This window comes from Achroia grisella, unplaced genomic scaffold (assembly GCF_030625045.1).
Source record: "Achroia grisella isolate CSIRO2021 unplaced genomic scaffold, CSIRO_AGI_Agris_v1 utg903, whole genome shotgun sequence".
Taxonomy (NCBI): Eukaryota; Metazoa; Arthropoda; class Insecta; order Lepidoptera; family Pyralidae; genus Achroia; species Achroia grisella.
Genome location: NW_026713061.1, coordinates 163,789 through 431,343, shown reverse-complemented (window position 1 = coordinate 431,343; position 267,555 = coordinate 163,789). Strand labels below are relative to the sequence as shown.

The 267,555-nt window shown below is 30.8% G+C and overlaps 7 protein-coding genes across 13 annotated transcripts; 4 read left to right on the top strand and 3 right to left on the bottom strand.

Annotated features, from left to right (window-relative positions):
* Nucleotides 1–71,712: 71,712 nt before the first annotated feature.
* On the bottom strand, nt 71,713–168,651 carry LOC131853580 (trissin receptor-like). Its single transcript, XM_059204510.1, has 7 exons — nt 168,398–168,651; nt 113,166–113,459; nt 104,516–104,660; nt 98,151–98,310; nt 92,812–93,009; nt 81,405–81,566; nt 71,713–72,633 (listed from the first exon to the last, which is right to left on the bottom strand). The coding sequence occupies exons 2-7, from the start codon at nt 113,404–113,406 to the stop codon at nt 72,145–72,147; spliced, it is 1,395 nt and encodes a 464-aa protein (XP_059060493.1). The 5' UTR covers nt 113,407–113,459; nt 168,398–168,651; the 3' UTR covers nt 71,713–72,144.
* Nucleotides 168,652–191,543: 22,892 nt separating this feature from the next.
* Nucleotides 191,544–192,242, top strand: LOC131853554 (uncharacterized). The gene is made up of 3 exons (XM_059204474.1): nt 191,544–191,693; nt 191,864–191,967; nt 192,048–192,242. Exons 1-3 carry the CDS (start codon nt 191,612–191,614, stop codon nt 192,240–192,242), a joined length of 381 nt encoding a protein of 126 aa, XP_059060457.1. The 5' UTR covers nt 191,544–191,611.
* Nucleotides 192,243–192,289: 47 nt separating this feature from the next.
* Nucleotides 192,290–192,601, top strand: LOC131853555 (uncharacterized). Its single transcript, XM_059204475.1, has one exon. The coding sequence runs from the start codon at nt 192,290–192,292 to the stop codon at nt 192,599–192,601; it is 312 nt and encodes a 103-aa protein (XP_059060458.1).
* A 53-nt stretch (nt 192,602–192,654) lies between these two features.
* On the top strand, nt 192,655–194,630 carry LOC131853552 (ankyrin repeat domain-containing protein 39). Its single transcript, XM_059204473.1, has 3 exons — nt 192,655–192,763; nt 192,996–193,217; nt 193,639–194,630. Exons 1-3 carry the CDS (start codon nt 192,655–192,657, stop codon nt 193,818–193,820), a joined length of 513 nt encoding a protein of 170 aa, XP_059060456.1. The 3' UTR covers nt 193,821–194,630.
* Nucleotides 194,631–195,377: 747 nt separating this feature from the next.
* Nucleotides 195,378–201,474, bottom strand: LOC131853551 (ankyrin-3). Its single transcript, XM_059204472.1, has 9 exons — nt 201,136–201,474; nt 200,348–200,834; nt 199,770–199,927; nt 199,183–199,358; nt 198,792–198,942; nt 198,156–198,280; nt 197,777–197,906; nt 197,304–197,487; nt 195,378–196,360 (listed from the first exon to the last, which is right to left on the bottom strand). Exons 1-9 carry the CDS (start codon nt 201,215–201,217, stop codon nt 196,003–196,005), a joined length of 1,851 nt encoding a protein of 616 aa, XP_059060455.1. The 5' UTR covers nt 201,218–201,474; the 3' UTR covers nt 195,378–196,002.
* A 99-nt stretch (nt 201,475–201,573) lies between these two features.
* Nucleotides 201,574–226,312, top strand: LOC131853620 (rho guanine nucleotide exchange factor 6). 6 transcript variants are annotated; one of them, XM_059204583.1, is made up of 11 exons: nt 201,579–201,736; nt 202,063–202,281; nt 202,609–202,771; nt 203,513–203,731; nt 204,076–204,274; nt 204,649–204,870; nt 205,352–205,564; nt 208,696–208,963; nt 209,711–209,911; nt 211,297–211,320; nt 223,701–226,312. In XM_059204583.1, the coding sequence occupies exons 2-11, from the start codon at nt 202,098–202,100 to the stop codon at nt 223,952–223,954; spliced, it is 1,947 nt and encodes a 648-aa protein (XP_059060566.1). In that variant the 5' UTR covers nt 201,579–201,736; nt 202,063–202,097; the 3' UTR covers nt 223,955–226,312. The 6 variants fall into 6 exon arrangements, with proteins under 6 accessions (XP_059060564.1, XP_059060563.1, XP_059060568.1 ...); XM_059204582.1 differs by having other exon boundaries at nt 209,702–209,911; XM_059204581.1 differs by lacking the exon at nt 223,701–226,312 and having other exon boundaries at nt 201,574–201,732; nt 211,297–212,145.
* A 136-nt stretch (nt 226,313–226,448) lies between these two features.
* LOC131853622 (uncharacterized) lies at nt 226,449–248,853 on the bottom strand. 2 transcript variants are annotated; one of them, XM_059204588.1, is made up of 8 exons: nt 248,717–248,853; nt 244,731–244,813; nt 239,730–239,926; nt 236,120–236,290; nt 233,078–233,178; nt 230,414–230,575; nt 227,902–228,116; nt 226,449–227,009 (listed from the first exon to the last, which is right to left on the bottom strand). In XM_059204588.1, exons 3-8 carry the CDS (start codon nt 239,911–239,913, stop codon nt 226,811–226,813), a joined length of 1,032 nt encoding a protein of 343 aa, XP_059060571.1. In that variant the 5' UTR covers nt 239,914–239,926; nt 244,731–244,813; nt 248,717–248,853; the 3' UTR covers nt 226,449–226,810. The 2 variants fall into 2 exon arrangements, with proteins under 2 accessions (XP_059060571.1, XP_059060570.1); XM_059204587.1 differs by lacking the exon at nt 244,731–244,813.
* Nucleotides 248,854–267,555: the final 18,702 nt, after the last annotated feature.

The following is a 267,555-nucleotide window of genomic DNA, read 5'->3' as shown; positions in this document are numbered from 1 at the left end:
GACCGAGAAATCTATACAGTGTATATAAAAATGTAACTGATCGCTATCTGTACAAAAAGAAAATGAAGACGAGGTTAATGCGTATAATGCAACTTCTCCACAACAATTATTATTTTATTCCTTTGCGTCTCTCTTACGTATTACGAAGTATGAGTTTTAGAAGTAGGTAATAGAGTAGTGCATTATGTTATCATTATATTAGAAAAATGTATGTAATAACCATATATATATGTATATTGTATAATATATTATTCAAATACCCGGTACAAATTCGTCATAGGAATCGGAAACAATTTATTATTTTATTTGCGAAGTTTCTTAGGGAACATCAAATGTACAAATACTTATATACCTACTTATCTTCTTATATTTAATAAAATCAGGATTGTTTAAATAGTACTTTATTGAACGCTATAAATAAAGTACATATTTTATTCAACACTAGCTACTAACACGCGGGTTTATCCGCGTAAAATAAAATAAATAGAGATATACTATATTACAGATAAGGTAGATGTTAACATGGTGATCTCATTTCATTAAAATCCGTTCAGCATCAGCCGTGATTCGGCGTTAAGGAACTATTAGTAAGATTATAATAACTGTTAAATTAAATACTTAATGCAATCAGTAATCCATTAAAGGAGACATAAAAAACATTGTTACTTTATAATTTGTACAGTTTCAAATAAAATTTATCAACGTCCTCTCAAGTAGAATGATTTGACAGTAATTTTATTTCGTTATGATATAAATTTACATCAAGGTAGCTACCCCATTAGCTATTATATTAATTTGTTGCATCTCCTAGCTTTACATAAGGTACTTATCTAAATTAAAATAATAATATACTGAAAAAAGTAAATTAGTTATAGAAATTCTTGTTCGTCGTCATCATTGTGATTTCTAACAGCCCAGTAGATGACGCCGTAAAAGTGTGAAATGATTTTGCTACTGTTATCACTAGCAAAATTAGTAACGCATAGCCGTATGGATTGTTGTAAACAACGGTTTGAGCCTAATAAATATATATATGTACATATTAAAATTTTAATATTATGCTGTATATAAAATTATGTTTTTGTCTGTACAGATTATATTTCAACAGCAATGTATGTAGGTAATCCCATTTGTGTAGGCAGACTTCGCCAATAAATTTTTCCAGCAGCGGCTTGTTCACATAATGGGCACTTACAGCAGGCATGTTATCAAAGATACGGTCCGACGATATCACACGATAACGCAATAATAATGTAAAAGTTAATAAGCTGTGAAATGGAAAGGATTTAATAATGAATTGTTTCCGAAATACTACACATAGACGTTGTTATATTTCTTCTGTGAAATTAGTTTAGGATATGATAGAGTTGATATAATACCTTTTGAAATGAAATTTAAAAAAAGTTTAATTCAGTCTAGTATAAGCATATATCTAGCGTAATGAACTAGTATACTTTCAACTTTGCAGTGAAGACTACCTACCAAACTAATAAAAATGTAAAATGATTATTTCTTTAAAAAACAATTCGCTTACAATAACACAGTATTGGAATAGGATAGAATAGAATAGAAAATCATTTATATAAATAAACTTACATTGAAGCACTTTTGAATAGTCATTACATTTTTTTAATCTACCGCTCATTCGGAAAGCTGTCTCATCACAAGAAGAACGAGCAAGAAACTTGCGTGTTGCTCTTTTAAATAATTTTAAATTATATAAGCATAGCAATGCCTGTGTCAGGTACATTCCACTATTTCGTATGCATTATCATATATGTTTTTTTAGATTAATTAAGACATTAGATACCTAATATAATAAACTAAACAAATATTACTTATTAGAAGTAAAGTATAAAAAAAGTACCTTATTAGTTTTCGCATTTGTACTAATATGTACCTACTAAATAACATGCCTTTTAATCAATGCAAATGTAGCCAGATTAAAAATATCTCCTTTATTATGTTGATTAAAAAATATAGCTATACAATAGTATGAAACGAACCGCTTGCTCTCCGATTCTTGGAAGAAATAAAAAATATATCAACGTATTGACGTTGAATACCATCAATAGATGCAGATTTTATGGATTATCTTTTCAGACTTTACATATTTTCAGCGCAAACAGTATGTTTTCGAATACTGTTGCTTCTCATCTTGTAAAGCAGTCTAGGATATTGTGATTTATGTATCTAGCTGATATTATAAATATTTACACAAGGTTGCACTGTGTCGACGGGTACAGGGTTATAAATAGGGTTTAGTGTAAAAAGATACTGTATAAAGGTGAAGTATTCTGCAGCGATACTTTTCTCTAGGGATCAACTGCGGCATAAATACAACCGGTAAAGTGCGAGCCCGTTGCGTATTCCATGGATTCAGTATAAGTAAATAATGTAAACAGGGTTTGTATACTTTTCTTTTTATATAATGTTTTATACAACGATATAGTATTTTTTTAGATATTATAGGTACTTACCCATAATAAATTAATATGGCATCGTAAATTTAAAGGAATTATATTATTTGAGTAATTGAATATTAGTATCTAAACCAATAATATAGATATCAAGGCCATCAATTTGGTTTTTGGTTTCAAAGTCATAACTTGGAATAAGTTTTTACGATATTAATATTCAATTATTAGAAAATAATACATTCAATTCCATATTATGTTATGGTATAACATAATAATAATACATAGATTCATTAATAGTATAACAGTTATACTGTATAATATTATATTCTATAATAGCTTTTTACTTACTAACAATCAATCTGACTATTGTATATTTACCTATAGAACGAATATATTATTATCTCCTTTTTAAATGATTTATATACTTTTTATTTTTACTGTATATTAATATGTATAAATAAATACCTATGTATTTTGATAACAGCGGAACCCTTTTCTTATGACACTTATAATAGCTTCGTGTTACTGTTTTAGTCGAAATTTCGAATGTAAAATATTTATATCAAAGATTTTCTTATTAGAAACACTGCAGGGTAATTTTTGACAGAAACAAATTGGGTCTAACTGTAATTGCATCGAAGAGATGGCATGCGGGGGATGGTATTTCACTTTTTATAATATTCTATAAAATTTAATCAATATCGTAGTAACTCGGTTTAAATCATACACTATTCAAGAACATAATTTAATTACTGTACAATTCACGTCAAAAGTTATTTTGCTAAATGAATGTTCATGATTCTTTTTGGAAGTGATTGTGTTTACTTCCGTATTGGTCCAATAATAACTTTTGTTACGACGCTAGAGTTTGTGGAATTCAATATAGCTACATACCTTCTTGACAATATATTATAATATTCTCTATGACCTATAGTTTGGAATGCTGTTCAATGAGTTGTTAATGGGCCAAGGGCTCTGCCCCGTTACACGAATATAACTTAGGTACTTACCTACCTATGGGCGAGTGATAAGACTGCCGCCTCACTAATGGGAATAGCGTAGGTGTGTTTCTAATAACAAAATAGAAATCTACGCAATGCTTAATCTTTATCTTTACATATAATAAAATAGTAAAATTATGACGAGGCGAAATATGACTGTTTATCTATATGTGTGTTAAGCTTTGTAGAAACGGCTGGAGAAGTAGGACATAATTTCTCATAAATTCTCAGAATATTATTCAATATGTGTTAACATGCTTATGCTAAAGAAAACTGTGGAAAATATCTCCCAATTGAACCGCTATCTTTCTTAGATTGCTAATTATTTCTGTTATAATTTTGCAATACGCCACTCCATATTAATTTATTAATCAAATTATTAATATATGTCTTATTTAAGGTTATCGTTAATTACAATCGATATATGGAGATCTACAAATGTACACAAGCATGAAGTGAAGAGTACCACTAGTACATAATAGAAATTAGGTTGGTTGACAAACATTTGTATATTTCCGGTTGTACACTATTTATACCATAGAGTGCGTACTACGTGTGAACATGTTAATTTAGGAAACAATTTATCGTATTTATTACGTAGTGCGCAATTGTAATTCTAGATGGAATATTTAGAAAAAGATTTTTTTACGATGGATTATTTAGAGAGAGGGAGAATATTGGCACGAGATATCTGCATCGTTTATTTTTCAAATTGTTTTTTGTTTGTTTATATTCTAGAAAGTATCATGTATAATACTTTCTAGAAAATAAACAAACAAAAAACAATTTCAAAAATAAACGTTGGTATGAGAACCGTATTAAGTTGTTAATAGATATTTGTAATATTAATAATTTTTGTAGTCAGTCCCTAAATTGAGGTGAGTGGCGTTATGAATTTAACTTTGCCTTTTTTGCCAAAATATTTTCAGTCACGTCAATCAATTCTGATTGCGATTAATTTAATCCTTAAACAGAAAAATTATTCTATGAAGGTGTGACAATTGACAATTCCCTAGGGCTCGATGAAAATTGAATTATGTAAAATATAGATAGGCTTAGCCTGGTAAAATAAAAGTAGACAATATCTGGAGAATGTTATAATAAAATTCTTCCAATAGAGATTTATGTGGGTTCAATAGACCTTAATCTCAATTTATTTATCATTAAGGTTTCTATTAGTTAATTAACGTCCATGTCAACGTTTCTTCTGGCTTTTAGCTATATTTAGTAGAAAACGATTGTTTCAAACATCTTTAAAGTCACATGGTCCCGGTAAACCATTTATCATGTCTGCCGTGGAACAATATACATAAGATTATAAAGACTGGCATCTACATAACAAAAGAGGAGAAGGAAACCATTTAAGATATAAATGGACGTGGCGCAAGCGCACGGTAGGTATGTAGCATCGGGCAGATGTTATCTCTATCACCTTGTTTTTGGAAGGCATTTGGCGAAGAAAAAACGGGTCAAGCGCGAATTGGAGCAACCAGCCAAGGGTTTGGCCGTTAAAATAATTATTAGTTGCTGTATTTTTTAATACAACACAATAATACAATAATATAGTCCATTTTTTATGATAGCAATCCTTTATTGTTGCACAGTTGGGTATGGATGTTTCTTGACAAAGAGACTTTTTTAGACTTCTAGAAAGGTTGTAGGCATTCTGTCCTCATCTCTTGTCATTAGTGTTGAAAAGCTCATGTAGGAGAAAATAGGACTACTAGAAAAAAGATAATTGAAATTTATAAAAAAAGCTTCTTTACAGATTTTCAAATGGTGCATAAACAGTTATATAAATGTAACTATGTGACAGATTGAGAACTCAATAGGATCAAATGAGTTCTTTTTACCTTTTAGTATACGGAACCCTACTAAATGAATGACTACCCAAACAAATGAATGTTTAACATTTCAATGAATAGAAGAATTGTATTACATATTATTACTATATTGTGTTGTTCTCATTTACTGTCATCTTTTTTGTATGTTGGTATCTACTTATTGTAAGAACTATTGTTTCTTCTTGCAGTGTGCTATATTCTGATTATTACTGATGAGCATATAATCATCTTGGATTGCACACTAACTAAATATGAGTAAATTAAATAATAACGTACTTTTTTTAACACCCAGACCGATACAAAAAATCATACTCATTGATAAAAATGTGTGGACCGTGCGAGGAATCAAAGTCGCGACCATCGGATAGTAAAGCGGTATGCTACACCACTAGACCACCGAGGCTGTCAACGAAGATGTTTTCTTCATTCATTCTTTATTTGGTAATGTCTTTAGATTCAATTTATTATTATTTACACTGAATATATGAAACTGATAATTATATCGAATCAATTTTATTTTAAAATAATGCAAAAGTATGTTTACATTTGTAGGTATATATCATATATTTTTAAAGCAATGTTAAGCTAAATGAACCTAGTGTATTAAGAGAACAATAGAAAGAATGTTAAAACTTTATACAGAATTAAGCACATAGAGTTATGTATTGAATAAAAGTTTATGATGATGATAATTTTAATTCAGACCTAAGTTATAATTTCTAAAATTTTATTTTGTTTAGTTAATTTCTGTTAATATTTCAAAACATGAAGTTCACGCGCTTCTTGGAACATCGCGGAAAATTACATCGCAGAGAAGGTAAATATTCAGTTTAATTTGTACAAGTATTATATTGGTTTTAAGCTTGATATTTAAGGCTTGAATATAATTGGGTAATTGATGTGAGTTCTAATTTCAAATGAGCTTTGGAGTATGTTTGCGCTCAAATCTAATTTATACTTAGATAAACTCGTAGGTATTGATAATAATCGCACGTAATAAACTTTTGGATGCATTTATGTATGTCCAACGTGACCATATATGTCTCGTTTTCAGAATGTCGCATTGTTTCCAGTCAGACCAAAAATCCTACTTTTATAAACAGGGTGTCTGTTTAAGTAAAAAAACAACAACGACACAACAGTAAACGATTTAAAAATACAACTTTATAAGTATAAATTATTCCAGTTTCTAAATTATAATTTAAGGGTCCTACTTTGACAAGTAAAACAAATGGTCACGCTATGTAAATGCGAAATGCAAACCTGTCTTTACACCTGACCTCATATTCATGCTCTCATCCTCTACTGGTGTACCGCCATCGTAAATCGTTAGCGCAAACGGATGCACCATTCCATTAAAAAAGAACATGGCTTTAGATATAAAAGGGTACCTGGTTTCTGTACAGACGAATAATATGCATATTATGCATTTCGTTGTCGCTGTGACTGTTGCTGTTGCTAGACCTGCGTTTCATCGCCGCATAGTATTCGTATCGGGACATGTCGTCCGGGGTCACTGATCTTGCATCCACAGAAATGTCGCAATCGTGTCGCAGGTGAAACACGTTGGCTAGTTGAACCGGACCGAATTGTATTGTTTAATACACCAAAGCTGGTGTCTAATAAATTGATGTCATTTGCTACGGTGTGTTCAATACTCGGCCACAACGATCATGATCATTAAGAAGTTAATGTATTTCATTAGGTAATAATAAAGTTGTGATTACAAGTACCTATTAAGAAATCGATAGCGCGTCATATTCTTACAATCAAGAGACAAACATACAGCTAACCTGATAATAATTTACTACTGCCGCGAGTACCTGTGACTAGAAATAAAATGCAAATCGAAATACGTCTGAGAGTGATGTAATTCTTCCTAATTTTGCCTTTTTTACCACATTGCGGGATATTAACTAACTAAATTATAACAAAATTAGATACCAACGTCAAAACCCTTATATAAGGATAACTTATTCTAAATGATAATAAATTTTTGATTGGTTAATTACAGCAAGGGGCATTGTAATCTACAATTGTCTTTAATTATTTATTATTATAGTAATTAGGTTTCGTAATATTTTTACTTTACTTAGAATTTATCTATCAAGTTTATCTCCTAAAATAGTTTGCCCAACTCAACTTCAGGAACTCAGGCTAAATGACATAGAAAGCTATTTATGATGATGACATTATCATATCAGACATATATTGTTTGTTGTTGAACATATGCTTCCACAGACAGCTATAAGGTATGGCCTTGGCCACCTGTATTTATAAGCTTCATAAAACAGATTCGCTGTCATCTGCAACACATTTTACACATATAACGTTGTGAGATAGTAGTATGACCAACTTATAATATTAGCCAAATAGGGCCGGGCATATCATAAAAGTCAGTAGAATTGATGCGACATACAGTACCATCCGAGAATAAATATCTTGTTTCTGCAGGAGTAAGCTCTCCCAAAGTACATTGTATATACTGCGTTTATGCAAAGCGACACAGATTTGTGCGGTTCTGTTATATGAATAATGAAGATTTATTCTTATAGTTCTTCATTACTGTATTAATGAGTAGCGATTACAAATATATATACAAGTATCATAATATTAAAATGTAACAGATTATAAATGCAATCTCTAAGAAATTCTTCAAGTCTTGATAGTGAACTTTATTTTAAACATTATCTGACGATCCTCAGGTATCGAAGAAAAAAAGTTTAAATGATCTCTATACGAAAAATATGAGCGGTCGGGCAATGACGCGCTGCGGTAAATCAGAAAACTAGGAATTTTAATATAAACATCAGATGTGACAGTAGGACATAACTAGTAATTTACATAGCCTCCGGTGTTTTATACTATGTTGTATAGTAGTGTATATAAATCAAGATGTCGGAATATAAGTCGCAGTTAAGATTGTTTGTAATTTATGGTTATTTCACACTACGTGAGCTAGGAATATACATAAGTCGTATTTACGATTGTTTAAAATTTAAACATATTTTGAACCGGCATAACTTGTTGTTTGCCAATAAGAAATTTAGTTTATTTAATTCAGGAGTCCCTTTTTTAGTGGATTCTTGCGTTAGAAAATAAATCTAACTAAATTTTGTTTCGAAGTTTCTAGTTTAGTTGTAGGTAGGTTTCATCCATTGTAATGAGTTAGTCAGGTTCTCTTATTATTACTATTTCCTCTCCTTGTGGTTTTAATTATATTTTTACACAAGTTCTCGCAAAGTTGACCTTGGTAAATTTTTTTTGCAATTCTGTGTAAAGTTATACCTTACCTTCACACCTATACAGTCAGTATTATATGTATAGTAAAATGGAAAATTACAGAACCATAGTTGCATGTGGTAACACAAACAAATAATTGGCATATTGTTATATGTAAATAGTCATAAGAATATGCACTTAATGCTAAATTATATACCTAGACCCTTACCTTTGTCACCCGTGTAATCACGAATCAAATAAAATGACAGCAATCATTACAGAATATACGAGTATATACGTGCTATTTCTGTGAACATAGGTTAGAATTGTAGAGTCATTCAACAGTAAAATTGAAAAGTAATTGAAGTGAAATATATTAATAATAATACGAACAAGTTCAATACACCAGTGATAATATTAGATATTGAATATAATTCAAACTTTGTAAAAGCAATACTTTGACAGACTAGAAAACCACAATAATAATGTGCTTTATATTACAAACTAAGTGGTAAAGTTTACAACCGACTTCAAAGAGGAGAAGCTTCACAATGAATCTTTTCTCTTTTGTTTGGTTTATATTATGTGAGACTATATCATTCTTAATTTCAATTATTTCTATGTTTATTTTATATTTATTATTTTGTTTCTATGTACGTGTATATGGGTTAAGATTGATGTCGTAAAATGATTTATTATTATTTATATGCTATTACGATTCACACAGATAATGACACTTCTGACCACAACTATCAATGAGTAACTAACGTTTTGTTGAAGATGATTCCTATATTTGATAATCAAAATCGAAGTGTCGATGAATTACATATAGTGTTGTACAGATAACATAATATTACATACTTTAGGTAAATAATAATTAAAATCTAAACATGAATAGGCCATGCAGTATTTGTCTATTTTGACTTTAAGTGAAGGGAACGTAAATGTTGTAAATAGTAATTAATATTCAGTAAAAAAAAAATCGTTCTCATTGATGATGTCGATGTCTAACGCCAGCGGCATATTCATTAATATTTGATTTTATAGCAAACAAAACTCAATCTTTGTAATACTAATAATACTATAAATACGATATATAATACCTACTGACAGTGTATATTTTTATCCTGCTTTAAAAAGAGAAAATGTTCTCCATCTAGCATTCGTACTTCAAAACTCACTAAACGATTACTTGAATGACGAGTGTGCATGGCAATAGTGGTTCATGCACGGGATTTTCATTTAGTGTTATACATGGGCGCCTAAATTAGTCCACAATGTATTTTTTTTAAATATCTTTAAAATAATAAATTCAATTGAGTATTGTGCCAGGTCTTATCAATTGAATCTGTATACAGATTTGGACGGTAGGCGGAAAATGCGTTCGTAACCGGTTAAAATGTCCTATATGAATAAATGATTTTTAATTTCATTTGATTTAAAAAAGAATTATTTAATTTTATTGTTTGCAATACCCTAGGTAAAAATTTATTCACAGATTATGTAATCTCAAAAATTACCCGACAGGGGAAAATAACCGTGTTTATATATTAATATTACTACACCACCCTATTTAATGGACACAATGTCCACTGTTATTATGTCAAATTATAGGTAAGTCAGCATTCAGGTCTGGTTATAGTCACGAGTTGGGATTTAGTTATTTAACTTGCTTTTGTTGGCTGAAGTTTAAATTTGATTAGGGTTAGACGTGTCAGTAAGAGTAGGCTAAAACATACATCGAAGTTAAACTTAATTTAATAAAAAGGTGACGTCAAGTTATAGATTAATTAATTACAGTTGTTGTATTCTTAACTTTCACATTTGTTCTTGCCTAAACGAATATGCTTGAAAGACAGTTGTTTAGTAATTTCAATCTCAAGAATTCTTCTTAGAGGTACATCATAATAATTAATGTGAAATCAATAGTAGATAATCCTGAATTTAAAATGCATTTGAATGAGAAATATTTTTGAGAGGTATTATATTTCTTTTCAGTTTATTATTCTAATTAACGTGCTAGGCTTCATATGTAGAGTTAAATTAAAAAAAAAATTGTTTGAATTAAACCTATGTGTATAAAAGATTTTGTAAATATTAAATATTTTTAGAATTCAATCTAACTTATATGTTGGTGTTTGTTGGTCTCGATTTAGCACCGCCATAGTACGGTAGTAGTATGGTTACGAATTCGATTGCTCGCACGACGTAAACATTTCATGAACACGATGGTTTGTGTTGGTTTGGTTCTTTTTTATGTTTTAACAAAAAGAAATGTATCATGAATATTTATATGACTTTACCTAGGCGTAACGTGAGCCTACATTACGCTGATTGAATTATTATTATTATACGCTATGAAATATAAATAGTACTCGAATTATTTGTGCAAATGGCACAACTGAATTCAATAAAATACTAGGTACCAAAAATGGCGTATTACGCACGTGTATTGGAGTTTACGTGATTTCGTAGATTTCTAAAAAAAAAATTTTATCCAATGGAATTAGAACAGCATTACAGTATTACTTCTACTTACCACTGAGACTCTTATCTTTATCTATCTACGATACTAAATTTTAAAATATAGGCATGAGCTATCCAGAGACTGGAATAGTAGGAATGGTTCTCTAGGGAATTGGTTGTGAGTTATGAGGAGACGCCACAGATCTACAGATGTACCTAAACGACTAGATGCCTTAAATACCATATTTTATTTAGCTTAATTCGTAGGTATGTCCTGTAGTATGTTTTATTATGTATGTTATAGTATGTTTTCATTTTTTTATGAGATCGTGATATTATTTGTTTCTCCTCCGATCGACCCATTCAATTGAGGGTCGAAATTATGACGGCCTGTGTCGATGTTCGAAACCCTAACGGTGTTCTTAGACTAAAGTCTTACTCGTCAGGCGGGAGTTGGCCTTCAGTCACTCTATAAGTTCTTCCTTGGCTTTGGAGTGCCATCTACACTCACCCTCTATCGTCTAGTGAAGCTGTAAAGGTAACCTTTTTGGATGGCCATTAGAGTACTCCGAAAAAAAAAACCATTTCATTTCAAAATTTTGTAGTGTCTACATTCCATTCAATGTCATTATACGTACGAGTATATATTATAGTTTGTAGTTATAGTGTGAAATATATGAACACTGTATTTAGTTGTAGTAAGTTATTAATTTAAAATGAACCCTTTGAGTTGGGGTTATTTTTAGACGGTTAATATAAATCATTAGTCGTACGAAGCCGCAATTAAGTGACGGTAATCATAAAAATTATTAATATATTTTTTAAATAAAAAAGTTATTGGATTTTTCTATTGGGATTATTAATTTCTGAAAAGTCAGGCGATGTTATTTTAATTTTTATTAGAATTGACCTAAGGCTGCCTTTCAATATTTTTCGTATAATTACTGTAAATGTGTAGGCAGGTAAAATTATAATGATGAACTGATTGTGCTCCTACTAAGATTTGTTGGTGTATCAATTAAATAAGTACCTAAAGGGCAGAGGGCCTGATTAGTATGCGAAAAGGTTATGTTTTCTGGTTGTTATTGGACAAACAACAACATAAAAAGGCTTAACGAAACCTTTTTTTAACTCTTGTTTTGTTTGTTTAGACACACGAAGACGTCGTACGATATTACCTGTCTATTACATTATGACGAAACTTCACGTTTAATTAAAGTTTTAGTCCTAATATCCTATGAGTACTAACACATCGCGAATAACTTACCCGCTTTCAGTTTCAAAATGTTTAAGTGGCTGAAAATCACGTATGCTTGAAAACAGCCGAATCTCGATTTAAACTTCGCTCGTAATATTATTATATCGCGTTTAACTGCGCCGTTAAAAATTAGGATGGTTTTGAAAGAATACTCTGTTGCTTGCAATTACCGCTGTGTACCAAGGTTTGGAATATTATTTCTAAAATTATCACCATACAACTACATAGGTTTCTTTGTTCTTCGTTTAATGTGATAATTGTTTACGCAGTGCGCAGGAGTTGGTGCTCATAAACGGAAACTGACGCATCATATCTGCGCCCCGATAGTTGCCTACGGAACCGGGCTTGTGCTATCTATCACTTGACACATATACAAAAACCATTGTACCTTTTACTTAATTACAAGGACAATGCACGAATATGCATGTACGTTTCGAATGACACGATTATGCCTTATCAACTCATTAATGTCTTACTGTTGGGCACGGGTCCCTGCTGATAAGAGGAGGGTATTAACCTATACACTGGTTTAGGATAGTTATTTGAGCTCAGTTTTTCTTGTTATGATGTTTCCTTTTGTTCTCGTAGTCGCTTCTTATGTAAACCTATAAAGGTGTGATGTCGTGTAGTCTGATACCTTCACCAACTTTCTACACGGATAATATTATTTCATATGAATCCACATAATACGATAAATTTCTTGATTATTATTATGTACCAAAGAATTTAAAAAATCGTCAAAACATTTTTTGTCTATTTATCATCTGTGCTCATTGACCTGGAGATCAAAAAGAGATACTGTCGTGAATAGGAAATAATTTTATATTGATCAATTCTAAAATACTATACTATCTTTCATAATCACTAGGAACATTATTATTAGAAAAAACTTTGTAATATTTTTCGGTACCTTTGCGAGAAAACTTTGCTAACGATGTGTATTATCCATGCCTTTTCAAGGAAGAACTAAGAGATATAAAAATAGAATTGCCAGCCACACAGTTTTTTCCTTCTTTATGAATTAATCAGTATTCATTACAAAAAAAGGATGAATATCCACTAAATGAAGTACTACTCACTTTATTTACAGTATGCAATATTTTTATCAGACATATGTCTGGTTTTAATCTGACTTAATCAGTCGTTAATGAATCGAGTTAATCGTAGATCGTAGGTACTATACTCTCCATCTACGGAGTTAATTATAGAAAAACCTCTTTAAAGATTTTATGTGGTAATGATTGAGTATTCGATTACGTAACATTAAACGTAAGAACCTACGTGTTATGGCACAGAACTGTGAGATTTTATAACATTCTTTAATTATGTGTAGGCATGTCCAATAGTAGTTTTACACATGAATTCTTCCAGGTAATTCAAATATATATTTGATCGATATAAAAGGTAACCTATGTTCTTCCATGCATATACCAAGCTGTATTCACAAACCTACACGTGCATTTTAAATTCATATAATAGAAACTGAACTTCAATATTTTATAATATTAGGTAGGATTATTGTTATAGGTCACCTATTATTATTATAATATTATATTTATTATATATATTATTATAATAGATTATAATAGTATTTTTTTTTTTGACATTTTAAGTTTCTTCGCACATTAAAAACAAACTATGCTATTGATAACTGAGAATAAGTGTTTTGTATGCGAATTCTATTATCAATCTAATAATTATAATAAATGTACTTGTAATTGTAGTTTTTGTTTGAATAGTACATATTCATGCTTGTAAATTACCATTATTAATAGACTTATTGTTAACATTAAACCATTCAATTATATAAAGGTGCCATCAATCGGTGCAATGACAGACTCTATCACTTGTAAATCTACTTATAGCTAGAAATAGAAATATACCTAATAATATTTATTCAAACAAACATAATATAAGCACTTAAGTGTAAACGTTTTATTCTAGCAGTAAACAGCAGTACTATAATTGTATAAAAAATGAGTTAGGGACTTGATATTCCACTTAATAGGTATTTAAATAATGCCTGCTAGCGACCCAACTCCGGAGAAAATATATAAAGTGTGCAAGATAGGGGCCTGTATACACACAATGTTGGACTAAAAATTTTTTCGTAAGTTGATAGGATTTCAGGACGTCGTTACAATTTAGTAGTGAGTTGGGAAAAGTAAAGTAAATATAAACACTTTGTCATTGAATATATTAAGGATTCTGAACCAAAAAGGTAAATAAAGTAACCCTTATCATTTCCGTCTAGTATTAATATCTTCCAGATATTAGAAAATTACAAACAGTGAAGACAATCTTAGTGAATGTGAACATTTTGTAATTATTTTGGAAATAACAAACTAATCACTAGAAATTTCTCGTTAATAGGTATTATTCATAAACATATAAAATTTATTTGAATTTGAAGAAACATGTTTATGCTCAAAGTTTATTAAACAAGAAAGTCTGAATTTTTAAGTAATAAATATAATTGGCAAAGAGGAGCATTGTTTATGTTTACTTAGTATTTAAAAAGGCAATGATCCTTTTTTTTCCGACTAAAATAAAATATTAAATAGTAAGTAGTAAAGCTTTACAACTATGTATATATACGTACAGTTATAGACAATGCGGTGCATATACATTTGTACAACTTAAACCAATTATGATTTCCAATTCTGACGACATATTTTATTTTCAAACTATTTGATACAATATTTTATCTATAAATACATAGATTAGCTCTTTTAAGATAAAAACTATTTGTTCATTTTGTGAGATTCAAGCCTGTGTGGCGGGTACCTGATAATCGTGTTCCCAATTTATTTTCTGTTACATTTCTGGTACATATTACAGTTGAAAACCCAATATAATAATATGCTATTAATATGACATACGGTTTTATACCATTTTTAGTAAGGGACTTATTTTTTGAACGGTTAATTTTTAGACTATTGATCGTCAGTCGTACCAACACATTTTTTGGTTTGTTTTACAGTATTACACATCTCTCTATGAAATATTTACGTGATATACATACAAGGTATTTCGTATATGCTCATGTTTTATTATATTTATATAACTATGCATGCTATCAATAGAGACACATTGCATTGCTTGCCGAAACCGTATTTCTACCGATTGTTATTTTCATTCATATACAAAGGAATTGGGAATCGTAACTATCTTCCACTTTTTACGAATGAAATATACGCAGTACAATATACTGTCTGCGTATATTGACTACTACCCCGACTTCTCACTTCAAAAAGCATAACACACAAACATACATCCTTTGATATAGATATCCTGTATAGAACTGTAGTACATTACTTTGCTCTATTGTCGATAATTTCCGCAGCGAACGCGATATAAGGATTTATTTCACATGTTGAATTATATTATCGAAAATTCATACACATATATAACGTTTTTGTTAATATTCAGTAGTATCGGAACCTATTCAATGCAAATCGCATCTTTTTTCACATTCACAATCATATCTTTTCTCTTTATAATATTAGTATAAACAGAGGTAGACAGTGGCTATAATAGAAGTAATTTATTTGGTTATTTCTTGACTTTCAAATCAGCATAGACAAATTTTATTTATTCACTTTGTTATCTGTTTATTACACCAGACACACAGTCAGAGGTACGACTATATTATACGTAATAAACAGAAACACAGGCACATAGACAAAAGTATCGGATTGAGATCTTACTCTTATTAAAAACTGTTCAAAGCATGAAGATACAGTATATGCCTATATACGAGTACTCCGTTCAAAGTATTATATATTTCCGCTGGTTTAATAAACATAAATGATTTAAAATTGCCGTATGTTCTCTATCGAACCTGAGTTACATTATTTACTCACCGACCTATCTAATACCTTGACCATAATACCCTCCGAAAAAGATTCCTTTTACATTCAGCATCATAGGGTTTGGTAAACACTTCAGGTGGATTTCATCTTATTCTCTGAAAATGGAGGTACATTTAGAGTAGTAGCTATCAACAGCCTAAGTATTTTGAAATGTAAAAATGATGGAAATATTATTTAAATAACAAAAGCTTTTAGTTGGAGATACGCCGGTGGTTGAAGAACAATTTAAACATTAGAACTAAGTATAATACGACAGATACCAGTATATATTACAAGTGATATGGTTCCTGTGAACGCAATACATTGAATAATTCTGAATGAAAAATATTGTTTGTCTTTCTCCATACCAATTACTATCCTCCCTATTTATGTGCTAAAAGACAACAACCATATATTTAATAAAAATTCGAAAAAAAAAGTAACAAGAAGATGTACTATATAACTGTGAAATAAATTATTATAATACAGTTGTAGTATCCATACGTAGTAACTAAATATTTTCTAAGAGTAATTAAAATAATATACAAAATATTTGAATTGCAAATGATTCCCAAACATTATTTTATTAGATACTTTCACTATACACAAAGAAATTAATTTTATTAAGAAATTAATTAGCCTTTAATTTGATATATTTTGTTCGTGTATATATATATGTGTCTTAATTTTACTGCACCAAATTTGATGAATCTTCTTGATGGTAAATACAGTTCACAGTGTCAGATACACATGAATTTTATTGTATTGAAGTTGGTATTTCTTATATTACAACTGTGAGTAATACATATATTTAAATTAAAAAGTTATAGAATGAAATGGATTGGAAGAATTATCATTGAAATTTTCCTGTAACTTGATCTACGAACATCAACGCTACTATAATAATATACTAAAATAAAAGTTGATAATTGATTACGAGTATATGATTAATCGAATGCACCAAGTATATATGTAGAATTACACATTCTATCATCATAAATTAAAAATAATAAAGAAACGATTCCATCACAGATTCTACGGCGTCAATTCTCGTTTACTAGATCTTTATTGATAGATATTTATTACCATCAATATTACTATGTTTGCACAAACATGCTCCTATAAATTGAAACTTTTATTATAATAAATACGATAAATTCAAAAAGTTAAACGCAAATAAGAATTTTCAAGCGATAACTGAATACTGGATTGTCAGTTCAGGAACTAACATACATTACTGTAGTTAGTTACTACAGAAAACTAATCTCTATATGTTGTAAGTTTTATGTATACAAACGTATAAACTAACCATTTGCTACCCAAGTAACAATCTGTCTGAAATAAAGTTAATCGTGTGGAAACGCACAAATTTCAGGAAACTTACGCCCAGTAACCTGAAATCGATTCATGAAATCACTATTTCAATGCCGGCTTTACTTTGTTTAGTGTTATATATATATTATTATTATATGGTATATGGTGGTTATATGATATTTTTGTGAAATTAAAAAAGTGGCGACGTGAATCGTTTACACCCTGTCAATTTAATCATTGTATAACTCTCTGGAGATGGAAAATACTGATAACAGACTAAATAATTCCGAGAGACGAATGAGAGAAAAGATGTTTGTATCGCGAAATCTGGGTAAGTCAATGTTGATTCTGTTTACGACTGTAGTCCCGGGATGTAAAGTCAGAGATCTGAATGAAACAAGCATTCAATGGTTTATATTTATTCCTGTTATTATATCACCAATATTATGAGTATAGACTTGATACTTTTTCTATCTAAAGAATCACGTACTGCTCCTATATTTAGTTACACTTGATATCAGATTTTTAATGGAATTAATGGTAATAACTAATTACAAAATTTCATATTCATACTCTTTATTTGAGACGATATGCTTAACAGTTTTTATACGTAGGGATATTTATTCAATGGTATACTTAGGCCTGCATAGACGTGTAGGTATAAAAACATAACTTATCTCTATAAAATACATAATTATGAATTATGTTTTTATGTTTATATAATATTTTGCTAGACCTCAGCATCTTATCAGTTTGCATTGTAATATTGTCAATCTAATTGGCAAGAATAAATGTACAAAGTTCAAATAATACCCGCTTCCCCATTTATTTTGACAAGTAAATGAGATGATAATTGATGCGGTATCATTTCCTAATGTTAATCAGCATTACTTCTTCATTCGACTCATATACTCTATTTTACACCGTCTATTTACACTTACTGAGATCCTTCACTATTATTTCTAAAAATAAGATTGTATTAGACAAGTATTGGTGAATTATTTGAACTAGTAAATGACAGACACAAAAATTCTTTCTTGCCTATTTGCAAAGCCGAGAAGGTATATACGCAGATAAAGAAGGATTGAATAGAGCCGATTCTTGTCGTCAGCCATCACGTCGGAGAAAGCTATTAAGACACGTTTTGGATTTAGTTAAAAAAGGATAACATTAGATTTATATCACATTATTTTTTTAATTTATGTTCCATTTTGTACTTACATTTTTATAACTTTAGGTATATAGGTATAAAACTTTCGGATGAAGCCGAAACAAATACCGCGAAAGATGAAATCATAAGGATTATGTCACATTATTGTATATTACATTGTTATACAGTTTCACTATCAAAACATATTTCCATACTCATCAACAATCCGCCACAATCGGTAAACAAATCTACTTTCGTGTAGAAATAAATTTATTACTCTCTAATTTGTAGATATCTACTAATTTCGTTTCCTCATTGAAGCGGTTGTTCATAATAATTAATAAAGTCTAAGTCATTAAACGAGCACGTGGATATAGTATAAAGAGCAACATACTCGTAGATCTATTGTTTATCCATGTAGAGATCGCCTACCTTTAAATAAGGCTCGAGTGATTCACACACACTCACTTGATGTTTTATTATATATTTTGAGGCTCTGGCCATATAATGTGAGAATAACATGAGTGTTAACATTAAATGACGTGGTTTTTATTGAAGCTTTACAGTTTTATGTAGGTATTCATACAGACAGTCATACAAGTGACTTGGTATTACATGATAATATTTATTTTAATATTATTATTATTAAATTTGATATATAGTATGTTTTTATAATAAATAAATTCTTTCATCTAAATAAGAGTAGGTATGCAGGTACGTTGTATTCCTGGTGGATAGTGCCGTGGGATACAACTAGTAAACTATAAAGATTAACATGATGGGAAATTTTGGCAGGGAAAAAATATTATCTGATCTAATGAACCCTCGTCTGACCCGCATTCGCATTTCAATGTCGAAAATATTTGAAATTCTAATTATCATGGCGGACTCCCATAAATATTTCTTTAGCATCCGTAAATAATACAGAACATATTGCCGAATTAAAATCTTTTACCAGAGATTTTGTTTTTATAGCAATATTTTTAGTAAAGATTATTAAAGGTCGCCCATGGAGAATAGTGTTAACTTTCTTTACTTATGTTAAGGATTTGAAGCAAGTTGATACAATGATATTTAATCAACTGAGTGAATTGCAAGACTTTTAGAAGTAAGTACTAAAGAAAAAATCCTAGTGAGAAACGAAGAGTATGTTCTACTTTAACTGACTTTTACACAATAATTCGAAAAAAAGGATTTGTTATATATTTATCTTTTTATAGAAGTATAACATCTGTATATTTTGGAGAAAATTGTGGATGTTTAAAGCTTCTATCAACATTAAATTTGATATCATTACTTTTTGTTTGGTTACAAATATTTACAACGCAATTTAACAAGGTACCTAAAACTTAAATCTTGTTTGTTGGTTGTTGATTCGTTTATAAATAACATACGAATACCTGATAATATTATCTCGTAAAAAAAAACAATACCTATTGTTAAATAGATAGACAGTAGTAATTAAGAATAATAATTATTTAAGATTTTACTATATAAAAAAAACATAAATTATATGGATAATTACTGAATCTGTACTGGAAGTTTGAATTCTATCGATTCCACAAAAAAACTTTATTAAAGTCATTATAAAATCGGTGATGATTTTATAAACGACGCGACGAAACGACGAATGAATTGAATTGATTATTTATTATAATGGACTGACTATTTTGTTACTTTGTGTCACACACAATGCTCAGAGCATTTAACTTATTTAATAGAAAACCAAATTCAAAGAATAAAGTCTTATAATGCATGTATTTTAGAAACCATGTAAGCATACCTGTACTTTATTGTATTGTTGAGTATGTATTCTTTAAATGTTGCTTTTCTTTTATTTATATTTTCAAAGCTGGGCGCCGTTTTATAAAGGAATATTATTACAATAGAAATATATTTCCATAAAGTAACAGTAAGTATTTATTGTTCAAGTATTGAAATACGAAACAAATTATCATCGGAGGGTCACCTGTTTTAATGGGGTATTATTTTATTCTGATGCAAATTTCTACACAAATACTGTAAAAAGGATAAATTTGTATGTTTGTTGTATTGTTTACTAAAACTGTAGTAACGTAACTCAAGGTGTAAAAAAATTAGACGTTAAATGTATACTGATGAGAAGCCTGGAAGGAGAACTAGAAAAAAAATTGTGAAAATATTGCTCCTTTCCTTCTTTTATTTAATACAAAGACAAGACCTACTTTTTAAAAAAAAAATTCTTTCTCTAAATGTGTTCAATATTACTTTAAAAAATTGTGTTTAATTAAACTCAATTCAGCTTCTCCCTAAGATCTTGCATACAAAACGAGATTCTTACATTCTTTTCGTAAAATTAAGTTACCTAATTAATTTTATTAACTGTTGAATTTTAAACGATTGAGAACTGACGTACCCTTTCTGAATTACGAATGTGGCTGTAGTATTATTAGAGAAATATTATTAATAAACAATGCTTATATTAAGTTTATTTGTAAAAGCATTATTGCTGTTCTAATTTTAGTTACTCTGTAAACATTTTAATTTAATCTGTAATATTTTAGTCTATAGGTCGGTGCAGTGTACATACCGTCTTAACTGTGTGCTCCGTTCGTTGTTTAGTTAAATATTTACTTTTAGCGTCATGCTGTTAATCCTAATTTAATCCTATTTGCAAAAATTACGTGTAAATAGCGATTATTAATTTCGGTCACCATTTGTACTCCCTAATGAAGACATCTCGAGTGTAATAATGATTTACACACGATGCGGCAGTACCTATGTAATGATACTCGAAGACCTGTATCACTAGTACACTATATCGAATCGATACTAGAAGGTAAAACAGTCTCTGTATAAAAGTGCGACTATAAATCATATCGTACCATACATGATGTGAGTAGTTATAGATGGTTCATTAAAATTGTCGATGAGCACACAAAAGACACTAGTTCTAGGTATACGTATGTTGTTACGACTAGGAAATACTTAATAACATACTACAAACTCACTTTCAGATCTATATTAGTGCTCGGAGTGTTGTTTTATTAAGTACTTACTCATTTCCAAGTGAATGGTCAATCACTACGATTTTAAATATTGTTAATGCCGAAAGATGATGTTTTTTTTTATCAACACACTTTCATACTCCGAAAGCCATGTTTAAAAGATATTATGTTAAATATCCAAGTAATTTCTAGTCAGTTTTTCTAAGTGAGGTGTGGGTACCTAACCTAGTACCCCTAGTTATAATTTTGATCATGATGTTTACTTTTACTAAAATTATGAATTAAATCATTTGTAGTATTTGGTATATATAGTGTTTATGGGGATGGTTTTTACAATTCATTCAGATATGTGTAATTTACTATGACAATATAATCAAATAAACATCCTGCGGAAGTCATCTGGGTAGAAGATATATTTTTTTAAATTAGCATCTTTTAATGGACAGTTAATTCGTTTATTTATTTAATAAAAATCACATACAATTACACCTTTATATATGTAATAATTCCTTTATATACAGCTGGCTCAAAAATAAAAGTCTTGAGCTAACCATAATGGCTAGCTTAAGACTTTTGTTTTTGAGCCGGCAAAACAAAAGTGTGTTTTGCCGGCTCAATATATACAATATACTCAATAAAATGAAACATTATTTTTATTTTAAATCTTTTTATAAAAAATAGAAATCATGGCTGATTATTGTATTTGTCAAGCATGAAGATTAAATGGCTATAATTTTATATAATGTTGCTTTGAAATAAAAAACAGATTCATTTTTGATCCATTTACATTAGAAGTAAGTACCAACTTATATAAAAATGCCACTATTATAATACTATATAATAGGTATGTACATCTCAGATTAATAACTTAGCTTAAGTTATTGCTGTGAGCAATATGACAATTTAATTCCATGAATGGAAATTACTCATGCAACTTTGTTAATAATGGATCAAATTAGCTGCTTTTCATTTGAGTGGAATCTATTGTTATAATGGTAAAATCTTTTTGTTAAAGATATTAGAAACAATTTATTATAATACCAGTGAAGGTATGAAAACATATTTTATTATTTTATTGTCCTAAAAAAGACGTCTAGCATGACAAATTTAGGTAGGAAAATACTATAATAATATACGTAATAGATAGATATCCGAATAAATAAAATATATAGAAATAAGCGTAGATTTTACGAAGTTATCACTTAACTTGATATGTTGACAATTAAAATAAAAAGAGATAGATACTTTTGTGGTAAAATTAGTTTTTAACGGGTTAATTAAATCATTATATTCGATATTCAGTCCATATCATTTAGATACAGCATTACACTACGTACATTATGTACGTAGTGTAATGCTGAATGAATGCCCATTGACTACTGCATAGTAATAAATACTTAAAAGATATTTCAAAGATATAAAGCTAGGTAACAGACCAGATTGATTCATTGTATTTTATGACTATCGTATATTCCAATTTCTGTAACGTTTTTATATTATACTAGCTGTCCCGGCAAAATAAAAAAAATAATTTAGGGGTGGTCTACCCCTAAATTCTATTTAAAATTCTAAATTACATTTAGGGGGATGAAAAATAGATGTTGGCTGATTCTCAGACCTACTCAATACGCTCACAAAATTTCATGAGAATAGGTCAAGCCGTTTCGGAGGAGTATGGGAACGAAAACTGTGACACGAGAATTTTATATATAAGATATCAGTATCACAAAGGAGATATCGTGGCCCGATGATGGAAAGAGTAATGAACGATAAAAATGAAACATGAGGGCATTTTAGTAGGTACATATAAAGGAAGGGAAAAAGTCTTTTTGTTGTTCTTACTCATTCTTGTGGGTTGTCGTATAAAAAGGCTCTTTGAGTAGATTGTGATTGTATTTTTATTTTTAATAATTTCAGTCTATAAGTTGATATAAATGCTTCGTAGTGCTTTGATTGATTTTGAAACTTTCCTAGCCGGCTTGAAAAATAGATGTTTGCTATTTTATGAATCAAATTAAGAATAATTAATGTACCTACTCACTATGAAAACACAGAACCCACCCCCTCCACACGTAGATAGTGTGGTTTCTATAAGCCAGAGACGATGTAGGAAAATGGTAAACTTGGTGACAGGTGACATATAAGTACAATATTTACCAACCTCTGGAAATGCCTTCATATACGAGAAAATGTTCAATTTGATTAAGTCCCCTGGTTCCCCGAGATTTACATAAAGTTTACAGCTCATGGTGTCACTATATATTTTTTACAAATATAACAATAAAATTAAATATTATTAATCTTGATTTTAAAAAGAAGAGTTTTGCTTTTAAATGGAGCGGCCTCTTAAGACACTATTAAAATTCATAGGCGATTGATAGGCATCTACCGTGATCATACCACATAAATTTTGCCACGATTTGCAATAGTTTTCCTTGCGAAACAAAATAATATTGTATATTTATTTTATGTTTGTACCTATTAAAAGGTGGTTCGTCTTGTTTTTATATTATACCTAATCAGATATTTCAATTAGGTAGGTACTATGTGATATAGTTTCTTATATTACCTAAGTTTTGGTCATGCCGGTAACACTGGGTATATGTCAATATCTATATTTATAACAAAAGTCCATATTTCTGAGCAATGCACTAACGAGTGCATTGCTATCTGCTATTCGTAACAGAACGCTGTTACGAATACATAATCAATATATGAAAATTTAAAATAGGCAACCTATTTGATATACCTTGAATCGAATGAAATCGCCAATTCTTGTATCTAAGTTTGCGAAATTGCTCTATACTTGATTATCCCTGTTGATTTGATGCACACAATTTGAGAAAACTTGTTCTAAATTGTTTCTTGTTGTTGTTTGTTGGTAAACACTGTATTTTTCCGTGTGCGGGGCTTTGAGAGCGCGTAGATATAATGCACAGAGTCTGATCGTGCTCAGCTCGTAGCACGAGTGTCGCGCAACGCACGCGGTTATCAACTAAAACACATTAAAAATGCCGGTCGGTCACAATTTTACTGTATCTCTTATTTTAACAGCATTGTATTGTTGATTCGTTAAGCGGGGTATTTCGTTTCTCGAGTTCTTTTACTAAAGTGATTGTGTCTACATTTTTTTTATATTCATTGCATTGTATTTATACATCCCCATTCTGTTGTAGAAATTTGATTGCAGAAATTAACAGCTTCCTCCTACTTAGAACTGCTTACTTTTTTTATTTATACATGATATTATCCACCTCTACGCAGTAGAGTAAAAACCGTATTTTATCGCCTTTGAAGTCGTAGGAAATACCTACCTACCTAACCGCAGGGTTGCCATATTTTATTTATATTTTTCAACTGACTTTCCGAAAAGATTTTCAATGTGACAATTTTGTGCTTGTAGAAACATGATATAAATTGACAAAGCAATTATGTATTAAGTTTGGTGATGATCGATTGCGTTTGAGGCGTAGGTTTTAGAAATTTTACTTAGATGAAATAATTTTGAAACGCAAAATGTTCTAATGGTCGAAATCAGCAAACTAAGTCAGTTATAAACTATATAATAGACGATTCTGGATTACTTGATTGAAAGTCGAAATATACCTAGGCAGACAAGTAAGTTATATGTGAAATTAAATATTAAAAGCAATTAGGGACGTGCGTTTTAGATTCCAACCCCAGGTAAAAAAAGAGCCAATGACCTTGAAACGCCTGTACATATCTTCATAAGTTGTTGCTAAGAACCATCTCGTGTATGTCAGCTTTCAAATAAAAATCCCTCTTTTTGTATCGGGGGTTAAAAATACACATCAACGTTAGGCCTGAATGACAAGTCCCAACTGAGTGTATGGCAACTGGGAAAATAATCATCATCAATCATTCTGCACATCCCATTGCTCCGTCTAGGCGTGTTTGTTGACCAATTGGTAGACTATGATTTTATTATAGGAATCAATAAAATTAATAGTTTAAGGAAGTAAGGGCTGTATATTATTGTACTGTATACTTGCCAATTTATTTAATTTATTAGATAATATACTTATCTACTTTCTTTTAGTGCAAGATACTGGCGAACGGTGTCGGCTTTTTTACTCCAAAATTATTTAGATGTAACCTAAAATTATGATAATATAATATATGATAATATAATAATATATTGTATATTGCATACAGCCCGCCCTTTTAAATTTTATGCATAAAATTTCTTAATAATAAACCTTCGTCAATAGGAAATAAGGCGGTTTGTTTGGCCGCTTGTCCATCTAGGCTATCAAATTCATCAATATGGTAAGTGTTTAAAATACTTTTTATAGTATTATTTAAACCATGAAGTAACAATTACTTGTTATTATTATTTTTAGTACGGGACCGTATTTAAAATATATTCCTTGGAAATGTGCCAACATCTACGAATGAATTTTTCTCAAGGTAGATTACAAAAGATTTGTCATTTTTTATTTACAAATATTTAATATACGTAATATAAAAAGAAGACTTTGTAACATAAAAAATGTACAAATAATTTTACTGTATAAATTAAGTACTACTTATCTACCTAATTCCTGCTCCACCACCATCTTGATACTTCTAGGAATCCAGTTATTTACTGTTACTTTAGTACTTGGACTAAAATTAAATCCTAGCAGGATTCGGTTTAATACCGGATAGATTTATAGCAGTGCTGCTACAACTTTACATAATATAGATAAACATCATCTTATATATACCTACCTGACTGAATTAGAAAATACTGTATATTCGTTGCGCGACTCAAATTTTTTAAAGTTTTTATATTGTTTTACTAGTAACCCGGGTGATATGCGATTCATTGTGTATTTCGGTTTTTCTATATTATAGATATGCATGTGTTATAAATAAAAACCATCCATTTCATTCACTGAAAAATGCATTAAAATCTGTTGCGTAATTTAAAAGATCTAAGCGTACAGATAGGGGTGGCGACTTTGTTTTATATTATGTAAATAATAAAACTTTCTTTATTTTTAATAGTTTTATTTTAGTTCTCTAATCAGTTTTAACTTTTATACATAACTTAAAAAAAATACTTATAAAAAATGTTATTATAATGTCAGTTATTCACTGACTATTAATTCTAATATTTATTCAAGTTTATTGCTTCCAGGTTTTTAGAGTGTGTCATAGATTACTCAGTCAAGACAAGTCTCTATAATTTTGACACATGTGGTCCTCTCGCGAGAATTTATTGAGGTGCAATTGTGTAAATATTTCCTTACTGGATGCCAATGACATAAATTTTATACACCTATATAAAATAGTGCGTATATATATATATATATATATATATATATATATATATATATATATATATATATATATATATATATATACGCACTATTTTCCAGCATCTAGTCCCAGCCGTATAGTATGAAGACCTATGTGAGTACATTTTGATTGAATGATTGTAAACTATACCATACGTTTGTTAGCATACCTACTGGCTAAGTGTTTAATGTGATTAAGTAACAAGCTGTTAAATAAATAAATATCCAATTATATAGCATTAATTTAAATATATTCTGTATTTTCCATGTGTATACATTTACACTTCAGTTAAGTGAGACGTGATTACTGCAGTAGCAGCGGAGCCTTTTTTCACCTCGCCATTTAAAGATGTTATCACATCCGCACGTACTCGCCATCCCTCTGTTTTTGCGACACGACTTTCCCACCCAAAGAATTATTGCATCATTTACAAAACCATGTTTATAAAATGCCTTTATATTTTTGGTCATGAAAAATAAAAAAGTATATTCCTGTTTTGTTGGCATCTATCTAAAAGAACACGGGAGCAATGTTCCAGTAATTTGTAGACCTGTATTTTCGCAGTTAATTAAGAAGAACAATAAAGTAGGTAACAATGATATAATGTTTCTAGCACTAATAATTTGTGTTTTTTTTTATTAACAAAGAATACTGTTTTGCTCTGAATGTAATATTATAGGACCTTATTAATTACTAGTGGTGCCATGACACCATATAAATATACCCGTGTACAATTGTAGATTGTCGTAAAATAATAGTGAACAAAGTACAATAATAAATATGCGGCATCTATTACTTGATTAATGAATTAATTTATAAAATTGTAGGTGCCTAATTGAAACTGTTCATCAAATTAATTATAACAGTATATATGAATTTTACATTCACTTTCGTATATTCACTGCAAAGAGCTTATATCGATAAAACAATGTTACTGTTAAGACGTAGCAGGTACTTAAATTAACCAGGTGTCATATATCTTCCATTTGTAAGGATCTCAGTAACTTTCCAACTAAGAAAATGGGAATAAATTATTGGATAAGGCGCCATAAACAACGCGATCGTTGCTTCCCCAGCTCTGTTAGAAGTTTAATGGTAGAGATAGTTCATGATTAGAAGCCAATATAAAACCAAATACGAGCCGTGAAATATGTTGTAAGTACTTTTATTTTGTTTCGTTTGACCACCTCGGCGATCAATCGGTTTAGCACATCACCTAACGTATCGCGGTCGCGGATTCAATTCCACACATAATGTATTTATAAGTACGATTGTTTGTATTGGTCATTCATAAAAAAAAACAGGTATTTAAGTATTTCTGTTAGTTACTATATGGTATTATGTGAATTGTCCACGGTTAGTTTATTTATTGTAAAACATAATAGTATTATAAAAAACATATCCCGGTATAAATCGCAGAGATGGAAGAAATTGGCTTCTTACAGCTCTGCGATTTAATTTATCTGTATAATTAAATCGTTAGATGTAAAACAATAGTATTCCTTTCTAGATACTTAATGAAAAGACTGTCACAAGGACATTTGAGCGTATAACTGAGCGATGCGGGTTGAAATCTTGTTACATTGAGGAATCCTTTTAATCTCTTTTTTTTTTTTTTCATACCTGTTATTTTTAATTCATTATGTAAAATACACTTATGTGTGTTTCTTTATTTTCATTCAGATATCGTCCGCCTATTTTATATAAAAGGTAGATGACGAAAAAACCTAATCTATACGTCATTTTCTATATCAAATACTACCTGTAATCCGCATTTTCTGACTATAGAGTAGAGTTTTGAATTGAAATCCATTAACATTTTTATAATACTATATATAAATTATGTATTAATTTCTAACACTGATCGATATGATTATCTCTTTCAGTCCATTATAAGAACAAAGTTTATGAAAGTATAGTCCAATTAAATACGGATTTCCATGCGACAGGATTTACCGACGACGGATTTGGATAAAAAGTTTTGAGTCGACTATTTTCAATACTAACTTGTTACCTAACTTACCTGAGTTATTTTTTTTGTTTTTTTATTGCAGTTATTTATGTAGGATGAGAAATAGTATATAATATTATTATAGTATTATAATCTAACTGACGAAGAATTGGCACCGTTAGCTAGTGATATTAAAATTGTAATGGCTACAAAAACAGGAATAACAGCACTCCCCTTAGTGCTGTTATCCCTGTTTTTTGTTGTCCTGTTACACTGTTATTATCGGACTATTATAATCTGAGTTCTGGTTCAATTGTATTAGTATTAGATTAGTATTTCAGTATACTGTACTAAAATCTATGCGAAGAAAGTCGTGAGTAATAGAAGTTTTAAAAAATTTGTTAAATTTATTTATTACCTCTCTAATATTTGTTTGTAAACTTGCATGTCATATTAGTTTGTATTATATATGCTTGTATTAGATATATATGTTTTGTTTCAGCGATCTAACAGGAGGTTGTAACCTTTTATAACTTTTATTACTTAGACCAATTCCTAGCCGAACTCTACCATTTGCTCCCGGACCTATTATAATTTATCTTAATGAAATTTGAAACTTTGTTAAAGACGGAATGTCTACCAATTGTAAAATACGGAGTACTTCATTTTCTTCTCTTAAATATCACATGTATACATAGATATGATTGTAGAACTGATATTTGAATGCAACTTGTAAATGTATATTTAATAATAATAAAATAAGTAAGATATTTAATAGTAATGATGTACAGAGATTTTGATGTCTCTCTAGGTTTGGCTAAGTGTGCTATAAGAAAATTATGTTCTCTTTGATATGATATTCATAGTCCCAGTGTATCTGAAGAAAACCTGTGAAAAAATGCTACTTTTTGTATTTTGACGTAAATTTAAAATATTTTTATATAAATGTTTTTGCTTTTAAAGCTGAATAATGACCCGTTAGTAGCGTTGTTTTTTTACATATGTAAGGGCCGCTGTGTGTTTATTGTCAGTTGTATATTTAGTGTTATAGATAAAAAAATTAGTATTATAGTGTATTTTTTTGCGGAAAGTATAACTAAAAAACACGTCCCATACAGATATATCTATCCATATATTACATCCTTATAATGTACATAAACTCACCTTTCAAACCCTTGTATAAAAATTTACGACGGTAAAAACGATAGTAAAAATAAATTTGACGGAGAAAACGGGGATAAATTGGCAGTAACTCCCTCTGTAGATACTTGCTTATCGACATTTCCATATTTTAAGTTTCTTAAAATATAATAAAGTTGTTAATATCTATCTACGAACTTTATATAATTATAAAGTTGCTCTTCAGAACTTGCGTGCCTTACTTCTAAGTTATGGTAACATAGAAATCTTGAAGAAATGTTCATTACCGGTAGGTACATTCCTTTAAGGAGGTACATTTTGCATACACGTGTAAAAAGTTTTAAATTAAGAAACACGTTTTGTTAAGAAACTTTTTTTAAACATCGTTTTATGCATATATAATAGCCAACTTCAATAACATATTGTACTATAACAGCTGCGTTACAGTTTTTATAGCCATTGTAGAGGTTATCGCAGGTATTTTATTTAATAAAATAAAAAGGTTTTATTCTGATCCTCAATAAACAAATTTACAAATAAGTTACACATTATTTTCTTTCTATATTTGTATTTGCATTCATATAATTTAAACATCTAAGTTCTCAGTAATATTGACTGTGTAGTCTTACCCTAGATCTCACCATAAATACGGTATATTAATAACTTTCTTATCCATCTCGTAGTATAGTATAATCATAACTTTTCTTCTGTCTACATTTCTTTTTAGTCTTCTTGTTTTTGTTGCAATTCATGTATTACCCTAGTCTATTTAGTTTTATACCTGACTAAGAAAGAACATTGCTTGTACCTTAAAAGTATATTTTATTATTATGCGATATCGTTGTCAATTCTGATGAATCAGGTGAGTGAATATCAGAATCGACACGATATGAGTTCCTTTATATTTATGTATTTATCATACTTTATAGTGTGGCATTTGCAATATTGAAACTAGTCACAAGAGACATTGGTGGGTTGGTAAGGTATGATACTACCTATGTTATTGCATAGTAACTGAAATTTATTGATATATTACCTTCAATAATCGACGTACTTCCTGGTGAATTCCATTGTAGTTCCCAGCAGGCGTAAATTGGTGATAAAATATATTTTTATAGGCTGTCGGTGGCTGTCGCAGATGTATCATAATATATCATGTTATTGAACAGCGATAATTCCATTAACTGTTCAACTTATACTCGTACGTTGGTATATAGCATATTAATACGTAACATTATATAATAAGGTATATATTAGGTACAGTGCTTATGTATAATTGTTTGAATACATAATTTCTTGAAATTCTTATTTTCATGCAATTTTTTATTATATTTGTGTAAATATTTTTTTGCCTTATCATTTTAAACGTAAATAATATAGTTTCTGATTAAACTAGAATACTTCGGGTAGTTTAGACACACAAAAAATATTGAGAGTAATAATTTGTATTGAGGTGAGCTTATTTCAAAATCGCGATCAGGATGTAAGTTACCGGTGTGTTAGATCGATCTAATAAAAAGGGTACTAAATTTCATTAAACAGTTTTGTTTTGCATCACAATACATTTGGAAATATATCTTGTTACAAACTGACTTAACGATATTTGAACGACCCACCACAGCCGCCGCCGCACGATGGATACAATTCCACGTTGTAATTAATTTGCCCGGGACTACATTTAGTCGTATTTTCGCTCTATTTAAATATAAGCGTCTGTTGTTATTTAATTGCTTGTCTTTATATTTTAAATTTCATAGATCTTCTCCTTTAAATTATAAATTGTCCTCCCTTTCCGTGTTTTAGAAAACTAATCAATTATTATTCCGGCGCGACGCAACGGAGGCGGACAATTATTATGTTAATTAGCCATAAATGTTATTCTCTTCTAGTATCCAATATCTTGCGGATATGGTATGAATTCTTATGTGCAAATCTAGAATATGATTTTAGATACACGTGTATAAAATTTGCTAATGCTTATGCATTAGGTAAAATATACATTTATTCATTATATTTGAATTTAGATGTAACGCCTACTTAAACATTATAGCAAATCTACTTATCCACAGTTCCAGACACCAGTACCACTGTTGTAACATAAATGGTAGGCACTTTATATCCTTATTTTTTTGTAGGACTTTAATAAATATACATACATGATGAAAAAGCCAGTCCAGTCCAAAGTTATCTCACGAATGTATACGGCACAGGCACCATGACATATTCTTCCATTAAAAAAGCCCTTGAATTAATAGATACTCAATATTTCTCGTTATTGTACGAAAATCTAAATTATTTAAAAAATGAAATAAAACAAATATAATAGTTAAGTCCTTTGTTCTTGTAAAATTTTCCTTAGCTATGACTAGGATTTAAAAATCTGTCTCTGAGGGAGTAATTAGGTTTTAGCTTATACTCGTGAAGGCCTAACTACATATACATAGTCTCATAGTTCTTTATATGAATATTTTATGGGAAAAAAAAATTAATTAAACTTAATAAGTGGATAAAATAAATGAATAAATTATTATTGTAATTAAACAGTAACTGAAACAAGTTATAGTTCGGAGATACATTGCAATCTAGAAAGTATATTTGTCATAAAGAAGCTACTTACTTACCTAAGTAGTACAGGTACATTATAAGTACCCACTTCAATCAATCAGGAGTCAATGAAATGTATTACATTTTTCATGTTGTTTAACGTACATACAAAATTATTAGAAATAGTTTTCTTTAAAATATCACCTTAAATATTAATATAATTGGGTGTAAAGAAATAAAATCTGCTAGTTAAAATGTGCATTATTCAGTCTACAACTAAAAGTCTACAAAGATATAAGCCCTGTGATTTCTAGCGAAGGATGTTGAACTCGAGTTATTAATTTACATTTAATTAGCAGTCCGCCGCGGCTTCGTCTGTTCGTTTGGATATGAATAATCGACTTTTATATTTTATATAAAATAATACAGTGTCATTTTCATATCTGAGGATGGACACAGACTCGAACCTAGGACACAATCTATCTTCATGTCAAATTTCATTACGATTCGTATATACATTTAGTTTTGAAATGGTAACAAATAAACACACATTCGTATGAAGTCATATAGCGGTCGAGTTATTAATAACATAAATAAGCAGCTTTATTTTATTAATTTGTTTTCTCTTTGTTTAAAATATTTTTATTGAACAAAAGTAAAAAAAAACTATGTTGAATGCTTAGCTATCTACTTCTACGTCTACGTGATCCAAAATGATTGCAAATTGAATGTTGTAGATATTTTGTTTACCTTACGGCCTTTGAGTAAGTAAAGTAAAATCCTTCTGTCATTTCAAGAAAATTACCTCGCTACCTGTGGACTATCTTTTAGAAAGTAAATAATATTATTTATTTAATAAATAATTCTCCATTTAAAATAAGAGATTCTAATGATTGATGATTATTAATCAAAGGTCACCCGATCCACATACATCACAGTCATAAATGATTAAATTATATTCATTTTCAACATTTAAAAAAATAATTAATTTAATTAAGATTGATGGTGCGTTGGTGGCGACAAAACTTAAATAAAAAAATAGTTCATATAAAACTCTCACAGATTCTGGTCGTTATTTTTTAGTATTTTAGATCGAGTTTAGTATGTTATACATACTACGTTGTACATTTTATATAACTATATTCTTCTTGTATTTTTATTTATTTAACTAATGGGTGGTTATGTAAGCAAGACAAAAAAAGAAAAGAAAATATTTATTTGCTTCAACAGGTCGTTTAAAATTACAGAAGTAAGTAGTGAGTTTGAGACAAATAAACGACCAATAGAATTGTTATAAAATTGACATATGTCGTGTACCATATACATAAAAAAATGTGTGAATTCCATGATAAATATAACCCCTCCACTGTAATCCTAGATGGGTTGAAAATAAATACTAATTTGAATTGCTCTTTTGGAACCACAAAGCACTCAAGCAGGGTTACGATTCAGAGAGATGCTTTCTCCGTTGTCGAGGTGTAAATTAAAATTACCATTACATAGACCAGGCACGAATTGACCAATCAACAGTTAATGCGAGAACAGAACATACGAGTAACTGTATAAAAAGTCTAGATTCATATCAATGAAAATAAATTATTCTTTTTCCTTATAAAGCGTTATGTTAGGTAAAAGGTTATGTTAGGCTTATTATATAAGTGGTAGAGCAAGCTGTACGATCACACGTGGTTGTTCAGCTCGATTGGGCCGCTCGAACCGGGAAATACCACACCTCGGCAGAAAACCGGCGTTAAGCGTTATCGCGTTTCGCATGGTGAGCTGTAGGTTCCGGATGCCCCTCCCCCTCCCCCTATCCCTTTCCTACTTCCTTCCCCTACCCACCCCTTTCTTACATACCATGGCAGCGGAATATAAGAGATTTTTACCCCAGGGTGGTACCAGTAACCGTGTTACTGGAGAATCCACCCCTGAGATATCACACTCAGGCTGCCCTGCGTATTCTGGGGTGGGCAATACTCCGCTCAATTTGGCCAACAGGAAACCGAGCAAATCTCCATCGGCATTTCCCTTGCTCAGAGTCAGTTTTTGCAACATCAGGGGAATTCATTCCAATCTCAACGCCGTCCACCACCACCTAGAGACGGCGAGGCCGGCTTTGCTCTTCCTTACGGAGACGCAAATATCCTGTCCCGACGAAATTTCGTACCTGACCTACCCTGGATATAGATTGGAACACCATGTCAGAGAGGATATTTGCTGTCGCCGTCTTGGTACACTTGAAGGTACTGACCTGTCCATTTTATGGTTGCGTGTAGATTGCGATGACCACCCCCGCATCTATGCATGCTTATACAGGTCCCATAGCGGTAACACTGAAACTGACCGACTCATTGAACACGTCCAAATGGCTACAGATTTTTTGCTCCAACAGATTCCCTGCGCTGAGGTCGTGATTCTTGGTGACTTTAACGCCCATCACGCTGAATGGCTCGGTTCACGTACCACCGACTATGCGGGGAGATCTGTTCATGGCTTTGCTTTGGCATAAGGGTTTGACGCAACTGGTATCCTCGCCTACGCGAATACCTGATGTTGTTGATCATATACCTTCACTGTTGGACCTTCTGCTGACTTCTCATCCGGACGGATATCAGATCTCTGTGGAAGCCCTACTGGGATCCTCTGATCATTGTCTGATACGGAGCGAAGTGCCTCTCACGTGTCCTTCTTTGCCGCGATCTACTGGTCGACGTCGTGTTTGGCATTTTAAGTCGGCAGATTGGGATGAGATGCGAAGTTTTTTGATCTTACCCATGGGGGCGAGTTTGCTTCGCACTGGACGATCCTGATGTAATAGCTGAATCTGTCACCGATGTAGTACTTCAGGGAATGGAGATGTTTATTCCAAATTCCGAGGTACCTGTCGGTGGTAGATCTCAGTCCTGGTATGGCGGATCCTGTAGATCGGCGTCTCGCCATAAGCAGGAATGCTTCCGTGCCTGGATTGCAGCTGTGAAGTCGTGTGACCCAGATACCAGTGCCCATAAAAGGAAGTATAACTCCGCTTCCAGGTCCTTCAAAAGATTTATTGCCACAGCAACGACGGAGCACATCAGTAGAATTGGTAAGAGACTAAACAGTCTTCCATCTGGATCCCGGGCTTTTTGGTCTCTTGCCAAAGCTGCTCAGGGAAATTTCTGTCAGCCATCTTTTCCACCACTGCGCAGAGAGGATAACTCGATGGCCCAACATACTAAAGAGAAGGCCGATCTCCTTGGGTCTCTTTTTGCATCCAACTCGACACTGGACGATAGGGAGCAATCACAGCCGGTCATCTCGCGGTGGGAGACTTTTATGCCAGAGGTAAAATTTACCCAAAAGCTGGTACGTAAGTTTCTTTTCTCCCTTGATATCCACAAGTCGAGTGGGCCTGACGGTATTCCTGCTATTGTGCTCAGGACCACCTGTGTGCACCTGAGTTGGCTCCGGTACTAACGCGTCTTTTCCGGTACTGCTACTCCACAGATGTAGTCCCGAAACTTTGGAAGACGGCTTTGGTTCATCCGATCCCTAAGAAGGGAGATCGCTCAGATTCAGCTAACTATAGACCCATAGCCATCACCTCCTTATTCTCAAAAACAATGGAGTCGATTGTCAACCGTCAACTCCTACGATACCTAGAAGTGAACCAGTTGATTTCTGATCGTCAATATGGCTTTCGCCAGGGTCGCTCAGCTGGTGATCGTCTAGTGTATTTAACACATCGATGGGCAGAGGCTATTGAGAGTAAGGGGGAGGCCCTATCTGTTAGTCTGGATATTGCAAAGGTCTTTGATCGGGTTTAGCACAAAGCTCTTCTTTTAAAGCTACCATCCTTCGGGTTGCCTGCGAAGTTATGCAAATGGGCCAGCTTTCTCGCTGATCGGAGCATCAAGGTCGTTGTCAATGGTGCTTGCTCCGACCCACACTCTGTGAATGCTGGTGTTCCACAAGGCTGTGTGCTGTCTCCGACTCTGTTCCTTCTGCATATCAATGACATGTTACAAATCAACAACATTCATTGCTATGCAGATGACAGAACCGGAGATGCCTTGTACAGCGGCCATGCTAATATGTCGCAGGCAAAAGTTATAGAGTACCGGAACAAACTTGTGTCCGAAATCGAAACTTCACTCCATCAAGTTTCCGTTTGGGGTCAGGAAAATTGTGTTCAATTCAACCCCAAGAAGACACAAGTTTGCGTGTTTACCGCTAAAAAGAATCCATTTATCGTATCTCCTCAGTTTCAAGACACTCTCCTTGATGTGTAGCCAAAATCTCGAGGTCCTTGGCCTTGATATATCCAGTGACGCTAAGTTTTGCGGTCATTTGGAGGACAAGGCTAAAATAGCCTCTAAAAAGCTTGGTGTGCTCAGTAGAGTGAGACGGTATTTCACGGCGGCCCATCGCTTGCAATTATACAAGGCGCAGATCCGGCCGCACATGGAATACTGTTCTCACCTCTGGGCGGGAGCACCACAATACCAGCTACTTCCATTTGACCGCATTCAGAACCGAGCAGCCAGAATCATTGTCTATGTGACAGACTCGACCCATTGGCTTTGCGGCGTGATATTGCATCTCTGTGCATTTTCTACCGCATATATCACAGGGAGTGTTCTGAGGAATTGTTCGGATTAATACCAGCTGCTGAGTTTCACCACCGTACCACCCGCCAGAAACTGAAATACCATCCTGATCATCTGGATGAATGGCGGTCTTCCACAGTGCGGTTTTCTAGAAACTTTTTGCCTCGCACAACCACATTATGGAATCACCTTCCAGCAATGGTATTTCCAAACCGATACGATATTGAAACCTTCAAGAAAAGAGCTTTTAAAAGGCCGTCAACGTACTTGCAATTCCCCTGGTGTTGCGGGTGCTCATGGGCGGCGGTAATCACTTACCATCAGGTGAGCCGTATGCTCGTTTGTCCCGTGTTATAAAAAAAAAAGGTAATGAAAAAGTTATGAAAACAGAAACGAAAGTCGATTTAGATAATGTTTTTAAATATCTAATAATAAGAATGAGATAGAAAGGTCTCAGAAATAACTTAACAACTTATGAGATATGTGTGTAATATTGTTAGAGCTCACTTACAGTGAGCTCTAACATAACATCTGTTTTCTTTCAATGGTACACCATTGAAAGAAAACATACCTAAAAAACCATTGAATATAAAACAATTAAATATTGCGGACTAATAAATAAATTAACAAAATATTTTTATATGGTTTATTTATTTGAAGTGGGAACGAGATATATACGAGCCAACTCTTTCTACAATCTTCTAAAGGATCTAGGCCCATCTAGAACTGATTATTTCAGTTCTAGAACGTGTATCTAAAGAAGTATTAGCAGTATCCTACTAGATTTAGCTGGGCAGGGAGAAAAATAAGAGCAAATAATAATAATAATCTTTATTTGTCTCAAACAAAAACTTTTCACATAATACAACTATTGTCCATACAATAATATAATTTAAAACTAATGAATGAGACAAAAAGGTCTCATATATAACTCAGTGAGGGCAGTGAGTCCACCCTCTCTGCTATTCTGTTATAGCCTTTATCCGTAAAATAAAGTATAAGTAAAAATTATACAATATGAGATCGACGACGATAGCATATTAAGTTAAGTTCTAAACTACAACTAACAAAAATAAGTGAGTGTTGATGTACATCGACAAAGGACTTAAACTGGGTCAGATGTCCCGGGAACTGTTCGGAGTTTCCCTCTATGCCACACGATGGACCCGGCATCCGCAAGGTGAAACAATGGAATACTAAGAAATTCGTCGCTGTAACTGAAAAATTATGGTTATCTTGTACTCTTGTAGTAGTATGGTATGTACAAACATACATTCGTTACGAGTTAAAAATATGAAAATTACCTATTTACATAACATATACACATATGTATACATAATTTAAAAAGGTAATTTTCTCTTCAGTACAATATATATAACATTGATTTAATATAAAAAAATGTGTTGATTATACGTTAGGTGCTAGAATTTAATCTGAGTAATTAAGAGAAGGTCTAACGAACCGGTCGTTCCGGTGGGCAAAGGATATTTCTCATATCTTGGGATTAATGAAACAACGGGAGGTAATGTTCGTTTAATATTTTAATGCCAGCGCACTCTCCTTCCTTCCTTAGACAAATTAATGTGCCTTAACGAGCTCTTCTAGAAATTCATAACTGCATTAGTGTATAGAGTGTCGTACAAACATCATTGAACCGACAAATAAAGTATCCCATAAGATAAGTAAAACTTAAAAATGCTAAGTTACGCATATTTTCCCTTATAAAAGATGTAAAGAGTTATATCATCATCTCAGGATGTTAAATTTTTATTAGGAATTATTAGATTGGTATCTTAATTATTGACAATTATATATCTTATATTTTCATATGGACTATACTATAAATATAAATAAATAAAGTAAAGTTTATTATAATAATAATAATAATCTCAGGACAATTCACACGGCGCCATCCAGACCCAAGTTAAGCTAACTAAAGCTTGTGTTATGGGTACTAGATAACTGATACAAATACATAGATATTTTTTTGTAAATACATACATATTATACATAGAAAACATCCAGACCGATACAAACAATCATACTCATGAATACAAATGTTTGTGCTGTGCGAGAAATCGAACCCGCGATTATCGGTCGTAAAGCGGTGTGCTAGACCGCTAGACCACCGAGGTCGTCCAAATGATATACATTATACCTGATGTATATCTATATTAGACATTATTTCTTATTATAATAAAATAAAGATTACAACGTAATCTAAGTTATTTATAATATATATGTAGGTACCTAAGTTTGCTACTTTTAAATTCACATTATTAAGGAGATTTGTTTAACTATTACATAATATTTACACCTAGTACACATTGTATTTAATAACAATAATCACATACTAAAATTTACACAATGCCATCTAGCCCCTAGCTAAGCAAAATCATGGGTACAGGACAACGGACACAAATACTTCAATAAATATATTTTTTTGTAAATACATACATCAGAACTTCCAGATCGACACAAATAATCATACTGTGCAAGGAATTGGATCTGCTATCATCGGAAGTGGAGCGGTGTGCTAAACCGCTAGATCACCGAAACCGTCGTATAATAAATACTTCGTTTTGAAAAATATGAGGTTTTGGAACCAAGCAGTGAGACATCGTGGCAACTTGAAATAGAAATAATAACTGTCTACTCTAAATTAGTTCAATTTATCCAGCAAAGAAATTCCTTAATATCAAAATTAAAATTTTCTGGCATGGAATAGACATCCCATTAAATTTTTCCAAGAATACGAATTTTTATGTCTTTTGCTTATAAATTATTATTAATTTTTCAAAAAGTTGGTAAGTTAATTCTATAATAGTTACACACCACTTATTATAGTGACCACTTGTATTAATTAATAATTCTGTTTAATATTGTTGCTAATATGTTAATGTTTATATGTACTTACATTTAGTTCATAATTTTCCTGGTATTTAAATGGATTTTAATTATTCAACGTTAAGGGGTCTGCTTTACTTAACTTCCCCAAGCGGATTATTTGTTTTCTACAAACTGCTTTTAAAATTATGGTATAGAATAATAATAATCTTATCCTATATACCCATGAAATTATTTCTTACTTTAGGAGGGGTCTACCTGATAGAACATTTTAACTCAAGATCCTGTTATTATGTTCGAACTTTTTTATGACTTTATCAATAGAGTTACACCATCAAAAAGGTCTTCACACACGTTGCAGATAAAATAAGTTGCGTTGTAAAATCTGGCCACGTGATCTATGCTCAAAATCAAAGTAACTTCATTCATATAGATCTATCAAATTATTTTGTTTTTCAGTTCAAGTATTAGTTAGAAGTATACAAATAATAGTTTACTTATTTCTACATATTGAAACAAGGCTAGTTAGTAGTCGTTAAGCATAAATTGCGTGACGTTTTCACAATGTGATTGTGTGTAAACACACTTTAATGTTCAATCGGACTCTATTGATATGAAATAATACGTAATTAATATAGTGTATCCATTTCTATTATAGTATATTAACATCGTAACAACGTAACAACGTAACTCTGTACCATTTGCTATTTGTCGTGCCTCTTATGTTTATATCCAAATTATTGAATAAGCTGTTAAGGCGCAAAATTATATCAAGCAAATTCACTTTCGCATTTATATTATTATCTAATGTAAAATAAATAAATTAACTCGTAAAATAAGTAATCTTAAAATCAACGTGGATTTATCGTAAGGAATTTATTGGTACAGTCGTAATTGAATACCGCAATTAAGGCAGAGATTACTGCTGTAATTACCTTTTTACTTAATTACCACAGTAATCTGTTTCTTTCTTACCAGCAAAATAGCGAATGAGAAAAACGTGTCAATATATTTATTATATATTCCTCAACAAATAAAGTAATTTTATTAAATACAACTAAAATAGAAAGTAGTAAATTTCTTAACAAGTTTCAATTAATTAAAACGTAAAAGTAACTGTATTTATTTTGTGATATTTGTTGAGCCGGTGAATTCATGAAATCTGTGTGCTCGTATCTTTTGATATTCATAAATTGAGTGATTAATGTCTACAAAATTATTGAACACCGGATACAAATCAATGATTAATTAATAAATTTTTACCTATATATGTAGGTAAAACAATGTAAGGATTCTTTTGAATGTTGAACTACCTACCAAATTTAGTATTCAGGTGAAATAGCCAGCTTGTCTAAACCATCGCAGAGTCGTTCTATTTCGTAAAATTATTCTCCTTTAATATTTATAGTAATGCTATGCGACCACTTTCGAAAAAAAGGTATAAAAGGATAAAGGAAGCTTTGAACTGTTACACGGGTTATGTTTATAGTACTTTATTATCCTTAACCCATAAGTTTTTATATAATAACGTAAACATAGTGGCTATAATGTTACTCTCAAGTTTCATACACTTTTATTAGAAAGTATATAACTATCTAACAATGTCAACATGTTTACTAAGGTAATTTTTGCAAAAATTCATATGCGTGGTACTTGTGTGGACTGAGGTTCAATCTCACCTATTTCAGTCACCGAACAGCTCGCTTTATAAGCTGTGTTTCGGTTGAAGGATATAAGGCAGAAATTATATCAATGGATACATGTTATCCTCGGGAATGACATAGTCATCATCTGCTTCTGCCGTATCCAATTCCTTCGACGTCAACATACATTCCATTAACATAAAAAATATTCATCCAGTTATCACAATACACCATATGATTCGTCATTTTTGTTTTGTTCTGAAAACAGATTAAAAAATATGTACAATATTTTTTTTACAACATTCTACTTCAATTGTTAAGAGATAAAACTTAAACTCATAAAAGTTTCTCATAAATAATCTTTTCAAAATAATCTTCTGAATGGGTCCAAATTGTTAAAACAATGAACAGCCACTTTTTTTTGTATTGGTTGAAAGAAGTTCAAATATATCATCGAATAATATAATTGTTTTTAGCAATATAACGGAATTTTTCATACCTAATATAGCTGATGAAATCTCAGAGAGGCAATTGATTATCTTGATTATAAAAAAATGATGCGAGACTATATGAAAAACAGCCTTTTTAAACGCTGCTTTGTTTCGGGATTTCGTAGAATTTGGAGGTAATTGCATTGTTAGGATCTTTTTAGAAGATTCTCTGGAAAACCGAACTTGCAAAAAAATTTGACATTTATCTATGACAACAATTTTTGAGGTTATTAAGTATTTTGATTTCTAAAATATTTTAATAGAAGGAAATTTTAAAAGTTTAAACTATCATAGAATACATTATTATCATAATATAATTTTATGAAACTGAATCAATAAAACGTACGAACATTTTGTTACGAAAATAAAGAATAGTATTATCTTTTCTAATATTTATTAACTATTCAATGTGGCTACAGGGAAATGCATGGGCATTTCCTGTATCTCCCATTCCGCCAAAAAATTAAGGAAATCCTACAAAAAATCTTTATGTTTATAGAATATTTCAAGTTTCTATTCATAATAGTTTAATGAATGTGTTGATATTCAGTGACTTATTCAGGTTAAATCTGTTTACGTACATAATAATAGACAGACTCACGGGATATTAGTCGAACAGATCAAACTAATATACTAATTCCTATTTCTTTAGGTACTAGGACAGTGCAAAATCGTAGGGCATTAATATAGGTACTGTGTTTATTCTTTGTATATACACTACAAAGACGTTAACATACAATTTTCTTCAGCAAAGGCAAGCGTATTTTTAAAGAACGATTGCTCATAATATTTTTGCATAATCGTTCATAAATCATTTGTTTGAGATTTTTTAATATTCTGTTTTACCTACTGGAGTCATAAACTTTTTTACTTGACTAAAAAACGTCACTTAACGAAGTTGGACGAGCAATGTACGTGCAGATTATTATTAAATCACTTCGGATTTTATGTAGTTATGAAAAATTTTGTGCTCATTTATATTGCAAAACGGAGCTATTGTAGATTTTGCAATCAGTTTATCATTTTAATGAAATAGTTTAAATTGTAAGATATTTCAATGCGACACATCGCTGCAGTGTCCCCTGTCTAAAATTGCTATACTTTTTTGGGCAAAGTATCTACCAGCTTTCGGGTCACCAGTAACCTTGGTAGGCATGTGACAATTGTCGTCAAAACACTGGTTTTTGAGCTCCATGGCCCCAAAGCAAGGAACACAATGCTCTAAAGAGGCCCAAAGTATCTGAGCAAATGCTAAAAACCAACACCTCTAGATTTGAGTACTTTTTTGTACTACTTACATTGTTACATTGAGTATATAACTATTTAGAATTATAATATTATTGTATAATTATGTTAACTAATTATTTATCAGTTTATGTTCGTAAGTGGCTTTCTTAGGTATATTCCGGTTTGAAGAGTCTGATGTAGAAATGAAAATTGTGGTTAGGTAGATGTGAAATTTTAGTTCTCCAGAATACGAGGCATGAAGTAAATGTTTATTCAGAATAATCTTTATTCAAATAAACTTGATAAAAATCGCCTGATTCGGATTGCAGATTCAGGCCAAAAGTACGGATACAAGAGGGTCAGACCGCATCACTACTTTTAACGAAACGAAATACAATATTAGACAGAAAGGATATAGCCCTCTTGAAATGTATTGGTGTTTACCGATAAAACTGAATGATATTAACAATAATGAAAGTATATTAGACATCTTATTTCAATTTAAAAGAAATTAGACAAAATTGTGGGACTATTTGTCTAATAAATGATCCGAGATAAACATTATACCGTTCAAGACGTATTAATATCTTTTCAATTGACCACTGTCTGCGACTGTGACTCTTACTATATTTAATAAGTACTTATTTTAATCTTTTTACATAAAAATCTTAAATTTTGTCAGAATTAGTTCTAAATCCTTTTCAATCTAATTACTACTCCAAAAACCCCAAGCTCTTCAATTAAACAAGTGGGCGTTGCAAAGTTTGACTTAAATTTCACAAGTTTCTGAATTAGCCTTCTAGGGCTTACACCAGTTACATTTTAATATATAGTTCCATTAAAACTTATTTGAGTAAAATGACGTACAAAACAAAAATTACTAACTTAAACCGACCTAACCTGTAAGTATATACTGTGTGTGGATCTTTTAAATCAAGCGTGTAATATGGCAAAAATATGTATTTAAAAAATTTAAACATTGTATCATTTACATTTCTATCGTCTTTTGTATAATTCAATACAAAAAAAGTGCTGAAGCTGATGGCCCACTTCATTGAAAGTGGCTACCGTCGTCTGTATCCATGAACAGCATCATGAACATAAAATACGGCACCATTGGTGATGCATGACCGATATAACTATATTTTCATACCTATCTGAGGACTAATCACTCCGTATCACTGTCAAATTTCACTCTTCAAACCAAAGTTACAACAAATTACTAGGTTACAAAACAACCTGATACAAGTAGCAGAAATAGGCGAGACTGAAGTACCCACGCTACAATTTAGTACAATGTCTAATCTCGGTAATTTATGATATTTCTTATAAACCCAAATTTGTTTACCTAATTTTTCTACCTAAATATTTATGTCCTTTCATTTCTTTACTTGAATGGGAGGCTTTCCTAAAACCTCGCCTGTGCACTGAAGGGATGTAATTTCTACTTGAAGTACTTAGGGGTTCGTTCAATGCGGTCAAGAAGTTATATGCAAACACTTCCATTGCAGTGTGCAGGTCTCACTAACTTTTTTCATTTAATTTTCAACAAACTGGAGTCACAAGTATGTGCTTGCGTCGGAGCCTAATCCTAGTTAGAATAGAACGTAGTTTTTAAATTACAGTTACGTACAAAACTTTATGTTTGAGGACAAAGATAAATAAAAAAGTATTTGGAAATGCAATATCTGTGATTGAGTCTTGATGCTAGTTTGGTTATTTTCACATAAAACTTTTTTGGATAAACTGAATTAAATTTATTTTTTTTTATTTAAACTCTTTATTGCACCAGACAAAGAAAACACACAAAATGATATAATACATAAACTGATACAAAAGGCGGTCTTATCGCTAAGCAATCTCTTCCAGACTACCAGTAGAGAAAGTAACATTAAGATAAGAAAATAGTAGGTGGTGCACGTAATGAACATAAATATACATTTGTACATAAATATATCTATTAATATATATAATAAAATATAAACATACGTAAACATACATATACTTAATAATGCACATATCTTCAGAAAATATGAAGGGAACTATGTGAAAGAGGACAATATGAACTTAAAGGGAAAGAAAGTGGGATTTGACAGAGACTTTGAAACTAGCAAGTGACTGAATGCTCCGAATGCAAGGGGGGAGTGCGTTCCATAACCTGACAGCCTGGACAGAAAAGGATTTAGAATAGAAGGAAGTGGAATGAGAAGGATATCTGAGAAGGAGGTTGTTAACATTACGCGACGGATAGCTACTGTTCTCACTGAGAAATGTGAAACTGTCTTTTAGATAATCAGGAGTGTGGGGGTTAAAGAGAACGCATAAAACGCATAAATGAAGTTTCTAAATTTTTTATTTGTTAATATTTAGTCCAACAAAGTTGCAAACTTATTATTTTTGCAACTACAACATCATATAACTTGACAAGCAAGCTTACGGTCCATGATGACTTGATACCATGTACACCTGTATACCAAGGCCAGTACCACGATCATCACGTTATCATGGTGCCTTACTGATACATTTCCATATTGGAGGACTACTAATAGAACCTCTGAAATTAAAGTGTACTTCAATTTCACTACTTTAGGTCACCCTTCAACCGACAAGCTATTTTGCGGCTGAAATAGTTGAACATATATGTATATACTTACTTACTTAAAATGTCTCGGATACAAAACTTTTTATATTAAGTGTCACGTAATTACACAAATAAGGCGCAATGCACACGATACCATCCGATAACGCGTTCTGTCCTGTGCACGGAGAGTCGTTGGGCAATATGGAATTCCTGCAGGTCTACTATTACAGGTATTCTGGAATGTAATCTCGATGTCAGATTTCAATTCAAACCACTTTTGTACTGTTCCTTCGAAACCCCATCAAAACTATATGAAACAAATCAATAGCAGTTAGCAGTGTCATTATCAATTCATCAATTCAATTCATATCTATGAATGTCATTTTTTTATTTGAAATGAAATGAAATGAAATTTATTTGTTATAAAAGTAATACATAATAGATGTTATGGTTATTTATAACAATGTAGCTCGCACTTTTAGTCTTTACAGACATGCACATACATATATATTTGAATTAATTTATTATTATTCTTTATATAATTTAATTAAAGTTACATATTATAAATTGATTATTATTAGTAAAAAAATTTTTTTTTCTATTTATAAAACCATCATATGTTCCTTACGAAAATTATATCAACTTATTATTGTCAATATTTATGTTTTCTAATAATTATAGTGCAACATCGTTTATATAATCACTTATTGTATTATTTATTTCAATGTATTTACTAAAATTTGTTTCAGAATATAATGACGGGACTATATAACAACTGTTCATCGTCGGTATACGCGTCCAACGCGAACAGTCATGAATCGTAACATGTAGAATGAGCCTTAGCTTTTAAAATTTGATCAAATGAAATTTTTTACTAAAAATGATACAAAGCGAAAGTGAGTAAATGGTGATCACATGATGGTCAAAAATGTTTCTTTAAGTTTCTCATACACATAGTATTTCGTATAGAAAGGGATATGCGTTATTTTCTATTCCGGTCAATCACTATGTCTATCACGTAGAGGATGATGTTGGTAGAAATTAGTATCTCATAAGATATTATGATATAGTATTTACAAGTATTTACTCCTTTGATACATATATCAAAGGAGTAAATACTTGTAAATACTTATTTACACACATTAGCTCGTAAATGGTTGTAATGAAAGAAAACAAATTAACGAGTCGAGTAAATCTCCTCTGTTTCAGTAACAAAGGAACTTTTGTTATATAGGCATATACGTAATATCAAAGTTTATTGTTATTGCCTGGTTTATACTGGCAAATTTTGTGTAATATGAAATCTTATACATCTGAGAGCACGATGTTGCACACGCAGACCTCAGTACAGTATTATGTTATTGCCAAAAGTTAATTTAGAATAGTGCCTAACTGAGAACTGTAACCAGGACTTTATTTATCTAATGTAACATTTATACTGTGTACCTAAATGTTACTGGGCTCGTTGACGTAGCATAAAATTGCGTAGCTAACATTATATTGGAGCTTTTACTTGGATTACACATTGTTGATATAAATGAAAATAAAAACTTACACAATCACGACTGTTCTGTGGGATGGGGTAGTCAGAAGCTTTGTTAATTGACCCATTGATTGTCATGGAGAACTCTACACTTGACATGCCCAATTTATAGGGCGTATTTGCATTAAACGTGGTAGTGGTGGTGGTGGTGGTGAGCTTACAGCCTTTCTGATTGAGATTAGGTTTGTTGTCGGTGTTTTCTTTACTAGAGTGTCAGTCAGGAATAGAAATTTATGGATAAAAGTATTTTTTTTATGTCGACGATATTTGGACTCTAACATTTAACGTGGAAATGGGTGTTGTCAACCATTAGACCACCTCGCTCTCTATTGTTAATATTTTCTAAATAATACTTTTTTAAAAGTTATACTTCTTAGATATTTTGATTTGTTTTGATTGATTATAAAGTTAGAGAATATACCTATAGGACTAAGTGTGACTCGCGACTACGTCTTCTATTTTTTATATAAACGGTAGCCTATGTACGTTCTAGTGATATATATACATGTATATAACAAATTTCATAAGGATTAGTTATTCGGCAGTTTAATGTACTTGTGAAAAGATTATAAATAGTTAGATAGAATATATTAGATATAAAATTATAACTATTTATAAATAGTGCATAATAATAGTTATAATATTATATAATCAAGAAAAGATATCCATCAGCAATATTATAACTTACATGTAGAACAGATAGACCTACCATCGAAAGAAGAACTTCCCTTTATTTCTATGGGATGAAAAATCAAGATAATTTTAAATGAAAAATATATTCTGATAAGAAGTCTTACAAGCCAAACCGCAAGAGACAATATTTTATACAAAACTTCGACGTAAATAGTTAATCAATGTTGTTCGCCTTGAAGGAAATTCAGTCAATTTCTCAGTTCTGCAATACATTTTCCAAGATTACCTATCTTTTATTGTAATCTTGGAAATTCTTCTATCTTATATTTAATTAATTGTATAGACTCATAAAGAGTTTCGTACTCACTGACGATATTTTTCAGAACGAAAAAAGTACGCACACACGTAATCACGCGTTGCTGATTTCACAAAGAAAATTAAAGATAATGGCTAAATTACGATGTTACCTCTGTTCTGTAAAGAGCAATTTTATTATTTTTGTATCACAGGGGTTGATAAAATAGGGAGGCTGGTGAGACAGATCATTAATTTTAATATGTATCTACATTAAAATAAAAATTTTGGACAATGATTCAAATGAAAAAATTATAATGATTAAAAATTCACATCATCCTACACAGTAGATTAATAAATTATTATAAATAAATCATCATTTAATTAAAATAAAATTCTATTTCATTTAATGCTTATTGTAAGTATGCAGCCTTCCATATTTGCGTACTGGTGCGGTCTTTTTTATTTGAATTTTTTGTGTTTGTTAATATAACAATTATATAGGTCAAACATATTTCCTTTTACAACGTGTACTTTATTGTTTCTTCTGTATTTTTTTATAATTAATACTAGGTTATTTTAATATTATGATATACTTCCTTGCTAGCACAATTTTTGTTGTTAACAAGTATAATTCATCCTCCACATAATTTTTTTCAGTCCGCAACATAAAGTAAATGTGCTTTACATTAAGGCGAAGTAATTTCCAATATAAACAAATAAAAGTGAGAATTATCTGAAATTTATTATAATTCGACTAAAATTAAAATAAGTAAGTAAAAGTAGGATTACGAGTTCACGAGCATTATATATATAAACAAACATTTTTGTACCTTATCTCGGGAACAATTTATAATGCCTAAAGCTCTGCTTAGTTTGGGATTAAATGGCTTCTGTGGTACGTCTACTGTTATTTATTAATGTGTAGTTGAACTTTTAAGGAGACAGTCTCCATATTTAAGTAATTGTCCCTGCTGTTTACTTCACACGAGTTTCGAAAGATATTTTATATAATTCTTTAACATATCACCGTTTTCCAGTTTCCGGAGCAACTTCTATGAAATTTATCTTCAAACGGACTGAGACGAAGAAATAACCAAAAATCTATAGACATATTCACCAATCACACATCTATATGTTTTCAGAGCACTCCGACTACACCTATATTCGAGTTGTATCATAATAAAATTTAATATATATTTATAAATTTATAAATAAGAACAAGTATGTGAATACAAGTTTTAGTTTTACCTAAAACTTGTAGGAATACCTACAAAATTTTAAAGCAATTAACACCATTAGTACCTACCGGTGTACGAATATCTGCCAATATTCAATTTTATAAAGTAATTTTACATTTACAACAGAAATCATGGAGAATAATTTCCGGGGATTTCTTAAGATGTATTAATTTTAACTGAGTTTTGAGATCTGAGAAAGATGCCGTTTGTGAAGATGTTGAAGTAAAAAATAAATTGAATGAAATTGTAAGTACCTATCCTCTGTAGCAAAATAATAAGAAAGATAAAATAAATGCTATGTGGTTAATATGAGTACATATTTAATTTTATTCAAATTGGCAAAACAGAATGTAAATGTTAAAAGTAGGTACTATGAATTGTGAGACAGTGGAAGAAACCAGGGAGGTTTGTCTGGTTATAATAAACGAGCTGTGCCCGCAACTTAGTTCGCATGGAATTGTGACCTAGACCAAATAAATAAATAATAATTTATAATCTAATTAAAAAAAAAAGTGTCATAGTTCTAGTTTCAAAAATGAGGAATATCCATACAAACTTTCATCCCCTATTTTATTTTATACTGATAAGGGTAACATTTTTTACAAACTTTGAATGTAGTATTCATTCTACATATATAGTAATTAAGTAGCAATTACATCCTAGCTCTTTTAGCCGTTTCTACTAATCTGATCACATACAGATAATTTTTTGTTCGTGATGACTGTAAGTTTTTAATATAAATAAAAATAAATAAATTAAGTTTATACAAAAGTGTCCGCATATTTGTAAGTTATGATGCGCAACGTTTCTCTTTATTTATTTTTATCTCTACTCTACTTTTAAACTGACAAGATTATTTACGATAAGACTACCTTTAGCACTGCAACTAAGCTTGACTATACATATGTATATGACTATTTAATGTAATATTGTTTGTGTATAGTGCAATAAAGTGTATATAATATTGTACGAAATACTAAAGAGATTACAAATTGATGATATATATAAAATCGTGTGTATAAATAATATATTAAACACTATTAGATTGTTTTAAATTGGCGTCTGCTTAACAGTTAATTTAGAAAGAAAACATGAAACCAAGTTATGCAAACATTGTTTATATGATGTACATACATAAAAAAGTAATTAAATTCTCGGACAAATTTGTCTCCGGACAAATAGCGTACGAATACTTGGTACTTATCTATTTATAGACTGCTAAATGTTAATAATAAAATACATATCAACATTCATATTGGGCTGCCTAGAGGACACTGGTATATTATTAGGGTTGCGATGTACTATATTTAATCTATGAAATCTTAGAAACGAATAGTAGCATACAAATTTCCATTTCACTATGAGTAGATACATTAATTTTTTGAACAACATTCTTTGGTTATATCTATTTTGATTTACTATAAAATTTTTGTAATAAAAATATCTATAAATTTGAGTTTAATAGGTTTAGGGGGCATATACCGCAATGTATTGATTTCTTTAATTGTTGCTAATAACTTTAGTTTAACTTTAACAAATCAAAAAGTAAACTATATTATTAAAAGGCTACATTTCTAATTAATTATGTGAATTCCTGATTATATTGAAAATAAGAGCTAATGTTTTTCCATGCAAAATATTTTAAATTATTACATTTAAGAAATTCAATACGGGGAAGAACTGTGGGCCCTGTTTTCTTTTCACTGAACAGTGATTAAATATTATCGAAAGTAACGAATATTTTTTTAATATACGTTTAGTTTACCATGTGTAATTATTTTAATTGGCTTAAATTAAATATGCAATACTGAAATTCTAATAATACTTGGGAAAATGTCTAGAGAAGTTGGTAAAACAGTGATTATTTGCTCAGTGACGTAGGCGTTGGTTTTATTTTGTTACCATGCCGCTGCTTCCGTCTGTCTATTCGATTGAAGTGACAGTCACAAAATTAGCAATCTAACTTCGGCATGTTTTGAAAATAACCCCGGTTTGCAAAACTTATACATATATACCTTACATATCATGTACCAATATTCCTTTAGTTAATATTTCTTTAATAAGCTATGAAATAAAAAAAAATGAGGATGGTTTAAAAGTAGGGTTTAATAAGCACTGTTAACTAATATAGTAAATACAAAAGTAATATATATACCGAATACACTACATTTATAAATATAAAAATTCATATCTTTTATATGGCCAGATATAAATTTAATAACCAAAGTTCCAATATTAAATATGCAGTGGAGCTTTAGAATCTACAAGATTATAAACAGATGCTGACAGAATAGTCTTATTGTATAGGCTTATTGTCAATCTAAATATTTGTTAGGTCTACAAAATTGCATCAACAATAACTATAATTTTTCACTTCAATCCATCGCCTTACTTCCGATGGTCGCGGGTTCGATTCCAAGCACGGCACAAACATTTATATTCATGAGTATGATTGTTTGTATCGGTCTGGGTATTTTCTATTTATATTATGTATGTATTTACGAACACAAAAATCTATGTATTTGTATGAGTTATCTAGTAACCATAACAAAAACTTTATCTAGCTTAACTTTAGTCTAGATGGCGTTGTGTGAATTGTCCTGAGATTATTATTATTGTAATATTTATTCTTACAAATGGGGGTATTAATTTAGTGAAATATTTACCCACCTGTGAGTTTTGAGTATAAATTGTTTGAATGGTAACTTTTACTTACACAAATACGAGTATATATTACGATCATTAAACGCTCCAGGGAACCTTCTGCCCACATTTGTTTTGCAAATATCAACACACAAAATATATTATTATATTGACATTATTGAGACTGAGATAATATGTAATGGAGGCGGAGAGCAATTAAGTAGCAAGATTTAATACGTTAACAAAAAAAAAGATGATATTTCGTAAACATTTCTAGTAACTCTAAAATGTTTTTGTGCCTGTCTCTATAATGTAGATATATTAGGAATTTCAAATACACCTATGTATTTCTATCGCAGAAATTGCGAGACCGTTTCGTGTAGTTAGTTACACAAACATTTTCGACCGTATGCAATGGACGATGCCGGCTCCACCAGTGTCTCGTGAACTGATTAGGTTTGTTTAGGATGTTTACTGTGACCGAAGGATTTAGTTTAAGATTAAAATTGATACAATTTGACCGTTTGCCCCAATATCAGACAGACAACGTTAAACAGTCTGTGTGTGAATGTCACTTTGTATTTTTTTTTATCGAATAAACGATCAACATGCTCACATAATAAGGATTTACGTTGCTATAGATTACCTGTGGTCTCAAAGGAACTGCAGATGTATTGTGAATTTATAAGTAGATAGGAAAGAAAGAACCGATTTTTATCCATACACACAATTCTTCATTCGATTCGATTCGTAACTCATGCAATAGCACGCTATTTATATGAACATGATAGATCAGTCGTTCGAATAATTTCATTAATCTTTCACTTAACATTCTTGCCGCAAACCATACGAACTATCGAAGTATGTATTATTGATACAGTACAATAGGACATATAGTGGATCATGGTGACTACGGTATTACACAGAGGGTCTTGGCAAATTGCACTTGGATTCTGATTCCTACGATCAACAGAACTCCTATGGGGGTTCTTTGTTTGTGTACCCGTTCAAAATAGAATCAACGTAACGTTGGTATAAAAACAATAAAACGTCCAGCGTAGATTCTCGTCCGGTTTGAAGTGATTCCGTTTTCCCGCTATAATATTTTTTCGCTAGCTGAAACTAAAAGGTATCAGAACTTTGTTTCTATGTCAACAAGATACAGATTTGAAACTTTCTATTCTATCGAAATCCAACTTTCTATGCTTCTTTGCTATTTAATTATAGGCTAGGTATAAAGCAATTTTAGTCTGTTAACCTTAGTCTGTTGGGTGTAGTTTATTATTAGAAAAGAAAATATTAACTTTCTAGAATTTTTAATGTATTTGGAGTGGCAAACAAGCTGATAATCCGCCACCTTACCTAATGGTAACTGTCACCTATATGTACAATAACATCACATTATTAAGTGAAGCGTTGCTATTCTCTTATCCTGAAATTTCACTGTTCTAAATCTAAATAAATAAAATCTATAATATATAAATCTATATAAACATAAATACCATTCCAGAGAACCATACAAAGCAAGCAGCTTGCCGGCAAAATTACATGATACTTAAGTCTATGACATTTTCAAACTTTACCTTCTTAAAAAAATTTTAAAGGACGGCGATAGTTATTCCTTCTATAACGTTTCTTTTTAATATTTTTGTTTGATATGTACTTACACCTGGGAATAAGTTGGTAATAGTCCATTAGATACTTTTTCACTTATACCTATACAAAATTGTTTCTATGATCGATATTAAAGATTTTTGTATTTACTTTTTATGTGATTTCTTCAGTTTTCAAAATAAGACCTATTTTGAATTTGAAAGATCGAATATTGGCAAATTTCTTCATTATTAATTAACCTATATAATTATAATATTTTTTTTTTACTTTATAAGTAATGTTACCTGCACATAAAAATACAATGTAGGAAGATGGTAATGGAGAATTCTTTTAAAAGTTATCTAAATATTCAAAATGTTGTTTCTAATAATACCGGTTTTAGATGGTACAAAACATAAACTGTCGAATCCAATCAATACTGAAATTACATTCAGCATAATCTAAATTTCATACTGATGCCCCTCTTATGTAAATACTTCGTCTGAGTTCCAAACTTAAGCTTAAGCTATACACTGAACTAGTGGCGAAGCCTATTGCAAACTTTCATGTTTCTAGACTCTGAAGTTTCATGTGTATGTAAATTCAAATTAAAAAATCATTTATTCATGTAGGACATTAGCCGCTTATGAACGTATATTTTTTTATATTATATTTTTTTCATTGTTTATTATTGAACTGGAGGCCAGAATACAGATTCAATTGAGAAGAACTTGCAAGAAACTGAATTGATTTTCATATATTTTTTTAAAAAGCCAATTTATTTACATTATTTACTTATGTGGGTGTCTATGTCTATATATAATATTCAATAAAATTCCCGTGCATGAACAACTAAGTATTGCCATATACTATTTATTCTAATTATTGTATACACTGTTTTAAACTTTTTTCACTGTTGTTCACAATTGTACATTTACACAGATTTTTGCCATGATAATATTATTAAGTAACTCTTGAGTAATAAAATATAATATAATCTTCTCATGGAAAATATCTCGTTTATATAATGTATACAATTATACCTATCTATTTATTGTGACTATGACTCTAATTAAGAGTTTTTTTCTCAACTTCATAAAATAGAGGTTAAACCGCGTTACATGTTTTGCTCCACAGATTCTGATACACGTACTAATACCAGTCACGTTTTTAAACTATAACTAACATAAATGATGTTATAAAATATCTAACCTTGAACAATTTACACAGTCTAAACTAGTATATTTGAAATTTTACGCGACGCGGGATATGTACACCACACATTAGAACATAAGTACATTGCACAAAATAATTTAATACGTGAATTTAAATATTTTCTCTTTATGATATTTTTATAATGTATTTGTTGGAATAGATGCGATGAATATGCGTTCTGTGAATATTGTATCTGATTCATAACTAAGCAGACATTACATGGTTATTAATAGTTTCATTGTTACTTTTTGAGTACGAAACTTTAAAGCAAAGTAATTGTTTTATTTTCTTTAGTATGTATGATTATATTTTAATTTATTTTTTACTCTTTATTGCATTTTAAAAATATACAAAAATAGAATATAGCAATCTCTTCCAGACAACATTTGGGTAGGGCAGAAAAGACAGAAGGTGGTGGACGGAATGAAAAAAATATAAATAATAATAGTAACATATCAAATATATATCAAACCATATTATACGTACATATAAAACGAATATACTGTAATATAATACAAAAATGTTCATTTCTTAATCCAACTGATTATATTTATTTGTGTAGTCATTAGTCAACTGTGTATTCTTACATATGTAATCGACAATTTCTATTAAGACGGTATAAGTAATTCCTGCCCATCATGATTATGTGTATTGTATCCGATATGAGCTACAATGATGAATGTGTCCAATCTAGCAATCAGGAATAGCCACGGAAGGAGAACCAATACAATAAATGTAAGTCTAGCCTTACAGGCGACTGTTTCCCGTAGATAGTTTTTATATGCTTATGGCGTTGACCTTATACACGTTTGAACAAGTACATCATTGTTTTTTTAGTATTTCATATTAATACACTGTATAATATTTTTTCGGAGTTACTCTGCGTGATCGAATCAGAAATGAGGAGATCCGCAGAAGAACCAGAGTGACCGACATAGCCCAAAGAATTACGACTTTGAAGTGGCAATGGGCAGGGCACATAGCTCGTAGGACAGATAGCCGTTGCGGCAGTAAAGTCCTCGAGTGGCGACCACGGACCGGAAGACGCAGCGTGGGAAGGCCTCCAGCAAGGTGGACCGACGATCTGGTCAAGATCGCTGGAAGGCATTGGATGCGAACAGCGCAGGACCGATCGTCGTGGAGATCTTTGGGGGAGACCTATGTCCAGCAGTGGACATCTTCCAGGCTGCGATGATGATGATGATGATAATATTTTTTTATATTATGACATACATGCATTTAAATAAAAAGAAAGGAAAACTTGTAATTTACTGGAAAGAATGTGCATCGGTTTTTAGTTCATAATAATAGTCTGAATGTATTATTTCAAGTCAAGCTGTCCCCTAACCCTTATATATAGAAAACATCTATGCCAATACAAACAATCCTACTCATGAATACAAATGTCTGCATCGTGCAAGGAATTGATACTGCGAACATCGGAAATCAGGCCACGTTTAACCACTAGACCGCCGAGGCCGTCAAAATATTCGCGTAACCATTGGTCTTTACGAAGAACTACACAGAGTTCTATAATGTTATTATTAAGATAATGTTATTATAAGTTTATTATTACAAATTTCAAATTAAAAAAAAATATTTTGTAATAAATTTATTTATTCTTAGTCCTAGTTAATTTTCTGGAATATAATTTAATGTATAGGCTTTTCGACCCTTGCGATTTTATTATTGTAGGTACCTCGCGATTTTATTATTGTAGGTACTCGTATGTTAGGTAAAGTAGGTACGTTACCTAATATACGAGTATGCGAATAAAATTACAGACGAACGAAGTCACGAGCAAAGTTTATTGGATTAGGTTCAGATATCAACCTGTTTAATAATATCAATCAATATTTATATAAAAAAACATTTGAACCTACAGGTTACTCAAGTAGTTTACTTAAAAAAATATTTGTGAGCACTTTTCCAACATTGAGAGAGCGAGCCCAATTACTTAACTAAATAGTCGATTGATTCTGTATTGGGCATCGTTTGCTATTGAACTGTGCGATACTTGGGCTTTATTTGGATAAATCTTCATTCAAATAGCCACGAAAACGACTTCTATGTGCAGTATTGAAAACTAGTGGGAGCGTTTGTGCAGGTTAGTAAAAGCTTTTTGATTATAGCATTGAGTCCATACACTCTTATATTTATGTTTTTATTATCTGTAAATATGCGGTACAGACATTACCCATGCATAAGATAAAGCACATTACTTAATATTAAAATGATATTCGTGTTCTTATGCCTATCGCTAATTATCTGATTTTTCCCAGAACACAAAATTTTTATATCTGCTATACTTTATATCTACTAGTAAAAATTTCTGAACCGATTTTGATGAAAACTTTTAGTACCTACCTACTACTTTTAATATAAGAATTATCAATTTAAGCAATGCGTATAATTGACCGGCTTGATATCGTATCATATACTACATTCGCTAACAATTTGCTAAGAATAGAAGAAGATAGTAAGATAGATAAGTATAACAGATATATTATACCATCATCTGCTTCTTTCTTATCCCAATTATTTGGGGTCGGCGTAATATGTTTTTCGCTTCCATTCCTCCCTGTTCGCAGTCATCGCGTTATTTACTTCATTTCTTACCATATCATCTTTCACACAGTCCATCCATCTCTTTTTCGGACTTCCTCTGCCCTTATAACATCCACATTCATATGTAACACCTTTCTTAAAATATTATCCTCATTCCTACGCATTACATGTCCATACCATGATAGACGATTACTCTTCAACCTCTCTGACACTGGTGCCACTTTCATACCAATAAAATAAAATAAATTCGAAAACAATAAAATAAATTGTTAGCTTAATTATTTGATCGCATTAAAAAATATTTATACTTATAATATCAGATTACTAATAATAATAATATATATAATAAATAAAAGTAAATTTTCAATATTTCATAATTAGCAATAAAAGACTTTCATCCATATTTAGTAAGTGCTCAGTAGGTTTAGTTATTATAGGCAGGGCAAGGCCGCGAGAACTCACGAGAAACGTGAAATGGTTAAATAAATTCTCATTTAGAACCAACTTTGGAAGAGAATTTTATTTCTCGTTTGAAATTCAGACTTGGTTTCGAAACTTGTCTACTAAATGGTCCGCGACCTAATCGTCCAGCACATTATTACACTCGACGTATTTATCTTCTATACAAATGTATATAGGTACATTGCGTTTATAGTATTTTAAAGAAGGACTTTGTAATGATTTTTGGTACAAATTGGTACATCGTAGCTTGAAATTAAAGGCTGGGGTTTCTGTAACTAGATTACGACATTTCCGTGAATTTAGGGAATTTTCGTTTTCCTCTGAACAATGTAAAATTAAATGATGTAACCATCTACGTAATATTACGTTATATAAAAATAGTGAAAATCATAGTATTGATTAAACTTTTAAATGTCATATAATATATCATATTGACGAATAACTACAATTATCTATTATATGATGTTGAAAAATAATTACCTGATTTGAGAAATTTAATCGAATTACTTGGTATTCCGAAAAATTTTAAGTTAAGTAATAAAAATAAAGTTAAATCGTATCATGATAATCACGCATTTCAGACAAGCAAACATGACAATATTCAAAGGATTTTGGTGCATAATTAGACTCCAAAATAAATATCTTATTAATAAGTTTTATATTAATTTATCTCTAAATTTATCCTATATATATACAGTTATACCATACATAAGCGAATATTACATATTTTTTGTAACAAGTATTATTCATTGACACGTACATCATTAAGGGGGTCTTCCTATGTGATGGGTTGAAAAAATCGATTTTTTTTTTCATAAATTGCTCCCTTAACATGTCTAGAATACGGTAGTAAAGCGATTTTAGAAAATTCGAAGTCGTTTTAAAGATACAGCAGGTAAAAGAAAGAGCGGTTCGGAGCGGTGAGTTGGCAGTTAGAGACCGGGCCTATTGTGTACCGTCGGCTTTATACCTGGCCTCCCTTTTATTAATATATTTGTTTATACAAGTTTAGACACGTTTCTACAGACTTAAACAGAAATTTCTATTGTTATAATATTTTACCGAAGTTATTTTAGTCTATCCAAGAAAGTTATCCAAGAAATTACAAAATTCTACGGATTAGCAATTCGACGCCATCCAGATTCGCTTGAAGATATGAGAAAGGAAGTTTGGGCAACGTACTATCACAAATGTTCTTCTGATGAAAACCCTCAGCATCAATTTTGTCCAGAAGGCGAAGACAGTTGGTGTAAATGGCGTAAGGCTGAAGCTAATAATGAACTGGACCAATTTCATCACGATAAACCACCTCTAATTCCGCAAGTCCAAGAAGCTATCAAACCGGTTTTCGAAGATTTATCGAAAGACGAATTATTAATTCGTTGTTTAGGAGCAGAGACACAAAACAATAACGAATCTTTGAATTCTTTGATTTGGACTTTCGCTCCTAAACATCTTCATTCTGGTCCCAAAGTTGTTGAAATTGCTAGCTACTTAGCAGTTATTATCTTTAATGAAGGTTTTCAAGGTATTTTAAAAGTTATGTCGATTATGGGATGCCCTGTTGGTCGTGAAGCCCAAGCGTATGTTGAGAAACGGGATGAAAAGTGAATCTTACGCTCTGAGCGGCGCGTAAGTGATGTCGTTAAACAAGCCAGGATTGACTCAAGAGCTGAACAATCTGCTTTAAAAGAGTTTCACGAGGAAGAGGAAGGAATACTCTATGGACCAGGCATCGCCGATTGAGAGTAAGTTGATATTTTAATAGTTTTTAATGGACTTGAAACTTTAAACGCGTTTTTCTCAAAACTGTGTTTTTCAAACTTTCCTCCATTGTATCTCAGAAACGGCTGGACCGAATTACTTGAAATTTACAGGGCACACTCAATATATGTAAACGCATGGAATGAACTATTATCAATCGAAAATTTTCAAAACTTCGATTTTTTTATAGCAAAAAACAAAAAAAAAAAACGCCTAATTTGCAACTTTTATTTCAAATGTCTATCAAAAATCCAATTTTTTTTATATTCATTTGATTATAGGTCATTCCGTGCTTTTAAGCCTACAAATTAAAACGCCGTTTTTTTTTTTTTTTTAAGATAAGCCGATCAGCCGGAATCGTGGAGGAAGTGGGAGCTCTTTTTTTAGAGGCGGGGGTGTTCAGAGCGCTGTAACTCTAGTTTGACTGAATATTTTTAGCTGAAATTTTATATTTATACTGTCCAAATATGTGTTAATAAATGATAAAAAACTTGAAGCTCTAAATATTTACTGGTCGTAGAAAAAAAATCCTAAAATATCCCTAAAAAACAGGCCGTCACATAGGAAGACCCCCTTAATATTAATAATATTAAAATGAAATTCCATAGAATTCTGCTTGACATCTTACGATTAGTTATGGTTCAGCATTTCAATTTTGGAGGATAGCGATCGTGACTGATTAAGACATTGATAGCACAATTAAATTCTTAATGAATTTAAAACAAAGTTTTCCTTTTTTTTACTTAACCTAGGTGGAGTTAATTTAGCCCAGTTAGGTGGTGCTACGATTTAAGTACACACGATTCTAGAATCTAGCATTACCGGTGGGGACGAAGTTAGTTGGCGGAAAAATTCAGCTCGAACTGAGTCCCATTTTCGCTACATCCAAGATGGCATTTCTGAACAATAATTGCTCATAAGAAATTGTTTATATGCGAAGCGATCTAGGGCGTTCCCCACCATTCCCAGATATTACTCTTAATTACAAGGTCGTATGTTGTCGTATGACTGTTTAAGGTATAACTATGTAGAACCAATGAACTAAAAACACGTAGTGTCTTGAGAGAGGTCTATGTCCAGTAATGAGCAATAATTGAATATGTGAATTGTAGATATACTCTGAAATGAGGACTAAAATAAACTATTGATGAATTATTATAGTGATTATAATCATCTGTACCACAACTAGTATGATATGCGGCATAATACTTCCTTAATCCAAGGAATTGGCAATATTCTATATTTACGTCGTGAGTGATACTATAAGCGCAGATGAGATAATATTATATAATATAGACACTAGGTCGCAATAAGAATTTATTTGTACCTAGAAACGTTTGTAATTGACAATAATATAATTGTGACAAAAAACTAAATTGTTTCCCTTTGGTTTTTCATTTCTGTTTTGCTTATTTCTGCCATCATATCTCCCAGCTGTGTTCCAGGTCGATAGGTGACATACTGCAATGAAATTACATAGTAAGGCAGGTGTACTGTTATGTAATCTTTAGAAATCACAGTGCAAAATGGGCAGTACTGTCGTCACATTATATTTTCTTATATTCATGGTATTGTTTAAGTCAATCGTCATTTTCTAGAAATATCTATGGATGGAATTCATTTTTGAATTCGAAGAAGGTAAACGAAGAAAGAGAAATGCGAGAATGGTGTGGAAGGAGACTGGCAAGGTAAGGTAAAGAATTGGTTATACACCAAATACGCAGTCTCATTATTCCTACGGATTCACTTTTGACTGGTATCCAACCATAGTGTATGGATCATTAATTCTAGAGTGACAAAGACGTGTGGTAACACATATATGTATATAAAAGGTACACAAATCTATAACGATGTTTATCAGCTAAATTGGACTGCTTCTGGAAGCGGAGACAGTAAGTATATATGCTGTATAATTTTGCGATTTGGCATGCAGTACTTACAGATAAGGAGAACTATTAATGGAAAATAAAAAAACCACATCAAAAAAGTTGTTTATGAGTAGCGCAAAATTGTTTTTAATTTGTGTAATAATAGCGTAAAATGTTGTTTCTCTTTTGAGATGAGTTATCTAATGTTAATAGTTATTTAGAACAATTCTATTTATTAAATTAATTATTTTCAGAGCAACACCACTTACAATAAGTATATAATTTCATATAAACTTTGCCCGCGGTCTCATTCATGTGAAATTTGTAGCCTGTGTGTTATTTCCTGTATAAGCTATATTACTGTAAGGTATCATTAAAATTCGATGAGTAGTTTTTCGCAATAGTAACAAACATCCATCCATCCAGCTACCCATCTGTACTCACAAATTTTCGCATTTAAAATATTAGTAAGATATAAGCATTTCTGAAATACATTAAGTAATTATTATAATTTTGTGTTTTTATATATTATTTTTTAGTAATTAATTTAACATAGGTACATATTAAATATATATTATAATGGTTGATTATGAAATTAAATGCGGTAAATATATTATTTAGCAATAGTAGCCTTGTTGCATATATAGAAAAATTACGTAGTCGATGATATAGTAAGTATCACATCGGGCTGCGAATAATCATACTAAACTTCGACTAGTGTAAACATCGCTTTACATTGACGTGATTTTGTGGTGTAACATACAGGTATTATTGTAGTAGGATACAGATTAACGATTATAGAGGTGAGTTATCATCAAATAGGTAGTAGTGGGCTGTTTGCACGAATAAGAATGGTATATACGTAATCAGTAACAAAGATCTACAATTTTCTTTTGTTAAAAATAAAAACGTATCCGTGTGGGCCGAAACAAATAAGAAATAATGAAAAAAGAAATCGTTACCATAGTAACTGAATATATGATTTCAAAAGATTAGGCAATTATTTTTATGTTCAGTGGGTAGATGTAATTAATTAGGTATAATTTCTAGTGTTTCGTGAACAAGTGGGTATCCTTGTTTATTAAGTTTAATTAAAATTATATTATATGTTTCTTAAAATATCGATATTGTGTTTTTTGTCGATCGTGGAATGGTGATGATATAATGGTATATGCTGACGGTGGTATCCATCAGCATACACTATTAGACCATAAAGGATGAAAGGACGACTATGAAGTCATCTTAGCTCATTTTGGTGAATTCACCAGGAAATAATCAAAATTAAGTAATACGGTGCAAATTAGGGTGCGTTGATTTTGTACAAGTAATTGGTTTTTATTAATACGCATCAGCAACTAAGTTATATAATCTCCATCAAACTTTTTCTCATAAAAAATATGCAGGTATATTAAAAAGTTTGATGTAATCATAAATTTGAAACTTTTGTTTCTACAAGAATGTTGGGTAGGTACATTATGAAACGTAACTTATATTTTCAGACCAAATACTTTTAGTACTTATAACTGAAAGAGGTTTTGATTAGAGTTACAGTGATATAAAACTTTAATATTAAAATAATAATTTGTGGTTTCATTTGTTTAAAGTTTTGTTATTTTATTATATTAATATACATGAATTAATTATTTATTCTCATTAAAGCTTTTAACTTAAACAAGTTTAAATTTATTAATATGAACAACCACATGTTTTTCAATTTAATTTGATGAAACTTAGAGATTTTTAACAAAATTAGAATGATACTATTATAAAAGTAAATAGTCTAGAAAATAAAATATGAGAATCAGTTGTTATTATCATATACCATTATATCAATCTGTATAACAGATGAACTATTTCTGAACTGGCCAAATGGACTAGCTAATGACACATTTTACTCACCAAATGAACTTTACTGTAAGGACACCAAAATGTGCATTGTCGTACTCTAATTGTGAGTAAAGGCAAATAAGCGAGCGGGTCTCGGCATTTGAACTGTCGAATGTTGGTTCATTAAAATTTTGTAGCTTATGAAAGTGTCTAATATATTTACATTTGTAGCTCGATGTAACGTCCATCCTATGACTTTAGCCACATATGATAAGCTGCATCAAGTGATTATCAGTACGTAAGTGATACGTCATAGAAAAGAGAATTTCTGTTCTGTATAGAACAGACCCATGACCAAATATACCTTATTTATTTATTTTTTTACGTGGGGAAAATCCTTCACGGAGATCGGTCCGTATGTCTGTCGTCTACATCTCAGGGGTTGGACGGATGGGTACTGTGAGACTCCTCCTCACCCCATAATTTTCCTCCTCGCTAACATCCAAATACACCTAGTATAATAAAATCAATTCCAGGTCCAGACCTGTATTATGTATGTATGTATATTAATAATTCTATATATATATATAATAAAACTTCTATTGTTTATGTAATACAGCCGGCACGTACTGCGCTCTTTTACTGAATGCTTTGGCTTACAAAACTCCCTCCCCTCACACGTGCCTGGAGATTATGAGCAACTTATTTGATGCTATTGAGTAATAAGGAAACTACCGTCTCCTTCTTCTTTTAAAATCTTAAGTTATTCGTCTTTTCTTCGATAATGATGTGAACCCTAATACTTGCTTTAGGTTCCTCTATGTTTTGCATTCAGGTCTTTACCAGTTTTAGGGTGATTGGCAATAAACTGAAAGGACTTTCCGCATGAATTTTTTATGAAGGCATATATAATTGTGAGTAATGAGATCGTGACTGAAATTTTAATTCGATTAAATCGACACCAAAAACACTGGCATTTTAAATTACTATCATAGGAGGAAGATCTTAATTGATTATCTATATCTATCTATTGTGTATAAATGGGACGTGATAAAATCTCTAAATCGCTTTTGAAACTATATCTCGTGTTACCACAAAAATATTGTCGCCGTTAAAAGTTATTTTTTTATACAAAAAAGGTAATGTAAAATAGCATAAGTATCTATTCTAAAGTATAAATATCTGAAACCTATATCTTTTTATTATTTTTATAGTATTTCTGTAGATATATAATTTAATTGATAAATAGGAGCACCGATAACTTTTTATAAATATTGTTTTTAATCTCCTTAACGAACCAGTAGCAAAATATTGTTTATTAAGTTGATGAAGCTTTACAGTTAAACCGATTATTTATTAAAAACAAAGCGGTCTACAAACATGTTACGTGTTAACTATAAAATATGTTTGTTCAAGTATTTTACAATTCCTTTGTAATGGAGTCTTAGTGTACCATCGAAGTGGTGCCAACTTCGATGGTTTTAATGATTTACGTCAGCAGATGGTTTTATTGGAGGAATTACTATTAAATTATTTATTTAAAAAAAGCTATTCCAACCTGGAAAAAGTGTTAGCGTGATTTAAGAAGAGTGTCATAAAGTTAAACGATTACTTGCGGAGACGACTGCCCGGAAAAACAGTGCCACGTACCGGATTCCATTCTCATATAAAAGAAATAAAGGTTTTTATCAATGGCAAAGAAATGGTGCTCCCACCTCAGCTAACAGTTTACGCTAGCAGGGCATCGCGGAAGGATTATAAGATGAGAATGAAGTCAGGTTATTTAGCCTGTCGTTGTAAATTCAAGAGAAATTTATCACGATAATTGCCAGGAAAAACCACGTGGAGACATGGTACATTGCTAGCAAAGAAGCCTATTAAAGAAGATTAAGGGCCTCTCGTTTTCCTAATCCATAACGAATTATAACCAGAAACAAGTTAGAAGTACATTCCTATAATTGTGGTCAAAAAGACCCAAGTTATGTAATTTCATTTACGGCATTTGCTACCTCACTGAGATATAATGAAAACTTGTCCGGATAGATAAGACTTTTCCTGGAACGGAAAATTAACTAGCAACTTACCTGACAAAAATCTTGTAGAAACATCTTTAACAATACTGGCTTTCTTCTATTAAACAAGATAAATTGAATATTATTAATGTTATTTACAATCAAACATTCATTAAAATCTGGCTTACACTAAAAAAAGTAATACTTTGTATAAATTTATATTTTTTACCAGTGAAGATATATATAACCGATAACAAAACCCAAAAAATGTATTCGAATGACTGTGGTAGGCTTCCACCAAGTTCACAAGACACAGCGGTGTAGGTTTTTGTAATAGTATGTTATCTGTAGTTCAACTAAACGTATATGTTGGTATGAGTTAAGACTGGATTGTTGGGCGTTGGATTTATATTTACGAGTACCTGGCGAAACGTCACATCTAAGTCAAATGTCAAGTGTCGTTCACCACGTCGTCAATATTTGACAATATTTCTGACTATTGCATCTGGAATAATAGGTATATTGTGTATAGTGTATATATAGTGTGTTTATTTATATTACATATTATACTTATAACATGACTGTTGATCTTTAAAAATTCTTCAAAGTTAAAAATTATTTATTTCAGTAACACAATTTTTACTACACTCTATACCTTTTTATTTTCATTTATAGTGTTATATACATATGACTTTGTAATGTAATATATGAATAGTATTTTTTTTATACCACGTAGATGGCATACAAGCATACGGTACATGTGATGGTAAACGGTTACCGTAACTTACTTGAAACACCAGGGGTGTTACGTGCATTGCCGACCATTTATAAACCTTAATACCCTTCTTGAAAAACCCCATGCTCTAGTCTCTTGAGAAAACGTCGGCAGGCAGTTCATTCTTCTATCTAAGTATACGCTGGAGGAAGCAGCTCTGAAATCGCCTTATCTCCTAGTATCTATCGTGCATTGATTAATGCGGGTCATAGTGATGATATAAATTAAAATAATATTTAAATAATTAAAAAAACGTAACATTATTCCGCGAATGTTGAAACAATATGTAAATACTAACCATTCTTAAAATTATTTCTCAACTTATTTTATTTTGTTTAACAATTGTTTAATTGTTAATTGTTTTAATTTTTTAGTGAGATTATTATCAATATCAGTATACGCTAGCAGGGCGATTGAGTATCTAAAATCAGTCAGATCAGTTATCCCTGCGTATTAAATTCATCAGAAATTAGCTACGTTTCCGGAGAAGGCCACGTAGAGGTCCACCGGACATGCCACATTGCTAGCAATGAAGTTAGTAGTCCCCATTACTAACATTTTCCTCTATTATTGGGCACTGGCACTACCACACCGCTTTACGTCCGATGGTCGCGGGTTCGATTCCTCGCACAGCATAAACTTTTGTATTCATGGGTATGATTGTTTATATTAGTCTGGGTATTTTCTATGTATAATATGTATGTATTTACGAAAATTATCTAGTCGAAAATTATCAGTTGTCTAGTACCCATAACACAAGCTTTAGCTGGCTTAACTTGGGTCAAGATGGCGCTGTGTGAATTGTCCTGTGATTATTATGATTAATGATGTCCTGTGATGATGATGATTATTATTATTATTACCTTGAGAATCTGTAGATGATACAAATTACGACATAATTTCCCCATATACGGAAAATATTATTTTATTCATATATATAACTTTGCGACAAAAAATTCACAAGTAAAATTTTATATTTGAAATTGAAAAATTATATATTTTAAAAGTATTATTAGAGTATTTAGAAAGTATTATTCATTATATATACCTACCGGGAAAGATAAACAGCAAAGATTTATTTATTGCATATTTAGATATATTTATATGTGTAATTATAAATAAATTAAATATGTTAGACCGACTTTTGAAATTCATTTATATAGCTAAATTTATTAACGAGTAACATTAGTTTTACAGTACGTTGTCAATACCGCAGGATATAACTACTCAATTATAAGTATGTACGTTGTAGTATTATGTATCATATTGGACTAATGGTACACACCTATAACTTACACATAACTTAGAGCAATCACAAACACGATATGCTTTTGAATTTCAATTGAGATTGATTATTTGCTTTTAACTAGATATATGTATAAACAGGAAGATAACTAGCAGTATTTACGGACATGAAATACGTTTGATTTTGAGTTGAGTTTAATTAGTTGTTTTTCAACTTCATGTTCACACTTTACAATATGTGCACTACACAAACTCCAGGCGATCAAGCAGTTGCTTCGAACTTGGATATCTGTCGGTGCTCTGGAAGCCGTCGCTAAATCGTGCAATTTTCATACTACAGAATAAACTAAAGTCATTCACGTACAAAGAACAAGTATAACAGTTTCGTAATTAATAATAAGACCATGGCTTGGATGACCCTCTAATTCTCATGCGGTAAGGAAAGAAATATTAATACAAACGACATTCATAAGCGGACATTAATAAATGTTTTTTATTTGTTTTCATAATTTTGATGACATGACTCCAATATTTATTAATTATGCAACAAAAACCTATCTATACGGGTAACTGGTAAAGTTAAATAATGAGATATATCCACCGATTTTGATTTGAATATGTGCATGTTACTGTAACAAGTTAGTAAGTATAGAGAAATCATAGTTGTAGAGAGAATACATGAAGCTTTAGTTTCTCTACCTGACTATTTTCCATGTACACGGGCAGTATTACAGTCGTCATCACATCAAGTAATGGCCGTGATACACCTCATACGTTGCTATTCTACAGGACTAGAGTTTAAATGAAGTTGATGAGACATGTACTAATGTAGACAACTGTTTACAAAATTTACTTCACTAAAAGGTCTACCAGGAGGATAGAAGACGCTTTTCATGACCCTTCTTAACAAAAAGATATTGTACTAATACAGAAAAGTGAATTTGAAATTCGAAGGTAAATGTTCAGTGTCCAATGTATCCAAGGTAGTGAATATTGTTAATGGATCAGAAGATTGATCTTACTAGCTTTATATTGTATAGAAAACATGGGAGTATAGAGGACTAGCGGTTACCTGCGACATAATAATTTTTTTTTACACAAAAGAGTAAGCCTATAACCTCGTAACTTAATAATCGTCACGACTTTCTAATGTTTAGTCGTGAAAAGGTGAAAGACAGATTATGCAAAAGAGTCTGTTTAAAAAAAAAAAACATTTAAAACATATGCTTTCTTATTTACAACATTAATATAAATTTTATTTCATCTTTTACGTCATAAGGTATTATGATACTATATAAAATCGTCGTTTATTTGTGATAGGTGCTATTAACAATACTTCCTCTCACAAACGTTTTATTTGAACATTCAGGAGCTAATTATAAACATTGGTCTGTACGTTTACTTAGTGTCCTATTTGAACTTATTGTCTTGTATATTAATTAACTGATTATGCTTTCATTTGAAATGTTGATAAATTGTTTGTTGGTTGAGGCTTCGTAAGGCTTCAAAACAAATATACACCAACAGAAGATTTATAAAATGTTTATATAGAATTCCCTGTCTTTGGTTGTGGGAAATCGTTATAAGTATAGTCGGCACTTGAGGTTTGTTACATTATTAGGTTGCTTATGTTTAAAATAATTTCTTAAGATTCTTTTCGTATTATACGTATATTGTGCCTTTTACTGTTGAAAAAGTGTATAAGATAAAATAATGGTTACTTGCAACTGACAAATAAATAGTGGACGAAGTAAATTGTCAAATCCATCAGAAACTTATTAAAATAGGTGTAACAACCCTGAAGATCGTAATCAGTTTTAGACCATTAATATATTTTTTTAATTTAACTTCGTAAAGGACGATTTGTTGAAGATTGTTTATTGTATCGGAATACAAAAAAGGAGATGCTGAATAAGACTCTTACTTATATTGAAAAGGACTTGTGTAGTCGCAAAAGTCCAATAATGATGTATTGCAGATTATGTCTCAAGGTCAAATTAAATAGAAGAGTTGACAAATAAACATCATCTTATCTTTTCACGGCTACCTCAGTACCAATGATGATGTAGATATAAAATGTTTCTATTAATAATGTGGTATATAGACATCTATATACACACCTTCACAATTGTTATTCCAGACAGAGTAGTTCAAAACATTGTCAACTGTCAACTTTATGGTAAACGCAACAATAGCTATCTACGTCCACATTTCGTTGAAATAAGAATATTTGAGTCCAACGCGGTAGGGTAAGAAGCTACTGTGCGGCGGATGTATGGTTTCTTATGGGTGTTTGCATGATGCGAAATGTAAACGACCTAAGATGTTTTTTGTTTGGCTATATTCGAATATACGACCTTTCGGTCAGGGTTAATAAATGTCTTGATATTTACGGTTAATAATTATAATAAGGAGGGCTCTCAACTTATATGTTAAACCAATTACATAAAAATATCAATCATTGGTATTTTTCTTGGTCTACATTAAATTATCCGGGCATTTAATGCAGAATAAAAGTTTTAAGTTATTAGAGGTTGTCATAATATATAGGTTTCTTTTCCTTCTTACACAACATTCTTCGGAGTCTTAAATTACGAAGTCGCCTAATTTACTTTTAAACTTTTCTTGTCTTAAAAAGCACAGACAAATGTCTATAATATTTTGATATTACTTATTCAATTACTGAAGTTGTTTTTCATAACTTTACTCATAAAGTCATTGTAAAAAAACTCATTGTATGACTCATCATACAATGAGTTTTTTTACAATGAAAGAACAAAATTTCTATATAATGACAATAAAAATAGCGTATTGTGATTACTATTATTCTAAAATACTATATCATATTACTAATTGAATCATATCTATCATGTAATGATAGTTTACATGTGTTTTTTATTAAATTCTGTAAATACATGTATTTACATTATACTACTAGTATTGAATTACGATAGTCTTAGCCGAGATTGGAACCTCTAGTCTTAGCTTTCAGCCGCGTCTTCGGTGTAAGATCTCTGGCGAACTTGAAGAGCTCTCTGTACTTACCCATATTTGTATGTTGAAGCTGTAAAGCTTTAGTATTAGAAAAGTTATAAAAAAGGATTAACTTTTGTATATACTTCTAAATTATATATTCTGAATTAGCCTATAAATTGTTTATTACGTAACAATCATTTGAAAGATCTAAAAATAAACATATTGAACTTCGAACATTGGCTTCTTGAATAAATCATTTCAAAGTAACAAGAGGTGTATATTTGGTTATTGTCGTACTTATTTGCCTGTACTTATTCGTATGCTCTACAGTCTACGTGTTTGATGTATAAAGGCACGTCATGACATAAGTGCGAGTATGTATTATAAGTACGTGAGGGTGAGAAAAATGCGCGACACGGGTGCGTACGGATGTGGCTTTATATTTCTTTCTCATATTTTTTTAGGTGATATAGATTTATAGGCACATTATACATATCCTATATAATACGAGGTTCTATAATTTCACCTGAGAATGAGACTGTTTCCTGCACAAAGCAACTAAAATATATTTTGACGTGTAGTGCATATGAAGCATTTTTCACAGTAGTAAGTTAGCGATCGAGCGATCGAGTGCTATATCTTCGATAAGTAAACCGATCGATGCTATCGACCGATAACTGGGAGTAGGCAATTCAATTCCTTGCTAAAGTATAATGGTATAGCTGATATTATTTTCTCAAATGTCTATGAGGATATAGGTAAAATATTTTTAATATTATTATGCTAGCTACCCGCCCCGGCTTCGCACGGATCAACATGTATTTTACATATAAACATTCCTCTTGAATTACTCTATCTATTAAAAATAAACCGCTTCAAAATCCGTTGCGTAGTTTTAAAGATTTAAGCATACATAGGGACAGACAGACAGCGACAGCGACTTTGTTTGTTTTTGTCCTTCATGTAGCCATTATCTCAATATCAATATATTTAAATATTGATCAGAATTGTTTAATTAATGTTTTAATTAATTATTTTATCTATTATTATATATTTCATACGATTTAATTATATAGGTACACTACAATATAACCACATGTATAACTCTTTTTGTTTTCATATTTATCTAGTGTAAAATAACTTTGTAATATAATAAAGGATTTAAAAGCGTTCTAAAAAGGCATGATTTAAAAAAAAAATACATGAGATGGGTGGGATCTAACTGTTTTAATATTTTATACTTAATCCGAGTCTTTCAATATACATTTAATTTATTTACACATATCTTAAACTTCCTATATTTAATTTTGTACACTTTGAAAGTTAATTAATCACTTATGATATGATATTAAAATATGCATGCATTTACAGTAATAAAATATTGTATTTTAAGCTCATGAGATCACTAATTTCTATTTAAGGAGATAATTTATTCCAATAAAGATTTTCTATTATTAATTCTAATGAAACGGTAACACTGAAAAATGTCCTTTAGATCAATTTGGTCTATATTAATCATATAGATCACGTTTTGATATAGTGGAGACGGTATAAAATCCGCTGCTGTCGGTGACCTCATCGGTGCTCTCCGTTAATCAGGAAATATCCATATTCTCCACTTTGTACAGGAAACGCCGGCGACGCAAATCTCATGAGTCCCCATTTGGTGCCATCGTGACTGTGCTGCAGTTGGCTCGAGTTGACCGAGTGGAGCTACGCCTCAGTGCTCCACCCCCAACAGGATTAAGTAAGATTAAATTCTCACTTTTCCTTTTTCCATGATATTTACAACATAATAGCTCCTTCATGCCTTTTCTGAAGTTTTTTGACAAAAATGCGTATAGTAGAGGATTAATGCCAGAGTTGAAATACGTTATAAGAAAGGTAAGCGGTGTGAGCAGAGTGCTGAAGTCACTGGTGCCTTGGTAGCCACTGGACCAGTATTGCCACATTTTTCTAGCGTGGAAGGGCAAGTTGCATATTGCGAATGTAAGAACGACCACAATGAGCATTCGGACGACACCACGCCGCGCGCGCAGCACGTTGCGCGATAAGTGACTGAGGTGATGGCAGTTCGGCGATTCGTGTTTACGACATTTCTTTGGGTTACTGATCTTGATATTCACCAATGTGGATTTCTGTGTACAAAAATATAAATTATAATAACACGGTATTAATATTGGGAGATAAATGTTTTTATAGTATGTATGTACTTAATTAGGATTGCAAATAACCTAACTACTACGGACATCATGTTACGATATGACAAACCATGCGTGCCCATTACAAAGGACTTAGATATCACGCCTTTTATCCTGTAATTTCACTGTCTATTTCCTACTTAATTATGAATTACAAAGCAAGCTGCTTAACGGTTGAAATAGATAAGGCTGATGTACCCACAAAGACAATTTTTACACTTTACCTCCGATACACAATATACAGTTCATATATTATCGTAAATATCCCGTTTATACAATAACAGTTTATACTACGTTAATGCCTATGTCTGAAAGTTTCCAAAACAAACACAACAAGTTAAAGATTACTACGTATTTACTATACACGCCGGATTGAAATATGCTCAGAGAAATATGGACCTGATAAGTGGTATTTCACCACAACGTGGACGGTTGTCATGTTGTTGTTGTCACGTTTCTGATTACACTTTGTGATTTAGTGAGGTTACTACATTTTTGATTTTGTGCACTTAGTTAGCTCCTACTCTATTTTATGAGAACTTTGTCAGAATTATAATATTAGAAATTATTATTTCAGAAAAATTGTTTTGTACACCTTTTATAATATATTATCTTGATACACGTAGTTTATCTGTATAGGTCGAAATCTCAGTCTTTTGTTACTATTATAAAAGTATGTGTATTTTAAATTTTAAATTAAATTCATAGTATATTAAAATATTTTTGTGCAAACTCCACTATACAACGTTATGATAAGATGAAAAGACTATGTTAAAAATATATCAGTAAAATAATGATAGATTTGTATGAATGAATGATGTTGGAGTGGACACACTGTAAATATGTTAAATTTTTCGTAAATTTTGCATAGCTACTAATATTACGTAGATACATACACCGTACCTTAGTCAATTTAAATTTAGTACTTATACATTATTTGTGCTATAAATACCCTAGCATCTAGACTAGTTATCCCTTGAGTATTTACAAATTCCGTGCTCAGTTTATTTGATTTTATTTTACAATATTATATTTAGTTTCTAAAATTAGATATAATTACATCTTGTGTTAGGTAATTGAATCAGTTCACATTTTAAAATGGATCTACTTACGAATTACGAATTTTTCAATATTGACTATAAAATTTTATTAAAGCGATATTAGTTAGTTAAATTTGAAAGAAGTTTATTTCAATTTATCTAATTTTATGTATATATAATGTTATCTATAAGATGTATTTATATATTTTTTCATATATTTTTTTTATATATCTATCAATAATCTTTACTAATATTAAACTAGCTTATAAATCTGAATAAAACAAAATATATGTAATTTATAAAGATACTGTAAAAATAAGCTCTTTGAAAATTTAATTCCTCGCAGACGAAGTCGCTGGCATCGCATGGCACTAGTATATTATATATGGACACGAAACTTAGCAACATCTCAAACAGAACGTATTAAAAAACAAAACGAAGTCTTTTTCTAAAGTATACAATAAAGTTATATATAGGCTTCCACGAAAGGTATGGCTTCCACATATACGAGGGTTTGCTCTTTGGTTGTGGTTGAGTATGTACCTTCATACTTCGACATCTTGTGCAAAATGTCCAATTAGCTAATATGATACCAAATTGATTTTTTTAGAGGATTGTAATGGCTAATTAAACATGTATTAATGGAAAGTGGTAACTGTAGCTTTTACACATGACCAGCGGCCATTACACAATTCATAGTATTCGTACTAATATTCTAAATGTAACGAGAGAGCATGTCTATTTATTCGTCTAATTCTTACATTTTCAAGCTGTTTACAGCTGATGGAGTTAAATAAAAACAGACGTAACGATTAATTATATCACGAGAACAGTTCTGTATACATCTATACCTACATATAAATAAAATTGGTGTGTCTGTTTGTAATATTGAAATAACCGGTTTTTATTAAATGCATATGAATATAAATCTCTGAAATGGCTGGACTGATTTTGACGGGATTTTTATTGGCAGGTAGCTGATGTAATAAGGAGTTACTCGGGCTACTTTTATTTTAGAAAAAGTCTTTTATTTTGAAAATAAAGTCAAATACCACACAGTTACAAATAGTAGGCTAATAACATCAAAATAAAGCAGTCAAAGTCACACGTTACAGCTAGTATGTATAATATTCATACCTATGACCGTGGTACCATTCATGCGTTGTCATTCTAGGTCTAGGGTCGCTATTATGTGTCCGGACTCGGTAATTTTAGTGCCACGTTGCCGTGAATATTGTCGTTACGCACGAACCACGATGCACATATGTGTCGCCCGAACGTTTGCTTAGGACTATTTGAAAATTTTAGTTTTAGATTAGGCTAGTCAGTAAGCCACGTAACGAGTATGAAAGGTTTAAAAATCTTGTCATATATATGTACATTTTCACTTTCGAATTGGCAATGATTTTTCGTGAATGTATCTAAGAATTTTCGTTATAATTCTGTAGAAACGGCACATAATATTAGTTTTTATATTTTTCTCCTAGAGCTCTAAAACATAGAATAGCATTACGTCTTCTAAACATAAATTATTTTCCGTTACATTAGAAATAATCTAATCCGTATCAAATAGCGGGGATGGTAGACTTATACACTTTCAAAAAATAAATGCTTATAAAACGTTAAAAATAACGTTAAAATAATTTTAAGGTTATTTTGTGTATTCATTGGACTCTGGCAAGGTCTGCAGCATTACGTGACAATTCTCTAAAACTGTTCGCTAGCACAATTTTATAATTGCCTATGGATGTCTGTAATATTATAGATATCAGGTGCAAATACAGCGATCTTAAAATCATCTTCCCTCTTTAATTCTTTTATACTTAATATAGTGTATTTCTCGTCGTTTTAATACTTAATAGCTGTTTAAAATTAGATATTCTAACGGCTCATTAAATTTTATTCTCGAATACAAATATCAGTATAAGTAAAGGGAGATAAGCTAAGCTAACCTATCTTACTCTTCAGCCTGAAGAGTAAGATAGGTTAGCTTATAGGCATAAGTGGAACAAGCAGACATAACGAGATAAAAACAATAATGACATAATTCTCCGTTTAGATACTTATATTCGGTACAATTTTTTAATTATTAGACAGCATTCATAATTTTTTAAACTTATTAATATTATACCTCACAGACAAGATATTAATAAGACACAAAAAGTTTATACAATTTATAGAAAGTGTATTAGCAACGTAATATTTAGAAAAGAAATTTTACTCCGTAGTAACTAATTATTAAATGTAATTAAAGATATTTTCAGGCATTCTTATAAAATTTAATTAACAGTAATAATTTATTATTTAACTAGCCTTATTATCGTGTAGGTACCGTGTATTTCAGGCAACCTAAGGCTAACGTTGTGTAATATAAAAGACTGAGCACAGAGTACCTACGTAAAAAGGGTCTGTGGGATCATAAGCATTAAATTAGATTTAGGAAAGTTTCGGTTCCTTTTTAATTTTAGGCAAATATCTCAGTACTTATTCAGTACTTATGTTCTACTGGATGATTAGAGAACCTTTAATATTATAGTATCCTAAAAATATAAATTCCTTGGTCGAATGCTAGAAATGTATAAATAATGAATGAAATTATTTTTACGGTTCCCTATTATCATAATTATACAAGAAACATCAAAGGTTTCTTTCCGTTTAATATGTATGAAAACAAAATTTTATATTTTACTTTAAAGTAATATCCATATCTACTACAAGTTTAATATACATCGCAGTCTACACCAGTTTAAAGAACTACTGCAGTCTCGAGAGATTCTCATTCTAGTGCTTCTTTCACGTAGTGCATTATAAAAAATACTTAATGAACTTCAGGTAAAGGTCACTTAATTTTACTTTAATGAAGTTGATTCTCGGATTTAAAATAAAATGTATAAATTTTTAAATAAATTTATATATACATTTTTTCGAACGTTATTCCAATACGTGATTAGATTATTCATGATAGTAATTACTCTTACATAACACAGTACATGGTACAGTATTTATGGGATATCTCATTAGAGTAACTTTTGGTAACATTTTATATTATAAAAACAAAAATAATTACATGAAGCTTATTACAATACAGAAAATATATCTAGAAAAAATATATTACATATGTCTAAGAAAAAATACAATTATGTTCATTATACGCAAAAAATAAAATATTTAAAATAATTTGGTATACATTCAATCTTATGAAACATTCCTAAAATTAAATGTAAATAATTAAAACGTCTACAAAGACTTTAAAATTCTCCTGAGATCGGGGGAAAAGGGTTTAGCGCGGATAAAGTAGAAATTACCTTATCAGTCATATTATATATAATTTCTATTGACTTAAAAATAAGGATATTATTATGGTTAAATAATTTTTATTTCTATGTGTATATTAAAGTCTATATATAAATATAAAATCATTACTTTTGAACTTGTACTGAGATGTTATATCCCATATTGATATCTTCACGATGGTTTTTTGTTGAAAGACATACCTACTTCTCATTACTTCTGTACTAACCTATATTCCTTTTATTTCTCTAGTATCCAGACGTGACATACTATATTAGGGCAATGAGTGATGGAGCTATTGTATTACAGTCTCGGGACTAAACCGGTATAAATCTTACGAGTTTAATCAGAAAGAAATATGGCGGAATTGGATGTAATAAATAAATGAATTTCTCTGGAGATATTAAAAAAACTATATCTCTCAGACAAGTTAATTTGAACATAACAAACCCGGTAACTCTTGTTGTAGAAATAAATATTTTAGCAATGTTACTTGTACAATTTTTTTTATTATATACATATAGACGTAGTTCAATTATGTACACATATCCTATTAAGGTATATTGCAGTAAGAGCTTAACAATGGACGATTTATATGATATTATTTGATGGTGGTGAATGAAAATATATACTTTTCATAGTGTTTATTAGCTGACAGTAGGCACATGAGATTTTAAAACAGATCCTAAAATAGAGATTGCTCTATTTCCGTTTATATCCACTCAATATGAGAATTTTTCTTATACATATTAGAAGAATGCCCTGCGATTCGCGCGCTCGGAACCTGTTATATCTCGTTTCCATCTAAATTTCTTAGTGGATGCCTACCTGTATTACATAAACGGAATGTTGTTTCAACATTCTGTGCTTCGTAGTTTTGGGCTACACATTGTTATGTTAAAATATAGAGTGATACGGTCAGTTTTAACTTTAATACATACATGGATCATTTAAAGGTATTTCGAAATATTGGTAGGTTTATACACGTTTCTGTGAAAGGACTTTATTAGATGTGTCCGCACAGTGGTGCAAATTCAACCGTAATTGATTTAAAATGAAGTTTATAGTTACTATGCGGGGGGGAAAGGGGATTGTTAGTAATGTGGATTGATGATCTTATTGCTAGCAATGTACCATGTCAGGTTGACCTCCACGCGGTTCCCCCTGGAAACCATCGTGATAAATTCTTGATGAATTTGTCACGATGGGCTAACTGACCTGACTTCATTCTCATCTTATCATCCTCCACTGGTGCCCCGCCAGCGTAAACCGATAGCGCAGGCGGGTGCACCATTACATTATCATTTATAAAAAAAAAAAGTTACTATGCGTCTATTGTCAAAGACTAAAAGTAAATATACATTGCTGTATATATATATTTACGATAGTCAAATGCGTGATACCTAGTATGGATAATGTTTTATTAATTTATTAATTTAATGTAGTATCCATTCAGTATTATTTCAAATAAAGTTTGAATTTTATTTAATTTTATACGCCTCATGTAAAAGGGTACATATATAGTGTTTACTTTACGTATTAGAATTCCTACATATGGTGGTCGTTGTACACAATTACGATATATTTTCGCCTAAATTTTGATTCACTCATGTACTAATATTATCTATACATCTAAACTCTATACTCTGTAATATTGAAATAACTGTTTTTTACTGCATGCATGTAAATATAAATAAGGTATATATACCAAAAAAACACTTTTAAAAATTTTTGTCTGTCGGTTTGTCGGCCTGTTTGTTCCGGCTAATCTCTGAAATGGCTGAACCGATTTTAACGGGACTTTTTTGGCTGGTAGCTGATGTAATAGGGAGTAACTTAGGCTACTTTTATTTTACAAACATTATTTTAGATTAGAAAAATAAAGTATATCATATTCATTTATAGTAATTAACTATAAATGAATATGATATTCAAAGTTTGACAAATTACCCTTAAGTGGGTAAAATAAAAAAGGTTATGATAGTTTTTATGGAAATTCGTCATTATTGAAGCTAGAACGATTACGCTTTTTTCTTTATCTTCTTTGGGTTAGTTTATTAATATCTTACTAATATTATAAATGTGAAAGTAACTCTGTCTGTCCGTTTGTATCGCTTACACACCAAAACGATTGAACCGATTTAAATGAAACTTGGTACACAGATAGTCTAGAATCTAAGAAAGGACATAGATTATTTTGTAATGTGAAAAAGGCTTTTTTTTTTTTTGTGGATGATAATGGAATAGAGCACCCGCCTGCGCTAACGGTTTACGCTGGCGTGGCACCAGTGGAGGATGATAAGACATTGATGAGGTCAGGTCAGTTAGCCCATCGTGACAAATTCACCAGGAATTTAACACGATGGTTACCAGGGGGAACCGCGTGGAGGTCGACCTGACACGGTACATTGCTAGCAATGGGGTTATCAATCCACATTACTAACAATCCCCTTCCCCCCCGTGTGAAAAAGGGTTATAAGGGGGTTGAAAGGGAAGATGAAAGTTCAAAAAGTAGTAGCAAGGTTAAAGTTAGTTAAAAGTAGAAGTTATTTTTAAGGCTAGAAGCTTAGAATGTATTTTTTAGGCTGTTGATGAAATATAACATTTAAATTTAGTAAAATTTTACCCTAAAGTATGGTAAAATAAAATAGGAGATGAAAATTCTTATGGCATGTCATAATTTTTGAAGTTAGAACGATGGAACTTTTTTCTTTAGGTTAGTTTATTAAATAGCTTCCTTCCTACGCGCTTATACGCCAAAACTACTAAACCGAATTAAATGAATTCTGGGACACAGATAGACGAGACTCTGAGAAAGGACATAGGTTACTTTTTAATGTGAAAAAGGATTGAAGGGGGTTGAAAAAGTAAGTTGTATGGATGTATCGTCATCTATACATGTAAATAGAATTGAAGTGTCTGTTTGTAATATTGAAATAACCGTTTTTTACTACATGCATATGAATATAAATACGGTACATACACCAAAATATCATTTTTTAAAATTGTTGTCTGTCTGTCTGTTTGTTCCGGCTAATCTCTGAAATGGCTGGGCCGATTTTGACGGGACTTTTTTTTGGCAGGTAGCTATTGTATTAAGTAGTAACTTAGGCTAATTTTATTTTACAAACATTATTTTATAGATTAGAAAAATAAAGTATAATTCCACGCGGACGAAGTCGCGGGTACAGCTAGTCAGTAATATAATTTCAATGTTAAATTGTATTATTATCTTTTGTGTCTTGTCTTGCAATGTTAACGTTACAGTAAAAGAACATCATTATAAGATTAGACATGTATCTACATTTTGATATAAGTTGGAATTCACTCACAGCCGCGCATGTAACACTTTATTACTTTGATTAGTCATGTGTTTTTGTTGATCAGAACAGAGTACTCACATACTATCACTAGTTTCAATTAGCTACAGTTAAAATATACTTATTTTTACTACGCTATAAGCAATTAAAAGAAAATTAGCCGCTCTTACAAAATTTATAATAGGTTATTCATTTGTCGAACAAAAATGTTAACATTTATTATTCATTATATATATTAATAGTGTTACTTCTTGATTTTATTCTTGCTTTAAAACAAAGACAACTATTTATTTAGATTCAATGCTAGTCTGTTTATATAAATCGATTTTCAATTTCGTCGCTGACGAGTCTAATCATTGTCAAAATTGTTTTACATTGTTCAAAATATTGGTACTGGCTTATGTCATAAACGATACAGAAGTGATGGATTTTCTAATATTATTTGATTTAAGAGAGTCACTTTGATGACACAAGTATATTGTATCATAAAATATCTGATTTATCATAGCTTATCTGATTTATTGTAAAAAGAATCATCAATACCCTATGGGAATCGTAACATGCTTGTTAAAAAAGCAAATGACGTAGTTTTTATAGATAAGTGTAAGTAAATATATCGTATTATTGTACAAAAACTAAAGATTATCAATCTTATTAAAATTAATATAGAATAAACATCACACGAGTTAATCCTATTAATTACAAAAAAGTAATTCAATTTAGCTCACTTTTGGAGAAAATACCATACAGTGTATATACGCCAGGTACATGTATTTTGTTACATAAAAGAAACAAAATACCAACTGTGACAAAATTTTAATTGGATTAACTCGGGCCCCGAATCCTACTGATACTAAAAAAATCTTCGAAATCCGCTTTTCCAAAGATTTCGCTCAACGATAATACGAGCGAATTAGAATGTCCTTATTTTGACAGCCTGTTGAAATGTATACAGTCAGAATACGTTTCAACAGGCTCCGAAACTCCTCACTTCATTTAATTAAACTTGGTCGATATTGGCGTATTTTAGCCAAGACTTGACTCTTCCTTTGCTCACCTTGGCTTCGGTAGTGCCGATGAACGTTCGCTGGGGCTCGAAGTTTGTTTGCGCGCTTTTCTCAAAGCGGGGGCATTGAGATGCACAACACTGCACCCGGCCAAGCTGTTGCAGACTATTGGAGCTCTGCCACAGGCCCACCGCAATTCTTGTGTATAGAACCTGTTATAAGAAAAGATTTCTTTAATTAAAATACATATATCATTGCTATCACCTTTGTCCCGTGGATAGATCTGCAGTTTAATTTAAAATAAATGTCATTTTGCCTCGATTTCCGACCGTCCACATGACGTGATGTCATGTCAAACGATGAAACTCTTAGTATAAACTGTAATGAATTTTATTGGGTACTACTTTTTGCACGATGTCTATACAGATATACAGTCAGACAAGATAAACAAACATTTTAAAAGTTATTGTATGGACATCTGTTTCACTAATAAAGAAAATTCCAGATATCATTTTCTTTTACAATATCTACAATGTACGGAATCCGCCTGGCAGTATTTTATTACAATATATGTATGTTTCACTGCTTTGTTTTCTGATATTTACGTTTTGCTTCTTTTCTGAAGGTATTAAATAGCTTATAATTCATCTCAGGTTAAGATTTTTTAAATCAGCAATTTCACAGACAACATGTAAACAATGACACTCTTCAGTTTTATACCTTAGTATAGATGCCATATAATACATTGTTAAATGAGTTTTTGATAATAATAACGAGTTATATTCTAAATGATTATTTGAAATAGTGGAATATATAGAGTAAAACTCGTATATAATTTAAAAGTCACTAGATGTCAACTAATATATTAGAAAGAGGTACTACGTATACAAATATGGTCCCATCTGTATTCTATTTATTGACATCAAACAATTAGGTATGTATGTATAGTTTCATATCTGGATCCCAAATCGATGAGCGAATTATTGAACCTAGAGCAGTCTTTTACCGCAATAAATAATACTACCAAAAAGATCTATAGATATATTAATGTTTAGATTTTACTAAATAAATAGATTTAAATGGAACTGAGTTACATAAGAATGTGTATATCTGCTTATAACTGCATTTTTTCTGAAGAATTAAATAAAATTGCTCAGTTATACTTTGAGAATTGTAGCACGGTCTAACGAACAAGTACATAGAGTCACAAACAATAATACGTAAACGCTTTTTTTAGCTAGACAACTATACTACGTTATATGGTTTTATAAAAATGTGGGAGTAAGTTGCAAATTCTCTTCCTGAGATCCATTTCGGTGATATTGTGTTATTTATTTTATTATCCTTCAGGGACCGATTGACATCCCAAAATAAAATTCGTTTTATATATAGAATACGCTCATGTAAAATAATACAATACATTTTATTATATCGTGTTCATATATTGTACGTGTAAGTACGAGTAATAACTACGTACTTTATGTGACGTTAACATTTAACTACATACATACTTTCATTACATACTTGATGTATTTTAATAAAAATCAGCAAAGTAATAAGTAATTTATAGGATACTTTTGAAGAGAAATGAAAGGGTTCTCTAACACTTAACTTATCCGCATCCATAGCAGCTGGCTCAATTAATTTGCGCAAACAAATATACTCATATACATTCCACGTTAGTCATCTCAATTGCTAATTTCTTAGCAGACAGTTTGACATGCATAGCCCGAGGACGTCTTTTAATATCAAGTTTTATCTTTATCAATATTAACTTTAGGTATGTCTAACCCGTGTACAGACTCTGTCTTTAATAATCTTTAGTCAGGTTTCTTTGTTAATGTTATATTCAATGGCAGTTATTTAATAATAGTTTTATTACGATTTTGTTTCACAACAACAGATGTTTATTAATATTGATTTGAAATTAATGATACCCTTCTCAATGTAAAAATAAAATATAAATCAGCAGAGTTGATCTCCCTGTGAAATCAAATAAAAAAGAAACGACACATTAAGGCTTCTTACCTAACATATACTACTTAGTCATTCCACAGAGTACTATATGTAGATATACATTAGAGTGATGATATAGAGATGAGGGGGAGAGAAGATCAAAATAAGAGAAATTATTCTAGGAAACGGTATTGATCAAATACAAACATAAATAAGAAGCTTTAACCATTTAATATTCAAAATTTAAAGATATTAAGCCATAGTGTATGAACAATGTCTGTTCCTATTACAAAGTAAGATAAATTATATTGTTCAACCGTAAAGTGTGTTATTTCAGCGGGTATATCAACCTGATCCTTTTAATGAGTTTATGTTGATTCTCACACGAGATAAAGGAAACATATTGATTCATCCCATCTCATAAAATAAATAAGTACAGAACACCAACAAACAGGTGAAATTGTAGCCAATACTGTTGTTATTAGCCACAAAAAGAATCATAGTTACCTAAACGTAACTATGAAATTCTTAAAAAAAAATTTTTTCTACGCCGCGGAACAATACTCCTTTTATCCGGTTATCTGTAATGTCTAAATGGAAATAAACATGTTCTTGAAATTATCAATCTAAAAAGAAGTTGATTTATTATTGTACCAATACATAACTAAAATCAATGCAGGTAGTAGAACCAAATCTGTCAAAGCTGTACTTGATACAGTATAGAATGTTCTAAGATAAATTTTAATTTAATCAAAGGAAATAATATACTTTCTTTGCTGAAACTGTATTTTAATAATAAACTCCATTTTAAATTGAGTATTGATGCTGATTTTACATGTATGTTTATCCATATTAAGTATAGGCTAACAAAGAGTGAGATAAAATGAAAATTTCTAAGTTTCTATGAAGACGCTGGCGAGAATCTTAGGCACCCGACACTAAATTAAACCGTAACTTCTATATTGACAATAATAACCTACGAAATCCCATTAGCTAAAATGAACAATAGAAGTACATGTAAGTGTGTGTATGTGAGTTTTTTCTAGCGTGAAAATAACAATAGATATCAAAGCCCCACAAAAAATCGGATAAAATAATTTCCAAAAGAATTAATGTAACATTTTAGCTTATGCGTTCATGAGGTTTCTACATTTACTTTGTATAAAGGCTTTCACATCTGTTTACATGGAATAAAAATAAATCACATTGACGGAGTAAATATTACTATGCTTGTATACTGCTATCGAGTCATCACATATTGTCTTATTTCGATAGCAGTATTGTTGAAATACAGAATTTGAAGATTATTGTATAACGATATGTCTTTAGTACGATTTTATAATAACAAATACTAACTTATGTGGAATTATTATTATTTTGTTAGTATAAACCTTTCAGAAACTGCAAAGCAATTGAATGACATCCCATTTCTATATACATATTTCTGTTTTCTACTTATATATATTTCATTTTATTGGAGATGAGGCGAATATAGTAGGTAGTCTATGTATTTAATTATTTATTTCAGGTTACTAAAGGTCCATATTATTATATTTAAATATAAATACCTTATATACTAACATATATAGCCTGTTGCATCCAGTGAAGGATTAATAGTTAAATCCGTCATGTCATTATTTTCAATAATAACAATGATGACTATACGGAGATATCACGTAAACTAATATAATTTATCAATATATAGAAAATGTATTGGGTTCATACAAATATACAAATTTACAATTCTGTACAATTATAAACTGTATTATGATAATTAGTTTTTTTAATATTGTTTTAAAATAATTTACAATTTTTTTTTAATACTCGCATACTTTTATAGTGTACTATGTGTAATGTAGGTTTAAGGTAAGGTACCTTTAATTTTATTTATTAATTTAATTTATATGTGATAAATTAAATTATAAATATAATATGAAATATGAATTAAATTATAAATATAATAAACATAAAAATGTAATAGCACTTGAATATACGAGTACATATTTTGTTAATTTATATTATATTATGGATGTTTGGAATCGTACACGATGAAGTAAAGGGCCTTTAATTTTTTAACATGACATATAAACACAGATTTACATTAGAATTTTTTTTCCATACAGGTATTTATTGGTGTATTTTCTGAGGTTGGATCGTTTATCTTCTTTTCTTGGACAACGATTTAATGAAACGCCTCACAAAATATATCATAAAGAAATGCTTGTAGAGTAAGCCTAGGAATTTATATTTAAATTCCTTTGCGTACCTACGTCTCTACGTGTTTAATAATTATCATACTTTTTGCACTTTTTTTTTCCTTTTCTTTCTTCCCGGATGCCAATTTCCAGGCTTTCTAATTTTTTAGAGACTATTCTAATATATCTGTATATATATACTAATTCCACAGTTTACATTTTCGGAGTTATTGTAATACTTTCTTACTTTACACTTGTTCTATTTTACCCGACTGTATAGTCACTATACATCGTAAAATATTCTTACTTGCTATTGGTCTTTGCTACTTTTTCTATTATTTTTCTGGTGTATTCTATAAATTTTTTCTTACTTATCCGATTTCTTACTATTTCGTCGTAATTTTTCTCTACTATTTCTCTTTTTGCACTTGAAATAGCAAAATATCTTAATTTTATTAATATATTGACTTCGTGGAATTCGATTTTTATGGATTTTCATAGTTTAATAATGTTATAAAGCCTAATTTCACATGTAACACGTAGTTAATAACGTTAGGTCGGTCATCCGAGCAAAAGGATCAAACGGTTGCGCGAAGTTAATATTATTTCAGTTAACTTGGGGTAGCTTTGTATGTAATTGACATTGTGTCAATTACATATAACGTAAAATAAAGCCACGTCCGATCGATACCCTGTCCAACTCAAACGGTGATCGAAATTAAGATGGCCTGGACCGAGGTTCGAACCCCTAGTGGTGCCCTCAGAATAAAGTCGTATCCGTCAGGCTGGAGTTGGCCTTCAGCCGCTCCATAAGTCCTTCCGCGAGTTTGAAGGGTACTCGCCTTCCCATCGTCTGGTGAACTGTAAAGGCCAACTGTACCCAACAGCATTAGAGTAGTCCGAAATAAAAATCGTTAAATAATGTGAGTGGCGCAATGATGTATGCAAAATGATGGTTGCCATTATCTATCGCAAATTATCTATAAACACATATGTAATATAAAAATATTACTTTAATTATATTTATATAGGTTCTCGTTTATGTTATAAGCTGTGCCCGCGGTTTCACCCGCGTGAAATCTAAAGCCATATGTTATTCTGATGTATTCAGTAGTTTTTGTGTGAAAGAGTAATAAACATCCATCTATACTCACAAACTTTCGCGCAAATAATATTAATAAGATTAATATAATATAAACAAGAAAAGGTGTCTCTGTTTCTTACTATTTAGAATTAAACGCTTGAATTAATCGAAATAAAAAATGTGAGTATGGTTTTTTACAAAAATAATCAGGTGATATTTTATGTGAAAGATTTGTAGACGAAGTCGCTGGCAACACCTAGTTTATTGTATCTTTTAGGTTGGATATATATTATATTACGAACCAAGACACGGTCGCACTCTACTGATGTTCAGTGGATACGATTTATCTGAAAATATCTTCAAAGGCATACAACATCTTATATTAATATTTATAGATGTACTAGAACTAATGTTTTATTATTATAATTTCGCAGTGTTTTATTATGTAACGATTAAACATTTTTTTGTTGTTAATGTCCAATAGTGAAATTATAAACTCAATTGTTTATTATTTCACTGTTGGACACTATTTCAGCATTAGCAATGATTAAAACCGTTTTACTATTAATATTGTGTGCATTCTTGATTTTGACACTGCATTGCTCTTATCAATGACTTCATGCTCAACGTAAGCGCAGGCGGATACATTATCCCAATACAAAAAAAACTCCGACATGGATCAAATAATATATACTCAGAAAACAGAAACAAAAAAAAAAATTGAATGTTATAGGTATATAGGTTTTAATAGGTGCATATGGATTTTTAATGTGAAATGTTCCTAATGTTTTACACATGCTTTTTACAAAGACATTTTGTATTTTTTTGCCTTTGCCAATCGACCTTTACCTTAATCCTCAATTTAATTATCACGAATTATAATGGATTTGTTTTTCTTAGAAATGTTTTTATATATGTTTGTAAAATTGTGAATGAAAATAAATTTATAATTTAACACAATAGTGATAAAACCTCACCAGAATTGCCTCTTGAAGTTTTCGTTATAACATTACAAGAAATCTTAAAATACGTTAAATTTAAGGCAGTTGTAGAACGTTGTAATTAATGATTTTATATTAATAATTCACATAATATTATCTAGTCAATTCAAAAGTTAGTCAGTTAATAAGAGCTTGTGTTATTGGTACGAGATAGCTCAGATAAATACTTAATAAACTTTTGTTTTTGTAAATATAAATGTATATATTAAATATAGAAAACGCCCAGATCAATATAAATAATCATGTATGTAGTGTGTGAGGTATCCAACCAACAAGTAAACCACTAGACCAAAGTAGTCATTTATTTAATATAGTTGAATGATATCTACAAAAGCTTGTACTAAACTTTACTGTACTTTTTTAACTAGCCACATTTATAGCTATGTTTAAATGCAATTTTTAGTAAATACGTATTTTTTGTAAACGTATATAATAGACGTAGATATTCATATCAATACCAGCATTTATATTATGTGTTAATAGAAACTGAATCCAACGGAAATTAATATTTTACAAAGATATAAAAGTAGTCAAGTGATAATAAAAAATACTGTGGCACAATGCTACATATTTCCGGCTCCACTTGCTCGAAATATATCGCAGTAGCAAGCGTGAAATGGCGACTTGACAACATAAATCGCACAAACAAAGGACACATTATCCACCAAGCATTTAGCAGTTTCAAGCTACATAGTGCCTTTAATTTGTTGACTAAGTTACTGTCGTTTATACAAGAAACTCTATTCCTTTTTAACGTTGTATAGGAAGATCTAGATAGTAAATGTAATTTCCTATAATATATTTGCAAACAAAGACCGTTAAATCAGATTATTTACAGAACACCATTCAGGCCTCTTTTCCATTTATTTGAAAACTTATTCATCACATCGGTACTGAGGAATAGGTAAATGGTAAGTAAAAATATTTTTCTCTTTGCACAACTCATTTGTTTGTTTTTATTTTTATCACAGTTGTGTTTTTTTTATTTACAAATTTTAGCGGGATTTTACAATTCACCCTGGTATTTTGTAACAACTCTAGAGTTTATATATTTACTATATTATTCGTTAATGACCAGCAAATATAGCTTCACTTAAAAGTTTATATATGCCGCATAAGTAAGATATCTAATTTCTGTTGCGTTCTAGACATATTTATAATTCACATAAGCCTCGTCTTTGTATTAAAATTTTGTTTAACACTGGTATAAACCTTATTATGTAAGTAGGTACTTTAATATTCGCAGTATATTCATTTGCATGAGGAGACGACTTCCGTAGGAGTTCTTTGAGCTTACTGCCTGTTCAGTACGGCGCCTTAATCGGAGCGGGATTTCTTAAGTTTTTGTTTACAGCAAAATCTTTTTGTTATTCTTTTGCAGGACCAATTAATAGAAATAATGAAGCGTATGGATTACTGTCATTTCCTAGTTACGATTTCGTTTGTAAAATATTTTTTGTGCTGATAATATAAATAGCGATGGATTTCCCTTTTGTTAAATAAGTACATCAAATAATTTCGGTTTTTATTATTAATTGTCTCTTAAATTAAAGCTTAATTTTAATAATAATATTAAAAAACGCGAAAGTTTTTAAGTATGGATGTTTGTTGCTTTTTCATGCAAAAACTACTGAACGGATTTTGTTGAAACTTTGCTGTAATATAGCTTATGCATCAGAATAACACATACACTATATTTTATATTGAAAGTTAACGCGGATGAAACCGTGGAGCACAGGTAGTACGACATAAATAAATTAACTGAGTTATTATTAAAATTTAAATTCTTTATGATTAGAATTCTATAAAGTTCTACCGCATACTATGTAGCCTGAACGGCATTGTCAAAATATACATTACTATGTGACGCTTGTGGCGTCGTTCGCGTTAACATTGAATGAGGAGTAATGTGTCATGCGTCCGTACTCTATAATGTCACTGCTTCATCTAATGCTTCAAACCGAAAAGCCCACGCAGACGAATTTGTAGAAAGTCTATCTCACATCCATAATTAAAATTAACGTTGAATACAACCGGTCTTTTGTTGCAAGAATAAACACAGAGAGCAAGCGTATATAGACTGCCTTAAATGTTGTTAGTGTTTTATATGTATAGAAACGGTTTCGTTTACAACCAAAAAGGTATAATAAAATATTTGCCTCTATGTTTAACTCTGTATTCTTTTGTACACAGTATTTTAATATATACTTATGTATAATTTGAAATATGTTAAAAATTGTCAAAATATGTGAAATCAAAAACCTGATACCGAAATACAAACCTACCCATCTGATATTTTAAAGTATCTACTTCAATATTTGTATCAAAGTACCTATTTAATAAAATAATGAAAGTAAAAACACACACAAAACTGTTCATTGTTTTTTAAATATAGAATCGGAAGAAGATTTTTCACCTAATTTTCAAAAACTTCTAAAGTGTAATAGAAAACACGTAGACCGACACAAACAATTATATTTTACACAATATGTTTGTGCCGTGAGAGGCATCGAACCTGCGACCATAGGAAGTAAAGCGGTGTGCTAAACTACTACACCACCGAGGCCGTCAAATGGAAAAATTAAAATAAATGGTTCTCAATGAAGTTAAAAAAGCTGTACCTACCTAATTAGATACAGTTATACTGTGAGCGAAACCCGACCAGTTGACTGTAATTAGTCATCGTAAGTTTGTTAATCCATAATCTCACTGTTATTCTTATCTATTGCTAATGGCAGAAAGACTGTCCGTTTTATTTATTCATTAAAGGATTACAGCATTAATCTATCTAATCTAGTTTGTACATGGATAGGTAGTATACGGGTTTTTGTTCTATAAAAGCAATAAATAAATAGATACTTTATATAACTCCACAACCGTTTAGATACCAGAGTTTATTTAATAAACGAAATGAAATTTATGTTCATTATGAGCTTAGAATACAGCATATTGTGTATACAAACACGAAATTCACTAGATGTATGTTAAACAACAATAAACAAATGAAGACATCACTATGTTTACCGAATAATACCAACTATGTTTACTCACGTAAAATGTTTACCTATGTATCTATCTATAGGTAATTATACTTCAAAAGTCTGGATATAGGTAGCTAAGTATTATTAAGTGTTAAGAATAATATTTTATGAGTTTAAATATTGATAAGCTCTTAAAAACTTGTTAAAACAATTTAATAGAATTAATTTTATGTAGTAATAATTTTAATAAATACAGGAGGATAAATTTTTGTAGAAACCTAATTTTCTTTCTTAAAAACTAGATAGGCTCTTCCGAAGACGACATGATAATTAATAATAATATTAATGTCCTTAATGAAAGGTAGATAAGGAAATTGTAATTTTTAATTAGTTTACCTAATTGCTATAGACGCAAAGAATGAGGTAAAATGTGAAATGATGTAAATTTGTCTAGGTCACGCCTTTGATTAATCTTCTGTGTTGCAGATATAAAATATAGTTGTATTTTAACAATTATATCTTCTGCAAAACGTATTAATATTAGGAAAAGTACGAGTAGGTACAGTGATTATTTTGGGTTATGTATGTGTGTGTTAGGTTTTATTATGTATGAAGCAGACAGTCCCTACAAATAAGGCAGACTAATGAGTCATTCCATCACATGCATGTTCGTGGCACAGAATCCTGGTATTTTTTACGTGTATGTATTCATCTGCATTAGGAGATGTGTACTTTCAACGAACTGGCAGAGGAAAGAAATTCTAAATTACACACACATTGCTTTTTATAGTGTTCTCCGCGAAAATTGAACGGATTTAGACGATCCCCTTTGAAGTCCCACAGTGTTGGCCCTGTTTCAATTTTATCCGGATTCGTCTTTTTGTTTAAGAATAGGTAATATCGATACATCACAAATTTGTTATTATATATATATACATATATTTTTAAATATGGCTTACTTAACACTAAATCATCTTTTTTTGTAGGAGCTGTTGTAACAGCTCCTACAAAAACCCTACCTGTCAGTATACATATGTGTACTGACAGGTATGGGTATCATATCAACTACATTTACCGGAAGTAGACTTTATAAAATATGATAATAGAATCAAGTATTACTGAAATAGTTTACATCTTATGAATATTTTGCAACTCCACAAATACCTACCCTACGCATTTCGTTGAGGCAAATTTACGTTTTTTTACTTTAGCAGACTGATATTTGTCATACTATTCACGTACTATTCAGCTACCTCGGATATTAATTCCATTAAGCAGTACCTTTGGAATTTACAGCTTCTCTTTCAAACTGATTGCCCTTTTGAATATCTCTATAGAGAGTAATAAATCATAACTTCATTTGAAATGCGCTAATTATGTAATGGATTAATAGTTGGATTTTTATTCTTAATACCTATTTATATTTTCAAAACGTTTCTCTTTATATAATTTCATCTATTTATTTTGCATATAATTATCTAGATAATTCCTGAAAAGGTAACAGATAGGCACATTTCAATTTTTAAAACATTAGAATGTGTACATAGCCTAAGTCTAAACTTAGTTATTATAATAAGATTTTTTTATGGAGAAAAAGAGACTTAATTAATAAGTCCGAGAATTGGAATATTCAACATAATTTGAAAAAATCAATATTAGAGTGTACTTGTTTAATCTGCGAATATTAGTCCAAAATAAATTAATTAAACATAACATGAATACAGAATCAGAAATTGAATTAAAATTTCAGATATTAATCAAATCGTATGTAAACAATTAGAATGCAATCAGAACATATGTAAACAAAATTAACCCAAGATGCTGGAGGCAATACTGAAGTTTGACGAAGCTTATTAATTCATAGTAATCTCTATTTCTTACCTTAACGACTGAACTGAATGAAATTTGGTGTTAAGATAGATTATGTCGCGAGAAGAGACATGGCTGAATTTTATCTTAAAAAAGTAGACGTAGTCGCGGATAACAGCTAGTATTAAAAATATGAAAGTTGGCCTGTCTGTCTTTGACCCATATTACGAATATAGACTACATTTTATCTCCAAAATGTAATGGAATTCGCTCGTAGCATTTAGTTTTGTATACGTGGCGGTTCAAATATATGTACTATATCCATATAAAACTTCAGGACATGTTTAATTATAAGTTTCATAATATTATGGCGGGAACGCCTCAGTTAAGAAGTATACACAAAGTAATTTTATTTACGACAGTAATCTTACCGTCATCACGCATAACGGCGTCACGTAGAGCAATCCGAAGTTGACCATGTCGAAAAGTTCCGAGTTGTATTTTCGACGGTGCGATATACAGATGGTCTCCATACGACCGTTGCCGAGGTTGTTTGGGATCGTCTCCACCCATATAAACTTCGGAGCACTGTATGCAGCACTCGTTATCCATACACCGAGAATCACGAGCTGCAACAAAATAATTTATTGAAGCACGAACATTTTTACAGAATTTTGTGAAAGTACGTCTGTTTGTTTGTTACCCTTTTACGACTTAATGACTGAATTAATCTTCTAGAAATTTTATATGAATAGTGTAAGGCCATACTTATGTTGATACATAGAATACATTTAATCTCCAAAAAGTAGAATAAAGTCGAAGTCGCGAGAAAATGCACATATTATAATTAAAGAAAATTTAATAAGAATAACAACCTAGGACAATTCACATAGTCCCATGCTAAGCAGACTTTGATACAGATATATATATTTTTTTGTAAATACATGCATAACTTTAATTACAAAAGTAACCTAGAGTAATACAAACAATCATACTCATAATGACAATGTTTGTATCGAACGAGGAATGAAACCTGCGACCATCGTAGTAAGGCGGTGTGCTAAACCGCTAGACCACCGAGGTCATTTACAGCTAGTATACATACATATATATCATTATTTTCTTAGACTACGTTACGTAGGTAGCTCTTAGGTATGCCGTGTGGTTTTTTCAGCGTGTACGAATCCCACACACCCCGTCACCCACACACTGCTCCGGCAGGGTAATGGTCTTTTAAAGATTTTTCCACACGATAAAAAAGATTACACAATATTGTAAATATATTTGGAAAATACTGTTGTAATATATATTTATCTATAACTTTGTCGGATTTTTTGAGATGTAGTTATATTTTATAATCCCGATGGCCTATATCCATCCTTGCGATGACATGTATCTTCTCGTTGCTTATATTCATCCATATAGTCATAAATTTTTAGCAAACATCAAACAGATGTACAGTCAAATGCATTATTGAATTTATGATATTCGTGTGCATAAATACATTTTCATTTGTATTAAAAATATTGTAAAGATAAATAATGTAGAAAAAAAATCTTTTGCGTTTCAATTTATGGTGTGTTCGTGCGGGATCTTTTTAAAAATACTGACTACATTATTTCGCTGGATGGCTATGCTAATGTGCTTGTATATGGACCTTACGGAGCGAATATTTCCACAGAATAAATGTAAAATAATTTAAGAAGAACTCGTATTTACGCAACTTGTTGCTTTCTGTATTTTCGCTATTTTTATTTACATAGAGAACGGGGCAGGGCTTTGATGCTGTCCTAACATATGTATCTTCAGATAGTATATGTTAGAACAGAAAAATCCGACTTTAATTGGGCCAAAACAACTATGTGTGGTCAAACCTAATATTAATTGCAAAACATAATTATAAAGTTGCTCTTGCTAAGAAAATTGACTTCAATGCATAATTAAGTATTATTCTAAAACTAGTACACAGATCGAAAAAAGAATTATCAAAATCAGTTTACGTAAAAAACGTTCTAAAATAACGTACAATACCTAAAAAATCTGTCGAATTGAGAAGATCCTCCTTTTTAGAAGTCAGTCGAGAATCAGTGACCAATTAGCGAAGATATAAGTAACACATATTAATAAAATGTGTGAAATCGAGAACAACCTCCATTTAGAAGCTATAGATAGATAAATGACTTTGCATGTGATTGTAGTACAAATACATTGGTAGCCGTATATGTACCTATATTAGACGGCACAGTTTCAAGTAAAAAGAAGTTCACGTAAAACACAGATCGGGTGCTGAGAAAGAAGTCAATATTAACTAGAATTCGCATTATAAAACTAAAATTGTATAAATATTTATATTATATAATTATATAATATCTATATTTATAAATAAATTATATAATATCTATATTTATAAGTATAACAGTTAGCTCTCGAATATCTGTCTTAAAAAGCTATAGTCAATAAATATCAAAATTGGATGTCATTGGCATTAATTAACATTGTAATAAAGTCATATATTTATACACTTTCGTTTTATAATACACTCGATACAGCGAAGAATAATCAATTTACATGAATTAATACAAAGGAGTAGAACCTTTGGGTGGAGTAGGTAAAGATAAGAAATAAGAAACCAGTTAACAATCGACTCTCGCTTGTATTACAACTAACTCTCCAGGGACAGAAAACGGTAAATAAATTCAAGAGAATTCAGTACCTAAACTCAGCACCTTCCTTTGATATAAATAATATAAATCTTGACCACTTTGCATTTTAAGTTTACAGCCTTTGTATGTGTGCTTCCAAACGAATTAACTGATGTAAATGCGGTTTCTTTTGTCTAAAAGCTGTTTTAATCAGGATTATTTAAGGTATACTTGACGGAAATCAACCAGTGCTAGACGAGGGGTTGGGGTTTTTAAATTATTGATATAATTTACTTTATAGTATATACAGATGTAATTACATTATTAATAATTTATTACAGTTCTTTTATTTTAAAGAATATATGTATTGCAAAATACACAGTACATACGATATTATAACAGTTAGGTATCTGATTAAATTAATAAGAGATAAATACCATGTATATATCGATAGTACTATACTTGCCAAAAATGTTTATTGTACTTATTTTAGATTATTTCACAATAACGAAATACGTACCTACATACTTGTGGTACGTATTTCGTTAATGTGTCTTAATTATGTACACTGCGAGATCGGATATACATATCTGATATATGGATATGCATGCTTAGAATTGACAATTCTTGCCATTTTTCCATCGTGATCAAGGTCGTTACTACCTAACCAATTTTCATCTAAACCTTCTTTCAAATGAAATCACACAAATCACTCAGTCTGTTAAAATACTGCGATTAATCTTAATAACTGAATTAGAAAACAAATTTCATTAACAAAAAATTGGAGGTCTAGATTTGAATATTAATCTATATTATTTGTTTACTACCTTAGTGGTTTAACAGTCTATTGCACCGCCTTACTTTCGATGGTTGCAGGTTCAATTCCTCGCGCAATACAATAATATCTTATATACTTATTTAGGAATATATTACTACAAAAAATATTTTAATGATATATTTATTGTATTTTGCTTGCCATAATAAATATTTAGTAGAGTAATTTATCTATATATTAATACGTGAAGCAAAAACTTTGTACCCCATATTATTTAATGTGAGAGAATTATCCATATTGTATTTTAGTGAAAGACGACTACTACTTACAGTGCTCATTTCAGAATATATAAGGAAAAGTATCTCAGGATTGATTTTCGAAGAAACTACGTCATTTATCGTAAATGAGAAGGACATGCATAAGGTTGACTAAAAGATATTGCTTCGCCTTTTGTTAAGAAAATTCTTACAAAATGTTCCTTTGTGCTTTTGTTTGCATTAGTATAAATTTGTATTATAAATATAAAAAAATATATATAAGAGAATTCACTAACTACCATATAGTAATTTTAAGTAGCTTGATCGTAGACGAGTAGAATGAGTAGTCGCTCACTAAAATGTCCAGACATGTGGCGGCGTGGTTGGCCGGGTCATCGGGCTCCCTAAAATATGGTCGAGCGCAGTGATGCTTGGCTCATCCGTCATACTCGTGAACGAGTGCTGCTTGTAAGGACTGGTCTGATCTTATCGTGTATTGTGTATCGTGTATCTTATTGTGTATTTATATTTGATCTTAATAAGTTAGTGCTAGTGGTTTGTATTCACACGTTTTGACTTGTAATTGTAAACTTACAAGGAAATAATCCTTGTAAGTTTACATTTACAAGTTTACAAAAACATTCACACAAGTTTCTTGCTCATTCTTCTTGTGATGAGACAGCTTTCCGAATGAGCGGTTGACTAAAAAAAAATGTTATGACTATTCAAAAGTGCTTAAATTAAGTCTATTTAAATAAAGGATTTTCTATTCACGCAAATTGGACACTTTTGAACAATTCGTATTATTTTTATTCGTATAGCGTTCTGTAAACAGACATTTATGATAAATCCATCGTCAGTTCGGCGCATACATACTCGTATATAGTTTGAAAAGAGAAAACTTAGTATACAATTTTGGTGAATACTTAGTAATATTACGTTATTAAATGACCGTTATTAGACAAAAATAATTGAATCTTCAGACCTCAAGCAGCACCTATTCACTAGTATGACGTATATGCTAGCCATCATTATACTTAACTATATTACAAAGAGCTCAATGACACAAAACAATATAGGGCCTTACAACTACTTCATGAAAGAGTTTTATCACGAACACCATTTCATTCGGTTAAGATTTTTTTTCTTTTTATATGCTTAAATTCATTTTTACTACTCTAAACAATTTTTATTATTTGAGTTTGATAAAGCAATATTATAACTGGGTCGATTATCGATTGAATATGTGTCCTTGTAATTACGAAATAGTCTCTGTTTAAGAAAATATCTAATAAATATCAAATATTGTGTGACATATAATAAAGCAAACAACTTTAAATCAGAGGCAACCAAAACGCTTAGACCCTAGAAAATTACATAAACATTCATTTGTTTCTGTCTGATGAATTTAGTCCTTATTTATCAGGTGCACGGCTTATAACTTAGATTCTAACAATAGAAGCTAATAGAATATTCTTCATTTATTAATAGTTCTATAGAAAATAATATTTGTTAACTATTAGTAATATAATATTGTTTCATATTGCTATAAATACGAAACAATATTCTAAGAAATCAAAGTAATTATGAAAACTATTGCATCATTAATCTCAATTGAGTGATGTTTACAATAAGAAGTTGTAATTGTATCTAAACATTGATTTCTTGTTATTGTAAATGTGCCCTACTCTTTTTATATTGCTATTTTTGTTTTCATATGTCACTTGCTTTTCGAATACAGTCTTTGCCGTTTGCGTCCATCCTTTTTTATATACTTATGTAAAACTATTACATACAGTCCTTAGAAACCATTAATTAATAACAAGTAAGGAGTAAGTAACATATCATAAAATTTAATAAATTTGTTTTAATAAATATTTTGGAAGTTCAAATAGATGATAATAGGCTATCGTATCTTTTCAAGTACATGATAATCTGCTGTCGTAGTGCCTTTCCTGTATATAGGCGACGGTTACGACTTACCATCAGATGGACCATCACCTCTATAAAAAAACCAGTCGAATCGAGTTATCACAATATTTAATTTTTCAATATTTACAAGAAGCTGGGAACGAAATACTTTCAAAACATCTTACCCTGAGCCTTGTGGATGTAAGGATTTGCTTGCAAGTTATGGGATGTATTATGGCGAAATATCTCTCGGTACAAATAACAACCAGTATGAAGATCGACGCCGTGTAACTCAACGAGTGAACGAACTGGTACATCTTGCAAAGAAAGTCTCCAAATACCCAACTGAAAACAAAAATATTGATTAAAACAATTATATTATAGCGCTAATACAGATGCGTATATTTAAATGCAAATATATATTATGTCTTTGGTGGTATCGCGGTTTGGAAGTATGTAAATTCGCCCGTAAATATCCTGATTTATACAAAAAAATTAGAAGTAGTAGTATTACAACGTAGATATTACACATAATTATTCTGTATGATTACAAAACAGATTAATGCTTCCAGATTCCAAACTTAGTTTACACTCATCTAGACCTCTGGCAATGTCAATAAAAATATTATTATAATAAACTACCGTAACATTTAAAAAGTATAAAAAAAGATAAAATTTTTACACATAACTTAAAAAAAGTACTTATAAACAAATGTTCTTGTAATGTCAGTTATTCACTGATATTATAATAACATGATAGATAACTTACGAATGATAAAATCTGTATATTTTATATATGTACACATAAATCAGAAAAATAATATACAAAATAATCAAAATCTGTTAAAGCCACTGTATCTCATTGTAGGTTGCTGCGCTCATCGGGGTTCATAGTGCTCTTATAATAATTTTATGTCAATCTTTAATGTAACACTGTGGAATGTAATAAATAAATAAACAGACACACTGCGGGATGAGATTTTTATTTATTTGGTCGATCTTCAAGGGAATTTACCACTATATGGATATGTAAATGATATGCTATGATAAGGATAGCATCCTTAAATACTAATATGTATTACAGATGTGGAAATTAATGGGTATGAGAATGGATGTTTGTTCCTGTTTCTCGCAAAATCTAATGAATTCGAATGATAATTATTGTACATGTATAATTACATCGTAGATTATATTGATACATTTTATCTATCTATATCACACAGGTAGCCCCGCGAAATACAGCTAGTCGTAAATTTTTATTTACAATATTACCTAACTGTAGTTGCGGTATATATGTGTATAAACTTCTCGAGTATGTTATTTGCGGTGAATTATATGTAATGTAATTATTGGAGTAATACTGTAGTTATTTAGTCAAATTGATTAATAATTGTGCCTATTAATTATGTTTCTACAGTAAGTACTTAATCCAGTTTAACCATTGATTATCTGAGGACTTAGGAATAGGTATATCATGTACATTTATCTTAAAATTATAAACAGTAATATTAGATTAAACATTTTATTCTCTAAAAACGACATGCATCGTGATATATTAGTAGTTAGTAATAAAAATGCAGTATTGTCGAAGATAACTCCTAACTTGCTTATAAAATGTGAACTATTTAGTATAAATAGTATAGAAAAACTCTATTTGGGTTTAGTTGAAAAATATATTGAAATTTTAGTAAAGTAAGTTAGTAAATAAAACACTAAAGTGTTTTTATTTCTAATATTGACGTTCTGTCATCAAATATTCCTTTCAAAGTATTTTTATGCTTTATAAAAATACGGAAAGTTACATACAAGTCTAAAATGTAAATAAATTGTTTCTACTCTTTACTATCTGTATGTGTATATGATGTTAATATTCGTTTTTACAATTTCAAAATAAAAAAAAACTCTGTTTACGTTGATATGTAGATTTCAAAGTATACGAGTACATCTGGCTGGTGTTGAACTCTTGATTGATTGCTGTCAAAACCACATGATATGGGTGCATGGAAAAAGGGACCAAATTCAGATTTACTTGGTATAAAAATAAAAAAATAGAATAGACAGCCTCGGTGGTCTAGTGGTTTAGCACACCGCTTTACTATCCCATGGTCGTGGGTTCGATTCCTCGCACGGTACAAACATTTATATTAGGTCTGGGTTCTTTCTATGCATAATATGTATTTATTTAAAAAAAAAATATATCCATGTATTTATATCAGTTGTCTAGTACCCATAACACAAGCTATGCTTAGCTTGGGACTAGATGACGCTGTGTAAATAGTCAAAAACAATATATAGCTATTTACCCTCGCGGAATGGAGAATATATCATTCGAATTTTAGGAAATACTGTTTTAGTGAAAGCCTTAATAAAAGATTAATAATATTACTTTATAAAAGAAAAAACCTAATCTTTAAATCTTTTCTCCTAGCCGTTGTGACTACAGCCGTGACAAAAGTTTACAATCTGAATAAGATTGTAAACTTTTGTCACGTATCAGACGGTGAGTTTTATTTAATACAGTTTTATTTTTTTGTATTCATGGTCTTCGCCAATTCCACTAAAGCTTACATACATGCGTAATTTCCCTAAAGGCCTGTCATATGAAAATAATTAAACATGTTGTACTGAGGTGTTGTATTGTAGGGACACAGTTAGATTTTAATATTTCTCTGAATGTTAAAAAAATACCTTGGTTAACTGGCCTATTCAAGGGTAGCCTAAGTAACTAGTATTAGTACTTATTGTGACTATAGGTTTAAGATATTTTAAGAGACGGGCATTCAATACGAAAGAATTTAACAGAATGCGCTACTGTCAAATAATTTATTAACGCCATTGAATGTTAATTGAGTTGGTTTCCCTTAAAAGCACTTCTAATCGACGTCACTAAAATAAACAGAGAGGAACAATTTGAATTTGTCAAATTTCAATTACGGTGAAAAATAGAAGTTTTGAAGATGTACAATTTATATAATGTCTACATATAACAAAGTTGGAAACATGAGTAGGTGTCTGTTATATCAGTAGGTGTTAAGGCAATTAATTTACCAATTTACTGAATTCCATCCTGTTTTTCCCGTCACAACTTTCTTTTGTCATAATAGTAAATCTTAAATATTGATAATGAAGCCTATAATGAATAATAATAATTTGCATTTATTAAAATATTATTAATACTAAATTAATTTGTATTTAATTCACAGAATAGTATACTTTACATATGGATATATATTCGAGTACCATGGAGTCTTGGCAAATACATTTATAAAAAGAGTAAATACGATAAAAGATATTGCATTAGAACATCGAGAATTAGTGTCTCATAATTTAGTAGTTATCTAAATGTAGATACAGCTTCCGTTGTAAATTACAACAATAAAACAAAACGTTGTTTTTAAACAATCCATTCATGTCAAATAAGCAATCCACCGTTACGGTGTCCCTCTTGGTGCATTTTTATCATTCTTTCTAATAAATGATTGATGGGATGTCTCCCTGTTTTCAGAGTAATATATTCGACCCCTATTATTTGCTTTCAAGGGTCATATACACATGAGGAACACATATAGGTAATATTTTATTTCTCGTATATAGGAAAAAATAATAAGCAATAAAGACCCTGTGTACTTATGAGAGTAAAATGAATAACAAAACCAGAAGTGATCCCTTCTACGTAACCTTTAGATGTAGTTTGAATATGATAGTAGGAAAAGCAATAAATGTACGAGTATCTATCCGACATAATGATCAATCGAATATGAATAAAAATATATACAACTTATAATTTCAACAATAGAAAAGAAAAAAACAATATTAAGTATTGAAATGTATATTATTATTGGTATTAGACTTAATTTACAACGCCTTCAGGTCAAGTGCCTCAAAATTCAGAAATAAATACAATAAAATCATAAAAATAAAAACTCAATTAATTGATCAATTAACAAACAAAATGTTTTATATATTAGCTACTACTTAAATTATAATAGTTACTTTTTTTAAGTAATTAAGTAATTCGGTACACGATGATTGTGTTGAAATAAAAACTGCTTTTTTACTCGTAGTTGAAAATAAATATCCAATAAATATAAAGGAAGTGGAAGTTATTAGCATAAAAATAGAGAGCAAATGTAATATTTCGCTGAAAATGTAGGTACAATCTTTACTGCTAGGAAACCTATTTATGGGGGATATGCCAAAGGCCATTTTCGATAAAAAATACAGCTATTATGATAATGAATGTTCCGTTTATGTTATGATATAGTATGTCGTAGTTGTAGACGATTTATGTGACTCAAAGCGATATCATTTATTTTATTATTTCTTTTCAATTAGGCAGTTGCTTATCTTGATAGACAAGTTAGAGTAGCAAGATTTTCTTATTTTCTTGTTGGTTTTAGTTGTTTTCATAGACACTTGTACACATAAAGGTTTACAATGTCCGCAACGTCACTTTAATCTTATTAATTTTCCGTTTGAATCTTGTTGCACACAGTAATGTGTGTGTGTGAAGATGTAAATTCATAAATTACCAATAATTATTATCTAATTAATTGGAAATTTAACTATCAACATAATAACCTACTTTATCTTCAACTGAAACTGTACTTAATTGGAACCCAATTAGACCTATGTAATACTTAGGTTCTATATAAATCTTGCTCTATATTTTAAGGATTTCTGATAAATTTGTTTTAATCCGATATCGGCCATTAATCAAAATAATAGATCAGATCTATTAATCTAATGGAATGAACAAGATTTTTGCAATAAGACCTAACTGGTTTAATTGCTCTAATTATATTCGTAAATACTTAAATACGTCCCTAATACATAAAAATACAGCTAACGAAGAAATTTATATAGGTATATATGTACTAACTAAAAAGTGGGTGTATAATTCAATCTAATGTAAATAATATAATAATGTTACGAATAAGGACTGTTATTGTGTACTTGTAACTTCGTAATCTATTCTTTGAAACAAGATCAAAAACCTTAAAGTCAAGAGCTGCCAAATCTTATGTTTAACATTTAGCATAGCTTAATACCTAGTATTCTGAGAGGTTATTCAACATTACTGTTATCCACAGACTTCAAAAGGAGATTGTTTCATTACGACAGTCTTCTTCTATGAAACAATATTTCTAGGAAAAGCATAGAAATAAATTTATTTCACAAAAATCGACTTTATTTGTGATAGAATTACGTAGTAGATATGTGGTACCTACTTGAGAATAAACTAGTTTTTTAATGGATTCTAAGAAACCTTGTGAAAAACTAAGAAATTAAATAAATTAAAAAAAATCAGTTATGGGACTTTATGTATTCATATCGAAGTCTGTGTTACCTGTCAATTTACAAAATTATTCGATATTTGTGATTTATTATTTACAAGTCTCTTCAGCTAAAATGTTAATCATGCAATTGAGTTTATACATAATAAATTATCACAAACTTTTTGTAATATGATGATAATAATGTATTTCTAAACTTCGAAAATAATATAAAGTAGTAAAAAACATTTTTCTTTTTCTTTTTAACTAGTTATTCAGAAATATTAGTATTTTTACTTTTGTACTTATATAATAAATAATGTAAACATTGTTACATTCGAGTAAGAAGGCTTTTAAAAGTTGTCCCCATATTTCAACCCATATCACGTGGAGAAAGTTGCTCAGTTTCCCTTTTCTGTAGAGAATACTATAAAAGAAAAAATGCTTAACAAAAGAGGTTTTTGACGCTTTTGTAATGTAGGTAGGGCTGATGCAGCGGGTTATTGGAATAATAAGGCTTGAGGGATATAAAGATTTAACGCTTCGCGATTCAATCTTCTCTATTTCCTTATCTTGTCGTGCCTTAAACTTAAGCACCCATTACTTTGGCCTGGACTTTATCGCTGTGTTTAAAAAATGTTTATTTAAAAGAGGAATACTGGTTTATAGTCCTACACTGTTTATCCGTCCCTCTGTCTTACAATACAATTTCGACAACTACTAATAAAATGGATTTAAAATATATTAAAACATTTTAACGTTAGTGTTACATTAATATTGTATTGCTTTATTTTCGCATTTTGTAACAAATATGAATGAAATACCTACAAAACGCTTTTACGCACATATGCACGGAGTGTGTGAATCATTTTTTTTTAAATACAATGTATATAAATGTATTGAAATATTAAGTTTCGTGTTATAAGCTTTTCTGGAGAAATACACAAAGAATATATATTAGGTACTCTAATACATTTTTTGGTTAATACTGCCAAACTATAATAGTTAACATTTAATATATGAAGTTTCACTGAAATATTATATCTATATTAAACGTTAACTATTATATCGTGTCTTCCACTATACATCAGACAAGTGCTTTTCCACTGCTATATATCTAACCATAAGCGAAATTTATCGCATAAAATGTTCATTGTAATATTATACTCAAAACTCAAATTAAGTCTACCAAGCCGGATGTTGATCATGTTAAAATAGATTCCATTATTGGATACTAAATTATATATATTTAACCTAATTTCAATTACACTCACCTCGGTATAAGATAAATCGTCAAATTTTGGAAGACGCAGAACACACCCACACATAAATCTGCCACAGCCAGATTTGCCAGAAAGAAATTGGTTATTGACCGTAGCCTCCTTGAAAGTGTTACAACTAAAATCACAAGCAGGTTACCTGAAAAAAAAATAACACATATATAATAGTTCCTAATATATTGCTTTCGCTATTTGGCTTTAATAAACGAAGACAACGTTTATTAAAGACAGTAGTAGACAGATAGTACAGTTTTCAGACAAACAAACAGAGGAAAGACTAGCCGTAAGCCGAGTCTTTACTCTTTCCCACTTATGCTTAATGGTGGTAAAATTATAGTATAGTAGGTAGTAAAATTATAGCCTATGACATGTATTTGCATATATAATCATTATATCAATCCACATATATAATATTACTTTCCAATCAATGGATTTAAAATCTATATTTTGCTTTGCAATATGTACGAACCCACTGTAAATGCATACCACATTTCATGTGAATTTTACTTGCAGAAAAATAAAGTGAAATGGACGAATATTCAGAAGCTCAACACAGTTCCTGTAAGTACTAACTGCTACATCTAATTACAGTCTACCCAAGTAAATGGTAATTCTAAACTTGGAAGCGTTTCATTTGCGGAGAATGAAGCAATAAGATTTAAGAATTAGGCGTTAATGGTTATTGTTCTTTAACAAAATCTCTAATTCTAAAATTCCTTGTAAATTGGCAACCCTCGTTACATTTATCAACTTTAAATAGATTTTATTTAAATAAAATGTAAAAGTTAATTAATTTATTTCTTTTTTATTGCTTATTGGAAATAATCGTACGTACATTTTAAAATTCTGCTTGCAATACTAAATCATATTATATATTATTTGCTATTGTTGCTATTTTTATCCCGTTAATTATATTATTCTGGGCACGTATTATAAACTAGTTACTATAAATATTAATATGCAGATCATAGTATTAAAACTCTACACCACACTATAATTGTATTGTAAATCTAATTTTGAGTTTTGAAATGTGACAAAGTTAAATTTATAAACGGACTATTAAATTAATTACTTATAACCAAGGTGAATGAATTTAGACACTGCTTTAAAAAATTGTTGCCTCTATTATTACGAAGTAATATTAAATTGTTAAGTTGTAAATATTACCAAATGTATAGAGCAAGTAAATATGAAACTAATGATACCGTTAAGCTATTTGTTATATTAAGCCTTATGATAATGATTTGAGCTTATACCTAGGCTGCCTTTTAAGTCGTGTCGTTTGCCAACCTCCCGCGATTATTAAAAAAAAAAAAAGCATATGGCATTTACATCTTTTTGAATTTAGAATTCGAAAACAAAAGAATGTTTTCAGATTGGTCGAATAGTTTTATTGTATCACAGGTGACAAGTTAGTTGTAAAAATCGAAATCTCTAAGGAAAATTTGCGTGCGATAATTTTCTACAACTATCACAGGGGATTATCGCGACTTCAGTGCTCTGAGGAAATCACTTCTGTGTACTGATGTAGCACCATGTCTTAGGACTATAGAACGATGGTATTTAGAATTTTAACGTGGGCACTCTAGCCTCAGTGACAAGCCACGTGAAGGTCGTCCAAAAACAGCCATGACGCAAGAGAATATTGAAGCCGTGCGGCAACTAATCCTCGAAGATCGTCATGTGACCTGCCGTGAGATAGAGGCATCCCTGGACATTTCAGGGATCACTGTCCAAAAAATCCTACACGAAGAACTTGGCGTAAGAAAGTTGATCTCTCGTTGTACCACATTTGCTTAGCGACGACCAAAAAATAGCCCGTGTTAGTTGGTGTCGCAAAACTCTGCAGCGATTCAACCGAGGAATGTCAAAGCATGTTTATGATATGGTTAGTGGCGACGAGTCTTGGATATATGCTTACGATCCAGATTCTAAGCAGCAGTCAACTGTTTGGGTCTTCCAGGATGAGCCAAAACCGACCAAAATCATTCGCTCACGGAGCAAAAAAAAAATGGTTGGCACAAACGTGGCTAAGGGTGGTCATGTCGCCACTATTGTACTAGAAGATTGCAAGACGGTTACCGCTGACTGGTATACAACTGTTTGTTTGCCACAAGTCGTCACCGAATTGCGAAAAAACAATTCAAGATATCATGACAATGCAAGTTCGCACACCGCCCGTCAAACAAAGATGTTTTTGAGCACCCAAAATGTCGAAATTTTGGATCATCTGCCTTACAGCCCTGACTTAAGCCCTAACGATTTTTTGCGTTCCCCAAAATTAAGAAAAGTCTTCGTGGTCAACGTTTCAGCTCACCCGAAGAAGCTGTTGACGCATACAAATCGGCCATTTTGACTACCCAACTTCGGAGTGGAATAAATGTTTTAAAAACTGGTTTGAACGTATGCAAAAGTGTATTAAATGTCACGGAGAATATTTTGAAAAACAATTAATGATAATGATATGTACGTACATTCACTTACAAATACATATACTCGACCACATTTGAACATGTATATAAGTAATAGAGTATGGTGCGTATTAGGCATACGTAGGTACATATTTTCTTAGGCAGTCGCCTAAAATAACTATTATTTTGAATAAGTATGATCCAATTATATAGTGTTCTATATGAACTTAAATGTTTTTGCATGTAGGCTGGCAAAACATTTAAGTGCGAGGAATTACGCAAGACACTAGTTGCAACATCTCATCATAGACAAAGCGATATAGGAGATGTATCTATTAGAGCAGTCCAAACACATTAGTGCTCAATACGGAGCCAGCTGAGAACATAATAGGATTTGCCGTCTTGTAAATCAATGTTCGTAGATTTAACGCGTTATCATCGAGCACCGATAGAATACAAAATTAAGGTTATTTATTACATGTATATGCTTGAAAAGCTATTCAAAGAACATGTACAAATTTAGTAAGTAATAACGTTATCATGTCACTATGAGTAATACTAATATAATTTTATTATGTATTAAAATAATATCATAAAACAAATACTACTAATATAACATGAAATAAACCACAAAAAGAAAAATAAATTAACTTTATACATAAGTTTATATATACAATATATATTTATGTTTATATCGTATATTATAAATTATATATCTAATATGTTATCAAATACTACTTAAAATTATTATGTATATGCTGCTACCGCATGTGAGATAATATTTATGTAGAATAGGGGAAAACAAAAAGGAATCAAATAAAATATATATATATCTAGTACTGAGTAGCCAGCCAATTATACATCCAAAAATAATATCGGGTTCCACAAAATATTATATCGGTTTCCGATGTTCCGATATACAACAGAAAAGAAATGAGATTAAAACGAAAAAGAATTTAATTATGAAATCTAAGACATATATAAGAGCGATCACGTACTTTCCATTTCTTTAATTAAAGCGGGAAGGCCAGTATGCAATAATAAACGTATTTATTACCACAAATTACGGTATGCCCTGTGAATAGTACGTTAAAGATGTTTTGTATTGCGTGTAGCTTTCTGGTTACATTGTTAAGAAACGAAAGTACGTAATCGTGCTGAAATTACCTGTAGTATTAGGTACAGTGTTAAAGGGAGAATTGTGTATGAGAGTGATAAACATATACGAAATAGTAAAAATTGTTAATTAAGATGTCACAGGTCATTTATGAATAAAATAAATGTTCACGGATTGAAACGCTGCATACTTTGAGCAACTTTAAACATTTTTTTTTACATTAGGGCGTCTTGAGACTTTTTGTATCCTTGTACGGGTAAGTCAGCCATAACCACGACTATCCTCAGGGATAAACTGGCTATTATCAGATAATTTCAGGATACGACAAAGAGCGTTTCCTTAGCCTACAACAATCAATATCTTATATACGGTATAATCAACTGGGATATTAGTATTTCCATGTAATAAAAATACAGTATTTCGCAATATTTCATTGTTTTAATAATCATAAATTTAAGTTCCTAATTGATATCTTACATACATGACTTTATTTTTAAATTGGGAAGATGCATATATCAATGTCGATAATATTTAAATATTTATTATTTCTGTAATATATGTACCTGTACAATTAACAATTGCAAAATTGAATTCCGTTAGCTCAATCCACGTTATAGCTCTGCGTCATCGCGACCACTTTCAAAGGCACTTTGTTTTTTCCTTTATAAAATTCATAATTTAGTCACATCCAGCATTACGTCTAAGACATCGATTAAGCATATTCTTAATAAATTTATATGATATTATAAAAATAGAATGAATGTCAAATTTAAGTTAAAAATAAAAGTAAAAATTCAATTCAGCCCTCCAGGGCTTGGCATTTTGTTCAGTATGTCGTACGTTTTCATGGCGTTTATGCTATATGCTTAGATGCAACATCCAAATAATATCACGTAATACATAACTGAAACATCACTGGTACGGACTATTTAGGAAATTGATATAAATTATTTATTTTAATTTAAAGGGCTACCTATAGCTACTAGTGGTTTTAATGTGAAGGTTGAAGTCGTTCCAAAGTTTAATGCTTGAATGGCAATAGATTGTTGGAAGGAGCCGGAACTGCGACTGTATTTGGAAATGGAATGGTAAATTCCCCATGGAAAATAAATTAGTTTCTAAGATATTCATGAGAATTAAGATCGTTCAGCATAAATCACAGCGTATCTACATTATATCAGAAGAAATCAACGGTGATGGATTAATAGCTGAGAATAAAAATAATGAATACATTTATGTTTGAATAAATAAGAGTAGTAACTAGTACTTTTTATAATAGACTTTACACCAAGTCATTTGAATTTGCATAGTCTTACTTATTACGATAGCTTTGTAAGTAGTATTTCAATTGTAGGGTGAGAAATGGCCGCGAAATTACAGGGCAGGGAGCCGTAAAAATTTAGTTCTCTGGAATGGATAATCTTGTCGTAACAAAATCTATAAAGAAGGTAATTGTGTTTTATACAATAATAAAAAATCTGAGTTCTACGAAGTGCCAATGATCATCAACATATTTTCAGTTACTAGAAAAATTTTAGTTCTGAAGTAGAAAGTTCTCTAGTCAGTATAGATTACGCAAAGTCGAGTGGTTTTGCGGCTGATACCCGTGATGTAAGTACTCCAACTGAGTGATATCGATCACTAAACTGAGTTTCTTTACATTATAGTTGAGAATAATATGTTATCTGTTGAAGAGAAATCCTCACACGTTTGAGTTAGTTTAGCTGCTGTTCGTTGTTTGCTAGAATTATTGTTGATACTTTAAGGATTAATAGTGATGTTAAACCTTTCGGATCAACCATACGAGATATATATATATTAATAATGATGATAATATATATATATATATATATATATATATATATATATATATATATATTTGAAGAGAATCAACTTAAGAATATAATTAAAGATTATTTGAGATTATCAATTGATAAAGAAAATGGGGGCTGAATCTGGGAGAGCAACAATGTCGTATCAATCTCATAAAGGTTTGACACACACCGTCTACAGACAACCACTAGACAGAAGGCAGACCAGTTGATTACTGAAGATGTAATCATTAGATAAAAAGGTTATTAAATATAGAAAGTCATGGTTACGATGTTATAAGCATTAGAAAATAAAATATCTAACAAATGGGTCTGTTCTATACCCTCCATCTCACCTTCTGTGATTTTTAAGAAGACTGTGATCATAATGTATTTGGTACAATAGTCATAGGGGCAAATATCTGATTGTTGATAATAAATAGAGACTAATTTTATACAACTTGTAGAATTCATATATTACGGTATATGTGTAAAAAGTCGCCTGATAAAATATTTATTTTTCCATCGCCCTCTCTAGGATTTCATCGAGTCACTATCATATTATATTTATTACTAGCTGTCCCGGCAAACGTTGTTTTGCCATATAAATTAAAGTCGCTATTGAAAGATAGTAGTTGATGCTAGAAGGGTGAAAATTTAGGGTTGTATGTATTTTTCAATCCTAAATAATAATAAAATGAAAATAAAATATATTTCGGGATGGATTGGATATCCTTTACCACTTAGGGGTATGAATAATAGATAGTAGCCGATTCTCAGACCTACTGAATATGCACATAAAATTTCATAAAAATCGATCAAGCCCTTTGGGATGAGTATGGTAACTAACATTCTGATACGAGAATTTTATATATAAAATATATAATAGAAACTTACTTACATTAAAAAAAGAAATATATAGACATTAAATTTCATTAGGGACATGCTCTACATATAACTCCGCTGTATTGTGAATATTATTCTATTTGCGTTCAGGTACAGATCGTCCCACGCCTTAAAGATTGAAAAGAAAGTATTTAAGATATTATTTTAAAGATAGCTATTTTTAACTAAAGGAAAATTTATGTTATTTTTAAGATTAGTTCTAAATTACGATTCATAGACAGTCGCCTATAAATATAGAAGTTTTCTAATGATGATAATGGTTTATTGTTATTTAAATTTATATTTATTATATTAAATAATAATAAATAGTATTTTTGTGTAGTTTACTTATTTTTATAATAAATTGTCCTAAAAAAATCTTATTACTATTGACGTGCTATTCTGTAACGAGATTTGTTACATTTGTGAATAAAATAATATGAACATGAATAAATACAAATAGTTATAATAGATAATTTAAACATCCTATATAATATAACAGCGCGATTAGCTGCCGACTATGCTGTAAATTCTGACGTTCGTAACAGGTACAGATACCTACCCTCAATTATTTAATATATCACCTTAATTGAGCTCTACACATTGTTAAAAAGCATATTATATATTCTGTATATAATGTTTGTTTATATTAAATATATTTGTGTATTGTTCAACATTTTACATACATATATGTACGGCCTTGTGAGCGCATAAAGCTATCCTGCTTTTCAGCACACAGTAACATTTGAATTGTAAATATTTTTATTTTCATCATCATTACGTATTGTTATTGCAATATTCAATATAGTTTCCTTAAGGACCTAATTTCACTAAAGTAGTTTCAGAACAAGTGAAAGGAGTGTTGGTTATATATCACAATGGATAGACGAAGATTTATTTAATACATGGAATTTTTAACAAAATTAATACATTATAATTTATTATGTATTATTTTAGCGTAGTTCATTAGGCTTAGGTCCTTTTTATATGGCGCGTTTTAATGAGAACCAGGCTAGGCACATATTTAGAAAACGGTTGGTTTTCATTCAGTCTAACACAAATCCTACCACCACTCTCGTTTGAGTGTGTGGTAGGCTATGTATTATGTATTTAGTATATATGACCTTTCGTGCATCACTGTGTGTTAAGCGCCACAGGAAAATAATATTTCAAAATTTCATTAATAGTAATGTAAAAAATAATAAACAACATTTGCATTTAGATCACATATCCATCATTCGGTAGCCCTAAAGGCTCCACGGATGTTTAGATTTATTGGTAGACATTATATACTCGATGACCAAATAAATAATATTTTGTGTTGGTATTCACTTTATATTCGTCCATAATATAAACAATTCATTATGTTTTCTAATACAAATATACTACATAAATAGTGAAAAAACTTCCTGGACATAATATTTGTATTACTTGTATTTATCCTTAGCTATATATTTCTCGTACAAGTACTTCAGGACGATCTGTTTCTGAAGGTTAAGAAAACTAAGTACGAGCGAACATACATATGTATATTTATGTCGCGAATGTAGGTTTCAAGATTCAGTGACTAGGGAAGAAAATTCTTGAGAGCTAAAATGTAAGCATGTGAATGTACATAGAAATTCATTCATAGATTCCTACAAAAGATGTAGTCGCGATATTAAATTTTACCCTAGCGTTACTCCATGTCCTCTTCTATGTTTAAGATTAAAATATATAAATATACAGCATGTATATCACATCGTCATGTGACGCCTTTGGTACCACTAATGCGTTGCTATTACTGAGGACTGAACTGCCTCCTTACCCTGTAATTTTACTACCATATCTCACCCTTATAAACACATTTTGATGTTAGTATATTTGTTACTTAATTACACATGTTTAGACGAATAAGAGCATAAATATTGTAGATGTTACTTTTAGATGTATATGCAATTTATTATAAAATATTTTGTAACAGTAAAAGACGTGAAAGTGTTTACGTAAATTAGTCTAGCAGTAATTCCGCTTAATTTACTTGCCATATAATATATTACGCTATTAAAACAATCAAAGTTTCCCCGAGGTAGATATACCTCAAAAGCGGCAATTTCCCGTTCATTAGCTTCATACATCTAATACACAACACGTATATATCTGTTAATTTTCTCCCTCTAAGTTGGAATATATAAGCCGTTAACTACATACTGTCTAATATTATACAAATTAATGACCGACATACACACCGCCTTTTGTTTACCCACTTTATATGTTTGAGTTATTATAGAGTATATTTTATAAATAAATTTAATTCAGTCCAGTTATGTAAGCGTGATTAAGTAACACACATATTTACAATCATTTAATTTTTGTAGCATATAACAATATTTATATCATTTTTGTAAAAACAGCAAAAGTAAATATGTTATAAAACTTACCGAAGAAACAACAACAGAAGACAATTGTGTATAAAGTAATAAAAATAGCACGAACATCTGTTCTATCAAATATAAATTCTTCATCGTTAAAACTTTTGTTAGTCCTCGTTACGTTCACGTTTTCTACAATAGGCTCTGTGCTATTTATGATTTCTATGATATTATTGGGTCTAATATTGGAAGCAATTAAGGGACTCATAGCATACATATTATCGTCGATTTGGTCACGTTTAGTGGCCATACACAATTTTACCGCTCTTGTTTGCGGTTGCTGGCAATGTTGCCTGCCATTTTCTGAAACAAAGTAAAATGTTTAATTATTCTATTGAAGAATTAGAAAACTTAGTCTTTTATTACATCATGATTTCTTTTAGAAAAATATATTTGCATCGAGATAAAACATATATATCCTTATCTGTCCAAAAGATCTCACACATTATTCCAACATGATGATTGGTTAAGTATGCACATATATACTTTTGTAATATTAGTTAGTAGTTATAAACATATACATATGTCAGAAATATTTGTAATAACTGAATTTCAAACGCTATATACGAATTAGCTAGAAAATGTATATTCACTCACAAAAAATATATGGATTGGCCTAACTAAAATTTTATATAAATAAATAAAAAAACTATTATTATCACCATCATCCAGTAATCTTAATCTTACATATACGTTAAACTTAACCTACAACATCGTAACTTAATTCATGGCCACAAGTTATATAGAGATCATAATGTATCGAGTTTATGTGGTGTCTGAAGTAGAAGTTCAGACAGCATCTAATCATTACGTCATAATAAATATTCCTGTAATTGAAAGCTAAATCCAGGCCCACGGTAATAATATATTTTTTTTCCTATAAATGACAATGAACAGTCATTTGTACGCTTTATGCAGACAAATTTAGGTTGATATATGGTTTTATGCCACTACGATCAATTAAGTATTAATTAATTATAATAGTTTTCACAGTAAATGTGTGGAGGTTGACAGTATATTAATAGCAAAAGGTCATAGGGCATCCAGTTCTCATAACTAATAATTCTCTTTTACTGTATTATTAAACAAAATTAGAAAACCGTAACTTTACAGAATTTAGTTCACATTACGCGTATCACACAGATGTCTTCAACTAGTTAGACCCTCACAATAGACTTCGTGAAAATAAGACCTGCATTGTTAATTTAGAAAGTTCAATCATTGAGAACATTATTATATAGTTAAATCTGTCAGATTTAACATATTTCTAATTTATTACTGAATTGTTATAATACATAAGTAAAAAATGTGTCCTTTACAGGACAATAAAGAAACTGGTAAATTAATTATAGTTAACATTAATTTGATTTTTAAAAGTATTTAAAATCAAATTCGCCACTGATGATCGTTTCTGATCGGTGGAAAGAAAATGTGTCATATTTCTTCAATTTTCTTAGTGTTACAACTGTCTTGTGGTTGAAATTATCTAATGATATGTCATTTTAAATCAGTATATTCAGGTGTGTTCAGTATTCAAACATTCATCTGTTGAATTATAGTGGATCTAAATGCAAATTCACCTTTTGGATAAAACGAAAGAAATTGATTTATCCAAAAGGTGACCGTATGATCCAAAATGTGATATAAAAATAGGAGACAGAAAGGAGAATAGTTGAAGCGGATTCTTAGAATTGTTAATCAACCGTGCTTAATAAATATTTTAAAAATGTATAAAGAGCCTTGACAGATCACTTAACGCACAGCGTACGCAACTAAACCTAGAATTCTGTAGAGTCATATATATCTTTATTACATAGTTATCCAATAAGAAAGAATTACCTAAATTTCCCACGGGAACCTAAATCTACTATATATCAGCTGCACAATTTCATCATCATTTACGTTCGCGTTTACGAGAATTCAATATGTAGGTATTACAATAAAAATATTTGTATGAGTTCCTTCAGAATCACGATAATACAAATTACACGAAAACATTTCTTTTGAATGTAAAAAAGTTAATTCAACTGAGATGACTATTTACTGAGTTTCCTCAACATATGATGGATGTACCTATAGCAACAAAGGATACGCATTACCAAAATAAGAGCTCGTATGCTATTTCATCTGAAGAATCTGTAAACAAATATTAAAAGCCTCAAAAAATACTTTCTACATTTTAGTGAAATATACATTTCTATGGCTGCGATATTTATTTTCTCAATACGATGAATAATATGATGAAAGTCTACCTAATAATAATATAACATTAATTGATATCTGTTCATTAAATTTTATTGAGGTATCAATGGCACATTTGTTACAAATTATAATTATCTTTGTGTGTGTTTAATAAGTTTTAGCTCGATTAATTGTGTACTTATTTTGATTAGTATACTTGTAGTCGATGTGCTTTTTGAAACAGTTATACATATAAAAATTGTGAAATTATATATTTAATACAAATTTATCCAACTTTTATTAGTCATTTAAATTTTACAATTCAAAGTCAAATACTATACCTGTAGGTATGTAATATATAAAATGAAAATAAACCGATTGATTAATTTAATCTACGATGTGCTATAAAAGAGCAAATATACCGCTACGAATATATAATGTTTATATGACATGTCGATGCGATTTCGATTTCATGCTGATTCGATTCCATTAAAAGTTAGTCTGCTAAATTGAATTTCAATTGATATTGGGATTAGATTCAGGAGTAGATTTGCAAGTAACTCTAATCTATATCTATACTAATATTATAAAGAGGAAAAATTTGTATTTTTGTATGTATGTTTGTATTCAATAGGCTCCGAAACTACTAAACCGATTTGAAAAATTCTTTCACCACTAGGAAGCTACACTATTCCTGAGTCATATAGGCTATATTATATTTCCAAAAAAATTAGGGATCCGTACTAAAACTTTAATAATGTAACCCAAGGTATACAAATATTACATAAAAAATACCTAACACCGCGTGCGCAGCAAAAATATTGATGATAGAACAAAATGATTTTTATATTCTAGGGTAATTGTGTCACCTAGGAATGATACTCTCAATGAAATAAACTAAAATTACAAATCAACCGACACCGTAGCTAATATCGAAGACGCAGTTCAGTTAAAAAACTATAAATAAAAATTAGTCTATTTAATTAGGTAGGATCAGATAAAAATGTAAAATGTAGTAAAAATGTCGAAGAGGGATCTGGTGTGAAGATATTTTTCTAATACCATATTGTCAAATAAAAGTCTAATCTAAAAATCTTCATAAAGCTACTCGTACATTTCGGTAATTCTCGTGTTATGTATTACGAAGTATACATAAATGTGCTTAACATATAAAAAAAAATAATCTAATTAAAAATCACCTTCTCGAAGTCAGTTAAAACTGACTCCTACACTAAGTTTTCCTTTGGTATTTTTGTTTTTGTTATCAACGTAATTTAATTAGCAACATCAATGGGTATTGAAAAGTAATTTAATTAACAACGTCACTCAATGAGTATTGGAAATTAGTAACTTTGTAACTGAAAGGACATAGATAAGAACAAAATTAATATTCAGTAACACTATATTATTAACCACAGTCACAACACAGATAATGCCGACTGTTAATCTTTAACATGGCACACTTTACAAGTGATAATAATAAAAATAAATTACTCTGGACAATTAACACAGCGCCACCAAGTCTCGTGGTAAGCAGAGCTTGTCTTATGGGTACTAGACAACTAATATAAATACATAGATATCTATTTTTGTAAATACATTTAAAATATTAAATATTTTTGTATATACATAGAAAACACCCAGACTGAAGCAAACAATAAAACTCATGTAAACAAATATATGCACACCATGCGAGGAATTGAACCCGCGACCATTGGAAGTAAAGCGGTGTGCTTAGCCGCTGGACCACGCAGGACGTCTAATAATGATAAACAAATAAAATAAAATGCATCCAATGACGTATTCCACCGTTTATCTGTTGTCAGAAATGATATATTGTTCCGATAACTGCAGAATTATTGCGTTGATATTAGATAAAAACTAGATGACATCCCTAATTCTGAATACTTAAATATTTACCTACTAGTGGCTAGACCCGCAATCCTCCGAGCTGTATGACTACATAATAACGGCCTTATCCGTGTGGAAGAATGTAGGGCTCCATTCAAATAGTAATGGAATTTTTTGTGTACACACATGTAGCGCTGCTTATTTTTTAATTGGTCATAATGGAATTACACATCCACGTCTCCATCCCTTACACTAAGCATAAACAACTGTTTATGCTGAACGTTACGGGCCACCAGTGGTGGATATCAAATTCGCTAGGCGGAACCGCGTGGAGATGAAACTGACTAATAATTCCATTGCTAGCAATGAATGGTGCACTGCCATTAGTCTTTGTCTTATTAGTCAATATTAAGAATTATACTCCTTTCTCCTACTGTTGAATTTAGAATTTTCTCTTTTTGGCACTTGATTGAAAGTAAAAGATTATTTCCTTGAACCTATTATATTATTTCACAGTAACATTATTATTAAATATATATAGAAATGATAAGATTATGTAAATATAGGTCAGAAATTTCAGAATTTATAAACAGCAGCATATTACTAATGCAGGTCAACATAAAGTATGTACTCATATTTGTAGAATGTAAACATCTGCATAAAGACAGATCCGTGCAAACCGCAGTAGGCAAGTTATTTTATGTTTCACAAAGGTGGCTGTATCCACAAACAAACACCATGAGAGCTACCGTATGTAGTCTGCCTGCTCCAGCTTCACTATCTATTAATTATACGAATTGCTTTAATTTAAATAGATATTAGGTGTATACTAGTAGGCATAAAATTAATTTAATATTACGTTATAATATAGTACAGAGAAATACGAAAGAAATACTTATTTCAGTTTGTTCTTTAGAAAACTAGTAAATATGTATAAGTTAAACGAGCATGAAAAATGTATGGTATGTAATTTGTTTTTAATTTTGATTATTTTATACTGAATGAGACGATTTGCATTTATTATAGAAATAAAAAAATGTAATCTAATTACATATGTAAGAATTATTGTGAACAATGAAAATTTCTTGCTTATCAGTTCATATATTTAAGAACGAGTTGAGGTAGATAATATTTTTGGAGTTGATAAATAAGGAAAAAGGATTAGGGCCAGTTAAAGCAGATCGTCATTGAGATTTGTGCATATACATACGTTGGCGTAATCGAACACCGGTGTAATTGAACAAGCAAGTTCTTAGTAAGAAAGTTTGCTTGATAACAGCATAAATTTGGCGATACAGATGTAACTTTACTGCTTACTTCGCTGATATGATTTACTCAACTAAAACTGCCAGCACTCCTTTAACGTAGTATATTTAGTTAATAAATAAACAATACGAGTAAGTACCTGCCTGTACTTGAAAAGGGCAAAATAGTGCTGTCCCTTTAAATAAATTTAAGTTGAGTAGGTGTGAGACCAACAGTAAAGGTCTAAAAATAAATCTGTGGTTAGCGGGATGCATAACTCGAGTAATTTTTTTTATGTTACGATGGTATCAAACAAGCATATGTCCCTTTCTGACGGTAAACGAGTACCCTATAGACGCCTGAAACACCAGGGGTGACACGTGCCCATTGCCAAGTGTATAATCAGACTTCGTAATATTTCTATGATGGTGTATGCCATGCCAGCATATACCATTAGCGTTAGCAAGGGAACCATTTTATAAACATTGATAATAAAATATATACCTAAATCAAATTTTAGTATTTATATTATAATAAAATTATTTCGCGAACTTTTTTATAAATATTTTCACGAATAATTTGTATAACAATTTATGTAATTTATGTTATATTAAACAAAAAGGCTAATCGTATGAAAACGTAGATATATTTTTATAGTTAACTATGAGATATGAAAGCATTGCGTATTAAAGTTATTTACGAAGTGTTTATGTTCGCATATAAATACATGATTATACGAAATGCCTGTCTTCTATTAGGGTAGGCAGACACAATTAACGCCAAGTGCTTCAATAAACAGGCGTCTTTCGTTTCTCCAACATTCATCAATCTGTTCATACAAGCTCTTTAGTTACGAGTACCATTTATTTAAATTCTATTGTCACATACACAAGTCGCTGTGAAAGCAAATTTATGAAGCTACGAAATTGGTGTATATTGAATTGTCAAACCAAATTATTTATATATCTATACATTTAGAATGATATCAAATTTAATCAATATCTCTAACAACATACGTCTTGAATTAATGTTATCAATTGATTCGCTATTGTCACTGTTAAAGAGTCTCAATCAACATTTTATTCTTTAATAAACTGTAATAGTATTTGAGACGACTGACCCCACCTGAGACTGTTCTGAATACGTGTATCGAACTTAATGTATAAGTATACATTAAGTTCGATACACAAAATAAATGACTTCCGTGTAATGGAAGTTATTTATTTCGTTTGTTCCAATCGCTTTATTGAAGTTTATTATATCTACGAGTAGACTATACGATGCTCATACTTCAGAGGGTGTGTAATCTGACCAAGGTAGTCCTATTCTATGAATATTTAAAAAATTTATTAACTGACCCTCATCATCTATGAGTATAAAAAGTACCCTACGACCAACTCTCAGATCTTCCAAACATATGCCTAGAATCCATAGAAACGCTCTAACCATTTCGGTGGAGTCCGATAACAAACACTGTGACTCGAAATTTTTATATAATAAACTAGCTGACACCGCAAACGTTGTTTTGCTATATAATTTAAAATCACTATTAAAAAATAGGTGTTGATGCTAGAAGTGCGAAAATTTTGGGGATATAACAAAATAAAACATAAATTATGTCGAAAATAAGAAAAAAATTTTATGGGCTGTACCACCCTTAACACTTAAAAATTAGTTATAGACTTATTCTCAGATCTACTGAACATAAATACAAAATTTCATCAAAATTGGTTAAGCCGTTTCAGAGGAGTATAAACACGAAACTTGTGACACGAGAATTTTATATATTAGACTAGCTACTCGAAGCCACTTCGCAGGTATGTACATGTATGTATTATATATTCTCACACCTTTCTCTTGAATCACTCTATCTATTAAAAAAAAACAATTAACAATCCGTTGCGTAGTTTTAAAAATTTAAGCATATTGTTTTATACTATGTAATGATGATGATGATGATACAAATTGTATTTTGACTTAAATATTTTGAAGATCGATTTATTTACAGAGACCCTCTGTAAATAAATGATCATCAACATCCAAATCCGATCTCTGATTCGATATTGTTAATTAACTGTTGTCGCTGATGTAGTGGCCGTCACCGTGTCATTATTTGTCCATTAAAAATGCCATCAGTTCGCTTGTAACAGTCCTAAGAGGATAACGAACGGCAGGTGGAAAATTGGCTTACGCCGACTTTCATTTTCGCCCTGTAATGAAAATAATCTTCTTACTGGACATAACAAAATGAATCTGTAAGCGATCATACCACTTAACATACATATGCCTAAAATATGGAATACTTAGCCAAGTGTGGCTAATGTTGAACATTTATTTAATTCTAACAATACATACAAGGACAAAATATTTTGTGAAACAAGCAAGTTATTTTTTATTAATGTTTAGCTATATACAGAAAAAGTTGTTTCTTATGCACCATATCCTGAATGTATAATTTAATCCCAACGCGTTCACATTTTAAGGACACTCGACATTGTTCGATAGATTTTTTTTGTTTTATTTGCTATGTTTAGGCAAACGCACAGACCATATAGATCTGTTACGACAATTATTACGACAGTCCCTCAAAGATCCAGATTTCAGAAGTGAAAAGTATCCAATTGAATTGCGAAATTGGTTCTATAGAAAAGTCTTAGTATTCCAAATATATAATAAATACGGTATAAACTATTATTTCATGTTGTACAAATATATACGATTAGTGAACGTGCTCCAGCATCAAGGAAAGCTAAATAGACAATTGAGCTATTGTTTTTAAACTTGCAGCAGACCGCATCTTTGGGTTATACCCTATATTTACCTATATAATGGGTTAGTTTTGTTATATCTTTCGTTACATTTTGGCGCAGCAGTAACTCCGTTAGATGGACAAAATACTTTAGTTACTGCAGGGAGGCCCAGCCGTAATTGAAATAGCGTTTGGACAGATAGTAATAGATTAGTTTCTGTAGAAAGTTTCCCGTATTAAGACGGGAGGTGGCTTGACTTTGTTTAGCCTAATAGATTGTCGTATAAGAAATGTATGTAGTAAATGAAAGCTTACTAGTGTTACTTGTTACTACCTATACATATTATATGTCTATATTGTTTTTTACTTATTGTTAGTCAATAAATATTTTTTGTTATTTCAAAGAAAAGAGATTTATAAGTATTCTTAAATATTTCTTTCTTACATAGTTAAAAAGGCAACCATTTTAAAAACTTTCAAGTAACATTACAATCGGCTGTGAAAAGTTGATTTCTAATACGACAGATTTTTTTTATATTTTTAACGAATAGGTACCTACATACCTATATACATCATAATTTTACAGTCTATTTATATCGCGAAAGCATATTGAAATTTAATACTTATTTTTCTGTTAAAAATTATTTTGTAAGTATTTACTTTCATACGTGTTTACACATTAAGTTGATTTACATCTGTCGTATTATTAGTAAAAAAGATTTTAAAAATATGCTCATTTCTATTTCTATCGTTTTTGATGTTCTACATAATACCGTACCGAACTGCGGTATTTTCATTGCTGAATTAATCAGATCTATCTATCCACATGGATAGATAGTGTAAATAAAAGCAATTAAAGTAAACCGTCATGAGCATACATAAGTACTCTAGAATATCCAGATTCTAACTAACGACTTCGAACTCAGAGACGTAAACCTAGGTTACGATGCTCTCCAAAATTCTGTATAAAGTAGTACAGTCTCTTGTGTATTTACAACAATTTTATTTAATAGGGACATATTGATACTTTACACATGCTGTATGTATGTGAATGTAGCGTAAAGGTAAAGTAGAATTTGAAGTAAATTTCCAAGAAGAATATTTACTTACACTTACATAGATCTGCACTTTAGATTTGTGAATTAACATGTTAAGATTATTATATTTTAGCCGCTGTATGTTCCACCAAATTTCTCAGCTCTCGGCTTCCCTCGCGTAGAATAGGTTTAAAATACTATTTCTTCTATTATTTTTGGTAATTATTAACATTCTTGTACTTTATTTCAAGTAACATATTTACTAATTGCTAATGAAATCTGAACATTGTTTATACTTTTAAGAAATACGATGTTAATAAAAAATTTTTTTTTGCTAAAATTGAAAAATTATTTGATTGCATTTTTTTACGTTCCCACATGTTTTTAAGAACCTAAATTATGGAACATTTAAATTCTTCATGAATTATAATTCAAGAAATATATGTTATACTGGTACTTCATAATAAAGCACTATTGCATTATATACAGATAACAATTTTTTTATCAAAATATATGACTACGCTACCAAGTATTTAGGACAAGTGATTCAATAATGTGTGGTCATATCGTCACAATTAATTTGGACAACGGCGGCAAATGCAGTGTCTAATCTGATAAGTACTAAGGTAGGTAGATGTATAATACCTAAATACTCTTAGCAACCGATGAATGCCATATTTTAATATTGCATACCTATTTTATGAGAAATATTTAGATATTATATTAGATACTGAAATATACGTACGGTTACAGGTGTTATATACATTTTGTATACGATTTCTGATCTGGTAACAATTCTGAATATATTATTATACATATACCTTATAGGTATTGTATAGTAAGCAAAGCTAAGAAATTGCCTCCGGCTCAGTTGTTGTTAATTCATATCGTAAGCACCGGTATTTATATTACGTGTAGCTATTAGCTAATATATTATTACCTAGTACTTTGACTAAATCACTTGCCGTATGTACCATCAATAATACAGACTGGCCACCGTATATAACTAAGTTATAACACGTTTATCTTAATTAAACTCTAGCCAGGGACTAAGATAACCACTACAAAGGCATAAGTCACCCAGCCCACTGCTTCCAATTTTCGTATAGTTGTGGATATTGAGATTTGATTTAATAGTTTGTAATGGAAATTTGGGTTCATACTGTATCCAACAATGTTTCACATAGTGAATTTGGATAACTATTTATAGTAACAAATTGATGTATTCGTAAATTATTTCCTTATTCAATCTCTCATACATCATACAGTACAGTATCTACGTATAAAATAAGAAGCGTTTACGTTTTTATGTCACTTGAAATCGTTTCTTATCGTACTAATATTATAAACGCGAAAGTGTGGATAGATGATTGTTAGTGTTTCACGCAAAAACTAGTGAATATATTTTAATGAAACTTTACGCGGGTGAAACCGCGGGCGTATCCAGTAGATAATAAATAGGTTCTTTTCTCTTAATATACTACCACCGAATACACCTTTAATGTATAATATTGACTATTAATAATCTATACATATTATGAAACAAAATCCCCCGCCGCATGTAGGTTCATCCTGTCTAAAGTTAGATAAACTAAAGTTTTCTGTAAATATCTATGCGGAATCATGGAGGGTTTATAGTACTTAATAAATAAAAAGAAAATTGACAATAAATTATTGATGGACTGAACGCCTAAATATGTGACCGGATGTTGAATCAATGGAGGAAGCCCATTGTATCGGTAAGTGTTCGCTTAAACGAACAAATCTACGATTACGATTAATAATATATTGTATTATTGCTAGTACGTTATCGTAGTGACAACTGTGGTCACACATAAAAATGATGTTCGAATACTTGAGTGAATGAACTCGTGTACCTTGTTTTACTACTGTCTGCTCATTGCATCCTCTTTCGATAGTTAAGAAGTTCAAGGCGTGATTTACAGGGATGATTTTCTATGCTAAAATCAACAAGATCACACGCGAAGAGTTTTACCATGGGACCGATAGATATCTATCCGTCCCTTGGTAATACTCTTCACGCGCACTCTTATTAACTAGCCATGATGCATGACAGCAATGTACGACTGCTTTTTCTATGCGTTAAGTAATGAACATCGATGTTGAGGGTTAATAATAACAAAAAAGGAAAGAAATTTAATATATATGTACAACAAATATATATTATGTGTTTTTAATTGTTAATAACGCCTGCCGCTGTCTCTCGGATTTGTTATCAACATTTACATCACCGGATAATCAGTTACAAATATAAATTTACACACATTTTGGTGTTTGCCAGATTTGAGATCAAGACCTCTCAGTCTAAGTCGAGTTATATCCATTATCCCACATAGGCTTATGCTAAATAAAATAAAAATTACTCCATAATTTATACTACTACTGCACTACAATGTACTAGAAATGCGACTACCTCCTGATCTAGACGACATACTACCACTCTATTGATGCTAAATTATTAAATGAAATAAAGCTACATTAATTTGTCGTTTATTTATATGCCGCGATAGACTGTAAATAGTCGCGTGTGGTCTACATGAAACTGCGGTCGTCATTCGCCATCGTATTATATTTCAGGCGTCAAGTAGCTGGCTTAATAAGGTGTTTTTGGGTTGTAGCGTGCCATAAGTCGGCAAATTTCAGGATAAGAGGCATTTTAGTCCTTTGGAACGTCAACGAACCACTCATGCATTGCCATTCCGGAGGATGGGTATCACATGTCGTATGTACATGTATATATAACAATGATGTACGTAGCGTTGTTCTTGTTTCACTATTTTGAATACTGTGTAACCTAAAACAATTAAACTATATTTACATTCCATAGTAAGTCATATAAAATACGCACTAATTATATTAGGGTAGAAAAGAATGTATTCTCTATCTCCGTATCTATCTCTATGCTTAAGGTCCTTCCGTGACGGAAAAAAATAACACTTGCTTTAATGGAATCAAGTACCAAACAAGAAACCACGAAAATCAATTAAGCGCTACTGTCGACTGTACTGAAGAGTACTGTACCAAGAGGATTTAAACCTCTAGTCTAGATTAAGTAAGCTCTAGCGAGAGTCCGTTTCTGTACGCCTAACATACATATATTCTAGGAATAAAGTTACATCATTTTCATTTTATTGTACCTAACATTCCTAACAAGAATCCCGAGAATAATTTAGGTACGAAAATGATTAGTCTTAATGATTTATACTATACCTACATATATGTATGTTTATATTTACTGGGGAATTATACCGATGCTTAAATGTTTATACCCTTTTCATAATATAATTAAGTAATTTAATTACGAAAAGGTTTGCCCATAATATATGTATGCGAATATAGTAAAAATGGTGAGGATTATTGGCGAAGTATCTGTATTTATGAAAGTTCTTATTGTGGTGAAATCTGCATAAATGTGTAATAAACCGGACCCGGAAATATTCAGTAGTAGCACAGATAACATAATATTACATAGCCGTAGTAAAAGTAGTCCTACCACTTTAATACTAAATGCTAAAGTATGTTTTGAATGAAAGTAGGCATAGATAGATGCATGGGGGATAGTTTACTGCTCTTTTACGCAAAAACTACTGAACGGATTATGGCAATATAGCTTATGCTTGAGAATAACAAATAAGATAGATATAATAATACAATTTTAAAAGATAAACACAAATAACATTATATAAATAAGGTCATGTAGGAGTGTCTAGTTAAAAAATAGTCCACGCGATTAAAAAAAGTAAACACCGGATTAGATTCTACACTTCGAAAGGGTGTACCTACCAAAAGAAACAATCTTATATCTAGATGCCTACTCAATGATAAGTACATTACTCATTCTTAAGAAATTCGCTATTTTTCTTAATATTTTCTTTATTTAATAACTAGCTGTTCCCGCGACTTCGTCCGCGTGGAATTTAACTTTATTTTTCGGTTTATCAGTTATTTCAATATTACAAACAGACACTCCAATTTTATTTATATGTATAGAAAGATAATCTTTCATTTCACCATAAACATTAAAAAAATAAATTAAAACACAGTAACACACAAGGAATGTAGTTTTAAATACAGTACCTAACAATATTGTGTAATTTGAGCTAAAATAATATCAAAACAGTAATTATATCGATTCAGATATTAAAATAATACCCCTGTACAATTCACACAACGTAAATTAAGTTTGTCCATAATACTAAGTAATTAGGGTAAATAGTTTGACATGAGGTGACATGTCAAACTATTTACCGAGGTCTGACATGTCAAACTATTTCCCTCATCCATTTCATAAAATATCAGACCATTGTAACTATTATAACATAGCTATGTCCTCGCGAGCTATATGGACTATTGGTATAAATGTATCACGAAGGCCGAATTTTAATTTTGCCGAAAAAAAACAAACGGAATATCGAGTAATAAATAGTCCGTAATATGCAGTGAATCTATTGTGTTTCTAATGTGAAGTAAAGTGACGGTATTTCAGCTTTATTGGTTATTTTACTAAGCGGCACTCAGTCCATGATTAATGAAGTCAACGTCAGCTCCTCTGACGTCATTCCTCGTAAAACGAAGCTTGTTTTACGAATGAAAGTTATACGACTCGTTAGCTCAGTAGGTAAGAGCACCGATATCTACAATTGTTTGAACATCGGAGGGCGGAGGTTCAAATCCTTCACGAGTCGATTTCTTTATGCTCTTTTCTTCACAATTGTCACATATAAACTTACTTTTAGCTTATATCTACTGAAGTTATTAAAAATAAAAAAGTCTGTTTTATATCTAATGACTTACAATTTTAATTAGAAAGAATTACAATTTTATAGTAAGTATATGATTTTATTAATGCAAATAAATAATGATAATGTTCTTATATTATCAAGATTATTGACGAGTTGAAGAAAAGATGGATGGATTATGTAAAAGACGATGTAAAAAGTGACTCACACATGATAAGACGAGAGTGATCAAAATAGCTGTTCTAATTTTAATAATAAAAGAACAAGAAATAAAACAATTTGTCACGATTTGGATGAAATAGAAAGAGTTGGCGGCCATCCAAATGCATTGAAGCGCATGCGCGCCAATACGATAGTAGCCAGCTGCGGCTGGCCGAAAAAGATAGTGCACTGAATTCCACGCGTATGTGCACGCAATAAAACACAAAGCTCTTCAATATGCTCTCACTGAGCAAAAAAAAGTATTGATACTTTCCTTATGAGAATAAAACTGAAATTGAATCTATGCAATAACGTATATTGTTGGAATATTGTTCTAAAAAGAGGCTTGCAAAGTTTTGTTCAAAATCTAGATGTTATGTGCGTGTTGGTCTGCTTTTTTTTGAGATGAAATATGCGAAAAAAGGGTTGTAAGGGGTTGAAAGGTCAGATGAAAGGTTTGTGTGGAAGTATCATAATTTTTAGAGCTGGAAGCTTGAAACGTATTTTTAGGCTGATGATTAAATATAAATAAATATCAAATTAAAAGTTTATAAAAATGTTACCCCTTAAGGGTGAAAATAAAATAGGATATGAAAGTTTCTATGGAAAATCCACATTTTTAAAGCTAGAACAATGAAACTCTTTGCTTTGGATTTTTTGGGTTAGATTATTGTATATTTTTTCTATATTTGGTCAAGGTTACTATAACACACAGACGATGTCGCGAGCACAGCTAGTATCTAATACATTTGGCCAAAATATAGTAAAATACCTACTATGGTATTATTGGTACTTATGGTATGGGGCAGGAACCTTAATTCTATGCGGCGCCGGCTGCTAATGATAATGAAATGATGAAACCCTTAAAATTAATCTGTACAACTAATATATATGTATGTACGTTTAAAAAGGTCGATGCCTACTTTTAAACAAAAATGTTTTGTCCCAAGTGCCGCGGGCCTGCATGCGCTGATTTGACAAATCTAAAAATAAACGCCGCTAGACTTTTTATTGATTAAATTGAAATTTGACAGGAAAACGTAATTATTTACAAGACTTTGAGGACACGGGCTACTTAGAATAATTAAATAAATGAAGGCGACCATGAAATAGCTTATTATTTCATACTTAGATGTCGGCTTTTTTACTAAAAGTACATCTAAATGCGCTTAAGTAAAAAGGAAATAACCAATAAAGTACGAGTATTTGCTTGTTAACAATTTTTTAACTCATTAATTTGGCTTCTTTTCTTTCTTTTTAAATGTGCTGACACTGTAGATATAATGAAAGTGGTCTGCAGATTGTGATTGGTGTCATTTTCATTTTCAAGGAACGACGTCATTGTCTTGAACACAGTTTTGCTGAGCTGACTAGACTTGAAATAATTTTTGTTACCGAATATCAGACAAGACTTTAAGAAACCCAAAATGTTGCAATAAATTTAGTATACTTTTTTTATGGTATCTGTTAAAAATCCAATTGAGTATCCGTTCTTGTTGTGATCAAATATTACCTATGTATATTAAAAATTCGCCCTACTCGTGGCTATGGCCGACAAAAGCATTATCGGTACTGTACTGTGTGGGAGGCCCATAATTTTCTCAGCCATTAATTAACCTGTGTGTGACGTACTATACGTTGTTGAATTATAAACAGTGATATCTTGTTTTCCCGTTCATTATTTTTGTTGTGTACCTACTGTCATTAATATTATCTATATATGTGTAATTGTTAAATTAATTTAATAAGCATAATACAATAATTGTTATTTATTTTGATAATTGACTTCCACATAAAGGTATGGTATGCTGTGTATATATACTTAGATACTGTTAAATTACAAATATAGTATGAATTTATTAAAATAAATAAATATTAATTTCAATTTGCTCTGTAGTAGGTATCTAGTAAAGTATCTAGTATTCACCCAGAAGTAATACAGAAAGAAAATATAGTTCAAAAGGAATTCCACGTTCTTTCAACCATTTTGGTGCACAACTTTTGTAAACTTAAAATATTAAATAACAAATAAATATAGAAATGTGATGAAAATACGAAACCAGGACACAATAAAATATGTATGTAAATATATAAATATCTTGAACCAGTGGTATGTAATTGGTATGGCGAGAGAACAAGAAGGTAGGTACATGACGACACGAATATGTAATTTTTTCCATTTTAGTGAACGCGATTCTTTAGGTATTAACAATTAAACGATCATTCACAGGTAAATACCTGTGAATGAAGAGGAAACTAAAAACGTGATTATTAGACAAAAATAGAATAGAGGTATGTATATAATATATTAACTAACAGTTCTGTATCATAGTAGAAAAAGTTATATATCTATAATAAATATAAATAAGTAATAATGTATTTAATAAACTTTTAAAATAATAAAAAAGAAAAGAATAAATTTTAGTATTGCAGTCAGTGCCAATATAAATTAAAAAAATAACCTACTTGTAATACTTTATTTAGTAGTACTGTATTAATAATTCATGAATTTTAATAACTCTGTCAATATATATGTATACAAATAATTCGTAGGTACTTATTATTAGATATTTTTAAATTAATAAATAAGACGGAATAAAAGTGTAGACAAACCACTGCTTGTGACAATTGAAAACCGGTGAAATTAAAATAGGGACTTAAAATAAATATCCCTACTAACATGTTTATGAACACGGCTTTTATCAAATCTATTTTTACGCCCCGTAAGTCTAATATATTAATAAAATATTGAAAGAAATATTACAAACAACGAGACTCTTGTACCGTTAATACATATTATTATCAATAAGGTAAGTAGCAGGGTATTAAAAAAATATTAAATACAGTATCCTGAGGCAACCCTTATGTCCTTTGCTCTAAGCCGCATAACGAAATATACATATATTTTTTTAACACTTCTCGTATCACAATGTAATGTTTTTAGATATAAAAATTCCTTGATTTATTTGCAATTTTATAATGCGTACACACCGGTCATAGATGAGACATAGTCAGGATACAGAAGTGTCAACACTAGGTGGAGAGATACAACATGTGACATTATACATGCAATACATGCATGTGTATACTTAATGCTTGTTGGAGATTAACTCTCTGTTAGTAGTAGTAGTCTTAATCCTATAGAAGGAGAAATAAAGAATATATTAAAGAATAAATTGTAACAAATCAGAGGTATTGTCAACTGTCGCGTTAGGGTAGTTGTTATATTTCACATGCGTGACATGCCTACATTTGTGGAAGTATATTTATTAAGAGTTGTGATTTCAAAATATAAATATATATGTATATATATTTATATTTTAAATCTAATATATTTATATAAATATATACATGTAGCTAGGATGCGCACAACAGAATCTTACCTTTTTTTGTTTGGGTAAATGCCGACAGCAGAACTGTGCCTAGAAAGTATACCTATACAATCAATAATCTGACGAAATGTTGTGTGTTCGAGTATATTACACAGGTGCTGTGCTACAAGTGATTTATAGTATTTGGATAAGATCACGCCTGTTTCATTGAAATGGGTCATCAACGACAGATGGATAATGCTATCGACATGAATGGTAAATATCCATACCAAGATATCTCTATTACTTGTACCTTTGACTATAATCGAATAGGTATGTAAAACTCTGTATAAGTTATAAAGCATTTATATTAGCTTTGTGAATGTGAATTTCAGCTAAACTTAAATTTAAAGAGGAAAGGTTAAATTTTATGTTTCTTATGAATACACACAAATAATCCCTTCAACCAATCAACATTCAAGGGATTCAAAATTACGGAAGCATGAGCCAAAGTTTTAACTCCCCAGCGACGACCTTAGACAGTCATATCCGTCAGGCAGGAGTTGACCTTCAGTCACCCTATAAATTCTAACACTGGTATGGAGAGCTGACGCTAATATTATTAGATTAGTTGGATGTTTGAAATCTAAATAACGATTTTAAAAATGTTTGCACCCATAGAATGTTCCATTAACAGTGCAGTATTTTAGAGAAAATTTGAGATCCCTATAATAAATCGCTTCCATGCGAAACAAAGCAGATCGAGTCTTTGGTATAAAATAAAACAGGCATTCTGTTTTGAAGGCAATATAATAAAATGGTAAAAAATAGGTACTCAAAATTAATAGGCTCTCAAAATATCTACATAATATAAGTCAAATAGTTTGAAATAACACTGTGTGCGTGTAAAACATACGTCAGCACATATATTATTTATTGAACACCTTAAAGTTCTCAACGCTTAAGTAGGTAATAAATATAGTAAGTGTCTATTTTTGCAAATAAAATACATATGTTTAAAATGCTATCGTTTATTACAATAGTAAGTGAAGTAGAATTACATTAATAATTTATTTTTGCCTATTCAAATTTAATTATAGATCAAGTGATTTTGGTAAATTATTACTGTAACCTATGTTGAATTATATATGTAATCGTGTACTGTTAAATTGTTTGTTGCTAAATGTGTCATTTTTGGTAGATTTTATCTATTTGAGATTTGTGTATTATATTTTATTATAGTTATAGGCGTGGCTATAGTTTGTGATATTGTATAGAATACTACCTACTAGTTTCAGTTTTTTTATATTCAAAACCCTTTTTATGTCCTATTGTATTTAAAGAAAAAGCTTGTAATTTGGCCGTTCTCGCCATTTTTACAATACAGAGTATATTATTTTTGTGTTATTCGCGGAAATTTACTAATAGATTACTAACAAATCAGATATTAAGCTATGTACAACATAATCCCCATATATACACGTGTCGTGTGTTGCCGACCCTGAACCTTACTCGCTCCTCGGGGTACCCGCTCCAGCAGCTTTCTCCCCGCGAGATTACAACTCAACAAAAGTAGCATTATTTGTCTGTGGTATTTTCTGTGGGAGCGGGGTTTATTGTTTTAACTAATGAGACAAGTGTCAAAGGGCGTATCGTTCAATTACACTGTTTTAGAAATTTTACTTTCGAACATCTTTTTTACTTGTAGTATTTTAGACACAAGATCATTAGGCACCCTTGTTCAGTGACCAGTGGCTGTGGGAGTAAAATTAGCCATTTCTCTCACACGTCCTTGCGACGATAAAAATCATTGGAAAAAATAAAAATATTTTATATTGATGTGTTGATTGTGTAGGTATCGCTACTTGTTTAGTTTTTTAGCAGTTAAATAGTGAATTAGTGCTTGGAGTTTAGAATACAGGTAAAATATTGTACTATTTTATTTCATTTTGATCTACATGGCCCTATGCTGTTACAGATGAGCGCGGTCTCTCAACGCAAAATCTTAATGCAGAGTAACTATACAATTTAAAACAAAGTTAAAAGGAGACATAAACAAATGGAATGATGCCAAGTGATGGTTGAGAACATTGTTGATTGTTCATAGAATTCTAAATATTTTTATTAAATTTAGGCACATCACTTCCTTTAAAAAAAAATTAGATGACAAAATTTAATTTTATACGAGTGATTTTTATCGAGTTAGACTTAAAAAGTGGTTTGCGAAGGTACCTTAGTGTCAGCTAAGATATGTTTCTGTTGATGGGTGAATATACGGATGATTACAGAATATGGAAACATCCGGAATGGAAAACTAAAAGGGGTGTCACATGACCTCCATAGTACTTTTTATGTGTGTAAGCGAAAGTTACCACTTACTATCAGACATGCCGTTTGCGTTTTTTTTTTTCGGATTACTCTAATGTTGTTGGGCGCAGCTGGCCTTTACAACTTCACCGGACGTTAGGGGGCGAGTGCAGGTGGCACTCCAAACACGCGGAAGGACTTATGGAGCGGCTGAAGGCCAGCTCCTGCCTGACGGATACGACTTTAGTCTGAGGGTACCACTAGGGGTTCGAACCTCGACTCAGGCCGTCGTAATTTCGATCCCCGTTTGAATTGGACGGGGGATCGATCGGAGGGGAAGCCGTTTGCGTCTTCGTCTTTCCAATTACATAAAAAACCTTTATAGAAAAGCAACAGACTACTACAAATTGGTGTACTCATGAAAGCAAACAATTCTATTGTGCGGGGATCTGGAAGCTAATGGAGGGTGCTAAACCGCTTAATAACATATAAGTCTTTACTACCCGCGTTCGTTGTTACGCTCATTACAGTGCACTTCCGTTTAAGCAAGAGAAGTGTTAAAATACGTCTCCTAATACTAATGTTCTTTATGTACGTTGAGTAATTGAACGGAAATAACAACACAACGCGTTGTTATATTGGTATTTTTGCAGTGTATTTATTTATTACATACAAAAATGAATTTTCTTCTTTTATCTGAACGCAAAATTATATTTGTATTGGGGTCACGTAGGTGTGATATCCTAGAATCCAGAACTTCCTCAGAATTGAACCAAAAATATCGATATTCATAGCCTCATACGGTTTTGTAGATAGTACAGTATTAACTATAATGCAGAGTCACGAATTAGGTATCTGTATTTACGAAAGGTTCAATAAGAGTGGAAGCTAACTAGATGTTGGGTGAATAAAATAATAATTTGCTAGAAAACTCGGGTGTGCATTTACTATCTAGGGTTCTACTGCCAACTATAAAATTTTAGTATAGGTATTTTAATATTTAAAGTGTGTAAACGAAGGTAGAGTCATAATCTAGGTAAAAGGGTTGGATAAAGAAAGTTAAATTTTATTACGAATAATATTATTTGCCACATTGTCCTATTATATAAAATAAATATTACAAACATCCTTATGTTGTTAATTTCAGTAAAATACTTTCGAAGATAAGGAATTCCTTGATGATATAATATCTACACATAGTTTCTAACTATGGGTAGATAGGTATTGTAACTATGTGTATATATTGTTTTCATAATAGTTTTTGTAGGAAATTATACGAAAACATCAAGCTAATGGTAATAAAGCATATAGCATATATAACATAAAGCTAATGGCTAACATATCTGGTGTTACCTGGCCACTGTCGCCTATAGGTATACTTATACATATAAATAGTACCATGGACATGACGTCATTAGGGGTGCGTACTCTTTTTGTGGTTCTATTCCGGAGAAGACATAATGACTCTGTACCCAGTAACGTTTATAAAAAAACAGTTCCAATTTACTCCCCCATCAATATAAATTTAGATGTAGATAATCTAAATTTACATTCATGAAAGAGTAAATTGGAAAAACAGAATTGTACTTTTTTAATTGGTATTGAAAGTCAACCTTGTTTGAATCTGATATTTAATCCAATTCCATATAGGAAAGAAAAATAGAATGCATTAATTTTTAAATGTGAAAAGTATTAACACTTTTCACATCAGCTATAATTTGGTTAAAAGTTTTGTAAAGAAATAACTTATTTTTTTATAGAAATGTTTTAAAGGACTTTGCTACATTTAATAATAGAAAGTCAGTCCTATAAAAAGATTTCTGTCCAATTTATATGGAGTCAGTGAGTACTTCTAATTGAAACAATGACTTTTATACAGTCTTAAAGTTACAATTAAATTAATAGTTTATGAATAAAGAGGATTTAACGCGATAAATAGTGTCTTACCTAAGTGATTAAGCTACATTATTAGGTAACCTAAAAATAATGTATATTAGGTAGGTATTATAATATAAAATGGAACGGAATAAAAAAAACGTCAACTCATCCATACATTTTTATATGTTTTTAATACATGCCTACGACATAGAACATCATTATTTTAATTTTGCAAAATTGTTGGAAACTGACGTCATTAAATAAACCTAAAAAAGATTTAATGATGCCAAATTCACTTGATCTTTTACAAAAGTGATGATTTTCTCTCGGCGTCACACTGGGATAATGACTTTGCTTGGCATGAATGTGTTGCAATGTACATACACTAAGCAATATACATTATACATTCAGTATCATCGTTAATAATAACAGGGTATTTACATGTATAAATTATTATATATTTATTATTCATGCAATATAATAATTTAGCAATCTCCTCTGAAGACGGTAGAGGGTAGTATGATAATGTAATCTAACAGTGCATGCTGCATACCACCATTTTAAATGTAAAGTGGTTTTTCATTTTATGGGAGGAAATAATTTCAAATATTGTTTCATAAAAAATGCAAATGAGTCAAAGTCGGCCCAGTATTGATACTGTATCATGTAGTTTTTTTCGCAAGTAAGTTTTGTTTCACAAAACACCGACTTTAATCAAGATAACATTCTTTTTTACAATTTTTTACATAAATATACCACTAGGTATATGTTCTAAGGTATAAATTCTTAGCAGGAAGCTTGTATTTGAGCTTGCTACTTGCAATAAATAAACCAAGAGAGGACTACTGGCCAAACAGTTGTCGTATTTCACAGTACTACCTTGTTTTCCTTTTCTTTCAGATCGAATATTTTAATTATATTATATATAAATATATTATATGTTAATATTCTATATAAATATAAAATAATCTTTTTGTTATTTAGATTTTGTTTCTTTGTGTATTTTTAGACCACAAAATCTTCGCCATTTTTTACTAATTATTTGCGATGTGTAAGGTTTTGTAAGGTTAAATATTGGAACTGTCTTAGAATGAATATCTGTTTCTACTTCCTATAATTAAAACATCAGCCAGGAAATAGTGGACTAATATTGCTTTCAAGGAAACACTTTATGTATACTGTTCTATAAATTTGTAATCTTGGGATCTGGAAAAAATATAAGTTACAAAATTACGTAAATTTTTGCATACAACAAAGTTATACTTACAATCTAATAATTATATATTTTACACCTAGGCACGTGTAAGCAACCTTACAAATAAGTTCATATCGATATCATATTGATTTTAGTATTACTTAGATATTACATATAAAGGGTTTCCATAACGATTACATTAGACCGTAATTGATATTAGTATCTTAAGCTTATATTTTTTTGTACCTGACTAACAAGTAATATCAGTTAAATTAATATTTAATATTAATTCGAAATTCATATTTGAATTGTGAAATACCATAATTGAGGCGTATAAATTCTATGAACAACATGTTTGGAGATATGGTCAGTAGTTTTTGTGTGAAAGAGTAACAAACATCTATACTTACAAACTTTCGCTTTTAAAATATTATTATGATTAAGACCTACCTACAAACTAATTAGCCTCTTGTCGTGACAATTAGGTACTTGAAACATCATAAATCGACTCCACTGACAGTCTGTAGGCACTTGTTATAAATAAATCAAAGTAATTAAAGCCCAAATTAGGCGGAATCCAGTCGGAAGACAGAGGCTTGTGACATTACAAACAGGATTAAGCAGAAATATAGTAAGTGCTTACTAAAAGAATGTTCTAAATGAACGCTGAAAAAGGGAGGTAATTTTCTTAATGCCCACTAATGTGTCCGCGCGTTAAAAGATGTAGTGTTTAAAAGGCTGTACGCTAAAAATAAACACGTGTATTTTTCGTCACAATCTTTTAACGTAACTTCCCACTACTGGGAATGGGTGTCTTTCAAAGAGGATAATCTCGTTATATGTATTATATAAACTAGTAATATAAGGACAAACTATTATAATTGCACTTTTGTAAGATATAATGGCGTTTTTTTGTATAAATTTTGATTTTTTTGCTAGTAAGTAAAACTACCTACTATGTATTAATGGAACACATTGTATTCCTACAATTTTAAACCACAGGTGAATAAATATATGCATCCAATATATAAAGAAAGAGAAATATAAACATCCAAGCATTGTGTACAGATATACTAAATCGAAAAGCCAAGAAGTCAAAAGCTATATTTCACTTGTTGTATACGGACTAGACCTTCGACGGCAATAGTTTTATTCAGAACCTCCTGTTCAGGATTAACGTAGGTATTTTTTAAGAATAACGGTGACGATATATTTAGGTAAAATAAGTTTCGACATTAACATGATCATTAAAATGATTAAATCTAAATTAAATTTAACTATTAGAGTATTCTGTCACATACAGTCATTCGAAGGAAATAGTTTAAAACAAAATAATAATTATATAAATTATTAGGACACCTCACACAGCGCCATCTATTCCCACGTCAAGCAGAGTTTTAGTTATGGATAGTAGAAATTGATATAATAATACTAAAAGATATATTTATTTTAAATACATGCCTAAATTTTTTGTAAATACATATATTTTTATGAGTATAATTCTTTATATTAGTTTGGATATTTTTTACATCATGATAAAAATGTTTGCATCGAGTAATCAAACTGGCGACAAACGAAAGTAAAGCGATGTGTTAAACTACGAAAACATCATTGCGATCAAAATATTTCAATAATGTGATAATGATGTTTTAGTCCAGCTCTTCACAAACCTTTGTACAACTTGCTTCGTATGTGTTACCTACATACCTATGTCTTTTCAGCCTATTTTCCGGTTCACTAATCAAGTGGATTACAAATGAACTAGAAAGCTGGACTTGTTGGCCGATCGTACTGTAATTTCGCGTACATATTCAAAACTAGTAGTACCCCCTTTTTCTACATTTGGAGAAATCAACTTTTGCCGTTTATCCATCAACAAAAAATAAAAACGACGTCTTCAACTATATATGTCATGAATTAATTGTTTTTAGATTGCATGTTTAAAATTAATAAGAATAACCACCTTTGAAAGGATATCCTTCTAGCCTTACTGTATACTTATATATCTCTATGACTCATATGTAACAATATATTCCGTAAGAATTTTATCCTAATGTACAGTTATTTTTACAAGAAACTTTAACACACAAACAGACAGTTTTCGCATCGTCACGATTTTACTATTTTATAATATGAAAAGATAAATTAATGAAGCTCAGAACGTTGTAGTGAGAACTCTGTAATATTGTCATTGTGATTAGGCTTGTGAATGTACCTAGATGTTAAGAATTTGGAGTTAGGGCATGCGTTAGTCCTTGGCGACGCGAGAGCTCTTGTCCATTATAAGTACTAGTTAGTAGCAAACTCTCTAACTATAACAATCTGTCTGTCTTTTTTGACCGGCCTTTTCACGGGAACCGATCGACAAGTTGGTAACCCTAAATTGTATTATTTACGAAATACATCCATATTTCTTTTCATTGGACATGCGGTTATGCGACTGAACTACAATATGGAACAATTTACATAAAAAGATTTGGGCTGTATAAAGGCTTCACTCGGGAAAGCAGTGACAAATTAATATTGACATGGACGTTGCGCGTGCCGCGAGTGTCAATTGGCACCAATTCAAAATCAAAGCGGACTTTTTCTGTAAAGTACAATATTGGTATTTTAAAAATACTTCACGAACCTACTCATACATAATAATATAACATATAAAACATGATGCAACATGACATTTAAAAATTAAAAAAAAAAATAATTATAAATGTCATGACCTGATTATTACTAAAATATACGGAGCAAATACGTGTTTTGTGACTTCAATTTTAGTGGAAACAATAATAACAAATGTTAACTTAATCTTGGTGTAGGTGTAGATCAATTTACTGGTAACATTTTAGTACTGTTAATAATAATTTATGTAATCACTACAATTATGTTAAGAATATGTATATATTATAGAAATTAACTAAATTATGTTGGATATTTAACAGATTATACAAAATTTGTAGAAACGGCTAGCAGTCTTTAAATATGTTTATCGCAATAACTCTCGCGAAATATAAATATAATAGCAGGACGGTGATGATTCCAATTATTAAACACATTACGTTCTAGTCTGTCTATATATCTTTACAAAACTTTATATTACTTCTGAAAACAAAACGTTTTGCATAATCAGGTAAATTTGCTGGCAGTATCATTTTTACAAACTTTTGCTATATCATCAATATAGTAAAAGTTTGTAAAATTATAAATAATAAATAAATAAACCTCGGCAATTAACACAGCGTCATATAGTCCCACGGTAAGCAGAGCTTGTGTTATAGGTTCTATACAACTGAAACAAAAACTTAGATACTCATTTTTTATAAATACGTACGTAATATACATACATGGAATAGATCCAGACCGGTAGAGACAACCATACTCATGATTACCAATGTTTGCACCGAGCGTGGAATCGAACCTGCGACTACCACAGAGGCCGTCAAAATAAAATATAAATATATACATATATCCTCTTATTAATCTAGTAATATGTCCACTTAGAATGTATTTTAAAATTACCTGGGCGCCTACGTCTAAAATTTACTAATTAGTGTATTTAATCATTACAATTTCAAAGCACATACAAATCGGAATCCTACTGCCTACATCCTAATTTTAATTACTCCATTCAATAACCTAAAAATTAATTTAGTGAGTTGAGTGGGAGGTACTACGTGACTCCACTTCAATTTATTTGTACGTCAGATTTCAATGTTCTATTTCATATTTATCTATTGGACTCCAGTAGCTCATTTCAGTAACACACTATTTATTAGTCAAGATATATCGATTCTATACCTATGTACATTTTTTTTTAAATATATTTATTCTGCGTTTTTTTTAGGTGTAACATAAACAAAACTATATCATTATTTACAGACACTGAAATGGCGTCGCTCAGCTTTATGCTATTTTCAAAACGAAAAGGGTACACCCCTTTTCGGGCACTACTTAAAACAAGATTCATAATGATTAAAACAAAATGACTGATAAACAAACAGATTATTATATATTGCATACAACAACAAGATTTATATATAGTTATAGATATACTTGCACTTTACATCCAGTAGCAGTCAGTTTAACATATAAATAAAAAAAATGGTAGACAAATAAACTAAAACTATGTGTCACGTACAATGAAAAATGAATTTATGGTTTTAATAGTATGCTGTTCATATCACTGCATACTATTAGAACCATAAATTGAATGTACAACATTTGTGTATTATTGGTACAGTAAGATTAAAAATTTTCAATCAGCATTCATTTGGTCTCGTGTCACACGCAAATTACAATAATTTAAAATCAGATTAAACCATCAGTATGCACAATCATTTTTTTTTATTTCCATAATTTATTACAATGCTAGAGTTAGCAAATTGACATACTTCATATTATAGTTTGAATGCGATATTTAGATATATTATTAATATATAATTAAGAACTTCATGTTTGTTACATCATTTTATTTTTATATTATCATTTACATATGGAAGAAATGTTAAGAAATTCAATACGAACTGTTTTATAGTAGAGGGATTGATTCTGCATCCGATGATATTTTATACATATTTTATCGAATTAGGTGCTATATTGCGGAAATTTATTTCATTGCGGAATGGATTTATATTATTTTGTATAATTTCGCTATGAAAGAAGCATGTGAGAAACAAATATTTAGTTCGGACACAGGATTTCGGACAATATCCAGTGTACGAACTGAATATTGTCCGAAAATATTTGTGCTACTGGAAGCATAAGCGTTATGAGCGTAGAGCAATATGAGTGTAGGTTCAACAATGTGCGCAATTTGAACAACCATAGAGAAGGTATTGTAGGTATTAGTAAAGTGAGTATTTGTGTTTTCACACATGATAATGATAGCGGAATTAATAAATAATACAAACCATATATACACACCATGATTGTTTTGTTTAAATTTCCGACTCATTTAGATTATTTTTGTAATCATCTTAGGTACTGTTACTTTCGTAAAGGCCGTTCACTGCCTAGTCAGCTCACACATTTTTCTGAGCAATAAAAACTTTATGAATATTAATATGTACCCCGAGAGTAATGACCCAACACCTCTTAATATGTAGTAGGAACATAAACAAAACGATGAACTCAATATTGTGAACACATGCTTTAATGTTACAATGGATTCAATTTATATTACAGAAACATTATCGATTCAATTTCCTTAATATAATATTTTTACTTGATGTATAGAGCATTGTGTTTATTGGTAATGTATAATTGAAAACACCAAATGATCTTAAATTAAATTATTGTTATTGTTGTGCATTATTTATTGATTAGTAACCATAGTAATCTTTATGTCAGTTTTATTCTATAATATCAGCTCTAATACAAATATTGAAATAATTAAAATTCATGTTATGTTATTCATGTTATCCCTGGGAAGTCATTAATGTATATCTAGTTTAAATAAGACGATATTAATATCCCTTCCTTGTAGGACTCCAAAGCATCAATATTAAAAAAAATAAGTATTTTGGATCGTTTTCAACGTACCTATATTATTGTCTAAAAGGAGATTACTTCTAGTAAATATTTATATTCACATAATAGAAATATATTATACGGGCAAAGATATTAAAATAATAAAAACGTTACTTTATATATTCGCATTGGATGTAGTTCAACCTTAATAGGTATACCAACCCCTAAGTAATAGTTATCAGGGACGCTTTAAGTTATTTGCATCTCTCTAAAATAACACCTTGTGCAAATGACAGATTACGGAAGTTAAGAAATTGCGTTAAGATTTTAGCAAAATTCTTCGTAATAGGTATTGTTTTGTTCGTCTTTTTCAGACGGTCTGACGAATAGCTAAAACAATCTTTCCAACTCTAATGGCAGGTTTTTTACACAACAGTAGATACCGATATATGTATCTAAATATTTTGAATTCGACGGTGCATTAGAACGTAAGTGCTACCATCAATTACGTCATCCGCTCTAATGCGATGGAAGCACTGTCGACTTATTTTGTATATTGTGAGACAAAGATTTATTACGGACAAAAATACCTTTTTCAGCCGCTTGTGCAAATAAAATTTTGATAGACCGTTTATTAATGCGCCACCGTTCCTTAGATTTAGATAATTATAATCCTCTAAGTATTATTTTCTTAGTACTCTTAACATATATTTTTCTTTAGAACTGCCTCTTTCATTAGATTTATTGTATTTAATCTATCAACGAACAAATAGCTTAAAATATATAGACATCTTATTAATGCCTAAAACGTCCTAACCTAAAAATAAGAGTCAATATCGAAGCGAAACTAAGGTATTGTAAATCAGCCCCAATTCTACTACAAACAAGGCGATCTAGAATGCAATCAAGGACAGTCGATCCACTGCTCGAATATTGCGCCTGATTTTAATGTCGTCTGTAGAGCATTTAACAAAATACAGACAGGAAAGCTGACGTACTAAGAACGGACGGTTAAACAAATCCTTATAAAAATAGAGATGCTTTTTTGTTTTCATGGAAACCTGCTTAATCTAGGTAATATTTTCGAATGGTATGTGTATGTCAGATTATCATAAGTTTCACCTACCTAGGCGAAGTCGTATATAGGTAGACAGCTAAAAGTCATAGACACTAATATTTAAAAGAGACTCTATAGCGACAATTCTTGCGATTCAAGCGAGCCTTTTAGGGCCAGCCTAAGAATTTAACACAGGGGTTTGAGCCTGTCGGTATGTATAGGGTATGTGAATGCTCCTTTACAAAATTCTTTGTATAAAATATTATAGTTTTTTTTTTAGCAAACAATTCCCAACTATAAATATAAGAATTTGTTAAACTCGGGTAATGCAACAAGATAGATTAATAACTTAGATTTTGTAGATATTTAGATATTTTTTTTTAATCTGTGACAGCAAATAAGTAGAAACTATTTATAATATTTGGTAACAAAATAGATTAACTTTATATAAAAAAATATTTCGAGAGATACAAAGAAATAACTAAAACTAAAATAAATTAAATAAATTAAATTAAACAAACCTAGTTTATTAATATACTGATTTTTATAATTAAAAATTTAGTGATAATTAGGAATACTTAACCTGGAACCTATGTATAATATTGAATATCGTAAGTAGTAAGCGTATGCTTATTGTAATTTAACCGCTAAATCAATAACATACACATAATAAAATAAACAGTATGAGCGTTGCAAGCAAAAAAGTATAATAAATAAAAACGGGTCGCATTAGTGTTTCTTTTAATTTCAGTAAAAGGAGGAGCAGATATTTTGATACATAGTTTGCATGAAAAATAAACAAGTGTTAATGTTGTGAATTTCTGTTAGTTAATTAACACGTGCTTTTCAAAAGAATTTGGTTATACGAAAATCATCTAATTTCTCGTACGCTATGCGTACTGTTGTATGGTGTTCTGTTGTCTAAAAATAACTCTATTCATGAAACACGACATACCTGGCTAACATTTCATGCACCAAATTGTGTATATTTGTGGTGAGCGCATACATGCTTTTAGTTGTAACTTAAACCAAATAAGAATACCTACTTATATTTCAGTGGTTGCTTTTTATGCTTCTGAAATCTATATTAACATTACAAAGAGAAAAGATTTCATTGGTGATTTGCATTAAATAGGCTTCGAAAGTACGGATCCATTTAATTTTTTTTTACGATTACTATCCTACATTATCCCTAATGAACTACTATAGAATATTTTAAAAAAGTCAGGGATCTTCGATAATTTAATTCGGCGTGTGAAAAAACACAATAAAAATCCTTACATCGCGTACCTACGCTGCAAACATAGTGGGATGGAACTCTAGTAGAAAATAAATTATCAAATCTTCTGATGAAATAACTATTTGGTAGTGTACTAAATATTAATAAAACAGTTTGAAACCGTAAGATTACCAATTATTAACAAATATCTAATATGGATTTCCACATTTGCGAAAAGAATCAGGATATCACTCATATGGTTATAAATAGCGCGGAAGTACATATAGAGATGTAAGCAAAGCATAATAAATAAACATCATACTTGACGGTCACAACCTTAATTTAAATTATGTTTGTTTAGGTCGCTTTGAACTGCATAGTCTAACTTTAATGACTTTGTGCCATCGGCATACCAATGTGAATGAGAGTTGTATAAAACGGATATACCTTTTAATGTGTAAATACTTAACAGTTTTTAATTTTATCTTTGAAGAAATGTTACATGAACGACTTTGGAAATAAAATATTCTTTGGCATCACATCACAACGTATGTAGAATATCTGTCACATTTGTAATTCTAAACACTCGTCTACCGCCGTGTTTGAATACTTTCAGAAATTCATATTAAAAACAAACAGCTTTAATGGGAAATAAAAATAACTCGTCGTTTCTAATGTACAAACCATTAATTTTCAATGTTATCCACGCGTGCGTTCACGTGGAAGATAATTTGCAGATTGTCCGGCCCGACATGGCGGCTGACGCCTGTTGCATATTTTTGTAGGAAACCAAACTACATGTGTAGAATAATACAAATGCTTGAAATTTATATTCATAAAAATACTAGTATTCATAAATTTACATGGAAATTAAAAATAAAACAGATTTTATAAATAATCGCTAACGGTATGCAATTGTCTGGTATTCACTAAACCTGAGCAGCAGAAGAGTAAAGACACAAAACAAAACATCAAATTCATCACTAAGTATTATAATGTTACAAAGATACAGTATTTTCGTGAAATATATGTACACTACAATGTTTTTGTGAAAATTAGTTAAAAAAAACTAAAAGTAAATTATTTTTACCAGTTCTCTGAACAACCAAATAGAATAAGTAATCATAGATAAAAATAAAAGCGTAGTAAAGTCCTCGTTTTCATATTTGAGTACGACCTACCCGGCAATCACGCTACAATGAGAACAAGGGCAATTATAAAAAGAGAAATAATAATAATCCCCTCGCACACTCTACCCTCCCATATCCCAAATTATACCCATAAATATATTGTTTACACGAAGCAATGTGTTTATCCAATCTCGTAGGTACATATCTATTACGTGCGAAGGGATTGATTTACATAAGTTATTATAGTTTTTTTTACTGGGAATTGTTATTTTAAGAAAAAACATTTCGAGAAAAAATGCGAGTAGTTATCCATTTTTTAACTGATCGTGAAAAGGAATATGTTTTCTGTTTCTTAATATATCTTAGCTAAAACTTGTTTTTTTCGATGAGAGTTTTTATTTTATAAATAAATGTAATTGTTTGTAATTAAGTTTGTAAGTAAGTTGTATGTAATGCAATTCAATTCTTTGTATTTTTAACTATAAAACTACTATATGCCATAGACTAGTTATGCATTCGTACATATAGAAATGCATTTACATAAAACTTATAACATTCATCTTTTGGTTTTATTTCGATTACAATGCAGACGAGATTCCATGTATATGTATACATATAAGAATGAATGAAAATTTCGATGATAGGTATCAGGTAAGTCAACCTACTTAACCTATGATGGCAAAATTATACGAAATTAACCACAGTAGTCTTCGGTATAGAGCACATAAAATCCACTGCAGAATGTGTACATTGCTAGCAACGAGCCGAATAGTCCTTATCACTGGCTCTTCCTAATCCGAATTAAACTGACTTTGATACTAAATAGATATATTTTTATTTAGCTTGTTTTAATTACGTCGTATTGAATGTTCAGAATATAATAAATATTTAATTTGAACTTATTGTACAATTTTGTTTTTCATTAGTTAATAATCGGAATATCATCCATGTTTCAACAACAACAAAACAGTCTTCCGCACAAAAAGTGTTAGCACTTTTTGTCCGGAAGATTGTCGTAGGTTATAGGTATGAACGGCATTACGAATATTAAAAAGTCATTCCAGAGTATTAATGTGTCATGATTTCGTACCCTAAAATTAGCTAACATATCTCAAACTTCTTAACTGGAACGTAGATTACAAAACAAACTTGACAGAACTAGGTGAGCTACCATCCAGAGATATGCACGGCTTTAAACAAAAATTCCCTCTGAAACAAGATAACTTTGTGACTTTACTGTTTAATGAAAAAGTATGCTACCATTGAAAGACATTTGTTAACTTTTAGCTACTATAATTATAGAGAGAGTAAAGACCTTATAGATCACAGACAAATGACAAAAGTCAACAACATGAAATGGTGTACTTTATCGATGTTATTAATGCTACTGCGAAGGTACTAACTACGTATAAAGCCTACAGTTACAGAATCCATAGTTAACAGCCAGTTAAATAATCTAATCCACGGTAATAGTATATACCTACCCGTCTATCTATCTACGAAGTCCGACAATTTGTAAATATATCTATATTATCATAATTACATATTGTTTTATAATTTATGATAGCAATAATAACTACATATCTAATAGCAACGTTGACCCAATAGAAAGATAATACTATAACAAAATTGAAGCTTTATCTTGGACATGAAAAGCTATAGAATTTACGAATATTATAGGCCGTGGGACGTAGACAGCACCAATTAAATTATGAAATGGATATAAAAAAATTCTTATGACAGTAAGTCTAATGATCTATCTTATATCTTAATTACTTATTATCTATTCATTCTGAGATTATAATTTACTTTTTAACGTTTTGTTCCTATTAATATTACTAGGTATCTACGCCTGAAAACAACCTGCTGTAAACTCAGCAGTAAGAAAAAACCTCAGCAGGAAGTTTTTTCCTCTGTCGAGTAATGCGTGACAAAAATCCACTGTAAGCTCTCTGTATGTGACCATTAATATTATATGATTTAACAATTCCCGGTTGGAGAGGAACGATGATAGTACGTGACTGTAGGTATTAACAAATCCCCAGAATACAATTCGTTGTACAATCTGTACAACATGTAAAGTAAAGAATAGGCTCACTTATGAGGGGCTTAATACCGCCCCGACATTAACAATTCTCATGGGGCGATCTCTAAATTAACTTAAAAGTATCAAGCTGATATTCAGGTGCTCTCACTACAGTGATAGAAATACTTCATGTGGATGACTTGCAACCTATGTACACAATTGTCTTTGTAGTGTACCTCAAGTATCACTAGAAATATATCATAATACTAAAAAAATTATAAATTGTACAATAATTTTTTTAGTGTTATGATATATAAATAATTTTCTTTTTAAATTCTTCTCTATGTACTTTCTATCTACTAACATACTATGTTGTTTTGTGTTGATTCGTATCTCTCCAATAGAAAACTTGATTTTTTGTCTTGATTGTTTGTCGAGACTTTTATGTCCCTACAAGTACCAGGTACAATGAAGAGCGCGGAGCGTCATAATCACTCAACAATTACACTTTTTACGACCACAGTAACAGTTTGGTAAATCTCACTCCAAATTCTTGATTCAAAGTTTCCACTTAAACATGTTTGTACCAGGAACAGACATTGATTAAATCTAAATTGATTTGTTTTACTACTTACAATTTAATAGGATGAATAATCCTAATTTTAGTTTTAATATAAGACGCAGTTTGCAAGAAGTCATTGAATAGTATTTTAGATATACTATTTTTGTAATTACGCATCAAATTATAAAAAAAAAATTTTTTCGAAAAAATATAGGCCATAGCTACACTATGAAATAAAGTCATAAGCCCGAATGCAGTAATGTTGAAGACATAATGTTGTTTGCATATTTTAATAACTTACTTTGACATGTGTTTATATGTAACATAAACATATAATTATAATAAATATATCATTATTCGTGTAACCCAAATGTTGTGACGAATTAGTTAAGTCTTTAATTTTCAATTTTTACAAGTTGTAATATTTAAATATTTAGATATTAGCTATGGACATGACAATATGATCAGTGTTATAGCATTGATTCTATTAAAATTAACATAAAACATACTGTAGGTACTTCTAATTTTAACATCCATATGTAGGTAATGTAAGCAAACGATCGTATATGCGCGATATGTAGTTGTTCTCGTAATTATTGTGTATATTCGTAGCTGTCAGCCTGCATATTGCTTAAATAGTTATATTGCAATCTATAATGGAGGAGGACTGTTCTCTATACATCGTTCATCTAGTCATTTCGTGAGATTATCATGCAAATTTAATTCAAGTTCCAATGAACAAACTCACTGATATTTCAATCAATGCCTAGCCATAAGAATAAATTAAATAAACTAATCGAAGTTTCGGTTACGCCGTAACAAGTTATGATTAGCGAATACAATTTTATTATACTTAACTAACATTTTAGTTCACAATAATGATACACATAAGTTTTGATAAACCAATGAAGGCGCATACGACATCTACAGTCATATGTTAGTTTCTTTATATCTCTCGAAACAATATTTATGACTTACTTTATAAAATAAAACGGAGCATATCGTCTTGCACGATATTATTAAGTTTAGTTTCGAGTATAGATTACAAAGGGATAAAACTCGAATTTCATAAAATATTATTTATTCAATTTATGGAATGAAAGTATATTTGTTTCATCCCGAAAAAGTATATTCTTAATAGAACCACAACAATAGGATCAAATAAAAACAAATAAGCAAATAAAAATGTGAATAATGTTATGAGACACTAAAAAGTCTATTATTCAATTTAACATCGTGTCGCAGTGACTTGATATGTCATGGTACAGATTACCGGTCGTTGCCTGACCTCCTAATCGACATTGAAATAAACAAGAAATGAAATAAATTACTGCTAACAATAATTTTTATTAAATATATTTACCATAATTCACTCCATTTCAAAAGCAACACCTTACTCGTATATTAAAAAGTTTTTGTTTTTTTGGAGTAAGTGAATTCTTGCAAATGTTATTTTGATTATAGTACTACAAATATACGATTATATTATATTATACTCCATCTATTAAATCTTCAGTAATAAAACTGGCATGTATCACGGTATCAGGTAGCAGTAGTATTCATCAATTAAATATATATATTTAAAAATATTGTGTTTATGTGTGTATATAATTAATAAGATTATTGTATTAAAAGGTATATTAATTGTATTAATTAATATGTGTATTTTTTATTATTATATATTAATATTACTTTATTATTGTAATATAATCTCGTTTAATGATCCACATCGTGTAAGTATCTCAGCATTTAGTCCACCTATCATATAGGTATATAGAATCTTATTTAATTTGTCAATAAAGCAAATAAATATTAACACTACAGTGTATAATATTGATATTGATTTTAAAATGAGTCTTTAAATGTTGCCTTCATCTAGAAGATAATATTGATTTCAGTTATTAGTCTAGTTATATAATCTTCAAATATGACGATAAATCACTTGTATGAACTTTCATTTGTAGATACGGTAATTGAATAATACCAAGACAGTGGTATTTTGTGATTGAATTTAACAATAAAATAAATTAACCATAATTTATATCCGGGTAAAATCGTCTGTTCCTACTAATTGAGTTAGCGAGACAATTGAGAAATTTTCTACTAGTCCGACTCAATTATCCGTCGCTGTTGGCACGCCAGCGGTCAAAATAGACCAGCAACAGTAATGCAATTCAATTTGAAGTTTATATATAGTACAACACGATTTAACATCCGATCTATCAAGCGACTGCAGGATTCAGATTCGAGTTTTCATTTCACACCTCCCATACTGCGTGCAACCGTTTATGCAATTTCAGTTCATCTTGTGGCATAATCCGATGGTAGTCTGGGGTCGTGCTAATTTATTGTTTGATCCAGAGTTGATTTAAGTCCATATCAACATAACAGAGAAACCAAAATACTAGGTAGTACTTTTCTAATACTGTTAGTCGCAGATGGCCTTTATAGCTTCATCGAATAAAAATAGCGAATGCTTAGGGTACACCTGGGAGAAAGTATTGATCCGATGAAGACACAATATGCAGTTTCTTCATTTCAACTCGACTGAATTAACAAACACATTTCTGTGTTGCCTGTTCCTGTAATTAAAACCTTCAGTATTCGCATTTCTATCTCTTATTCTGTTCTAGCCACTTCTAGCTTACCTTGTGCACTTTTGCAGTCGAAATTCCGATTATTCACTACAGACAGTAGATAGACAAAAATGATAAAAATATTCTTCTCCATACACCCATAGTTTTTTAACTAATAAGAATGATAAGGAAGCTAACAGCCCACCTGGAGGTAACCGTCGGCTACATATATGAAAACAATACGGCAAGACGTTGACACCCATAATACTACTCATGCTTTTCTATTCAAGAGAAATAAGATGGCATGCCTCTTATCCAGTAATTTCACTAAAAGTACATTAAAAAGACGTCTGCATCTAACCTATAAATAGACAGACGTAAACATAAAAAAGAAAAAGAATAATTTAATTGGAATCTTAGTCCTTTTCAATGTTGGTTGGAGTAGAGCTTATTAAGCTTAAAATTTAATTGCTTCATTTGCACTAAAAGATCTGAAATAAATTGAAAATCAACTTTTGACAAGGTGACATTTATTTTATTTATGATGAAAATCATGGAAACGATTTCACTCTTTGTTCTATTATTGGCGATTCTAATTGTTATGCATTAGAATATCTCAGCGAATTGCTGTTCAACATAGACATTACAATTTTAACATTTTGTGTCTATTGTTCGAGTTAGATGCGAAATTTCCGATCCGGTTAGCGGAAATGTATTTAGATAATTATCTCATTGTAAGAAACTTTTTCAATCACTTACACTGTTTCTTATACTACATAGATAAAGATAAATCAAAGAGATTGCTCGGTATCACTACTTGTAAACGTTTACCTCAAGTTATCTATCTGTCCAGAATTTATATAATCTTCTAGACATAATATCGTGAAAAACTGTGTTTCTATATATACTAATTTGAATATAATATGTTCAGGATTTATGGAGTAGAGGTATTAGTACGGATTGAGAGGCGGCAGATTGTTTTCCATTACAGTTACCTACATCAAATAATGACTATTAAATGCTAATCTTGTTATAGGAAATAAATATATCACTTGTTAGATTTCACCTGGTATACCCAAACTTCTAATTTCAATACGATTCGGTCAAGGCTTTATTGAAGTTCACTACATCAAGGACTCACGGATGTAGAACGGTTTACGTTCCGGGGAAATAAAACGGATGTGGTTGAAGGTTCTGTTGTTAATTATTTAAAAAGTTTTCATTTATGGATATATATTGTGATTTAAAAATTTGTTTTTTATAAATAGAGTCAGTCGCTTCAAGTAGGCAGATAATTATAATATTTAAGTTATGATACTAAGTCTTATTATTTTTTTTTACTTTTGAGTAATAGTGTGGTATAATAATGGTATAGTACCTAACTACTAGAATCGCAACAAATGATACAATACTATATAAAGAATGTTGGCAAGACACGCAAGGAATGTAGAAAATAATAACAATAATAGTATTATAGAGACATGTCAGCGCGGAAATATTGAATATTCCACGATATGTCATCCGAAGTATTCGTAAATATCTATTTTAGCGAGTATTGTGCCTATTCTCTCACCTATATAATAAAAAATACTATGAGGTTACAAAACATAGGCACTCATGAAGTAGAAGGTTATTGTATAATAATGTAATACAAACAACTAAAAATGTATTTGAAACATGTGCGCAATCCTAAAATGTTATTGTTTTATTATAGATAGAGACCGCCTTCAAATTGTTTCACAATTTTCTGCTGGCGCGTTGTCTGGCCAACCGATTAGGAACTTTTCTCGTATAATATCTTCGTTTGATCTTTTTAGTCGTGGAACCGAGAACAATATTGTTCTAATTTATCATACATTTATATTATATTACAAGTAAATTTTGATTTAACATACATTATTAGGTACTATTATTACAAAATTATATTATTATACACTTATTACTTGTCAAATATTATTTTGAAGTAATTAGGTAGGTAACTCTAACAATATATATATAAATACATATATTTTAATTCTCTTTATTTGTATATTTATTTCGGATATCCATCCATAAATTTTCTACTAACATTATAGTGGAAAACTTATAAACTATGTTAGTAAATTGCAATCCTTATTATTCTAATTGATATATCTATGTCCAGCAGCACTCGGTCCGCAGCAGTGCAATGATGTCCAGTGCCTCTGGAGCGGACACTTCTGGATTCGACGTATTTGCTGTAATGTTTATGAGACTGTTTGTTTATTATGACATGTACTCATTAAAAAACTTATAAAATACACTATTACTAGATAACAAAACATTAAGTGACGAGACTTAATAAAAAAATACAATCACAAGAAGTATCGCTTCATCTACGTATCATAATGGTGAAGAGTATATTTGTTTCTTTGGTTGAACGCGCTAATCTTATTGTTGGATATCCCATTTATCGAGGAAGGCAGGATAAATGGACTATCTAATACTAAAAGATTGTTTTTTCTATATTATACGTTACTGTATAACCAATAGGAGCTGAGATTAATGAAAACCGAAATTAAAGTACCACGGATCAACTACTTAGTATTAAATGACTAAGTGGGTCTTGAAAAGAAATCTTATAAAGTACACAATATTATTGTAAATATATTTATCTTTTAATACATAATTCTTGTATCACAGATTTCGTGTTTATACTCCTCCGAAACGATTTTATATGTATATCCAATAGATCCGAGAATAGGTTTAGAACTAATTTTTATACCCCTAAATAAATTATTATTTTTTTTTTTTAATTTTTATATTTTTATTATTTCATAAAGTGGCATTAAAAATACATACAACCCTAAATTTCTCCCCTATTTTTTAATAGCGATTTTAATTCTAATAGCAAAACAACGTTTGATGGGACGGCTAGTGTATAGGTATATAAAATAATAAATTACATAAATGTATGTAACCTTAAATATTAAACAAAACTCGATAGTAAATATTTCATAGTGATAATTATGAAGATGTCGGTACTTAAAAATATTCTGTATGCAGTTCCATGACTTTCAATATGTGGTATCCATTACATCTCTTTATTAAAATTATATTCATATAATTGACGACTAATTTTAACTTAATTGTATACATTTGTCTTCAATACATAAAAAACGTCTCATTATTAGCGTTAGAATTTAAAGAAGTTTTATGGGCTTTTCTGCAAAGCACAATGTGAAATTGTGGATTCCAGAAATTTTCTAATTTGAAGACAATACCTATCCAAGCCGAATGCGCTTAGTTGTCTTGTCATCTTTTTTAACTAGATTAATATATTTGCTTATACACGTTTTATATAAACAGTGTAGACAGTTGTTATCCTTAGTTTTAAATATTAAAGGTTTAGGTAGATAAAATTATTTTTATAACGGCTACTAAATTATTTTTATTATCATTGGATAAAAAATTACTTATATCTTGTTCTAACCATGATCCTATATACAGAAGTGTTCAAAATAATAACAATAATATCTCAGGACAATTTAGTTCCAGAGGTTGTATTATGGGACAACTGTTACAAATACATACATTTTTTTTAATACAAACGATCATACTTCTTCATACGAATGTTTCGGATCGAATTCGCGACCATCGGAAATCAAACGGTGTGCTGCACCGCTAGACCACCGAGCCCGTTTAACATATTTTTAATAATCATTCAGAATTATTGTAAAGTGTTTAATTTATTTTGATAATTGCAGATAATTTTTAATGTACGCTCTTAAAAGGTGTCATGTAAGCTACATAATAATATTATTCATTCCTTTTAACTCTAATGAATAAGTACCCTTTGATGTAACACTTTTTTTATGAATATATACGATATTTGACTTATCTTTATATGGAGCGGTCACAAGGGACTGAATAGAAATGTCCATTTCTATAAGATTATGCTCTGTTAATATACCTATTCATAATATTATCTTGATGGTCCCTACTTCTGACAAAGCAATTTAAATGACCATAGGACGTCCGCCAAAGGATTATCAGAAATAAAATGGTCTAATATTTACTATTATAATTACTTACTTTTTATGGATATGATATTGAGTGACTTAATTTTATTTAGTGGAAGAAAATTCTATAAACAGTTACATAAATAAACAGATATGTCTTTTTTAAATATGTCATATTCGTAGTATTGATCGTATTATTGATGATATCGAACAATTATGAAAATAAACTCACTGCGTATACTCTCTACATACCGGGAATGATATCATAAACATTTTAACAATTCAATACATGAGTGTTCAGTAATCACATGATCTTATATTTTTGCTTACATTGAGCGTTTGCACATTATGTTCTTTAGAGAAACATCAATTGGATCTAAAATAATTTGATTATTTTTTTTAAACTAAGTAGGTATACTTTATTAAAAGTTTGTGACTTGTGAACTGTACCACTATATAAAGAAATTGCCGCTTAGAATACTTTTAGAAAATGAACATTTTAATTATTGGGCTCTAAGTTTTTTTCTTTTAGTATCTACATTTTTACTACCACCGTGTCATCCGAGTCTTGTAGATGATAGGAATATATTTAGAAAAAAAAAGTTTTTGGACCATGTACCTTTAGCACAACCAGAATGGTCTGCTAAATTTTAATAAATATGGTGTTTTAAGATGTATTAATTTTAATTATGGACATTAAATAATATATTAGTAGGTAGATATATGATAACAGATAAAAAACAAATATTGTAAACACTCGAAATTACTTGTGAAATTTAGAGAATACACAAGTTTAATTTGTGACATATTCACTCATTTAGTGTTCAAACTAAATAACAATTATTGCATTGCAATTTTACATGTATCATTGGCTATACAATATATCTACAGCGTGTTTTACTTTAAGTTTTTACAGTATATTAAATTTAAAATATTAGAATTACGTTTTATTCAAATAATGATACACAATGTAATTACATAGTTGACATAAAGAACTTTTTAATTTATATATTGCATCCAAAGTTTTTGGATATGTATAACCAGTTATTGGATAAAAAACTTAAGTTCTGTTCGTTTATTTAATTTATTTTTTTTATCCAAAATCTGGTGCATAAAATTTTTAAATTATTGCCTATTGACTAAAGCCAACATAATAATGGAATATGGATAAATGGATAAAACAAAATAATGGATATTGCTAAGAAATCATATTATGTTTATAAACAGTTGCCTAATTGTACAAGGATTATAATCACCCTGCTAAAGAAATTAAAAGGTTTAATGTTCTAGTAAACGTTAAATTTGATAATTAAGCTTTAACAGAAATAATGAGTCCTTCCCTAAATAGTTTAATTTGATGGATATGTAACATAACATGATGGTACGTCTAATGTAAAACTAAAACTCATGTAGGTACAAAATATAAAAAGTAGTTAGTTTCCTTAACATTTTAATAATTACTGTTTACTAATAGTATTATAGGTAGGTTATGACTTAAATATAAAATTATATTTATACTATATGTTACTTATTAATTTTTCAATACTGCATTATTTTATAACATTATTCAAAAAATTTTAATTAGAGGAACCTTTCATTTTTACTTATTTCTACGTGAAATTTTAGCAATTATTTTCTTATTTGCAACATGGTATATATATAAGATATTATTTTAATCTGTGTGGAATTATATATTTATATATTTATTAGAACAATTAGTTTGTTTTGCCTATAAAAATAGGGTAACATATAGTACAAATTGACTCAATACTCCTTGTTATCATTCTTCATATAAAAAATAACGTATGAGCAACCATACATAAATACCCTTATAAAGTAAGTCTCAAAAGGTCCAAGTATCCAATCCGAATATATTGATGTAATTGTATTATGGATGATTATGATGAGTGTTTGAACATTTTAATATTCTGTGAAATGGTTTTAAATATTGTTGGCTCGGTATGACAACACCTAGAACTTTTAACGTTTTAAGGGGGCATCCATAAATCCCCAACTAATAAATGTGTGATTTGCGAGTCATCTCACATTTATCAATAGTAATAATTTGGTGTTTTAATACTAAAATTAAAATGACATGTGACAAAATCTAAGACCATACATACATATGATGATTATTTACAGGAAGTTTGTATAAAAAAATTTGGCTGCTGATACACAGACATACACGCTTTTGCATTTATATTCAGTATTGATTTTAAAATTCTTAAATAACATACCCATAAATTATACGACAACAAATACTTATAAGTATAATACTTTAATAAAATCAGTTTTCATATTTAAATTGCAAACAAAATATTCATGAATAAAATAATCGGTCATTCAGTAAACTTTTGCCTGCATTAAATATTTGTACCTTTTAATAATACGCAGATTTAAAGCACTTTACAGCATTGAATGTATTGCCAGTATTCGGTATCACAATAATGTACGAATAATGTAGTATGTGTTAATAATACGTACAATAATACTACTACTAATACAATTTAATAAAAATACTAATAATTCAAGGAAATGTCGATCAGTGCATTTCTTTTTTATTTGCTATGGAGGAAAACAATTAACAATGGAATACAAATCAACCATTTATATTGATGTTTGTCCACCTGTTACGACATCACGGGAAAATAACTTAACATATTTCAACGAAGCTTTATAATTGAGTACGTATGGCTTTTCTTGAAAGACAGGGGTAAAAAATAATATATAATCTATTGAGTTACACTTTATAAAGTAGTCTGCCTGGCGTTACCGTATCACCTATTTCTGACCAACCCTCTTGCTTTTATTTGGTTGAAGGATGAGATCATATCTATACAGATAAATAAAATTCAATTGTCTGTTTGTAATATTGAAATAACCGTTTTTTACTACATGCATATGAATATAAATACGGTATATACATCAAAATAACATTTTTTACTATTTTTGTTACCGGCTAATCTCTGAAATGGCTGGACCAATTTTGACGTGACTTTTATTGGCAGGTAGCTGATGTAATAAGGAGTAACTAAGGCTATTTTTATTTTAGAAAAATAAAGTTAATTTCCACGCGGACGAAGTCGCGGGTACAGCTAGTAGTTTATATGATGCAATAGTAATTGTTACATCCCAGGATACATTCCTAAAAAGTTACCTGTACACATAGATATATTATTATCGGTTTCAAAAACTATAATTCTAAAGCAGAGTACATTGTTTGCACGTTGATAGGAATTCAAGTACCTACGGTATGCGAAAAAGCTCTTTGAATATTATTCAATTTCCACGTGGAAGAAGTGCGAACAACAACTGACATAAAACATAAGTAACGTAATAAGCTTATAGATTTGTCCTTATCCAAATCCCTAAAGTTCGAACAATATATTCAGTTTGCTCCAATTTATTACATCTACATCAAAACAGTCTTGTTTCGCCCGAGTTCATTTTGACATTTTTATATTCCAATTTTATTCACATGTTTGTTTTTTGTAATAACGATGAACGAGAGTAAGTGGTGTTACATTATTGTGGTTGTACTATACCACATACGAAATGTACACAGCGTTGTAATGTTACTTAATATAATCTTAAATGAAATGGCATGTCTGAAATGTAAAGGATAATTTTTCCCAAGGCAAAATATGTTTTTACTAAAATGAAAATTATTTGTGTTAAAAAATATTGCTCTAATCATTTATTTTGTTATAAACAGAAATATTGAAATTGTAGTCGTTGTGACAATGGAGGATTATATACATATGTATATAACATGCTCATTTTTCACAGAACTAAATTGAATCTTATATCGACGTTTCTCGGATTAAAGCATTTTCATTTAATATTAGTCGTCATCGAAAATATTACCCTCAACAATTTTAATTGTAAAAGGGTCCTATAATGTTTCTACAATAAACAAATAAATATATGGGCATTACATTCATAAATTTCTTTATTCTTATTCGTAAAATATTTCCTTTATTTCGTTCAAAACTCGACGGTAAAGAGATTCTGGACAAGCAATTTCGTAACCACATCGACCGGGAGTAAAACTTTAGCTTTCAAGTTCCGTAATCAAATGAAAACCTTTATTTCTCCTTTTTATTTTGGCCTCCAATGCGTTCCAACTGAATTTAGAGTGGAAGACCAACAGAGCCTAGTTTTTATGATTGCAGATTCGTACATTTCTTATGAAGTGATTGGACCGATACGCTTCTCACCCGGTGTCTATCTTTTTATTTTACCAAACATAATCAGATAATAAAACAATAACATATATACATACATGGCATCCTTCATTTAATTCACTACACTTCACACTACTAAACGTAGCCGGTCATCAGAACCATGCTTTCACCACTTTGAGACACTTTCTGAAATAGGTATTTTAGACGTACCTATATGTGTATATTTGCAAAGGATGTTTCAATAAGTTTTACTTAAAATAACTTGTGCCTACGGTTTAATAGTTTATAAATTAATTAAATTTAGATAACACTCGTGGCGGCATGCGGGAGCATCCGAAAACTTTCTTTTAAGCGCGATTACATGTGGGCGGGAGTTTTCACAACAAACTACAAAATATGAAGTACAGATAAAACCACGCTCAATAAAATTGACATTTTTTTAAATAATAAAATTCAATAATTAATAGAAATAACTGTTCAAATTTCTTCTTAGTATTTAAAACTGCCTTTGCCTGAGCAACATATTATTGCAATATACATATAATACAACATATAATAAGCAACATAACATATATTGATAAAAAATAATTGAAATTATTAAATATAAAAAAAATATTCTTATAGATGTTTGGGTATAAGTTTTTGGTACAAAAGTGTGAAAATTTAATAAATGTATTTGTATGTTTTGTGTATATATAGTGCTATCAAACTATCTGCATTTCTTACTATAGGGCAACATTATATATAATAAAAGTATATCAAGCATTGGTAGCAAAAAATGATTTAAGGAAATAATAATATTTTCTTGTAAAAATTACATCGTTCTTTACTTAGATACTAATGCAGTTCATTACCTACCAAATTGTACTGTTACACATACAGCTTACTTTATTTATAAATTAGTTACGAGAAAATTAAGGACACTGGGGACTCGAAACTCCGTTACATATGGTTTGTATTTATATATCTAATACTATACCCTGTTTATAAGAATGCAGATAATTATACCTATTATACGCTTATTTATTTTATGTGATATACAGTTTTAAAATGTTGTTAGTATTTAAGTATATAAATATGATTTATAATAGCAAAACCAATACCGATATTCGGATTACTATGTTACTATTATTGTTATATACATATTTTTATTTACTTATTTAACTACAGTTTCGGGCATTCATGTTTACTTAGAGTAGGATTTAGTGTTTACATTTTTATTTCGTCTGTACAAACAGACATGCGTGTATTGTCCATTATTGGATTTAAGGTTATCTCTCTGCGATAATTTTCAAGTGGTTTAGGTAAATCGAATCGATTGTCGTAATCGTTAGGGACAATTATAGCATTTGCATTTAAATAAATAATATAATTATGAATTATTAATTATTTTGCCTATAAGAATAATTTAACAACTATTTCTGTATTGTCGCAACCTAACATAATTTAAAAAATTTAGTACACTATTTGACCAGTTTTGCAAAGAAAACTAATTTGTGGTTAGTAACATAAAGATAATGTTAAAAATAAATAATAAATTCTAAGTACTTCCGTAGTAACTCCGAATGAGTCTAAAATCTCCACTACAATTAACAAAACAGCTAATGACCTTGAATCGCCTAAACAGATCTCCCTACCTTCTAAATAGAAACGAAATAATGAATAAATCACGAATACTATAAATATATATAAATTAAAAAAAACCGCGTCATAATTGTCCATTCATTTAGAAGCTCCGATGCCACAGACTCGTGAAACTTATATATTGCCTAAAAATATAGTTGCTGTAACTATATTTTTACCCAAAAAGCGCTTTACATGCCAATACGAAAGTATAAACCAATTATGAAACTTTCAACGTAACTACCAGAATTTAAAAGCGTCCCTACTGACAAAGGCAAACTACTAACTGGTATTAGCCTACTATGTGTATTCTAACTTTAACAATGCACAAAGACTGCGTAGTTAATCGATGGATAGCTACTTTTAAATCCTCCTCGCTAAGTTTAATAATTAAAAGTGATAATGGTTTTGTTTAAACCTATATAATCTGCTCTCTGTGACAGAAGCACATTTTTTCTTTTGGTAAATAGAATCCTAAAGACAATAAAGTTTGAAAGAATACTGTTTAATGGAGCCTCCAGCCGATCAACCTAAATTAAATTAAAAGTTTTAAAATATAATTTACTGGGAAAAGCTCATTTATCTCTCGCAAAACCATTACTTAGAAGACAAACGTGCCCTATTTGACCTGCTTTATTTCGTTTTGCGTACACGGCCTCTTATTTAGCAAACAAAAATTAGAAGAATTTTATATACATTTATATTGCTCTTAGCATGAAACTATAGCACTTGAGTATTCTCTATTTTTATCTGAACAGCAAGTATTTACTCGCTTGACTTAACACTTGTTTAAAATTGTACACATTTTAGCAAACTCTCGGAGTCCTAAGAGATTAGACAGTATTGCGAACTCTATATATAAACAAATGTCTGAAATATTTGAACAACATGCCACATGGCAGTTAGAATGGATGATATAACTGTCAGCTCTACACGGACGATGCAATTGTATTTTCTGTTTATGAATGTAATCTGCCAACCTTAATCAGTATAATGAATGATGATTGCATGACATTTAAAAATAACGAAAACGAAGGTAGGTATAGGTTTTTATTGTTATAAGTATATGTATATATTTCTCTGTTTATCGTAATCATAGTCATATATTTTTCGGCGAAGACATTTATAAAATAAACCTAAGTGGTTTTAGGACTTATATGGATATAAACCAAGTCCATCAATCTCAAACGATGTTCAGGCTATTCACTCGCGATATATTGCCAACAGTGCAGGTATGGATTAAAATGTCGCAACTACGTACAAGGGATATATATTCAGTTGTGGATCTTAGTTATAAGCTTAGCACAACCTGATTTCGATAAACTTGATTCAACAGAGTATACCATATATTTATACAATACATACTCGTAAAATAAATTTATTGTTCGAAAGGTTTAGACAATAGTAAAATATATAAGATTTTTGTACAAAGAGGAGTTTGGTATAAATAAATTGTTTTTGTATCTTCAGAATATCTAAGTAGATTTATAATTATATGTTTATACTTTATAAATTGTGTAAAATATTTTATATTTATAGGTTTATTTATTTGTATGATCTTAAATATTTATATTTACTACACTATCGCCTACACAGTTTTGCAAAGACTGAAATATGAAATACATTATGTCATATGTTTTTTGGGCACTAAAAGTAAAGAACAAACTTTTTACTAAGTAATTATAATAAAGTATAGACCTGCGCTAAGCTTTTCCCAATCCTAATAAACTTCAGACCGTGATCTCTACAGCAAAGTCTCAGAATATTACTTAAGTTAATAAACTGAGTAATAAAAATAAGTCGTTATGTATGAAAAGTAGTTACTGTTACCTATGGCTATAAAATTCAATGACAATCGTGAAAACTAATTTCTAACTACCTATGCCTTGAAAATTATCCTCCATAGGTTAAAATGTGTGTTTTATGCGATATATTATTAAGTAGAAACAAACATCAATAATTGTATTTCTCCGATGGGAAGTTTGAGGTGTCAAAACCTTGGTGGACGAAGATAGTTTAAAGTTGATTTTAAACATAAAGAACACTAGAGACATAGAGTCCTATTTAGATTTGGAAAACGAGACGAGAAAACCATTTATGGGGATTCCGAAAAAAAAAAATTATATCTGTTTTTTATAATTTTAGTTCGTTACTGCTTATATCTAATATAATCTCTTTAATATAATTAATCTCAAACTAATATATCTGAGCTATTTTTTCATTAGTGAAAGAAAATGGAATATTGCTGAATACAAATGGCAAAATCCTTTATAAAATCTGTTCGTATTGAACTCTATACAAAGGTAATGAAGCTGTACATAAATAATGTACCTAATTTTTAAAATATATTGACTCATTTATTTCTTCTACACATGCTCGTAGCAGAGTGCTACGCCCTTGTATTCGGTACAAAACGAGAGAATTCACAAATGCTGTTCTTTAAAATTATATATTAAATACCTATATCGCTTATAATAGAAATTCGGCGAATGTTATCGGAAAAAGAAATATATGGTAATTGTATGTGGGTTTATTGAGTGCATATATCATATACTTGTAATACGAATAAGTCCGGGAAAGTCAACGTGTAGTAACTTAACAGCCCTTCTACCTGTACTTGTAACTCGTTATCTTCAATTTCGCCAAAGTTTCGACAATCTTTTATTTTCTTAAATATAGTTTTTTCGCATCGTTAGAATACATATATTTATCATTTATAAATGACATCTTTGACAATGGCGTTGATGAATCTATTAGTACAAGTATCCTATTTAAATGTAGCTTTATAATATACTATTTATAATACTTGGATAACAGCTCATTTATGAAAAGAATCTTTTTTAATTACGAATGCTTAGTAATTAACTTGGAGATGAAGAAAATTAAAATGAACAATTAAGAGAGTAGAATTTTAGAATTATTGTTTTAAAAATATTTATTTTGTTACACATAAACTTGTTTTGATAGATAGGTAAATATTAAATATTTTCTAATTTTACACAAAAGAATATTCATTCTACGCAGACAAGTTATTATTATTAGAATTTACAGCAAATATTGCAATAAGAAAATTACTTTCATTATAATAAGTCTAGAAACTTAGATGGCAAGTGGCAACAGTGATGACTAAATACTGTATGACACGCCTGACTGCAAGCAGCCACTGCAGTCCTGAATCCATGGTACAGGGCAGTGACTAAGGGTATATATAATATAGTAAAGCACGTAATCTCAACAACTAACAAAGGTTTCGGAAAACGCCGCTTACCAGGAATCGTAATAGCATTCGCTTTGTATAGCTCGTCCGATTTAATAGGCCTCGCACGCTAAAAGAGTTAATATTAACTGACTAGAGCATTTTCATCACTCGACTGTACGAAGCAAATTCTGTTTCAGTAAACGACGTATTTAGATCATTCTTCATTCTGTTGACCGTTGTATCATGAATATCTTTAGTTTTAGTAATATTATTTTATCTGGGTTTTAGTATAGAATCTTTATTATACACCTAGTATAATAAAGATTCTATACTAAAACCACAGAATAAATAAAGTTATTCTACGAATTCAGTTACTTAGTACAACAGATAATTCAATACAATAAATAACCTTAACGCTAAAATTCTTAAGCCGCTTAAAATATTAATAATTTAGAAATATTAAACTTAATTACTAACACTCAAGGCAAAAATTAGTAGATAGATTATAGTATAATTCATTTTCATAAGTGAATACTATAATATAAATATAATTTAGGTACAGTTTTTAAGAGACTACTAAAAGGAAAAAGATTCACTGGTGTTATTATAGTCTACTACTAATACTGCTGATAATATTATTTGTTTACACGATATATGAGTTTCTGTCGTTGTGTGTTGTGTCAGTCGTGTTGTTGTCGTTGTTGTGTGTATGTTAATTGTCGCATGCCTCCTTCATGATAATGTGTATTATGTGAGTACTACAACTCTACATAATATAGTAATATTAGTTGTGACGTATGAGTGTCAGGAATCAATCATTCACTTATTTTTCAGACAGATGGTAGCATGGTAAGACCGGTCATTGGCCTAAATATATCGTTGACCACAGTGATGGCTGGCTAAGCTGCTATACTCGTGATCGGGTACTGCTTGTAGGTCTGCTCTAATAACTCTGTCGAATTTATTTTGTCACTCAAGAGATTACTATATTTATCTATTTTCGTCAATTTTATTATTCGGCAGTTTGTTTGTATACATAGAAAATTAAAAAAAGTTATGCTAAACTCAAAATAGTATTCAAAAGAACGACACGCAAGTTTCTTGCTCGTTGTTATTGGGATGAGTCCGCTTTCCGAATGTGTTGTAAATTAAAAAATATAACTAATCAAAAGTGCAAATATTAAGTTTATATGAATAAAAATTATTTCTGTTTCTATTATGGAATATCTCTGTATTATTTTATAAGTGGTATATGTACAATACTAATACCTCACCTAAACAAAGGAAAAAAATCACTTATTTAGATATCTATAAAACACCATAGTTCTATTAAAATATATAACCTGTAATAAAAATAAGTTATGCTTCATATTTATAGATATAATTAAATATTTATTAAATACAATCATATTCCAAACTTCATACTGCATTCAAAATTAAAAACTAATGTATACCTCAAAATAAAGTAAGAAGATTTATAAGAGTATTATAAAAGTTCTCACGCATTAATTAATAAAGTAATAAATCGTTACTAAAATACACAAAATTATAAAAAAATGGTGAATGGCGTCATTTCCACGAAGTCAAGAAAGGTATATCACATTTGTTCACTAGCAAATATTTATTGCGTGTTCAGAATTTTTTGGTAATAAAAAATGCTTCTTTTTCCTCTTTTTCATTACGCGTAATAAAGTGACCCGGAGTAGTTGCGTTCATCATCATTATAGTAAATTCTTGAGATTTGAGTTATCCGATATCCTGACTACGAGTAATATCCATTTTCTATGATTAATGATTCCACCAATAATGTTGATCGATATGATGATTACATAACAGCTAAAACTATTGTTCAGATCGATTCATCAATCACGTATAAATCTAGCATTATATATTGTATTCTACAAATGTATATATTTAGTATTGATGATGAAGATAATTGTGCTTGATTAAATTATTCCTATATCGAATTATCGACCTCCAAATGTCCTGATGTCTTATCCTGTTGGTCCCAAACTTTCTGCATTTTAATTTCTAAATCCCTTTCAGTGGAAAACGTCGATAATAAACCAAATTAATCCTGGAGACGACGATAAACTCGCCTCCTGTCACGATTGGATCACGTTCAATCCTTATGATTCTGAAGTTAGGCTGTATACTACCAATATACATAGACGACTAACGACTATATATAGGTAGTATACAACCGAATTGCTACTATTAACCCCTATTGGCCCTTACGTGCGTGCCTAGTATGGGGGATGATCACGACCAGTAAAGGTTCCATGATCTTCATTATTTATTAGAGATCAATCTACGACCTCACTCGTATTGCAACACGTGTTTTGCCTCTAAATGAGGCAATGTCATGGTCAGTCCCTTACGATAAATTTTTGTAAACTCACACAGGCTAATGTATAAAAAATTTCGTTAAAAGTCCTTGGTGTTTTAAAGGTATAGTATACCGCTTTTATTCCGATGGTCGCGGGTTTCATTCTGCGCACGGTACACATTTTGTATTCAATAGCATGATTGTTTGTATCAAACTGGGTGTTTTTAAAATTATTTTTATGTATTACAAAAAAAATATTTAATATATACTTAATAATTTTGATACATTTTCGGTTTCTTACCTTTATCTAAAATATAAATGTACCTATCTATAAACAATTGAAATCCTTGTGAATAAATGAATGAATTATCTAACAATTAAATACCAACAAAACAATAGTTAGTTAAACATAAGTGGGATTATTTCAAGTAGCTAATTACCTTTATATAAAAACTAAAGGGTGCGTGTGTGCGCGGGCCTCAAGAAGCCCGCGAGGCGTTGTCGTTGATTTTTTTTTGTGAAGATGGTTTTCTTTTCGATTAGACTTGGTTGGCAATATTCTCGGTGCAAAGTATTATTTCTATACCAAAATTTATATCAGGTGCCTAGTATCTATAATTCAAGCTCTACTTAGTTTGGGACTAGTTGGCGCTGTGTAAGTTGTCCTGAGATATTATATTCTGTAACTAAATGCACCAATATTCGTGAAATATATACAAAGTTTACTTACCTACTTCAAACTTACCTAGTTAAAAGTTTTTTTAACTTTAACTTTAGCACCTTTGCATCACCTATTTCAGCAGTGAATCAACTTGCTTTGTTAGCTGTTTCCTTTGAAGGTGGAAATAGGACAGTGAAAGTTAAAGCACAGAGTGTATAACGCATGATCGTACCATGGGCGTCACATGTCCATAGTGTTGTTTAGTTATATAGACCACGGTTGCCACTCATCATCAGATGGGTCATCAGCTTATATCCTATATATCCAATTATCCAATCTAGTTACATAAATAAAAATTATAATCAAAATAATATACATACACACAAAATACTTATGTTGTTTGTGATGCATATATTATTAAAAAGAAGTAAAACAATTGCGATTTTGTGTTGAAGATGTTTTATTCGCACACAGAAACTCCATGGGCTTACTATAAACCCTCGGAGGTACAAGTAAACAGCGAGTCAAATACAATTTGTTTTAACCATTCCCTTATTATTTGCATCATTGAGTTTCAATATTGTTTATATTCCGAAAGCCCGATATACACTGTAAATATATATTTAAGCCAAATTAGGTTTCACTCCAACAGCCGAGTTTCGAGCTTTATACTCTTATCTCTGACTAAAAGCGTGTTATATAAAAGAATAAAGGTTCCGTAAGTACCTATTTAAAACCTTGTTCGCACATTTAAAACAATTTTGTATTTATTTGAAATCAATATTCTGGAATATCAAAGTAATTCTAGAGGGTAAAGTTTTAGTCCGTTTCGCTTTAATTTCACACCAGATTAAACTCATGGAATCATAAAAAAATCTTATTGTAATAATAAAATGGTACACTCGTTTTATGTCTTTTCTTTAAATTGATTGTAAACAAAACTTCTCATTTTATTAGATACCTATATAAAAAAATATTTTTATATTAACACTCGATGTCCTGTTAGAAAGTTCAAAAACTGTTATTGTTACTTAATTGTGACAGAATTAAAAAAATACTATTTCAAAGTACTTATAAAAAATATTTTTATTCTTAATTCTTCACCCCTAACTACTAATTTTTAGATATAGGTATAGGCCGCAATATTTGTAAACCCGTAGCAAAACGACATAGTCAGATACACAAACAAATGAATACATATAACACAGTTATAAGGGTTGTACACAACCATATGTTATTTATTGACTATAGAACCCTAAAGAGTAATCAACCTAGAGCCTTTTTTATTTTCTTTGGAAAAAAGATACTGTAACATACAATTTATGTATAGTATGTTGAATTAGATACAGGCGTACATTGTCGTCACAAAGTATTAATGTGTTTATAACTTTTATAACAGAATAACTGAAATATTATCTATGTGCTATAATAATATTGTTTTTAGACACACAAACCTAGACAAAAATCATTCATAACGTTCCATATTAGATCCGTTTTTTAAGTTATTTTAACAAAAGGAATGTTCTGAATTAATTCGGCCGCATAGAAGAAATATTTGAATTGCAAAATAATAATATTTATTGGGAAAATTTACCACTCCGGATCCTACACTCGATCCGCGAGGATTCGAAGGGTTAAAATTTAAGATTCGATTAATGAAATTTCTCGACCCCAAAGTTAAACATTGGGAAATGTTTCTAAATATGGTAGATACTGTCAGTTAGTAATTACTTAGCTATTTTCTGATATTGATCAATAATAAACCTTAAATATAATTAATGTAATACTATATCAATCTTAACAATCTTAAACTTACATCACTAATATATTGTATGTAGTTATTTGACAAAGGTAATATATAAGTAATTTTGAAACCATTAAACATTGAATTAATTCATTGCATCAGTTGTAATATGTTTACATCAAAATAAATATGTAGTTGTCTTTTTGTAGTCTTAAAATTACAAGCAAATAACCGTTGGCCATAACAGTTTCTATTCGTCCAAGTGTAATTTTCTCTCGCAAACTAGTACAGTACTTACAATACTTATAATTTTTTGCTATGATAACCAACACGTATCCCTAATAATTCATCCCAAAATAAAGAGTAATAGTAATAGTACGATAAGGAAAACAGATAATTTCTGCCGGAAGAACATATATAAGGCATAAAAGAGGAATAATAATCGAAGGCGACATAATTTTGGCTAAAATTACAAGTAGATATATAATGATCTATGCCTGTAATATTGGAAATTATTATGACAATACCACGAAATATTATATAAATAAAATAATATTATAAATATTAATAATGTAGTTATGATAGATTGATAACCGTAACGAATTATAATTTTTTTTTATACTTTTATTTTTTTAGAGTCTTTTAATGGTTCAAAAATATATAACTTTTTTTTTGTATTTATATTTATCTGAGCGTATTAAAATCTATCACATTTATAAAACTGGCCAGTTAAGACACCTAATTATTTTATAAATTACTGTACATACCTTAATGATAACTAAATCCGTTGCATGCGATACTTTCACGAAAAAAAAATTTAAAACAAACTTGATCACCTTATAATGTTATACAAATACACAGTCGAAATAATATGTAGATTTCAACAACTACTTAGAAGTGAATTTAAACAACATCCAAGTCAATTTACACACTCGACAACGCGAAATAATCGTTGAAAATCCCACTCAAGTTCAGTGCGGCTTTACAACTCGCACGGAGGCGGGAAAGTGGCGACTGAAACCGGGGCTGCTCTCACTAGCACTGGTAGAGAATGAAAGCGGCGTCCTGTAGATTCAGGGGTGCGCCCAACGGTGCCAATACAAATCGGCCGACATCGTGACAGTAATGTCAACTTGTACATTTCACTTTCTAACTTATTCAATAGAATTTAACGCCTGAGATACTTCGCCTAATATGTTTTTCACATCATTTTGAACTTTATTTCTAAAATAATAAAATATTTAAAAACAAACTCTTCAAATAAAAAAGTTGGAAGTCTTTGCCACACGTCCATATGTATATTGATTTATAATATGTATACTGATATTGAGAAAAAGTATGAATAATACGAATTATGTATATTTTAAAGCTTTTACACGGTTGATTTGAATAACTCCATCTAATTGAAAATACCTTCCATTATCCAAAACTTTAGATAGATATTTTCTATATTTGTAAAATTATTAAATCTAAGCGAGGTCGAGTCGGTGAACTGGACGCTAGTCATATATCAAAAAATAATGGGGTGTAATTTCGGTCGAAGTCATGAATCACCCTGCAAAAAGTAAAAAATGTCAAAGCTTGAACAAAATTATCAAAAGGAGAACTTCTTAAGAGAAGGAGAAATTCTCACTTTAAAAATATCTCTTTTCGATATTTTGTATTACGATATATTTTCGCAATTTTTTTATTTTAGTACAAATTGGGTTTCATATTTGCCTTGCTATTCCATGTAAATTTTTACTGAAATGGTAATCCGTAATATAAAATCTAGAATGCATTTATTTACAGAAAACATCAAAGTTACTTAGTACTAGACCATTGCATTATTCAATAGCTTAAGGTGAAACTTAAGTATGCTAATTGCTATGTGTTGATAGTATGACAGTACAAGAATATATTTACAAAAGAATTCGTTACGATTAAGTGGAATGTAACGACAGTGTATAAACAAGGGCACATCTGATCCGACTGTCAAAAAACCTAATTTTATTTTTTATTGGTTGAACAGAATTTAAACTAAGTCTCAATCAAATGTAAGTAGAAATTTACAGAAACACGAAATAAACTGAATAAAAAGTCCATTACCTTTGCTTTTTCTTATTTACCTTTACGCCAGGCTGAATAACTAATATATTATTATTATGCCAACTACATTATTACACTATATTCTTACAAATATTAAAAACGTGATGTAAGCTTGTTTATTTGTTCATTATTATCTTTAGCGTCTTAACTGCAATGATATTTAGTATATAATACTCGTACATAGTTCGAAAAGAAACAAGTATAACTTTACCAAAAAAAATTCTCATCATTTTACACACACTCATTATTTTAAATGAATCAATGTGAACATTAGTCTTGATTGTTAAATTAGGTTGTATCTTTTATACACAATAGTATGTATTATTTAGATAATAATATATACTTAATTAAAATTATTATCATATCACAGTGTTAGTGACAATGTCTTAAATTTAAAGGTAACAGTAGGAGCAAAAACATAAAAATAACAAATGAACACAAAACTTATTAATAATAACATCGACCCCGGATCCGATCCGCTAGTCCGGAGCAGGTTTATTTCTTCATAAGAAATATCCAGCGCCGTAGCAGCGAAGAGACACAACGGACCGATGCTATTGAGTAGTGAAGCACCACGCTTGCGAATGATGACATTAAAACTACCTACACTTACTTAAGTAAATATACTAGACGCACTGACCCATCAGCACTCGGAATGTGTTATTGTATTGTACACGCATGCCCTCTTTGTATAGTTCATCCACAGGCTACATGTGTAAAAGGACTGTGAAAATTCTTTAAATAGCGTACCTTTAACTTGTTTTGTACTGCGTTCGACCTCCATTCCCTAGCAATGTCCATTTCATTACATAAGTCCTCCGTGATCCAGTGACCCAAATATTTGAAAGATTTCCCGCCAGAGTAACTGTTGGTTCTAAAGTAATATTTTTAATCCCTCACTTAAATATCATAATCTCGCTCTTTTTCGTATTGTACTTGAGTTCATGAGTCACGGCATAACACTTACATAATCTAAGAAGTCGTCGCATCACAATAGAGTTAAAATATATAACAAAATAAAAAACAACTTGTTATTTTATTAAACAATTCGTAAAACGGTTTATAAAAAAAAATTTAGGCTGTCTCCAGTTAATCAATAATAAAGTGAAAATTATTATAAAGTAGATAATTATATAATTATCAGCTTCTTTAAAAAGCAACTTATAACTATAAATGTTGACAGAATATCATCTACAGAACAAAAATATAGTACTATAATGTAAGTACTGATACAGTAACTTTTTAAGAGATAACAGATAAAATTTAGTACGCAAGTCTGTGACAAAGGATAGACATATTTCGAAATTACCTCACATATATAATAGTGAAGGTCCCTAACTAAAAAGTTTCTTTAACGAAAGAATAAACTTCAACTTTTACGTAACATTTTATCTCCGAATTTTAAATTGTTTATCCAGATGAACAACACAAAGTTTAATCATAAAATCAAGCCAGAACGAATGCCTATAAGTTTCTAGTGAAATTACCCGAAAAATCAAAACGCGTAAATAAACTCTCTCAGATATAAGATAAGCTGCGTTCTTTCGGGGCCTTCAAATTAGAAGTTTTATGATAGCCTAAATGAAGCCTAAATATACAATGAAAAATATTAAAATGTCCTATTCTAATAGGTACCTATATAAATTTTATTATGTTAATAAAAACTTAACTTCCGTTATACAGAAAATAGAATCAGCATCTTATTTATTTACTAGCTATTATATACATAATGCTACTATATATATACCTTCCTCTTGAATCACTATTAAAACCGCTTCAAAATCCGTTGCGTAGTTTTAAAGATTTAAGCATACATAGGGACAGACAGCGACAGCTGCTTGATGATTTGTTTTGCAAAAATTAACATCTCAACTGATTGAGTGACTTAATAGATTATATCTATGATATATATTTATATTGAGGTATTTTCTTTATAACCACTGTAAGACGGTCCCTCACTCTTGTTTTGTACACTGTAAAGAGCGGACGCATATTGGCTTCCTAGTATTAAAATAAAAGATAAATATAGAAGTGATTAAAGTTGTCTCAATTAAAAAGCCCTATTTCCTATAGTACCTTAAAGAAAATACATCCTTTAAAAATGTTTCCAACATTTTTATGAAATTTGTTCTAAGGAGTTGTAAAATAATCTACATGTACTCGTAACAACAGGTTCACTACTTTGAATTACTTAATCTGTAATCTACTATTCTCTAACCAATCGCTATAAGAATATAGTTTATCTGTCTCGACCGAATAAAAGAATAGAGTTATAACTCTGTATTTTATTCGAAGTATCTAAAAAAATAAAATAACGCAACAAATCAACATGTTAAAGTAATATTTATATGTAGGTATATTCTATGACGTTCGTTACCTTAAACATATAAAACATATTCATATATACACACAGTCAACGATAATCTAAAATAATTTTGAAGAGTTTATAGCTTTTAAAGTTTCTTTATAATCCACACCACATCTATTTGCATAATTCATTGGCTTATAGTTTCAAGAACTGAAGGCTTCTGTTGACGCGGGTAAAGGGAAATTGAACATCTTGAAACTTCATGTTTATTGCTTCCACAGTTGTCAGTTTACATCTGGCAAATGTTCTGGTTACATGCACAAGGACATCCGTACCGTGAAGTCTTAATCCGGCGATTAAACAGCATATTACAAGTAATCTTGATATTTTTGTTAATAAAAATATTGATTTGATATCGAATTTTATTACTACTTTTTCTAACTTGTGAACCTAATTTAAGGGTGCGAAATTATTTATTTAAAAATCTTATTTATTCCTCTCTCAAAAAATACATTAATATAAACAATTATTATTAAAAAGGTATATCTAATATTATAATGACCAAGACAAAGAGGCAATATCATTAGGCGCTTACCTTATTGCTAAATAGCGATGTAATTTCAAGTTCCAATTATGTATTCCGGTATGAGATTGGAATCTCATAAACCTATCAATATCATAAAGTATCCTTGGAAAACTACTAAGACTGGAATTGCAAGAAGCCACGCTAAGTCACACTTCGGTCAGGTGTGCCTACCATAAGAGAATCGTCGTACAGGTACGAGCATTTTTGGCCCTCTATACATGGACATTTTTAGTCTTGGTAAAGTTGGGAACAAGATTTTGACGTTATTATGGAAATCAGTCAGGGTACTATGTATAGCCAAATTCAATATACGAAACTTTTGGTTCTTTGTACAAAGCCGAACATTTTAAGCTTGGCAACCCTGATTACCGACGCGTATATGCCTGCCTTGCCTTGCCTTGCCTGCCTTGACGGAATGCGGAAGAGGACTGTCACTAATTGCCATGAAAAACATCACTAATATTACAAATTATAGGTACGATAGTCATGGTATCCCAAATACGAATACTACACGATATGTCTTTACCATTTCAGATAGATAGGTAAAAAATATTCAGTCGGATTTGGAAGAATGGTAGTTATATTTTTTTATCAACGCTGATAGATAAGTCTAAATTGCATGACATAATATATGAAAATTAATTTCCATGCACATATAAATCATAAGTACCTATTTATATCAATTCCATACTTTTGTACTCTAGATACTGTCGATATTAAGGTATAAATTGAATTAAATACATGTATTTATTTAATGAAAGTATTTTGCAGTACAAATAAAATATTTTTAAAATCGACCTCGCCAGTGAGTTCATCTAGGAAAGTCGTTGCTTCGCTGTGCGCCGAAATGCCCAAGGCGTCACGGCACTGTCAAAGGGCGTCGCAAACAGTTAATAAAAATCATTAAGATTCTACAATCATTGTTCTTTTCTTCATAATAAAAACAATCTAAATCGCTATCTTCATTTACAAGAGAAACGAAAAAAATTGCAATGACTATAGTAAGAGTTTAGCAGTATAAAAATAATTGAAAACCCACCCAGAATTTCTAATTTTTTTAACTTTTTTATATCTAGATCTAGAAAATAAAAGTGGAAAAAATCATCTTTAAAATAAGTAAATTTTACACAAATATATGTATGCAAATACAAATATAACATGATTGGTTAAAAAACCTGACCACAAAATCCGTACATGGACTGTATAATTAAATTTTTTCAAAAACTATAAAATGTTGTATTCTATATTTTTTTGTACCATATTGTCTAAACATGTCGAACATTTCATTCTGTATATGTATATAACATCTCTTTATGTTATCACGTATGTATTACAAAAAAATCTATAATCATAAATTATAATATCAATAAAACAGTTATTTTATTGTAATTACATATTTCATTTAATTTTATATGGACATGGAAATATGGACTAATGGGGTCGCGACCCTAAAATAATATTATTTTATAACACATGCCGTTTCGTTGAACCCTAGAAACTAAAATATACTACACCACAGTACTATACCACAGAATTGGTTAACAAAAGTAGTTTATATTTGTCATTCAAGTTATTCACTATGTATTATTGGTATGAAGTAACTACAGTTTAAAAAAATACAATGAAATGTTTTTGCTTTCTATTGTTGTTTTATGTGTAGATAGGAATAAACCGTATGGGAACAATTTAATATTGGTTCCTATATTGGACTATATACCTACCTAATGCTTACTACTAGCTACGGACTACAAGCTGTTATACACAATTAAATTATTAGGCAAATATACAAGTAGGTGTACGCCTTAATTATATGACTACGCTGTTAATAAATTGATTCTGCGTTTATTAGATACGAACTGAATATAATGATGCATATCTATTCCAAGAGATTGATAATTTCATATTACTTATCTACCTTTTATTATTAAATCACTGCTATTTAAAATTTTGCATAGAAATATTTTACATCTATTCGACCGTGTATATAATTAGCTTGTGGGTGACAGTTGATATAGTTAGTACCCATTAAATAACCAAATACCTACTCAATTACTCAACGATAAAGCCGTCATTGAGAAAAATATGAATTATAATTTGCGCAATCTAAATTGATTTAGAGAGGTTAGATCTTCAGAAATTTGGAGTGTTGCTTTCAATAAGCCTTCTACATTTATTTAATATTTATCCTATAGAACCAAAATTTAAATAAATATTTTTATATAGTTTATCCATGTGGATTAACTACTACTTCTAAATGAAATATGATGACCGGATATTTTGGATATGCCTTTTCATAAATTTAAATAAAATATTAAGATATACTTAGTGAATAAAGCCTATTACTTCGAAGAGGACCTTATCTGGAATTAGTCCTTCAGACAAGTAATTTTCGACATTATAAATATGTTAAACGTTAACGTCTATATTATTAGAACGACGTGTAACTTTTTGCAAGATTGAAACTGATTAAAAGAGTAAAAGAAATGTACCTGTTATATTCCTTGTTTTGTTCAAGTAGTTTTTAACTTAACGGAATAGTGTTAAAATTTTTACATTAATAAGCAGACAAAAGTATACTTGACGAATTACCAATTTTGACTTTGACTTAATGAGGAACGATTTATTAGACAATTTCAGGAAAGTTTTTGGATTATTTTTAAAAAACCTATTTCTATAAGTAATTAATATGAAAATAATAATATTTATAGTAGAAGATCAGCCAGTTTAACAAAATTCTAGTATATACAACCGTATAGGTATGTAACCCATAATTAGGATAATCGATTCGAATAGACTAGTTTTATGTCTACATATGTTAAGTTTATTTAATTTCGTAGTAACTAATCTAATTATTTATTTTTCTTTGAAACCTTATTTTTAAATTAAATTTCTAATATAAAAAAATAGTAAAATAGTAATAATAGTATAATTGTTGCCCTATTGTAATTTTTAATAATAAAAGTTTACGGCTGTTTGGAATCGGTTACATTGTAACAGATTCTAAACTGCTTTCGGAGATGACGTTAATTCTAAAATAACAAGTCAATAAAATCCTATTTTATATTAACGGCTATAGTACAAAATAATAAACACAAAGCACGTTGTTCCATTACTTGTTTCTACAAAGACTACCGCACTATGCTCCTGTTTGCGAGGTAATTAATTTATCATCCAAGCTAGCCAAAAATAATAAACATCACATTGAAAATATCCTAATAATAGATAAATATATTGTCGGTTAACTTGGTCATAATGTTATCATAGATTTATTATTCTATCCGTATTGATGGACCACTTATGTTGGAGTAAAATTATTTTAATTTTTTTAACCAAAACATTAAACATTAAAAAAATAAGCACCTATCTTCTTTACGACATCTTGGCGATACAATATAATTTTACATAAAGTAATTATACTATTGCTTTTAATTTTAAGCACTAGGTACGGATTTGAAACACTTGGAACACTCTAAAATTATTTTATTCTGAAATTTATAGGGGTACTGTGGTCGTACTTATCATATAGGACGTCCCTTCCATATTAGTAGAAACGAAATGAAAATGGTTTTGGGTCAAAAGTACGTTAACATTAAATAGAGAAGATATTATAATAAAGGAAAAAGAAAAACTGCTTTAAATAACAGAGGTGAATTAAGATCTGTTGAAATAAACTTATACTTCTACACAAAGTGAGCATAATCCAAAGACAATTCTACAAATATAAATCTTAATATTTTTTATATTTGTAGAAGGTATCCGTTAGTAAAAGTGAAGAATAACCATATTGTCGGCAACTTTAAGGTCCGCCCCATCGAAGACAAACTCACCGAGACAAGGTTGAGGTGGAATGGTCACGTAATAGGGTGAGAAGAGAGACATGTAACCAAAACAGTCCTGCACTTTAATACCGGTTCAAAGAGACGAGGAAGACCCCTACTAACTTGGCAATCTGTTATCAATAACGATCTGAAGAAAATGGAAATAACCGACTCGACAACATTGGACAGATGTGCCTGGCGAAAGACTAGGAAAGCCGACCCCAAATGGAATGGGAAATATCTAGGCAGAGAGAGAAAGAGAGAGAGATTTGTAGAAATTATCCATAGTCAATCTTTTAAATTAATTATCGATACTAATGAAGTGTAAGTAATTACTTACTGCTCATTGTACACAAGTAATTTTAGTTTCGGGTATAGTTTCACTCATTAATTTACTACCGCAACCGAAACTCATAATTTTAAATTCGGTTGCACACCATTACTTTTTTTGTGGTTAGCTGTTGTCTGTGTTGTGGTTCGGCATTAATTATTTAATATTTAGCAATGCAATTTGATATGTATTTTTTTCATTTTTATTTAAAAAACTATATTTTTTATAATTAAAAATATTTTGATTTTTAGGATAACTCCATTATTAATTATATTTAATATAGTATAATATCCTATAAAAAAATAAGATTCTATATCGTTTTTAAGATTTTAAATTATTCCTAAAAATTTCTTTGTTGAAAAACTTTTGTTAAAGATAACCATTGAATCAAAGGGTCATGTGTTGCGTAAGCAAGTGCCTGCCCTTTTATTATTATTTGAACCTGTTATTGTACCAAAACATTTACTTGATTGAGTGTGACTCTTCGTTTGTTGGATGACAATATACTTCTGATGTGGCAACACCATGTTATTAAAACCCAAATCAACTACAATAATACAGTATACCTACATAATAGCGACTCACCTTAGTTTAGCATGCATGTACAGTATACCATATGTATGTGATGAATGTTATATAACCATATGCAGGTGGGTATTACAAATCTTGAAAAAACAGTTCTCGTCTTCTTTTAGATGATTATTTCAAAATATGATATAATATTTGAAGTTTATTTTTACTCAACTTCTAATTTTAGCAATGGTTCGTTATTTGCTAAGAAATATCTTAACTCGACTATATTTTTTTAAAGTCAACGAATATATTACAAATATTTTCCCAATTATAAAAGTCTGTACCGCCAATAGGTATTGTATAAACTTTTATTATACCATATTTTCCATTCGATAAAATTTGGTATAGTTTGCGTTTGCACACAATTACACTGAGTCACCTGTATAACATACGAGTAGGTAGGTAGATTGTGTACACAGCCTCAAATTATCCAAGCGATAAAAATTTCACGAACGACCGAATATTTTTTCGCTTTCGAGCAATTGATCAATTAATTATGGTCAGTTGACTAGGGCAAAAATTAATTAATTGATGATATTGAACTACAATGCTGTTCCAATTTTCTTAATTTATTTTTAAAAGTTTACAAAGGGCGTTAGGAATATATTTTTAAAACGAACTTTGTGAACCCGAGTTATTTTATACGGTATGACAGCAATTTTATTTGCCTTACGTTATGCATAGGAAATATACACAGTCCGCCTAAGAGACATTATTAATGTTTTGTAGTCTATTGATGTTGAAATAGAAATATACTTTAACCAAATAAACTTAATATAAGCACTTTTGAATAATCTATCTTTTAATTTTTGATTGTCGCAAGCCTAATCCTTGTTTCTGTGTATCCATCCGAGCGATCCAAATATGTTATATTTGGATCGCCGCAGACTCATTACGAGAAGAATGAGCATCATGCATGTTGCTGTTTTAATTAAATGATCCTCTATCTAAATATACTGAAACTAGGATTAGGCATGCGGCAATCAACATAGAAACCGTTACGCACTCTACATTTGTGCAACCAGATAGTATTATCAGCAGTATGAATTTTAAGTTTTTTTTTTTTGCTATATCATTTATAAAATTTTTAATTTTATAATACGCCTTTTCACAAAGAAAGTATTTTTATAAGACAATTGAATCTTTTTTCTGGTAGATTTAGATAGACCCTGGCCGTTTGTTGCAAAACGTTACACAATTCCCATAAAACAAAATACTAACTTTAGAGAAATGGCATTTAGGTAAAATCAGTTTGTTGTTATTACGTAACATTTTATTACTGTACTTTTTCTTTATCTACTGTCGCTTTTTCTAAACTGTCATATTTTTCCTGTCGTACAAGTACTGAGAAGCAACTGTGAGAATATTTTAATCTTTAAAACACTCTCGGAAAGACTCCCTAGAACCCATACCATAAATGAAGCTCCTTTGCCAAATAAATACTTTGTTTATATCAGCTACTTTACGTCTGTTAATCGTCTAATTATTATTACCACATAAGCAGCACGGCAGATCTAAATCTACTCGCCAATTTAGTACTCGTAATATGGCATCCCATTGCAATTTCAAATCTAATGTAAAAAAAATGAATAATTTTAATGTCCAATACGATTTTTGCATCTACCTGCCGTACTTTGGGCATAACTTTAATACGTTTTGTTTTATTTAGATTTAATAGCATATTATTATTATTTTAAAACAGAAGAGAGACTGTTTGCTTCATATAATTAATATGTTGATTGACTTTATTGATACTTTATTTCATGGTATATGAAACTTTATGTTACAGAATAATTACGCCGCAAAGTAATTAGCGTTATCTAACTCATTTTTTAAACCAGAACACTGTATTCAAGCAATATGTTTCCGCGTAATATTAAAGAAGATAAAGAATAGCTATAGTAGTATTTGGTATTAGTCATGAACAGAAAGATTAATTATTCTCTAAAGAGACCTCCTGGATGTAATTAAACCAAAATTTGAAGATAGATAATATCCAATTACTATAATGGCTACGGTCTACGGTGTCGAGTACGACGCGGGTGGCTCCATCTGACGCGTCCTTTATTCGTCGTAACAAGACCCTTTTCAAATATAGAAGTGACTATGATTTCGGGCTATTCCGAACGTACCTAAGTGGGTACGTACACTTAATATAAGTACTCTTTGATTGTCATTAACATTTATCCATAAACTACTTTTTGCAAATTGCGAATGGCAATGCAAGGTATTTAAAACGTTTACCTTCTGTACATGTATATATCTAGGTAAATTATAATAGAGCCGTATTTTTAAACACTTTTTTCAAGATTTTCAAGTATTTTGGTACCAATAATAGTTTTTATGCAGAGTGAGATGCTCTTTCTCCTTGGCTAATAATAATAAATGTATAGTTATTTCGTTGTATTTGTTTAAACAGTAACCACAAGTAAAATTGTGAAACACAAATTTATTGAAAATGTAAAATTAAAATATAAGAGAACGGAATGGAACTTGTTAGCAAAAACCTCTGTTACAGTATTCCGCCCCCATACTCGGCTCGTGGAAGTAATTTAGAATAGGCGTTTCTGATAGGTCGGAATCGAATGGGCGACATAACTTTGAACTGACGTACAATTTACGGCAAAATTTTAAATATCTTTTATTTGCCTTATTAACGATTTTTAATATTATCAAAATTATTTTTTATAGCGTATAGCGTATATATATTTTTATAGCGTATCATTAAAAATTTAATCATTATTCCAACTTACATTAAACGTATTAATGTTGGGCTAAAATTGTTAACTACTTAACAAATATAAAAACAATAGATTTTAAACGTCAAACCACATCAAAACTGCGCTTTCTAGGTTACGTCAGCTATACGTTTTTGTAGTGATTTAACCAAATAACCTTTTCAGTTCAAAGTCGTTCATCCGATCCCGACCTGTCAGAAACGCTAACTCTGAGCAACCGGACTGTAGTGTATGTATGTGTGTGTGTGGATATATATGATTATCATTGTAAGCATACCACATATGACTGATGCAAATCAATCAATGAAATGCTTTTTGATAGAATATCCTTATGTTAATAGGTAGGTACTTATCCACAAACAAAATATTACTTTATGGATCGTTACTGAAAAAGTCTGTTGAACGAATATAGAAAATTGCAAGTTTATAATGTTTACCTACCGTTTAGGCGGTGTGTTGATGGAGATTGTTACATTATATCCCTTTGATGTACAGGGATGCGTAACTAAACACTAAATATTCTATTTTGTTTGTACTTTATCCTTCTAAGGCCAGTAATGAAAATGACGGAAATAAAATATAGGTATACTAAATATCCTGACGGAAATCGTCGTGCCCGGAAAAGCGATACCTACCTGGTCCATTTTATGTTTCCAAAAGATGCTTTTTTAGGAACCTATCAAAATATGCATACAAAAATTTCTTCCAAATTTAATCAGTCGTTGTCGTTAAGGAGGAGTTAGGTGACAAACACGTGTATTTTTTTATATATATATATTTAGATATTTTAATAATGCGTCAATTGTGTCAGTCCTTTCGGTTAAATATAAGACTTTGAAGTCGGGACATCCTGATAAATTGGGACATTAGACAACCCTAGTTATTGCATATTTTCCCTGTATCTTGATAATGTGAAAAATGTTAAGAAGGTTGTAGTATGTAATATTATATTATCTGTGGTTGTAGTAATAAAACCTCACTAACAAGTAGCTTGGTGCACTCCAAAGCATGAGCTATCAATATAAACTAGGTTGTTAAAATATAGAAACCTTGTCTAGATTCTCATCAAATAATTTGATAAACAATGACCCAAGATACCTGTATATAAATATAGGTAGGTATTGGATTATTGGTCATCATAATTTAAACGATAACTAGCTACTCGCCCCGGATTCGTCCAGATGTACAAGTATTATACATATAAACCTTCCTCTTTAATCAATCTATCTATTTAAAAAACCGCTTCAAAATCCGTTGCGTAGTTTTAAACATTGAAGCGTACAGGGACGGACAGACAGCGATAGCGACTTTGTTTTATACTATGTATCCAATAATGATACAATACCTATCGGCATACTATACCACTGCAATGTCACATAACATATATTTATATATTCTTATACTAATATAAATTTAAATAATGTACGTATAGAACTGAACGACGAGGTCAGTAACAAGCCTGTTTACAGCTTTCCTACACAACCATTACCCACATATTAAAATTGAACCCGTGTTCTAGGCCTACATTGTTTGTTTTACATCCATAAAATCATTTAACAAGGTGAGCTTTTCGTTTCAGGAATAAACAAGGTGTACCAAGGTTTAAAAATAGATACCTATGTGGACGTCACGCGGCTGTTTTTCAAGTAGAATTCATTACGTACCTATTATTACTGTAGGGAATGATGATTTTATGCTTTACAATCTTTTTTAATAATCATGTTTCTAACTGTTGTATATGTATATACCTATATATATATATATATATATATATATATATGTATAGCAGATAATACACCTGAACGTTGTTAAAACTTCATTTTTTATGCAGGATGATTATCACGCCTATCAGAAAAGTAGTGATCACGCAAGGATATACTGAATTAAATCAAGTCACTAGACCTATCGTTACGAATTGACCAAGAATTAACCACGATTTTACAAACGAGACTCAAGAAGTCCGATATTGACTTTAGATGACATTATTATCATCTTTTATACCTTTATGCCATTAGGTACTCAGCTAGGGCCCCCCTCGTCTCAAATCCAAATGCTAAATAAAATGACCACGACGCTAAATAAAATACAATATGAACAACAACAATCTATAATGTTCAACAAACTCAAGACACGGAACTATTTATGCCTAAGTTACTCAATGTAAGCACTCAGTCGAAAATTGGCAACTTCGACTGGAAAGAGTTGCAGCTTCCAGCGATCGCGTGATCTAGCAATTACTGTAAAAGCTCTAGAAGAAAGCTTCATTGAACATTTTGAGAGCAATTTGCAAACGGTAAGCATATATATGTAAACTATATATTGAAAATGGCCACTTTTGTTCGCAAATATTAATCTTACTTTAATTTTAATAATAATAGACTAATATAATAGACTAGCACTCCCAGATCCCAAAATGGAAATGTTTAGAGCAAGTCCGTATTAAAGATCATAGTTAATATATGATAATATACCCGAAATCATCAAAAAATATGATATTATATTTAAGAAAAACATTAAGGAATTATGAACTGTAAAGTGTGTTATATATACACAGTAAAGTGGCTATGTTAACCACATAGCCATTATCGTTAATTCGTTTATTTATTCGTTTTTAATTTTATTTGTTTTTATTGCATAGTCTTTAGGCGTATTTGTTTACAATGGTACATTAAGCTCTAACAGTATTACACTTTTAGTTTTTTTCGAATTCGAGTCTTTTAGTTTCTTACGATTAAATTAATCTTAATGATATTTGTAATAAAGTCTTAATACACTTACAATTCAAAATTCCTTAATCTTTTTCTAAACGATTCAACGATAATGGCTATGTTAACCACATAGCCATTGCCGTTAAATCGTTATGCGATTAATGTCGAAGCGAGTAAGTAGCTATATCGAAATTTCTCTACAATTTTCTAAAAGATCTATCTAGAACTGCAGTGGGTTCTATATTAGAACATGTATCTGCAGAAGCAGGCTCCTACTAGATTTGAATGGCCAAGGAGAGAAACACGAGCGGTGTCATTGACGTACCACTGACGTCAATACAGCAAAGGGGCCCTTTAAACCTACACTCGGATCATAATATCCGGGATTTGCTGGGAGTTCCTCTCTCAGCTATTCGATGGTGCACAAGCACAGTAAATTCATGGAATGCTAATAAAGTTCGTCTCTCTTAATATGACATAAATCATCTATCAAATTGCTAAACCCTTTAATCATCCATGTGTGTAATGTTAATTTATTAGATTGTATATGCGTGTACAATTATACATGAATTTCACATCATATATTTCTAATGTATGTACATGCTCCAAACAAAACTATAATTAGTCTATTATATAAACCAAATAAGTACAACTTATACTTAGACCTAACAAGGTCTAAGTTCAAGTATACGCAGTATACCCTAAAATATAAGTTATAGGTTACATCTTATATATTAATGAATTACCATGCTTTCTCTTCGCAATTATCTAGAATTTAGATTTACACATGAAGTTTTATCTGTGAACCCAATTTCTAATTAGCCGTAAACTTTAGGGTTACAAACCGAACAACTGGACTAGGTAGACACTACCTACTCCTACACTCTATAGAAAGTTTTGGTGAATTTGTTTAATACTGACCGTACCTTAACGTTTAACACTTTTATTTATTTTATAAATCTTATTTTAATTAGTATTATAATTATTAATTCCACTAAATATGAATTAACACAGTTTACAAAAGTGGGTTGTTTATTGATGTTTTATAGGCTAGATTTAAGCGAATGTGCTCAGAAAATCCATAGCCTCATTTCTCCAGCACCGTTCCACCAATTACCTACACAAACCGCAGAGAGCAGCTTCACCCATACACAGTGACATCCTTGCTGCTCATACCTATCGATTCTCTCATCATCGAGCTCATGCATTTCTTTCCTTATGCAAACAGCTAAGGAGAGGACTCTCTTCCACTGTCAGTGTGCCTGCCTCTTACAATATAGGGTCTCTCAAGTCAAGAGTCAATAGACACTATTTGAGCTTGCGTGTAACAGTTTAGACCGATTTAATATCAAAGAAAATTGCAGTGAAATGCGCTCAAAATAGTAATAAAAAAAACATCTGTAAGTATAGGTACCCCACCTATACTGTAAATGTTTATTTTTTTTATATCTATACACAAAATACTTCCTTATTATACTTCCTTATAATATGTTATTATAAGTAGTTACTTAGCAATAACATCGTATTTAGAGACAAGGTGAAGGTATGATACCTTTGGCAATATGATATAATATTCACTAAAGAAAGCAAATGTGACCTACTTAATCAATGGTTACAATGAAATAAAACCTCCCACACTCGGTCTAGACTAATTTAATTAGTTTTGCTTAGTAGCCCTAGCAGAAAAACAAGAAAAACAAGTTGAGTAAGCTTATTTAGTTTTTGCGCCAGACTCGGCTCGGTGGGGCTGGATTAGTATAGACCTCCCTCCCTGGGCTATTGTATAGGTTTAATTGTTAAATACATGGTATATTTTATTTATCTATCTAATATTTATTTCGGATTCCATCCATATTATATTAGTGAAAAATTTATAAACTAAATTAACAATAGATACATATATCTCTCAATTCATATATCTATGCCCACATTCAGTTGCATTGGGTCCGCAACAGTGCAATGATATCCAGTGCCTCTGGAGTAGACAATCTGACCTATTTGCAATAGTGGTTTAGGAGGCTGTTTGTGTTCCCCCGAATTCTAGACATCAGTGATGCAGTACTTTTTCGCATTATGACTTGAAAACCATCTATTCGCGCAAATATCTCTGACGCGCTACAAGCTGAGGGAGCCCCAACAACTTCCGAAACCCATTATTATATTATACACGAAAAGCGTTATATACCCTCTGCGTACACCTAAACCACATGTCGCACGTGTAATTATCTGCTTTGTATATGAACATTTATTATTTTGAGATATATCTAGAAGTCAACTTAAACATAATGTGCGCGGTGCAATTGTGTTGTCAGAAGTGCATGTCTTTACCGATTATTATTGCAATTTACAGCTTGTTAATCATTCCAGTTTAAAAATATATATTCTTTCAGAATAGGTACCATATAAATTCTACCAACCTCATGTCGCATTTAAAATAGACAATTGTCAAGTTTGCCCTATGAACATTACGTTTTTATTTCTTCCTATATGCACCACGATTAAAGTACGCGGTCGTACTTGAATTTTATTTTGTCTTTTTTGTTTGTTTATTTTGAATTTTTACGTTGTCTACCAATGTTTATAAATATCGATACATACGACAGCTTATATATAATAATTTCTAGTGTCTATCAGTAATATTGTTAAACTACTAGAATAGTGGTTTATTCATTACATACCTATGTGTAGTTACAAATGTATATTTCTTTATTTGATGGCGTTGTTGAACAAGTTTCGGAAATAAAAATTAATAATCTACTATTCCAATTTTATTAAACTATGAAATCTTAATTCCATTTTTTAGTTCAACAGAAACGGGCTATTTTGTAAACTAAATAAGTCGGCGATCTCAAGGTTTATTTGTACTAGGCCTACTAGTAAACTAGGTATTGTAAAATATATTAGAAACAAGTTATTTGTTTAGTAGAAATTACAAAAGAAGAAATACGCTGTATTCAATCAGGTCATTAATGTTATGGAATTAATGATAGTACCCATTTTACATCTCTACAATTACTATACTCTCTATACCCATTTTTCGATGGAGAAACTTATGTATATTTGACTACGTAATATCAACATTTGAAGAAATGTGGATGAAGAAATGTTTGGTCGAATTAAGTAGGTATTATTTCCTATGTTAAATATGTCATGTTGTAAAATTTGAACAATAATTGGGAAGGTCTTAATCTTCCAATAGCCGCGCACAGGCTTCCGCGCTAAATATTTTATACGCACATACTAATGTTAAAAGCGGAACTAAACCAAATAGTATAAATTCATTAAGTAATCAATTGAAGGAACTATAATATCAGCCGAAGGAATTATAATATATGGCCGAAGATAATGGCTGTATGGGGTGAGTCCTTTCGCCTTTACTTGTGAAAAATGGAATAAAGTAATATTTCTCTACTCTAGGTAGTCTGTGACAAAATCTCTTTGATCTGTGTCGGTGACTTTGACAGCATTGGCAATTTTATTATAAGTCAAAGTATAGTCTAAGTAAGAAAAGTCGCGGGAACGCTTGAAAGGAAGCGCGCTCTTTTGATTTTATATTTTCATTTTCCATTATATATTAATTATTTCTGTATAGTTTACTATTTAAATAGTGTATTGCACCCTCGTCATGGGGAAGAATAGAAGGAAGTTTGAAAAAAGTTTTGAGAAAAACTGCATCTCCAGACGATCCTGAAAGCGATTGTAAATCAACAACCACGTCTGATTACGAAGAAGCAGATTCAGATCCTAAAGTATTATATAAACCTTATTTTGTTACTGATTATAATCGACGATACCCAGAAGACTCCGGTGCAACTGAATTTGTTGTCTTCGTTGAGTCTACTGATTCTAATACCGCCATAGGGCATCCAGAGATCTTTTATCCTTATCATCCTGCTTAAAAAATATTCAATAAAGGGGTAAAATACCTTAGAAGCCTAAATAAATATAAAATCGGTGTTTACTTTGAGAAGCCAGGTCTTGCAAATGCATTCTTAAACAATTTAACATTTTTGAAAGAATACCAGTTTAAAGCTAGCATTCCAGCAGGTTCAACCGAAGTCACAGGAGTCATCAGAAATGTCCCTATAAATTTATCCAATATGAAGATTTACACAATGTTATCAAGCTATAAGAAAATTATTTGTATTCGACGTTTTTTAAGAAAAGTTAAAAATGATGTTACTTTTTATCTACAGCCAACACAGACAGTAGCCATTACTTTTGCTGCATCAGTTCTGCCCGACTATGTGGACCTGGAAGGTATGGAGACATGATATTTCACCTTACATTCCTCCTGTTAAACAATGTTTCCGGTGTTTAAGGTATGGTCATTTTGCAAAGTTTTGCAAGAATGCTGAGATAAATTAAAGGAAGTATAATATCAGCCGAAGAGTCCTGTTCCGGACTTTTTGGCGGGAAGTCAAATAGAGCGGGTGTTTTATTTGTAAAGGAAACCATAATTTTAAAACATGTACTACACCAATTGATAATGCCAAGTGTTTCCATTGCGATGGGAACCATATAAGTGTCTCATCACAGTGCCCTGTAAAACAAAAAAAAAAAATATTGAGAATAGAAATAAAGCACAAAGACCTTCATATGCAGACACTTTCAAATCTTTTCCCACTCTTGGACACAGACTAAATAAACAGAATAATGACATTATTTCAATTTTAAAAAATGATGACAAATCACTAGGCCTCCTTGTAGAGACCATTGTTAAATTAATAACATTAAATAAGACCCAAAATACATCAATTTGCTCTAAAAATGTACTAGAACTGCTTACTGAAAATTTCAGTACTAAAATAAATAGTATTCAAAATTCACAATAAGCAAATTAAACATAGTACAGTGGAATGCTCAAAGTCTGTTGAGCAATCGACATTTATTTTCACAATTTTTATATAGTAAAAATATTCATATTGCATTAATTTGTGAAACATGGTTAAGACCACACCATAAATATAAAATCAAAGGATATAATATAGTAAGAAATGACTCAGGTAACCATCATAATGGTGTTGCTATTATACTGCATAATAGTATAACATATAATAAAATTGATATAATGTCTGATGATGGATTACAAAATCTGGTTGTACAGATTATTGTTAATAATAAGAAAATATCTTTTGCTACTGTTTATTGCCCAACAAATTGTACCACACCATTCTCTAAATCTAAGTTCATAAATTTTATAAATAATATACCTAAACCATTCATTATTGCCGGAGATTTCAATGCACATCACACTATTTGGGGATGTGATATCATTAAAACTAGAGGTAGAGATATTTTAGAATCACTAGACGAATGCAACTTGGTTTTACTTAATGATACTCAAGCTACAACTGTAGGAACTCATATATGGAAACCTAATGGTTTAGATTTAACTATAGTTAGTCCGACCATAGCACTTATGTGTGAATGGTATGTACACGATGACCCCATAGGTAGTTATCATCTCCCTACAGTGACCGAACTAACCGTAGGAAATGATTATTCTCCATGTCATAGTTTAGCACAAATTAATGGTACTGTTTCAATTCATCACAGTAATTTGCGTCTAATAAACTGGGATACATATAGTATTTTAGTTAATACAAAATTACAGGATTTTTCTATTAATGAGAATGATCCCATTATCACTTATCAGCGCTTCTGTAAAATTATGCAAGACACCGTTGATATAGTATTAGGCAGAAAGTCAACAATACAGAAAAAATTGTCGCATCCACAAGGTGACAGTATTAAAAAATATAAACATTGTCCTCTTCCCTGGTGGAATGAAGAATGCGCATCAGCTGTTCAAAATAGTAAAAATGCTTATGTCAATTTTAAACGAGATCCTACCATAGACAATTATATTACATTTAAAAGACTGCAAGCATTAAAAAAATTAACAATCAGAAATGTACATTCTTTAGTATACAAAGCTGGCAAAATTTCTGCTCAAATTTAAATAGATTAACACCAATTTCAACCATTTGGCAAAATTTGAGAAAATTTAATAAAAAATATTCAAATAAAACTTATATAGGTAATAACAACAATCTAATGCCATGGATTGACGATTTTTTGCACAAATATACTCCTGATTTTGTCTCAAGACCTCTTTATATAGATGACACTTTTAAACATACTGATAGTTTTTTTAATCAGCCCTTTAAATTAGTAGAACTTCAAACAGCAGTAAAAAGTAGGAAGGATACAGCTGTAGGATTAGATAATATGTCATATAAAATGCTAAAAAAATTAAATGAAAACAATTTAGAAATGTTTCTTAATATCCTAAATTTACTTTGGCTTAATTCTATTATTCCTAATGAATGGAAAACTGATTGTTTAATACCAGTATTAAAATCAAATAAGAATCCTTCACAAGCTGATTCATATCGACCTATAACTTTAACATCCTGTTTTGGAAAAATTTTTGAACAACTTATAAAACAACGTCTCGAATTTTTTATCGAATCTCAAAATATATTACCGCCGAATCAGTTTGGCTTTAGACGTGGATTTTCGGCTCGCGAAAGTTTATGTCATTTATATATGGACATAAATAGAACTAAAAAAAATAGGCAACATTTTGCTGGTGTTTTTTTTGGATATTATCGGTGCTTTTAACAATATCAATCATAATGTTATGTCTGACATTCTAGCTTCACTTGGAATATCAAATAAATTAGTACGCTGGATATTTAATTTTATGAATGGTCGTGAAGTATATGTGAAGCTCACTAATAATACATGTCTTGGACCTTGGTTATCGCATATCGGAGTGTGTCAAGGCGGTATATTAAGTCCTCTTTTGTACATATTGTACGTCCATAGATTAAATGAAGTATTGGGTAGAGAAGTGAATAATCTTCAATTTGCTGATGATTTAGCAATATATTGCTATGGAAATAATTTAACAGACATTAGTTACAAAATAAACAATGCTCTACGTAATCTATCTGTATATTTTTCATATCTTGATTTAGAAATTAGTCCTTCGAAAAGTAAAATGATTTTATTTGAGAATAATAATCTTAATTTAGATCTTTCAAATTTATCTGTTACATACAATGGATACACTATACCAATAGAATCGGAAGTAAAATTTTTGGGCGTTTTATTCCAAAACAAAATGTGTTGGAAAAAGTATGTCGATTGCTTAGCAGATCGAGCCATGATGTCAACTAATATTCTTAGATCATTAGTAGGCACTCGTTGGGGAGCAGATCCTAAAACTCTATTGATGTTATATAAATCGTTAGTTAGAACACATTTTGAATATGCTTTCTTTTGCTTTTGTGAATACAATGTTTATGTAGAAAAACTTGAAAAAATTCAAAATATAAATCTTAGATTAATTTTGGGTGCTATGAATACCTCACCTATAAATTCTATGCAAGTAGAGTGTTACTTATCACCATTAAGATTACGATTTGAATTTTTAAAACTTACCTTTCTGTTGAAATTACTTTCTGTAAATAAAAATACCTTGCTAATTAAACTACTAGATTCTTCATTTCCAAAAACTTTTCTTTCTGAAAAGGTTAGTGAATTTATTGATTGGGTCCGTAATTTTAATATCTATATTAAACCATCTCCGAGTTATTATGGATACTCATATGATGCCCTCTATTCTCAAATTTCTATAAATATTAATAAAACATTAAAAGATAAATATGACGTATATGAATACCTGTCGCGGTGGAACACATATAGGCAAATATACACCGACGGAGCAAAAAATAAAGAATGTGTTTCCATTGCTATATATGATGGCACAGAACAAATGGCAAGTGGTACCAAAATTTCGAAAAATGCAAGTATATTTACGGCAGAAGCTTATGCGATTATTAAGGCTTTAGACTACATTAAAGAGACTTTTGACTGTGACAAATGGTTAATCATAACAGATAGTATGAGTGTTTTGATGGCTCTTTCGAACGATTCTCATAATAAATTAACCGCTTCCTCTGTAATTCAAAGTATTCGCAGTAAGATGCACGACCTGAAACATAAATTACATAAAGATATTATTCTAATTTGGGTTCCTTCCCATATTGGAGTAATTGGTAATGAGAAAGCAGATGAATTAGCTCGTTTAATAACTAACTGTCCTGTCAATCAAATAGAGAAGAGAATAAAAATTCCGGACAGAGACGTTATTATAGAAATAAAGCAAAGGATTAAAAATCAGTGGATAAAACTTTGGGATGAATCTACTAAAATTAAAGGAAAATGGTTAAAAGAAATTCAACAGGATATTAAATCCCCATGGTTTACTAAAGGAAAAATTAAAATTAGAAGATTTTATACGACATTAAGTCGCTTAAGAATTGGACACGGACGATTTAATGAACACTTGTGTAGAATGAAAATGATATCTAGTCCAGTGTGTAATTATTGTTCAAGCGGAGAAGTACAACTCTGGATCATCTACTCTTCGATTGTCAACAATTCAATATACAACGTTTAGCTCTAATTGACAAATTAATGTCCATTTACAAGGATCTGAATATCCCGCGCACTATTCAGATTTTACTTAAAAATCAAGAAACATACAAACCAATTTATGAATATATTGTCTCCACAGTAGAAGATATCTGAAGAAGGAAAAAAGAAATAAAAATACAGAAATTATACCAAAGACAACGGCTGTGTGGGCTTAGACTCTTTGCCTTTCCATTACGGATAAATAAACCAAAAAAAAAAAAATAGTCTAAGTAAATATACTTATTGTAAAGCAAAGGCAAGAAGTAAGTAAATTAATTAATCTTTCGATTTATAATATATAAATTAAATTGAAATAACTGTAAAATAATCCGTAATCAATGCCATACATCTTGATCAGAGGCAATCTTGCATCATACGGCCACAGAAACCCATGGCGCGTTTTGGTATCCGGCTTGAAAGGTAGATGTTGATAAATAATTTGCGTAGCAATATCTATACTTACCTACGATTTTATTATTGTTTGTTGTCATTATTTATTGCAACACTTTACATATTACATAATGCACTTGTATATTTTATGAATCTGACATTGTATTTTTTACCTTACCTTAATTATTATGTTATTATAGCTGGTGAAATAGAGCAATTAAAAAGATTCACATGTGGCGGATATTGCGACGAATCTACAATTGTGTACTTACAACATCCTTGTGTCATTCTAAGTGCATTAGAGGTGAGTATGCATTAACCATAAAACTGCTAGCTGCACCTGTTGACAAATGAGTCATACGTAATATATTAATGTTTTTTTAGGTATTGGGTTACAAAGTAGTAGCATCAAGCTCGACAGCGGTCAAGCAGGATTATAATGAGTATATGTGGACTATGAGAAAAGAGTTCTCAGAGCCAGAGCCTTCTATTATTGTTGAACAAGATAACATTACAAATTTTAGTAAGGAGGCCATGCACTTGACCAATTTCGTGTCTAATAAAGACGACGAAGTTTAATTGAGTCACATATTCTGCAACATATCCTTCTTTAAATTGTTGTTAGTATGGATACAAAAGGTGGTCAAAATATATCGGCAAGCAATCTAGCATCTAAAGCCCTACTAGAAGAAAATTCTGTTGTCTATATTGCAATTAAAGGCTCTTTACATGCACATGATTGTTCTGCATTTGGTTTAGGACTGGAAGAAATAAAGGCATTGACAAAAAAATATCCAGGTTCAGGTGTTGTAGTAAATGGTGTTGCTATTAAAACTAATGTGTTGGATGCTTTAAATTCTCTAAGTCAATTGGGATATAGAATTATCTCAAGCACTGGCGAGACAGAGATCACATGGACCATGCAACGTGAAATATAGAATATTTCATAACATTTTAATTTTAAGTAATCACATACATTTATAACTATAATATGGAGCACCATGAATGTGATCATGCAGGCTGCACATCATCAAATTCAAATGCATCTGTCTGTCAGACATTGTCTGAAATGGATTGGGAAAGAGGTTTATGGTATGCAGGTATGTTACTGGTGCTTTGTAATTTTTTTATTTTATTCATATAATTAGCTCTTATTTTATAGACATTGTTGAAAATGGAATTAAAATATAAGTGACAGATCTGTAAATTACACAATCCATTTATATAGTGATTAGAATTATTTCGTTTGATATCATTCTGAATGTTTTTTGAAAGTCAATTAATTCTTTGCTTCAAATATTTATTTACTCACAGTAATATTATTATTCACAGCTTTTTATGGTGACATAGATAGAGTCAAATACTTGATTGAAAAAGCAAAAAACATTAAAGAAACTGTAAATGCTGTTGATAATTCTGGTTACACTCCACTGCATTATGCTGCACGCACTGGTCATATAGACATCTGCAAAATATTACTACAAAATAATGCAAACATAAATTCCCAAACCAGAAGTGGTATGGCGACACCTCTACATAAAGCTGCAGCAGCAGGTAATATAGATGCATTCATTAATTATGAGTTAAACAATAAATATGTGAGATAGAAAGAAATCAATAATGTTAGAGGAAACCTTTACCAATTAGTGGCATGCAGACAGGTTGTTGATGCATAATTTGTTTATACATATACATAATTAGTCAATGTAAAATAGTGTACTGTCTGAATAAAGGCTTACATTATTATTATGTGAGATATCAGAGTGGTATTTATAATCACAATAAAAATATTTATCCAAACTATTCTGCTTCTTTCCTAATTACTATGTGAATCATATTATTATCTATGTCATATATATGTTGTTTACTGTTTAACTCAAAGTCCTTGAAGATAACTTGTGTATATTATATTATATATATTACTTTATAATGCTATATTTTGTCAGTTAAAATACATAAACAATTTGTGCTATAGGTAAGACTGATATGGTAAAATTCCTCATTCAGTCTGGTGCCTCTGTGGAAATGCAAGATGTTGATGGCCAAACAGCTCTTCACAAGGCGATTGAAAATAATAAAACTGACCTAGTTGATTTCTTGCATACTACATATCCCCAACTCATTAATATAAAAGACAAGAAAAGTGCTGTTAAATGAAGTTTATTTGATGTCATTAGTTTGTGTATGCATTATGGCGATAAGTGAAGATGCTTGTTAGAAATGCTTATGGCACTTTTTTCATAATTTTCCTTGTGTGCAATATCATATTATAATATTTCTGTTGCTTTGTTTTAAAGTTTATGATATATTGTCATTTGATTTGTATAATGAATATTTGTTGATATTATGTATATTTTATTAGCATTTCTTTACTGATAAGATTTTAGATTTAATTTTATATAGAAAATAATAGAACCAAGACTGTATTACGGTGTAATACGTCTAATAATTAGAATATCAAATTTTTAAGCCTAAATATTATAAGCTAAAATTTGAACTAAATCTGATCCCATTTATTACCAACTACACACACACTGTAAATTGTTACCTACATCGGTAACAATTACTATAAATTGTACTCTACACCTTCACAACTAATTAGGACTTAGCCTCCTGCACATGGGTGGCGTAAAAGGTTTAAAATAAAAGTTATCACAATGAACACTCCTTGACTATAAAACCATTGACTCACCTACACAATTGTTTAGTCTGCATGTTGTTGATGTGTTGTAATGCACCCAGAATTATAACACATCAACAACATGCATACTGTGTGCTGGTTAGACCTTGATATGACAAACATTCTAGCAATAGGTCAGCTAACGGCGACTTTGTAGTTGAGTAAGTTTCCATGATTTTGATCTCTTTATTTCCTCATCCTCGTTACTTTAGTTTGCCTTATTTATGAATTTGTTGAAATTATACTTAAGCCAGACTTTTAAAGTAATACAATATTATTTCTTGAATAGGTATAAGTCAATGTTTTTAAATCTGTATCTTATAAAGGAAATATGTAGGCAGTCACATATTATCCGATTTTTCAAGTTCTACTTATTATTCTGTAACAGATAGATTGATCATGTCATCCACACACCACACTACAACCGAACTTCAGCTCTCTTGGCTTCTAATAGGATGTTGATAGCAATTGAAATCACGAGATTTGAATTTTATATGTTATTTGATATCCCTATTTAATCCCTTATCCCCTATCCCTTTTTAATTGTATTTCTCAATTTAATTAACCGGGTAATATGTGAGCACACATAATAGGAATTATGGTGAATAGAAACCATATCATTTATTTGTATATCGTAATATATATTGTAGATGTAAGTTATAAATTAAAATAGATTTTAGTTGGCTTAGTAGTGATAATCATGCTGCATCTTGAAATTCTTCAATTAACCAAGTTATTAAAAGGATTTTCTGATTGTATGTTTGTTTACCAGCAAACTGTATTAATGTAATATTAATTAAAATAAAATAATATTTGATTATACAGTTCTTAAAATATTTAAAATATGTGCACTTAGTAGCACAATGTTCAGTCAATGCAGACTGAATAATATGTGTACTTCTATTCCAGTATTATCTGGATTTACAAATGTGACAAGCAATGTACATCACACAGTTTACAGCTTTAACCATACTTTGTGGTTGCCCACAACACCAACCTCGAAGATACTTAGGTCGTAGAATTTAGGAGCTCATTCCATAAACTCAACTTGGGTACTACGATCGACCATTTAGGACTATAAACCTAATATTCGGATCATCTAAGACAAAGAGGTGCACACTTGCCACTCAAGGGACACCATTTTTATTACAGTAACTTGACTCTTTTATACGTCTTTTTAATAAGAGTTTATTGTATTGCATTTTTAAGTTCCTCCTTAAAAAACTGGCAAATTAATAAGAATATGTGATGCCACAAGTTTGAGATACCCAGATACAAATTATTATAGCGGCCAACGATCAAAAATTATGTTATGTCATTTTTTATATAGTATAGATTATTATCATTATACACAATACTCGTGAGCCTTAGGTAGCAGCTCATTTATTTAAATTATGTCAATATTTTGACGTGTGTGTAAATAAGTGTATCCACTTAGTGGACTAGCACAGAAATGTATTTGTACGAGAAGTGTATGTTCTTAATCAATATATATATTTTGTATTATCACTTATAAACACCTTTGTACTGACTGTATCTTTGTACTAAATAAAATAATTATTTGTAACATTAGTTTATTTTTATTTCTAGAATACATAATTTAACATGATCATACATAATATATTTTAGGTCAATTAAAAATTTCTACTTACTACTTTATCATAGACCTTCGTCTTCCATCATTAAAAATATTTTTAAGCTCTTTGGTAAAGGCAAATTTTCTATAAAAGAAAACAGTCTCGTATTTCTACATGAATGTCTAATATTTATTCTACACAGGTCAGATAAGTTTAGTGGCTGTTTTGAAGTATGGTAGAGCCAATAAGCCGTAGTCCCTGCTTTAGGAACATTGGTAGTATAATCTGGCATTGTACAATGCCCTGCCTTCAACAACATGGCAGCAAGATTTGGTGATTTTTTTCTAATTGCAATAGATAAATTATCCAGACCACACGAATGTAAATCGCAAGCATTCACATCCGCACCATGTCTTATTAGTAACACTGCCGCATGGTCTCTGTAATTAAAAATAATTTTATCAAGCGATTACAAATTGATTGTAGGAAATACATAATATACCTATAAATATCGACATTGAAATAGTGCTAACTTCTTTCCATATCCCAATTTATTGCTTTTTACCATGTGCTGAATAAATATTTTTCTATACGATCAACAATAAAGGAATCTATATTAATATTATAAAGAGGTAAAATTTGTGAGTTTGGATGTTTATAGTAATCTACTACTGATCCGATTTAGAAAATTATTTTAGTGTTGGATAGACCAATTATCAAAGAATGCTATAAGGTATTTAACCTTACGCTAAGTAGAAAAGAAACACTGAAAAATCTTGCAAAAACGGGGAAGATGTAGTTCAAAAGAAGTTGCGCGTTACAAGATATATAAAAATTTTTTATAATATAAAAAAAATTTTTTTTTATAAATTATATAGAAGTTTTATAGTCAACTAGCTACTCGCTCCGGCTGCTCCAGGGTGTACATGTATTATACATATAAACCTGCCTCTTGAATGACTTATCTCTTAAAAACCGCTTTAAAATCCGATGCATAGTTTTAAAGATTTAAGCATACATAGGGATAGACAGAACACTTTGTTTTATACTATACTAGCTGTCCCGGCAAACGTTGTTTTGCCATATAAATTAACAACGCTAGGGGTTGACGACAGAAGGGTGAAAATTTAGGATTGTATGTATTTTTGTATGTTGTATAATAAAAAAATAGAAACTAAAAATTTTGTCTAAATAACAAAAAAATTTAGGCGTGGACTACCCCTAACATTTAGGGGGATGAAAAATATATGTTGGCCGATTCTCAGACCTACTTAATACGCTCACAAAATTTCATGAGAATCGGTCAAGCCGTTTCGGAGGAGTATGGGAACGAAAACTGTGACACGAGAATTTTATATATAAGATAATGATGATGATACACACCTATGTAATAGTAACGCTCTATTTAATGCCGTGTCACCAGTTAGAGCAGTTGAATTTGTATCTATTTTATAATCTAATAAACAGACAAGCAATTCTTCAAATTCCTTTGGACAGTCTATGCTTTCAACAGCAATGTGTAAACAACTTGCACCTGTTATGCTGTTACATGCGTTAACGTTTGCACCTGTAACAAAAATATGATGATGTAGACGCTCGTTACTAAAATTGGACTTCAATACATTATTATTCTGGCAACAAAACTTTAGATTTTAGTAATTGTGTACTACTTAGTAGCTTTAAGTTTTAGGTCAGCTCAATTAATTACAACAATTATTGTAATTTTTCTAAAAATAATAGTAGATTTTTTCTATCAATGCCTCTGCTTTATGCAAGTTTATCCTATAATCTTTTGCATTAATTTATAATTACCCAAACATTATAGTTTTGGAAATTATTAAATAAATTCAAGTTACCTTTTTCAAGTAATACTCGTGCAACACTGGGTTGTGACAAACGCGCCGCCAATAGTAGCGGCGTGTCGCCGTTATCATTATGTAAATTTATACCTCCACCAAGATTAGCAAGCATTTTCACTATCTCCTCCTAGATATACATTTTTTTTATTCAAAAAGTAATGAATGATACATTTTCAACATGCTAATGAAATGTAAGATAGATATTTCTTCCGATAGCACTCGAACCCTAAAATTAACACACTGGGCATGCGACGTCTATGATTTTAGTAAAGGGTATCAGTCCTGTCGGAAGTATTTTTAGGTAACTAATTATTATATTTAATTCCCAATATATTGTAATTTATAATAACAGATTTAGATGCATAATTAAACATACCTGTCTCTGTATTATAGCATTATGCAATAACTTATGAGAATGAGTTATGCGCGCACCCGACGCTAGTAATACTTCAACAACCTTTGTATATCTTTGCCATACTGCTTCACATAGAGGAGTATATCCTGAAATAGAAGAATAACAGATTTACAATTGACTTTTTGAGTTAAGGACTTATAATGTAGACTTTATATCTACTACAATAATGATGCACCTATATTGGTGAATTATGTAAATTTTACTTTATTTTTATGGGCACGCTAGGCGCAAACTTCGGCAATTCCGTAATTAGGTTTGTTAGCAACATTTTCATTAACAGAAGAATTGGTTGGAAATTGAAATTGCAAATTTATAGAAGCACACTTAATTTTTTTAGGACGATTTTCGTGTTTGATTTATCATGTGATATTATAATTGAATTTATTAAAATGTTATTATTATATAAAAAATAACAATCGCTACCACTTTGAAGAGGAAAGAAAATATCTCTCCTCTATCCATAAGTAGTCTGGAAGAAATTGCTTATGGGATAAGATCACCTTTTGTACCTATTTATTCAGATTTATGTTCTTTGTAATTTACTTCTGTTATAATAAAGAGTTAATAATTAAATAGCCAATATTCTAATAATCTTACCATGAATTTCTTCGCCATTCACATTAGCTCCTGAAGATATAAGATACTTGACTACATCAACATGACCTCGTCCTGCAGCCAAGTAGAGGGCTGAACGTTCATTTGTATCTCTCGCTTCTAAATACCCTCCATTATTGACTAAAATTTTAACCTTGACAATATCAAAACATTGATTAAATTGGGAGAAGTAAAAACAAAAAATACTAGAAAGATAAGCTATCTGTATAATACTGAAGGTAAAACATATTTGATTTCTTGATTTGTATCTTTTTTCTTTAATTATAGATGCATTATCTATGACTAGACAACTAATTCTTTTATTAAAAATCAAAACCCATGTAATTTTATCTGTATTGTCTTATATACTTATTGATTAAAATAATTTATTTACCAAATCTAAAAAACCCCTTGATGCTGCAAAATGGAGTGGCGTCATTTTTTCATGGGTTTTATAATTTACATGGCTGCCTTTTTCTAATAGGATTTTGACTATTTCTAAATGGTTCCTTATAACTGCTACATGTAAAGGTGTTAGTCCATCACTTGCTGCTACATCAACTTTACATCCTGTAAATAAAACAAATCATTATTTTACATATACCTTATATATACTGCAGTATAACTATATTACATACAGCTATACTTCATGTTATTGTTATTGGTTTACTTCTTCTACTAAGAATATATCTTAAGTTTGCAAGTTTGATCTTTTTTGTTTTGGAACACCAAAAAAGATTTCTGACCTGACTTCTTGATGTTAGATGAACACCAATAACAAACTAAATGATTATGGGATACAAAAGCATGCTTGCGTTCGCAAGCGTGCTTTTGTAATCTGATATAAACATCAGATTACAATGTTGGCAAAAATATAGACTAATTAATATAAACATATGATGTTGTGTTCACCAAGATCTAGACAGTTGACAAGTTTTGAAGGAAAGGCAATAGAAAGTGTTATAAATAGTTTTCGCAAACCTGCATCTACTAACAACTTTACAGCTTCCACATGGCCCTGTTCTGATGCATAATGTAAAGCTGTTCTCATAAAAGTGTCTTGCTGATCAATACCATTTGTTACTACCGAAGCGGCTGCTATAGCTGCTCCTGTACATTCCAGTATAGCTGCATACCACCTTAAAACATAAAAAGTATCAATATTTATTATACAAAAAAGTTTAAAACCTGATGTTAGTGTAATTAACCTTTCTGGCTAGGTCAATGTGTTTTCATTTCTGTATTGAATCTATACAGTTTATTCACTTTAATAAAATGTTCCTGACTTAATTCAGTATCTAGTAATTTATCAAAGAACTACATGCATCAGGACCAAAACCAAAAGGCACCTGGTCAGGAAGAAATGTGAATTTTATTAGCAAACTATTAAATAAATAACCATCAAATCTTGTCAAAGCCCTATTAATTGTTAAACAAACCTATGGTAGAATCCATCCACTACTATTTTATAGAAGGCTCATAATTACACAAGAATTCATGTTGTTAAATAGTTTCAATATGTATACATATATTCAATATAAAAAATAATAAATACTAACTTATACATAGAAGACCATGTTTCATCTTCACTGGTAGTTGGTGCAACATTACCTATATCCTCATCCCACTCAAGATCAGCTTGAGGGGAGGGTGTTAAGGTAGTAGGGCTCAAAGGAGACCTTAAACTTGACATTTTGCTTTCATCACTACTGGAACCCTCACTGTGTATAAAAACAAAGTAACCCTGATTTTTTTCAATACTGTTACTCTCTTGTAGGGCACCAATATTACAGTAATAATCCTTCAAACTTCTCTCACTGATATTTTTACACTTTACAATAGTTTCATCATGTTGTCCATCATGCCTCAACTTTCTTTTCTGCGATTTTGTATGTCTTTTACGTGAAACCCCACTATGTGAATTTATATTTGAAGGATTAGTTCTGCTAGCATCTATGAGTAATTTTACAATGCTAACATTGCCAACATTTGCTGCTTCTCCTAGACATGTTTTGCCATGACTGGCAGTTTTATTTGGATTTGCACCTATGGAAAAAGGACATAATTATATACTTGTAAAATACTAACAAAATATGCTGCACCTAAGTAATTTACAATATTATTATTGTATAAGCAATACTATAAATACGCAAGTATGTATGTTTGTCTACTCTTTACCTTTTTGGAGCCAAACAGCTGAACATTGAAAGACAAGATTCTATCATGGGAAGCTACATACCCTATGTAGGTTCCCATGATAGAATCTTGTCTTCTATATAAAAAAGTTTGTATAGTGTCCTAATAATTTAGACTTTAAAACCAAAGATTTGAAATAAAAACTACATACCTTGTTTTAATAAATGAGAAACAGCTTCCAGATCTTCTATCAGAATTGCTTGATACAAATTATCTTCAGCAGATTTTTCCATGGTATTAGAATTTTTTAAGTTAATTATTTATAATTATATATAAGGTTACAAATTATACAATTCTTCAATAGTCTGCATTATAAATTTCTTTCTAAAATACAAATAAATCTTAAACAATAGAATACAATTGTTATTAACGTTAAAAATAGTATATTTCTATAATAATACACTTATTAGGTACTATTGGTTTGTTTATACTTAATTATTAGTTTCAATTTATTTGATTTTGGTAACTATAACATAGTTTCATTAAACAAACCTATGGTTAGTGCATAATCTGACATATCTGAATTATCTGAGTTCTGACAGTTTCTGACATTCTCTAACTGCGTTGTATCTGTGATGTGATTTGACAGTATGATTATAGATGCTTTGCTTTCCTTGGTTATTTTTGGAATCTTTAAATTCGGATGTAATTTGTTACTTTTTGTAAGTATCTTTTTTCAAAAAAACATTTGTTTTTAATAATTACTTATTCATTACTGATTAAAGTGTAGATAAATATAATATACTAAGTATGTAAGTGCTATTTTGCATGAATGATTGGCATTACTATTTTAGACCTGACACTACTCGTCTTCCTGTTAAATATCCACATACCTATTGAGAGCAATCCCAATCTTTCTAGATATTTTCAATGTTTGTAATATGCTTCAATTGTGACTTACATATTTCTTAATTCAAGTACTCGCCTATATACTGTTTGTTAGAAGATTTTATAAAATCTAAATTGTAAATTTTAATTTTCTATTCAAGAGTTAAATTATTTTCTCTTTGTACAGTTAAAACTTTTCATTACTATGTCTATTATTAAACAGATCTAAAATTTTTATATTTCTTTTCAGAAATAATTATAACATGGTGCTATACTCTAAATAAAATGTCTGCTGAAAATTGCTTGGTAAAAGCAATATATTCATTTAAAGGAAAGAATAATGACGAACTATGTTTCAAGAAAGGAGATATAATCACTGTAACACAAAGGGAGGAAGGTGGATGGTGGGAAGGTACTCTCGGTGAGACCACAGGATGGTTTCCCAGCAATTATGTGACTGACTACAAAGGTAACTACCTAATTATTTGACATGTGTCATTGATAATTATTTGTGTTTTTGTATAAGTGAATAGGTAGCAGTGTACCCTATAACCTACCCTAGTACATACATTATGCTTTACTTTGATGGGGCACCAGTGTAGCATAATAGTATGATTACGAACTCAAGACAGTGAGCCCATCATGATATTCATAATTCATCAGGAATTAAGTACTTGGCTGTCCAGAGTGACTGCTTGGAGGTCTGTTGCATAACTATTTCCTAATAGTAGCTCCCTCTTCCCCAAATGTCAAGTATTAAATTACTCTTTAAATTGAAAATCTTTTTAATATTTAGATACTTCTGGTTCTGTCACAACATCACCAATACGAGCTGCTTCCGAGATTCAAGCATTCAGAAATGTGGTGCTCAAAGATATCATTGACTCTGAAAAAGCTCATGTGGCAGAAATGCAAGGGCTTGTCAGTAACTTTCTGCAGCCTTTAGAAAAAAGTAATATGTAAGTTGTTTATGCAGTTATTTCTTTTGAACATTTGTTAACCAATATTATATGCAAGTTTATAGTCTTAATGTGAATTAAGTTTTTACAAACTTTTTGTCATTGATTTCATTATGTCATATTTTATGAACAATCTTGGCATATCCTATTATCAAAATTATCTATACATATATAAATTTATATAAGTGAACTAAAAGATAACAAATAAGTTTTTATGTTTTATTTGATTAAGTATTGGGTATATATTTTCGACAAAATCATGCTAAGATTATTCACTGAATACACTATTAAAAGAGGTATCTCTCAACCTATTTTTTGCCATGTCTCTTCAAAATGAATGGAATAAATAATACTGATAATTAAAAATATAATATGTAGTTAACTAATCATATTATATATGTATGTATATATTTATTTATTCTTTTTTGTACACATGCAAAGGAAAAATAAACAGTAATATGATATATGTAATGTGCAAGAGTGAGGTTATCTCTATGAAGATATTTCTTCCAGCAAACCTAGAAAATGTTATAGAATAATGTATTCACTACATCTGCCATAAATCTTATCTTATTATTACAACTTATACAATGTTGTATAAGTTGTAATAATAAGTCAAAAGTAAGAATTAATAATAATATCTATCATTAATAATCATTATTAAATTTAATTTGTCCTGTTAACTTGGTGGGTGCAAAGTCCCTGACCTAGAAAGGTTGTTAATAAATAAATGTTTTTTAGACTTACGAGAGATGAGTTTAAGCAGTTAACAGGCAACATCAATGAAGTACTCCAGATTCATGAACAATTCCTAGCCTTATTAGAAGAATGTGCAACAAAAACTGGCCCAGACCAGAGAGTGGGTGGTCTATTTTTGCAATGGGCACCTAAAATTAAATCAGTACACCAAACATATTGTGCTGGTCATCCTAAAGCTGTTTGCATACTTGATAAATATAAGTAAGTATAAATTTGAGTATTACGTAACCTTAAGTGCATGTCCTCCCATTCCTTGAAACATTATTAAGATAAATTACTGCATTGATCATAAATAATATATATCAATCACAAAATGTGTTCAAAATTGTTGATTCTTCTTGCTGGTTTTCCTCCTATGTTCATTTCAATTACCAAGATATTACTGCACCAGTTATATTAAACAGCTATTAGATACACTTATAAATTGAGTTTTTTCATTTTATAAATTGGTTTTAGTGCTTGTCGAATAAAATTCAGTACAACCTAGTATATTACAATCAGAACTTTTTTGAGTTATTGTTCTTTAATATTATTTCCAATTACAGAGAAGAACTAAATACATGGATGGAGAATGCAGGTGCTGTCTGTCCAGGAGTGCTAGTATTAACTGCTGGTCTATCAAAGCCATTCCGGCGACTTGGTAAATACCCTGCTATGTTACAAGAATTGGCGCGACACGTGCACGAAGCGCACCCAGATAGAGGTGACACACATCGGGCATCTGTCGTTTATAAAGATATTGCTGTAAGTTACCTCACTTTTTAATTTTTTACAATGATTTTCTTCTTTTGTTTACTTTCAAATTATCTGTCAGATAAAACATTAGGGTGAATTAAGCTATATAGATATTTCTTTGTTTATCTTATTTCTCTCTTATTCTATTTACCTTTAAGTTTACTTTAAATTTCACTACAATGTCTCTGAGATGGGGTCTTGAATACCTAAGATACAAATCTTCTAATTTTGGGTTCAGTCTTTTGCAAATGTTATAATATAATACATGCTGCAGTTAAATATTAAATATACTATATGTTCCAATAGCATTTAAAATTTCTTGGAGAAATAAAAAATATTCATCCATTCATTTAATGATATTTAATATTTATTTATTGTTGCAGAGTGCTTGTTCAGCTTTGCGTCGCCAGAAAGAACTAGAGTTGCAAGTGATAACGGGCGAAGTTCGAGGTTGGCCTGGTGGCGAATTATCGGCTCTTGGTGACGTGCTTCACATGGGAAGTGTGGCCGTTGGCCCTTCACATCAAGATCGTTACCTTGTTCTTTTCCCTTCATCTTTATTATTATTGTCAGTAAGCAAAAGAGTTTCTGCTTTTGTTTATGAGGTGAGTAAACAAATAAGATTAGTATAATCATAGTCAATACGAAGTACTAATATTCATGTATCCTGTAGTCCACTACACTACCCCAGGATCGACAGTCATACAGAGCATTTCATTCTATATGTAATATTATCTTGTGAAATTCTTTGTATAATGTTATATTGAAGAATGATGCATTTCTTTTGTGAAAATGAGTCCTCACTGTACTCATTTTCACAAAAGAAATGTATCATTCTTCAATATAACATTATACAAAGAATTTCACAAGATAATATTATATCAATATCCCATTAAAATAGATGAGGTCATCTGCTTTAATGGTATACACTAGCAGGGCACTAGTAGAGCAAAAAAGAATGAAATCACTTTAGTTATGGGTTATTTACCCCAAATTATGCCAACGATCTAGAAAATAATCCCCTACTTCCCTTATTAAGATTTTGGTTGATAGTTTAGTTCAAAAATTAATGATTTGTTCTTTTAGGGTTGTCTTCCCCTGACGGGTATAACAGTTTGCAAGCTAGAAGATACTGATACTAGAAAGAATGCATTCGAAATAAGTTCACCCATGATAGACACCATAGTTGCTGTGTGTCAAACAAAAGCTGAGGCAGACAATTGGGTCAGTTTGCTTCAGAAACACTCGAACACTAGTAGTCCTTCTCATGATCCTGGACAGCCACAGTCATTGCCACATGTAAGTTTTTTATATCTAACTATTATACAATTGGTTTATTACTATGTATATTTATTTTATTTGTTACTATATTTTATACATAAAATGAAACTAAGGTATTTTATAATGTTACATAGCTGACCCGATCTCCTTCTGAAGGGGCGTTGACTAGCATCAACTCTAGTCGCCGCAGTTTATACCACGTCACACTGCCACCACCTAGTTATCCCTCTGCATCACCATATTACTCACTAACAAAATATTTTGCGAGACTTGTTAAGAAAAAAGTAATAACGAGGCGAATGTTGCGAAAATTGTTACACGAAAGGACATGGGCAAAAGCGTTCGAGTTATCTGGATTCCCAGTCATGAGACGACACAAGAATCGCATACGATTGAGAATAGAAAACGACGGCGTTGTTGGTACTGAAACAGAATGCTCAGATAGTGATGAAAGTGACAGGGAAACTGACACTACAGAAACCCACACCATGTCTAGTTGCACAGATATTTATTCTGCTGGCTGTTCAAAAATACTTCGACAGAATGCTATGGACAATGCTAGTTCTCGAACACCGTCCTCAGATTGCAGTAGTTGTGGCAGTAATTTTGGTTACGTACGGTATTTCGATAATATCCAGGATACACCATATGATACTTGTCAACAGGAACTGAAAGGTGATTGTACGAAAAATTTATTTCAAAATATAACTTGTAGAAAGGAAAGCCACAATACAGTCAATGTGATAGATCCAATATTGACGACACAGGAACAGAAGGATAGCTTGCGTCCATTTCTTCAACATTCCGAAAGTACAGAAAATTCCAGTTTCGAAGTTAGGCCTTACATGGCCTGTGAAGATTTGGTGAACATGGATCAAAATACACAAATAGAATCATACCATCGAAATAACACTAAAAGTGAAACTGATTTTATTCCTACAAGACGAAGTTTTCCCAATTGCAGTGCAAAGAATGCAATCCCCAAACTTTGGAAATCGTCTGATGAAAGTTATTCTCGAGAAGAACTAAACAGTGATGAGTCTAAATTAATTGAGATAGTTTATAATTTATCTCCGCCATCGCCAAAACAATTTCGATATAGCGCAATTGATTCGATTATTATTGATCCACCACCAATGTTTCGTAATGAAGACGATGATATGAAAGTCATAAACGTTAATCTTAATACAAAAATACCTTTTCGAAAACATTCATTGAATTCTGATAAAAGAATCAGACGTTCTATATCTAGGTCAATGGTCGAAACTGAAAGCTTCAATAAGAATGATGAAAACCGTATCCAGAGGATGAGTTCGCAGTCAGAAAACAATAAAGTACACAAGAAATGTGAATGCTGTAACAGATCTCTCTGTCCAAGTCCTAGATCTTCAGATTCTGGCGTTGCGGGAAGTTGTAATTTGACATCTCCTGACTTAAATATGCCCGATTATTCTAGCTCGGGTAACGCCGGTCATGACTCTGATAGTCAAGACAAAAACCTGGACCATATAAAGGGTTCTATAACTAACATGTCCCAAGGTATCTACGATAACGATCGTCGCAAAAAGCTAACCTTATCAGAGATAGAGGCGGCTAACTTTGAGGATCAATGCAGGTGTACCTCGCCATTTGGGTCCACGGCTAGGACATCATGCGTGACGAGCGTTACATCAGAGAACAGCCTGGACGTATTGGATTCGACAAACGCTAATGTTACATCGACCTTCGTTTCGAATCCACCAGTGTCTTCATCCCAAATTAAAAGGACATCTATTAGGAGAAACATTGATAATTATAAGCCTGTAATAAAATTGAAACCAGATCCGCCACCTAGAATTTATCGGAAGCCCAGTACACATTTAGAAATCCCTAAGAATGTCCGCCAAGCACTGCCGTGCCAATGGAGTACCCTGAATATAACCGAACGCACGAAGCCCAGTTTGCATTACCACATGCGCATATTCAGAGAGAATACTGAGATTGGTAATGGAAGACAGTCTCGTGTGGATAGTCCTCGTAATCGCGATGTGTTTAATAAGGAAAACAAACAAACTGATGAATCACGTAAAACGAGATCTCGCAGTGAAGATTTATCAAAATTGCAAAAGGGTTTGACTGATATGCAGACGGGATTTGTGGTGTATCGTTCAGATTTGTATGCACACTGGTGGATGAAAGCAAAGTTACCGATTACCGTGGTCACCGACTCAGGCAAGGATTATTATTTTGTAAAGAGATACTGTGTTATGTATCACTGGTTTGAAGATAATATTGCCTTGAAGTTTTGTACCCGCTAGATTAATACTGTCATTAGAGTTACCCCAGTGTTGCAGTGCTTTACTTGATCATCCTTGCCTGTGTTTATATTCATCTTACTAACAGAAAATACATCACTGCAAGTAGTTTCACATCTACTAACATATTAAGATATGTATAATGCATGGAAATGCTTGATATTTCCTATTATTTATTCCTTGTAATGAAGGCTAGGAAAAATCTCCTAATGGAATAGGGGATGATCAAAAACATTAGCAAATTGTTTTAATTAAACATAATAGAGAAAGAAATCGCAATCGGTGATGAATAACTTCATTATAGGTAAAGCAGACTTTCTGATTTTATCATTCCTAAGCCAAAATAATTGGATATGCAAACCAAATTTACATAGTACATTCTTTAACGTGTTGCAGTACACTAAGAATAAGAAGGGCATTCGAAATGTTATCCCCTATGCGATGATCAAAAGAATGTGTCAAAGTAGTTAGCTAAAATGATTAAGAACACATGTTTCAGTATTTTTTGGCAAATCACCCAAACATTTGGAAATTTCCACGGGAATGGAAAATAACAAATTTGCGCTGATGAAGCTACAATAAACCGCTACTTATAAATATTACTAGTATTATAAAAAAAATCATTTGTGGAAATTTAGGCTTCGTACGTCAAGAAAGTCTATAAAATGTTGACACTCCTGAGTCTACTTCTTACTCCTGTTCCATGTGTATATATGCTATAAAAGTTTTTTTCTTATTTTGTGTACTTTATGAAAACAATATGTGCAAAACGTGCCTGGGCGTTTATCAATACTTGTTTTGTAAACAAATGTTTGGTATTTTGACATTTAGTAACCACAGTATCTTTTTCTGCAGATGGCCATGAGCGACAGTAATAACTCAGATATATCGTCCGGTCTAACCAGTCACAAAAGATCACACTCATTCAACAATCATCAAAGCTATACTCAACATACGCAACAAACACACAAAAACAAGCAAAAGAACCAGTCGGCGCGCTGGCTATTAAATTCCTGCGACTCCCTTGATCAATCGCCTGCCAAAACAAATAAAAGTCCTATCGGGAAGAAATTCTCATCTGTTGATTTCATCGATAGCTCTGGCTCGAACTACAGCAATAAAGGTGAGCAAAATATTTTGACCGTATTAGTGGTACAATCACGTTTAACGAATATGTATGTAAATATTTTTTTGTCATTTTTGGTACCTTACCACAATGCTATTATTGATACTATAACTGATTAATACATATGAGTAGTAAGCAGTGTCACTGTGGCAAAGTTGTAATTGTGAAATAGAAAAATAATATTTGAAAAAGGAACTGTTTATATTCTTAAACGTAACCCATTTAATGAGCTTTTTATTTGGAATTTATTTAGGTTGTAAAAATTAAAAAGCGATTTCCTATTTTAGTGGCTATTAAGAAAACAATAAACTTAAAATTTCATACACTTTACTAAGACTGTTGCCAAATAAACAGTTTCTATGTTTGATTTGTTATTAGAAATGAATGCGATATTAATTTTATTTATTATAAATTTGTATTATGAATTATTTTATTATAATATGTAGGTTTTTGTGGCATCTTATAAATACAATGTTATTCCCTTTTGTACTCCTTGGAAGTAGTAAGAGATAAGGAAACAAACAACTATAAATATATTAATGAAAGATACGGAACATTCAACATAGTAGACTAAATTCTCTTGTTATAAGAGAGAACACACAGTAGTGAAATGACAATGTGATTTTCTAATAATGATTATAAAAATGATATACTCCATATAGTAATTAAAGTAAAGTTATTAAATAGTAACCGGAACAAATATGGACATAGCATACCACTATAATAAAACAGCAGTTCTTGTAGGGTGGAGCATAACATGTTTGCGGCCTGCGCCACCGCTTAGACCGCAATCATTTACGGTCGGCTCGGACGAAAATATCGGTCCGACCCACCCTTACGCACCCCACCAGCGGAAGTCAAACTCTTACGAGGAAGACGCACTGATCCTGAAGGTTATCGAAGCGTACTGTACTTCCGCGCGGTGCAGGAACGCTGTCAGTTCCGGTGAGTATTGCTACAATATTCTATCCTATGCTAACTCGTATTATGTAGTTTTTCTATGTTCACGTTCATATTATAGCGATTATTTGCTTAACTAAAGACCCTTAAATTACTTTCGTTATAATATGAAAGTGTACAATACAATAATAACCAAGTAATAGTAAAAAACGGTTTAAATAATTGCTAGAACATCAAATATATAAATGCTAGATTATCAAGTAAAGCTATCATTAATAAGCATCATGTAATGTATAAGCACTTTGCTTAATTAGAATGCATTTTAATTAATCGTATTTAACATTAGGACGGGAAATTTTTTCTACTAACATGACTGTATTTATTATGCAGTACCGAATATACCACTGGAGATAATCGAGTCTACAAGGAGGAGACAGGCAAAGTCAAGAAACCGTATTATCAGTTGGTTTTTAGAATGAAAGATCTGTATTTATTTGTACAAAACCAAATTATCACTAGTCGTTAAAAAAGAACGCTTCAGAGTAATTGTTGTACAAATTTAGTTGTTGGTGTAATATGCACCTAATACAATCATCACTGTAACTATAATACTCAATATATTCGCATACGTATATTAATATATGCACAAGTATCTAAATGCATGATAATGCGGCATGCTTTAATTATTCTATCCTACTCACTATACTCGTATTCGTAGATCTGATTGGTTAGATTCCATATAAAAAAGTACTTTGAAGTTGCGTAAAACCATAATATAATTAGCAGAAAGTTTAATTTCTTGTTTTATATTACTTAGTTAAATATTATGTACCAGTACAAAGTAGCTAGTCACGTAGTGTTATTAAAGTGTCCAAGTATTTCGATTTTCTTATTTTGCTATTTATTTATTTTGTCGATAATTGAGAAAGCATTCGAACGTAGACGACAATTGAGAGCGCATTTTTATCCAATTTAAGAATCAGAACTAGGTTAATGTTTACTTTGACTGTGTTAGTGGGCGTCCTTGCGCAATACAAGTCGTTTGTAACTATTTTATTTTGCTTTTTTCTTTTATAACTTCTCAATTAAGGAATCTCGGTCGATTTAATATAAAAATGGTCCCTTATGATTTCACGCTATTTACAGCAGTCATCAAAAATAATCTCACTGTTTTCCGTTATTAATGCATTTGTGACGTAACAAGCATTATGCAAAAGATATTCTTGTAACTAACAAACGAATAAGCCTTGACCGCGCTCAAACCTCGCTATATTTTCGGCCTGTCACCTTTCACATTAAAACTGTTCGTGATTTACTTGAAAATGTTCCATTATATTAAATGCTAACCATTCGGGCTTCTATCATTATAATATGGTAGTCTGAATCTTTCTATTTTGTTACATGCGGCTGCCTTTATATCGCACCTGCAGTGGACTGCGGCCACTTTTCTCTCGGTAAAGTACAATATCACGCACCCGCTACTAACCTACCTCACTATAACTATACTAAACTGAACTTCGTCCAGCGATGTGAGACCCCAGAATACTCAGGCTGTAGCAAGACATCGAAAGTGAAACGCAACAAGAGCTCGTCGGCGGCGGACGCTTACCTGTATCGTGGGCCGGACACGAGGAAGCTACTAACAGAGCGGAAGTTTCAGTTGAATCGTTCCAATCCCAATTTGTGGGAGTGTTCGGATGAACGTAGGGTGAAATTTAATTGTGGACGCGAGCGACGCAGCGGGTCGCACCCTAGCCTTGCGCCTCTGCGGACCATGCTACATGCGCCCGCGCCAGTTCCCGCTCCCGCCCCCGCTTCACGATCCGCTCGCTCATCGACGTGGTGCTGCGGCACCTTCGTAAAGCAGCTCACTAAATCTCACCATTTCGATTGACATAAGTAGTTTTTTCATCATATATTTGCTCAGTTCCCCTATTGTTCCTATAGATTTTAAATTAAACATTTCCGCCTAATTTCCTAATTGCTCATTTTTTAATCTGTATCCCATCCCCTAAATAGAGGTGTGCGTGATCGTATGATCATTGACTGGGTGTTGCATTCTCAATTTTGACAATAACCAAAGCTGATTTCCATAGACTAATATAATAAATGTTTAAAACATGCTACATATGCATCTCATTATAATAACTACGTAATAATTTATTATTATGATTATATTGTTTATCGATAATACCACGAACAATATAAATGTGATTTGTAATAATGGTGTCATTTCGTGAAGACCATTTTTAAGGGTTCACTGTCTGTTAAAAACGTGTTATCTATGTTAACATAGATTTCCATATTATTTCTATAGTGCATGTGTGCAGTATTATAATAGTAATTAGTTTTGCTTATTAGATATGACTATCATTCATGGTGCATTAATATTATAACATATAGATGCATGGTTTGGTTGTAATTTGAAATATATTTTTAATTATATATAATTGTTATAATACACGAAATAAAATTTATTATAAATATTTGAATATTTACTATATTTAATTTGGCGATATTTTGTCGACAAATAGTGTGATATAAATATAGCTTTATAAACATAACGTCATTATCCGAAACGGTTTTCAGTGTCGTTCCACGAGTGAAGCTATTTTAAGAGCTTCTAGTCAATCCGCCATAATAATATTAATTAGCGCTAAAACGATAATATCTTAGAAATTTCGACTTAATTGAAATGTAATTGCAAATATTTAAACGAAGCATTTTATATATTATTCATATTTATATATAAAAACAATACTGTAGATTGTTGTATAATTAAACTTTTACAGATAATTTTGGTAAAACGTAAAATAAATGTTTCGAGTTTTACTTGTGAATATTATATATAAAGAGTGTAAATATATATCTATATTGTTATTGTTAATATTGCTGAGTTTAATATTCACTTATTCTTGTGTTAATAGGATTATAGTAGACTATTCTATTTTAGTCTACAAATTCCGCAACTTCGACGGCCCCAGTATCCTCTGTACGCCATTATATTTCATTGGGATTATTATCCTCTATTTGTAGGTTCTACAAAGAATCTATATAAAAATATACATTTTTCTAGAACCAAATGAGATTTACATAGAAAATATGTATTGCTGTGTATTTATTTATTGATTATATGGTATTGATTAGTGAAGATGAAAATTGGAATTGAGACAACTGCCCCACTTTTATACAATAGTTCATATTTTTTCAGAGATCTGTGTAAATTCCCTCGTTTGCTATAAGGTCGAAATTGTCTATATACATATATATATATATATATATATATATAAATATATATATCTCAAAGGTGACTGACGTAGTGATCTATCAACGCACAGCCCAAACCACTGGACGGATCGGTCTGAAATTTGGCATGTAGGTAGATATTATGACGTAGGCATCCGATAAGAAAGGATTTTGATTAATTCTACCCCCAAGGGGATAAAATAGGGGATTAAAGTTTTTATGTAACTTTGTCAATTTTAAACCATTCGGGCTGAGCTTTGCATGCATAAAGCTACTATGACGTAGGTATTCTCTAAGAAATAATTTTGATAAATTCCACCTCTAAAGGGATAAATTAACGCGAGCGAAGCCGCAGGCAGAAGCTAGTTAATAATCATATATTCAAACTAGCGGTCCATAGTATTTGCATACATTTTTTCGTTCTTCAGAACACTAAGAAGTATGCAGGAAATTAAACTACTTTTCATATTTATAATCTAATCTTAGATTTTTTAATAATAGTACCATAAATTTACATGTAATGATTTTTAAATAGACATATAAATCATTTATTTGATTGTTACTGGGGACATAACTTCACGCATGTATTTAATTAATGATTTCTAATCATAAATTAAATACATACACAACTCTAAACGCGAATAACGTATGTAAAAAAATTGTACCTATATTGCACAGATAGTTATTTAATAACAACTACCTACAGGCAGAGACCAAAATTTTATAATCATAGGCTTTTTGCACATGTCTTATGTGATACTAAAAGAATAGTGTTATATGATCAACGTTACCGACGTTGATCATGTAACACTATTCTTAAGGTTTGCATGACAGTGTACCTATTTAAAAAAACCCTGCGGACGTTGTCGTTACGTGAATATCCATGCGTTGCAAAATTAATGGTTTATGTGTCAACAGATGATGTTGCATACTTATCTAGGTTTGTTACCGGTGTGTTGATTACACACCACGTCATATGTTGAGCGGAGAGCGTTTATTCTTAAAAAGTCGAGAATGACCGATCGGATTTTTTTATTGGTAAACGTAGGAGGCCCGAAGGTCGACCTTCGATGAAATTTGGTCTCGATCGGTCAAGCCATTGAGGAGTATCATTACAAAGAATGCAGATCTGATCTGGAAGATCAATATGTAATGTAAATTGGACTGTAGGTGATAATTTTCAGACCAAAATGACTGAGTGTTGTTCAGTTACATGAGTACTTTCTATTGCTAATTTTCATGCTCTTATTGCATTTCCATTACACATAATGTGCCTTATATGCTTATTACATTATCACCATCAACGTTCATAAATTCATTACCTCCGTTTATTAATTTTCTGACAGACATGTGTGTTATAAGGATCTTTTACATGAATAAAAACATATTGTACCACGTTAATAAAATAATGCAAATATTTTTGTGAAATTATATTATACCAAATAAATCAGCATTATATTAATCTTATCATTCATAAGTATTACGTGCAATTCTTGTTCCCAAGGAAAATGTCTTATTTGCCAAGTTGTCGCTTAGTATAGGCTGCTTATTAGATAATTTCTAATTGTAATTGTCGACCGTCGAGCCTTCTCTCAGCGATGTATATTTTCTATTATTACAATACAAAAAGTATCTTAATTAATATTGTTGTTGTTATATCACTCTTAACGTGTTCTTATGTGAATCACATGTGCTAATAATTCATGGAAACAGTATAAATTCGCAAGTTTATATTTTTATTAACTTTTAACAACTAAACTAAGTTTAGTGAAATTTGATATAAACTCAGATAGATATTACGAGAACGGACATAGGCTATGTTTTATCTCAATAAATAAACTAAAAAGGGTCGTAATAGTGTGTAACAATTTGTGCAGACAAAGTCCGAGCATACAGCAAGTACATTAATATCTATTAATGCTATTGTAAACTTTGTATTTTACGGACGACATAGGCAGTTTGTTTTACAAAATATAAAACCATTTGTTACCATGATTTTATATAAAACGGAATACACAATTCAGCTGTGCACCTGTCATACAAAATCGGATATTTCATAATAAAGCCACACTCAAAATGGTCGCCTGAAAATTTATGATTCTGAAGTACGTAGGTTAGTACTTATGGTTATATGGTTTACCAAATTCAATAGTATTATTGTATTTATATATCAGTAGGCTAATCGAAATCTCGTCATCTAGGTTGTGTCGACCTATAAATAATTTAGTGAATGATATACGCCGGGGATTTAAATAGTAAATCATGTCATTACCACCTGTATTATAAATATGTTATTAGTCTTTATTGTTATGTATGTATGCACTATATGTAGCTTGTCAACCTTAAAGTCAAACGTCAGTTAAAATAATCTATTCACATTCACTGTTGGCCACCTATGCATATCAAAATTTTTATCACTATCCTTACCGTCTAGTTCGGGCTGCTAGTTAGTTGAGAAGCGGTAGTTGAGAAGATCTGGCGAGAAATCGAACTTGTATATTGTTTTATAATAATAATATAATTATCTCAGGACAATTTACTTTCATTCATGCCGGCCGTAGGTACTTGATAGGTGGTTCCTAATAAAAAAAGTGAAATTATTAAAACGTATATCAGAAATATTTTTCACTAACTAACCCTCGCAACTTTCTCGGTATCAAAATTACTTGACAGTTATCATTATATTTCGCCCAATTTACATAATATCTTTTCATCCATCCATACTCACGAATTTTCGCATTTAAAATTATCCTATCGTACAATTCCCATTCCCATAAGAATTAACTTTATCTACACTATATTTGGGGACTAAAAGTTTGTATACCTTAAAATATAGGACAGTTTATTGACCTAAATATTAGAACTACTGAGCCCAGAGAAAGCGTGGCCGGGTCAGCTAGTTATATATACAAAATAAAATGTATAAAATGAATTGCACATCGTATATCTTGTCTTGTGTGTATACACACCTACATCAGACCCAAATTGGTTAACTAAATTATTCATTTGGTGTTTTCCTTCTGAACGTGCTTCTGTGGATTGTCGAATTATGTAAAACATGGACACGACGAATTAGTCTTGCGAATAATAAGTTCGTGACTGGGATCGCTCAATTTAGTTCGCAGCTCTCTTACGAACTCTTATTCTTTGAGTTCGTTCGCTTCAGATAGGAATCAGAGACAGGCAGTAGGTTAGTCAATTTCTAGTCAACTCTTTTTTTCTTACAACATAGCAAGTTTTTTTTTCATTTCACTACACGAGCTAAAGAGCGTAAGATCTAAGGATTAGATGGCGTAGTTCGTTATTGGGAACGAACTTCCGAACTAGTTCATTCGCGAACTACATAAGCCTATGAGGAATACCTAATAGACACAAGTGGAGCGGGTTATTAGATTGTGCTGTATGTAATCACAACAGGCAGCGGTCGGTGCAGCGGGCGCGTGCCATTCATTTATTATTGAACCGGGTGCCGTAGTGCACTGCATTGCATCTAACATTCATAAATGTTCGTACATTACCTTATAGCTGTGCCAATTCCAACTTCAATATTGTCCAAATTTTGAATTTAGAAACATTGAACAAATACTGCGAACAATTTAAAGGAGTTTATTTGTAACCAATTTCGTTATAGCGTAACCGACGAACAGATATCATGTTTAGTATATATATACATAGTATTTGGTAAAGAGAAATATAGATATAGCTATCTAGGAAAAGATGAAGTGGCGAGAAGAAGTTATTTCTTTTATTAATTTGGTTTATGATTTGCAAGCATCATTTGTAAACAGCATTTTTATTTTGATATAATGCGCATTTTTTTTATAGGATACGGATACAGTGACCAATACAAGGTAGGGATAAAAAGATATCTTCAAATAAATAAAAATTAACCAATCATAAAAGCATAAAATATTAAACAATCCTTTTATTCACATTTTAATAAACTTCAGTAACATTTTCATTGCGTGTTCGGCTGTAATAAAAAATATTCTGTACTGAAAGTGAAGTAATAATTATTTACTTTCAGAAATGCATACGTAGGCCTTACCATTTCATTAGAGGAAAAGGGAACTAAAAATAGCAAATGTCAAGCGAACCGAAAGCTGATTAATTGAAGTGGAAACTAAAAATTCGTCTCACTCTCGTAATATGTACATTTTACTTACTGTAATTTCTGTTGAGTAAACATTTGTATACGTTCTGACATGAAACCATTTATTAAATGAGCTAAAATTTTTTAATAACTGATTACATATTTTTGTCTTAATCGAATGTTTTTGAAATCAAATTCACATGTTTCAACAAAATAGTTACTAATAGTCAATATTATTTATATTATCATGTTAATATTATAGGTTTCCACAAGATAATAATGTATTATAAACTTTACCAATACTTTTGCAATCTAAAAAATAAATACATTCATTATAATTAATGACATAAACTGATTCCAGAGGTAGACAATAAATAATTTAAAAAATAATTCGCACCTTTTATTTTTTAATACATTGGGTCGTCTCATTTGGGCACATTTAATTTAGCCTCTCTTCAGAACATTCCTAATTTGGTCGGTGTAAGTTCAACGAGGGATCCGTGTCGCTTTTACGATAAAATATTGCGAGTAAATATTATTATGTGTCCAACTTTGTTATACCTAGCCAACTTGTATTTCATTGTAGTACATTGTGAGATCATTGACATATCGATTTGTTGCTGTTGGCACCGAAGTGCGGTATCGCGCGAACTCTTGTACTTTTTGAGAATTTTGTAGGTTCCTAATAGAACTGTGTTCGTCTATTTTTCTCTAAATGTTGTTCTAATTGAGAAATATATTTTAAATTAAAACAAAGATTCAAGATTGTACTTCGTCGTGTACGATTTGGATAGTTCTTTTACGGTTTTTGTCTGTGAATGAACTCTACTATACTCGAATAAAACAAGTTATCCGCATCTGCCTGTCTTCGCTTCTTACTTTAGAACTATGGTACAGAATTTTATAGTAATTTCAGATCTTATGGTATATTTATACATATGTACAATATGCATTTATATATGCTGTTTCTAAATTATCAGTATTCCCTTCTACAGAGCATAGTATTAAATACTTATAAATTCGGTACGATATGGATGGAATTGTGTATGCCTTGTTTACCTAATTATTATTTTCATACAAAAAGTAAGTTTAAAAAATTACTGTTGCCGATTCTGTCACTATATCATTTGGTAGGAAGGTACGGTAAGGAATCAATGAATTGTTTTAATGTGAAGAAATTTTGGTCATAATATATTTTGTTTTTTCGTGAATTGTGGAACTTCCTTTATTATTATAGTAATATATATAAAAACACTATGTCCTATGACAGGGAATACAAATAATTTAGCACCTTATATAGATATGTAAATGTTATTCAACTTGTAGGTACTAACTCAGAATGGGCCGCTAGTAGGTAATATATCAGGGGGAGTCTATGCGGATGCGACCTCCGCAACAGTATATCACATCACATATATTATGATGATATATATATATATATATAGTACCAGTTTGTTTCGAATATCGTATTATTTATAATATGTAAAAAAATATTCGAATTATATTTTCCCTAACTCAATTCAAATTTTCAACTTCCAATCATCTGTAGGTATCTATACCAAATTTAATATAATCCTGCACACAGTAATACTTCGCTGAAAACTATTAGGTCAATGAGTACTTATCGAATCGAGTGAAGTTCGTAATTCCTTGTTTATTGAAAACAATTTGCAATTGCTGGTTGGTTAACTATTTACACAAGATTGATATTTATAAAATTACTATTCCTAGAATTCATTTTGTATTAGACGGAGATTACTCATCTATTATATAAACATTAATTATAATGGAACGGCAAAGGAATTAATAATTAATAGTACCTACTAATAATATTTGCCATTTTTATAATATTGTTGAACGTCACATTTAGCTTAATTCAGTCCATATGTATTATTTGGTGTTGAAACGAATTTACCTTATATTTAATTTTTATTTTATGTTCAAATTTACCTGTATGTGAAGTTTATATACTATATATTAAATTTTATATCATATTCAAATATATACATACTTCACTGGATGTCGATATTCTTTGATCTTCAAAGAATATGGCCATCACCAAAATTTTATTCGTGGCAAATTTACGTACACGAAAAGAAAAGTGAGGGCAGCAAGTAAAGAAGATGTATTCACTCTTTTTATTATATCTGGCCTGGCCCGGCGGTGTTCGTTATTATAAATATTTTAGCAGTTTCACTCTCGACCGTACGTGATAACGGCTACCAACTACGCGGATAAACTCAGCGCGTTGACAATAATAGGGGTGACTTCATACACGAATTCTGTAATTTATTACGAACATAATCTGTTTACATGATCTTTATCTTAACTAATAAACACCTAATGTGTTACTAAAACGGCTATAAACTTCTAATATAATTAGAATATAACTTTGTAAACAATAGTGTATAACAAACTTTATTTATCTGAAGCATACTAACTTAGGTGTAGTTTGTTTACCTTTATGTGACATATTAAGTAAAGAATCTCAGTATGTCATTTTATAATTAGTCCTTCAAAAATCCAGGTACAAAGAGAATACAATACTTGTTTTTTGCTCTTGTTCTTTTTGTTAACTTGTTCATTTTAAAAACTGTTATTTCCTTAAAAAACACACATACAATAACAGTATATAACGTATTTAGGTAGAGGAGAAATCGTTTTTTTATATATTTATTATATACCACAGTTACTTGTAGAGAGTATCTTATATCACTTACTATAAATTGTATTAAATTACTAACTTTTTCATTAAATTATTCTTAATTATTATCTTCTTGTGTACTATGTGAATGTTGATATATAATATTGTTGATATATATATCTATTGTATAAGAATTATTTATTATATATTATGTATGTTATTATCACAGATCATTTATAAATTACTGGATATTTATGAATTATAATTGCATAAAGATTTTGTATTAGATATTTACAAACGTATTCTAATTTTATAATCTATATTATAGGTATTTATAAATGTATAATATATATACAAATAACTCAAAAAAATAAAGTAATATTGAGTTAGTACAGATCTATTGATGTTTTGTAATATAGTGTGTGTATTGAGTAGTGGAATTTTAAAATGATATTTGGCTTTTGGTCTTTTTACGAATTATTTTATAATATTTTTTTTATAATTATAATAAAATTATATATAATTTTTCACTTTTCCTACAATAGTTATCCAGTAATTGTGCAGATAATTTATAAGCTAACATAGATCGGAATTAAATGTTATAAAAATAGAGGTATTAATTTTTTATAGTCTACGCAGACGAGAGTGAATTCTCACCATTAATATTTTTCTCCAGAAGACTTACACAGACGGGAGATTTAATCCCTAGTCTGCGGATGCCAAAAATTACAATATTTAGAAACCCATACTACCATTTGTTTATAATACAGTTGCTATCTCTGTGCAACTAATCTATACAACATAAAACGTATTCAATCACAACGGAAAATATTATACTCCGCCAACAAACGCGGATAAAATCCCCCTCGTCTACGGAGCATAATATGGTCTGTTATGTGTGTTATATAATAATACATATAATATATATTTATTTTTTTATCGAATTTTATTGTAGTTATGTTAGCAGTTTTGAAATAAATTTCTTTTTAATCTGTATCATTAATGCTGTATTTAATTAACACACCATCTTTTAACACCTTTGTTCCTATGTCCTGTACACACAATTCTACAGTTCCACATGCATTAGCCCTTAAGCACATACACATTGATATTGAATTGACACAAATAATAATCTAACAATATTTGTCTTGAATACAATATGCAATACACTTAGGTAATACCTATCTTGAAGTGACTGTAACCAACATCCATTAAATTAAGTTATATTCCTGAATATTTTGACAGGCTTATCAAATATTAAATCACTTATCAGGGCTTTCAGAATTATTGGTCTATTAAATTTCTACGAGTAAACTGATATAATTGTTGTAATTCTATACTAATTAACCACAGTAGTTAATTAGTTTGCAAAAATGTAACATGTAATTAGACACACTGGGTTATCTCAGTGTCACAATGTGTCTACACTAGGTTCAGACGTCTTAACAATTAAACTACCATCCCTAAGATACAAATTTCGAACAATGATCTCCCTCAAATAGATAGTTATTAACGAAAAGGCGAGTTTCTACAGATGTCCTAGCGCATTTCGGAAATTGTAGCAAGCAAATACATCAAGGTTTTAATAAATCGAGTAGTGTGACAGCGTAATCTCAAAGGTAGGTAGGAGCCTCCCTTGTCACCTTAAAATTTGACAGACACCGCATTTTTTGCCGTAAATAAATAATAAGCGAGTAGATCAACTCTGGTTAACACTATTTTTGTTCTATAATAAGTTTTCATAGTTGCATTATAAAAACAAATACATAAATAAATAAGCATCATGAATTATTACATAGATTTCCTCACTTGTACTTGTAATCTAAGCATGTAGCATAAAGCAATTCACAGAAATATTCTTGTTTTCAGTGTATCTTCTATGGTAGACTTGCAGTTCTATTTCTATTGTATCTGTGACATTTATCCTTTAGAAACTTCACCTTTTTCCATGGAAATGGACCAGTTACTGGTAGGTAAACTATATACTTGTAGAATTGAATTAAAATAAATTATAACGAAATAAAACACAATCTTTTCCAGCACTAAAATCAGAAGCTTACTGCTTAGAAATAGTGACAAAATAGTTGTTCTATTGAATGAAAGTGTAATATTACTTCTTTTATATAAAAAAATATAAGTAATGAAACAGCACAGAATCATAAAATTGACATATTGAAAATGTATTTACTAAATATTATATTAATTTATTAGTCGTAGTCACCAGTTAGTAATGGCAACTATTGCTAGTAATGTACTATCATCAGGTCGACCTTCACTCTATGCCCGCTGTAGTAGGTACATCATGGTTAAGTCCTGTCACGATTGACTACCTGATCTGACTTCATGCTACTCTTATTGCCGTATCCTCCACTGGTCCCCTGTCAGCGTATACCGATACACTATATTAATATCATCCCTAAAAAACCTCTGCGGCAAAGTTTATATTTGAGTGACCTAGTCCCTATGTAGATAGACCTGATATTTATAAAGGTTGTTAAAATAAGAGCTAACAGCTTGCTGGGCCGCCATGAAGGTCTCACGTCACTAAATTTAAACTAACAATAATGTATAGTATAATAATGTATCTACATAATAAACGCGCAATCCCGTTTTGCTTATCATAATGTGAATAACGTTCGTGAACACCAGCTTTGTTTGTATTAAATTCTATTAATTGCAATTTTGCGTAACTGGATCCCACTATAATATTAATATAGCAAGGTTTTAAACCAGTAGCTACGTAAGTAGTTCCCTACCTATTACGAAATGTTCGATTCCCATATTTGGTAATTGATATTGACTTAATGACATTTAAGTCACTCATTTCTAACTAGTGTGGAAGAAATAAATCAATATGGTAACGAATAGCACGATATGAATATTTTAGACATATCTTTTATTTTAAAATTATCAACATTGGTTCGGAATAGGGGGAAGGAAGCGAGTAACATACTATACCTATTAAAATCCTGCTGTAAGGGATTGAGCATGAGTGATTTCATATAAGATGAAGCACATATTTTATTGCCCTCTCAATACCACGTCAATTTTTATTCTTTTGCAGTATTATTTGTTCTCCAAATCGAGTCTTATGACATTCTGGAAATGAATAGAAGTAGTGCCATGTGCTTACTACATCACGACAATTTGAATTATACATACGTGCAACATATGCTAATTAAATCAGTAAAGTTTTTCACTGAGAAAAAAATATGTGAAAACCCATGTACAACGTGAAGATATCGCGAATCATACCCTAAAATATACGTTATCAGAATCAAAATCCTTTTTGAAGTTGGTTAAAAAGGTATCTTTTGATGATTACCGATTTGCGTGTAATAATAGCTCCGTGAGAGCTAACGAGTTTTCACGTGGGTATTACGTGGTATTATCATAAATAAATTAATATACTATCTGATATTTCGCGTACACAATAATACCGTGTGCAAATTTAATTTATTTTAAAATCTTTGTTACGAAATAACGTGCTCATTTATTTCATATTACTTTTTCATATTTCGTTTTACATTTCGTATCAGTTATTATTAATTCTTTATTTATATGCGAAACAAGTTTCACATAATAATTATATAGTTTATAGTTCATGCATTAATACAAATACCGACTTTCTACTGACTGAGGTGGGTGTATACTGTATATATCATTTATATGGTTATTCAGAATAATAATTCATTTCATATTGATAATTTAAACTGCTCTTGTTGAATACTAACAATAAAAGCGATTACGTAGTGTTTGAGAACTACGGATTGAATTATCATCTGAATATCAAAGTGCACTGGAGTGTAACTATCGATTGATAACTATTAATATCGTGTTATGTATTTCAGAGTGCGACGATGAGTACCCGGTGTCGATAGAGGCACTAGTACGGTCACCGTCTCTGCCCGCCCACTCCGGTAATCACGCTGCGCCGAACTTGTGGACAGTAGTCATGCGCTTGCAGAACGACGTGAAAAACCTTAAACTAGATGTAAGGAATTTGCAGCTACAACTGACCGAGGAGAGACAGGAACGGAATCTTGCCATAGCCGCGATACAATCGAAAAATATATTCAAGGACGCAAAAGAAAGTAAATGTTGATGCGTCAACATTACTGTTTAGATAGTAATCGTTGTTAGCATAGACAGTATTCATATCTGTGTCGGATAATAATTGTTAATTACTGAATATAGCCTCCTCAGACTGCCATAATTGAACCCCATCCTACACATTTGAAATCCGAGTGTACCCTACAGTGTTTACTTACTTATTAGGGTATAAGCTAGCGATATCCTAAATGTAAATGAGTATCCCTATTGTAAACTCTAATCCCAGTTGATTGTCGAATGATCTATTGTTAATATAGCTTGCCGCTTTTTAGGACAAGATTATAATATTTCTGAGTAAACGTAATATTTAATCTATTCGTACATGTAATTTTATTTCTATGAATTTAAATTTAAATTGCTTAGATATTGTTTTGTACGACCTATAATATTTGATTTATAATGTAGAAATTTGTATTTTTCATTAATAAAATGTAAATATCACTATAATTATTTATTAATTGCTCTTTAAGGAGTCTTGCAAGAAAGTGTAAGTCTGTTCTATGTTATTCTAAAATATGAAACAATGTTAGAAACATCCCAATAAACCATCTGAGTACGTATCCATGTAATTAAACTGCAGTATCAGGCCCCGAGCTGTTCGTAAAGGGAATTCGTACTAAAACGGAGTAATATATAACTAAAACTATTCTAAACTATGTCGGGTTGTGACGTGCGGTTCGGTTCACTGGGTGCTCACTGGGGTGGACGGCTACACCACGTAGGTGTAAGCCAAAGAACAAAACAATGCATGCAGTCTAGATAAAAACAACCGTTTTGCTCTTTAAACGTCAATTCCCTTTTGGTTCAGCGATAGCTCGTAATAGATCAGTGTATTGCCATTCACGACATTAATAATTAATGCAAGTCGAGGGTTCTAAATACTGACTAGAGGTTTGCCTATTTAATATTCAATGAGCAAGTTTATCCAGCGTATTTGGAACTTGACATAACTCGCGTCCTTGTCTGTCTGGTTAAAGACAATATATGCGTTAATTTAAAATATTAGCAATCCGTGTATTATACTTATATTTTATTCAAATTCATGTGGCTAATTAGCGTGATTGACTCATAAAGATCCTGATATCTGTGAATTATATTTGTAAATATTAAATAGCTTTAAATATTCTTACCTTTATCGCTACTGCTAACAAAAAATATTTATTATGCAGCGTACGTATATCCATATGACTCATGATTGACAATGTAAGTTTGTTTCATTTATTTTAGTAATTATATTTATGTAGTCGGTTTTTGTCTCTATTTGTTTATATTATACTTGATTCATATGTATATTTAGATATTCATATAAAGATTTAGAGGCATCTATACAATATACAGTAGGTACAAAATCTATACTCATAAATTTATAAAGTAACTCTCTTTGCAATATGAGATAGTATACAACTTATTACATAGATACGGTCACAACATTCTAAGTAAATTACATTCGTAAGTAATGGATAGGTAAGTGTTCCCAAGACGAACAAATTCGATCCAATTATGTCTCTACATTGCTTGCGCCCTGGTTGATAAAATGTTGGAATGTTTTCATTTCTTTCATAGCTATCTACGGGAAAATTTGGAATGAGCGTCACCTTGTCGTCGGTACCGACAACAAACGTTAGCGTTTTAATTTAATTTTCAATTTACTGACGGCGTCCTAACGTACAATTTCGTATCTCTACTTGTAGGTATACCGTACTAAAACGAGTATAAAAGTTTCCCCTCTTTTTATCTTTCACAGACGAAGTTATTAAGTCCTCAAATAGGACTTGTTGCCTTTCGAAATTAAAACTTCATCTTAATTGAGAGTAGAGGGAGATAGCTATTTATTATGGAAGAGAGCCTAATCCCTGGGTCGGCCACTACGACAAGTCATTAATATTTAATTAATAAAATTTGCCGATGACGTTTATTTGTACTGATTTAATTAATAACCAACCAGTAACAAATGAATCTACTTTCAATGTAATAATAATTCAGAATAATTTCGTTTAACAATGTACGAAATGTAAACGATTATATAAAACGCCCTTATACAAAGGGTTCAAAGTTTATTATTTGATTACTGCGTATATATAATATAATAAATAGCACTTATGAAATATTCAGTGTAGGTATTTTGGATAATATAAAAAAATAACGTTTTGAGTGTTTATATAAAATAACAATTTATTATTTATAAACTATACAGTCAATGGATTTTCATAATAAACATTCAGACAAGTATACGTATGTCAATTCCTTGTCATTATTATTAATTACACTTTGGTTAAAATTTTATCTAGACTTTTTACAATTGGTACTACATAGTATAATCTAAAGTAAATACACAATAATACCTATGTATTATAATAAAAATTATATAATTGTCCAAGTATTTTCTCTAATTGATGGCACAATACGTAGTTATTTAACATTTTCTCAAATAATAATAGGTACATTCAGTCACTGCAGCACTGTATTCTTGACCTCTTAGGTGGATATTTCGTCCCGTTTAAATAGGAGACATTTCATTTAATTTGGTCGCTGGTGCACAAACTCGTTTTATGGGGTCGTAAACGCATCTGCTAATGCTTCTTCCCAATAAAGATTTTTGCTGTATATTAAAAGTGACATTTATGAGTGGGTATATTTGCAAATAGACTTACTGACCTACCTAATCACGAAGACCAGAAATTCTGCGAAAACCGCTTTATACGACAACTATATTTAAGCCTAATGATTTTGGCTTGAAGAGAATAAGATCCTCATTTTTAATAAAAAATTAAAGTCACACATGTACCTATCTATGCGAGACATTTTGCCTAGGACATGTGTTTTGTCATATAGCTAATGTTATAGAATTTCATTCAGCTATCACGTTCTTCTTCAACAGTTGTTTAGTTTGGAAACTATAACGGTCTCTCCAACAGTGCACTTGGTTTCGAATACGAGAAACGTCGGCTGCATACGTGCGACAACACCCACCGACGTATCTTACACCCAGATCCAGCCACTCCTGAATGAATACCTCCACCGCCTCGCATTTGTCCCGGTCTATCCATCTGAAATTTTAAACAAACAATATATAACTACGTGCCTCAGCCATAGTTTGTCTATTACTTATTATCTACTACAATACTCTACTATATACTATAACTATATGGATAGCTACTTGGCTATATAGTAATGTTAGGTAGGTATAATGAGCATATAGTGTATATTTAATATTACATTAGAGTTAATAATTTTATTATATTTATTAACATATAATAAATATAACATGACCTGACTTTCATTGTTGATTTGTATATATGTAGTATGTATATGTATTGGTATGTATATATCTATATATATATATATATATATATATATATATATATATATATATATATATATATATATATATATTAATTTATGTAAGTATTATGTATTATGTGTATTATATGTAAATTAGGTATTTATAATGCACTGCCCACATGAATCTCTGTTTGTCCTATGGTTGACTGGGAGAAAATGCCTCTAGATGTTAAGTCCGCCATGGTCATCTTTATTTGTGTATCTGTGCATTAAAGTTTTAATAAATAAATAAATAACAATATTTTCCGTCTAAGTTATCAATAGGATAGGGAGGCTAAGAGACAAATTTATACGTTATATTCTGTATTAAAACTTTAAAAATAAATAGGCGGACAAATAGAATAGAATAGAATACTGAATTCCCTTATTGAGTTAAGAGAGTTAAGAATAACCTTATTAACTCTTGTTTTGCTCTTTATCAATGACAGAGAAAACAAGAATGTAAGCAGATACCACCTGCGTTTCAATGTACCAGTAGAGTAGGTATGTGTAACAAATGTCTCACAAGTAGATAGGTAGCTACTATCTGCAACGTGAAATGTGTGCCCGTTTGCCCTTATAAAAGTTTTGGTGACTTATCTAACTGCGGAATCTTACCCTATTTGAGGGTTGTATTTTTCGCCCGAATTGGGGTAGACGATAAGTGGAATGGGGGCATGTGGCCGGTCGTCGTTGAAGCCCTTTAGTAAGTTGGACACATATGACGGCGCGCAACAGTTTACACCCACAGCTACCAGTTGTTCAGGGTTTGACTCCCAACATTTCTTGGCTACTTTTTGGAAACTCTCTCCATGAGCTATACTTTGGTTATCCTGAAATAATAATATTTGTATATTATACGCATATATCCACACATAATATTTTATAACTATACCAATATTATATACTCGAAAGTGACTGATTGTCATATTTTGACAAGACTCTAAAAAATCTAAATGAAATTTGTTTTGAAGATAGATCACGAGAACGATTACAATATCTTTAATTTTAAAAAGCAGACTGATCTGGCACTGTATTAGTGCAAAAAACCTAAATTTATGAAAAATATGGCTGTAAGAGACTTAATCCCAATGCGACTGTAGGGCATCGTAGTTTCAGGTTGTAATATTAAGGACTACAGATACGGTTATATTCTCTCAGCTCTATGACAAATGACTTAGTCTCTGTAATTTTTTTATAATATTTTAGATATACGCATAAACATTACACTATATGGTACTGATATTTTTAAGAAAAGAAATGCCCCATTATGTTTCTTCAAATGGTATACATCCAATATTAAACTAGTAATCACTTAACTGTTTTAATTACTTATCAGAATCTACTCAGCAAAGAGTATAAATAGGACTGTTTTAATGATTCATCAAAGAGACACCTGGTTGAGCTAGTAAAATATTCTAATGCTTCCAACCCATATTAGACTAGCTTTATCCAACGATTACGAGCGCACTAAATACTATACGAGGGCTACACTGAAAGTTTTTAGAACTGGCTACTTGAGAGCAATATAATAAAAAAAATTGTTAAAATTTTGAAAATGGAACTCTTTACGAATAGTACTGAGTATATAATTTATTCGTATGTCATGTGTTTTACGGTTAGGCGGCAAATTGAAAATAGTCTGTGTAACGTTATCATGAACTTAATACGAGAAAATTTTCGTGTGATGATTTTTTATGACTTTCGATGTCATCTAAGTCAACAAGAAAGTTATGATAGACTACTATTGGACTTCCACGATGAAGCCCCGTCTCGTGCCACTGTTTACAACTGGTTTAATGAGTTTAAACGTGGTCGCACTAATCTCACCGATGATTTGCGTGAGGGACGGCCTACGGCGACAACCGAAGATAACATCCGTGTTGTGCGGCGTATGATAGAGACTGACAAAAGAGTGACCTATCAGCAGATCGGGGCAAGCTTAAAGATTGGTATGAGTCAAGTGCACAAAATCCTCCATAGACATTTGGCGGTCAGGAAGCCTTGTGCCCGGTGGATACCTTATAATTTCACTGAGGCTCAAAAACTCCGTCGGGTTGCTTGGTGCCGTGAAATGCATGAAAGATTTAATGACTCAAATTCTGTGTTTAACATAGTTATGGGAGACGAAAGCTGGATTTACTGTTATGATCCCGAAACTAAAAGACAGTCAGCTCAGTGGGTGTTTCAGGAGTTGCCAACTAAAGTGAAGGGAGGTCGAAGCATAGGAAAAAAGATATTGGCCTCGTTCTTTGGAAGAACAGGTCATTACGCGACAATTGTTTTAGAGGATCGAAAAACAGTTACTGCAGAGTGGTACAGTAACAATTGTTTGCCACGTGTTTTGAAAAAAGTGCGTGAGAAACGACCTCGCAGTAGGATCCTCCTTCACCACGACAATGCTTCGTCGCACACCGCCAGGCAAATGATCGATTATTTGGCGACCTCAGACGTAGAACCACTGGGTCATTCGCCTTATAGCTCCGACCTCGTACCTTGCGATTTTTATTTATTCCGAAAAATGAAAGAAAAAGTTCGAGGAAAACGTTTTATGGACGCCGAGGATTCGGTGGCTACGTTTTAGAAGGCCGTCAAAGAGACCCCTAAGGACGAGTGGGCAAAGTGCTTTTCTCAGTGGTTCTATCGTATGCAGCGATGTATTGACGTGAATGGACACTATTTTGAAAAGATAAAATAAAGGTAATAACTTGCTAATTTAATCAGTTTTTGATTTTCTAAGAACTTTCAGTTTGACCCTCGTAATAATAGAAAATAACCTCTGGACAATTAACACAGTGCCATCTTGTTCCACGGTAAGCTTGTGTTGTGGGTATTAGACAGCTGATATAAATACTTCATTTTTTTCAAATACATACATAATATACATCAATAATGATATATACATGAATAGAAAATATTCGCACCGTGCTAGGAATCGAACCCACGACCATCGGAAGTAAAGCGGTGTGCTATAAACCGCTACACCAACGAGACCGTAAGTCTCTAAATACTATGAAAACTGTGCTAATCTGGGACATCATATATTATCTGTGTACGAAATATCGGTCAAAACGGTCTAGACTTTTAAAACCGTCACATTTCTAATATTAGAAAGAACTATCACACTAACCTTGCAACTGAATGCTAACCAAGCTTTCATATTTGGAAATTCGCGCAACAGGTCACAGAGCATCTCGGCTTCCTCTTGACATGGAATCGTCTCCAAAGCTAATAGGTCCACTCCAGCTTCGACCAGAGCCTGAATTCGCGGTCGATGCCATTCACGCATTGTCTGAAAATCATATTTAAGACTAAAAATGTGTATAAATTATGAAAGTAGGTACATGTTATTAATTATATTGGCAGATAAAAAGTATCTGTATATGCTACAGATATGGCTATACCTACCATAGAAGTTTTCACTAAATATCTTCTTTTGTATGATAGCTCTCCCAAATTTGTATCGAAACTACTATATACTACTTACATTGTAGATATTTCTAACTACATTTTGTAACAAGTATCCGCAATGTGTTTATTGGACTATGTTCTGCTTCTCGAAGTAATTTAAAATTAAATGAAGTAACTATCACTATTAGAGCTACTAATAAAATTCTTATAGCAGAAAGAAAGGCAATTGTTACAGCTGAGACTAAGTAAGTATCTATAATTACTTTGTAACTCAGACGGATAATGTGACTATTTAGTAAATAAAGAAGCTTTAAATTTGACTGAATAAACTGTCATCAATAATTAGGACAAGGCCTAAGAAATATTTATCTTTAAGTATACCTGTTCTGAAGTAGAGAAATTCTAAAGTTTATCCACCATATGGTTCCCTACCAAGGGATGACAGCATTTAACGTTACATGACCCGTATCTATCCCTAACGAATGCCCCTCGGCTATGTGAGCATTCATTATTATGAATCATATATTTTTTAAGTATGTCTATGCAAAACTTTTAAATACTAACTTAATGAGTTTCAATTAAAAGAGCAGTTGTATTTTAGCGCCTTGTGTTTATAACTAACTAGGTAACTAACCTAAATCCTTTTCTGCAATTCCGTCGAGACGTAATATTAAGGTATGTAAAATAAAACTCGCTCAACTTTCATTAACTCCGTTCACAACGTTCATTGCACAATTAGGATTTGCTTAAAAAGTTTAAGAGAAAATGAGGCTCTTTGTATTCAATTCCTTAGTTTTATTTCTTTCAAACTAACAAAGCAGCTAACTATATTTTTGCTAGATACTGGCATATTTATTAGTAACTTATGTAAGGTACCTTAACTACATAACTTTTTGTAACTACCTAATTACTTGAGTAGGCATTTTATTAAACAATAAATCCATAACTCTGTTTGTGAATTAATTTTGCAAGGCAGTAGATAAAATGTAATCTCAAGTAGGTGTGAAAAAAATATTTATTCGTACTTTGCAACATTAACTTTATAACATTAACGTACAAATTAATGTATAAAACATCGTTGTGTTAATTAATTAAAACAAACATTTGTTTCTTCATGTTTGTTTTTGATAACCATTTGTTCTAGATTTCGTTAATTAACTGTCCACCCCAGTCACATGCTTTCAGTTAAAAAAAGACGAGGAACGAAGAGGGAGTTTTTCATATTGGCGATGTAAATTTTAATTTGCCGGCAACTTTACGGCCCTCTTTACGATTTAGCTGGCGCTTTCAACCTTTATTAGGCTATGCATTCATGGTCGTCAGGGATCCGTAGAAATAATAACGACTTTTTTTCTTCATTAGGAACTGAAGTGAAAATTGTAAATGACAATGGTTGTTCACAATTAGATCTTTTACTAACATGAGTTTGGGTCGACTAGGCAGATAACTACTTGTGTCGAGAATGGCAGATTGCCCACATTCATAGCTATTTAAACAAATGGGTACATATAAATTAGTTTCTAGTTTATTTATACCTGGTTTTATTTTTATTTTCGTAAGTGTATGGAAAATTCCTAGAGGACCCTAAAATCTCACAGCGTAATGTACAATAATAAAAATACTCATTTAGAATTTACTGCTTTTAGTCAGAAAGCTACCTTTAACATAATAGAATCGATTTGATGAAGCGAATGCCTCTAAAAGCACTCGATGACGTAGAAATAGAACTAATTAGGCGGGAGTCAGGTTCATTTATTATTAAACCAATAAGTAAATATTAGCTAGGTAGACACAATTTGCCAATGGCACTGGGGTCGATTCGTGAACGTCTTTCTCTAAAAATCACATATTTAGAAAGAATTGAAAGCGACACGAGATGGAAAGTAAGTATAGGAAAATTAGATGCTTTTCTTTTATAAAAAAAACTGGGTTATATATCCACACAGTACAAACTACAGCAATTAAAAAAAGTACATAAATTGCCTCTTTCATCTAAGTCTTTGATAATCAGATGATTTATACCCAACGCCCAAGAAATAAACATAGGTGATACATAGCGATTTTTAAAGAATTAGGAATTAAAATAAATAAAAAAAATGTGGTAAAAAATCATATGCAGGATATTTTTAGTTAATGAAATGGGTACATAAAGAAAGACATTTTAACCTCCGCTATAGGCAGACTATGCCTATATTTCAACCGATTTAAAAAAAGTATGAGGTTCTCAATTGGTTTATATTATGTGTTACCTCAGCACTGTTTTAAGTGAACGATATATGATAGTTTTTTTTATTTGTCTTCTCATGTGGTTCCCTATAAAGTTTATCAAGATCTGACCAGTGAGTTAATTTTTTTATTACCTAAACGTCGTATAATTATTTACCTCTATCGATGTTGTATCCGCATAACTACCGTCGTACTCGGAACCGTCGTGAAGATGCGCCCCGAAGGGTCCAACGGACCCTACCACCAATGGTATCTGACCTAAAAGTATAAACATTACCTATTAGCTACGGTAAATATATGGAGATGTTACTTATTAACGATATATATATACGAAAAAATTTATGGTCTACTTGATGAGAAGTGATAACCACTGTCCAATTAACGTGGACTTTATGTAGTTTTATTTTATTTAGGACAGTTCAATCAGCCAACTAGCCCCCCGTGTGGGATTCCTCAAGGATTAACCGTGATGGTTCCCGGGAGGATCGCGTGGAGGTCGACCCGAGTCGATTAGTCACCCCTATTTCTAGCAATGTCTCATACGTTGGCTAGCAATAGAGGTCACTAATCCCCATTGCTAATAATCCCTTCCCCAGAGCTATTCGTATATATGCGATAGTTACCATGTACTATCAGGTGGATCTCCAGGTTATTTACCATTCCAATTACGTAAAAAACACAACATGTGGGCTAACGGTTTACTACAAATATAACAAGTATTAACGGCGGTTGTTATAATCACTCTCAACTTAAATGTCGTTCTTTTCAAGAATTGCCTCGACATATATAATCTGTACGAACTGAACTACAAAGTTACCAATCAATAAATATAGATATATATTATATTATAGGTTATCAGCCCTTGAGCTGAATTTTCTACTTATCGTATTCAAGATACTTATCTTCCAAGCTATCATCATGACTATAGGTCTGATAAGAATATCTTATTTTTTTTCTCTTCCTAATAACGATTTTTTACAAAAATACTTAATTACGACAAATACCTACATATAGGTATAGAATACATATAAATAGAATTAATAAGTAGTATATCGTAAAGTGCTTCATGTATACAATTTACAGTAAATGCTCAAATTGTATTCCTCCACTCATATGCATGCCCTGCAATTTCGAATAAATACTCTTCTGAGCAGTCTTGTATACCGTCAGTCGTTTATTTTCGATGCGATACATTTTTTTTATACCCAAGAGGTTTGAAAGAACTTTGCTTAAAAATATTTTTTTGCATATTTTTCAAAAATAAATTTAGTTGGGTATTAATAAAAAAACTGCAATAGCTAGTCATACTATTCACTTTCTATCTATCAGCACAGTTAGTGTATTATAAGAAAACAACAAAAAACCAATAGAATTCATTTATTTCTGGTCATAGTTATCAGGACAGTAAAATAATATAGAAAAAAATCGACTTATCCATTCATTACCCGATACCCTGTATATCATCTACGAAAACTCATCATCTACATAACATACCCACTTATAGCTACCTACACATCTTGCACAATATATAAATTTACCAACTCACAACCTACTTTAGTAGGAACATATGTATAAATAACTTACCCAAATATTGCCTATTTTCATTTAATTTAAATTTATTTGTTTCTCTCTACTATGCGAATTTTATCATAGTATATATTAATTATTGTTCTGATTTTATCAAAGCAACGAGCCTGAATATCAAAGACTAGGCAACAGATAGTAAATCTGATTTCAATATAGATTTTCAATTTCAATCCAATTCTAACCAATCAGTTCTTCTATTGTTCTTTTGAAACATTGTCAAATCGTATCGTATATTTTATTGATCACGAAATACGACATTAAGACGTTGATTATAAGAGCATAATAAGGTGCGCAACGGCGTAATCCAGAGAAAGACAAAAAAGGCTAATAATAAAATGAAAGCAATGTAAATGTGTATCTATTATTGAATTCGTATGTTATGTAAGATATATGTATTGGTCTGTATTCCTAAAAAATAGTAATGAAACAGTTTCATGTAAATATGTACAATGTGATCTTGGAATAATGCAGATACTTGGGGACACTTAGATTGACGGATCACAATTAGATATATATCGTACACTTATCTACTGTATCTGTGAAGTGGTCAACAAGTGTTGTCGAAACAAACATGTATGAATATGAATATACATATATGTAAATACTTACATGAATTAATAACAATAATTTTATGTTTCAACATCTTACAGTCCTAAAATACTTCATGAGTAATGGCCTCGTATTAAATAACAGAAATATTTAAAAAAATGCAATTATCAGAGAGAATATATTATTATTATTTATGCATTAGGACCAAAGTAATAAAATAATATATTAACATCTGCAAAATCACACTTCGACAATAACAAGTAGGTATCATGCTTTGCACATGCCTCTAAATTAATTTGAAATAATATTTTATACAATTTTAAATAATTATATGCGATCATTCCATTAACGCTGACAAATAAAATAAAATAATATTCTAACGCAAATTATTTGAAAAAAAAAATATTATTCTGGTACTAACGTACATATTGGCAATAAACTGGTACCTACCTCCGATTTAACTTAATTTCTAATATTTTTTCAATATTAATAATTTATCGGCCTACTAATACTTTAAATAAATGTATCGGAATTCCTTTCCTACATTTATCAAAATATACCTTTGAGCAAATATCACATAACATTCAGAAAGGAAATAGTATCCAGAGTACCTACACCCTCCTTTGACAATCGGGTCGAATGGGTTTTATTATTTACTCACAACTTCATATTTATTTTCTAATACACTTGTACTATACTTTCACTTTATCTACAAAATAACTTTAAACCCCTGCAGAGTGTAATTAATGCGTGCTTGCACCCGACCCTTGGGATGCGGACCCAGCAATCTTTTGTTTACACGAGAATGTAAACATTCTTTACATTTTGTATAGTTATTACAGCAATAAATTGTCCACTGAGCGGATATAGAGATATTTAAACTAGTAATAATGATACTCGTATCTGATATCATTGTATAAAAGAGCCACTTAAAATTTCTTAATCTTCTTGTATTAAACCAAAATAACTCTCAAATATAGTACTAATGACAATAACCTAGTTAGGTAGTAAATATAATAAAGATTAATAATCATAAGCAAAACAATGAAAGGTAGATACCAACCATTTTGTATGTAGTCTTGATACTCTTCTATGTAGAGAGCACGCGCACGTTTAGCCAGCTCAGCACCTTGCACTATAAGGTCACAGCTCTGCTGTTTAGTGAGCCCAAGGTGCTCCATAAAACCCTCAACCGACGCTTGATACGTATTTGTTATTATCAAGTCGGCCCCCGCTGCAAAACATCAATTTAGTTCCTTGTAATGCTACCTATATTCATCATTGCAAAAAGAGGTAATGAAAACGAAATTAACTCTCTTATTATAATACTTTAAAATACAAAATTGATCCCTCCATGCCGATTCTGTCAACTCTAATTGAATATATTATATACTACTCTGAAAGTTTATATTAGGAAACTAACTCGATAAATATGCCGAACTTCTACGTAGTTACTATTATTAAGTGTGAGCAGGGTGCGGCTAAGAGGCGTAAACAATTAGTGTTATTAAAACTTAGTAAGTAACGTGACCCAGAGTGGCTCAACAATAAGGAACCGAGTTAGTTCGGTAAAAGGAACCGTTGTCGAAGAAAATAATTATGTAATAAATAGAAGACGGGCGCACGGCCTGCGAATGGAAACGTATTAGACAGACAAGGTGATTAATGACAACGGCGGCTTTGTGTATCCGGGCTCCCGGCTCTTAGGACGCCGCGCCGCCACCGAGCGAGCGACGCCCTAGTATTACCTACTCTCTAGTGCTTGCCTCTACTATGATGCCCTGTTGTATGCAAATGTGAGGTAGTTAGGAAGCTCCGAGTAAATAATAGCATTGCTTGTTTTTGCAACAAAGTTTTTGAATTTGTTCGAATTGATTGTTCATGTTTACCTTCTGATAAGAAAGTTATTAAATATTTACATAATCTTTACTTTAGGCAATTAGGCTTTAAAACTGTTTCATTAATCGTTGTTTACTTGATATTAATCTACCTATACTCTAAACCTAAAATGTCAACGTCATTGCAACCTCGCAGAACATGCAACAATTTTTTATATATTTTTTTCATATCATGTCTCGTTTACAACGAACCAAAGCAAGGCAGTAGGTTTTGCCCTCAAGGGAGTTATTTGCTTGCAGACACTTTTCAGCTTTTCCTTATGAAAAGAAACGGTCCGTTTTGTGGCGAAGAAAAGCGCTTTCAGAGGACGATGACACGAGACGAGGTCGCACTCCCTCTGTCAGATGCAAGAAAATGACTGCTAAAAGCGACCTAACGTGTAATCCGTCAAAACACGCATGTACACTTTGATACGTAGGTACATTAAGTGAACTCGCTTCTGTCGTTACGCATTCGTTTGCGGTTTCCAGTGTACGTAGGTGTATCTTGAAATTCATTCAAACTTTGGCTTTGGTATGGGGAACAAAGCAATTACTTTGCAGTTCAAAGGGGTTAGTTGTGCGTGACGTTGGTAAACAAGCACCATTCATCAGATATGTAGCAGCAAATATGTTGGATTGTATCAGCTACTGTGTTATGTTATTTAGAACATAGAAGGTAGGGACAGAATTTCTGGTAATTAGTGAATAATCCTTAGAAAAATTTAAATCATTAGTCCTATTTAATAGAGGGAGTATGTTTTTCTGACTTTGCTACTTAAACTTCTGACTAGATAGCTAGTATCAATATGAATAGTATTATGAAAAATTGTTTGTTATTTGAGGATGACAATGCAGAAAACATAATTATTTTGTTACTATTATACTTAATTTAAAGCTATAAATATGTTATCATCAGGTAGATGTCGACGTTGACTGTGGTCAATGAAGTGCTTGTTTACTTAACCGCTAGAAGATAATGTTTGTCGGAGGATAAAAGTGGAAATTGTGTATAATGGAAATAACTTCACGAAAATTGGCTATCTGCATATAAACAAATAGATATAAATATAAAAAGTCGTTGCTTAAAATAGTCATAGACATAAATGCAAACAGACTTTTGTTGAAGGAGAAAAATGAAAGAATATATGATATAAGATAAAAATTCAATATTTCTTATACAACTGAAACAGGTTTTTTTAAATATTAATAGGTTAGGTTTTGAATATATAAAAATTAAACTAATATTGTCTGTAAAACCAGTACCTTTCCAAATTGTTTTATACTTTTCTTGTCCATTAGTAGAAAGTTTATACGAATAAATTAGCGAACTTTCCGGGCCAGTTGTTGCGTTAGTCCATATATTATTTACTATACGTGTATCTGTACGAAGAGTACCAACTCATTATTCGTAATGTACATACATCAATGTTAAAAATATTAATCTGCTCACTTGGAACTAGATTACAATATACAGTACACAGTGCTTAGCGACAGTAGACGAGATAAAATAAATTAACCGATAACATGTATTTAGTAATAACATAGCATATAAGGTTTGTATTTTTCCATAACAATAATGTAACTTCTTGCTTTCATTAGATATATTTTTATATCACGAAAATCGTTTCTATTTGAATAAAAGGTCTATGAGCTGCCGTTTGCTGTTTTCAAACTGTGTTTGTCCGTTAGAGCAAACGTGGCCTATTTCTTACTTAATTTCCCCTTGGGAACTCTGCCCCTTACCGTCGTGAAAGGAGAAGTACCGTAACAATATTGATGTTTAGGTACAACAACAAGTAGCAGTACGACATCCATAAAGTTTAATAGTTTTAACCCGTGCAAACATAAACATCATATTTTTACATTTTTTTTATTTCGTTACTAATTATACCATCGCCATTTACAGTAAATCACTTTAACTTAGATGTTTCTTTCGTATAATTGGCTAAAATGGATTTATATTCTTAGTTGTCATGATATTTAAGAAATAATGATAATTGTCCATGTCTTTACCGCTTTATTTTTTTTTTCAATAATACATGTTCTACATGTACATTTGTGATAAAGTTTGTTAAAGTGGCTTGTTAATGTTATCTTTTTCTATAGCAAATAATGTGACAATGTGAGGGTTGTTGTTTCGTTCAAAAGGTTAAGATTTACAGCCAGTGCAATGTCTGACACAAGAGTCATAACACATTAGTCCTATGAAGTGGCAACGAATGCGAGGTGCCAAGGGCGGTAGGCAACAGTTGTCACATCTCATTATATAGGGAGAGCTATTTTTATTCAACAACTAAGAAGCATAATGTAATGCTACGAATGAATTATGTATGCAACATTGTTGGGATCTTTGGCGCCACAGTTAATATAAACATAATATTTCTATGAAAGGTACTTTTAAAATATTATTTATTGAAATAACTATATAAATAAAAAATATATAAATGGAAAAACACAAGTTTGCATATTATATGATGCAGTCTGCAGATGGGTTGGACGTATACTGATCTATAAACTGTCAAAAACTTGAATAAAACCAAGCAGTTCGGTTTGTTGACTATGTTATATCCTCTCTATGTGAGTTTTAGTATCCACATAAAAATTCTGTAGGATAAAACTTATATTCCAACCACTTTGTTACAAGTTTTATAGGTTAAGTATGGAATCTTCAATATTTGTATAAAGATCTTTAAAATGTGCAATATCCTCCAATCCTGAGTTTTTGTATTTTAACAAATAAATATTTACTTCCAACTTTTACTTCTAATTTCAAAACATGAAGACGTATAGTACCTCTAAGAAAATCAAGATGTGTATTGATGACTTCATCGGGATGCGTGTGAAGAAAACGAGCACTCCATAGTGGGTCTCCATCTATAACGTGACCAACGTGGCAAGACAGCTGTGTGGAGAACCCGCCATCCAGTACCACTACACGGGGTGCCTCCACGGCCTCGCCATTTGTCGGAGTCATCATAAACTCCCGCACACTGGAAACAAATAATTCACCATCTATTCATCTATTATATATATATATATAATACAGCTAGCCATAACCCTTCGATATCGCAACTTCGTCTACTATTCTCCAATATTCTTATATTGGAGAATAGTAGTATGAGGATAATTATTAATAATATAATGAGGAAATTCATTATATATATTTTACGAGTTAATTTAACTAAGTTGCATTCAGCCTTGTAATCCCGAAAAGATATGTACCGAATAGACACACTTTCATATTAATAATACTAGTAATTACACCCAATTTCATCCTCTTTTTTGTTATAATAGATAGGCAATGCCCATACACAGAAAACAATCTGATTGCACTTAAAATTTCATTAAAATCCGTTCAGCCGTTTCGCTGTGAAAAGGAAACAGAAGGAAAAAAATACTACACATACTGCCCTGTATTTGACACACACACACATATATACTTTTTTCTTTTTTCTTTATTGTTAAAGTCTGGGGTCAAATTGAGAACAAATATTGTCTTTAATATTATTTGTATATAGAACCTTTATAATGTTATAATTTAAAATAATAAGGCTAAAATTTCAATCGCTGGGCCACCACTAATCTATCTAATAAATATTATTATACAGGTATACTAGTAACTGATATTGATATACAGTAGTAGACTCAGGTAAAGATTCTGGGAAAATCCGGGTGTCATTATAGTTCTAAGAGGTATGTTAAATAACATATATCCTCTTGAAATCAGGATAATAAATAAAGCTTAGTGAATAAATCAATTGTAGTGTGTACAAGTACACACATAAAACTACTAAATGAACCTAAAATATGTATCATACTTGTAGACTCCAGACTAGTTTGTTAAACATAATATAAATTTTACAGATATCGAGATACTTGTTTCCATTCAAAGCTCCAATCAATAGATATCATTAGGGTTCGGAAATGGAACGGAAGGAGAGAAAAGCTTTTCAACAATGGTACGTACAGACTATTAATTATTTGTTGTTGAAATAGGCACAAATTCTGCAATAAACATGATTCCCCAAAATCATGGCAAATAAAAACTTTTAGAATTAGATAAACCTTGCCTAAAGGGACTCCTTTTAATAATATATTTTAGTTATTATATTATATTTTTTAAGGTTTTTAATTTTAGGTTCTTAGTTGTACAATTAAATTATGTTAATAATAATAATAGTTACTACTTATATATATTTCTGTTACCTGTATTTATAAACTTCTAGATTACTTTTTTGTTGATATGATGGCGTTTAATATATTTTCATTAGATACGGAAATAAACGGAGCTCAGCAATATTATGAATAGTGTAAAGTTGTTTAGATAGTTAGAAGTTTATTCATAACATGGCTTAATTACTGAACGTATTTGAATGGAATATGGCACACAGATAGACTAATTTAAATATTTGTACTAATATAATATGCAATGTCTACAGGCCTATACATTTTCTTGTCTTGAATTTTTGATCTTCGAAATACTAGATGTAACCCACAAATCCGTTTGCACAAGAGTCCTTTTTTAAGATTATTTTTTAAGTATACAAACAGCCCATATCCGGCCCGTAACATAATTAATCTTACCATTAAATTTTAATGAAATCCGTACAGCTGTTTAGTTACAAAAAGGTTGCAAATAGACTGACACGAGACGTATATAAAATGTCAATATGGATACTTTCATATTTTAACCCTTTGCAATCCGTTGTCGCTGTATTTGCAACATTATAATCCACTGTTGTGGCTATAATTTATGTTTTTCTTTTATAATATTAGTTAGAATATGTTTCTTTATAAAATATGTAAGAAATAAATGTTTTGTGTTATTGCAATGACTCCATTTTTCTTTTAGATTATAGGTATATACTTGTAATTAATACATTGCTTGAGTTATTAGTATTCTATATGAGTTACTAGGCTGGAGTGCAAAGGGTTAAGTATCTGTATCTTTACTAATATAAAGAAATGTAGCTACAAATATAATAAATACTACACTACTATTATAATTTTCTCCAGTATTAACCATTTTGTCTAGTAGTAGTTAGTACCTACATTGTCAAGTTATGACACAAGTGCTCAAGTTTATGACCACGTTTCGCTTACGTTTTGTTTAACTATTTATATATACATATAGAAGTCATAGTAACAACCTGTGTACACCCACGAGAAGATAACGATACTTATTACTTCTTTAGAGAAATTGAACTCGTTCGCATAATTTTGTAAACTAATTGGATATTTGTTGACTTCTTTATTTTGTATAACTGAAATTGTAAAACGTGTTGGCAGATCTAATGGTTAGTGGTAGCCTCTTACTCTCTTACGCCTCTCATACATAAACAGCATTTATGTGACCTAAATCTAAATTTAATATTACATAGTTTCAAATTGTTATATAGACTAACTTGTAATGCTACTTAACTGTAATTGTATTACATGTCTTCATACAGAAAGTATTTTGTTCTTAGCAATGCAAGTCTAATTATAAAAAAAAAGCAATTATGTAAAAATAATATTATCAAATTTTGCCAATTCAATAGCTACGTTTATTTTTGTTTACATATTAGGTACAGATAGATAAAAAATAATAGAGATATAGACTTAGATTTCGATAGCATTGTTGCCATAGTCACATGTCAGGAGGTATGCAAATATATTAAATTATATTATAATTATCGAAAATTATTAATCTATAACGTAGGTGTATAGATACGTAGAATGCTACATAAATTTATGTAACTTGTTTTGTACAGGCACATACACATGCCTACTATATTATAACAAGAAATTGATTGCCGAAAATGAAGTCCTTCCTAGTATTTACAAGCCTTATAGATTTCTCAATGTCGGAAATATTCTGTGTTACAGTTATACAGACTCCAATATTTTAAAGTATTGCGTTTATATGCGCTAATTTCAGATACCAATCGCAGTTTGACCAATTTGAGTATGGTTTTCGAATAAACAATTATACGAGTATGCAGCCGTAGACGCAGTGCAAAATAATAATACTATATTTCTTACTCTCAATACACTGTAACATAGTAGGTAGTTATTGAATTTTTTACATTAGTAGTAATTACAAATATGCCATAACAGCCGTCCTTACCTACATATAATATGTAATGTAATCACTGCCGGGGTAGATACCAAATATTTGGTCATTATTATTTTATATTTGGTCGTCCTACTGATAAACATGTATGTCAACACTGTTTAATCATGCGTACAGTATAGAAAATTCAGCAAGTTATCAGAAAAGTCTTATTATATTATTATGATTTACAAACAATACTGTTTACCGTATATTTCTGATAATGAATGTTGAATTTACAGATGTACATATATGATGTTTATGATGTAAAATATAAATAACAATAATACTAAACTAGAAATGTAATAATATTTTTAATATTAGTTCAATATAACCATATTGTGATTTATATTGCAAAACTGACTACCGAACGTATCAAGATCATTTGCCCTACAAAATTTGCCTACAAAAACTATAAAAGAACACGGAAATTATTAGCTATATCAATTTAATAAAAACATTGTAATTCCTTTAGTTTTTATAAAAATCACCTCTCAATTCATCATTTTGACAGCCAGTTAAAAATACGATCAATGATAAAATAAAAATTGTATAATTGTATTGTATGGAGATATGACACCTTTCTAGGGTTTGAACTGAAAAATATTAGTTTGTAAAAATACCTCCAAACTGGTTGCTTACAATTTCATAAGGTACCTACTGCCGATAATATCTATCTACAATATTATCTGAAACTTGTCGCACCTCGCTTCTTTTTATATGATAATTAATCGATATTTATTACAAACAATCAACGTCATATACAAACTGATGGTTGTTATTCATGATTGGCAATAGCAATTCTTATTCACCGAATCAACTCGCCTATTGAATTAAAAATTCAATCTTTACTTTGTCGTACTTACCCACGCATTGTTAAGTTTGTGCTTAGTTTTTTATACATTCAAACAAAATCAAATCCATTCAGTATTCTGGTAATAACATTTATAATTTAATTTGCCGACGTAATATAGGGAAAGAAACAATTTGTCAAAACATTTCCGCAAATCTGATAATCCTACTTTGCATTTCACCTTGTCAGAAAAATCTTAAAAAGATTAATGGAACACGGGAGGGGTCTGCTAAGTAACAAGTGCTCATTTTAAAATCCGATTAGCTAAATAAACCCAAATGGAAAAATGACGAGTCACTACATTGTATTACATGTGTGATGCCATTGTTTTCTCAGAAAAGAATATTAAATATCTCCACGAGCATGCCCTTCAGAAATTCTTAAAAAGAAACATAATATATATATCTAATATTTGTTTTTCACATATTTAGTTAATATGCTCATGATATATGTAATAGGTATCAGGTAAATGAGCATAAATTGCTGCTGAAATAAAACATTATATGAAAAGAATGGATGTAATAGCTCTTTAAAGAGATCTCAATTGTTTTGTCAAGTATCATTGTTACAGAGAAGATCCTATTTTTTATTATTATATGGAAAATTTACCGTTTTTACGTTACGATTTTTTCAATGCGCAAACAAAAATTGTAATACCAGTAAGGGTATTGATTTTGTAATGTACAATTATATTATAGCTAATAGTACACGTTGGTGAGTATAATATTTTTCCAGTTTGGTTTTAGTATTAATACATATAACGTTTCAGTACCTATAAACCTACATGTCCATAATATTGTAAGTATGTGGGAGGTATCTGAAATTCTGAATATGTGGCAGTACCTACCTGCATACATAACCGACAGCGGTTAATTTCCGGAAAACACATTGATGGTTGAGATGTCTGTGGTTACAACCCTTTACACGACGCTGTTGGATAAACATATTATCGTATTATTAGTACTAGTTGTACATCATGAGTTTGTTTCGATGAAATTTTATCGTTATTGTACGCTTTTTCTTACTTAGTAAAGTTTTATCATTGTCATTCTTTTTTTTAACCGCTTTTTAAATATTTTTATCTAATATATATGTCGGATAACGAATGGCAAAAATGGCGTTAGTAGTATTTACATGATGTCTTTACTATAAAAACAGTAAAATAATACAATTTATAACAGTAGGTATATTATTGGCATTGGATTCAGGTGGGTCGAGGGTTATTGCTATAAAGTAGGCAAGATGCATGTAAGTTATGATCAGTTTAACGGTTTTCACCTTGACATGACTTTATTTTTTGAGTATGACATAATCTGTACCTATAAAAACATTTTAATATGCACTTTTTCACAATGATTTTTTTGACAATTCGAACTGTTTTTAAATCAGATTACCGTATAATCAATGCGACAAGGTTACTCAATCTTGCATACCCGAGTATATTTCAAATACACGTATAGTATCTACATAAGATTAATGATAAATAAGTGTTAAAAGTGTAGTTGTAATAAAAAAACGGTCTACATAGTTTTGACTATTTTTATACCCATCTGAATATGTTTATTAATATTCATGAGAAAATAATATTCTAGGTAAAAGATAGATAAGTCTGTGAACTGTACCCACCTATCAAAGGCGAATGGGAGGTCATATATTTTGAACTAATATCGGCTTATCTTTTACAATTATATAAACAATACCTATTAATTTATCTTAAAATGCAGTAGGTACCTATCAAACAATATGCGGATATCAGCAAAATATTCTTGTGTAAATATACTAATAAATTGACCCTTTATTAGTAGGTGTATTTTTGACACAGTAAATTTAGTCTTATATTAAAACTTTGGACGCTGTGAGTTGAACCCTTGTCGAGAAATTGTGGAAAATTTTTAGAATTAAGTACATAAAAACGTGAAGGACATTCTAATTAAACATAAATCACTACACGAAAAACTTGGGGCTTGCAGTGAAAGCGGTTGAGACATTTTACAGCCGAAGAAATATCGTTTTCGACAACAATATTTTAAGCGTCTCGACATTCACCTGAGCTCGAAGGGCGAAGGGCGACGAAATGAGTTATTGTGAACTCTGATGCGCATTATATTGCTCCTACTACTTTGTATTATGATTAAACCAACACGTGTATCTATTTATGGAAAATTTATTGCATCTATATACCTATCTATTATATATAAATATAGCTACAATCTATAACGTCAAACGTAGATCATTTTACTAGGTCGAGGAAAGCTCAAAAGGTTGGAATTTTCGTATATTTAGGTATTATACACTTCCTATGATAATTTATTTTAGTTATTTTATTAACTTATTGTTAGTCTCTTTTTATTAGAGATAGTTCCGAATAACAATGGAGTAAAGAAGAATATGGAAAATTGAAATTATATAGTATAAACACCGAGCTGCATGGATAGTCTCTAGAGTAGTCTGTATTATCTACGTGTTACTTTAAAAGTGAGAACTAGTTTTTTATATTTGTTCTTAAGTCTCTGAGTTATATCAACAGCCATATTAGTTTTCAGTAGTTCCGAACTTACGAAGTGTTAGTCCGGTAAGACAAAGCTTTGTGTATTCCTCTATATTTTTATGTTTCCTCTAGCTTCATCATCAAGGAATTGATGTTAGAATCATGACACACCTAACAAAATATTATACAGCATATTCGGAGACAAAGAAAAAACGTTATATTTAGTAGAGGATGTAACTCTATAAACTCTAACCATAAGATTTTCAACGAAAATTCAAGAAGAATAGAGTTTATATTTAGTCAAAATCTGTAAATAATTCCATTTGGCAATAATGAAGATATCCAAAGGTTTTTAATGAAAATATTTATATTACTTTTACCCGCGACTACATCAGAGTTGACGTCATGATTATAATATTGAGAAGAATTATTTTAAAAATGTATTTAAAAAGAATAGTTAATTATTTATCAGATCTGACGTTGGGTATTCCTGAGGATTGGAACTACATAGATCTGAGCATCTAAGATCTACCATAATGCCATAAAAATGTAAAATATACTGTTCCTATGTCTTTTTAATTTATTCATGAAGTAAAGACCATGTTAATTAATGTTAGTATAGATTTCTAAATACGCGAAAGTTTTCAAAATGGATTAAGTTTTTAAAGGGCAAATAAAGTGCCATTACAAATAGCCTATAAAAATATTTTCTACTAATATTATTTTACTATAATATTGATTATTATATTACGTATACGTAGAATTACAATTAATTAATTAAAAAACAGCCCTTTCTAACAGAAAACATCGGATAATGTGCGGTCGGTCACACACATTATTACACTTATAAATACACATTCCGATTCAAAAATAACTTTTACTCTATTATACATACGTTCGTACGAAGAGAACATAATTTAATTCTTTATTTATCCAATAAAATTAATGGGTTCAATGACTTTTCGACATTTTTATTTTAATGATTCAGTGTCTGTGTTGTGTCTTCTTCAGGGATCTTGTTAATTATAGTGATTATGATATTATTTGTATCATACAATGATCAACAATACCTATCTACTTATTACCTATTTACGCTAATATGTTGCAGTGTAAGTAGTAAGTGCAGTGTAAGTTACAAGTAAAGATTTTAATACTTTATTAAAGGGCTATATTTTTATTATTTTATGTACCTATAATAGTAGAAGTTACAAGTATTTAGGTACGTAAATTGTTATATTTCTTTATATAGAATATATTAATGATTAGATGGTTTATTGTGTTGTGATACCTACATCTATTGCATAACATATAGAATTTAAATCTTTTCTTACAAGGTACCTTTTAGATTATTAAAAGAAACAGAGATAGTCTTTAGAATATATTAATAAGACTTGAATAAAATTGCTTGCAGAATAAATGGAAGTAAGACATTCTTATTTTATTTATAAATATAATAAAAATACAGCACATACATTTTTTTTATGTAGGCATCTAGACTGGCAAATAATTTGAGGGCCAACCGGTTGCTAAGTGCTAATCGTCGCTTATGTAGGTATAGGTATATGTACGTACTACATACAACGATTCACGAACACTGAATATGTATACGTACACTGAATATATACTATATGTATACGTGATAAAACATATAAATAAAACTTATAATTGAATTCATAATAAACTCTATTTTCTGCAATCAGTTATATTACAGATATTTATACGTCTTTGCGCTTGACGACGATGTATCGGAACCGGTTCCTTATGTAAATATTATTAAAATTCAACAATTCATAGATACTTTGGAGCCAGTGGATGTACCTAATATATGAATAGGTAATTTGGTATATATATAATAATAACATATTTTCTTAATTAATAATGTTGTGTAAAAAATGCATAATTTTTCCAACCTTTTATTTCACCAAGAAGATACCTATTGTATATAATGCACCATTGCAGTGGAGCAAGTGGTCAAAATATTCAAGTATTGTCACGGAATATATAACTACAATTGTTATCGTGTACTAACACTAAATTAAGAAAATATTTTCGGATGTTTACGTGGGCAGGCGAAGGTTATTTTTGTTCACACCGGTTTATGTACAAGTATGTAGTTACTCTATTATCGGACCTATGAACTGGTTAGTGTTACTCCTAACTTTATATTTATTCGTTTCATAGAAATAAAATATATTCACACAACTGATATACTTAAAAATTATCAAAATAAATATTAACGTATGTTTATAAAAACATATTAGGTGTACTTAATCTCTCATTCCGTTTCAATACAAGGTTATACACTAGTAAAATTAAAATATTTAATAATTAATTATTATACTTACATCAAGTACTTTCCGTGTTCACACAATTTTTAATAATTATTCTATTTTTATTTAACTTTCATATAAAACTACTTGGTCGATGTAGGTGTCGATCAACAAAAACGACTCGCAAACAAGCACTATCGCGAACACGAGCGTATCGGCACTCGCACCGAGGCGCCCCGCACACTGTTGCTAACTACTAGTTTTGCTAGAAAAAAAAAAACATTAAACATGTGTTTTTCGCAATAATCTAAAATAATATTTTTCTTTATATCATCCCGTCTGATGCGCGCGCGAAGATAAACAACCTATTTGACGATTAGATGAACACTGAATATTAAACGGTGGCCGTGAGTAGGTTTATTCGAAGAATATATTTACATACTTGAATACATAAATATATTTTACTAATGACATTGACTTATCATAGACTTTATTATCAGTTGGTAGTAGATAACAGGACTGTAATCTGTAGCATAGATGTTGGTTAGGAATTGGGACTAATTTATAAAATATTATAACGTGCTAATTTACAATAATATAAAGTTATAATATTCAATTATGTCTTATGTATAAAGTAAATACTGTACTGTAGGTAGTGTTTTCTATATGCCAATTAGACATGTGCATATAGAAAACAGCGAATATACTGTAATATAATTCACACCTAAATTTACATGTAGTATTCTTCACTAACTTCTGCATCATATGTTATGAGAGATAGGGTTGTTTTACTTAGTAATTTATTTATTTAGGATTGTTTCTTTTTAGTTAATAATATATCTTAATAGCACTTCACATTTATTAAAAAAAAATACTACTTCAATCTCAATCTTACAGTACAAAGATTTTTGTTCAGATTTTGTTGTAATGTGCACATTGGGCATACATCAACGACCAGTGATTGGCTCGCGATGTGTGTTTTGAGACATCAGATAGATATTAATAGAGTTATCAACGCGGAGCAATGTACTAACACAGTCAGTCAAACGCGGGCCCATAGCAATTCCGGCGATAATATAATTAATACCTACTGATATTGTAAAATAGGTAGCTTTAATAGCACACACGTTGTTGAAGTAGAGTCATCTTAATTTGCTACAATTATTGTCTTCTTTATTTTGTATTTACAATCCTTATTCAGAGTAGTAGATTTTACGCGCTTCATTAAATTTGATGAGATAGTGGTAGGTACATGCCAATGGTTAGCTATCTACTAATAATATGTCAATTTTTGCCATGAAGCCGCAGTATTTCTTTTTGTGATCACACCGAAACAATATCTTTGGTCTAACATTTTACGACGTTAATTTTATATTTTTATTTATATCGAAAACATTTAGTATCTATGCATTTAGTTTTAAGTCCCGGTAAATTATTCTAATTTCTGATATCATTAGATATATAAATAAATAATCATGTTATCCGAAAAAAAATCTTAACTAACAAAATAATCTCATGATCCGATTTGCTTGGTCGCAATAATCACTGAATTTAAGAAATTACTACGTGCTCTTTAACATATTTTAGTTTCGTTCATAATTTCAGGCAACTTATTGTCGAATCTGAAATTAAAGCAGCTCTCTTTTAGATAAAAAAACCTGGTTCGGGCGGACATTTGGGAAATCACAGGTATTATATCCTACCAATCACTGCGAAAACAACCCAACTGGTTGTGGTATACCTACATCATATATTTTAAGTTTTTTATTCGCAGATATTTTTATAACATGCGAAAATTTAAATATATTACAAATTATGATCTTGATTTATCATTGTAACAATTAGTATATAATAATTATTGTTTGTAGATGCACTGAATGTTTACACCATCAATTGTATATATATTTACCACAACTGCAGACTAGACTAGGGGTTATTATTTATACATACAAATAAAATTGTAGTGTCAGTTTGTAATATCGAAATAACAGTTTTTTACTACCTGCATATGAATATAAATACAGTACGTACTCCAAAACAACATCTTTTACAATTTTTGTCTGTCTGTCTGTCTGTTTGTACCGCCTAATCTCTGAAATGGCTGGACTGATTTTGACGGGATTTTTTTTGCAGGTAGCTGATGTAATAAGGAGTCATTTTGGCTACTTTTATTTTAGAAAATTTAAACTTTTATTTTAGAAATATTCTATATTATCGCGGGAACAGCTAGTATTACATAATATACTATTATTATTGTATTGAGTATTGATTACTATTAAAACTTTATATTGCTTTTTTTGTTGCTGTTTGGTTACCAATTATTTTGGTAACCAAAGGTATAAATATAACATAATGTCAATGGTGTCATTTGTCCATAAGATGGCGGTTTTCGTCAGGTGGGTCATCGTTTTGTGTGCCGTTAGCAAACAAGCTGACTATTTATTTTATATTACTGAGAGTGGCGAAACGCCACTCCCATGTAACTGTAGCCTGTATAAAACATAGTGTAAGGTTTCATTTTATGTATTACTAGCAAATGTCTCAATTTCATTCAAGTTGAACGTTACTACCTACATTATTCCCGAAATAATCTATGTGTCTATACATTTTGTTCATCCGAATTAATTAAAAACTGGATTACTTTTCGCTCGATACATTTATGAAATTGTGAGAGAATTTTTCGTTTAGTATTTTTTTTTATGACACAGGGGACAAACGAGCATGCGACTCACCTGATGGTAAGTGATTACCGCCGGCCATGAGCACCCGCAACACCAGGGGAATTGCAAGTACGTTGTCGGCCTTTTAAAAAGGAATAAGCTCTTTTCTTGAAGGTTTCAATATCGTATCGGAAATATGCTGGAAGGTGATTCCACAATGTGGTTGTGCGAGGCAAAAAGTTCCTAGAAAACCGTACTGTGGAAGACCGCCATTCATCCAGATGGTGGTGAAACTCAGCAGGGTATTAATCCGAACAATTCCTCAGAACACTACCCGTGATATATGCGGTAGAAAATGCACAGAGATGCAATATCACGCCTCATAGCCAATGGGTCGAGTCTGTCACATAGACGTTTATTACCAATGATTCTGGCTGCTCGGTTCTGAATGCGGTCAAATGGAAGTAGCTGGTATTGTGGTGCTCCCGCCCAGAGATGAGAACAGTATTCCATGTGCGGCCGGATCTGCGCCTTGTATAATTGCAAGCGATGGGCCGTCGTGAAATACCGTCTCACTCTACTGAGCACACCAAGCTTTTTTGAGGCTATTTTAGCCTTGTCCTCCAAATGACCGCAAAACCGAAGGTCACTGGATATATCAACGCCAAGGACCTCGAGATTTGGCTTCACATCAAGGAGAGTGTCTTGAAACTGAGGAGATACGATAAATGGATTCTTTTTAGCGGTAATTAGTAATTTCAAAGATTACCATCTCATACAGGCAAACACAAAATCGAATTCTATATTCATAATGAGTATTAGTATATATTATGCATATTTTTAAATTTAAAAATAGACTTGATAATAATCGTATCTTCACAAATGGAAACAGAAACTTTTAATGGCATTACTCCCAATTTCCTTCCCTGGTGTATAAGCAATTAATATGTCAATTTAGATCAGAATAAAATTTGTAGATTAGTGCGAATTACATAACAAATTGACAAGGTGTAACGTAATGTATTATCAATGTGTGCGTTTAATATTTTTTTATATTACATTACTTCTTTATGACTTTATGCTGACGAAGTGATAGGCTTGGTGTTATGGTAAAATGAGATTCCTGTGGTTATGTTCTCTTTCGTTTTTTATTGTCTTACTTCTTACAACTAATATATGGTGATACATATTTTGATAACTAAGCAATAGGTATTATCATATATGAGAAAAACATATAATTCTCAAATTTGGGACATTATAACACAGATTAGGTAATTTACTGAAGTAACACAAAATTTAACAATTTTTAATCTATATACTTCAAAAAATTTAAACCCATTGCACACAGATTATTTTTTCCAAATCATCCTAAATACCTATATATTACAGAGTTAAGGCAGCAACTCCAAACATAACAAATTTAATCCCCTAAATGTATAAGGGATTATTTAACGCAATTATTGTACATAAACCACAAATTGTATATTTGCTGCAGATTGGTGCGTATATTAGCTTCAGCAGCCATTCTATTTTAAACAGAGTCACAAAAAGTAGAATATTTTTTTTATGATAAGCATGAGATGTAGATTCTAAGACTTAAATAATTATATTTTATCGATAATTAATGGATACGGACAATCTGACAAAGAGTCGCCGCAATTATGCTTGATGTTTTGTAAATAACAAATGAACCAACGTCTATGCCATTATCTTATATATAAAATTCTCGTGTCACAGTTTTCGTTCCCATACTCCTCCGAAACGGCTTGACCGATTCTTATGAAATTTTGTGAGCGTATTGAGTAGGTCTGAGAATCGGCCAACATCTATTTTTCATCCCCCTAATTGTTAGGGGTAGTCCACCCCTAAATTTTTTTTTATTTTAAGGTAAAACAACGTTTGCCGGGACAGCTAGTTATAGTAATAAAGATTTTCTGATTTTCTAATATAATTATAGCATAAAAATAATAAATATTATCTTTATTCTGTAATAACTAAATATTGTTCTAACCGCGTATCTACTATGTAAACAATATTATGTAATTATAATTTACTTTGTACTGTCTGATAGAGATAAGATAGAGTATATGTAGGTATTGGTTTACCTCTTTTTCTAATTAAAGCTATTTATAATTTATACCAAAAAAAAATCTATTTGAATTGAATCCATAGATACTGACTGACTAAGTGATATGTGCTATAAATCAAAAAAGCACAATATACTTATTATGCTACTTCATGCATGTATTAATATTCTACACTTATCTTTATATCCTAGTCTTCAAGGTGTTTCTATTTCCAAATACGCTAGGTATCGAACAGACAGCAAATTTTGTCGCTTTCATGTTATTCAAAATTTTGGTAACTGCTGCAAAGAATGACACCAGGCAACAATTAAAATCAGCATACAACTTTCTGAATTCTGAAAATATATACCTATCAGTGTTAGCAAGATTATACAAGAGGTTTCTCTACTTTCGTTATAAATAAAACTAGAAATATTAATTTTAGTTATTTATTAAGCTATTTTTTATTAACTACTTCCTTTGAAGCTTCGCATTTCTCGTCTTAGATTTTCAAAGAGTGACATCCATTCGGGGCACGTTCGTAGAAGAAAGGGGTAAGTAAGTCTACGTCAAAGGCGTATTTAATAGGGTATATTAATGGGAACGGTAAATAGTCTGACAGCCCATCTGTTGGTAAATGGTAGGTAAATATCCACATAGGTAGATAGACATCGACGAGCATTCTACGTTCTACCAATTATTCTTGTAACATAAATTATAACGTTACCTATATACGACATGCCGTGCACAATTGTTATAAGTACGTGGAATTATAAGTACGTGGAATGGACTTGCGCAAATAAATTTACTTTAAATAATTTCATACTCAACAAATACGAAGTATATCGTATTTGTTGATTATGAAGGTAAGTAAATTGGTAGATAGAAGAATATTGTATAATTAAGAGAAGAGTAGGTACATGTCGTAAGTAGTAGTTAATGGTACTTATAAAATTATTGTCAATTATACCTACACTATGTCTATAGTTACTAGTTAATATAATTTATATATATGTGTACGTGTGTGTATATGTAATTCTATAATTAGAAGTTTATCCTCAAATGATAGACCGCGCATGTAGATATTTTCTAATACGTTTACGTTAAAACATTATTTACATAAGTACATACATTATTGATTTAATAACACTATCTTCTAAACACAGAGTTAGAATCCGAATTACTTATGGGGTGATGGTAATCGCAATAGAATCTTAATTAAAGCTTTATGAAGACATTTATAATAATGTAAATCATGTATAATTTTACGTTACATTTGTCTGTTACTGTTTCTTCCATAAACTATGTTTTTAACATTAGACTACAGTAAAGCACCTGGATCATAATTACATACACAATTTTATAGTTGTTTTAAATATTTACATATAAGCACTTCACAATCACTGTAAAATCGCCAATAAGGAAAGTAAGAAATATTAGATCCTAAGTATATTTCTATATTCATAATATTTCTTAATTTCTGTCAGAATTTAAATTATTTGCTGGGCAAGGAGAGAATCCCGAGCGATGAAGATAAATGTTAACGTGCGTCGGCAAAAAGGCTCTTTCGAACCAACACCCTGGTTATAAGTCCGAGAAATTGCTGGATTGATAGATCCGGCCCGGCACCCACTTGGTGAATCCATGGAATGCTAAGAATTTCATCTCTTTACTTTTTCAGTCTATTCGAGTCACTCTGAATCTATAATAACTTCATTCAAACATGCTGACATGCGCTGTTCATTTAATGGAAATTACTGATCGTGGCCAACATAAACAATTCTATAGATTTCACACATTTATTTATGGATTGTGATGAATTGATGTCCCGGTGGCATGTATCAGGATGAATGTAATCATTAGGTATACGCTGTCGAGACACTAATGGTGGATAATATGTAGAGTTAGCCCACAGTTTTCACTAGAATTATCTACACATGATGATTTTCAGAGGGAACCTCGCGAAGGTCAACTAGATAAACATTACGTTGGGGGCCACTAATACTAGTCATTACTAACAATTCCCTTCCCCGTGTATTAATCATACAATTTACATTAGGAACATGGCTATGACTACGAAAATTGTCACTACTTAAAGTAGTAGTTTTTTACAGTGGTGACAACCAGTCATACGGCACATGTGTTGGTAAAGGGTTAGCATAGCCTATGGACGCCAGAAACTCCAGGGTCTCGCGTGCTCCTTACTGCCCCATAAACATAACCCTAGAAAATCCCACCCTGCAGTATCTAGAGTGCTTAAAAACCTCGGCAGCTAGTTCATTCTACAATCTAAGAGTGCGTTGAAGGAAACAATTATAATTAGAGAAATTTATTACAATTATAAACTAGTATATATCATAGACCTTTAGACACATGATATTTTAGAACTATAATATTCAGTGATCGAAATTTCGCGAAGATTATCCCACCGGACGAGCGGATACATCGCGCTTGCTCAACTTTTCCGCAGCTGGGAATAAGCGAGCATCTCATTGACGTAATGTAGTTCAACAATAGCAGAGCAACATTGTATCACTAGGTACTCTTGTACTATCTTTACCTGTACTATAAATCTACTCACATTGAATGCGTTTGATTGAGCGCATGTAATTAATATAATGAGAGTGTACTGATGCTAATAGCTTTCGGCTGAGACATTCACTTTAGGACCTACGTACCTAGACTGAGAATACTGATAACAGTTATATTCTGTATCTACTTATTCAGGATTTTATAATAAGCATTTATCAAACTTTATATAACATAGATAGTTAGGTACTGTAAAACATTCAATTTTATTATAACATAAAATTATTATTACAAAACTAACAAAAACAGCAACTTTCTACCGTTTTCTGATTAAATAAATTCGCTACACAGTATGCAAAATTAAAATTGTTAGAGGTTACTTATTCTATTACTTATTAATACTTTAGGATGTTGTTGTTCAACTTAATATAGTTTATTAGCAAGATGAAATAGTAGGTAAAAATGGGGCTTTAAAGGGTTTGGGGGAAGGGGAGATAAAAGATTCTACGGAAGTATAGACATTTTTAAACTTATTTTTAAGATGTTGATTAAATATAAATAAATATGACATTCATAGTTTTTAGGAGTGCTTAACACTCCAAGGTAAAATAGGGGATGATTGGTTTGTGTGGAAATTAGTGATTTTTAAGGCTTAAACTATAAACTTACTTCTTTGGCTTTTTTGGGTTATATTACGAAATTATTTTTATTTATTGGTCAAAGTCATCTATCTAGTTTAATACAATTCATTTATCATTGAAATATTAGGTAGGTTGTCTGTTAATATTGTCTGTTAGTAACAACCGAGCAAAAAGTGAATGATATCCATGAACTGTGTTATCACTAATAGTACACTAAATATGGCAAACATTATGTATAATTAGAACATTAAACAAGTTTAATATTTTGTATTCAATATTAGTATTTGGAAACGTATATAATTTGAATAAATTATAAAGTCTGTTTAGTATAAAAACAAGCAAAAATACGTAAGTAAGTATAGTAGTATAGTAAGATAGTAAAATGTCCAAATGAAATCCTATACCAAACCATCTAGCCAATGTGGTAATTGTAGAATAATTTCTCGTCATATTTTACACACAGTGAGGTGATTAAGTAAAAAAGCAAAGCATTTATTAATATTTATATGCACTTTACCTTTTAATTAGTATTTTTCACCCTACTCTCCATTTCATCTTATCACTCCAATTCAACAACAGTAGAGAACAGACAAGAAAACCACCTGTTTTTTTATTCGTTAACATTACACTAATATGGTAACATGATGTTAGAAATTTCTGTATCTGAACAACAACTTGCTTTCGTTTCTAATCTATGCTTATCTCGTGTCTGCTCTTAATAATTTGTAGTATTGGTAAATTATCTAATTCTAGCAAAAGTTATATAAGTACAGAACTTAATCTTGTAGTAGATAATTTAACAAGAGAGTCCTATTTTATTTTGTTTTCATGAGTGATTCGAGAGGATTTAATAAAATCAAAACACTTATTAACCAATTTTAGAATCTCATTGGAATAAAAAATATTAAACAAAATTGATGTCATTTTTTTAATATATTATATCTATTTATTTGTTGGTTGTAAACCAAGTTGTATAAGCTGTTGAAGTTTAGTGACTCGCTTGTACGATTAAACGCTTAAAACGACAAAGATGCTCGATTAGATGTAAAATGGCAATAGTCGCCTATACCTATGGACCTTATCTCTGACTCTAACCTGGTATTGACTTTTTGTAAATTAGTTTTAGTAAAGTTTAGTGTTAAAAACATAAAGTAAAAAAAACAAGATGACCGCTGTTGTAGACCCCTTGCAGTTTGTCATAGATCCCTGGGGGTCGATATGGTCTATATCTTATACTACTACTATCTTATACTTTGGGAATCACTGCTATAGACGCACAACACCATAGACTTCACTTCATCATGTCACACCCATGGCACTCCTCCTGCATTGCTATTATGAAGGACTAAGGTGTCCATGTCATACCTCACCATATGTCAACTTTTGAAGTGAAACACATATTTTAAAGCAAGCTGCTTGCTAGCTGAAATAGGTAAGAGAGAGGACAATCACGTAGATGATTTACGAGTACGAGAATTTGAACAAAATATGAAAACACTAGATATTATAAAACACTACCTGTGACCACCTTAAAGTTAGTAATATGATATGCACAACAGAATGTGGCCTATACATTATTTACTTTGCTATTCCATGAATTGTATTTTTTGGATGATAATACATAACTAAACTAAATTAAATTGTTCGGACTATGGTGGAGGGTTTGTCTTGTTCAAATTGTACTATATATTGCTTGAGTATCTGTATATATTAGTATAGTAGTATTAGTCTTTAGTATGTATGTATTAAAATGTAAACGTATATAGAAATAAAATAAATTATATTTAATTCAAGAATATAAAAGAAGAGTTTACAGAATTTATAGAGTATATAACAGGTGTTTAGGGGATTGTTAGTACTAGTAACACCATTGCTAACAATGTATATATCAATTCACAACGATATGCTATGCATGAGCTAACTTATACTTATAAGGTCGAGCCAATGCAAGAACATATATCAAAAAATCACCCTATAGAATATAACATATATTACAGTTGCATTTGCATCTCTACCAAAATAAACGTAGAACGAGTTGAATAGTAGGGAAAAATATGTATACAAAAAATTTTACGTTCATGAGCGGTTAATATATCCCGCTTATATATATTTTAATATAACACAGCTGCGGAAATTTACCTTATTAACTTAAAAATTTAAAACTGTAATGTCTCGTGTGCTGCGGGTTAGTTGTAGCCGTACGCGGTAAGTGTCAGCATTTTATCGCTCCTTTATCGGTCATTCACCAATAGTGACGTACAGGTAACGACAAAGTTCGTCGATTAAATAACAATATGATATATTTCAATAACTACCAATAAAATAATTGAAATATCTAATGTACGCATAATATTTTCATTGTTTACATTGGTGATATGTAAATATTTACAGCCTAAGATTCTGTGAAATTTGTGACATATTTAGGCGGACAGACATTTTGGCAGTAATCTAATAACTATAAGTACACAAGAAGGAAAATTAAGTACCTACCTATAATTTTGTTGGAACTTTGAGCTAATTGTTAAAACCGAGTTAATAAATATAAAGATTATTTAAGCAATAATTGGTTACATTTGTATTAATTGTGTTACATTTGTAATAACAGAAATTAGGTCATATTAAATGCAGAACATTGTAGCCGCCATCTATATAAAGTTGTACACGTGCCAAGTGATATAGTTAATAAGAGTCGTCTTTATATATACTCAGGTTGTGATTCTTCAAATATAGGATATAGATAAGAATCAGACGACTCGAAAGTAGTCCATAGCAACTGTAGAATAATAATAAAAGACGGTTCTTTGAAGGAAAAACCAACTACGGAAATACATTATTAACTTTTTTCTATCTACACAAGTCTTGGCCACAACTAGTAAGAAACTTCTTCTTTATCCAATAATAATATTTTTACTGTGCTGGTCTTTGTAAACTGTCGTCTGGGTGGGTACCTCAGATTTCCAGATATAATATTAGCTGTTTCGGTTGTAATTTAACTAGCGGCAAACTAAGATCAACGTTATGGAAGCATAACATTAGTCTTATTCTTCCGGTGATGCTGTTCAAGTATATATACGACGGTTATACCAGTTACTATCAAATTTACCAAAAGCTTGATTATTAATACAGTTATATAAAAACAAAAAAAATAAATAATATTTATTTAATAAATAAATTATAGAATGTAATTAAATCACGCAGAAATCACTGATTATTCATGAAAGGCAATTTAGTAAGCTCCAAATGGAAAGTCCTCACGAATCGTATCTACCATTAAAACACCTACATTCAAAAATCGGGTCTGAAACGGTGTGGTATTTATAGTCGTAAACACGACGAATGATATTACGTACATTAGAAATCTATTTGATTTGATTTTAATCTCAAATTGAGCCAAAACTCAAATTGGGTATTTTTGATGTCTTTTGCAGTTATTACTAATCTGATAATATGTAAGAAGACGCAACGAAAAGTCACTACTACTTAGACATAATGTAGCATCTATCACTGTGCAGAAATGTCATGTACTAAATTTATAGGCTTAAAGGCAGTAAATGATAATTCGCATTACACCTACCTACCCCTAGTGGCAACTGAAAGGAATACTCGTAGTCGAGCACACGTTTTATGTCATTCTCGTGGGAATTTACGAAACCCCTTTTTTAGTAGATTCGTTATGTTACGTGAGAAATCTCTATCAAAATTCTTTAGTTTTTAGGCTTTATTGTTTTAAGATTACGTTATCAGTTGGTGAGTAAAATTATGTTTTTTATTTAACAACTTCAACAATTACGTTTTGTAACATAAAAATCAGAATGCAATCGCATTAAAAAATAGGTACTATTGAAAAAAAAAAGTCATAGAAGAAAATATTTATACGGTGTTAATATTATTTATTAATACAATGACAAAAAAAAACAGAAAAATGAAATTTAAGACTTACTTTTCAATCTCGGTTAATTAGTAGAATAGACATTCAAATTTGAATATTCTTAATCGTCCGTAATAGTAGGACTATATACCTACTAATTTGTCTCGACATAATACGCTATTTTTGTACAATAAAGTTTTGAATTATCACTACTTGGCAACAAATCGTATAACTATAGATACAGGAGCACTTCCTACCAAGGTTATCATTTGCACCCACTATGTGAACTCGAACTATTTTGAATCAACAATCAAGTAAAATTCAACAAACCTCATAACGAACGACCTATCCTTCTTTTTCTTTGTTTAAATTTGTAATTTATTATCTTTTATTTCTGTAAGCATTTCAGGATATACTTAGACGATATTTGTCTGTGTGCAAAATGAGTTTCTTTGTCAAGTATAATTATAGTTCTTACGTATGTATTATTTTCAGCTGCGGCAGGTTGATAAATAGATTACAGGCTCAAGTAAAAGCATGCTAGTCATTTACTTTGAGTAAAGAATTTAGGGTACAATAAGTTGGTAAACTCGATATAGGTAAACGAAATCAACAATGATCCTAAACTAGTGACGACCTTAAAAATGTCGCAAGGAGTCGATGAATGCTAGTAGGTCAAGACCGTACTTTTGGCTTAATACGGCGGACACAATTATGGTAACAGTACCTAAACGATAAGTGGGTTGTAATAAATTAATTACAAGTATTGCTGCTTAGTCTTTCCTGGAAATGAAGTAATTACTTTCACTGTAGCGTTTTATGATGTCGCGAGAAAATATAGCAACCTTTATATTTTTATTAGCCACTCAGTAAAGTAAAGATTCTAAAATTATTGTATTTTATATATTACTTACCTTTTACTACCAATACAGGTAAGCGTAGTAAATAATATATAAATATCAATTGGTACTTATGTAAGAACACGTTTTGGTTCACATATTACATACCTATACAAATAATACATTGCCCCTTATTGGGTCATTAATTTGAGATATGCCGTTTCTGGTTCCACACACTTTCAATTTTATCTCTGAACATTTTTTCATCGCTCATTCGTTCAACATGTCGGCCCCATACCTTTTTATCAATGATACTACGGAATTGGGTTAATGGTACGTTGTCCGCGCTGACAAAAAATCAAAATACCTACGCATCGTTACGTAAGAGGAGTGAACTCACTGTGAAATCTGTATAACTTTAAACTTACATATTCTTTCTTTTTTGTTTCGAACTGATGAACTGGCAGCCGTCGCCTGTATCCTTATTAGTAAATGCATAATAAATGCATAGATCTAACCACCTATATTGCCCCTTAGTCGTTGTCATTCCTCACATCTTAAGTACCGTACTTTCAGTAATTTCACTGTCATACCTCACACCCATTAGAAAGATTTATTATTTTTTATACTATAATATGCATTCCATTTTGTATAAAGCACCTATGTACATCTAAAAAAAGTTGTTAATGAAGTACTGAATTAGTGCAAATAACGACATAGTAACCATACACGACCATCTAAACATATTTGTGTTTTTTTTTAATACACTTGTATACGCATGTATGTATATCGAATTCATACAAAACTTTTTTAAAGAAATTTTATTTTCGAACAGATTTTAAAGTTAAAACAAAGCATTACTCTCACTCATCACTCATCATGTATACATTTACACAGTACCTAAAATATAAAATGTATGATGTATCGCAATATTATATAAAACAAGCTACCTATATATAATTATATATATACATAGTTATAATTTATATATCGCATGTTTAATATACTGTATATGTCATTTGAATATATATGTATGTATTCAAATGACATGAAATGATTCTTTTTAGCTGCTACAAGAGCCTTGGCATATTTTGAAGTAGTCCACTGAAGGTAACTATCAAACTGTGGAACACAATAGAATTCAATTCGCGAACTAATAATTGTATTTAACAGTTAGAGCAAACTGTAACTCACTCGTACTAAATTCGTATTGTATCAGTAGCGTTAGCTAACTAACTAGGCGGCAGATAGACATAATTGGCTTGCTTTAGACGTCTATTATGATTTGGTATGAGAAATGTGCCTATATGTAAAGCAGTTACGAAATACCACCTCGTATCCTCTAGACTCTAGAGAATGATTTTCCAAAAATGATAAAAGACGTATTTTACATTACAACCGTAGTCTAAATATAACTGCTAAAGTCACCTTTAAGTAGATACATTGACGGTTACTTTACTATTGAAGAGTAAAATAACCGTTTTAGTTATTAACTCTTGATGAGTTTTTTTAATCAATCAATTCACCGAGTTAATTTGGACTTCATTTAGTAGTTTAGTTGAACTTTATTTTCTTACTTCACTTAATATTACGAATTCTTCCACAATCATCATCAATGAAGATAAATGACTTTTTAACCTACTATTTGCAAAATGTATCAATCTAAAATCAAATGTAAAATTGACAGCAACCGACAGAATTTTTAGATTAAACTGAAATCAAGAAATAATGGTACACAATAAATAAATAAAATCCGCCCCGTGTTCGTTTCTCGATAAAGTTTTTGTAACTGTACTTATTTTAAAATGAGCAACTATGGTCAATAATAAAAAACAAAGGAGACCCAGAGAAAAACTATATTAAAAATTTCACATAGCCATTCCATACAGAAATTTTATTTTATTAGTAATGGACAAACAAACAGATGCAACCTAATATTGTATTTTTTACAAAAATCGACAGACAGACATGGCAAAGGTGAATTCTCTTAAATTATCACTATATCGTACATGTAAGAACAATAAATGTAAATTTGTTTCACATCAATTATACAGAGCGTTTATGTACCTGTTTATATACCTTATGGCAAATAAGTACGTTTGATAAAAACAATCTTATGTCATTATAACGGCATGATTTTAACAGTCATAGTCATCAAAGCATTTATTTATTTTTGAAGCATTAATTATTTAGATTCTCAGCTTAGGGAATAATTATCTCATTTCTGTCTTCCTTATTAAAAGAAAATAAACAAAATATGTACAATTTAAATATATATTTATATATTTGTGTATGTTTATTCATTCTTATAGTGTGACCTATTGTTATATATATAATTTTAATGTCTCCTTTACCTTATTTTTTCTTTTCTCGTACACGTATCTATGATCTAGTGATCAAATTATCCATTAATTATTAATTATTATTATATAATATAACATTTTCTAGGTTTGTTTGAAGAAATCTCTTTTTAAAGAGGAGTTCGCCCTTGTACATTACTGTTACCTTATTGCTATTATTTGTTCCTATGTGTTCCGGGTGTGTAAAATAAAGAACAATAAAAAATATTGTTAAACTGCTACTTCTGTTCAACTACATACATATATCTGCTGTTTCTAACATTAATTATATCACATGTACCTATTTACCTACCAGGACACCGTTTGTATACCTATAAAATATCATTAAATTATAAATTAATTTAAAAAATTAAAACAAATGAGAAAACAATATTAAGATTTATTAGTTACTTAGTAACTACTACTAAAAATCATATCGCAAAATTCCGCATAGCCTAGTGTACAAATATTGGCTCTCATGCAATTCAATTTCTTTATTTCAACAAGGAAAGCGAACATAGAACGAGAGTATGGCCGGAGTCAATTTAGAAAATGTAAATCTGCAGAGTTCTAATAGTTCGTATGTTGAATAATATATTATTATTTATAGTGATGATTGGGTTATGTAATCCCAGTGCGCTGCGCTTGCTGCAGATGGTGTATCTTGTTACCCGCCTATACGTATTATGTTTTGTTATGTTAGTAAGTAGATACATGTAAGTACGAGTAGGTACTTTCTGCACACTAGGTTAGTATAGTATATGTATTTAGTAATATAAATACATATACTATATGTATTTAGGTATATAAAAATCTATGGCATGACATTTGTGTATTGTATTTCTTTGAGTGTGTTTGTTATCGAATCATTTGCTGTAGTGAGTGTATTTGACATAAAACTATAGAATAAACAAAAACGTAATAGTCCAAAATTTTATACAAATTAAATGGTTCGAATTAAGAAAAAAATATTATAGGAGACGTGTGGCCAACTCAACTTGACCAATTTATATGAATTTTTTGTATATTTTTGAATAGACCGTAGGATTATACCGGAGTCACATCTCAACTCTTTCGTATTTATTTCAGATTTTGAATACTGCATAAGTATTCACTATAAACATGATTTAGTAATTTTGTACTGGAAAATAAATATACAGAAATATGCGAATGTAAATATACATATAGCTAAATACGCACAAAGGTTATTATTAGGTTAACTTAGTTTTTTTCTTACCACGATGGTGGCAAAGAAAAGTATAAGGAATTCGCTAGTAAACGGTTATCATTATACCTCGGTAATTAACAAGAAGGTATGTAAAATAATAATTTTAAAATACATTTTACGTGTCTTCTTCTATGACTAACGAATTGGTGCACTAATACAAAGAAATTTGATGCCCACAAAAATTAAAAACCTTTTGCGTTCGAAATGTAATAGAGAATGCAAACGTTGGCAGTTTACGGGATGCTCACTTTGACTCTCTAATTTCCTGTAAAATTCAATAATATAGACGGAAGAGATACTTTTATTAGAAGCATAAAATTACACATAATAAAAATGTTACTGATCATTGTCTATGTATAGAAGATAGGTAAATGAGAAAAACTATATATATGGGGATTTTGTTAACATAATGAAATCCAAATCCATCCAATCCATGGCTCTTTATCATTGCGGAGATCCGCAGAAGAACCAGAGTGGCCGACATAGCCCGAAGAATTGCAAAACTGAAGTGGTGATGGGCAGGGCATATAACTCCTCGTAGGACAGATGGCCGTTGGGGCAGTAAAGTCCTCGAGTGACGACCACGGACCGGAAGACGCACGCAGCGTGGAAAGGCCTTCAGCAAGGTGGACCGACTATCTGGTCAAGATCGCTAGAAGGCATTGGATGCGAGAACCGCAGGACTGATCATCGTAGAGATCTTTGGGAGAGGCCTTTGTTCAGCAGTGGACGTCTTCCGGGCTGAGATGATGATGATGATCATTGTGTTTGTGGGCGCTAATCTCAGAAATGGCTTAACAAAATACAGTGCGGTTTTCACTAACATATTTGTAATAACCTTCACTTTAACTTTTATTTTAATCTATGTCGAAAATCGTTTTAGAGGTATATTATTGCGGGCTCGCTAAGACAACATTCATTGCAGAGTATCAACCTACTAAAGAATAAACTACCAACTTTCTATACCCAACTACTACTTTGTTTATTTTCTCTTTCATAATATTAATAGCAAAAAGACTTACAAAAGTTACTTTAATTTATTATTACCATGATAAATTACTTGGTGATTTATTGCAATACAGATATCTTGCGTTTTCGAGACCCTCGAGAATAGCTATACTGTTCATATCTTATTTCTTATTTTACGGTACCTACGTGTAATTTGACTTTCCAGAAAACTATAGAGTAGCTAAAGCCGGAGCATACCTACACTGGTACAGCTACAAGGCGTGGTTTACGACCTGCAGCCGCGAAGGAATCTCCGATGCGGATTGCGCAGAACCTATTCACCCCCAACGGTGATAAATATAAACAAAAGGATGGATAAAATATTTTCCTCTAATATATTTCGATCCTAAAAACCATATATCTAGAAATTACAAGGCATGACATCTTAGTCCTCCGAAATGGCAACATATAGGGTGCCCCGTTTACGTTACCTTATAATGTGATGGCCGTAGCGCTGTCCTTCTACATAGGTGAGAGTTACCATTTACCATCAGATAGGCTATCAGACGTCAGCTTTTTGCCATTGTAGCTATATAAATAAAAGCAAAAGTACTGTTTTATAATAGTTCTACCTTAAATGGATACCAAGAGGTACAGAATTAACATCTACCTGTGTTCCCGTAAATTATTCACACAATACGACGTTAGCAATCTGCGTCACATTAGCATTAGTAAGTTACGGTCGATTTGATTAACATGCTTGAATCTTGAATACCGAAATCCCGAACCCTTTGAATACCTACCTACGTGCAGTAGGAAACGACAATACGTTCTATACGAATTAACTTATACTTATGGCGAATATCTTGTATGTATTGAGTTATACTTATGACGGGTATCAGGAAGCTTAAATAATTCATGCTCAAGATCTGATTAAAAAATGTTGGCCGATTGATTATTATGGAAAAACAAAAGTCCAATCTTATTTGTTTGCACTACCTGATTCCTATTGTCGCATTTCAGCTACATAATCATAACACCATATCGTAATGACATTGCAATGCTATCAAATTTACGTATGTATTGCAACGAAATGCAAAAAGTCAGAAAGACATATGTATGTGATATTATATATGTATATTTGTATATATAATATATTCAATCCGTTTTTGGCTGAAAAAGTAAGAAACAACACACAGTTTCGCATTGATGATATAAAAAAAGGATAAAATCTTGTAATAAGATTTATAATCCTGTATTATATATACAAAAAATATTTTGTTGTAATAATACTTTTGTGCATAACATTAGTGTGAAGTCCACCAAGTTTACTTTTATTTTATATTGCGTGCATTATGCATGCGTGCATTAAATACCTAATGTAATAATAATATCGATTAGGTACTTTGGATATTTCAATGTGAGGAACTTAACGAGAACTAAACGGTGTATTTAAAAAAAAACATCTACATGTATCCACTACTGTCCGAGGAACAAAAGGAGGGTATTCCCAATTGAACGGATTGTGTGTTTGTACATTCGTTACGTGACTGGATAAATATGTATTTTCGCGATAATTCAACGGCGTTACAGCTTTGGTTTCATATATTTTTAAACAAAATTGGAAGTCGATTTTATTTTTGTTTCTGTTGAAAAAATGTACTTGTGTTTTCGTATTTGCATTACGCCTTTATTTCTGCGTCTTTAAGTGTTATGAATTCTTTAGAAGTCACTATAAAAACACACAGAGAGTTGTAAACTCGAAGAAGGTCCATTTGTATTCATTCTATTGCCTA

Bases quoted from the DNA above. Each gene is read 5' to 3' on its own strand.
- LOC131853620 (XM_059204581.1), top strand. From the start codon at position 202,098: ATGTCTGCTGAAAATTGCTTGGTAAAAGCAATATATTCATTTAAAGGA. The intron at 204,275-204,648 runs GTAAGTTACCTC...TTATTGTTGCAG, and splicing joins TCGTTTATAAAGATATTGCT to AGTGCTTGTTCAGCTTTGCG. The intron at 208,964-209,710 runs GTGAGCAAAATA...CAGTTCTTGTAG, and splicing joins CTCGAACTACAGCAATAAAG to GGTGGAGCATAACATGTTTG.
- LOC131853551 (XM_059204472.1), bottom strand. From the start codon at position 201,217: ATGGAAAAATCTGCTGAAGATAATTTGTATCAAGCAATTCTGATAGAA. The intron at 198,943-199,182 runs GTAAATAAATTA...GATATTGTCAAG, and splicing joins CAAGGGGTTTTTTAGATTTG to GTTAAAATTTTAGTCAATAA. The intron at 197,907-198,155 runs GTATGTTTAATT...ATGTATATCTAG, and splicing joins ATGCTATAATACAGAGACAG to GAGGAGATAGTGAAAATGCT.
- LOC131853552 (XM_059204473.1), top strand. From the start codon at position 192,655: ATGGAGCACCATGAATGTGATCATGCAGGCTGCACATCATCAAATTCA. The intron at 192,764-192,995 runs GTATGTTACTGG...TATTATTCACAG, and splicing joins AAGAGGTTTATGGTATGCAG to CTTTTTATGGTGACATAGAT. The intron at 193,218-193,638 runs GTAATATAGATG...TTTGTGCTATAG, and splicing joins ACATAAAGCTGCAGCAGCAG to GTAAGACTGATATGGTAAAA.
- LOC131853580 (XM_059204510.1), bottom strand. From the start codon at position 113,406: ATGGCCACTAAACGTGACCAAATCGACGATAATATGTATGCTATGAGT. The intron at 98,311-104,515 runs GTGAGTGTAATT...TTTTGTTTTCAG, and splicing joins ACGATTTATCTTATACCGAG to TTGGGTATTTGGAGACTTTC. The intron at 72,634-81,404 runs GTGAGCAAAGGA...TTTTGTACACAG, and splicing joins TCGGCACTACCGAAGCCAAG to AAATCCACATTGGTGAATAT.
- LOC131853622 (XM_059204588.1), bottom strand. From the start codon at position 239,913: ATGATGACTCCGACAAATGGCGAGGCCGTGGAGGCACCCCGTGTAGTG. The intron at 228,117-230,413 runs GTTAGTGTGATA...TTATTATTTCAG, and splicing joins GGTTAGCATTCAGTTGCAAG to GATAACCAAAGTATAGCTCA. The intron at 227,010-227,901 runs GTAAGATTCCGC...TTAAAATTTCAG, and splicing joins AAATACAACCCTCAAATAGG to ATGGATAGACCGGGACAAAT.
- LOC131853555 (XM_059204475.1), top strand. From the start codon at position 192,290: ATGGATACAAAAGGTGGTCAAAATATATCGGCAAGCAATCTAGCATCT.
- LOC131853554 (XM_059204474.1), top strand. From the start codon at position 191,612: ATGCCATACATCTTGATCAGAGGCAATCTTGCATCATACGGCCACAGA. The intron at 191,694-191,863 runs GTAGATGTTGAT...ATGTTATTATAG, and splicing joins TTTGGTATCCGGCTTGAAAG to CTGGTGAAATAGAGCAATTA. The intron at 191,968-192,047 runs GTGAGTATGCAT...ATGTTTTTTTAG, and splicing joins TCATTCTAAGTGCATTAGAG to GTATTGGGTTACAAAGTAGT.